We start from the raw sequence: 239,317 nt of genomic DNA, 5'->3' as shown, positions 1-239,317 counted from the left end.
TGCGATATGTATCATACGCTGTATTCTCACAGTGAAGCAAGCTAAAGATGTCACTAAAATGTCATAAAAACGTCACTAAAATTGTAAGGAAAATATATTTATAGCACTGAACTGTATTTATATTAAAAAAAAAAAAAAAAAGAGGGCGCCTGGGTGGCTCAGTGGGTTAAGCCGCTGCCTTCGGCTCAGGTCATGATGTCAGGGTCCTGGGATCGAGTCCCGCATCAGGCTCTCTGATTGGCAGGGGCCTGCTTCCCTTCCTCTCTCTCTGCCTGCCTCTCTGCCTACTTGTGATCTCTGTCAAATAAATAAATAAAATCTTTAAAAAAAGAAAGAAAAAGAAAAAAAGCCCCAGATGAGCAGACCTGCACAGCACATGCTTTTCAAGGACTAAATAGACAACTGTACCAAACAGCCCTGGCCGAGAAGCTGGACAGGGTCCAACAACTTCCAGCCTTCCCAGGCCTCGCCCTGCCACATCTCCTCCTTTTGAACCAGGCAGGAAGCCCAGGACTGGCTCCCTGTCCTGTCTCCAGGGCCTCCCCTCGCCTGGCGCTTGCTTTCTCCTCTATGGAGCGAGAGGCTGAGGCCCACTGGTCCGGGGTCTCCCCCCAAGCACTGTGCCAGCTCGGACTTCTCATCCCCGAGCCCAGGGAGCCGGCAGGTGGGCTGACACAGGCCACTCACAGCTCACGGGGTGGGAGGCCAGAGCAGGCGAGCTGATCAGAACGGAAAGCCGCCAAGCTCCCAATTAAGGCCGCCGTGCAGGCAGGCAGCCGGGAACAGGGTGGCAGCTTGGACAGTGTGCTAGGGCTTAAGCTACCCACTCTCTCCTCCAATTCTCGGGGCTCCCGCAGGGGACATTCTTCTCGCTGCTGAAGCAGATGGTGGCAGTTCCTGACTTTGCCCTGGGAGCCACAACCTGCCATGCTCCCGTGTGCTCCCGGATCAGGACAAGCTTTGCCATCTCAGGAAATTACCCTCTGTTTAAAAAGCTCTGCCACCAGACCCTTGGAGCCAAGCTGGCTGATAACCTCTCCTGTCTCACCCTTCCTTAGCCTGCCGGGGAGCGAAGGTGCCTCCGCCAGCTGGGCCCGGAGAGGACAAGGGCTGGTGAGGAGGGGAGCTGGGGCCGACTCGCCCTCTGTCTGCAGGCGCCAAGGGTGGCAGAGCTGTGGCCCCAGGAACCTACAGGGTGGTCTGGAGGAGGCTCTCTTGGCTGTGTGTGTGCCCAGCAAGCCTGCTAAAAACAGACGCTGAAGGTCAGCCTGGAGAGAAGCAGAAGGTGACCACAGCTTGCCTAACTAGAGCAGAGCAGGCAGGAAAAAGAGATGGTTATTTCTGTGGGGCCTTTTACAGGAGTGTCTAGAGGAAGCACTTCACACCAACCAAGCAACCAACCCTACCTGTTGGGACATCAGGGTCCCTCCTCCTAGACGGCAAGACGGAGGATACAGGATGACCTCAGCAGTCCCCAGGTCCCAAGCCTGCCTGAGAGGACAAGGTCAAGGCTGTTCCCCTCTGGGAGTGATTCCCTTTCCTTAGCCTTGGGCCAGCAGCCAGCCTAGTCTGGGTGCGGGACCAGTGCCGGGGCGGCCCATCTCTGGGCCACAGAGCAGCCTGTTGTCGCATGAGTGACGCCTGCGTTCTGGAAGTCTGCAGCAGCCCCCTCACTGGCGAGCTGCTAGGCCTCCATCTCTCCCAGCTGCCCAAGGGCTCTGGGCTCTCCTGTGAAGTTCACGTCTGCCGGCCACGGCCAGGAAATCACAGGACTCGTGAGTCCAGCAGCGGGAGGGAGTCACCCCGGCCCTACGGAAGCGGCAGGGGCTGACTTGCCCCGAGCTCCCATCACCGATCCGAGGAAGGAAAAGGTTTATAAAACAAAACAAAAAGAACTAATAACAGTCTTCGTAGTGGAGGAGCAACCGTTCCTAATTAGTCTTTATGGCCAGGAAATTGGAAACACACAGGGCAGCTCTATGGACTTGGCATGTTGTCCTGGTGACGCTGGTTAGACCTGGCGGGGCCTGGCTTGGGGAGGGCGGCAGAGAAAGGCCGCGGGGGGCGCTGAGGGAAGGGAGAAGGCGGAGTGTCAGCAGAAGGGGCCCCTGTGCTCTCAGCTGCCTTGGCCCCAACTCCCCGCACAGCAGCCCCGCCTCCTGGACACTGGGCTCCCACCGTCCCGCTGTTCCCGCTGTCCCTGGGGAGAGCTGCTCACCGCAGGGCACTCATGAGATATTCCTAGTTCAGTCCTAGCCAGGCAGGAGCTCTTCCTGCGAGGCCCTAGGTCCCAGACATGACAGCGCCGCAGGCCACAGGCGGTACTGAAGGGAGAAGCAGGTGCTCTAGCGCCGTTAGGTGGGGGGGGGAGAGCTGGGGTGAAAGGAGGGAAATGCCTATTTGTCAAGTGCCTCTTAGGTACTAAGTAAGCCCTTTGCACATTTTCCTTTTCACAATCGGAGAAGGAGATGACTCTCTTTTCCAGGCGAGGACCCCCAAGCCCTCTCCATTCCACAGATGAGCCAGAGCTGAGGAACATCACAGCGTTCGGGGACTGGTCACCTGCCTGTCCTAACCACCCTGCCTCTTGCCAGAAGACCCCTGGGAAAAGTTCAGCGAAACAGAAGGGATGTGGGTCGTTCCCGAGCGTGAGGAGTCACTGAACCAAGCCCGAGCATGAGGCCACATACTGCAGACAGCGGGGGTGAAGAAACGACCTGCCGAAAATGGGGACTCCAGAGAAGCCGGGCTCCCCCTCCAGCGCCGAGGCCCAGGGGAACGCAGGCTCGACACCAGCACGGAGGAGCTGGTCACACAGACTGAGGGGCTGCCACAATCCCGCCCCTGAGCAAAGAAACCCCAAACCTTAGATCCTGAGATCACAGTCCCTTAATAGCCGGAAAAGGTCAGACAAAAGGTTCTCACAAGTACTCCGTCCCCCATCAGCGTTCGCCATCTGAGATCCCATCCGACTTACACCAGCTCAGGACACCGCAGGGCTGCCCGGCGCCCGGGGTGGGGGGAGGGGGCGCGTGCCCCGCCTCTGACAGCCGGCAGACCAGCAGGCTGGACTCTTCCAGCGGCTGCTGTCAGGATGCAGCCAGCGTCCTCTCCATCTCTCTGCTTTGGAACATCGATAAATTTTACAGCTCAACCTGGTTTCCGTCTCTTCTGTAGCAACAACTGTCTTAAAAATAAAATTAGAACCAACACATATTTTTGCTATCTTTGGGCGTTTTCCTAGACCTCTGAAGGGTCCAAGCTTGTGAAGGCTGGACAGCAACGTGTTTAGAATTCAGTCATCAGCGAGCTTTGGGTATTAATGACGCCAGGGGTGCCAAATCGGCCTTCCCACAGCAAGGACAGTGACCAGGCAGAGCGCAGCCCCTACCCCAGCCGTCCCCAGAGTCAAGTGTCCCCCCTAGAGGGGGGGGTGAGGCCACTGCCCCAGTGGGAGGAGAGAGGAAGATCAGGATGGTCTCTAGCCATGGTGGGAGGAGGGACACACTGCCACCACAGGCTGTCCCCGCCCGGCCATGAAAGGCTCAGGTTGCCACCAAAGAAAGGAGATGGGACCAAGCCTGGCAGTGTTTCATTTCCAACAGGGGACTCCAAGTTCTCAGCTTAAAGTAAAGAAAGAGGGAACCTGGGTGGCTCAGTGGTTTAAAGCCTCTGCCTTCGGCTCAGGTCATGGTCCCAGGTCCTGGGATCGAGCCCCACATCGGGCTTTCTGCTCGGCCAGAAGCCTGCTTGCTCCTCTCTCTCTGCCTGCCTCTCTGCCTACTTGTGATCTCTCTCTGTCAAATAAATAAATAAAATCTTTAAAAAAAAAAATAATAAAGTAAAGAGAGAGAGGCAGTACCTCGAAACAGTGCCCACAGAAAGAAGAAAACACCCGGAAAATTGAGCGGTCAGGGCCCTTCCGGCCCCGGCTGCCTCAATACTCTGTTCTTCCAAACAGAACCAACCAGGGTAGAGGCCACATGACGTCTTTCAATCTGGTGTGCAGCGCGATCTCCTGGTAACTAAAGGGAGTTTTTCACCACTCATGTTTCTGCAACTCAAGACCACCACTCAACAGACAAGAAAAATAAAAACCACGAGCATGGTGGTTGTGAGGCAGAGCCCGAAGCGAGCTTCCTTCCTTTCTAGATCTGAGACAGAAGCTTCTGGCAGGGTCCAGACCTGCTGAGCGAACACAGCACATCCCGGAGAGGCACAGGGGCCCCTGCTGTAGGGATAAGTACAAGAAGCAGCTCACTCTTGGGGTGGTTCAGTGGGTTAAGCCTCTGCCTTTGGTTCAGGTCATGATCTCAGGGTCCTGGGATTGAGCCCCGCATCTTTCCCCCCCCGCCTCTTCCTGCCTCTCTGCCCGCTTGTGATCTGCCAAATAAATAAAATCTTAAAAAAAAAAAAAGACCTCACTCTCATTCCCTGAGAAGAAGGACCGTGTGCTTGCTGGCATCTCGTTCTGTGCATCTACCCAGCAAAATGCACTGGCCCAAGGCTCAATTCTGAACCCACGGCTGGAGAGCTGCTTCCTGTCCCGAGGACACGGTGGGGGCCTGCTTTTGGCACAGTCTCCCCTGACAGCCTGGTTAATGTCCAGGGGTCCTAAGTGAAGGGCTGTGCAAGCCAACCAGAGACCTCGGCCTTGCCAGGGCTGTCTCCTCGTGTAAACACGTGCTCTTAACACTAACCATGTCTCGATCCGGCCTCACTGGCTCACCACAGCCACTACTACTCAGAGAGGCTGCCAGGGTCACCGGGCGGAAGGGAATTTCCAGCAAGGCCACAAGAAAAGAGAAGCTTAGAAAAGGTCAATCAGAAAGACCGACTCTGGATTCTGCCTCCTCACAGCTGCCGGCACTCTGAAGAGAGCGAGAGAGGTGGGAAGCGCCAGGAGCAGGACAAAGGGCCATCTTCCCAGATGAGGCCAGGAGACAGCGGCTCCGACAGGCTGGAAGGCTGCCTGCGTGGGGGCCTAGAGTTGGGCGCCTGGCCCAGCTGTGGCTGCAGCTGGTGGGCACAGGGAATGGGGCGAGGCAAGCACAGAACCTAGTGCAGAGCCTGCTGCGGCCAAGCTGAAGGTGGAGAAAAAGGTGAGGAAAAAGATAAACACCAACCAGCGCCCCCTTAGCCCAGCAGGGACACGGCCCTAAGCCTTCGGAACCAAAATGCAAGACCTCTGCTCAGGTCACCTGCGCTGTATCTCCAGAGGGCGGGAGGGTACCCCTGGGCTTGCACGGCGCCGATGGTAACATTTTCTATTTAAAACAAAATCAGGGGGCACCGGGGTGGCTCAGTCCATGGAGCGTCTGCCTCCGGCTCAGGTCATGATCCTGGGGTCATGGGATAGAGCCCCGAGTTGGGTCCCCCCTCGGTGGAAAGTCTGCTTCTCCCCCCCCTCAAATAAATAAAATCTTAAAAAAAATAAAATAAAATAAAAACAAAATCAGCTTTCTAAGGCTCTCTGACCCAAAGCAAATCCTGGGGGTGAGATCACAGTCTGGGCAACTAGCGTCCTTGACAATAGTCAATCCTAACAAAGAAGTCTGCCTCGTCTTCCTGTCTTCTAGCTTCTGGCACCCCCTGCTCTGCAGTTCCCCAACAAAACAAGAAGCATGGCCGTGCCCACAGTGGGTCCAGCTTGAAAGAACGTTCTCAGGACTTTAACCGCCCAGCCTGCCCTTCGAGCTGCTCTCGTCTGCTCCAGGTTTGTGCCACACTGAAGCCAACATTTCCCGCGGCGGCTTCGCTTTCCTCTGGGGCAGGTGAGTTTCCATCTCCAAAGGGATTCAGAGCTTTCAGATACATCTCACATCTAAATCACATTTATTGCTCATTTTTTTTCACTGTTTTTGAGACTTCTATTACTGATACTGTGATAGGAATATGAGGCAGTCACTAAGAAAAAACTTAAAAAGGAAATTGGGGGAGGGATGCCTGGGTGGCTCAGACAGTTGAGCGTCTGCCTTCAGCTCAGGTCATGATCTCCAAGTCCTGGGATTGAGCCCATCAGGCTCCCAGCTCAACAGGAAGTTTGCTTCTCCCTCTTTCCTGGCTTATGCTCTAATGAATAAAATCTTAAAAAAAAAAAAAAAGGAAATTGGGGGCACCTGGATGGCTCAGTCTGTAGAGTACAGGACTCTTAATCTCAGGATCATGAGTCTGAGCCCCACATTAGGCACAAAGCTTACTTCAAAATAAAAGGAAATTGATTTAAATATAACCTATGGCATCTAAAAATGTCGGATTTAGAAAGTGCTTCTAACACTCCCTTAACTGGCCTCAAACACACCCGAGCTGCCAGAAGTCAGGCGACACCTGACAGGACAGGATCGAGCGACAAGGCCCCTAGCAGGGCACTGGGACCAGATGTGAGTGAGAGCGTATAAAAAATGGGCACAGTCTCCAGCATCTTTGCCTTTTAATATAAGATTTGTTTTCATCATTTCTGAGTGTAACACATTTCTTCTAAAAATAGAGCTCTTTGCTTGTTCTGAAACTTAACTTCCACTTGGAGGTGACAGGGCATAAGGCTGACTGTAGTCGTGGGGTGACGTGGGTTCCTGGTCACAGACTCTTCACGGACTCTGGATGCGCATGGCGAGGAGTCGTCCACTTCAAATCCATGGTACTGACAGAAAGTTCCGAGCTCCCATCCACGCCTGGCGTGGACCCATCCGAGCCCGGCTCCCATGGGCCACAGGACCAGATGGCAGCAGCCCCTCCCCCAGGAGGTGTGGACAGAAGGATCCTGCACACGTCCACCAGAAGAGGGCAGGGTCCCCTCCGAGCACACCGGTTAAGAATGGCAAGTGCACAAACACACAAGACATAGGGACGCAGGGCTGAGGATGTGACACTCCTGCCCTGGGCCAATGCAGACCTGGATTTAATATCATGGAACTTGCTGGGGTTTTCTCACAATACAGATGAAGAGTGAGAATCTCCCCTTGCCCCCAAGAAGAGCCTGGTTAGCTCCTGAATCCAAAGATGCCCTTGATGTATCCAGTGAGGCCACTCTTGGTCTTCTGCTCCAACTTGTCCTCAAGAGGTGGGAATGCCACATGGTTGAGGGCCAGGTCAAAGAACAAAGGCTTGCAAGGAATGGGCTGGAATCCCGGTGGGAAGTGCACGAGGTTGGCTTGCTTGGTGACGAGGGAAGGGTCCAGGCAGAATGTCTCAAACCGTTCGACCAGAGGCTGGGAGTCAAACCAAAGGGAGGAACCCAGGTGTTAATCACAGACCACAGCGGAACATCCACTACGTGCTGAGTACACAGTTCAGAGCCTACGTGGGCTACCTCGCTTCATCCCCACGAATCTGCTACAAGTGTTCTGTCACGTCCCCATCTCATAGCTGAGAGTCACTGAAACCTAGAGGTTGGGAGAGGCATGGGCCGGGACTAGAGCACGGGCATAGTGGATCTGCCTGCCAAGTTCCTAGCCAGCTGCGCTGCACAGCACACGTTCCCAACCTCCTTATCTGGGGTCATCTGGCTGACATGAACAAACCTTATACAGGCAGCTGCGAGGTCTCTGAGCAAAAGAAGGGTGTCTGCTTAGAAATGAAGGGTTCTTGGGCACCTGGGTGGCTCAGTGGGTTAAAGCCTCTGCCTTCAGCTCAGGTCATGATCTCAGGGTCCTGGGATCAAGCCCCGCATTGGGCTCTCTGCCCAGCAGAAAGCCTGTTTCCCCTTCCTTCTCTGCCTGCCTCTCTAACTACTTGTGATCTGTCAAATAAATAAAATCTTAAAAAAAAAAAAGGAAAAGAAATGAAGGGCTCTCTGTTCAACTGAGCACACATTTCTAGTGAGTTAACGAATTCTATTCTTCATTCCTCAAAAGCCACAGCCCAAACATACCTTGTTGTCCTTGACTTGGGAGGAAATCTCTGTTTGGTGGGAGTCACTTGCATCTGAAAGTTGCACAGGGATTCAGTAAGAACAGGGAAAAAACATGCTACAGTCACAAATGACACATGTCACACGTGTGGGTTCTAAATCCCAAGAGCAAAAGCAGCAACATGTGGGGAAGTCAGCCCTTTCCTTCCTGGGCCAACGTCCGCTAAGCAGTACAGTAAAATAGACGGTAAACCCTAGAAGCAACGTTGTCACGCCAGCGGAGCCCCAATGGTTGTAAGAAAAATATGTTAGGGAAAGGGACAGCGAACTGGTTCTCTAAATTCTTCCACACAGGGGTTCCCGAGGTGGCTCTGCTGGTCAAGCACCTGCCTTCGGCTCGGGTCATCGAGCCCTGCATCGGGCTCCCCGCTCAGTGGGGAGTCTGCTTCTCCCTCTAACCCTCTCCTGCTCACGTACTCACTCTCCTTTCTTGGTCTCTCTCTCAAATAAATACAATCTTAAAAAATAAATAAATAAAATTTCCCACACAGTTTGATGCCTTCATGTGGCAGAAATAATGGCAGAAAAAGATTAAAATCTTACACATTATGGAATTGGTGTAGGGAGTGGGACAGAGGAGGGATAGCAGCAAAGGAAATCTGGGAACACAGCGAGCACGTAACACGCAAGGGGCTCACCCAGGATCGCCGCTGCCTGCAGAGAACACTTCTCTGACCTCACTTGTGTGATGAGCTCTTGCACGTCGGGCAGGTCCTGTAACGGTTCGGAAAACACGGACTCACGAGTCAGAGCCGGGCCAGACAAGTGCGCCAAACTGACCCAAGCGGAGCGATCCCACCCTTATTTTCACAAGATTTTAGACTTTATAAATGGTTTATCGTATTAAAAACAAACAAAAACATGGGACGCCTGGGTGGCTCAGTTGGTTGGACGACTGCCTTCGGCTCAGGGCGTGATCCTGGAGTCCCGGGATCGAGTCCCACATCAGGCTCCCAGCTCCATGGGGAGTCTGCTTTGCTCTCTGACCTTCTCCCCTCTCATGCTCTCTCTCACTGTCTCTCTCTCTCAAATAAATAAACAAAATCTTTAAAAAAAAAAAAAAAAAAACAAACAAACAAAAACAAAAAACGCTAGCTTGGGGCATCTGGCTAGCTCTGTCAATAAAGTACGTGAGTCTTACTCTCGCGGTCGCAAGGTCAAGCCCCACGGGGGGCATGGGGCCTACTTAAAAAACAAAACAAAACAAAACAAGCACTTAAAGCTGACTTCAGACAGGAAAAGGATGCCTTAGCCCAAGTAATAATGCCAGGAGACAGTAGTGAGGATAAGATACTAGCGAGCAGCGTATCACGGCTGTATGTACAACGGGCCGGTGCTTTCCAAGCAGCTCACGCAGCCGCTAATTCCATTGTCATAATCACCCTGAATGAAGCCGTACTCTGCTTTGCAGAGGAGGAGACTGAAGCACGAAGGGCCCCCAAGGCAGGCTGAGTCTCTCCCCTGGCAAAATCCAGAAAGATCTGAACCCTCCTGCCCTGAGCTCTGACTTCGGTCAGACAGGGATCTGTACGCGCTTCTTCCTGACTCCTGGGATATCCATGCACACCGTCTCCCTCCACATGCCGGCGCCGGGGACACCCCAGCATTACGCTGCCACCGTGCTGGTCCCGCACACCCTCGCCTACTCCTTTCCATCTGCCCCTTCACTTGAGAACAACTCCATCCGGCATGCAAGCCTGTGGCTCGACAAAACCTTACGCTGTCCGAGGGCAGAAGCCTGGTGTGTTCACTGCCCTGGAATCCAGCGCTGCTCCGAGGGAACAAGCGAACGCCCAGAGAGCCGCGGCTCCCTCGCTGGCTTGACCAGGGCAATCCCAGCTCGCCTTTTCTAAACGGTCTCCACTAACAGATCCACAAGCCCGGATTCTGTGGGCCGGCTGGGGCTCTGATGCCGACACCAGCACAGCAGTCCGCAGCTTAAGAAGCCAGGATCGTTCAACAAGCAGGAACACTAAACCACCAGTACTTCCGATCAGCAGGTAAGCTCTGAGGTACACCCAAACTGCCCTGGGGGGGGGGTGCTAAAATGCAGATTTTGACTCAGCAGGCCTGGAGTAGGGCTGCAGAGTCTGCATTTCTAGCAAGTTCCCAAATGCTGGTGGTGGTACAGGTACACTTTGTGGAGAAAAGCTTCATCAGTGGTTCTCAACTCAGCTGCACAGCACAATCACTGAGGGGCTTTTCAAAATCCCAGTGTGCACCCCAGACCCCACAGGGATTAGAACCAGAATCTCGAGGGGTGAGACTCAGATGGTCATCTTTTAAAAATCCCAGGTGAGGGGCTCCTGAGTGGCTCAGTCAGTTAACTACCTTTGGCTCAGGTCATGATCCCAGGGTCCTGGGATGGAGCCCCGCATCGGGCTTCCCGCTCTACGGAGGGCCTGCTATCCCCTCTCCCTGCTGCTCTACCTATGTTCTTAATTCTCTGTCAAATAAATAAATGAATACCTAAAAAAAAAATAATCTTCCCAGGTAACTGTAACATGCAGCTGAATCTGAAAACAATACTTCAGATTTATTTTAACCCAAGGAATGGCTTTCCTTCTTAGTACCTGCGTCCAATCGCAGGCCTGGAGCGTGGCAGGGAGTTAGAGCACACAGCTCTCTGGGCCGCCCCACACCTGCAGCTGGCCAGGGAGGATGGGCCTCACCACACAGCCTCCCTGGGCTTGGGGGCAAGGAGCAGCGGCGCACCTTTAAGCTGTTCCTGAAGGCCCCGGCGTCAGAATGTACTTCGTTTGCGTACTTCAGGACTCGGTCATAGAGGACAAGGGCTTCACTCCACTTCTTCACCAGCACGTAGGACTGAGCAATGAAAAAACACCTGGCAGGGAAGGGAAAGAGCCAGAGTATTCTAGAATAACAATTACCCAAGATCGAGACTTTCCTTGAAGTTCAGGCTCCATTTTAGATCTGGAAACAGGCTTCTTAAACCTTCTTAAACCTCAGGATCGCTGCAGGGAAGACCCGGACACTCCCCATGCCCCAGGTTACCAGGCGACCCTCCACTCTTCCCTGCACTGTGCATGTCCCACATGGTAAAAGACCCTCTGTCTTCTACTTCCTTTCTGACTCTGCGGCTCCCAAAGGCACACGGTGGGGGCTGGGACAGGCACGGAGGAGGAACGCTGCGTGGCCCAAGTACGAATCCCACCCACTGCCCACGCGTCCGGCCAGCTCGCTCATCCCTGCTCACTTCTTTTTCAAAAACCCAACCCAAGAATCCACTTCCTAATGGAAACTATTCCACTGGAGTCAACAGAGCCTCAGGGCTGCTGGTCCTTGACAGGCCATGGGCCAGGAGGAGAGCTAACAAGTGCGACGAAGGGGCATGTTGGAGAGTCAGAGTGCTGGGGTGTGAGGGCCGAGGGGCGGGGGGATCCCACACCGCCTACCTCCCACTTAAAAATAACACAACTCATTTAAGAACAAAAACAAAAAATGGAGGGTTAGCTTTCTCCTAATTCAGTTCAGGTTCTCCTCTGGTTCTCTCAAGGAACACCCTTTCCTATACTTGTTCCTTCTCCGCTGGGAGGAAGGAGGGAAGAGGAGGGAGTTGACCTTTAACTTGTGCTCCCCAACCTCCCCCACCCTATCCAAGGAGCAAATGAGGTACACTGGAAACTCCCAGCCAGTACCTTCAGCAAAGACGTCCCCCGAACATGCTGGGCCGACTGTTCTGACCACAGGCAAGGTAATCAGACAGCCAAGCCAACAACCCAGTCTTCTGGAGTCTGGCCCATGCCCCAAGGCTTACAGAGCCAGCAGGCAGCCCAGGAGAGCCCCATCTGCATCATGGGACCTTACCTATAAGCCTTAAACACCAGCGTCTTGAGGCCTATCTCTTTCTGGAAGGCTCGGTCCTCCTCTAAGCCAGGAAGCTGGAGCAATTCCACCAGATTCTGCATGAGAGATGCAACAAGGAAACTCATGAAGAGCAGGGTGCAGACTGGGTTTCTGACAGGAGACCTTGTAAAAACACACATGGGCAAAAAGCCCAAGCCAGAAATAACGGGAAGGTCTGTGAGGAACGGCTTGGCAGCAGCCACACCTGGTGTCACCGCCACCCCTTCTCAGCTCCTAAAAGCCTGTCTGTCCTTTCCGTCTCGGCTCACACCTCACCTCCTTCCGAGATTTCTCAGACCAAGTCAGCCAGTGGGCAACTCCTGGTCTGATCTGTCAAGACTGGCGCTCCCGTGGCATCTCCCTTAGAGGCCTGGATGGTGCGTGGACACGTCCCTCAATCTTACTCACTGACCAACTCCCAGCGGGCCAAGACTGTGGCCTCAGGTCTCAGGAAGTCCCCCAGGAGAGAGGACCTTGCACAGCTGCAGCGCTCAGTGGACCCCGAGGTCGCTGGTCTCTCCACATCAACACGCCGAGGCTGAGCGAGAACCAGGCCTCTCCTCCCGAGCCACCAAAAGCTGCTGCTGGTCCCAGCCCTTCGCTACAGAGTTAGGTCATTCTGTGGCCAACACATGCAAAGGACAGGCTCCGGTGGCCCAGTCCTCGAGGGTCACCTGTAGAATGATGTCATAGAGCCGGATGAGGTCCTGGGGCCGTGGGGAGCGCTTGCTGTCATCTTCCGGCTGCGACTGTAGTGCCTTCTGCAGCCCCTTGGCCATGTTCTCGTTCCGCCTGACGGCTGTTGACAACTTGATGTAAGTCAGGTAGCTGGAATGTACCACACGTCAGCTCAGGTTATGCTCAGGGAAGCTGGCGTTCTGAGAAGAGCACTGGGCCACAAGCTGGGACTAACCTAGGGGAAGGGTGTGGGGGCGAGGGCGTGTCACTCAGCGGGCCATGTGACCGGGGCCTCAAGCTCAAGGGGGCCCTCAATTTTGGCAATTCGCAGGCAGGTCTGCAGGGGCGGGATGACACCTTATGACGAAATCTGATTTCAGTTTTAATTATATCCTCCGTTTGTCTTAAAGAGCCACAAAGCTACTGACTTCAGAGGTCACAGTTAGTCCTTGAGATGATCCATGGATGGCAAGCCGTTCTGGGAACAAGGATCAGTTAACGGCCTGGCCCACATTACAAGACGCAGCGCTCACACAACAGCTGCTCCTACTCATCTGAGGACCTTCTCTTCTCAGAAGACACTAAGGAATGGGTTTCTTTGGAGGGTTCTGCGTACCGAGCACCTGCACATACTGGAGACTATGCCTGCTTATTTTGTTTTTTTAAGATTTTATTTATTTACTTGACAGACAGAAATCACAAGTAGGCAGAGAGGCAGGCAGAGAGAGAGGAGGAAGCAGGCTCCCCGCTGAGCAGAGAGCCCGATGTGGGGCTCGATCCCAGGATTCCGGGATCATGACTGGAGCCGAAGGGAGAGGCTTTAATCCACTGAGCCACCCAGGCACCCCTATGCCTGCTTATTTTAACTGTACCACCTGGAAAATCTCTTTTAATATCTGGGGACAAGAATACAGTAACTGAGAAGTCTGTTTAAAAAGCATTTGCGGGTAGGGGGCTAGTATTTAGGGCTCAAGATCTCCATCCTTCTCTGGTAGAAGAGTAGAGGCACCCTTGGGAAAGACACAGCCTGGGGACAGCTATATATGCATACTTGAGGTCAGGGCTCCATAGTGAACACCGGGGATTAAGAGACTGTCAAGTCATAGGTTCTGGCCCCCTAGCCTTCTCATACTCGGCTTCTAGACCAAGAGCTGCTGGTACATTCTGGGGATCTGACTTGCCCACAAAAGGGCCCTCCAAGATTCTAGAGTCAGGTTCCTGGGTAGAAAGGCAGAAGAACACCCCCAGTGAAGCCCATAGCCGATAAGCCCTGCCCACAAGTGCAAAGTTCCTGCCACACAAGCCATATGCTTTAACAGGAGATGTCGAAGAATCACCAGTTAAAAAAATATCTAACAAGGGTGCCTGGGTGGCTCAGTGGGTTAAAGCCTCTGCCTTCGGCTCAGGTCATGATCTCAGGGTCCTGGGATCGAGCCCCGCATCGGGCTCTCTGCTCGGCGGGGAGCCTGCTTCCCCCCTTTTCTCTCTGCCTGCCTCTTTGCCTACTTGTGATCTCTCTCTGTCAAATAAATAAATAAAATCTTAAAAAAAAAAAAAAAACCAACTAACAAGACAGAAGAAACCAAAATCGGGGGTGGGGTGGGGGGAAAGCAACTTGGAAGAATCAGACTTTGCAAGAAGAAGAAAATTTCAGAAAACTATTATTAACTTCAGAGAGGGACTTTCTGGTCATAAGCTTAGAATGAGAAACTTTTACAAAATCAATACTTAGGCCTGACTGGGTTGTTCAGTCGGTTAAGTGTCTGCCTTCGGGTCAGGTCATGATCCCAGGGTGCTGGGATCCAGCCCTGAGTCAAGCTCCCTGTTCAGTGGAGGCTCTGCTCCTCCCTCTGCCCCTCTACCCATCCCTGTCTACACTCTCTCTCTCTAATAAATAAAATCGTAAAAAGATAATCAATATTCAAAGGACACGCACAAGCCCTCAGAAATTAAAATAGTGCATGAAATGAAAAGGCCTATAAGTCAGCCAGCTGGGAGGTCGGGAAGAGTCAGGGCAGGGAGCGGGTGCAGAGCAGGAGTGAGGGCTGTCCCGGGAAGGGGTACAAAATACCTAAATCCAAAAATCAGTAAGTAGGAACACACACACGTCATTTGGACACAAAGGTAAATACCAGGAAATGTGATTTCTCTCTGTCAAATAAATAAATAAAATCTTTAAAAAAAAAAGATTTAAAAAAAAAAGAATTAAAAGTGGCTGCTTTGGAGAAATGGGAGAGAAAGGTCAGGAGATGGGTTTTCCTGAAGCTCTTCAGAAAAAGGAGATTCTCCAAATATTATTTAGAGCAGTAGAGGAATGTACATGCCTCTTTGGAAAGTTTTATTAAAATACAAGAGCGACCTGATTCCTACTGTCAAAGCTGGGCTCCAGTTCCTTTTTTTTTTTTTTTTTTTTTTTTTAAGATTTTTAAAATTTACTTATTTGACAGAGAGAGAGCTGAGTACAAGCACAAAAGCAGGCAGAGTAGCAGGCAGAAGGAGAGGGAGAAGCAGGCTCCCCGTTGAGTAGACAGCCTGATGCGGGGATCAATCCTAGGACCCTGGGACTGTGACCTGAACCGAAGGCAGGTAATTGAATGACTGACCCCTCAGGCACCCCTGGGCTCCAGCTCCTGGTCGAAACCCACGATGCTGATTCCAGCTCGATGTGAAGGCGGGAGGATGAAGCCCAGGGTATGGGGGCAGCACGGTGTGAAGGTTTTCCGAGCCTGTTAAAACTCTCAGGGTCTTTTCTTTTTTTTTTTTTTTTAAAGATTTTATTTATTTATTTGACAGACAGAGATCACAAGTAGGCAGAGAGGCAGGCAGAGAGAGAGATAGAGGGAAGCAGGCTCCCTGCTGAGCAGAGAGCCCGATGCGGGACTCGATCCCAGGACCCTGAGATCATGACCTGAGCCGAAGGCAGCGGCTTAACCCACTGAGCCACCCAGGCGCCCCTCAGGGTCTTTTCAAGGTTAGGAAGTTGGATCAACTCCTGATTCTGACTCTGTGGCTGTTAACAATAAACATGTCCCTTACCCTCCTGGGCTCCGCTTTCTCACAGGACTACTGAATACTAGATAGCAAACGGCTGTTGTTGCTCGATGCCCCTCGATAACTCTGGCACTCCATCTGACGTTTGCTAATACTGAATTCCCTAATCTAGATCAAGGAGATCAAAACACAGGGAGGTGTTTTTACCAAAAAGGGAGGGGTTAGGGAACGGCTGAAAATAGTGCCAGGTTCATGAAAAAAGTTACAACCAGTAAGTAAGCGATGAAGACTTCAAGGTCACATGGGGTAGAGCATCTAATGAGAAGTGTAGTTTTCCCAAGTCAGTTGATCCTTCTCCCCACAAAGTCCCCAAACTGTCACTTTTCCTTCCCTCCCCTCTTCAGGGTGAACAGAATGATCCACACCTCTAAAACAAAAGTAAACTTGACAAGGTGATTTAAAAATGTGTATGAAAGAGCAAAGGGACAGAAAGAGTTCAGCTGTGCCTGAGGAAAAACCTGCTGGGGGATGAGCTCCACCAGCCACCAGGACTCGAGGCACAGGCATTTGCTGTGCTGGTGCCAGTACGGAAGGTGGACCCGCAGAGCTGAAGAGCGTCCAGAAAAGAGTGCGCGAGGAGAAAAGGGGCCGCGGGCCGGATGGAACCGGCGGACAGGCCGATGTGTCCGTCAACTGCCCCGGAGCCATCCACAGCCTCGTGGAGAAAAGGTGAAGCAGATCCTTATACCACGCTCAAAAACAAACTCCAGACAGAATCAAACTGGAGTCGAAACAGAACTTAAATGCAGAAGGGACGAAAGAAAACATCTGGAACACAGAGGAGAGTAACTTTCGGAGCCTGGCAGAGGGGGGCAGTTACCTCTAGGAGAGAAAGAGGAACCACCAGTGTGGGGCCACAGGGAGCGCCAAAGTCACTAGCCGCATTCTCACTCTTAATGTACAAAATTTAAAATTACGTGTATAATAACATGCAAATGCAATAAACGCAGTAACATACAAATAACATACAAACACGTACTCCTGTACGATAAAACATACATATATACATTAGCATTTGCCATACAATAAATCAGAAATTAAAACTATGTTAATGTATACACACTCTTTCATTTGAAGGATCTATTTTACTACTGTGTTAAAAATTTAGAAATTAAAAGCCTTACCTGTGCAGGTACTGAAGATTAGATACCTTCCCCGACTCCCCTTCAAGGGTATAATCTCTCTGTTTCTGTGGAAAGCAATAAAGGCAGAGATAAAACAGATGATCCTATCCTTGGCTCTGACAACCTCATGCCATGGTGTGGTCCCCAAAGTGCCTGGGAACACAGGCACAGGCTCTAGTAAATTACGGGTCCTGAAATATCAAAGATCTCCTGGGCATATTCTAGAACAAGGCCACTCACTTGTCACCGGCATCTAAAAACTGGACTTAAGCAGTAGAGTTCAGAGTAATGGCCAGTCAGGCTCCCTGTCCACTGCTCCCATGTCCAGACCCAAAGCAGGAAGGCCAGACAGTCCAGGCCCGTGGTGCCATTTTGGGGTTTGTGTCTTAGACCTACATTCCGAGATCCAACCCCTCAGGCTGTCAGCTCAGCCTTCTGTGGCTGGCCGAACAAGGGCTCTCAAAGATGCACAGGTCCTAATTCCAGGTGCCGTGAAGGTGTTACCTCACACGTAAGAGACGGGACGAAGTTAAGGATCTCTTCATTAGCCTGGATTATCCAGGTGGGATCAGTATAATGACAGGTTTCTTCAAGAGGAAGACAGCAGGGCAGTGACAGAGAGAAGGCATGGGGACTGAAGCAGAGTCGGAGAGGAGTGATGGGCTAAGCTGCCGGCTCTGAACACGGAGAAGGGGGCCACAGGGCAAGAAGTACAGGTGGCCTCCAGAAGTTGGAAAACGCCTTCTCTGGAATGCTAGAAATGGACTCCTCCCTTAGGACTTCCAAAGGAAGAGCACCGGGGTAGTTATGCTGACTAAGCATCTGACTCTTCATTTTGACTCAGGTCTTGACTGCAGGGCTGTGGGGTCCAGCCGCGAGTCAGGCTCCATGCTTAGCACGGAGTCTGCTTGAGAGTCCTTCCCCCTCCCTGCACCCCCGAACCCTGCCTAAAATAAGTAAAATCGTAAAAAAGACAAAAAACAAAAAACCCTTCCAAAGGAATGCAGCCCTATGAACTTTTTAGATTAACAGCCACCCGAAGCTGTGAGAGAAGAGATCTGTGTTATTTTAAGCCACTACTTTTGTGGTCATGTTCTAGCAGCCACTGGGGAACCTCGACACCTTGATATCACCATCTTCATTACACTCTGTTGAGGGGTCCCTGCAACTGCTGTTGAGTTCAAGGTGAGTGATGGAGGGCGGGGCTCGTACGTACCTGTTATGTGGGTGAAGGGAGGTGAAATACACAAAGGCAGCTTGACGGGAAAAGGAAATGGGACGGCAGCTTAACAAATACTTAGTGAACGTTTTATACTCAAAGCACCAGGGACAGATGCTAAAGTATATAGCTGCTTTTAATATGCTTATAATTGTGGGGAAAAAAACCCAGAAAAATAAATATAAAACAATATACAAAATGTTAAAAAGCAATTTTTGATTAACTACCGAACAAAAATTACAGCCACAAGTACCAGATCTCTAGAACACGGGGAGCTGCTGGGCTAGGATGGTGCTGGCAGGCTTCTCTGAGATGAACTATGAGCTGGACACTGAACACCAGCCAGCGTCTGGACAGGTGCCAAGGGAGACAAAGGACAAGTCAGGTGTGAGGGGGAAAAGGAGAACAGTGGAGGAGTGCACTGGGGAGGGGAAGGCACAGTAACAAGAGGGTGAGTACAGCAGCCTGAGCCAGAGGACCCAGCGGGGAGCAGGAAAGTATGATCTGGAAACAGACACCAGTTCACAGAGTTGGAACTGCACTTGCTGAATCAATGGGCTCTTGAACAGGGTGTACACAACCCAAAGAGTGTGGTGTAAGAGGAAAATCAGAGCTGCTGCTTCTTTTTTTGTGAAGATTTTATTTATTTATTTGACACAGAAAGAGAGAGATCACAAGTATGCAGGGAGAGAGCGCGGGGGAAGCAGGCTCCTTGCCAAGCAGAGAGCACAATTCAGGGCTCAATCCCAGGACCCTGAGACCGTGACCTGAGCTGAAGGCAGAGGCTTAACCTGCTGAGCCACCCAGGTGCCCTGAAAATTAGAACTTCTATTTTTCTCATTTCTTACAAATAAACACGTCAGGAATACGGGCTCAATTTTACTTATGGGCTGCATTATCAGGAAAGTTTGGAGCCCCCTGCTCTAGACCTGGGAGATGGGATCTAGAAAGGTCCCATGTTTGCTGCTGGCAGGAAAGACCTGGAGAACTGAACCCAGACCAAGACGGGAAAAGCTGTCAGACCTCTGTGGCCGTCCAGGAATAGGACAAAAGGCTAATCAGAAACAGGGCAGGGGTGAGGGATGGAAAAATGGAGAGAAGTCAAAGGGAGAGCTAGTAAGGTTTTGGTGATAGGGAAGAAAGAGACAAAGACAGTCCTGAGGTTTTCAGCCTAGATGCCTCATGAATCACAGTGACATTAGAAAAAGGGAGCACTAGAAAAATCCACCTGGAGCCATGAATTTGTGACTAAAGGCTTAACAGGTAATAAATGAACCCATTAGGAAGAACAGGATGGAGAGAAAATTCCTCAACCTGATAGAGTTCAGAAGCTTCTGTCGTTTGTCAGCCCATCACCAAATCTAAAAATACTGTGGCTAAGAGTCTGTGCACTCAAGACCACTGCCCGCCCATCCCCCCATCCCTATCCGCACAAGACGACACGGACCGAGAGGACCTCAGCCCAGAGGAGGGGCCAGTGGCCCAGCTGACAGTCCCACCTGATCCGGCTTGAGCTCTTCCCGAACGGCCTGGATGGCGTCCCGACACTCACTGAGCATGGATTCAAACAGACGCTCCTTGGTTTCTTCACTTTCAGCCTAAACAAAGGCAGTAAAAAAAACATTTCCTCTGAATAAGGCATAGTAGTCCAACGGGAGGACGGCACAACCCTGCCGTGAAATCCCCCATTATACACACACACACATCCAGCCAGGACACCCCAAAGCAGAGATCGTTTCAACTGTCACGAGTCTCCATCACATTAAGACTTTTCTTATAGTCTTATTCGTTATTCATATGGCAACGGAATGGTACACACACACACACACACACACACACAAAGTGAATGCACTGAAAAGATCTGCGTAACTGATCTGAAACAACCAACCAACAGATGCTTTACATTCTTTCCCATCACAAAACTTTCTACTTCTTTCCTCCACCAATTCCACCTCTGCTCAGGACCTGCCCCTGACATCCCTGAAACGCCACACTGGAGAACAAATGGTCCCAAGCTCTGCTGTGTGCCAGCAGGGATACCCGCATGAATGTAACCCCAAAGACTTGCAGATCTTTCATTTCTTTTAGGTCCAAGTAAGTGAGGAATGTCCCTAACCAATACCAAGTCAAACATTTATTTCTCCTGAGGATCACAGGAAGATCCCTTCTCCACAGAAATTGTGCACTTGGGATAGTCCCTGTGGCTATGCTGAGGTTGACAGGCACTCCACTTGACAGTCTTTGCACAAGTTCAAGGGCATCGCCCCTCTGCTGGCCTGCTGGGATGAGGGAAAAGTGATTCATTGACAGAGCACCTGCCAAACCACATTACCATTCTAAAGAATCCCACGGAGCTGGTAGGAGTGGTCAGAGGCAGAAAGGAGATGAACTTGTGTTGCCGGCAGACCCACTGTAGCAGGAAAACATCCGCACTCCATTATTATATTTGACTTTCCACGGAAACATCCAAACTAATCTCTTGACATTCAACTGACCTCTAAGACAGCCCAAAAGAAAACCCATTACGGCCCACTCCTTTAGGAGGCTGGTAGAGGCTTAAAGAAAAACCTTTTCTTCTCTTAAGAATGCTAACATTTTCCCTAGTTTACAGTTGTAGGGGGAAAAAAACTTCCTTGTAAGTTATGCAATCTAAATCAAACATACTTTTCTACTTATATTGCCTTTCCTGTTGCTCACTAACTTAGGAAAAAGTCAGGGGCGCAGTCATTCTATAAATCTCTCAAGGCAAACACAGCCACTATTCATTTACTGAAACCTAAACAGCATTGTCCAACAGAACTTTCTGTGATGGGGTGCATGCCTGCCTCAATCCAGGGACACATGTGATTCTCCATCTCCAGGGTGTGAGTTCGAGCCCTGTGCTAAATGTAATTACTTAAAAATAAAATCTTTATTTGGAAAAAAAAAGAACCTTCTGTGCTAAGGGAAACACTCTCTCGCCGTCCTGTCCTGCACAGCAGTCTTCAGCCACATGTGGCTACCGAGCACTTGAAATTTTCATTAATTTAAGCGTAAATAGCCAGAGATGTTCAAGTGTCCCGTGTACTCAACAGTGCAGAGAACACTTCACACCAAACACTGCTAAGGAGCACGTCAAGTTAGCAAGACTCTTTGTAATAACGGAATCAAACCTGCGGGCCAAACGTCTGAAGGACAAATCCTGTGGACCAACCGGGGCACGGAACAGCTAACAGCCGGGATCGGATCTGTGAGCAGACTCGGCAGCAGGTGTGCGCGTGGGGGCACGGGCACATACACACGCGCGCATGCTCAAGCGTGCCCCCCCCCACACACGGGGGCATGGGCACACACGCACGCACGCGCAAGCACGCACACACGGGCACACACGGAGCCACGCGGTCAGCAGGCAGTTCTGGTATCTGGCAAATATGCCACCAACACCATTTCAAGAAGGGAGCGGTTCGATGTTTGGGGCAATGGGTATATAAAGTAACAGAAAAGTGAACTTCATTTTGCCAGCTACCCACGATTTGTGTGCTTTCCTGTAGAGAAAATGCAGCTCAAATAAAAAAACAAAACTGAAATGATGCAAAACGCTAACTCTCTTTACTGCCATGTATTACGCTTGCTCCCTCGGAATAAGGACACCTCTGCATCAAGGGGCAAGAGGCTTTCCTGGGGCTCCCACAGAAGTCTGAGTTCCACTGGGAACCTCACAGAAGACTGAGCCACACGGCAGGTAAAAGCCCATTGGAAGGGGAGCGCTTCAGTCACTTGGGTTTTCTGCCGCCCACACCGCCAGTGACTCAGAGGTCACTAGGACCTGCAGCAGAGCTTCTCAGGGTTCTCCCTGGGCTGGGCACAATGTGTCCAAACAGGAAGCCTGAAATGTACTTTGCTACTTTCACTCGTATTTACATACCTATCTTGGAGGCTAAAATCATCCTGAAAAGGCAGCAAACCAGGACCGCCACTCTACATGCAGAGGCAGGACTCCGCAGCATCTACACGCAGACCTCCCAAGTCAGCCCCGGAGCCAACAAGAACGGGCTCCCAAACCCACGCGGCAAACTCCCTGCACAGGAATTTGTGGTCTGCCTGCACCTTTTTCCAGGTGCGTCTGTGAAACAGAGAAATCTTCAGTCCAGAACTAATGTGTTACTTGGATGGGCCTAATAATTAAAAACAAATCCTAGATCCATTTTTATGAAACTTGGAACACCCCAGGATGTGCTTTTCCACAGCCTTAAGATGAGTCTCAAGGACCGGTACAGAGGAAAACCAGCTGCCGTGGGTCCTGAGGTAGAGACCCCTGCCTTTCAGAAATTTCTGGTCTCCTGATCAGAGACCAGAAATTTTGCAACTGGATTTGAAGACTGTTTTCACTTGTCTACAAAGCCTGCTGGAAGGTGGCAGTGTGACTAAGAGACAGACAAGGCGAGTCTGACCACATTCTCCACCACACCCATAGGAGAACCAAGGGAATGGGAACCAAGCCTTCCCCAGGCCCCTAAGTTCCAGGAAACAACACATGGAAATCTGGTAAAGGAGAATACAAACCTCACTTAAGAACAGTTTTTTTGCTTGTGTTCGTTTTTGTTTTATAGAGAAGGACAGATGGTCTCCCTTTCACTCACACACTGAAGTATTAGCCATGACCCAAGGTTAAAACTCATCAAACCTGCCGTTCCTCTGAAAGCTCTGCCGGACAACATCCCGCAGAGCTGCCGCCAGTGACAAGGCAGGTAGAGTCAAGCATTAATAGAGCAAAACAGAAACAAATCATCAAGTAAAGCAATTATTTAGCCCACAAAGACATAAAACCTGGCTCAGGAGACCAGAAATTTTGCAACTGGATTTTGGCAGCTGATTAAATCCCTGCTGCAGTCTTCAGTCTAACACTTTATCTCCCTGAATTATTTCTTCCTTCTATGCTTTTCAGTAAACTGCTGTTCTAGTATTTAAATGTCATGAAACCTCTACAAGCAAGCATAAACTGGGTCTACCAAATTCTTGCATTCCAGTCCCTAGAGGGGGGCAGTACCATCACCAGCCAGTTGAAGGAACATGAAGGGGCGCCTGGCCAGGTCAGTCGGCGGACCATGCAACTCTTGATCTCTTCTTAGCTGTGGGTTTGAACCCCATGTTGGGTGTAGAGTCGACTTAAAAATAAAATCTTTAAGAAAAAAAAAAAAGAAACACTGAAACCCAGAGCCCTGCATCTCCAAGGCATAGCTCCTGGTTCCCAGGGTAGGGAACAGCTCCAGACAACGAGAATGGGCAAGGTGGAGAAGACCTGTGTGACATCCGGCCAAATAATCTGGTGGCGGCACCAATGGGGCACATGGTTCTCCTGGGATTACCCTCCAATGACCAAGTGCATTTTCCCTAGTTACTAACCCATGGCTGTTTCAACTCAACAGACAACCAGCTACGGTGCTGGACCTCACATCTAAGGATTTAACTGAACTTTATTTCATCCTGTACTTGAATTATTTTATTTACCGGTTAAATTTGCTGTATGTGTGTATAGACAGTGGGCACTGAACTATGTCAATGTTAAAACCTTGCTGGATGGGCGCCTGGGTGGCTCAGTGGGTTAAGCCGCTGCCTTCGGCTCAGGTCATGATCCCAGGGTCCTGGGATCGAGCCCCGCATCAGGCTCTCTGCTCGGGAGGGAGCCTGCTTCCTCTTCTCTCTCTCTCTCTGCCTACTTGTGATCTCTCTCTGTCAAATAAATAAATAAAATCTTTAAAAAAAAAAAAAAAAACCTTGCTGGGATTCCCTGGCATGGACAATGACACACATTTTGTTTGATCTACATCTTTTACATCTACCACATTATTTAAAGACCTCTGATACTCAGAAGTGACCCTGATGCACCGAAAGATTCTAAACCACCAGAGACCACGGAGGGGTTAACACATCCCACAAACACTGAAATGATTAAGAAAATATTATAAACTTCATGTCACTAAATTCAACAAGGTACATGAAATTAATAAAAATAAGACGCAGGAGGTGCCTGGGTGGCTCAGTGGGTTAAGCATCTGCCTTTAGCTCAGGTCATGATCTCAGGGTTCTGGGATCAAGCCCCGAGTTGGGCTCTCTGCTCAGCAGGGAGCCTGCTTCCCTCTCTCTCTCCGCCTTTCTGTCTGCCTACTTGTGATCTCTCTCGCTGTGTCAAATAAATAAATAAAATCTTAAAAAAAAAAAAAAAAAAGATGACCTGGGGCACCTGGGTGGCTCAGTTGTTAAGTGTCTGCCTTTGGCTCAGGTCACGGTCCCAGGGTCCTCAGATCGAGTCCCAGATCAGCTCCCTGCTTGGCAGAAGACCTTCTTCTCCCTCTCCCTCTGCCTGCTGCTCCCCCTGCTTGTGCTGTCAAGTAAATAAATAAATAAAATAATAAAAATAATCTTTTTTTAAAAAATATTTTATTTATTTGTTTGAAAGATTGCAAGCAGGCAGAGACGCAGGCAGAGAGAGGGGAGGAAGCAGGCTCCCTGCTGAGCAGAGAGCACCATACAGGGCTCAATCCCAGGACCCTGGGATCATGACCTGAGCCAAAGGCAGAGGCTTAACCCACTGAGCCACCCAGGTGCCCCAATAAAAATAATCTTTAAAAAATAAAATGAAATAAATTTTAAAATTAAAAAAAATAAGACATCCAAATGACACAAAATCAAACAGAAAATCTGAGTAGCTCTTTATCTCATAAAGGAATATTTGTTTAGAACAAGCAAAAACAAATTTTAAAAACCTTCCCGTAAATACCAAATCATTGTTATACACCTGAAACTAATGTTTTATGTCAATTATATGCCCCCCACCCCCCCAAAACACAAAAAACCCTTCCTACAAAGAAAACTCTAGGCCCAATAGTTTCACTGGTGAATTACAACAAACAGTTGAGAAAGAAAAAAATACTGGGATTACATAAACTCTTTCAGAAACAAGAGAAGGAAGGAAAAATATCTAAACTTGTTTTATGAGGTATATATAAGCCCTGAACCAAACCCTGAAAAAAGACATTATAAAACAATGATAAGCCACTTCCTCATGCATGTGGATGCAAAATTCTTAAATCTCAGCAAACAAAATCTAGCAGTGTATATAAAGTACAATATACCATAACCAGGTGGGGTTGCCTCAGATATATAAGACTGATTTAACACTGAAAAGTAATCAATGTAATTCACTACGATAACAGCCGTCAAATATTCCTCCCTCTTCAGCCTTTACTCTCAAGTTGAAAGAAGGGAAACTGTCCTCATTACAGCTCCTTCTAAGCCTCTGCTTTCTTACAACCTTCACACACGCCACCGTATCCTGTGCAACAGCAATTAAACACCCGCCACTATTCCTGCTTGCCAAAGCCTTCTAATTTTCTTTCATCTCTTCACAAATATCTGATAAATACTTAAGATTTGTAGAGCTATTCAAAGCATGGTCCTGGGACCAGCAGAATTAGCATCATTTGGGAGCTTATAAGAGAAGCAAATTCTTGGGCCCCAAAGCACATATACTAAATCAAAATCTCTGGAGAGGTGGGGCCTTGAGTTTTGTTTTGTTTTGTTTTTTAAGATTTTTTTTTTTTTTTTTTTATTTAACAGAGAAAGAGAGATCAAAGTAGGCAGAGAGGCAGGCAGAGAGGGAGTGGGAAGCAGGCTCCCCTCTGAGCAGAGAGCCCGATGCGGGGCTCGATCTGAGGACCCCGGGATCATGAACTGAGCAGAAGGCAGAGGCTTTAACCCACTAAGTCACCCAGGCGCCCCTTGAGTGTTTTTTTTTAATTATTTTATAATTGGGGCGCCTGGGTGGTTCACTGGGTTAAGCCTCTGCCTTCCGCTCAGGTCATGATCTTGGGGTCCTGGGATGGAGCCCCGCATCGGGCTCTCTGCTCAGAGAGGAGCCTGCTTCCCACTCCCTCTCTGCCTACTTGTGATCTCTGTCAAATAAATAAATAAAATCTTTTTTTAAAAAATTACTTTAATAGGGGCGCCTGGGTGGCTCAGTGGGTTAAGCCGCTGCCTTCGGCTCAGGTCATGATCTCGGGGTCCTGGGATCGAGTCCCGCATCGGGCTCTCTGCTCAGCAGGGAGCCTGCTTCCTCCTCTCTCTCTCTCTGCCTGCCTCTCTGCCTACTTGTGGTCTCTCTCTGTCAAATAAATAAATAAAATCTTTAAAAAAAATTACTTTAATAATCTTTTTGTTTTTAAAGATTTTATTTATTTGACAGAGAGAGATCACAAGTAGGCAGAGAGGCAGACAGAGGGAGAGAGAGGAGGAAGCAGGCTCCCCGCTTAGCAGAGAGCTCGATATGGGGCTTGATCCCAGGACCCCGAGATCATGACCTGAGCGGAAGGCAGAGGCTTAACCCACTGAGCCACCCAGGCGCCCCTAAAAAAATTATAATTTTTTTCATCAGTGTACTCTTTTCCCATCCCACCCACCCACTTCCCCTGTGGCATATCCTAGATTCTATAAAACATAATCTGTCATATAGTATATTCTTGTAATAAAGAATGCTAGGGGAAAGAAAACATTAAGGAAATCATATAGAAAATACATTCACAGCACTGTATTATTATTTATCTAAAGACAATCAACCTGTAAGTGGACCGGCAGAGTTCAAACCTGTGTTGTTCAAGAATCAACTGCATTTTTTTTTAATCTATTCAATGTTGGAGTAACACTGCTGTTTTGTTTAAGTAGGCTCCAGGCCCAATGTGGGGTTTGAGTTCATGACCCTGAGATCAAGAGCTGCACACGCCACTGACTAGGACAGCCAGGTACCACAACACTGCTGTTCTTTTCTTTGCCATTACTACCAAAATTTTGGCCAAACTCAAACTGCTTTAGAAGGAGCAGCTACAGGGTGCCTGGGCGGCTCGGCTGGTTGGGCGTCCAACTCTTGGTTCATCTCAGGTCATGATCTCAGGGTCCAGGGTCCTAACATTAAGCCCCAGTGTCGGGCTGCTCACTAGGTGAGGAGCTGGCCTGAGAGTCTCTCTCCCTCGGCCTCTGCCCCTCTCCCTGCAAAGAGCATGCTCACTCTCTTTATTAAATAAATAAATCTTTATTTAAAAAAAAAAAAGAGCGAGTGCAGAAATGACCTAAAGAGCCAGAAGTCAACCCTTCAAGTATGCTAACACTCGAATTTGAGGCCAACACTCGACTTTGAACGTAACCCTTTTTAAAAACGTACACAAAGCTCAACTAGTCATCACATTATTGAAATGATCTTCAGTTTTAAAAGCAATGGCTGCACATGCAGTTGTAAAATGCTTTTACTTCATCTAAGTTAGCTCAAGCTGATTTTACGAATAAGGCAAAGAGATCTCCTTCATGTGGGTTTTTATTTTCTAATAATGCATACAAAGCAGAAGAAAGATAAATTTAAATAAAATGCCACAGGGGAAACTCTCCTACCCCCACTAAACTACTGAATTGGAGAGGATTCCCTGCCAAGGACTATTTGTTTCAATTAATGTTCTGTTCATTCAGTCTCTCCCAGGGGCCCGGGACTCCGCTTGTGTACTGTGTACTGTATTAAATAAGACTGCATTAGCTATTCACCAAAGCCAAGTAAAATGGTCCTGCTACCAGCCTTCCTGATATGTGGCAAAGTTCAAGAACATGATCATGGGAGTCAAAAGGGCCTGGATTCCAGGCAAGCACTCCCTTCTATCAGACGTGTATGGCTGTGGACAAGTTACCTGGTCTCTTTCAGACCTGTTTTCCCACCTGTACGTGAGAGTTATCACCCACACCGTAGAATTAAAAAGGTACAAAACTGAAAGAACAGTGTATCCGGGACATTGAGGACTATTACCCTTCATTGCTCATCTCTGCGCTGTAGGTGACCACTGGTTTTTAAATTTTGTGAACTAATACGTAAGACCACGGAAAATCCTTACAACACGCAAAGAAAAACAGAATTCAAAAGCAGATCGCAATGATTTCAACAAATAAAAAATATATATAACGTCGCTTACGAACATGAGAAAGACTAAAAGGAAATCCAGTGTTGTCCTTATCAGCACAAGGTAACAACCATGAAGGTATATGAGAAGTGGGACTTCAAAACATTTACCTTTTCTCTAAACTTTAAGCTAAATAACTTCTTAAAATTATTAATTTTAATTTTTTAAAATATTTTTATTAATTTGCAATGTTAGCTTTCCTTGTTCTTTATCTAATATACATTTGTGTGCCCATTCCTAAGGAGCCTCCCCCCATTTACATCTGCCCCCCTGGGCCTCCTCTAACCCCAATCACAGCCAGAACTCCTGCCCCACTGTCACTGACAGCAGCTCTTCTCTTCCAGAACATACCACCATGAAACGGAAGAATTAACCCAACCATGTGAGCTCAAGGGCTACTACGAGAATCGCAGTCCAGAAGACACTGCCATATACCAGTGCCAGTGAGATGCTCTCCAGGAAAGCTTCTCGGTCTTCTAAAGAACAAATCAACTTACTAGTATTATTCTCGTCTTCTGCTCTTAAAGCAAACTGAAGAGAAATGAGCGCAGCAGTACACAACCTAGACAGAGGCACGAAGTTCTCCCACTGTCGAAAGCTGTCCTTGGGGCGCCTGGGTGGCTAAGTGGGTTGACCCGCTGCCTTCAGCTCAGGTCATGATCTCAGGGTTCTGGGATCGAGCCCCACATCGAGCTCTCTGCTCAGTGGGGAGCCTGCTTCCTCCTCTCTCTCTGCCTGCCTCTCTGCCTACTTGTGATTTCTCTCTGTCAAATAAATAAATAAAATCTTTAAAAAAAAAAAAAAAAGAAAGAAAGAACTGTCCTCAACCCAGAGTAGCTACTTCAGAACAAATCACTGTAAAGTTTGGATGCTCAGAACAACTCAGGAGCCCAGCTAACAAAGCGCTCCCACGCACAAATTACTCAGGCTGCAATGGCTTACGGCGAGGTGGCAGCAAACACCCCGGGGCTGGCTGCGGACATACTCAGCAGTTGAGTGTTTAGATGTTCTTCACCTCGTGGAGGAAACAAGCCAAGAAGGGCCTTCATCACTGTCTACTGTGTACAAACCAAGATCACCGGAATCTGATCGTATGGAACTTACTCAGTTACTTAGACCCACGAACAGGTAACAATTATGTCCGCAAGCAACACCCGCTTTGCATGAACTACGCCACATGTAAAACGAGATATTCTGGCTTAGCCAGGCTCTCCTGAAAAGGCTCAGGAATGAGAGGGGCCCCTTCAGGGACAGAAGGCTAGGACAAGAGGTCAGACAGACACCACAGTGAGGTCGCTACACCACCTGCTGGGCCGCACGGGGCCCCTCACGTTAAGCCAGCCTCTCACCACTCCCGTGTCCACAACCACGTCCATGTTCACATCCAAGACTGCCGCTGCCAATTTCCTTGCCCTCTCAATGCCTGAACTCTTCTACGAGCTCAGCTTTTACAATAATTTGGTGACCAAATCCCAAATAGCAGTAAGACATATTTTTGTTTTGTGAGAAATGCACACCCATCTATGTCGTAAACACACGAGGACAACTTCAGACACACGCGGACAGAGAATGGGCAGCTGCCCCTCACCTGTGCTATGGCTGCTTCGTTATCGGCCAATCCCAGTAAAAAGATCCTCACTTTGTCTATCTTCACTGGAACGGTTCTCCCTCTCCATTCCACCTCACTCATGGTGGCTGCCTGTTTGGCCCGAGTCTGAGTGATCAATGCCTGGAAAGTAATTTTCAAAAGTCAAAACTTTAATTGCTGGTGGTAAAAGGTACAAAGAACTATTAGTTCTCTTTTTCTGAACCTAATATATCACGCCTTATAAAGTAATATATAAATCGTATTTAAGTTCCTCTTTAGTATCATCTATCTTAACTTACAGAAACCCAAACATTAAAACGACTAAAAAAACGTTAAAAAGAGCCAACGTGGGGCACCTGGGTGGCTCAGTGATCTCTCTGTCAAGTAAATACATAAAATATGCCTCTCTGCCTACTTGTGATCTCTGCCTGTCCAATAAATACGTAAAATTTATTTTAAAAATTTTACGTATTTATTGGACAGGCAGAGATCACAAGTAGGCAGAGAGGCAGGCAGAGAGAGAGGTGGAGGCGGGCTCCCCGCTGAGCAGAGAGCCTGATACGGGGCTCGATCCCAGAACCCTGGGATCATGACCTAAGCTGAAGGCAGGGGCTTAACCCACTGAGCCCCTGGGTGGCTCACCCAGGCTCAGTGGGTTAAGCCCCAATACATAAAATCTTTAAAAAAATTAAAATAAAATAAAAAATAAAAAGAGCCAACCCTGGGGTGACTGGCTGGCTCAGGTGGCAGACCATGCGACTCTTGGCCTCAGGGCAGTGAGTTCAAGCCCCAAGTTGGATGTGGAGCCACTTAAAAGAAAATAATAATAATAAACATTTTAAAAACGTAAAAAAAATTAAAAAGACCAACACCAGGGGCACTTGGGTGGCTAAGTTGGTTAAGCGATGGCCTTTGGCTCAGGTCAAGATCCTGGAGTCCTAGGATCGAGTCCCATGTCCGGCTCCCCACTCAGCAGGAGGTCTGCTTTTCCCTCTGACCTTCCCCCTTTCATGTTCTCTCTCTCTCTCTCATTCTCTCTCAAATAAATAAATAAAATCTTTATAAAAAAAAGAGCAACGCTAAGTCTTAGTAAGGGTGTAGGAGAAAAACCTATCTATATGTGCTATAAGCAAAAATGCAAATTATCAGGGACGCCTGGGTGGCTCAGTTGGTTAAGCAGCTGCCTTCGGCTCAGGTCATGATCCCAGTGTCCTGGGATCGAGTCCTGCAACGGGCTCCTAGCTTGGCAGGAAGCCTGCTTCTCCCTCTGCCTCTGCCTGCCGCTCTGTCTGCCTGTGCTCGCTCGTGCTGTCTCTCTCTCTCTCTCTCTGACAAGTAAATAAATAAAATCCTAAAAAAAAAAAAAATTAAAAAAAAATGCAAATTATCAGAAACTTACTTAAAGATATCTGTCAATATGAATCAAAAGCTTCCAAAATATTCAATCCCATGTTTAGGAATGTATTCTAAGGAAATAACTAAGAATGTGTACAAAAACATGGGTCTTCACAGTAATATGATTTATCACTTCAGCAACAATAGTGAAGTGCTCACCTAACTTGACCGGTACAATGTAGTACCATGTGGCTACCAAAACAGTGTAGAAATACCTGCTAAAGTGGAAAAAAACACTCAAGACACTGTATTTAAAAAGCACTTTACTAAACAGTGTATATGGAGATCCCGTTTAAAAAACACAAGCCTTGGGCGCCTGGGTGGCTCATTGGGTTAAGCCGCTGCCTTCGGCTCGGGTCATGATCCCAGGGTCCTGAGATAGAGCCCCACATCGGGCTCTCTGTTCCGTGGAGAGCCTGCTTCCTCCTCTCTCCCTGCCTGCCTCTCTTGCCTACTTGTGATCTCTGTCTGTATAAATAAATAAAAAATCTTTAAAAAAAAACAAAAACAAAACACAAGCCTGTTTTGGGCGACCGAGTGGCTCAGTCAGCTGGGCTTCTGACTCTTGGTTTCAGCTTGGACTGTGGTCTCGGGGTCTGGGATGGAGCCCTTTCGGAGGCTCCGCACTCAGTAGGGAGTCTTCTTGGGATTCTCTCTCTCCCTCTCTGCCCCTCCCCCAACCCTTGCTCTTTCTTGCTCTAAATAAATAAAACCTTAAAAAATACACACACACACACAAGCGCATTTTCTTCCTACTTACACAAAAATCTGGTAAGCTATTCATCATGTTACTAGTAGTGGTTACCTCTGATTCTACCACGTGATTTTAGTCTTCCCCCATCTTATTTTTTTTTTTAAGATTGTATTTATTTATTTAGACAGACATAGATCACAAGCAGGCAGGGAGAGAGAGAGAGAGAAGCAGGCTCTCTGCTGAGCAGAGAACCCAATGGGGGGGCTCGATCCCAGAACCCTGGGATCATGACCTGAGCAGAAGGCAGAGGCTTTAACCCCGAGCCACCCAGGCACCCCATTTTCCCCCCATTTTTTATTCCTACGTTGTCTATTTGCTTACATTACTTGCCTAGAAAATAAGATAAAAAATTGAATACTTCAGGGGTGCCTGGGTGGCTCAGTGGGTTAAGCCTCTGTCTTTGGCTCAAGTCATGATCTCAGGGTCCTGGGACCAAGCCCCATGTCAGGCTCTCTGCTCAGCAGCGAGCCTGCTTCCCCCTCTCTGCCTACTTGTGATTTCTCTGTCAAATAAATAAGTAAAATCTTTTAAAAAAATGGATATAAATATGCATATATTAATAACCATTACAATGACTATCGAGATTACGGATTACCTCTTTTTCTGGACCTTTTCAAACCAAAGACCTCACAAAAATGTATAGACTAGATTACCTCCAATTTCTCAGCCAGAAGACCCTCAGTGCCGCCAGACCTCAATCTCATCTGCATGAGTTCATTGATAGCTGACTGGTCCCCTGAGAAAAGAGAGAGCTGTTGAGTAGAAATCCTCAAGGGTCTGGTCTGGTCTCCCAAGAATCACTAGAATCAATACTGAGCTCTTCCCCTTGTACAAGCACATTTCAGTGAACCACAGGTCCTTTCACAAAGCTCACTCACAAAGGAGTACAGAATTGGCAGGACGGAAACAAAGTGAAGGAACTGCCTTCCAGGACATTAAGCTGGGCTGACGTTGACACCTCTACTTTTCTCATCAGCTAAAACCCGAGCCAAGGACAGATGCAGGGACAAGGAAAACAGGAAAGTTAAATCCTCTAGGCTCTCCGAGATGAACCACCGCCAACCCACTAGTCTGTGCCCGACTCAGCCCCTGCTCACCGATGTTATATGCACAGTAGCGGATATTGGGGGAGATCTCTTCCACACGCTGGTTATACAGCACTGCCTGCTCTTCTGTGAAAGCACTGGCCAGTCTCTCGTAGATAGTTCTGAGAGGAAAGAAACACCAGCTCTCATAGCAGCCTTATTTTAAGAAAATAAAAAGGAACACAACGGCTAAAAATGAAACATGGCACTATGCTAAGACCCTTCTATCAAGTAAGAGAACTGCACGGCTCTAAAATGAATGAGGATCATCAATATTCCTAAAGGGAAGGAAAACAAATGAGTAACCAGGACTGGCTCAATCGACTGGGTGTCCGACTCTAGATTTCGGCTCAGGTCATGATCTTGAGGTCATGAGATTGAGCCCCACATAGGATGGAGTAGGAGTCTGCTTGAGATTCTCCCTCTCCCTCTGTCCCTCCCCACCACACGCTCTCTCCAGCACGCATGCTATAAAATAAATAAATCTTAACTCAATAATAACTGCACTTCTGTAGAAACAATCATCAGGTGATCTGCGGCCTGAAAGCAACTATGTACAAGTGAACCTAGCAGCTTTTGAACCCGAAAACTTACTTGCATTTGTTAAAAGCCTCAATTGCAGCTTTCCATTCCTGATGTTCAAAACGCAGCATTCCTGAGAGGTAAGCTGTGTACGCCTGAAAAGGGGAAGAAGGGAACTGTTTCAACACCCAAGAGCCAATGTCACTGCTCACTCTCCCCCACCTGCTTTCAGTTTTGACATCAGGAATATAGAGATATTCATCAGGGTGATTTTTCTTATTTATTTTTAAGAAGGTTTCAAGCTCAGCCTGGAGCTCAGCTTGGGGCTTGAACTAAACCCCAAGATCAAGACCCGAACTGAGATCAAGAGGCAGACAATCAAGTGCACCACACAGACACCCTTATTCAGGGTGACTGTAAAAGAGAAAACTTATTGGGGGACCTGGATGGCACTGTCAGTTGAGCGACTGGCTCTTGGTTTTGGTTCAGGTTATGATCTCAGGGTCATGGGATCGAGTCCCACATCGGGGTCCGGGCTCAGAGAGCAGAGTCCGCTGGAGACACTCTCTGCCCTGCTCTGTAGGAGGTGTGCGCTCGCTCTTTAAAATAAATAAATAAATCTTTTTGAGAAAAAACACTATTTAATAAAATGTGATACACAGATAACTCACCATGATTCATTTACTGCCTAGAAAAGAATTTTTTTTTTTTTAATTAATTTACAGAGAGAGAGATCACAAGTAGGCAGAGAGGCAGGCGGGGGTGGAGCAGGCTCCCTGCTGAGCAGAGAGCCCAATGCGGGGCTTGATCCCAGGACCCCAAGACCATGACCCGAGCCAAAGGCAGAGGCTTAAGCCACTGAGCCACCCAGGCACCCCTCAGGAGAGAATCTGAAGGAAAAAAACCCAAAAAACCTGTTTTCCTCATGTGACTTAATGATTAGTTTCCAGGAAATAACATTCAGTATCAGAAGCTGAATGTAAATCTGTGGCATCTTTTTTTTTTAAATATTTTATTTATTTATTTGACACAGAGAGAGACAGTGAGAGAGGGAACACAAGCAGGGGGAGTGGGAGAGGGAGAAGCAGGCTTCCCGTTGAGCAGGGAGCCCGATGAGGGGCTTGATCCCAGGACCCTTGGATGATGACCTGAGCCAAAAGCAGACGATTAACACCTAAGCCACCCAGACACCCGTTTCTATTGTTTGTTTCTTTTTTTAATTAGTTTCAGAGGTGCCTGGGTGGCTCAGTTGGTTAAGCATCTGCCTTCAGCTCAGGTCATGATCTCAGGACCCTGAGACTAAGCCCCATGTTGGGCTCCCTGCTCAGTGGCAAGTCTGCTTCTCCCTCTTCTGTCCCATTCATGTGTGTGCGTGTGCTCCCGCGGTCTCTGTCAAATAAATAAATAAAATCCTTTTTTTTTTTTTTAAGATTTTATTTATTCATTTGACAGACAGAGATCACAAGTAGGCAGAGAAGCAGGCAGAGAGAGAGGAGGAAGCAGGCCCCCTGCTGAGCAGAGAGCCTGATGCGGGGCTCGATCCTATGACCCTGGGATCATGACCTGAGCCAAAAGCAGAGACTTTAACCCCCTGAGCCACCCAAGCACCCTAAATAAAGTCTTAAAAAAAAATTCATTTCAAGGCGGGGGACAAAAAAAAAAAAAAATTCATTTCAAGAAATTCTTACTTCTCTGAAACTAGTAATACACTTCATGTTAACAGAATTTTTTTTCTGAATTTAAATAAAACTTAAAAATCCAAGCAGCCCTGAAATAAATCATTTCAAGAGATGCATGAACTTTAAAAAAAAAAAGTTAAAGCTAATTATGGGACACCTGGATGGCTCAGTCGGTTAAGCGTCTGCCTCAGGTTCGGGTCATGAGATTGAGCCCACATCAGGCTCCTTGCTCAGCGGGGAGCCTGCTTCTCCCCCTGCTGTGCTTATTCATTCCCTCTCTTCTCTCTGACAAATAAATAAAATCCTAAAAATAAATAAGGGGGCGCCTGGGTGGCTCAGTGGGTTAAAGCCTCTGCCTTCGGCTCAGGTCATGATCCCAGGGTCCTGGGATTGAGCCCCACATTGGGCTCTCTGCTTGGCAGGGAACCTGCTTCCCTTCCTCTTTCTGCCTGCCTCTCTGCCTACTTGTGACCTGTCAGATAAATAAAATCTTTAAATAAATAAATAAAATTTAAAAATAAAAATAAAAATAAGGGGCGCCTGGGTGGCTCAGTGGGTTAAGTCTCCGCCTTCGGCTCAGGTCATGATCCCAGGGTTCTGGGATCAAGCCCCGTATCGGGCTCTCTGCTCAGCGGGAAGCCTGCTTCCTCCTCTCTCTCTGCCTGCCTCTCTGCCTACTTGTGATATCTCTCTCCCTCTCTCTCTCTCTGTCAAATAAATAAATAAATAAATAAATAAGTCTTTTTAAAAATATAAATAAATAAAAATAAATGAATGAATGAATGAATGAATAAATGTTAGAACTAATTACTAAAAAAACAAGAGCTCAGGGCACCCGGCTGGCTCAGTTGGTGGAATATATGACTCCTGACCTTCAGGTCATGAGTTCAAGCCCCACATTTAGTGCTGAGATTACATACATAAGTCAAGGGAGAAGAAAACAAAACAAACCAAGAGCTTAAAAACAAAAACAATACCAACTTTGCCTTGAAAAAGCAAGACCATGTTATTTCCTCTCCGGTCCATTTATAATATTAAGAAACTATTCTCTTCAACTAGGAAGTCACGTCTCTAATCTCCGCAGTAAAGCAAAGCTGATACAAAGCTACTACTCCGCAGTAGTAGCAAAGCTACTAACCTGAGCCTCTAACTTGGTCTTGGCGTCCACACGATTGCTCTCACACAAGCGTTCCAACTCCTCCGCATGCTTCACGGCTTTGCGCAGGCGAGACAACAAATGGAACCGTTTTCGGGGTTCGGTATTGGCTTCCTGTTTCAGCTGCATGGCATAGCTCCAGGCTCGTTCAGCATCCATCAGAACCAGAAGCAAATACCTAAATGAGAGAGAACAGGCAACCGAACGATGATCACCGGGAGCATCAGACTTGGATATTCCCCAAGGCACAATCCTCAACTTCTGAACTTCTCCCTACGCCCTCCTTGGCTTTCCTCCTGAGAACTTCTCAGAGCACCTGGGTGGTGTAGCTATTTAAGTGTCTGACTGTTGGTTTCCGCTCAGGTCATGATCTCAGAGTCATGAGATCAAGCCCCACATCAGGCTCTGCGCTCAGCGCTGAGTCTACTTGAGATTCTTTCTCCCTCTTCCTCTTACCCTCCCACTCAAGCACTTAAATTTAAAAAAATATTAAGGGGGAAAAAAAAAAAAGGAAGTACTCCTCACAGCATCAATCATGGCGCCCAACCAGTATCTCTGCTCAGGCTCCACCTCAAATTTCTAGCCATCTACCACACAGATCTCACTACTAAAAACACCTGCTACCACCTCAAACTGGGCAAACACAGACCACAGACCTGCTCTTCCCCAGTTTTAGCAAAGAGGCAGTCTAAGCACACAGTCTGGCCTCATCTTTGAATCAACACGTCCTCCATCCCAACCGAGCTGAAAACCAAGTCCTGAAGACACACTGTACTGAAGTGGTCAAGAACAAGGCTCTCGAGTCAGGCAGGGCTGGAATCTCAGTGCCATCCGTCACTAACTATGTGACACTGGACAACGTTACTAACTTGCTGTGCCTCAGAATCCCATTAGTGATATGTGTAACACACTTAAACCGGAGTCTGGCACTTCCTAAGGACTGAATAAACTAGCCACTTTATTTTTATACTGGAGAAATTCTGTTAAACCTACTGCCTTGATAAATCTTTCTTAAACATCAGCTTAATCTTATCTCTTCAAAATGAAGATCTCATGATCACAGAGACCCTTCCTAACCTGTTCTCATCAGATTTAACCAATACCCGCTGCTGAATCCCATCCTGGGCTCTATGCGCTAGTTTTCTATGTCTCCATACACCAAGCTCCCAGGCTCTCTGCTGCCTGAGCAGCAGCTAACTGTCCAGAGCATTATAATTCCTCAAGTACATTCAGACACCAAGGCATCCCTCACACAGAATGTTTTTGCCTCTCAGAAACCCCTCAAGGTCCAGCCTCCTCAACGCAAGCTTCCTGGCTTCACTAGCAAAAACCCCTGGGGCACCTAGCTGGCTCAGTGAGTACAGCACGCAACTCTTGATCTCTGAATTGTGAGTTCAAGCCCCACAATAGGGGGAGAAATTACTTAAAAAAACTAAACAAGGGGTGCCTGGGTGGCTCAGTCAGTTAAGCATCTGCTTTCACCTCAGGTCATGATCCCAGGGACCTGGGATGGAGCTTGGCATCCGCTGGTCTTCCTCAACGGATGCTCAGTGGAGAGTCTGCTGCTCCCTCTCCCTCTGCTCCTCCCCCTTCTCGTGCATGTGTACGCTTGAGCACGTGCTCTCTCTCTCTCTCAAAAAAAGAGTAAAACAAAACAAACACAAAAAAACACACTTTACAAAAACAGGTGGCAAAAGGAGCAATTTGGCCCACGGCTGAAACTTGAGGAACTGGCCTAGAGACCTTTAATACATGTTGACAGACCGACCTTCTGCAAATGTTAAGCCTGGCTGCATTCAGCACTGAAACATGAAACTCTTCTGGAACAATTCACACACAGATTTCTTTCACGATACACGCACTTAAGTAAGCACTTACACACTGAAACTCGCACTCCAGGGCCCTTACCCAACATCCCATCAGGTTCTAACTGCGGACTAGTGCTCAGCACTCAGCCCAACTCCTGCTACCGTTACTGAACCTCCGTGTCCTCATCCTGTAACTTAAGAGCTGGCACAGCGGCTAACACATATCTGTCCCATAAACGTATTAGCGAGGAGGATTTCGCCACTAGCACAGAGCAGTCCGTACCTGTTATCAGTCAGAAGATCTTCAGTTACTTTTTTCCCGGTAAATTTGTGCCTATTCCCCATCTTGAAGTTGAGTGTTTTCCGAAGACGTCTTTGTCTACGGGAACAGTAGCCCCTGAAGGAAAAAACACCAATAATTCAGGCAAGCCGATGGTACTTTCCATAGCAGATTCTGTAATAAAGGCTGAAGGTTTGCGGTGTTCTACTTATGGTTACCACAGACACCACACGTCATCTTGCAAACACTCCGTGAACTACAACCTGTAGGGCAGTACGACTGGTGCCACCAGAAACGTACTTCAAACCTAACCTAAGGTGTCAGACGTCATGACTGTGGTGACCTTTGGGGAGGAAGGGCTTGTGATCAGAAGGAGCAAAAGGGGGACCTCTGGGATGCTGGTCACATTGTCCAGTAATGTCTGCTGGTTACACGTTGTGAAAAATTCATCTTTTTCTATATACTTTCCTGTATATAAACTATATTGCAATAGAATGGTAAGAAAAAAAAAGTGGGGGGTGCCTGGGTGACTCAGTCGTTAAGTGTCTGCCTTCGGCCCAGGTTATGATCCTGGGGTCCTGTGATCGAGTCCCACCCATGTCGGGCTCCCTGCTCCACAGGAAGCCTGCTTCTCCCTCTCCCTCTCCCCCTGCTTGTGTTCCCTCTCTTGCTGTCTCTCTCTGTCAAATAAAAGATAAAATGTTTAAAAAAAAAATTAGAATGGTAAAAGAAAAAAAATCCTTCAATAAAAAAGTATTTTTTTAAAAAGGAGAGGGGGGATGCCTGGGTGGCTCAGTTCATCAAGTGACTGCCTTAGGCTCAGGTCATGATCCCAGGGCTATGGGATCGAGTCCTGCATCTGGCTCCCTGCTCAGCAGAACCTGCTTCTCCCTCTCTCTCGGCCTGCTGCTCTCCCTGCTTGTACTCTCTGTCCAATGAAAAAATTAGATCTTTCAAAAAAATTACAAAAATAAAAATAAAAAGGAGAAGGAACAGGGGCTCCTAGGTGGCTCAGTCAGCTAAGTGTCCAACTCTTGACACTTGATCTTGGCTCAGGTCTTGTGAGTTTGAACCCCACACTGGCCCCATGCCCAGCATGTAGCCTAACTTTAAAAAAAAAAAAAAAAATGGAGATGGAACACGTAAAATGAAAGAGCAGAAAGCCGACTGCTGTAATAACTGAGTGATAGATTCATCGTGGTATCATCTCTACATCTGCTTTTGAAAATGTCCTAAATAATTAAAAAAAAACAAAAAAAACCCTCAAGTCATAACAGTCTCTAACTAAAACTTCTTCCATTAACTTCCCATCACGCCTACATTAACACCTGAAGGAGTTACCCGGGCTTATAAGAAGGACCCTACCTATTCTGGCCCCTTAGTTTTCTCACTTCATCTTTACCACTCCCCACCTTGCACAATTCATCCCAGTGCCGGGGACCATTTATGTGACATGTGTCACTCCTTAGAATCTGTGGAATGTTTTGTAAAGTAGCACTTTTAAAAGTCCAGCAGCCAGGAGCACCTGGGGCTGTCAGCTGAGCTTCTGTCTTTGGCTGAGGTCATGATCCTGGGCTCCAGCCTCACGCTGGGCTCTCTGCTCAGCTGGGAATCTGTTTCTCCCTCTCCCTCTGCCTCTGCCCCTCCCCCCTAAAGCCTATATCTTCAATATTAAATGGTTGGCTATTTCTGCTTCCAAAGCACTGAATTATATTATAGATTAGGCATCTATTCTATTTTTAAGAGTCATATTAAATTCATTTTCCAACTTGAAGGCTGTTACAAAGTTTACCAATAAATTATAATGATATCATAGAAATTATATGGGGCGCCTGGCTGGCTCAGTTGGTGGAGCATGTGGCTCTTGATCTTGGGGTTGTGAGTTCAAGCCCTATGCTGGAGATAGAGCTTACTTTAAAATAAATTAAGAAATAACTGAAAAACTTTGCATTTAATCAAGACTCTGACAACGTAATTAAGTTTAAAAATATATGTATTACCATACTGCTTGCTACTTTCAGCAGAAGCCTCCAATGTATCTGCAATATTGTGAGGCAAAATGGATAAAGAGGTTGGCTGCTTTTATTCATTGTGAAATTTTAAATTTGAAAAGTACATTTCGAGGACTCAATGTAAGTTCAGAGTCAGACTTTCTATACTTTCTGACACAGCAAAATAAGTGAGATATTAACAAAGGCAAACCAAGTTTGAAAATTCCACAGTAATTTCCATATATCTTACACATGATACTAACCTATACCTCTGAAAATCTCCATGCCGTAAACCATGCTGCTGCTGGGATTCCTTAATAATCTGAAGAACTAGAGCCAAGATTAAGGAAAAGCTTACAATGGTAAGAATCTAAATAAATTGAAACATATTCCCATTAGTCTGTATTTGTACCAAACCAGAGCACGTTAAGCATTAGTATATTAACTACTGACTTCTTTCGTAATCATTTTCAATAGCTATCTTGTCATAAGACAGGGCAAAGCAAATTAGTAAAAAACTGACTGCTTGAACTATTACTTTCAAACTAAAAAAGGAAGGCATTATTAGCCACTGAGGATTACTGAAATTCAACAGCTTAAATAAAGTTGCTGGATTCTAACTACTGATTATAACTGGGGTGGTTCCCATTGATTTACACGTGGACCCAGTATTTTACTTATTCAAGCGGACTCAGGTTATAAATGACGTGTACTACTCCTCTATTTGCATAACTTCCTACATCTGCCAAATCTAACTTTCCTTAACAGCTGTGACGCTGCATAAGCCTGTGGTTAGCACATGCCAACCAAACTATGCCACAGCTTGTATAAAAATATTAGTTTTTCTGGGGGCCTGGGTGGCTCAGTGGTTTAAGTTTCTGCCTTCCACTCAGGTCATGATCTCAGGGTCCTGGCATGGAGCCCCATGTCGGGCCCTCTGCTCCGCAGGGAGCCTGCTTCCCCCTCTCTCTCTCTGCCTGCCTCTCTGCCTACTTGTGATCTCTCCCTCTCTGTCAAATAAATAAAATGTTAAAAAAAAAAAATCCTCTACAGACATGTCAACAAAACACTGAACATTAAAAGGACTATTTCAACTAAAAGGAAAAAGAAGCTGTAAGATTTGTAAAAAATCAAGGCAATTCAAATATCCATTTGGAACCAGATCACCAGTTCAAAAAGTAAAGCTCCAATCTCCTGAAAACTACATTAAGATGTCAAGCTAAACGTGTTATTTCAGAAATTCACCTACATTTTCTCCGTTTGTGGTTCACTTCAAAAGCCACAAACTAGCGTCTCAGGCATTCAGTTGTAATACTGAATGAGATGCGTCAGAAGAGGGAAACTACAGACCCATTCCACCAGATCACCAAAACAACTCTCAACAAGATTTAATGCCTACAGGCCTACTTAAGAAAGCTACACAAGGGGTGCCTGCTTAAGCAACTGCCTTCAGCTCTGGTCATGATCCCAGAGTCCCAAGATCAAGTCCCGCATTGGACTCCCAGCTCCATGGAGTGTCTGCTTCTCCCTCTGACCTTCTCCCTTCTCATGCTCGCTCGCTCTCTCTCTCAAGTAAATAAATAAAATGGTTAAAAATATATATATATATATACACACACATATATAATAAAGCCATACAAGTGATGTTAAGCTACGTTTATATTCAAAATGGGCAACAAGCTCTTCCTCAAAGAAATCATCTTTGCCTCCACTGCCAGAGAAACTGTATTTTTTACTGTCCATTCTCCGACGGCTGTCAGACAAAAGTATTAAGCGAAAACGTCCATAGGGCAGTTTCCTATCTTGGGTTCAGTGGCTCTAGATGCTAAGACAGCAGCTCACTGGGTGGCCACCGTGTCATCCCCGTCACCAGCCCTCCAAACGGGCGACTACGGGGGAACTGCAGAAATCTGCCCAAAATCTCAGTGCCGCCTGAGAGAAGAGAACGTTCCCCACCCTGGAAAGCGAATGAGAAGCGAGAAAAGACCGGCGAAATACAGACCCTGCAACTCTGAGTGCCAGAAAGTACGGGCGAGAGAAACCGCAACCCTCGGCCTCTCGTGCCCGGAACGCGCCGGGACCCGCCGCCTCTCCCGCCCCCGGCCCTGCATATCGACACGTAGTCATTGCGAGTTAGGCCCGATTACTCTAGGATACTCTCCAAACTCAGGCTATCCCCGAATTCTTTGTTTGCCTTCGATCCAGCTGAAGGCCGCTCGTTTTCCTTATTTTCTTCTCCTCCGGCACCGCGTCCACCGCCGCTACCGCCGCTGCCGCCCCCGCTGCCGCCGCCGCCGCCACCACCGGGAACCTGTTTCTCAGCAGCCATCTTGCCCCAGCGCCGCAGAGCCAGACGGGATAGAGGAGGCGGGACGACGGAGGCGGAAGAGAGCGATGCCCGCCCCGACGGCCTGACGGGATCGTGGCGGACTCCGCCATCGACGGCCCGGCCCGCGGGCGTGAGCCACTTGTTGGAGCGCGCCTGCGCGTGGGCTCGGGTTCCTGAGTCGCGGCGGGCGGGGCTGAGGGCTCGTTCACGCGAGGAGACCAGAGCTATTGCGGTCTTTCCGGAGCAACCCCTCTTCTAGTCCCCCGAGGGCGGAGGACTCGGAAATCCAACCCCCCCACACACCACCTCCTGCATCCCTGCCCCGGGGGTCCAGCTCACGTCCCAAGCGGGCGTGAGGGTTAAGGGCAGGGACGGTTGGTTCTGGACTTTGGGTTTCGGGGTGTCTACCTGCCTGGGTACTCCGGAGATGCGGTTCCCACGTACCCACATGAAGCGCTCCACCTGTGAGGGACACCCCTCTGCGCTCTCCTCTGGTGTCCACCCTGAGAGAGCCATGGCCAGAGGAAGCGCTGGCCGGGTCGGGGATCAGTACGTGGAGACCCAGAAGTTTCTACGCCGGGTCTCCATTTGCTGATCCCCGACCCGGCGTAGAAACTTCTGGAACTGCCGGGGACCTATGCCTCTGGACTTCGGAGCGAGGACTCCAGCAGTTCGAGGGGAGAAGCTGAGGCGAGGGAGGCTGAGTCCGGCTTCTCCAGCCCTGGCTCCTCTCTTACTGGTTGGGAAATGTTGGGCAAAGAACAGTGTCGCTCTAAACCTTTTCCCTTCTCAGTGAAATGGGGATAACCAATTAAGACGGTTTTTATGAAGATGAAATGAGGCAATTTAGGGGAGCCTGGATGGCTCAGTCGATTAAGTGTCATAATCTCAGGGTCCTGGGATCTGCCAGGGTCAGAGATGGGTTCCCTGCTCCCAGGGGAGTCTGCTGCTCCCTCTGCCCTTCCCCCTGCTCGTGTGTGCACACTCTATCTCAAATAAATAAAATCTTTTTTTTTTTAAAGATTTTATTTATTTATTTGACAGAGAGAAATTACAAGTAGATGGAGAGGCAGGTAGAGAGAGAGAGAGGGAAGCAGGCTCCCTGCTGAGCAGAGAGCCCGATGCGGGACTCGATCCCAGGACCCTGAGATCATGACCTGAGCCGAAGGCAGCGGCTTAACCCACTGAGCCACCCAGGCGCCCCAAAATAAATAAAATCTTTTAAAAAAAGATTTTGTTTATTTATTCACAGAGAGCGAGAGAGCGCGTGAGCGCAAGAGAGGGAACACAAGCAGTGGGAGTGGGAGAGGGAGAGGCAGGCTTCCTGCTGAGCAGGGAGCCAGATGTGGGACTCCACCCCAGGACCCTGAGACCACGACCTAAAGGAAGGCAACTGCTTAATGACTGAGCCACACAGTCCTCCTTCAAATAAATAAAATCTTTTTAAAAAAAGAAAAGAAATGAGGCAATTTAGAGTCTCTATTCCGTGTCACTAATCACTAGGGAAATGCAAATCAAAGCCACAATGAACTATCACACCCATTAGGATGATTCCTATTTTTATTTATTTTTGGATGGTTACTATTTTTTGTAAAGATTTCATTTATTTGAGAGAGAGCCCACAAGTAGGGGGAGGGGCAGGGGAAGAGGGAGAAGAAAAAGAATAAAAATAGAATAGAAGAAAAAAGAATTGGGGGTACCTGGGTGGCTCAGTCAGTTAAGTGGCCGCCTTCAGCTCAGGTCATGATTCCAGGGTGCTGGGATTGAGCCCCGCATCGTGCTTCGTGCTCAGCGGAGAGCCTGCTTCTCCTGCTCTCTCTGCCTGCCACTCTGCCTATTTGTGCTCTCTCTCTCTGTCAAATAAATAAAAACCTTTTTAAAAAAAAAGGATTTTAGGGGCACCTGGGTGGCTCAGTGGGTTAAAGCCTCTGCCTTTGGCTCAGGTTATGGTCTCAAGGTCTTGGGATCGAGCCCCACATCGGGATCTCTGCTCAGCGGAGAGCCTGCTTCTCTCTCTCTACCTGCCTCTGCCTCCTTGTGATCTCTCTCTCTCTCTGTCAAATAAATAAAATCTTAAAAAAATAAAAATTTAAAAAGGATTTTAAAAAAGGAAAAAAAATTTTATTATTAAAAAAGTAATAATAGCATGTATTTGTGAGGATATGGAGAAATTGGAACCTTGGTGTGCTTTTGGTGCACATGTAAAGTGGTGCAGCCCGTGTGAAAAACAGTATGACCGTTCTTTGGAAAATTGAGGAATTATGATTTGATCTGGCAGTTTCGTTTCTGCGTGTATATCCACAAGAATTGAAAGCAGGGTCTCCAAGGGGGTATTTCTACATTCACATTCATATAAGCATTATTCACAATAACCAACAGATGGAAGCAACCCAGTGGCCCTCAAGGGATAAACAGAAAGTGGTATATCCATACAGCAGAATAATATTAAGCCTTAAAAAGGAAGGAAATTCTGACACAACCTCCAACATGGCTGAAGCTTGAAAATATTGTGCTAAATCAAGTAAGCCTGTCACAAAAAGACTAACATGATAGGATTCCATTTGTATGAGGTATCTACTTTGGTCAAATTCATAGAAAGTAAAGTGGTAGTTGCCAGTAGCTGGAGGCAGGAGAAATGGGGAAAATTCATTATTGTTTAGTGGATACAGAGTTTCAATTTTGCAGGATTAAAGAGTCCTGGAGATTGGTTGCACAACAACGTGAATATGCTTTTTTTTTTTTTGAAATTTATTTATTTTGAGAGTGAGAGAGCGAGAGAGAGCGTGCGCGCCAGTAGGGGAGGGGCAGAGGGAGAGGGGGAGAGAGAGAATCTCCAGCAGACTCCCTTCTGAGTGCAGAGCCGGACATGAGGCTTGATTCCACGACCCTGAGATCATGACCTGATCCAAGAGTTGGACACTCAACCGACTGAGCCACCCATGTGTCCTTGCACATACTTAATATTAGTGAATCCTACACTTTAAAATAGCCAAGATGGTGGGGCGCCTGGGTGGCTTTGTGGGTTAAGCCTCTGCCTTCAGCTCAGGTTGTGATCTCAGGTCCTGGGATTGAGCCCTGCATCGGGCTCTCTCCTCTGCAGGGAGCCTGCTTCCCCCTCTCTCTCTGCCTGCCTCTCTGCCTACTTGTGATCTCTCTCTCTCTCTGTCAAATAAATAAATAAAATCTTTTTTAAAAAATAAAATAAAATATCCAAGATGGTCAACTGTACATTTTGTGTATCTTACTACAATGAAAAAAAAAAATCTTAAATAAGTTTCAGGGCACCTGGGTGGCTCAGTCAGTGAAGTGTGAGACTCTGGATCTCAGAGTTGTGGGTTCAAGCCTCATGTTGGGTGTAGAGATAATTTAAAAAGATAAAATAGCTCCTTGCTGAGCTGGGAGCTTGCTTCTCCCTCTGCCTGCCTCTCCCACAGCTGTGCTCTCTTTCTCTCTTTCTGACAATTAAATAAAATATTTAAAAGTAAATAAATAGAGGTGTCTGGGTGGCTCAGTCCTTCAGTGTCTTCCTTCAGCTCAGGTCATGATCTCAGGGTCCTGGGATCGAGACCTATATTGGGCTTCCCACTCAGTCTCCCTCTCCCGCTCCCCCTGCTTATATTCTCTCTCTCTCTGTGTCAAGTAAATAAATAAAGTCTTTAAAAATAATTTAATTAATTTAAAATATAAATAAATAAATAAAATCTTTAAAAAAAAAAGTCTCCCAAATGTTCATTTACAAATGAATGGGTAAATAGAATTGGTATAACCATACAATGAAATGTTATCTGGCCATAAAAAGCAATGAAGTACTAATACATGCTACAAAGCATGTGAATCTTGAAAATATTACGCCAGGTGAATAAAGGTGCTCAGAAGACCACATATTGTGTGATTCCATCTATACGAAATGTCCAGGGGCATCTGGGTGGCTCAGTTCGTAGAGCATCTGACTTTTGGTCTCAGGGTCATGGGTTTGAGCCCCATGTTGGCTGTGGAGATTATTTAAATAAGTAAATAAACTCTTAAAAATGAAAAAAAATCTTAAGAAAATAAAATTTAAAAAATATATGAAATGTCCAGAATAGGCAAATCCATAGAGACAGAAAGTGGTTGCCTGAGGCTCGGGGTGAGGGTAGAGATTGGAGATCTATGGCTAAACGGCCCAAGTTTCTTTGGGGAAGAACATTCTGAAGTTGATTGTTGTGATGGCTGCATAACCTTATGAATATATTTAAAACTAAATGCACCCCTTAATTGGGTAAAATGTGCGGTATGGGGATTGTATTTCACTAAAGATTTTTAAGTCAGGTGGCGTTAGTCCTCTAGTCAAAACTCGGCAGTGGCTTCTTTTTTCGCTCAGACTACAAGTCATGTTCCTTGCAATGAAAAATGCCCTGCATGTCACGTCTGCCACCTCCTCTTCTGCCAATCTCTTTCTTATTCATCAACTCAAGCCATAGGAACTTCCTTATTTAGGGACACAGGCACACTCTGGCTTTGGGATCTTAGCACTGACCACTCTGTCTGGAATGTTCTTCCTGTAGAATTCTGCTACTCTGGGTCCCTCACCTCCTTCAAGTCTTTGTTCAAATATCACCTTCCTGGGCGTCTAAAAAAGTTACAGCAGGGCGCCTGGGTGGCTCAGTGGGTTAAGCCGCTGCCTTTGGCTCAGGTCATGATCTCAGCAGGGAGCCTGCTTCCTCCTCTCTCTCTCTGCCTGCCTCTCTGCCTACTTGTGATCTCTCTCTGTCAAATAAATAAATAAAATCTTTAAAAAAAAATATCACCTTCCTAATGAGATCTGCCTAGCCACCTTATTTTTATTTTATTTTGTTTATTTTTAGTAGACTCGTTGCCCAGCGTGGAGTCCAGTGTGGGGCTTGACCTCACCATCCTGATATCAAGACCTGAGCTGAAATCAAATGTCAGATGCTCAACAGACTGAGCTGCCCCAGCTACCAAATTTTAAATTGCACCATCTCCACCACCATGGTACTCCCAGTTCCCTTAACCTAATCTATTTTTCCTGCAAGTACTTATCAATTTGTAATAGGTTAATAACTACCTTGAGTTATGTTTATTGTCTGTCTCCTCTGCTAAAAGGAATTCACGGAGGGCCTTGATCTTCCTAGAGCTAACTGGTATATGCTAAGGACCCAGAACAATGTCTGGAAAGGGGTAGGTGCTTAATGAATGCTTACTGAATGAATGAATGGCAAGCGTCTCATAATTATGAACTGCTTTTGTCTTTCTATTTGGTGAAGTCTGGCAGGGCAGGGGTGTGGATAAGTGTTCCCTGCCCAAAGGAGTAAGAATAGGGCTTCAGAGCTGAAATCCTGGGGTGGAGGGTGAGGGGTGGAGAGGAACAAGAACGTTCCACCCTGGACCCAATGAACAGGGCAGGGAAAGGTACAGTGGCAGCAGGTGGTGATTTTCAGAGGTGAACACCGAGGGGGGCATGTGGGTCATTCTATAGAAACAGCAACCATTCCCAGTGGCAAGGGCTGGATGCTTAATATGTCAAAATTAGAAACAATTATTTGTTTTATTGCAATCTAAAGACCCTCATGGCCATGCGGGAAAATGCTCCTGGAGACGGAACTCTGCTCTCTTTTATTTCCTTCATGTTTTCCCTTTTTGGATCTCTGACTCGGGCAAGGAGACAGGAATTTGATTCACTGAGCGAAATTCGGCTAACTGGCTTCAGGCCACGCATCTCGTTCCATGCTCACCAGAGTCCCCAGGAGGTGTACGATCCCACAGTACTGAGCGAGGCCCAGCGCCAAGGACGGAGACTGGCACACAGAAGGGGCGCGCGGCACCAGTGCCGTCCCCTTCGCCAGCTGTGGAAAGCCGCGGCCCCGCGGTCCACCTGCGTCCCTTGTCACTTGCCCGCCACCCCTTAGCCGCCGCCCCCTCCCCCCGCCCAAGCCAGCCCCGGGAGGCCCCGCGCTCCGGCCAGGCTGCGGGAGAGGTCTGCGCGGTCCCAGGCGGGCGCTCCCGGCTCTCCAGCGCACACTCAGGCCCCAGGGGTCGGTCCCCCCGCCACTCCCGCGTTCAGCCCGGAGGTCCGTTCGCCGCTCAGCAGCGCGGCACAGACCCGCTCCGGGGGCTGGAGCGCGTGGACGACGCGGGCGGGCGGAGGAGCAGGCACCAGCGCGGCCCCTGTCCCCGGCGTGGGCCACCGCACAGCCCTTCCCCCCGCGCGGCCGGCTGCTGCGGGGGCCCATCCCACCCCTCCGGCTGCTCGCTCCTCCCCCTGACCCCGGCGCACCCCCACCTCCCGCCCCAGCCAGGAGACACTCGCTCCGCCCGCAGCTCCGGCGACTCGCGCGGGGCGCTGCAGCGGCTGGAGCCGCGGGAGCTGCGCGCTCGCCAGAGCTCAGACGGCGCCAGGAGCCCGGGCAGCCTCGGGGTCGGGGCCGCCATGAATGGCTCGGGTGGCCCCGGGGCCGAGGACGCGAGTGAGGCGGGCGGCAGGGACAGCTGGCAGCCCGAGGCCGTTATCGTGCCTATGCTGTTCGCGCTCATCTTCTTGGTGGGCACCGTGGGCAACGCGCTGGTGCTGGCCGTGCTGCTGCGCGGCGGCCAGGCGGTGAGCACCACCAACCTGTTCATCCTCAACCTGGGCGTGGCCGACCTGTGTTTCATCGTGTGCTGCGTGCCCTTCCAGGCCACCATCTACACCCTGGACGGCTGGGTGTTCGGCTCGCTGCTCTGCAAGGCCGTGCACTTCCTCATCTTTCTCACCATGTACGCCAGCAGCTTCACGCTGGCCGCGGTCTCCCTGGACAGGTGAGCGAGCGCCGTGGCGGCCCCGGGGGCGGGAGCGGGTGGTCGGGCACCCAGGTAGGGGCTGGAGAAGAGAGGCGGGACTCGAGGCTCAAGGGGGGGCGCGCAGAGAGTAAAAAAGGACAGGAAGAAGGCAAAGGGACCGGGAGAGAGGGAAAGACAAGCAGAAGTGGAGAAGGAAAGAGAGGAATAAGAATAGGGGACTGCGGGGACGCCTGGGTGGCTCAGTGGGTTAAAGCCTCTGCCTTCGGCTCAGGTCATGATCCCAGGGTCCTGGGGTCGAGCCCCGCATCGGGCTCTCTGCTCAGCAGGGAGCCTGCTTCCTCCTCTCCCTTTGCCTGCTTCTCTGCCTACTTGTGATCTCTGTCTGTCAAATAGATAAATAAAATCTTTAAAAAAAAAAAAAAGAAAAAGAAAAAGAAAGAATAGGGGACTGCGGTGTCCCTCCGTTAGGTGCGCCTCCGGTGCCCGACCAAGCGCTGCGTTTCTGGGCACATTGCGGTTTTGCGAGCTTCGTCTCGCTTGAGCCCGGTGCCCCTGTGAGGCTGGGGCGGGAGGGATTACTGTGCCCAATTTACAGATGAGATCGAGTTCAGAAGCGACTGGTTCAGAGTCTCCCAGCCTGTAATAGTGGGCGCGGAGCCAACGGTCTGTCTCCGGCGTCAAACTCAGGCCCCTCCACCTCGCTAGCCTCCATCCAGTCCATGGTTTGCTCGTGGCTCCGCGCAGTCGTCTCTGGCCCGGATTGCGGAATTTGGGTCCTTCGCAGGAGCCCACGCCAAAGTTCAAGCGAACACGCCTGAGGGTCCCTAGACCCTCACCTCCCCCTTACCCCCACCTTCAGGCCAAGGGAGAGGGGAGGTCCAGAGGATCTCCTTTATCGTCCCCGTTGGAGCCTGGAAGCTCCTGGATGATTTCTGGGGAGGAAATCTGGGACTGACTCCAGTATCTTCCCGGGCCCCTTCTACCCCCACTTCCTCCTGACCTCCCCTGGACAGACAGCGAGGTGAGGCCACCTCCCTCACATACCCCGCGGTTCCACTGAGCGCGGAGTGTGTCGGTTCCGAGAGCACTGGTGGGACCCATAGAGCGGCGGCTCCTCTAAGCAATTCCCTCGCGGTACCTGGCGATGTCTCCAGTCTGTCCGCTACAGCCTCGAGGCGCCTGGGACCTACGTCTCCCGGCACCGTCAGTGCTGGGTAATCGCAGCCTCCCGGAGCTCCGAGGCCGGTTCAGCCTCGGGGTGCCTTGCCGGGTGGAGTGTGACTGTGGTCATGGAGCAGATGAGTGGCCTACAGGCTCCCTTCCTCCTTCCTGCTGCCGGGTCCTGCCCCACATCTCAAAGCAGCTCCTGGCGAGTGGCGTGTGATCGTGCGCTAGGGACCTTCCTGGAGAGAGGGTGAGGGCTTCGAGGTGTAAGGGTCCGGCCCTACCCCCGCGAATCCACTTGTTCACCCGTCTCCCTTCCCGGCCCGACCCACAGGTATCTGGCCATCCGCTACCCGCTGCACTCCCGCGAGCTGCGCACGCCTCGCAACGCGGGGGCTGCCATCGGGCTCATCTGGGGGCTGTCGCTGCTCTTCTCCGGGCCCTACCTGAGTTACTACCGCCAGTCGCAGTTGGCCAACCTGACTGTGTGCCACCCGGCGTGGAGCGCGCCGCGCCGCCGCGCCATGGACCTCTGCACCTTTGTCTTCAGCTACCTGCTGCCCATGCTGGTGCTCGGCCTGACCTACGCGCGCACCCTGCGCTACCTCTGGCGCGCCGTTGACCCGGTGGCCGCCGGCTCCAGCGCCCGGCGCGCCAAGCGCAAGGTGACGCGCATGATCATCATCGTGGCTGCGCTCTTCTGCCTCTGTTGGATGCCCCACCACGCGCTTATCCTGTGTGTGTGGTTCGGCCGCTTCCCGCTTACGCCCGCCACCTACGCGCTGCGCATCCTCTCGCACCTGGTCTCCTACGCCAACTCCTGTGTCAACCCCATCGTCTACGCGCTGGTCTCCAAGCACTTCCGCAAGGGCTTCCGCAAGATCTGCGCGGGTCTGCTGCGCCGTGCCCCGCGCAGAGCCTCGGGCCGCGTGTGCATCGCGGCGCCGGGCGCCCGCGGTAGCAGCGTGCTGGAGCGCGAGTCCACGGACCTGACACACGTGAGCGAGGCGGCCGGGACCTCCGCCCCTGTGCTGGCGACTCTCAGCAGCCCGGCCTTGAGCCTGGTACCCGGCCCGTCCTGGCGGGACCAAAATGCCTCCAGCTGCATCCCGACAGTTAATACGACCTGAGGACACTTGGCGAGTATGCTTTGGTGTTCAAAGGATTGGAGAGAGAGGTCGGGGATCTGGGAAGGAATCTCATCTGTTAATAAAATACGCAAAACTTTTCCCATGCAGTCAGGCGCTGTGTCTTGGCATATCTCATGAGGCTCCGTGGTCTGAAGCCTCTGGGACTTCACGGGGGAGCTCCGGTTGGATGGGTGCATGGTGCTTTGCTGATCCACGGGGAGGGAGGGTGGCCCACAGGGAAGGCAGCCAAGTGAAAGTCCCCGTAGAAATCCCTGAGAGGGGGAAGAGCAGGATGGCCAGGACCTCCGCAGTGGCCATCCAGAGGCACTCGGCATTTGTTTTTCTCCTGTTTTTGTTTTTCATTTTATTTTTTACAAAAACATTTTATTTGACAGAGAGATCACAAGTAGGCAGAGCAGCAGGCAGAGAGAGGGGGAGAAGCAGGCTCCCTGCTGAGCAAAGAGACCAATGAGGGGCTTAATCCCAGGACCGGAGCTGAAGGAGCTGAAGGCAGAGGCTTAACCCACTGAACCACCCAGGCGCCCCCGCGCAGGGCATTTGTAGATCACGGAACCAGTAGCCACCTATGCATGGGACAAAGGCAGGCGGAGTGTTTAAGTGCCCCGATAAGTGGGTTGATGGCCAGGCACAGACACTATGTGTGTTCCCAGGAACACTGATGTGCCAGCAAGTGGCTGGTCCCTCCCTGCTCCCAGCTCTCTGGGGCCCCTTCTGAGTGTCCCCAGCCCAATCCGTGCCCACCCACTTTGGGCCTTGAGGTTTCCTTCTCTGGTTTCAGCTATGTGGGGTCAGGTCTGCATTTCCAAAGGGCCAGGAAAGCCGCCCCCTCCCCCACCAGTCCTCCTCCAGGGCCACCAGGAGCAGTTCTAAGTCACCACTAGGCTGGAGCGAGAATGCTACAGGGCTCTGCTCCTGAGCTAGCCTCTACCCTGCCCTAGGTTTGCCCCACCCCTGGAGTTCTTGAGCCTTTCAAGGCTTTTTGCGTAGAATCAGTTCAGTGTTTGAGGGGAAGCAGGAAAACTCTCAAAGGCGTACAGACCTCACGATGTTGAGAGCAGGGCACTTAAGCAAGGGCTTGACTATTTAATCACGTAGGGACCCGCTACAGAAACACACGAAGCCCTGTGGCAGCTGCCCAGATCAGAAGGACTGAGTTGGGGAAAGGGGTGTGTGTGTGTGTGTGTGTGTGTGTGTGTGTGTTGGAGGGCTGGAATCTGTGCCTGCCCGGTCCTCTTGGCAGGCTTTGAAAGGCGCAGATTCCAGGTGGTAGAAATGGAGCGGGGCAGGGAAGCCTAGGCAGGTGCAGGGTGGGCAGGGCTGGGTCCTGTGCTTTGTCTTCAGGTGTTTGCGGAACCCTGGGGTAGGACGCCAGCTCCAAGGGCCCAGAGCCTTGCACAGGGCACCTGCCCCTAACTGCCCAGTCTCCCAGAGAAGCAGCTGGAGCTGAGGCAGCAGTTTGGGCTCTGCGGCTCCATTCAGCCTTCCATGCAGCCACTGACCATGGCTTTGCAGCTCCTGCTGCTCCATTCGGCTTTCCTTAGGCTCAGCTCCCAGGGACCCCTGGTCCAAGGGCGTGGCTTTCGCTCGCCAACAGTTGGTAGGTGGAGAGTGTAAAGTCCTTAAGCTTTGGGATTTGGATCCCAGGGGACCCACCCAAATGACCTTGACCTCCTTCAGCCTGGCCATCCTTCTTCGACTTCAGCTGGCCCCAGGAGGTTCAGGAAACTATCCAGATTCCAAACAATGGGAGTGCACCCCTGCTCGTGGATGTGCAAGTGTTCGTGTCCAATGTATTTAACGTGGTAAGTGTCCTCTGGCCATGGAGGGAAGCAGGGCCCAGGCGCTGAGTTGGGGATGGGCCAGGACAGCCCCAGCCAGTGGTGGGGGCTCCTGCTTTCTCTTGTCCCATAGCGCTGACCCCCGGGTGACACATTGCCCCCTCCCTCAGGACATCCTGAGGTACACAGTGTCCTCCACGCTGCTGCTTCGGCTGGTGAGTGCCCAGGGGTAGGGAAGGTGGGATGGGAGAACCTTCTCTTTGTCCAGCTCAGAAGTACGGGTCTTCATCAAAGCCAAGCCAAGTGGCTTGTATATATATGGGAGCGGGAGGTTTAGCGGTTTCTTTATGTCCCCAGTCCTGGCTGGACACTCGCTTGGCCTGGAACACAAGTGTCCACCCACGGCATGCGGTCACACTGCCCTGGGACTCACTCTGGACTCCGGGACTCACTATTCAGGAGGCGTAAGTGGGGCGGGAGTTCTCAGGCCAGGAGGCCCCTCCCTGGTGGCCCACAGACCACAGGCACACCCCTCTGCCTCTGTCCCCCTCACCCTCCTGGAACCGGGATGGCAGGAGAGGGCTGCTGGGCCTTCTGAGAAATGACCAAGCCTCCAGCTGTGCTATCTCCCCTCACCAACAGGCTCTGGGTGGACTGGCAGGACCAGAGCCCGCGGGCCCGAGTGGACCCCGACGGACATGTCGACCTGTATTTGGCCCTCACCACGGAGACCAACTGCGACTTTGAACTCCTCCACTTCCCCAGAGACCAGAGCGACTGCAACCTCAGCTTCTATGCTCTCAGCAACACTGGTGCTGACGGGGCAGGAGCTGGGGGTGGCAGGGAGGAGAGGGGAGAGGAGGGGAAGCCTCTGGCCTCCAGCGGACATGACATGGGGGCAGCCAGCCTGTGTTCACACCGGTCCACCCTAGGCTTAGGGGAGCTGGAGATATCCTAGAGCAGACAGCACACTTCTCCTGTGCACCTCTCAAACAGTGGCCCGCCTCCCAGCTCTCCCCTGCTCCGGGCTGCGGCCCCCCCACAGCAGCTGCCCTCAACAGCTGGGGCGCTTGTGTCAAGTCCAGAGCCCGAGGCTGCTGCACCAACCCAGTAACTAGCCCACAGACCCACCGGTGACGTCCAGCTCGGCCAGAACCCCCACCCTTGCCTCACATCCCTCTCCCCTGGGAAATACTACAGCTGCCGCCCCCTGAGGCTAACATCGCAGGTGTGAGCAGATACGCTGGTGGAGTCCAGACCACGTCCCCCTCCAAGAAGTGGGGCCAAGTGCATTTAGTTGCACAATGAAAATTCACCTCTGAATCTGAGATGGCCCTTCCCCTGGCTGGAGAGGATGTGGGGGGATGCCCAGCCCGCGCACAGAGTGTGTTCACCTCCTGGTCGGCCTCCAGCCACCGTCAGAAGTCTCCACCAGCCCTGGACGCCGGCTAGTCCCTGGCGCATGCCCCCAGAAAGAGAGGAGGGAGGGGCCGGGGCCACCTCCTTCCCCCTTCCCCACTCTCCCCTGCCTCCTTCCAGTGCTAGAGCTGGAGTTCCGGGCCCACGCAGTGAACGAGATCGTGAGTGTCAAGAGGGAATACGTCGTTCGGGACTTGAAGACCCAGGTCCCACCCCAGCAGCTGGTGCCCTGCTTCCAGGTGACGGTGAGTCGGGCGTGGCTGACAGAGAGCTGGTTGGGGGGGCAGGAAGCTTGTGGTCAGAGGCCACAGTGCCGCCTTTTAGCCTCCCAGACCCCGCGCGCCCCCCAACAAAGCCCGGTCTTCCTTCCAGTTGCGCCTGCAGAACACAGCGCTGAAGGCCATCATAGCTCTGCTGGTCCCCGGGGAGGCGCTGCTGTTGGCGGACATGTGCGGGGGGCTGCTGCCCCTCCGGGCCACCGAGCGCATCGCCTACAAGGTGACCCTGCTCCTGGGCTACCTTGTCTTCCACTCCTCCCTGGTGCAGGCCCTCCCCAGCTCCTCCTCCTGCAACCCGCTGCTCAGTAAGCCTTGCCCCCCTTCACCTGGCCCTGGGGGGGGGTGCTCTGCTGAGCTCCTGGGGCACAAGGGGTGCAGGCCTGGCCCTGACCTCCCCCCCCCACCACCCGCAGTTTACTACTTCACTGTGCTTCTGCTGCTGCTTTTCACCAGCACCATGGAGACCGTGCTGCTGGCTGCGCTGCTGGCCTGGGGCAACCACAGGGCCCAGAGCAGCCCTGGCCCAGCCCTGAGAGGGGAGGACCCAGGGCCAAGTCCTGAAGGTGGGCAGGGACCCCTTCCCGGAGCAGGGGTAGAGGGAGGAATAAGGCCAGGAGCAGAGCTGGCAGGCTGCCCACTAAGGGCTGAGGCTGGGGGTCCCTAGGCTGGGGCTCCCTGCCTTCACTCTGCCGGCTCCCGGGTCTGTCCTTGGAAGACGTAGGTATGGAGCAGGAAGCCAGGATAGCTTCCCTAAGGGCCCAGGTGACCTCAAACTCCCAGAGATAACCCTATACCCCTCGTAGCCTCTCTACAGGGGTGCTTCTTCAGCTCCAGGTGGCCTGAAATGGGCCAGACCCCAACATTCATCGGTTGTAAATCGAAGGAAGGGAGAGATACGGGCTGACAGTCCCCAGGGTTTGCCCTCCTGCTCTGGGCCAGCATGCTGGGTGAGCCCTGAAAAACTGCCTGCCTCTTGCCCCACCAGAAGCTCCCGGAGTGAATGGGTCGAGGAGGAGCTGGGCTGAGGCCGCAGACCGCATCTTCTTCCTGGCCTATGTGGTGGGCGTAGCGTGTAGCCAATTCTCCTTCATTGGATTCTGGATGTGGGCGACGTGCAAGTCTGAGCCAGCCCCTGGCGAGGTCATACCCCACGGCGGGCAGCCCAGGCTGTAACAGGGCCGGCCTGGGGCTGCAGGGGGAGGGTCATGACAGGGTCTCTGGAGAGAGGGGGAGGGAGGATGACTCTCTCTCCCCTAAGCCCGGAGGATCCCAGGCCACCCCGAGTTCTTCCTTCTGATCGCAGGCAAGCAGAGTGTGAAATAAACCCGTCACCCTCACGGGTCTGTCTTTGCTGGGCTCAGCGGCTTGCTCTTGTCCTGAGTCGGTGGGGCCGCCACTGTACGCCCAGTCCCCCTACACTCTTGAACTTGTCACCTACCCCTGTGCACCAGTGATGTGACCCCCATTTCTGCAACTATGGTTGCTCGGCTTTGGGCCCTGGGGGGCCCTGGGCACCAGGAGACAGGGGCCTGGGCCAGGCCACGCAGGGTGGCCAGAGCTTCTCAGAATTCTTTTTGCAGTGGGCGGGAACCCAGAGGCGCAGGGAGAGGGCACTCCTGCTCCAGCACCTGGGGGGATGCGTGGGAGGCAGAACACCCCGCATTTCCAGGCCCACGGGTGACGGGGAATACATTTTCTGCACTCAATCCATGAGCGGATCAATCCTGCTTGCTTTTTCTCCATGCCCCCTGGCTGCGCTGTGGCCTGCCCCTCTGGGCCCTACCCACGTTTCTGGGCTAGAGGGAGCATTCTCCACCCCCAGCTCTGACCCAGGCCGGAGGTGGGCCGTTTGCCTTGCGGCTCTTGTACACATGAGGGCCCTTCGTCCTTCTTCTCTGTTCCTTCCTGTCTGGAAGCCATCACGTGGCCCATGCAGGCTCAGGGTCAGGAGCCTTAAGATGGAAAGGAACCCAGGTATTCTGAGAGTGCTGGTCTGGGGGGGTTCCAGGAAGAAACACAGACCAGGACTCGAGGGCTCGGGGACAGGGCTCTGGACTGGGGAAACGGTGGAAGAAAGTCCCTCTCCCCTAGGATGGCAAACTCACCAGGCCCAGAGGCAAGTTAACACTGATTTATCTGTCCCGTAACATGGCTGCTCCGGCAGAGCCTGGCAGGGACCGCAGGAGGCTCGGGCAGAGCCGGGCCGGGGCCGCAGGAGGCTCAGGCGGACGTGTCGAAGAGGCGGTCGATCATGTCGCCCACCTGCTCCACGCGGTACTTGATGTACTTCTCCGGGTTCTTGGTGAAGGGCACGCTGCCGTACCTGGCCAGGCGCTGAGGTCAGGGGCAGGCTAGCAGCCTCCCCAGCTCCACCTCAGCCCAAGGCACTTCTCAGCGTGCCCCTGAGTGATGCCCCTTTCTGGCCCCAGAGCAAAGCCCAAGGCACGGGCTCTGTCACCCACATCCACACGCCCCTCCGTGTTTTCTCGAAGAAGCACAGCGCAGAGACCCAGCAGGGGCAGTGAAGGGCAAAGGGCTGGGGAGGTGCAGGCAGAGGGCTCACCTGTGCAGAAAGGCCCCATAGGTCTCCCTGACAATATTTTTCTGCGCTTGGCGAATCTTGTCTCTCTGCTCCATGTCAGGAATAGCCCAGGCCTTCTGGATCTTGCACAATTCTTCAAGGCCATCATTGAAACCCTGGCCACCAAAAAAGGTGGAAATAGAAGCGACCCAAAGACAAAGACTCCAGGCCCGTGTCCCTGCAACAGCAGCAGGGAGCCATGGAGGGGAGGGGACCCCAACTCACCTTGAACCGCTCCTTGATCATCTGCCGCTCCTTGTCCCTTAGCTGGGGAAGGTGAGAGAGGACAGAGAAAGTGTTCCCCAGAGCAGAACCGCCAGGCCACTGGCTCCTTCCCCAAATGCCTGAGCCCAGCCCTATCTCCTGCCACCGTGGTGGCCACAGGCATCCTTCGCTCTTCCCATTTTTTCCCAGAGACATGACAAAAAGTAACACACCTGCTAGATACCCCTTCCCAGCCCAGGCCTTCTGCATACCTTGACTCCCGGTTGGAACACAGGTAGGTTCTTCTCAGCGATGTAGTCAGTCACCTTTAACCAGCTGCCGGGTGGGGAGAGAAGCAGAAGGCAGAGCAGGGACAGCTCAGGCGGCTGCTTCCCAGGGGCTGGTTTGTTTTGTTTTGTACATCTCTGGATCTATTAGGGGAGGGGCGCTCCGCACTCGTTAGAGGCACGGCTAGGCAGAGCACAACTGAGATTTTCCCTTGGAAAAAGAAAATGTTGGGGCTGGTGGCTTTCAAAACTAAGAGCAGGAAACAGAATTCAATACATTGAACAAACACTAGTAGCTGCACATCGATCTCCTGGAGAATAAAGATGAAGCGGATAAGAAAGGAGGGAGGAAGCAGAGGACAGACAAAGCGAGCAGGAGGGCCACGGCTCACATGAAGAAACACCAGGGGAAACACAAACCAAGGAGAGACGGGGATGAGCAGCAGTGGGAGCACAGCAAGTTCAAGTGCTCTCGCGACCTCGCTCTTTGCCCAGCCTCATATCCCCACACCCGCGAGGCAGCCTCTGGATTCTTCTTAGCCTGCGCCCTTGGCACCCCACCGTCTGGAGAGGCTGCCATAGCAGCCCCCGGGGAGCAGGTGGCGGTAGAGGGGGGCTCCCTCTCCGTCCTGTCAGTGTGGTTAAACAGCAAGGGGAGCACTGGGCCCACAGGGGAGCACTCCCCTGCCCCTGACCCACTCTGAGTGTAGCTCAGGTAGGAAGAGTGAGTGAAGGATTCGAGCCTGGGGGTGAGGGGAGGGCAAGGCGGGGCCCACCTGCGCTGGTAGGTCTGGATCTGCTGCTCAATGTGCTCCCGGTAGGAGCGCTCAGCAGTCTTCTGGGTCACGGCCACCAGCTGAATCAGCTCCGACCTGGGGCGGGGGAGTAGGGAGGGAGCAGAGGGGGACCAAACTGGTTTTCGGGGACCATAAGGCTGCTGGTCTCCACAGCAGCAGCCGCGGGTCCTGCCCCACACCGCCCCAGGTCCTGGGACTCCAAGAGGCAAAGCGCTGCCCTCCCCACCTGGCCAGAGGGCACAGGTGGCCCCGGAAGGGCGGGGGCGGGGGGAGCCGCATGTGCGCACAGGCCCCCTGCAGCCACTCACTTCTCCAGGGCCTTGAGGATGTAGTTGTAGTTGTTGTGCAAGAAGATGGCGCTCAGGGCCGGGTCCTCGTACACCTTGGACTTGCTCAGGAGGTTCAGCTGTAGGTTGCCCAGGACCTTACCTGCACGGGGAGGGCGGGCAGTCTGACCAAAACCACCCCGGTCCCTGGCCCTTGAACCAAGTCCAGCCCTTGTCCTTGTCCCTTCTAACCTCAGACTCCACAAGCCTCCGGAGCCCTCTGCCTGGCCCTGCTCAGCCCCACAACGGGAAGTTAGGTTACAATTCCCCAGGTCACGGAGGGGGCTCGGGAGTGGTCAGGGAGCAGCAGGAGGGCACAAAGGAAGGGAGGGAAAGGCGGGGGGGGGCGGGCGCAGGGGGCTGCCAGCCAGCACTCACAGATATAGGTGCTCAGCAGACGCTTGCTGAACTCGGAGCTGTAGCTGGTGGCAGAGGAACTGGTCTCTGGGAGGAGAGAAGACCTGTTACTGCAGCCGGGGCAGCAGCCAGGACCCTCTCTGGCCTTCCTTCAGCCCTGGAAGCAGCGGGGCAAGCCCTGGGAGGGGCCCCTGAGCCTTCCTCGGGCCAACTGGACGCAGAGGCGCTCGGGAGTGGGGCTGCTGAGCTGCTGGGCTCCTGCTGCCGCGGGGAGAACAGCCTCAGCCTCTTCCTAGAACCCAGGCCAAGCCCCTTGCCCCTGACAGTGACGGGAAGGGGAATGAGCTGGTCTGTGTTCAGCAGGAAGGGCGGCAGGACAGAGTGGTAGGCCCCCTGCCCCCAGCCCTGACTCAGGCCGGGTGCTATCTACTCCCAGGCCCATTTATCCCACTGTGGGCTCCCCACAGCCTCTCCCCCTTCTCCCATACTGGGCTCCTCTGCACCAGCAGGAGGGTGGTGGTGTATGAGGAAGGGGGGGGGGGAGGCAGGTGCTGGGATAGCCTGGGGGGGCGTAGGCAGGGTGCCACCCGGATAAGCTGAGCATCAGAAAGTGGCCCTGCAGGGAGCTGAGAGTTGGGAGCGCCCCGAAGAAACTCATGTCCCCCCGACCCTGCTCCCCACTAGGTCCTGAGTCTGTCCAGATGCCTCCGTCCCCAAGAAAACTCACCCATGGGGTTTCAGAGGGGTAGGATGGGGCTGCAGAGCCCTGCTGCTTACCTCGGGGGTCTAAAGGAATATTGTATGTGTCCCCAAGAACTACGGAGTGAAAGGCGGCGCACTCAGAGGGGAAGGGGGAGAGACAAAGAAGGAAAAAGACGCAAAGTGCAAACACAGGTTAGAAACTGTGTCCCCAGAGTCCAGCAGACCCCACCCCGTGACAGCCGGAACACAGACAGCAGGACACACCCAGCTGGACCCCTGAAGGTGAGGGAGCACGAAGCCAAGGGGGGGATCTGGAGAACTGCAGGCCAGAGGCCGCTCCTGGCTCCCTCGCCCCCAAAATGGAGGGAGGGGGAAGGCCCGGGGACCCAAACAAGTCAGAAACGCCAACCTCCCTCCATGCCGACCTCCCCAGCTCCAGTGCCGGGGCAGCGGTCCGTGGGAAGACACCGGGCCGGCCCGGAGGCAGCAGCCCACAGAACGGGCCGCTGTGTGACTAAGCGGGAGGACAGGCGAACGCAAGGGCCGGTGGAGGAACGCGGGAGGTGGGGCAAGGCCGGCGGCCGCCCTCGGAACCAGGGAGTGCCACTCTCCAGGGTGAGGACGGCGGAAGGAGTGAGGAGGGAAGAAGGCAGGGTCAGAAAAGGAACAGTCAGACCCCACTCCGCCGGCGGGGGTGATCTCTCCCAGGGGTGGCCAGTCACACCCCACGTCTCCAGACAAGAGGGAGGAGTCAGGGACGGGTAGAGGGCCCCACTGGGAGGTGCCAAGTACCTTGGGAGGCCAGCATGGCCCCTGCCGTCTCTTGGAAGTCTAGGAGCTGCTGTAGGAAGAGGATGGCCTGTGTGGGGAGAAAACAGGTCCAGGAAGAAGGTCAAGGGCAGGACCTCAAGGTCAAGATCACTTCCCTAACACACCCCCTCGGACCATTCCACAGCAAGTGCAGGGCCAGGGGTCTGCCACGTGAAAAGGGTGGTTGCAAGCTTCCTGCCCCACTGGAGACGCCAAGGACTCTGCCATCCATCCAGCCACCCACATGCTGGCTCTGGGCCAGGCCGGGCCCCTTTCCCTCCCCAGGCGACCTTGGGCAGCACCTACGTTGCTTGTGAGCTCGTGCACGGTGCCGTCCTTGGGCATGTTGTATTCCTTGTCTGGATCATTCTGTGGAAAGAACAGCCCAGCTTCCTGAACCTGCTCCCCAGGCCTTGGGCCCCACCGCAAGCCCCAGGCAGACTGCTCTTGGTGCCGCCTCCCGGTAGACAGGGGTCAGGGCGCCCCTCAGGCAGGCGGGCTAGAGAGACGGGACAGGAAAAGTGGGGCAGGAGTGTCACCCTTGCGGGCTCCGGAGCCCCCTGGGGAAAGAAAGGGAGGCGAGTGGGTACTGATGGGAGACTCGCAGCCCCTCTTGGCAGCCTGCCCTCTGCAGGAGCTCCTGAGGCAGGTCCCTGGCGGTCCTGCCCACAGCTCCTAGGGCCGCAGGTGGCCCCAGAGAGAGGGAGAGCACCTTGATGTTGTCAGCAAAGTCCTCCAGGGCCTTGGCTCCAACGGTCTCCATGGAGGTGATGAGGCCGGGCAGCTTGTTCTTGGTGCTGGCAGCCGTACCCTGAGGAAGCACACAGCTGCAGAGCGGACCTGCTCCTCGCCAGCCGCTCCCCTGCCCCACACCGCAGGGCCTCCCCTCCTGTCCTGTCACCCCGCGACTGGGTCCCCTTGCCCAGGGCCCTGCAGAAGCTGCTTCCATGCAGCTTTGGAGCAGAGGTGCGAGGGTGGAGAAGGTGGTTCCCCCTCCCTGGGTCCCCAAGGGTCTTCCCACCCACATACCTGAAGCACCTGGTCAAACTCGGGCTTGGTCTGCTTCAGGTGCCGCAGGATGGGGAAGACGGTGAGCACCGCGGAGAAGTCATGCCGAATGATGGCCTTCCGGGCCGCAGACACGATGTTCTCCCCTTCGAGCATCAGCCCGTCCAGCGCATCCTGCGAAAGCAGAGCAAGGACGTGGCTCACGGAGGGGGCAGAGTGGTGACAGCTGCCTCCTAGGGACGGTCAGGGCTGCCAGAGGGGCTAGGGGAAGCCAGCATGGCCCAGCAGGGGACAGCAACCCCCCCCAACACACACACACGGTGGGGGTGGCTATAGCTGAAGGCTACTGGACGGCAGCTTTGGCCCGAACCCCAACTTCCGCAGCGGCAGGTTTGCGGGGACATCTGGTCAGTCGGGGCCCAGGAGCATGGTGGGGATCCCCACGCCTGGGGATCCAGGCAGCACCTGGATCAAGGAGTCAAAGGTCTTTTTCTGATGGTGCTCAGGGATGACGTCCATCAGCAGCTGGTACTCGCTCTGGGCCAGCTTGACGAAGGCACTGACGCAGTGAATGTAGGCGTCGGTCTCCACGTCCAGCGTGTCGTCTCTCCCTGGGGGGACAGCAGTGCCCCTGAGCTGCTGGTCTGGGGGCTGCCGCTCTCCCTGCTGGGGGGGCATGGGTCTCCCCAGCTCCTGGCCTGCAGCCCAGGCTGGCAGCAGATGGGGGGAGGAGGAGGACTGTTCTGGCAGAAAGCTGAGAGAATTCCAGCAGGCCTGACTGCTTCGAAGGAAAAAAACAGGGCTGCAATCCAGCCTTTGTCCTGGCTTCAGTTTCAGCTCTGCCAGACAGTGTTCATGTCCCAGAGCATCAGGTACTAAAGACGTTGGGGAGATGGATGGAGGGATCAAGAGGGAAGAGTCCTACATCGGCTTCTTGGCTACGGTGTACCTGTCCCCAGGACTGAGGATTCTGAATCGTACTAGAAAATGGACGGCCAGGGGTGGGTGAATGGCAGTGCCCACGTCAAGGTGGAGGCACCCTGGTCACCCATCGGAGAAAATGCCAGGCCACTGAAGGCAGTTCTCAGCCCCACCAGACCTTCTGGAATGTCTAAGAAGGCAGTGGGCTATGGCCTAGGAGGCTAGCTGGCATGGGGTCAAACTTTGAGAAGGGGCCATGAGTCCCAGAAAGGGAGGGCTTCTTGCTGGTCAGCTGCCCCAGGAGACCCAGGGCCCACTAGCGGAGGCTGGGGCAGGGGGCGCCCCCAGGCAACCTGGTCCCTCAAGCAAAGGAACGGGCTCCGAGTCAGAGCTGTTGTTGGAGTCGGATGTCAGGGCTCCCTGCTCTCCAGGGAGCCACCTTCCAAGTAGCGGCAGCTTCTCCCCTTGGCCCAGGCCCTGAGAGCCAGGCACACACGCCCATCTGGAGAGAGGCAAGGAGACCTAGTGCCCAAAAGAGAGACTTGAGAGAGGCCAACAGGGCTGGCTCATCTTCAGAGCAGAGCCCTCCGGGGACCTCTGCCAAGGCAGCGGCGGCTGCCCTCGGGCTGGGCTGCGGTACTCACCAGCCAGCGGCCCGTGCTTGTCGTTCAGGGCCTCGGACAGGTGCTTAACTCGGAAATCATGCTCGTGACCTAGCGAGACGTCGGCCGTACAGACACAAGCAGCGTTTATCCAAGGGCCGGGTGGGCTGCCCCTCGGGGACAGGGAAGAAGCCCTCGATCTCCAGGAGGGGACGTGAGATGGGGTGGGGGGCAGGGGAAGGGGCACCGGAGAGGGCTCTGAGCCCCTCCTCTGCTGCGGACCACCTTGGGAACAGCCATTTCAAGCCTGACTTGCAGTGCCCCAGACCGTCGTTGAGAGCTTGTTCTCTAAGCCTGAGGCCAAGAGAGAAGCCTGCGGGACGACCCAGGAAGGTTCTGGAGAGCTTCCGGCAGCTGCGGAGGGTCTGATGCTCGGCCCCAAGGGGTTTACCCACATCACCATATTTGGGGGTGGCCTGGAGGCCTAGGCCAGCTTGGTCCCGCCACTGCTGGTCTGAGCGTGAAAGGGCTGCCCGTGACAAAGAACTTTCTCTGAGTTCAAATAGGAGACAAGGACAGAGACAGGGAGGGAATGGGTAGGAAGCCTCAGGGAGGGCAGAGCTGCCGTCAGCCAGATAGGACCAGGCCAAGGCCACGACACCTGCCCCTGAGCCAGCTGGAAGGAGTGGCACCAGGGACCTGCTGTTCCCACCCCCGCTGCCCTCTCAGGGACTCTCCCGTGGCCCTCCTGGGGGCTTGGAGGCTCTGCCCTGCCACGAGAGTGGACACAGGGTGGAGGAGGAGGGAACAGGCGAAGAACACAGGGTGATTACCTTCCAGAGGAATGAGGTTAGAGCCCCCCTTTTTCCCATCTAGACCATGCTGGGAATACTGTTTCAGAAGGTTCTGAGCCTTACGGATCGTCCCTGTCACCAGAGCCACACAGAGAGGAGACAAGAAGACCTAGGAAATGAGCGAGAGAAAACAGCAGCGGGCCTCCACCTGCCCACCCCGCCCCCTAGAGCCCCACACCCGGCCCCCCAACAGTGAGCATGCCCACACACCGTCTCTCCAGCAGGCCCCTTCCAGGACCGCCGGAGGCGCTGCACAGGGACAAGGAGGAACGGGCACGGGGTGTGCCCCATGTGGGCTCCTGATTCTGCTCCTGACCCTCACCGCTCCGGATCTGAGTTCTCTTTAGGAAGCGCAGTGGGTAAAGGAGATGAGATGGGCCAAAAAGCCCATCAGGAGAAGCCCAAAATAAAAGACACTACTGAGTGCCATGTAAGTTGGACCAGACTGGGGCTCCGGATGGAGGAGCTGGTGATGACGTGCTCACACCCAGAGGGCACAGCCAAGCTGGCAGAGTCTGGGGACCCCCTGAGGCCGACAGGCCCATGGCCCGGCCCGAAACACTAGTAGGAGTCAGAGTTCCTGGGCATGCTCAGTGCTGGGACGTGGACACACGGAGGTCGATGGAAAGCAGAGCCCGGGAGCTGGGGAGACGGGACTGAGCTTCCTGGGAGAGCGGTGCCCAAGACAAGGCTTGGAAACCCTGAGGCAGCCTGGCCCCATGCACCAAAGCCACCTGAACCCCCAAAGCAATCAGAGAAAACTCAGAAGCTCGGCTGGGGGGTTCACGGAAGCCACCACACAGAGCCGGAGGCAGGATGGTAGACAGGGGACATGCTTCCGGCATGGAGGAAAAAAACAACAGTTAGTATCATAAGTGAAGTCAACAAAAACAAAATCCCAATGCCTACAGCCTCCGGGGTCAGCCACCCCTGTGGGAATGAGACATCTCAGGGCAGGAAAGGGGGAGATAAAATAGCATTTAAAAGACACGAGGATAGCTGCTTTGTTAATAAAATGCACTGGGAGCAGGGAGGAGGCCCCCACACGTAACTCTGGTCTGTCTTCCCTGGAGACTCCTGCGTCCCCTGACCCCCAGCCGTGTCCCGGAACAAAGTGAGGCTGCCTGGGTTCTGGCAGTTCCCCAAATAGCTGGGGGAGAAGGGACAAGGTCTGGAGTGGCTTTCTGTTTAGACCATGTGACAATCAGCTACTAATAACCAAGTTCAGGGCCCCGGCTCAGCATCTGTCTCCCCGTGTTCTCCCCATTCAGTGAGCAGTCCTGCTAATGAGCGAATCAGATTCCTGCCCCACAGCCGACCGGCAGCAGATGGGCTCACACAGGGGCCTTGAGGAGGCTGGCCGGCTCACGGGCATGGACGGAGACCGAGGACACTGAGCGGGCAGCCGTCAAACCCATCAGGTGCCCGATGACCACGGAGACGCTGAGATTGGTATTAAATTGCCAACCGACTGAGGCCTCCCTTGCTCCTCTCCTCTGAGCCAGGAGCAGATGGGTCCCAGGGGCCTGGCTCCCCAGTATCCCACATCAGTCCCGACCCCTGGCTGCTGACGACTCTGGAAATTCTGCAGCAAGCACAGGAATCCTCAGAGCCTGAGTCTTCCTCCGTGGCCCATAAGCCAAGGACAGCCTAGGCCCACTGTGAGCCCTGCCACGGCCAGCGGATACCCCGGGGGCGGTATAGACCAGGTCTGCCCCCCCCACATGGGCCTTAGAGAAGAGATGGGGAAGGGAGCCCAGACCAGCTGAGGCAGGCAGCCTCACGGCCTCACGGAGGGAGACAGCCCCCGCCCAACGCACAGAGGCACGGGGACGGACCGACGGGTGCCAGCAGCCGCGGCCCAGCGGGCGGGCTCAGCACAGCAGTAGGAGCAGGATTTTAGGTGACGGCCAGGAGACCCCGCCGGAGGGGAGAAGGCGGCGCACCTCCTGCTGGGGCCACCGGTCCTCTGCTCGCTCGGGACCCTGAGGGCAGCTTTCTCCAAACCCCAGTTAAAGGCCGGAGCAGGAGCAGGTGCTCTCCGAGGAGCACGGGCAAGAAACACTCTCCCCACACCGCTGTCACGAGGGGTGGGTCCCAGTGGCCACGCCGGGTGCGTTCCCGCAGCCACAGCTCGGCAGGGTGGGCTAAGGTGCAAGCAGCCCCTGGCTCTCGAGCTTTCTCTCCCTGGTGCTCCCAGCAGCCCCTTGCCCTAGCTTCTCCAGACTGCGGCTGACACACGGAGACGTGGCCCCTGGAGCATGGAGCCTCAGCAGATGGGGAGTCACCTGCTTTCTGTCCTCTGTACCTACAGCCGGGGGTCCCTGTGAGGACAAGCTCTGGAAGGGCCGACGCCGCTAACCCCAAGGCAGCTGAAGGCGACGCAGGTCCCACACAGCCTTCTGGCTGGGGCTGAATGGGCCGGGGTGCGGGCTCACCTGGCCTCTTGATGGGCTTCTTGGTGGGCGTGTCTTTCCTCTTGTTGGGGATGGCGGGGGAGTAGGGAACCCCAGAGGAAGAACTGCTCTTCCGGAAATGCTCCTTCAGGCCCTTGATGGAGCGGTCTAGCTGGCTGGAGCGAATCTGGTAGTAGACGTTCATGAAATCTGAGGAGAGAGCGGGGGACAGTTGTGGCAGCTGGGGTCCCTGCCTCTCTTTCCCCTCTAGATGCAGCGGGCAGGGCAGTAGCAGAGCCCACCGTCTCGGTTTGCTAACTCATTCCTAGCATCTGCTGTGGCTCCCAGCTACCCACGTAGCCTTGTCCCAAATCAAGCCATCTTAAAAGGGGGGGGAAAAAACAATAGAGATGCTAATTAAATTTCGAAGGTAAAGTTCTTTGAGACAACAAACATAAAATTAGGGGGCACCCAGGAGGCTCAGTGGGTTGAGCGTCTGATTCTTGATTTCAGGTCAGGTCATGATCTCACGGGTTGTGATATGGAGCCCCGTGTTGGCCTCCACGCTTAGTGGCGAGTCTGCATGAGCCTCTCCCTCTGCGCCTCCCCAGGGTATGCGCGCACACCCTCTCTCTCTCAAACAAATAAATAACATCTTTTTAAGAATAAATAAACATCGAGATCCACCTTGGTAAGGGGTCAAAGGATGTGAGCGATTCACAGGAGGCAAAGAGACAACAGAAGGCAGTGAATGAAAAACACTGGGTCTTCAGCCACTTGTGACATGCAAATTTTTTAAAAAAGGACCACAGCAGCCCCAGCTAAGATAAATAAAATTAATGAAGAAGAAAGAGCCTTGGGACCCCTGATGGCTCTTTGGACTGGCCCCGCCCACTTGGAGAGGAGCTGCAATGGCAGAAAGTTACAAACCTGTTTGGCCACTTCTTTTTTCTTTTTTTATTAACATATAATGTATTATTAGCCCCAGGGGTACAGGTCTGTGAATCGTCAGGTTTAAACATTTCACAGCACTCACCATAGCACATACCTCCCCAGTGTCCATCACCAGCTGCCCCATCCCTCCCCCGTACCCTCCAGCAACCCTGTTTGTTTCAAGAGATTAAGAATCTTTTACGGTTTGTCTCCCTCCCGATCCCATCTTGTTTCATTTTTTCCCTTCCCTACCTCCCACGACTCCCCGCCCTGCCTCTCAAATTCCTCATCTCAGAGAGATACAATAATTGTCTTTCTCTAATTGACTTATTTCGCTCAGCATAATACCCTCTAGTTCCATCCCCGTTGCAAATGGCAACATTTCATTTTGGGGAGTTGCCAAACTGGAACTTTGGCAATTTATTTATTTTCAGATAAATTTATTTTATTTGAAATAAAATTGAATAAAAAAATAAAAAATGAATAAATTTCCCAATTTATTTATTTTCAGAAAAACAGTATTCATTATTTTTTCACCACACCCAGTGCTCCATGCAAGCTGTGCCCTCTATAATACCCACCACCTGGTACCCCAACCTCCCACCCCTCCCCCGCCACTTCAAACCCCTCAGATTGTTTTTCAGAGTTGGGGGAGTTTTTTTGATGGCTGCATAGTATTCCACTGTAAATATATATACCACATCCATTCATCTGCTGATGGACATCCGGGCTCTTTCCATTGGTCGGCTATGGTGGGCATTGCTGCTATACTGTTTGGCCACTTCTACCTGATAGTTGCATCTTTGAGAAAACACCCAAAGAACTCCCTACGTAAGGAAAGCGTCCACACAAGTATGTTCCTAACAGGACTATCTATCAATACTCAGAACACTGGAGAATCCAAAAATGCAAAGAGACCGGGAAATACTCCATTTCAGCAGTTCCCAACCAATGTGTTGCAAGGAGCCCCAGGGTAAAAAAATGGGCCGAAGCACAGGGGTCTGGAGGTGTCCACTGGCCTCCCTCTTCTCCCTAAAATTCTCCTGCTGAGCCCACAGTCCCCCAAAGCGCTGCTTTGGAGCCGTGGACTTGTTCACACAGTCACGTAAGCTATAGATTTACTGCTCGTATTGTCATTTCCTACTAAACTTTATGAAAAAAAAATCCAGGTGGATTAAAGAAATAAAGGGGGAAAGGAGAGCACTGCGTCCGGCCCTGCCACCTGGGTCCTCTCACCTTGGTTGCGGCCGTACTCCACCAGCCAGCGGGAGATGCGGATCACATCCTGGAGCACTCCCTCGGGCAGATGCTCCAGGGGCACCTCCTCTTGGACCTCCAGCTCATCCTCGCCACTGATCAGATCCAGGATGAGCACAGGGGACACGACCTTGCTGTGCCTGGTCATCAGGCTGCGGAACTCGGACTCCAGAGACTCCTTCCCGCGCTCGAACAGCAGCTTCTATGGGGACAACGGGAGGAAGGAAGGGAGAGGGCTCGGCTGCTTCAGCCTCCAGGGGCCCCTCCTCTGCCTTAACTTCCTTTCACCCAGAGAGGAAACACCAGGAAGCCCTCTCTGCTTCTGTCTTTGCCTTGTGGTCCCTCAACATGTGTGTTCACACGTGAAACTCCAAGTTTTACAAGACACACGGGCTTCACAAACATGGGCCTATGATTTTCCCGCTGGGCCATTACTCTGTTTTCTTGTTAGAAAAGGGTTCGTAAGAGAAAACAAAAATAGATCAATGGAACTATGTCGAGTGAAAAACTTCGGTTCTGCAAGGGACACCATCAAAGAAGGGAAAGGACAGTCCACAGGATGAGAGAGAACATAGGAAAATCATACACTGGATAAGAAACAGACAGCCAGAACACACGAGAGAACAGAAAACATGCGTCCACAAGAAAGAGAACACGCGAGGGCTTGCTGCAACATTATTTGTAAATGCAAAAAGTGGAGTGTCCAGCAAGTGGAGAATGTGGTCTCTCCACACAATCTGACATTCCTCAGCCAAACCATGAACAAAGCTTTGACACACACCACTGTGTGCCCAAATCTTCAAAATGTTACGTGAGGTAAAAGGCGGCAGACACGAAAGGTCACATATTATATGATTCCATTGCTATGAGAAGCCCGGAACAGACAAATCTGGAGGAACAGAGCACAGACCAGTGACTAGCAGAGGCTATGTGACTGGGGAAAGGAGCTGAGGTTTGGGGCTCTTGTTTGGGTGATGAAAGTATTCTCTAACTGGTTCCAGGGGTCCCATGCCACTCTGTGATTATGCTAGAGCCACTGAGTTGCCTCTAAGTGAGCAAATGTTATGGCAAGTGAGTTATATCTCAATAAAGATGTCTCCGAAATGAGAAAGGAAGGAGTTGGAGTGTCCTTGCTTGAACGAGGAGGATGTGCTCTTGGGGAGACCTATGGCTCCTGTATTCTCTGTCTCCACCCCACCCCCAAGTTCTAGTCTGGCTCTTTACTCTACAACCCAAACTTGGCAGTGACCCCCCAAAACAAAGTTCTCCAAGCCCTCCAAGACTCTCCAAACTCAAGACAGCCCCCCCCCCCACACGCTGCAGTGCACTGACGACACTGGTGTGTCCCCACTGGTGACTCGTGTTGATCCCATTGTCCTTCAAGGCAAGGAGGCGGGGCCGTAGGTGGTCAGAGACCCCTGGCTGGATCCCAGCCACTGTCATACCCAGTGTGACATATGAATGTCCTCATTTCCATCACAGAGCCTGATGGCAGAAACTCTGGGAAGTGCTGCTCTGAACAAAAGCTTTCTCGGTTGGAGAAAGGCCAGGTTCCCATCTTCCGTTTCTCAGCTTACTCCCTCTTCTGGGTGACACACACACACCCAGGGTGAGAATTGTGGTGCCCCCAGGAGGGTGTGCCCGGTCACTGGGTCCGAGCTGGCCCTTCCTCTAATATTCTTCCCGCTCTGGGAGGCTGGGGCTCATTTCTCCTGTGTGCATTCTGCCCTTCCCTCAGTGCCTTGAGTAAATCTCACTTCCCAGCCTTACCCCACCTTGCTCTGGTCACCTACAGCCTCTGATACTGAAACGCAAAGACAGAAAACAGCAAGTCAAACATGAAAACAGGAAAGCAGGTTCCGAGAGTAATCAAGTTCACAGAGACAGAAAGGAGAATGATGGTTACCAAGGGCCGGGGGAAGAGAGGGACAGTGTTTAGTGGGTAAGAGTTTCATTCTGGGAAGACGGAAAGAGTTCTGGAGCCGAGGGTGGGTGTGGCTACACAATGTCAATGCAACTTCACGCCACTGAGCTCTTCACTTCAAGTGGTTAAAATGGTAAATTTTATAGTACGTATTTTTCACAACAGAAAAAATACAAACGCACGTATAAAAATCAAATGTTAGATTTACATTTGATATGTAATTTAGAGTTGACTTAATTATAAAAATGTATTAAGAATGTATACCTATAATTTCTGAGACAGAAGTCTTAAAGCCTGAAGTACACATATTGTATTACGTACTACTGTTTCTCCCACTATGTTCTCCTTTAAGAAGGTCCAGTGTCCCTCATGGGACCGGGGCAGGGACCGGTGTTGCCCAAACTTCCCTCCCGCATTAGCCCACTGGCCCCTCACCACTTTGTTGAGCTCTGGGCTGTCCGGGCTATTGTCCTGGAAATACTCCACGGCCTTCTGAATCTTGGCCATGCTCCCAAGGTACTCCTCTAGCCTGCCCGTGGGGCTGTAAAGGGAAAGAGCTGCTTCAGCCTGGGCAGATGCAAGATAAACAGGCAGGACCCACTGGTGTTTGAAAGAGAAGAGAATGGACACAGGGGACTCCGGGCTCAAATATATTCAAACCCTCCCCCCGAAGCCTAGCGTCGCTGGCGCAGGAGGTGTCAGCAATGCGAGCCTCTGGTCCTACTCACCCCTCCCTGATGATTTTCTCAGTGTCACTGGCCACATGGTAGTAGCTGATGACATGGTCCAGGCAGGAGAGAGTCTTCTCAACATTCTCCTGCAGCCGCTGCAGGTTCTCCGTCTGCTTGTGCACGGGGATGATGGAGTTCTCCAGCTTCATAAGACGGCTCTCAAAGGATGACAGGATAGACACCTGCGGGGAACAGCCCAGTTTCAGGACTCAGGCTTGTCCCAGGACTGCTTCCACCCACGCGTGAGGTCTTTGGAATTTGCTGCCTTTTCTCTGGTTTTCTTTCTTCCCTTTTTTTTTTTTTTTTAAAAAAAAAAGATTTTTATTTATTTTGACAGAGAAAGAGAGCACAAGCAGAGGGAGTGGGAGAGGGAGAAGCAGGCTTCCTCGATCCCAGGACCCTGGGATCATGACCTGAGCCAAAGGCAGCTGCTTCACCAACTGAGCCACCCAGGCGCCCCTCCTCTGATTTTCCAGATAATAAAGTCCATGAGGGAAGGGATAGGGTGTCCGTGTTCACCACTGTATCCCCAGCACCTACCATGTGCATAGCACACGGTCCAAATAAACCGGATGAAGTTTCACTTGAAGGCAGACTGTGCATCGAATGAACTCCTTCCAAGATAATCACCGCAGATGGCCTCCCTTCCACCCCCGGAAGCCAAATCTCAATTTCACTTCTCTCTGAAGCTTTCCTAGACTGAACAGGAAGTAGTTTCATACAGAGTAGCCTCAAATGCATTGCTAGTACCTTCAAAACTCTCTCTCTCTAAGGGTGAATCTCCATTACATAAGGACTAAGACTTTATGATTGTGTTCTTAAACACATACTCAAAGTCTGCATCTACTCGATATGAGCTTTTCCAGTCTCCTCTGGAAGTAAGGAAGGAAACTCCTATCTGGTGAGCCCCTGTTGCAGACCAGGTACTATGCAAGACACGCTCCCGTTTATTGGCTCCTATGACCTGCACAGCCACGCGGGAAGGTTGCCACTGCCTCTGTCAGTAGACGAGTTAACTGAAGCTCAGTGTTACTTGTCAGGAGCTACACAGAAATCAGTGGAGGGGGCGCCTGTGTGGCTCAGTCAGTTAGGCGTCTGTCTGCCTTTGCCTCGGGTCATGATCTGGGAGTCCCGGGGTCAAGTTCCCCATCCTGCTCCCTGCTCAGTGGGGAGTCTGCTTCTCCCTCTGCCCTTCACCCTGCTCTCTCTCGCAAATAAATAAAATCATTTTAAAAAGGAAGAAGAAGAAGTAGTAGTAGTGGTGGTGGTGGTGGTGGTGGCGAGGACCAGATCCCAGCTCTGATTTCAAAGCTCCTTCTACCCCTCAGTAGAAGGTTGAAGGTTGAGTTTTCTCTACCCTCAGTAATCTCAGAATCTCAGGCCACCCTGGCCCTCTGATCATCACCCGAATTGAGGACGACACACGACCACCCCCCAGCCCCTGTAAGTCAGGCTCGCTAAATGTTTGCAGAAGGAGAGAACGAAGAACGGAGAGCTCGCACCGAAAGCTGAAAGTCTGTGCCAGCAGGAGCTGCGACATCCTCAGAGAAGGGGCAGAAAAAGGGAAGGGAGCTAGGTAAGAGACCCCCCCCACAGCTGCTAGAGAAACCCACACATTCCCGCCGTCACCACCCAGGCTCGAACCCGGCTCTCCCCCAGTCCGGAGGCCTGTCTGCCCCTCCCACCTGAGAGGTTACTCACCATGTTTTTGGTGAGCTGGTCGCTCTTCTCCAGGCTGTCTCGGATGAAGGACAGCGTCTCCTCCTCCTGGGGGAAGCGGAGGGGGACATATTACAAGAAGCTGGAGGCTAAGAACATCGCGTCCCGGCCCCACGGCCTCGCCCCCAACCCTATCTCCTCGCAGGGAGTGCTCCCTCCTTGCCCTACCCTCCCCCCCACCCACCGAGCAGACGCCCCGGCCCGGATCTCGGCCCCTTCCCTCACCTGCTCCCCATCCCCAGCCTCACCTGCTTCAGCTTGTCCTCAATCTCCCGCCGCCGGGCGGACGCCTCCTGCGGGGGTATCATCGCTTCGGCCCAGCGGCTCCCACTGCCCAGAACCTTACCTCTGAAGGCCCTCTCGGCTCCCGTCTCTGCCACACCCACTTCCGCCCTTAGCCCCGCCCTGTGGCGCGCTAGTGGTGCCATATTGAGAGTGGCAAGCGGAATTAGGCTTGCGCAGAACCAAGTAATGGGTCGAGGCAGGTGGCCATCTTGGGTGTGGCAAGTGGGGCTTCACTGCCTTGTCAGAGAAGGTTCCCCAGCGGCGTGGTGTCGCTTTCGCCCGCGGGACAGCTGGAGTTCACTTGCGGGCTTCGTGTGGCGGCCGACTGCGGCGGGGGAAGACCATAAGTTTGTTTCCCTAGTTCGCATTTTGTGTCCAGGCACGGATATCGCGTGCTCCGCACGCTGCAGCACAGAGCGTGTCACATAGAACGTGTGGCCAGTTGATGAGCTCCTCTAACGCCTTTGCCCAGAGCCGCCTCTAACCACAGCTTCAGGGCAGACGTTCCTGGATCAAGGTTCCTGTGGGGCTGGGGGTTCAGCTTTACCCGTAAGACTCAGCTCCTGCAAAACCTGATGTCACTCCTTCCTCCACTCCTTCCCTGCCCACCCTGCCTCTGGCCCTGGTCCTCGGGGAAGTAAATAGCCGTGTGGCTTTGCTCAGTTCCTCTGTGGGTCCAGCATCCAGGCAGGGGAGGATAGACAACAAGGCATGTGCTGGTGGGTGAGAATATTTTGGGATACCAAGCCCTAGTGTTCCCAAGGCCCCACCCCAGGACCCACCACATCCGAGAGGAGGAAGAAATGGGACCCAGAGCCTGGAGAGGGATTGGGGAGCTCTTCTGCTGGGGCAGGAGGACCATCTCAGATATGATGGGTGGCCAGGAAGGTGGGATTGAAGGAAATCTCCAAGTGCAGTCCTGTTAGAGATGGGGAAGATAAAAAGAGTCATTGTGGGAGGGCAGCTGCGATGATTTCACCGAGGCAGTCCTTGTGCAGTCCTGAGGACGAAGGCGAGTGTTTAAACCGTTAGGTGCCACGGTACAGAATGAGGGCCTGGGAGGCTACGGTGGAAATGACTCTAGACTCCATAGACCAGCCTAGAGAGCCCCCTTCAGCACCTGCCTCTCTGAACAGCCCCTAGCCCAGGGCAGATGCTCAAGAAAGATATTGATCATGTCTTGCTCTAGAAGTCTGAAGATCCCTATGTTCATGAACAAATACTTTGAACTTGGCACAATATCATTGCATTTTTTGCAAATAAACTACATATTTGTGTGCTTTTTTATATTTTCTCAAATCTCCTTCACTAACTGTAATTTGGTAGCCAGCTAACCTGTATCGGGAGCCTTGTTTGTCCATCTGTTACAAACACCACCCTTACCCGTTATCTTGTCTAATCCTCACAATAAACTTAAAAGTCAGGCACAGCTGTTGTCTCCCTTCTGCAGATGAGGAAGCTCAGGCTCAGAGAGGTCAGGTGCACTAAGTCAACACAGCTGGCTGGGAGAGGATTACCCCCCACCCCCCAGGCTGCTCCCTGCCTCCCCATGCTGGGTGGCTCAGGAGTGTTGTTTGCTGCTATGCAAAACCACTAATCTGATTTTCAAGTAAACCCGTTGTAAAAAACAGGTTCTATTTATGACAATCGTGTCTAGTAAAAGGTAAACAGAATGAAAGATGAGCTTAAATTATTCTCCTCTCTTTCTCTCAAATAATAAAAAATTTTTTAAAAAATGGGGGGCCGGGGTGGCTCAGCCAGTTAAGTGTCTGCCTTCAGCTCAAGTCATGATCTCAGGGTTCTGGGATTGAGCCCCGTTTCGGGCTCCTTGCTCACTGGAGAGTCTGCTTCTCCCTCTCACCCTCTCTCTCTCTCTCTCAAATAAATGATTAAAATCTTTAAAAAAATAAATTATGTTCATTCCAATGTCAGGCATGTGCTGACAAGTAGACACTGATGAAGTCGAAGCTGTCCTTCCTCAGCTACGCTCAGCACAGGCTGCTTTAGCAAAAGTAAAAGAGGAGCAAGTGACATTTCAGTCACAGCCCCAGGAGCCTTGGCTCAGAAACTTGTGCGGAGCACAAAGGTGGCAATCATCGCCAGGCCCCCCACTGCCCACTCACAGAGATCCTCTTCCCAGGGGAAAGGAGGGTGGTTGAGCTCTCTCCCCCAACAGTGCATTCATTTGTTTGGTAGCTTCCTAATTCCAGACGTTGGAATTCATCGGTGTTCGTCCTGAGGAACCAGGTGTATAATTCCTCCAAATGTTTCCTGGGCCCGGAACATTTGTATGCTGGGACATATGCCTATGGCTGGAATTACAGCATCGGAAATATAGCTGACTCACTGCAAAACAGGAAAACACAAACTCCAAAAGCAGTAAGTAAATGGATGATTCAGTTTCTCTAGTTTCTAAAGGTAATGAGTTAAAATTACCTTTCCATTAAAACACTTCCAAGGAAACAAATTTTCCTTTTTTTGGTAATGATCAAAAGTAGCCTGTTTTGCTCACTGAGAAACCAGCAGCCATTAACAGTGCCATCCGACAGAGTGGCCAGGAGGGTGTTTGTTCTTTCCTTTTCTTTGAACTCCTCACAGATATAAAATGAGAGAAAGGACCAAGGTGTCCAGAGCCCAGGGGTGGGCAAGCCTTTCATGTGCTTTCTTATAAGGAAGACAGTGCAAAGGATAGAGTTAGCTTCGAAACACCTGTGGGCACAAACCTGCGGTTTGGTTTTCAAACTATTTTTTTCCCAAAGATTTTATTTATTTATGACAGAGAGAGAGATCACAAGTAGGCGGAGAGGCAGGCAGAGGGAGTGGCAGAGAGGGGAAAGCAGGATCCCTTTAGAGCAGAGAGCCCGATGCGGGGCTCGATGGCAGGACCCTGAGATCATGACCTGAGCCGAAGGCAGAGGCTTCACCCACTGAGCCACGCAGGTGTCCCCTATACCTTGATCATCTTTCATTATGAATATCAGAGATCTCCTGCGTCCTTTGCCCAGTGTTTCTTGGAAGAGATACAATATAGCAACACCGTTCTCCATTAACGGACACTTGGGTTCTTCCCAGGTTTTTGCTATTGGAAACTCCACTCTTATGCATATTGGCTGGTACTTCCTGCACAGACTGTCCCTGTACGGACATCTACACATTCCTAAATTAAAGCATATACTTTAAAAATCTGTAGAGAGGGGCGCCTGGGTGGCTCAGTGGGTTAAGCCGCTGCCTTCGGCTCAGGTCATGATCTCAGGGTCCTGGGATCGAGTCCCGCATCGGGCTCTCTGCTCGGCGGGGAGCCTGCTTCCTCCTCTCTCTCTCTGCCTGCCTCTCTGCCTGCTTGTGATCTCTCTCTGTCAAATAAATAAATAAAATTTAAAAAAAAATCTGTAGAGAGGGGCGTCTGGGTGGCTCAGTGAGTTAAGCCTCTGCCTTCAGCTCAGATCATGGTCTCAGGGTCCTGGGATCAAGCCCCACATTGGGCTCTCTGCTCAGCGGGGAGCCTGTTTCCCCCACCCCCCCCCCGCTTCCTGCCTCTCTGCCTACTTGTGATATCTCTCTCTCTATCTATCTGTCAAATAAATAAATAAAATCTTAAAAAAAAAAAGAAATCAGTGACATTGAAAACAGGACATTAGTAGGGAAAATCAAGAAAATCAAAACTGGTCCTTTAAAAAGATCAATAAAATTGGTAACTTCTACTCAGACTAGTCAAGAAAAAAGGGAAGACACAAATTACTAATATCAGAAGTGAAACCGGGATCATCATTACTGATCCCATAGACATTAATAATAAGGAATATTATGAACAACTCTATGGTCTGAAATTTGATAACTTCGATGAAACAGGTCAATTTACTGAAAGACACAATCTATCAAAACCCACACAAAGGGAAGTAAATAATCTGAATGGAACTACATCTATGACAGAGATTTAATCAGTAATTAATTTCAAAACAGAAAGCACCAAGTCCAGATGACTTCGCTGATGAATTCTACAAAGATTTAAGGAAGAAATGATACCAATTCCCTACACTCCGTTTTAGAAATGGAAACAGAGGAGATCCTTCCAGACCTATTCTAGGAGGTCAGCATCACTTTAAAGGTAAAACCAGCTGAAGACATTACAAGAAGGAAAAACTACAGACCACTATCTCTTAGGAATACAGATGCAAAAATACTCGAAATATTAGCAGATCGAATCAAACAATGTCTAAAAGAATTATACACCGTGGGATTATTATGTAAGTGAGATTTATTACCAAGTGTGAAAGTCTGGTTCAACATTTGAAAATCAATTATGGGGATGCCTGGGCGGCTCAGCTGGTCAAGCCTCTGCTTTCCACTCTTGGTCCCAGGGTCCTGGTATTGAGTCCTGCGTGGGCTCCCTGCTCAGGGGGGAGCCTGCTTCTCCCTCTCCCCCTGCTCATCCTCTCTCTCTTTCTCCTTTCTCTCTGAGAAATAAATAAATAAAATCTTTTAAAAAATGTCAATTAAGGTAATCCTTCACATCAATAAGCTAAAGAGAAAAAATTATGTGATGATATCAATAGATGCAAAAAAAGGCATTTGATAAAATCCAACATCCATTCATACAAATTTTCATCAAAAAACCAGGAATAAAGAGTTAACTTCTTTAACTTGATAAAAACATCTACAGTAAGCTTACAGCTAACATCATTACTTTGTAGTGAGAAACTAGATACTTCACCCTAAAATGGGGAGCAGGACAAGCTTGTTCACTCTCACCAGTACTACTGACATCATGGTAGGAATCCTCACTCTTGCAAAGAGAGAGGGGGAGGCATGTGGGAACTCTGTACTTTCTGTACAATTTTTCCTGTAGACTAAAAAGCCCATTTATAAAAGAGGTTTAAATGGCATCTCATGTTTAATTTTTTTTCTTCAATTAAAAGTAAGTTTGAGGGGCATCTCGGGGGCTCAGACTGTTAAGCATCTGACTCTTAATTTTGGCTCAGTTCATGATCTCAGGATCATGAGATCGAGCCCCACGTTGTGCTCTGTGCTGAACGCGGTGGATGGAGCCTGCTTACTATTCTCTCTTTCCCTCTGCCCCGTCCTTCCTCTGCCCCTTCCTCCCCTTTGTTCCCTCTCTTAAAAAAAAAAGTAAGTTTGAGGAAGTTAAGAGATATAAACTTCTGGTTATGAAATAAATGAATCGGGGAGATAAAAAGGACAGCTGACATCACCAAAGGCAAGGGAAGCAAGGGCAAAAATGAACTATTGGGACTTCATCAAGATCAAAAGCTTTTGCACAGCGAAGGAAATAGTTAGCAAAACCAACTGACAGAATGGGAGAAGATATTTGCAAAGGACATATCAGATAAAGGGCTAGTATCCAAAATCTATAAAGAATGTATCAAACTCAACACCCAAAGAACAAATAATCCAACCAAGAAATGGGCAGAGGACATGAACAGACATTTCTGCAAAGAAGACATCCAGATGGCCAACAGACACATGAAAAAGTGCTCCACATCACTCGGCATCAGGGAAATACAAATGAAAACCACAATGAGATACCACCTCACACCACTCAGAATGGCTAAAACTAACAAGTCAGGAAATGACAGGTGCTGGTAAGGATGTGGAGAAAGGGGAAACCCTCCTGCACTGTTGGTGGGAATGCAAGCTGGTGCAACCACTCTGGAAAACAGCATGGAGGTTCTTCAAAAAGTTGAAAATAGAGCTACCCTATGACCCAGCAATCGCACTACTGGATATTTACCCTAAAGATACAGGTGTAGGGATCTGAAGGGCACGAACACCTGAATGTTTATAGCAGCAATGTACACAGTAGCCAAACTATGGAAAGAACCTAGATGTCCATCAACAGATGAATAGATAAAGAAGATGTGGTATGTATATACAATGGAATACGATGCAGCCGTCAAAAGAAATGAAATCTTGCCGTTTGCGATGACATAGATGGAACTAGAGGGTATTATGCTTAGCGAAATAAGTCAATCAAAGAAAGACAATTACCATATGATCTCTCTGATATGAGGAAGTTGAGAGGCAACGTGGGAGATTTGGGGATAGGAAAAGAATAAATGAAACAAGATGGGATCAGGAGGAGAGGGGTAGGGTGAGGGTGGTGGGGTTATGGACATTGGGGAGGGTATGTGAAATGAAGTGTGTAAACCTGGTGATTCACAGACCTGTATCCCTGGGGCTAATAATGTATTATATGTTAATTAAAAATTAAAATAAAAAACAAAACAAAAGAACAGAAAAAAAAAGTTGAGAGAAGACAGTTAATAATATAATAACTTTCGGGCGCCTGGGTGGCTCAGTGGGTTAAGCCGCTGCCTTCGGCTCAGGTCATGATCTCAGGGTCCTGGGATCGAGTCCCACATCGGGCCCTGTGCTCGGCAGGGAGCCTGCTTCCTCCTCTCTCTCTCTCTGCCTGCCTCTCTGCCTGCTTGTGATCTCTCTCGGTCAAATAAATAAGTAAAATCTTAGTTTTGTAAAATCCTTTGTATATTAAAGAAATGTGCTTTTATCGTTTACGTGCAAACACTTTTTTTCCTTTTTCATTATTAAGTGGCTTACTTCTGTTGCTGCTGATTTTTTTCTCCTAGAATTTTATTTTATTTATTCATATTGACCAGACTTTTTACTTTATAGCTTTTGGATTTTGTGTTTTTCATGGAAAGGCTCACTGCAGGTAAGCTCTCTTTTTCTTTTCTCTTTAAACCACTTCGGTTTGTTCATATTTATTTATTTATTTACTATAACAATGATGTTTACATCACTGAGCCATCTGGATTTTTCCCAAATGGATAACCAATGGTCCCAATATCATTTCTTCAATAATTCACCATTCAGTCTCTAGTTTGAAATGATACCTATAGCTTAAATATGTTCCGCATGTATTTTAACCTATTTTGAGGGAGTATATTCTGTTCCACTGAACTACTTTTCCCTCTGTCAGTACCAGCGGCATCAGACCAGTTAAAGGAACATAACTTTAACTATTTAACACACGTAATGTTGCATATTTCCTCCTTGGCCTTTTTTTTCTTCTCAAAAAAACTTTCTAGATATTCTCTGCTTTATTTATTTATTTATTTGGTGAACTTTAAAATCATTGTCACATTGCAAATTGAATGCCCTCTCCTGAGTAAACCGGTTTGCATTCAGGTCTTCAAAGAGGCTGGGACCCTGTCCCCTTGAGGGATGGAGGCAAAGTGTGACTTCGGAGAGGGGGTCTGGAAAGCCGGCCCAGAGCCTTCCTGGTGGAGCCCGCGCAGTGACCAGCAGAGAGCCGGATTTGCTGCCAGGAAGAGACTCAGGCAAAGGCTAGAGCTGAGGAGTGGCCGGACCCCAGGGAGCCCCGGCTGGGCAGATCAAAGGCAGGCAAGAAGCAACCATCCTCACAGTTGAGTGACAAAAGCCAGAGGGAAGCTTGGCCTCCAGGGCTGATGGTGTGAGGCGGGGGACAGGAAGGCCTGCGCTGCCCTTTATCGGGCTGCCTCCCCCACACCCAGCCTGGGTCCGACACAGACGAGTCTCTGATGACCCGATCAAAAGCGCGCAATGGCTCAAGCAGGAGGATGAGGGGGGAGCGGGAGCGGGAGCACGGAGAGAGCACTGAAGCCCAAGGCTGACCGGGTGGGTCCATGTCTCCGAGTGGGGACAGGAGGGGAAAGCGGTCAGGGGGTGTCTTTGGAGGCAATGGTGAGCCTCTCTGTTCTTCGAATCCCAGCAACTTACTCACAAGGAATAGAAACAACAGCAAGGAGTGGCTGAGGAGAATCGCTACCTGCTCCGGGACTTCGTCACCCCTGCTTTCCACCCCGCCCGCCTTGTCACCTTACGCAGAGTGGGCCCCAGGAGAGGTCTGTGGAGCAGGTGGCAGCCTGGCCTTGGACACAGCTCCTCCAAGGAGTCTGTTCCGTGAGGTGGCCGGCTCCTGTTGAAACCCCAGCTGGTGCGACGCTGACACAGAGCAGGGCTGAGAGCTGGGCTGGGAGGTGCCATGGCCCTGGCCTGCTCCCAGCCCCGCCGGCCACTAGCTGAGCTCTTGAGGGAAGGGAAGGTCCCGCTGACCAACACACGTCCAGAAATAAGTGACACAGCATACATAAAGGGCCTGGCATACAACAGGTGCTCAAGCAATGTTCAGCAGTGCCCACCCCAGATCTTCACTGGCCTTTTTGGCTATAAACGGGGCATATTAATATGGAACTATATAGGTGTCTGCAGCTACCACTGCTTAGAAATGTGTTCTAGGGGCACCTGGGTGGCTCAGTCGGTTAAGCATCTGCCTTTAGCTTGGGTCGTGATCTCAGCATCCTGGGATCGAGCCCCAAGTCAGGCTCCCCACTCATCGGGGAGTCTGTATTCTTTCTCCTTCTCCCCCTGTGCTCTCTCCCTCTCTCTCTCAAATAAATAAATTTTTAAAAAGATTTTATTTATTTATTTGACCGAGAGAGATCACAAGCAGGCAGAGAGGCAGGCAGAGAGAGGAAGGGAAGGAGGCCCCCTGCTGAACAGAGAGCCCGATGTAGGGCTCAATCCCAGGACCCTGAGATCATGAACCGAGCGGAAGGCAGAGGCTTTAACCCACTGAGTCACCCAGGTGCCTCTCAAATAAATAATTTTTTTTAAAAAAAACCTTTAGAAATGTGTTCTAAATCTCAACAAAGCTACGGGGGGGTAGGGAGGCAGGAATATGTTCTGAGTTCCAAAATGTTGGTTTATCCAGAACCTTCGGAACCCCCTACTTCCTGCTGTCTGTCCCAAACCAGTCTCAAGTCACTGACAGCACCTGAAGCAGCCTGGCTGGTGCCGTGCCCTGTGGCCCTACACATGCCACAGCCCATGTTGTCCCATGTTGCCCAGGGAACTTTTGCTTCCAGGACTCCGGAGAGGTCTTGTCGTGGGCCACCAACTCGGACACCAGCCACCTTGGCAAGAGGCTCTCCGCTGTGCGGATCCAAGAGGACAACCAACATTTGAGGGAGTTTTTCAAACCCTAGCTCCCAGTCAGCCCTGCTTGGACAAGGCAGGGACTGGCTTCTGATCCCAGGGTTAAGGCCTGGCAGGAAGCCAGCTGGGGAGGCCAGTCCCTAAAGGCCACATGATTCCTCATGGCTCCAGAGCGTCCAGGGTCAGGGGGCTATTCCCTGTCCCTTTACTCCTGACTCAGTTCCCCATTTCTGTGCCGGCCAGAACTCTCCCTCTCACCCCTTTTCCCTCCCCTTCATGTCAGGCCACGCATGTCCCAGGGGGCTCTACAGAAAACTGGAAAACCGTGTGAAGAAATGGAAGACGCAGCCCCTTCTCTCTGTCTCTGTCTCTCTCTGTGCCTTCTCCAGCCCGCTCTCCTGGGGCATCCGCAGTCTCAAAGTCCCTTCTAGAGGACGCGGCCCTCAGCTTCCCAGAACCCTGCGAGCGGGGCCGCTGGGGGGCGCGCGATCCCGCCCTCACCCCGAAGTTGCACCCCCGGCCGCCGGGCAGGTAGGGGGGCTGCGGGGCGAGTGCCCAGTCTCCTCCCCCGACCGAGGCCGGGCGCACGGGGCCGCGAGGGGGCGCCCGACACCCACGACGTGTCCGCGGCTCCCGGAGACTGGAACCTGCGAGAATGTCCCGGGGGTGCCAGGAAAGGTCAAGGGCAGGTGGACGGGTGGAAAAGGGGTGGGGGCGAGAGGGGTCCCTGAAGAGAGTAACACGGAGACGAAGCCAGCTAATGAGGAACGCTCGGGAGCGCACGGGGATGCGGGCAGAAGCCGGGAGGGAGCGGGGCGGGGGCGGCCGATTGGGGGCGGGGGCGGAGGGGCTCGCGGAGCGGGGTCCGGGCCAGCGCGCGCGGCGATCTCAACCGCGGGCACCCGCCGCATTTCGATCCCGCGGCTCCTGGCTACCGAGGACGCCGGAGGCCAGGCTGCCCTCGGGGGTGCTGGGCGAACCCCCGGGCGCGCCCCCGGCTTCTGCACCGCACCCCACCCCGAGCGGTCCGTGCGCGCGCTCCCCGCCCCCCACCCCGGACGCAGCAGCGCCCCCTGCACCCACCCATCCTGGGGCGCGCCCCCTCGCAGCCCCAAACCCCCGCGCGCTCCCGCAGCACCTGTCCGCCCGGAAAGCCGCGCTCCCCCGGGGCCCCATACCCTGAACGTGACTCAGCGCTTTCCCGCGCTTCCCCTGCCGCCCGCGGGCTCTGCAGAGCAGGGCCGTGGCCTCCCTCTGCTTGGGGCAGGGGCCCGGAAGTACCCCCAGACGTGCCCTCCCTCCAAGCGGCGTGGAACTTTCTGGGCAGAGGGCAGGTTCAGTCACTTGCGCATTAACTCAAGGGCGCTGACCCAGAGCCTAGTGTCTCAGGGAGCCCGACAGCCTGCGCAGGGTGCAGCCCACCCTCGCTGCTGGCTCAGTTCGTAGAAATGAAGATTGCCCTCTTGGAAACATTGGGGAATTTAGGGTGCACAGCAAGCCTGTGGGATACAGCATCACAGCTCCCCTGCCCCTCCCCCCGCCGGGCAGCTTAGGGAGGCCTTGGGAGGCACGGGTGTGTGGCCTGGAGTTTGAAGTTGGGAAGAGGGACCCCAGGAAGAGGGGCTAGCCTTAGGACAACTCGAAGCTGGGAAGGGGTGTCCAGAGGGGAGAGCTGAGTTAGTTTGGGAGGGGAAGGAGGGGGGCCTTGGGGACCAAATCAGCTGAGGGTGGTCAGGAGCTTCTGCAAGGTGGCCTGAGGCCACCCCACTGATCTGGAGGATAACTGGAGTGGGTTCAGGAGACAGCAGTGAGAGGAAGTGGCCTGCTTGAGGTCGTGGAGCACAGAGGGGACGCTGCAGCGGTTAGCCAGGGTGGAGGGGACATGGAGAATTCCCGCAGGGACCTGGCTCCGGGCCAGATCTTCCCTGGTCCTGCCTCTGTCATGGGAAACCACAAGGTCTCCCTCCCTGGCCCAGTAGCTGCCATGAGGCAGGGGACTGAATCAGATGGAGATGACCCTGCCTTGGGGGCCCCCAGTGCACTCTTGGGGCCCCCTGTCCTTGCTCTGAGCGTTTGGTCTTCTGTGTATGTCCCCACACCCATGCAAGTGTCTTCCCCTCCTTCTGGATCCGTTGAATGAATGAATGCGTGAATGAAAGCCGAGAGAAGCCAGTGAACAGAAACAGAAACCTGTTTTTCTTTTTCTTCTTCCTTTCCTCCTTTCCTTCTAAGATTTCATTTATTTATTTGATAGGGAGAGACAGAGAGAGGGAACACAAGCAGGGGGAGTGCGAGAGGGAGCCGCAGCTTCCCATTGAGCAGGGAGCCCCACGCAGGGCTTGATCACAGGACCCCAGGATCAAGACCTGAGCCAAAGGAAGATGCTTAATGACTGAGTCCCCCAGGTGCCCCTTAAAAATAAAATCTTCAAAAAAATAAATAAAACTGATTTTTAAGTAGAAGTATGTATATCGTTATGGTAAACAAAATAAAATTTATTTAAAAAGAAAGATCCACTGACTACCAGATGGAGAGCATATCGGGATAAAAGACCACGGCAGGAGTTCTGACCAGAGGCGAGGTGGCTGAGCCGGGATGTCACAGGAAGGAAGCTGTCAGGGAAGTGGGCCGTCAGGCCGGGGGTTTGGAGAGTTTGAGGTGCCCATGGCAGAGGTGGGCGCCTACCTGGGAGGCTCGTGGGTAAGGCAGGAGGTTCTCAGCGTCAGCTGAGAAGAAGAACCACACCACGTGAGCAAAGCTCTAAGAACAAAATTCCTCCCCCGACAGGGAGCCTGGAGTCCTGAGGAAACCACTGTGCTTGCTTCTGGAATGCACTCAGAGGTCTCATGTTCAAGGCCCCTTGCTCCCCAACTCAGATGGGTCAGGAAGAGTTTAGGAGAGAATCAGGGGAAGGGGAGGTGGGGGAAGGCACAAGATGGCCGCTGACACCGCCTTACCAGCCTGCTTCTGAACCAGCCCCCTCAACCCCCAAGGCAGGGCCAGTCAACTCCAGTCAGGGATGAGACCACAGACGTCGGGTTCCTCTTCTGCGAGATGAGGGCATCGGCACATTCCGTGGCGCGTGCAACCAGGTGTCAGGGACCCTCCTGCCTCCCCTCCCCTCCCGTGCCCCATCTGATTTTTCCCAGACTCTTCCTTCACACAAGAGCTTCCGGGCCAGAGGAACTGAAGTTTGGGTGGGGGTCAGGGTGGAGATTGTTCCCTCTTCGTGACCCTCTTCCTTCTGTGTGGACGTTGTCAGACCCAGTTGGGGATTCTCTTCCCGTTTGTGATTCCCTCTGGGGCTGGGAGACCCTCATTGTCCTTCCCTCCCAATAAACCCACAGAGGAAGTAGGGAGCCTAGAGGGACGCAGGGAACACGGATGGGGGTTGAGTGGTGGCCTTCTGTGATGTCTACCCTCTTGCTTAGACACTCCATCCCCTCTCTCCAAAACGGGCCTTGCCTGGCCTGGAGGACAGTGCCTGCTCCTGGCCCAGCCTCCCAAGCAGTTCCCAAGATGCCAGGGTTAATCTTATCCAAACACCAGGCTCTGGGGCCTCGCAGCCTCCTCACAGAGCTCCTGGTCTCCACTTAGACCCCAAGTAGCCCGGCCCCAAGGGTGTCAGGCTCAGCGGCCCCAGGGCCCGGTCCCAGGGCCCAGGGACAGCTGGGATGGCGGGGCTGGGTCCTGCTTTGTTCTGGTGATCTCGTTGCTGGCCCGTTGGTCCCCACCAGTCGTGGCTCTCGGACCCCTGGTGGGGGAGGGGTTGAGGCAGATAAGGAGGAAGGCCAGGCCTCTTCTACTTCCCTCCACTCCTTCCTCCTCCAAGGGTGTCCTCCCCGACCACAGCTTCCATTTGTCTCGCTCACTGGCATTCAGGATCCCCCACGCTGGCCCTTTTATTACCCCAGTCCAACCCACAGGCTCTTGTTTCCAGAATAGGGTGGCCTGGAGCTTTTCTCAAAGATCCCCCTGGCCTGAGCACTTTCACCACCACCTCCCAGCCCTGGGGGCTTCTGGAATCTTCTTAACCCCCACCGATGCCTCCAGAGAGCCCCTTCGTGTTCACTGTCTGCAGTGGCATCTTGCCAAGGCTACTTGGATGGTTTTCTACTTTTTACGCATACAGTTAGCCGGCTCGCTCAGGCCCTCTTCATTCGTTCAACACTTTAGGAAACCCGGCACCGTCTTTGAGCCTGTGAATGTCGGGGTGAGTGAGACACACAGCTCATCTGCCCGCAGGGGTCTAGACTCGCGGGTTCAGAGGCTGAACACTGAGGCAGGGGCTGGGGGCCCCTCCGTTCCACCCTGCCTGCCTCGCCAACGCAGGGCCACAGCCCACTGTGAGCAAGTTCAAGGGAACTGGGATGCCCTCTGGGGTAAAGGCGGGGGCTCAGGGCCCAGAGTGAGGCATAGAGGGGGTTGGGTGGCCTGTGTGGGAGCAGGCGGGGTGGTGGTGCCTCAGCCGGGAACAGAGAAGACTGGGCAGCCTCTGGGCCTCAGCTCCATTTTCGGGGCAAATGGGGGCCTGGGAGGGCCTGGGCAGTCCTTCAGAGGCTCCCCTGGAGGCCTGGGGGGCGGGGCAGGCTGTAGGCAGGCTGCCTGCCCTCCCCACTTTCTGGAACCTGGAGCTCTTGCTTGCCCTGGAGCTCAGCTTCCTTCAGAGGGAAAGAGGGTCTGGGGTCAGCCCCAGGGCCAGCCTCAGGCAGGGTGACGGGTTGTGCTGGGAGGCGGGGAAGTGGGGCGCGGGGGCAAATTGAGACGGCCGGCCCGGTCGCTCCCCCTGGTTAATGTGCACCCACCTCACTGGGTCAGCTCAGGCCGGTTGGTTTGTGGGGGGCAGTGCCGGCCCGCTGGGCCCTGCCTGCTCCTGACACCCAGGGCAAGTCCAGGCCCAGCACCTTCCATGCTGGTGGCTCTGACCTGTCCCACCTGGGAGGAGCCCTCACCGCCCGGGACCTGCGATGGACACCTGGGCCTCAGGAGGAAGGTGACTCCCCCTTCGGGGCTGTCATACAAGTGTCCAGAGGGGTGCCCCCAGGGTGGATGGCTTCACAAAGTCCTGTCTCCTACCCAGGGTCCTGCCCTCCCTTCTCACCTGTGTTTTCCTCCTCATCACACAAGACTGTGTCAGCAAGACCTGGGGCCACTTGGCTGCCCCATTGTTAATGCAGGTCTCCTGGCCACATCCCCACCCAGGACAGGCCCAGGCCTGCCCCATGCGGCCAGCCCACTGCCCCCTACCAGGAGTCCAAATACACCTGTTTGCCTTTGGTCCTCTGCCCGGGATGGAAGAGCTCCTGACCCTGCCCACCTCTCCCCAACTCTCACCTTCCTCCCCCTGCAAGTGTGGGTCCCGGAGTGGGGGTGGGATGGAGAGCCAGCCCCGCCCTCGGCTCTGCAGGGGGCCTGGCCTGTTTGCTCCAGGTCGACCCCCCCAGAGTGGGGCGCGGGGTGGGGGGGTCCTCCAGACATGGAAAGTGATTTGGGGATGCTGGGGGGCGGCCTCTCCCGTGGAACAGGGATGTACTGAGGCGGGGAGTGGGAGGCTCCCAAGGTCTGAGCTTCTGCCCATCCCCCCATCACATTCCTGGCTGGGGGGACACTTGGAGGGTGGAGGGCGGAAAAGGTGGCCTGTCCGAAGGCTGGAGGCTGCCTCCTTGCTTTCAGAAGGTGCTGTCCCCAGACTCAAGCATGAAGTGGTTTCCGGGGGCTTCTCAGCTCAAATGTGGGGGGGGGGTCAGAGGACACGAGGAGCCTGTTTGGAGAGCTTGGGTCATGGGGGCAAAGTCACAAAGAAATAGGACCACTCACTAGACGTGGGGGGCTGGGGGGTGGGGCGTTCTGCAAAATGTGAATGGGGTCTGCGGTTAGCAGGGTCACCCATCTGCCGCCTCCGTTTGCGGGCTTACAGGGGAGTGTCCTTATTCGAAGGAAATAGACGCCAGTGTATTTAGTGCTACGGGCATCAGGTCAGCAACTTACCGGGAAATGGTGTGAAATCTATTTAGATTGGGATTACATTGAATTTATAAATAAATATAAGGTAAATGAACACCTTTGTTAAAAAGCCACCCGGCTAAGGGCCAGAGCAGTGGTGGATGCGAGGGATAAGCGGCAGGTGCGTGCTTTCTCCACACTCCCTGATGCTGCGGGCTGAGCGCGCACACGCCAAGCCCAGGGACCCAGCCCCTTCAGAAAAGCCTCCCCGTGGGGCGCCTGGGTGGCTCAGTGGGTTAAAGACTCTGCCTTCATCTCAGGTCATAATCCCAGGATCCTGGGATCGAGTCCCGCATCGGGCTCTCTGCTCAGTGGGGAGCCTGCTTCCCCCTCTCTCTCTGCCTGCCTCTGCCTACTTGTGATCTTTCTCTCTGTCAAATAAAAAAATAAAATCTTTAAAAAAAAAAGAAGAGCCTCCCCGCCGCTTTCGCTACACATTGGAAGCATGTGGGGACCCTTAAAAATGCTACTATCCAGGCCCCACCCCACCCACCCCCCTTTGGCCAGAGCTGGAGGCTGACCCTGTGGGTCCCTGGAGAAGGCCTCTGCTGGGCACTGTAGAGAGGAAGGCTGGTGGGTGGTGGGGAGGGGAGGGGAGGGAGGAGTCGCCGGGGGGGGGCGGTGAAGAGAGTCTCAGCCGAGGGCCGACCTCCTCAGCCTGCTGTCGGGGGTGGGGGGGTGGGGGGGGGCTGCTGGCTTTGGGCTCGGGGGAAGGCCCCACCCCGCTGGCCCAGCAGTGTGCGCGCCCTCCCGAAATATTTGGAATAATTAGCAAGTGAAAGCCGCAAGTTAGCACTGGGAAGGCCAGGCTGGCCTAGCGCCAGACTTGAGAGAAGGGAAAGAAAGGGGCTTCGGGAGGAAGGGGTCTGTGGAGGCTGGGCAGGGCTGTGCGAGAGACAGTGCCCATTTGTGCCCCGTGTGTGGAAGGGGGCTGGGTGGAGAAGTGGGCGCCAGACAAAGCTGGGGTGTTGGGAGGGAAAGGTGCCGCTGTGTGTTCTGGGGCCACTTGGCTGCCCCATTGTTAATGCAGGTCTCCTGGCCACATCCCCACCCCACACACACTTCCTGTGCCTTGGTTTCCCCCTCAGGACTCTGGTCCCTCCCGGAGCACACCTGCTGGTGTGAGCGAGGGGGGAAGCAGGGTCTGGGCACCTTGACTTCCCCAGTGGCCTTCCCTCTCCTCCAGCCTGCCCTGGGCCTGGGAGGGAAGGCACAAGGCTTGGTGAGCACGCGCCAGGCTGGGGCTCTCTGGCTTCACACCCTGTCCCTCCAGGAGATGACCGAGGGAGGGTGGTGCTGGAGACAGGCCTGGGCCGGGACCGCACACTCAAGACAGGCGAGCCCGGGCAGGCCCTGGCGGTCAGGGACACGTGAGCTGGGCCCTGGGCTGGCTCGGCCCCTGCGAGTCCCCAGGGTCAGGGAGGGGGCTGTGTCTCCTTTGTCGCCCACTCCCTAGGGCTGAGGGTGCCATTCTCCCCATTGTGCAGATGGAGGTGCTGAGGCCCCAGGCTGGAGGGGACCCCAGGGGGCTGCCTCTCAGCCCCTTTCTCCCTGGGGACACAGAAGTCATGGGGAGTTCATCGGAGGGGGACTCCTGAGGTCTTCGGCGCCCCCCATCTTCCTCCCAGCCATTCCCACACTGGCCCTAAAGTTGCAAGCAGGCCCATTTTCAGATTTTTAAACATTTTATTTTTAAAAATGTGTTTATTGTAAATAACTTTCCATGAAAAAGGTTAAATTGCCCCACAGGGCAGGAGGGTGGCTGCGGGACGGGGACGGAGGGGCTCCGGGTAGAGGGAGACTCGCCCCCCCCAGTAAATACAGGCGAGGATGCCGGCGATCCCCGCCTTCCTGGTCCCAGAGGTTCTAGCAAGCTCTGCATCCCTCCCTGTTAAGCCTCGGCTATCGCTACACTCACTACATTAGTCTGTCTGTCCTCTGCTGCCCCTGCCCCCAACCCCCCAGAAGCCCAACTCCCCGCTGCGCTCTGCCTCAGGTCAGGCTCAAAGATTAGGGATTTAGGCTCCCTGCCCCAGCTCCAGGGATGGGGCCAAGAGAAGACCCCAGGGGCCTTAGAAAACCTCCTTGCCCTCCGGGCTCCCCGACCCCATTCTGTGTGGGCCCTCTGCCCCCTCCCCCCAGCCCCACCCCGCCCCCACCCTTCCCCAGCCCCAGGGAGGCTTTGCCGGGAGAGGCCTCCAGGGGGTTAATTTGCTGTCACCTAATTAGCATTTGTTGTACCTGGGAACTTTCTCTGGATAGAGACCTGGGGAGGACAGCGGGAGAGGGAGAGGCGTCGAAGCTGAGGTGCCCTGGGGCGGGCCCTGTACTGTTGCTCCCCAGCTTGGCCAGGTCCCCTCCAGGTGCAGCTCCCACAGGGCAGGGCCCTGAGCCCTTTGCCGGGGGCTGGCGAGAGGAGGAGCCATGAAACACTGTGTGTATGGGGGGGGCGAGAGGGGGGCCGGGGAGGCAGCAATTCTGGACCTGGGTCCCCCCCTCCCCTGTTCTCAGCCTCCGGGGCCAGAATCTGAGGGCAGCCCAGGCTGGGGGCCGTGGGGCCTCGTGGGGCCAGCCTCGGGAGACCTGGCCCAGCCCCCGCCGGGGCAGTAGGGTGTCCCCAGGGGCCTGTGCTGGGGGGCAGTCTGGGCCCTGACCTGGGCACTGTCCGGAGGTGGGGCGGGGCCCGGCCTCTTACAAGAAGGCGCCCACGCTGGCCCAGTCCTGCAGGTCGGCCGCCAGGGTGGCGTCCCCGGCCTCGAAGAGGGGCTCCGGGGGCAGGCAGCCACTGCCGCTCTCGTCCCAGGGGTGCTGCAGGAAGGACGTGGCCAGGAAGGTCTCGTCGAAGTCCAGGCTGTCGGCGGCCTGCTCCCCCGGAGGCCCCCAGGTGGCGGGGCAGTCGATGTGGCGGCCGTGGACGGTGAGGTCCACGTCCCCGTGCGAGGCGGGGCTCAGCGGCGGGCTCAGCTCCAAGGCCTCCAGCGCGCCCAGCTCGCCGCCCAGGGCGCCGGCCTCGAAGATCGCCTCCCAGTCAAAGTTGCCTTTGAGGGGCTCCAGCTCGCCCTGCTCCTCCTGGGTCAGCAGCAGGGTGCTGGGGGCCCGCGGGACCTTGGCCACCCGCTTGGGCAGCGGCTGTTTGCGCTTATGGCCGAGCCTGCCCTCGCCCGCCCCCCAGCCCGCCTCCCCCGTGGCCTCCTCGAACTCCCGCAGCAGCTGCTGGGCCTCGGTGTTGACGGTCAGCGGCCCGGCCCACGGGGCGGCGCGGGGCTCCTGCGAGGCCTGGCGGGCAAAGGCCGGGTGGATGTGGACCGGGGGCAGACGCCGCTTCTTGAAGGCCCCGCTGAGCAGCCGCTCGGCGTACTGGGGGTCGATGCGCCAGAAGCCCCCCTTGCCCGGCTCGTCCTTCTCCCGGGGTACTTTGATGAAGCACTTGTTCAGGGAGAGGTTGTGGCGGATGGAATTCTGGGCGCAGGGGGAGAGGAGAGAAAGAGGTCGCTGGGTGAGTGGGAAGGGCCGGCGATGGGGGGCAACGGGCGCTCCTGGCCACACGGGAGGAGGGACGGACGCACCGCTCTGACCAGTGGCCCTGGGACACCAGCCACTGGGCACCGGGAGCCGGGAGTGCTGTCGGGGCTTTTGTTCCCTGTTGCTGGGATATCTGCCTGCTCAGTCATCCGAGTCCTGAGCCGCGGGGTGGCTCGCGCCGTGCCACCCCACCCTGCCCTCCCTCCCTTACCCCACCGCTTGCGGCCTCTGGCCAAAGGCCTCAGCTCCCCCAGGGCCTGGACGGCCATCTCACTCAGCCTGGGCCTGGCGGGCCCTCTCTGTTTGTGAAGTGAGTGGGTGGGTTGAGGCAGGGGTGCGGGGGACGGGGCTAGCGGGGGCGGGGGGTGAGGGTGTGTGCTCCGAGCGTGTAGGGATGAAGTGTGGGGGGACCTGATGACTTTTCCTTGTTTGTTGAGCCGGCTACCTGCCCGCCTGGGCCCTCGCCCGCATGGCCCCCTCCTCCCACCCAGGCTCTGAGGCCACAGTTGATGATTACCCAGCCTAGAGGCCCTGAACTCCACAGGTTTCGGGGAGGGTGGGGGCTGGGGGTGTCTCTGCTTTCTCACTGAGGGTACAAATGGCGCTTGCCCCAGCGTCAGGGCCCACACAAATGTGGAAGAGTCTGGGACTGCCATTCTGCGGTCTGCTCCCTGCGGGTGCCCCCCGGGAAAAGTCCGGATGTTCTGGGGCCTCCGTCCCTAAGTAGCCCCTGATTCTGATGGCGGCAGACTCGCGTCTGCGTGGCCTCAGATCACCATCCTGCCTTGTTCATTCCTGGGGGCATCGTCTTTTCAAACCATGCTGGCGGACAGGGTTTTAGAGCCCAGAAGGCAGGGTGGGTGGGTGGGTCGCGCCCCCTGGCAAGGCTGGGATGTTTACATGGAGGCTCCGGCCCCTTGGCTGCTCTGTGCCAGGTTCCGGAGACTTGGAACACGAAGCCAGTGCGGCAGGGAGAGCCCCTGTGGAAAGCACCTGGCTCAGGTAATTGTCCCCCCAGGGAGGCTGACTGAGAAGAGGGGGAGGACGGGAGGCAGGAAACTGGGGAGGAGTTGGGGTGGGGGGCTGGGGCAGCAGCTTTACTTTAGGAAGGCCCCATAGATCCTCTGCTGGGACACAGCTGGCCTTCACACCCCACTGCCTCTCCCCAGCCCCAACCTCCACCAGCCCACTGAAACAAGACAGGATGCAGAGCCTGGCAGGGGCGATGCTCCAGCATCCGATTCTGAGTCGGGCCTGGACAAGTGACCTTGGGCGGGGCGGTGTCTAGGAACTCGAGGACTTGGGACAAAAATGTGTCCCTTAGTCCATCATCCTCTTAGGGGACCATGTGCACACACGGTCTGGCCCTGGCCTCTGGGCTGGGTCTACTGGATGAGTGACAGGTGCTTCCCCCATGAATTTTGGGGTCTGCATCCTTTCTAAAGCCCTTTAAATAGCCTCCCTCTCCTCCCTTTCTGATGTCAAAGGAGGGACAGTTCTAAGCCCTAGGCTCCCTTGAGGTCCTTCCTCGATGGCCTTCCTCCCCTGGGCCTTGGCTGCACCAAGCCTACTTGGCGAGCGGACCTGGAACCTGAGTCCAGTCCACCCTGGCATGGGGAAGGAGGAGGGGAGCGGGGAGGGAGCGGCCACCACCCGCGCCTCCCCTACCTGCCAGGTGGGATCAGCGTGGCGGAAGTAGCAGAAGTTGTCCGTGATCCACTTGTAGATGGCCGACAGGGTGATCTTGGTGGCCTTGCTGGCCTGCATGGCCATGCAGATGAGCGTGGCGTAAGAGTAAGGTGGCTTCACATTCGGGTTGGTGGCGTAATCCACGTCGTCGGGGGGCGGGGCCTGCAACCCCGGGGGCGCGCTCCGCGACGTGCACGACGATGTGGGCTTACCAGGAGTGTGCGGCTGCCCCAGGCAGGCTGGATCGGCCGCCAGGGGGGACCCCGGCGCGGCCGAGCCTGGCACCTGGTGGTAGCCGTGGGGGTCGGTGCCCCCCGGCGGCAGGGCGGGGGCCTTGGCGTTGAGAATGGAGAATTCCTGCAGCCACTGCAGGCTGGTCAGGCTGTCATCCAGGGCATCGGGCTCCTCCAGACAGCCCTCTGGCCCGGCCTCCTCCGTCGCCCCTGCACCCGAGAGGCGAAGCCAGCTCTCCGCCATGTCTGCGGGGACTCTCCGAGGGGGCGGTCAACATCCACGGGCTGAGCCGGGGGTAGCGCGCCGCGCTCTCTAGCTCTCTGACTCCCGCGGCTCCAGTTACAGGGCCTCCCGGACGCGCGCTTCCATCCCGCGGCGACCAGGGGGTCGTCTCCTCCGAATATGAATGCGGTATCTGCTGGGGAGGACCACAGCGGGAGCTGAGCGCTCTCCCCCACCCCCGAGGGGAGCGTGTGTGCGAGGCGGAGGCTCCCCGAAAATCGTCCCCGCTGCTGGGGAGGATCTGTTCTGGCCGAGGTCTGAGAGACAGAAGCAGTGCCGGGGTGGGGGTCCTACCCCCACTGGGCCCGTCTCTCCTTTCTCTCCGAGGTTTTAGAAGAGACTTTGGTAGCTAAAGGAGGGGAGAGCGAAGGGGCCTCTGAGGCTATCACCTTCTCCTCCAGAGCAGGAAATCAGCCCCCCTCCCCTCAACAAGTGGAAATGGGGCGAGGGAGTCCGGGAAGGCAGTATCACCGGGCGGCGGACAGGGAGGTCGTCTGGTCTTTGAAAAGAGGTATTAGGATGGGGGATAATAGGGAAGGAAGGAAACAGGATAGGAGTTATAGGGGGGCGAGAAGTAAGTGTCCCCCAAACTCAGATGTCATTCCCGGGTCCACCACTTCCGTCGAGGGCGGATGGGAGAGCGGGCTGGTACGGACACCCTCCCTTCCCGCGGCCACTGCCGTCTCAGTCCCTTACCTGGCTCAAAGCGCAGCTCGGGCCAAAGGAAGGTTCTGGAAGAAGTTCCTTCCACCCCCCGCGGCTCTCTGTTCCCAGCTCGAGGGCCCCGCCAGCGCCTCTTGTCGCCCCCCCCGCTCGACGGCGCCTCTCTGAGCTCCGGTGGCCCCCGGACCGGCATTAAGTAGCCGCTGCAAAGGCTTCTTCTGCTGTCATGGCGACGCTCCGCCCCCATAAACAGCTTCCGCTGCTCCTATTGGTCAGCACGTTTCCAAGGAGACCGCGGGCTCTAGCCACTCTCTCGGGCGGTAACTCTCCTGGAACTCCCTCCTTCTGCCGCCCTCTCCCGCGCCACCCAGCCCCCTACCCGCCACCGCGTCCCGGGTCCGCGCATTCCCGCCCGAGGGCCCCGCGCAGGGCTCGGAGAGGCGCGCGGCTCCCGCCCGAGGCGCAGGGCACGCCCGCGAGTCGTTTGCCCCCGCCGCCGCCCTCCCGGCCTCGCTCCCTTCCGTCCCGGCTGCTCCGGGGCGGCCCAGACTGGGAGCGGGTTCGGGCTCGGGCACCGTGTGCTTGGGGTTTCCTTTCCTCTCCTTTGGGCTCACGTTCCTTTGCCCCTTCCCACCCTCCCGACCCCGAGCGTCGTCTCAGTGCCCGCAGGCAGGCCCGACTCTCCGATGCCACCTGCCGCTCGCGTCCGCCGCCGGGGCTGCACCGATCCCAGACGCCCCGAGGCGGGTAGGGTTTCCCGGTAAGCGTTTCCTTCCCCAGCCCTGTACTCAGCAAGGCTCCCGGAAGCTGACTTTCCAGAGGGTTCTGCGGAAGGGCTCTCCCTCCTTTTCAGATAGCGGAGGAAACTGAGCGGGTGAGTGACACTCAGAGAAGCCACGGACTCGCCGAATTTTCTTCGCAGGGTCATTTGCCCCGTCAGTGTCACCAACTTTTTAAGTGGCAGGGACTAGGGGTGGGGGGACACCAGGGGCCTCCTCGTCCCTTTCCCTGCGTCCCTCCCGCCGCCAGCTTTCGGGCTCTTCAATTATTGAGGAGCTGCAGTGGCAGAAGTTATCCAGTTCAAGGGTGAGGGTAGGGTGAGGGCTCCTTACTCACGCCTCTGCCCAGAAGCAGGAGGGCGGGGTGGGAAGCCTGTGCCCCGGTGGGTGGGCGGGGGGCACGTCAACTCCCACCTCCCAGCCGGGAGCATGGCTTTCCCGACCCCTTGTCCTCTCCCCCTCCTCCACTTCTAGATTCTCTAGAGTAAAAATATTTGAGCACTGGACAAAGTCAGACTTCCACAAACACGCCAAGGGCACAATTAACAGCTCTCCTTCCCTTGTAAACAGTTTTATTCGTTTTTTAAGAATCATGCAGCAGTCCGTAAATATCGCATCCTTGATGTCCCCACTGTAGCGTGCCCACGAGTGTACTCCAGCGAGTGAGGGGGTACCCGGATGGCACAAGCAGGACACACGCACACGGGCACACACCAGGTGTGCAGATCCTAAAGTGAAGTGATCAACCAGCATGCCAGTGTCAGGCGGGCAGGACACGACTCTCCCCGGGTGAGACGGCTCAAAGTGTGTGGGTCTGTGCCCAGGAGATGCCCCAGCCTGGGCATAAATTCTGTGGGTGGAACTGGGTGAGGAAGGAAAAAAGGCCAGGATGGCCACACCACCTGGAGGCCAGCGCAGAGCTCAGACCTCGGGCTCGAGTTGGTGGGAGGAGCCACAGGCCTCCAGGTGTCTGCGCCCTGGAGTGAAGAGCCTGGCCCCAGCCCCTTCTGTCTGGGTCAGCTGCTCGGAACACGACGGTCTCCGGGTGATGCAGTGGGGCAATAGGGCTGGCAGCTATTCCCTGACTGGGCTGACTAATGACCAGCAACTTTGGGTGGGATATTTCTGCTTGCCTAAGAGCCAAATAAGGACAAAGAGGGGAAAGAGAAGAGAGAGAGATGGAGGATTGGTCTGAGGAACAAGAGTGAAAAGGCCATTTCTAACCCAGGCATGTTTTGATTATGGAACCAAGGCCTTGAAGAATCTTCGTGAGCCTCCTGCTGGGGGGAGGGCCTAGCATGTGCTGTGAGGAAGGACACAGGCAGGCCCTCCTCAGAAGAGGGTGATAATGGGTTCCTCTCAGGGTTCCTGGCCACTGTTTACCTGCATCTCCTTCACCTCAGGTAACACCACACCGTGACTACACAACCTGCTAGGAGAGGAGGGGAGGCTGTGTGCCACCGCCCCAGGCTAACGGACGCTCCCCATTCCCTGGGGCTTAAACTTCAAGGAAATCAGGAAGTGGGGTTATTGCTCCAATCTCAAACACAAAAGGGGCTGGAGGAATGTTGGGGGAAAGAAAAGACAAGGGCCTGAAGCAGCAGAGTCCCTCGCAGGACCTCACAGGGAGAGGGGGACATGGGGATTCAGGACAGAAGCTTTGATTCCGGCTTGGTTGAGGTCATGTCTGTCAGGACAACAGGCCTTCCCCCAACCAGGGCAGGACCTGAGGCATAACCACAAGGCCTGACAGCGCAAAGAAGCCACACAGAAGGTGCGAAGATTCCCTGGGCACTGGGCTCTCTTTGGGGTGTTGGAAGCAGCCCTGAAAAACTCCTTCAGGGTAACGACTCCAAATATGAAGACAGGCTGTCACGACAGGCAGAGCCCAAAGCCCTGCGGAGTTTCGGCCTCACAAGTGGCTGTACAGGTCTGGCCTGGCTTCCCGAGCTCACGCTCCGCTAGGAGGCCACCTTTTCCCAAAGCCAGTCAATAACACATCTGTCCAAGAACCAGCTAGAACCCCCTGGCAACACCGATGCTGAGGGAGAAGGAATAAGTCCCAACAGCTTACAGCCCGGCCTTGCTGTTTCTGACTTCTGTCTACGCGCCTTACATGGGGCCCTGGAGGGGTCGGGGGCACACAGCTTGAACAGTATCTCTGAACCTCTAAAGAGCCTTGGGAAGGACTACCTCCCCCGCCCCAGGCTCAGCGGATCTGGAAGGCAGGGGAGGAAACAGGGAAGGAAACCCCGCGGGACAGGGAGGCCTGTGCATCACCTCCCCATCACTGCTAGCCTCACCTCGGCAGCGGGCTCCAGCACTTCCTTTGGGACTCCTGGGCACCAGTGTGGGGGTCACTGTGCCACCCCTCCCTCAGCCTATTCAACTATTAACACGAAGGGGCGAAGACAGGGACAACAGGTGTAGGATGCCACCTGACGGGGTACAGCGAGGAAATGTGAAACTATAGGACAGCTAACACAGTGCCTGGCACATAGAAGGGGCCAAAAATGTGGGGGTTTTTTTTGGAAAAGTCACCTTAAGATGGCATCCCAGGACTTCATAAACGCACCTGACCACAAACGGCCCTCCTAAGGGGGATTCACGTACCTGGGGGATTGTCAGATCCAAGGCCTCCTCCCTAAGCAGACAGACACACGAGGCACAGGACACCAGCCCTGTGACCAGAAGCAAAACTATTTTCTCAACCAACCTTTTGGTTGCCAGCGTTTCTCGTCCTTGACAAAGGAGCTCCTAACGCTTTTTGAGGGAAACTTGGCTTTGAGTGCAAAGCGGCTTTCCCTTCTCCCAGGAGCCATTCCCAGTTACACCCTCAAACGGAGGGTTCAAGTTGCTTATGATGTTTCAGAGACCAGAAAATGCCCGACGGGTGTCTGTAATGAAGCTGCCAAAACTCTAGGTCCTGTCGGTGTGCCCCGAAGGAGAGAAAGATGGGAAACAAGCAGCCTGTGGACCTCGGCCCCCCCGGAAGATCCAGACCCGGGGGAGACGTTCCAGAGAGTCTCTGCAAGGGTCTCCTGAGCTGCAGTTCATTGAGAGGCTCCAGCCCACAAGGAGACGGGAGGCTTCCAGATCCTTCTGGGAGGGGAAGGGGCATGGTTATGGAGACCAGGCTGGGAGCGGGACCGGGCGGACTTCCATGTCCAGCTTTCATCTGGATGCAGTGTTCATGCTCTCACGGAGCACACGCAGGAGGCCAGCAGCCCAGTGAGGCCGGGATGGAAGGTGGGGCAGGAGGGAGCCCAGGTGCCCGGGCTGGGGCTCTCAGACGGCCAAGGGACCCCACACGCAGGGCCTGTCCTCGGGGTCCTCCAGGCTGCTGGATGACAGGCGCCGACGCGGAGTGTTCCGACGACCGACAATGTTGTCATCGGCCTGCCAGGTGCCTGCAGAGGAGAGAGGGGAGGGTCTAGGAGCCGGACTCTGGCCAGGTCCAGATGGCCTCTCCAGCACGATGGCCCAGGAGTTCGGCACGGAGGTGGGCAGCACGTGTGTCATATGAAACTCCCATGTGTGTGCCGCAGCGAGGGGGAGAGAACTGGGCGCGGTGGGCGTGCCAGGGAGCAGGGGACGGCTCCTGTCCTAACGGGCTAGGTACGGCCAGGCCCCGGTGGAGACCGCTGACAGAGAGGAACGTGCAGGGGATCTCTTGTTCTGCGGACTTGCCCTGCCATCTACTTCTGTGTCTTTATTTGTCTGAAGTGTGCCTGTGTGTTATGGTGGAGAGGAGAAAGAAACCAGGTCTAGCGGAGGTTTTCGCAGGAAGCTGTGGCGGGGGTGGGAGAGCATGTTGATGCGGTCCTGGTCGGTGTTAGTGTTTGCTGTGGGGGCTGGGGTGGGGCAGGAAGGGGCTGGTAGCCCAGCAGAGCGCCGGGGACAGAAGCCCATGGGGGGAGCTGGTGCGATGGCTCCAGCATCCCTCCTGCCCCAGGCAGCCCGCCGAGGTCACCATCAACCCCAGGAGACGCCAGGCCGCGGGCCCTGGGATCCCCGGGGTCCCCTAGGCAGCACCCACTAAACTTCTCATCCTCCCTCAAATCTGCCGCAGCTCCTGTACGCTGAGCACCGGCTGCTGGGGCCGGAAGCCCGCCCTTGTCTCCCCTGTCTTCGGCGCTCTGGATTTAATCCATCACAACCTCCTGCTTGTCTGCTTGTGGTCAGAAAACCTGGGCTTCCCTCCTGGGTCCTTCCTGCCTGGCTGCCCACTCCTGGGCAGCTCACTTCACTGGGAGGCTTGCTTCTCCCACCCGTCACGTGGGGGCCAAGGGCTCATCTGGCGGGACTGACTCGCAGGGGCGCACTCAACCACCAGCGCCCACGCTCTCTTCAGGCCGCCCTCCCCTCTCCCAGGGTCTCCGCTCAGCTGTCCTCTGGACGCAGACAAACTCATCCAATCCCTCCAGGACAGCACAAACCTCCCTGAGAAGCAGAGGCCCTGGGTGAAGACCTGACTGCCCGGGGCCCCACGCCTGCCACCTCCCCCTCCCTGCAGCCCTCCGGAGCTGCACCTGCCGCGGCCCGCCTTCACAAGGCCCCCCAGCCTGGGGACGCACGCGTGCTCCACGGTGCCCCCTAACCTGTCCCGCCGCCACCATGCACATCTCACACTGCAAGGGAACCGGGAACCCCTGCCCTCCTCTGGGGCCGGCCTGGCCTCTTGGAAGATTCTAGTGGGGGACGGACCTGGCTGCCCGGGTGCACGGTGGTGGGCAGGCCCAAATCTCACTGTGCTCATGTTTCAGGGGGCTGTGCTCCAACGGAAGAGCCAGCGAAGCCCCCCTAATGGTCCGAACACTAGGATTAAGTAGGTATAAACTGCTTATTTCCCCTAAGGGTCCTGGAGCGATCATCCATCCTAAGGCTCTAACATCAGCCTGTGGAGGTGGGCCCCCGGGGAAGAGAAGCGGGCGACACAGAAAATTCGTAATCCAGATGGAATTTGGAGATTTCTCTTCCCTGGAGTCTGGGACATGGGTCAGAAGTGCTTTCCCCTCTAAGGGTGGCACTCGCAAGCATGACGGGATGAAGAGAAGGCAAAACTGTCCTTTAGGTTAGGAACCCCCAGAATGCAATGAGTTTTTCGTCCACTTAGAGAATGCGGTAGATCTCATACCTAGTCCTCAATGTTTATGGGGCAGGACTCCGGCACAGCGGCTGTTTGGTGGGAGAGACCAAAAGCAAACGGTGAACAAGAGAGAAGACACACAGGCACGCACACATCACCATCCACGCCGCCGCCGGCCAGGGCGCCACAGGACGCCGGACCGGCAGGCCGTCCTGACTCTGAATTCACGGCAGTCCTTGCTCCCAGCTCCACCGCTCTAGGGTCCTTAGCAGGGTCAAAACCCGCTCCTTCTGGAATAGCCTCAAGACTCAGAGCTCTAGTATCTGCTCTCCCTGGCTTCTTGATTGACTCGGTGGCGAGGGGGAGGTTGAGCTGCGATAACAAGGTCCCCCCCTGCCCTGCAAGAGGTCTGATGGGCCCCCAGTAAAACCCTGCGACCGCTCTCCTGCCGCTCCGCTCCGCCGGGCCCTCCAGCCAGACCCTGGAGCTGGGCACTGAAAATCCTTCTCAGAGACAGCAAGGGGCTTTCCCTTAGGGCCCATCTAGAGGAGAGACAGGAGAGCAGAGAGACCTCTAGAGGTAGATTTGGGGAGCATACTTAGGGGGAATTCCACACCCCCTTTTCCTGCCTCTACCAAGCCACGGATGAGACATGAGCGCTAGAATAGTTTGATGGTCTTAAAGAGTTTCCAGTGGAAAGAGAAACCGAGTTCAGATTTTCCCTTTGTGTCTAGGACGCGTAAGCTTTCTAGCAGCATCTCCGTCTCAGGTCACAAGGCCCGAAGAGAGGAGTGAACTGAATTTCAGGTTTCTGTAGGTGTTGCTGTTTCCTTGGGGACCTCCACTCCTGCACAATGAGGTCATTTAAAAATATATTTCTAATTCCACCAAAAAACCCTAATGATTTTTGCTTTTTTTTCCCCACCACATACGCTACCCAGAACCTGTTCCCAGACTTATTATCACTGGTCCCCTGGCCACTGTCTCGCCACCTGTGTGATATTCCTTCCAATTCCCCGGAACACATCTACTCAGCCTGGCTTCACAGTTCTAACCTGCTCACCACCTGCACCTGGCCACGTTGACTTTCTCCCTCTGAGACCTTCCAGAACAATCTCAGATCATGCCACCCCCTTGGTCTTGGGGCCCAAGTAGGCTCAGAAGCTTCTTAGGGGAAGAAGGGCTGGCGGGACGCGGGTGCCCTCAGTGACACTCCCACGAGTGTGATGTGAGTGGTGAGGATGGGGACCCCCGTGGTCGTTGTCACCAGCTGGGTCTCCCAGCGGAGCACGCGTGAGCGTGGGGAGGGTGCGTGTGGCACAGGGACGAGCATGGGATGCTCCCCGCGGCTCGGCCTCTCCTCGGCCCTCCATGAAGGGAGCGGCGCCACTTGGAGAGGGAAACAGACTCAAGCGGAGACCAAGTGCCTGAGAAGCCGTCCTGACGGCCGCACAGCCTGCAGCCGGCCCGGCCCGCGGGCGTCCCAGGCACAGGGCGGAAGTGTGGACCGGGAGCTGAGCAGGGAGAGGCCTATTTATTCCACGGGACTCACACAAGTGGACACGCCTGCTGTCCACCCAACGGATGCTTCCCGGGAGTTCCCCAGCCCGCTGCAGCAGTGTGACGCCAAGAGCAGAACCAGGGAAACAGTTCACCAAGAGAGCAGACGTGCCTTCGCCCGGAAGACACCTCAAGTGCTTCCACCCAAGTCGCTCTCCCGACAGGCCTCACGGGCATTTGGTTGCACGACTGGCCTGAACAGTGAACCGAGTTTCACCTCAGCCCACTGGCCCCTGACAGCACCGTAAGGAACCCCAAGGGTTCTTTCCTCCTCCCGCAAGCAATCCCGTAGGTGCAATAAACATCAACAAGCAGCTGGCCGAGGGGGTCGGGAGGAGGAGGAAGCAGAAGGAACAAGCTCCACTGCCCCAGCATGGTTGGCTCGAACAGTTCCCAGCAGCTCCCTCTGCCATAACTGGGAGGGGGGCTTGCCCTTCGGGGTGGGGGTGGGGGACAGGAGCCTAGCCACCGGCTATAGAGTGGCCACAGACCCAGGGCAGAGAGGACAGAGATGTCATCTTCCCCGGCTTGTGACATGGGACGCCCATTCAAATCCTCCTCACGATGCTCGCCACAGAAGTGCCCCCATGTTCTGTGGACGTGCAGGGATTAATATATCCTTGCAAATACTCTTTCTCGGAGAATCTATCGAATGCAGGCCCTTGCCAGTTAGGACTGGAGACACAAGCAGGAGCCTCTGGGAGGTGCGCGCACCCAGCAAGCGTGGTGTGGGACACAGCGTGGCCGGGGGGGCGGGGACAGTGCTGGCGCGGTGAACATGAACTTCCACACGAAGTCTACGTAACAGAAATGAGCTTCAAAAGAAACAAACCAGACAGACAGATTTACGTTTGGCAAAAAGACGTGAAAAACAAATGGACAGACGGAAGCGAGGTGAGGAGTGGGAAGGCAGGAAGTGACGTGTGCCCGGGCCCCACAGCTCCAGTCCAGGCCGGACGGGGCCCACGCTCCCTCCTCCACCGGCAGGCGGGAGAAGAGGGAGGACGGACATGGCATCTTTTGGCCTCACGGAGCGTGAGGAGTCCTGGGCAGTATCTTCAGGACGCGCTAAATAGAAAAAAACCCGGAGAGAGGCCTTTGAAAGGCGGGAGAAAGCATCTTCTGGGAATTATGGCTTCCCGGCCACCGGTCTGCGTGGGGCCAGGCGCGTGAGGCCCGGCGTCTCTCACAGGCTGACGGACAGCGGCCGCCACAGGAGGCTGGGCCGCTCCAACGCCTCTAGCCATTTCGCTGAGCGAGTAAAGCACTGGACCCGTGATGTGACGTGGCTGTCCTAAAGCTCAAGTAAGTCTTCATTCCAGGGGACGGTGACAAGATTACAGACACCACCGTGCGGACGACGGTCTCTGCTGTGAGACCAGGAGCGCGGTTTTGACCTAGTCCGCCTGGGCAAGGCGCGGCTTCGGAGAAGCCGTTTGGGAGCCCTTGACGAGCACACCGACTCGAAGGACGTGAGCGCTCTGTGATGAGCACGGCCCCTGTGCTGGAGGCACCCCGGTTCCTGCGCTGGAGGCACCCCCGGTTCAGCTTAGCATCAGAAGGGACAAGGGGCACGCTGGCAGTCCTGACCAAATTCAAAGTCAGGGCTCCAGGGAGCAGAGTCACCCTTGACCCCTGACCTTTCTTTTGCGAGTCTATTAAGTACAATGCGACTGGTGACCCACAGCTCCCTGGCTCAGAAAGCCACGTGCTAATTAAAACCACACGGGCCTTCAAATCCCTCCCTGCTCCTAACTTCCGAGGAGCTAGGGGATCGGATCCCCTTTTCAAGGGCTCAGGCTATTTTTCAAGACCTTCTCAGAGAGGCAGGGGTCTGCCTCAAACTTCCTCTTGATGAGAATAAGACCAGGCCACCTGCCGTGGGACCCCCGGGATCGGGGTGGAGGGCAGCACGGTCGGGCCAATTTGGAAGGAGAAGGGGCTTTACTGCTGTCTTCCTGTCCCAAGACTTGTGCTCAGAGCAGGGTTTGCTCTCTGCACAAAGTTCAAGGACTCTCCCGAGGCCACCTCCCTTCCTTCCTGCATCTGGCTCCGGCACCCTAGCACAGCCCAGGCCTTCTTGCAGGAAGGGCAGGGCAAGGAGGTGGGTGTCCCAGGGGTGAGAGCAGGGGAGCGAGCAGGGGAGCGTCTCCCACCAAGTTCATGTTCAACAGACTGCCACTCACCAGGTAAGCAGACCTCAGGGCACAGCTTATTGTCCAGTGCTTTCACGCTGGCGATGCCAAAGTCATTGTTATTGTCACACTCCATACCTAGAAATGCGCATGTCCTCTGGCCTGTAACGGAGTTAACGCAGTTAGAGAGGGGCTGGCTATATTTTTTCTCTGCTCTGCTGTCCTTAAAAAAAAAAAAAAAAAAAAAAAATCTTAAGGATGGAGACAAAAAAAAAAATCAAATCATATGTTAAAAAAAAGACAGTAATTAAGTGGGTAGAGAGTGGACGATAAAGGAATCGGTTGTGTGGGCCTGTGATTTTGTCCTGTCCTGCCCTGTCTCCTGCTCTGGCCCCTGGGAGGGCTGAGGGATGTGGGCTCCACAGAGAGCCTGTCCCTGTCCTGCCGGCATCTGCAGGGGCCTGTCGGGTGTTTGCGACCACAAGGCTCTGTAAAACGATAAATATGTAAAACAAAAACTTAAAGTCTCAGGTTCCGTAATTTTGCGTATTAGTCGGGATCACCACATTCACAAGATCATGTTTTGTTTTCCGAGGAAACGTAGTTTGTTAGTTTGAATATGTTTCAAGGGTTTGAGCAGAAACCTACAGACGTGTAAAGGGAAGGGGAAGGTTTCAGATTTTTTTTCCCTAGCTCTCCCCATGTCTCCTGTTTTCTCTTGGTGAAAGGGAGAGGAAAAAACATAAATCCATCGTGTGGGCTACGGAATGTCAGGCAGAAACTGCCCGCCACCCTGCATTTTTCAGAAGCGACCATTCTGGGGGGGGGAGTGATCACAGAGGGTGACTAGGGAACCCCGAGCACTGAAGGCGTCCCCCGAGTCCATGAGGGGCCCGACCCTGTCTTGGGCTGGCGTGCAAGTGTGGCAGAGGCACAGTCTTGGCGGCCAGGCCCTCCTTCAGGGCGACTGGGTCAGGCGAGAGTGGTCAGGCCAGCATGCACACCCCTGAACTCCCCAAGCAACGGCCAGCTAAAGCAGAAGCAGCTAGGATGGCATGTGCATCCGGGCTGGGGTCCGGGTCTGCTTTGGAGGTGCCCTTCTGCGGGAGGCCCCTCAGAGCAGCACAGGGCAGAGCTGTGGGCTCCTGGAGCCGGCGGGGCGGGGTAGGGGGGGACGACATTCCCAGGGGGATTCTCCCAGCCCTGCCTCCTCTTCCCACTTCTTTGCTCTGTAGATGGTTCCCTCTCTCCCAGACTTGCTGGACACAAAACGCTTCCATCTGAAGGTGTAACTGGCCTGAGTTACAGTGAAGAAAGTCGTTCTGACAGCTTACAAATTCTTGTCTGCGCCGAGCCTCGGGCATTGGACTTTCTCACACCTTCTCAGTGCCCCCTGGCCCCAAAGGTCCTAACCCTCTGCTACCAAGACGTCTCGGCAGCCCCTTTGCTAAAGCAAAACCAAACCAACTGCCTGACAGGCCTTTCTTCCGAGTGGAACAAAGTGTTCGGCTGCTGCTAACATCAGGGCCGCCGGAGCAGCTCTGCGGGCCTCGGCTGGAAAGCAGAAGCGAGGAGGAAGGTGAGGGGTGCCCCAGGAGCTGCTGAACCCCGGCTACGCAAATACAGAGCTCCCCGCAGGCCTTCTGCAGCGGCTGCGTCCTGACATCCCTGGCGCTGAGGCCTTGAAAGAGCCAAGAAGGCCACTGCGGTCTTCAAATCCCCTACCTGCCTTGCTAGTCCAAAAAGAAGACAAGCTTTCCCCAACGGCCACAAAACCGAGTAGAGCCACCGAGTCATACCAGGGCCCCTCTCTGTACCCTTTAAAGAACACCCAGGAAAGAAATCGAGTAAGAGGGAGCAAGAGACCAGGTCTTTTACCATCTTCCTGTGTGGGCGATCCGTCCTCTTCCTCTATAACGTCATTGCCCTAGGACAGAAGGAAGGCGCTAGGAGTCGATAAAAGCAGTAAAATGGACATATTGATCAGCTGAAAACGGAAGTAACTGGCCTCATGGTATCTCACTTCAGGGTCTTCGTCTAGAGAGTCCAGTCCCTTCTGTGTCCGAGAAGCCTAGGGGGCCTGGCAGAGGCGGAGTTGGCTTGGGGAGGCACCGGTCTGCCGCCAGGGACCAGGACTGAGGCCCGTTACTGCTGTACCCAGGGGATGTGAGGGGTGGCCTTGGGAAGAGTTCAGCTCGTACCGTCTCTTGAAGGTGGACATAAACATTGCCAAATGACAGACTGTCAGAAAGACTGTAAAACTTCCAGAAATTCCTCGGACCCCCAAACCCTATCCAGAGACTCCCGTGACAGCATCGGGCTCAAGGTAAGTTCTAGTGCCCTCACTGCGACCGGGGCTTCCTGAACACCTCCGCCGGGCCGTTCCGTGGCGAACTGTAATCCTGTCCCCTCCACCTGCCATGGGGCTCCTGGGTGAGTTCACAGTCTATTTATTTTCTAGTCATGTCTATACCAGCGTGGGGCCCGAACTTACAACCCTGAGACCAAGCGCTGCATGTTCCACTGACTGAGTCAGTCGGGTACCCCTGGGTGAGGATACGGAGCTGGGGGTGGGGGCTGAGGGAGGCTAAGACCAGGTCACTGGGGTCTTCACGTCTTCCGGCGCCAGGCGGTGCCTGCGACACACTCTGTATGAGCACTCAGTGAACGAAGGACGGACGCATCCTCAGGTGCGGGGTCTGGCCGGGAAGCTCTCCCTCTAGGATGCACCCCACGCCTGCTACATGGCGACCAGTGCGCTGCGCTAAGGGACAGTCCATGGACCGAGGCGTGTGGCTGCTCTCCCCTCTACGCCACGGCCCAGCCCGAAGTGAGCCAGACACGCTGCCTCGGGCGGCTGCTTCCGGAACGGCCCCCAGCCTATCGCATCCCCCGCCAACGCCACTAGACGCTCTGATGGGAGGAGCCCTGCCGCCCGCCGCCGCCCGTACCTCTGCGTCCAGCTCTTCGGCGGCGAGGCCGACAAAGTGGCTGTCCCGAGACGCCCCCAGCATCACCTGCCGAAGAGCAAACCAGAAATCAAGGCCCAGACACCCCTGCTCTCCTACTCGGCCCGCAGGGCAGCAACCCCCACCCGGGTCCTCGGGACAGAAGTGGCACCAGAGGGAAGAGTCAGACGTGAGGAGTCTGAGTCAGCGGCCGCAGCTCGTTTTCCACGGCGCCCCCTTCCGAGCGCGGCCGGGGCCTGGCAGGAATCCCTCGCAGGCCCCGGGCTGAGCGAGTCCGGACGCGTGTGCAGCGTGCAGAGCAACAGAGACACTGCCCGTGCTCCCCCCTTACCTCTCCTTCTTCCGAGGGGGCCCTGCTCGCGGCCTGGGGCGAAGGGAGAGCCTCGCCGTCTTCCTCGGTGCCAGGGGCGACGTAGGAGCCGGACATGGAGGAGACCGTGTCAGTGCTGATCTGGGAGTGCTGGCTCTGGGAGGACACCATGGACATGACCGACTGGGCCAGGCTGCTGCTGGCAGGGTCTGTGCAGACGGGCGGACGGAAGGAGACGGGAGGTCAGGCATGGCTTCTGGGAGCGGCCTCCCCGTGCTCACGCAGCGGGGACTCTAGTGGCCTCGCCAGGCCCTCACCGACCGAGCGCTAGGCTTCAGGCCTTCCGAGGCTCACACTTTGGAGCTCAGAACTCAAGCTGGAGGCAAGGATCTGCTTGTCCCTGACTCAGTCTTCAAGGAGCCCGTGACAGCAGGGCCGGGGGAAGAGGAGTCCCCATTCCCCCCACCCCCTGGTCAGCGGAAGCCCTGGGCTCTGGGAGGGGCCTGGCTTTCGTGCAGCCCCGGTGTCACCCTGCCAGCCCCCAGTCCCTCTGGAGGGGCTGTGACGAGCACCGAGGACTGCGCTGCAGGAGAATGTGCCGTCGCTCCCGCTCCCTCGTGTACCTTCCGGGGAGGAGACGGTGGAAGAGAGCGGCGTCCCTGTACAGGACGACTGGTCCACAGCTCCCGAGGAGGACAGGGTGAGATTCTCGCTTTCTGGGGTTACCCCGCATTCCTGGAGGGACACGGAGGAAGGGGGTGAGGGCCAGGCCCCGGGGAAGGAGTGGGGACACCGGGAGGGCCTAGGGCCCCGGCATCAGGAGGCTGTGTGCAGAGCACGGGCAAACCGGTTTCTCTTCCGTCCCCACCCCCCGGCCCTGGGCTGGAAGGGCTGCCTCCCAGGGGAGGTGCCAGCCTCAGTCAGCATGTCCTGCCGGAGGCTCAGCATCTGCTCGGGCCATACAAAAGCTGGAGCTCAGGTGACACAGGTCACCCAGCAGCTGTGACACGGGAACACCCCGGGTTTCCCGGGATTAGAAACCACTTTCCTTCTGAAGGAGAACACAAAACCAGCAGAGGCCTCACTGCCTGCGAGGCGGCCCCACTTGGATATGGGGTTGGTTCCAGCTCTATTGACCTCACAGAAATACCGCCTCCCCCCCGCCCAGCCCCTCTGACACCCAGCTAGCAGCCACTTGTGCCAGAACCCCTACCCGGTCCCGGGCAGATGGGGATTCTGTTCCTACCCCCTTTCTCCAAGAGTTCTGTGGTTTGGGTTTTTTTTTTTTTTTAAAGTAGGCTCCACATCCAACATGGGGCTCGAACTCATGACCCTGAGATCAAGCACTGCAAGCTCCACCACTTAGCCAGCTGGCGCCCCAGCGAGTTCTGCTTTCATGGGAGCTCAGACACTGAGTCCTGCCCGAGTCAGGGAGTTCTCCCGAGGGCTCAGCTGTTATCTGGGGGCCCAGTCTGCAACGGCATCAGGGGGGCCTTCGTGGGCCACGTTCCCACACACCCCTGGCCTGCCCAGCGCCCCAGCTTCGGCTCTGGGCCTTTGCACAGACTGCCCCACCCCCTGGACTGCTTCTCTCGCCTTCCTCTGGGAGTCCTAAAACGCCAAGATCCAGCTCACATGCTACTCCGCCAGCACAGATCCCTGGGCTTCTCCACTTAACGTGATCTCGTGGGTCTCTGCCACAGACCACGCTGTCCCTGCCTCGCGGCGGGGGGGAGTGCTCTCTAGAGCGAAGATTCGTTCATTCAGGGGTCCCTGGGTGGCTCAGTCGGTAAGGTGTCCGACTCTTGGTTTCAGCTCAGGTCATGGTCTCCTGGGTTGTGGGATGGGAGCCGTGTCAGGGGCCACACTCAGCGGAGTCTGCTGGAGATTCTCTCCCTCTGCTCCTCCCCCTACTGGGGTGCACACGCCTGCTCTCTCTCTCACAAGTAAATGAATAACTTTGTTTTTTTTAAAGAGTTGATTTATTCATTTGGCAGAGAGAGAGACCACAAATAGGCAGAGAGGCAGGCAGAGAGAGAGGGGGAAGCAGGCTCCCCGCTGAGCAGAGAGCCCGATGCGGGGACTCCATCCCAGGACCCTGAGATCATGACCTGAGCCGAAGGCAGAGGCTTTAACCCACTGAGTCACCCAGGCGCCCCAGTAAATAACTCTTTAAAGAAAAAGCATCATTCACCTACCACAAATACATACTGAACAACCATATGCTAGACCCAGTGCTGTAACCTGTGCACCTGCCCTGCCCCCAGCTAGACGTCGAGCACCCAGAGTCGGGGCCCACCTGATCACATTCGCCGGTCGCAGTTTACCTCGCTCACGGCCCTCCAGACAGCAGGTGTCCCAAGCCTGCTAAACAGAGCCTGCGGGGCTCGCGGGCAGTACCCCGCACTGGGCTCCCAGTGCGCTTCTGCCGGGCTCCGCCGCCGCTGTCCCTGTCCCTGGAAACCGCTTTCCTCAGACATTTGCACACTCACTCTCTCACCTCCTTCCGCCTCTGTCCACAGACGACCCTTTAAAGACAGGAACCCTCACCTCTAGCCTGGAGCTCCCTCTCTTTCCTGACTCACGGACCCACAGCCAGTTTTTACGGCCCTGGGGTCCATCCCAACCCCAACATCAAGACTGTCGGCGCCACAAGGGCCAGGACTTTTGTCGTCTGCTTACTGCTACTGTTCTCAGCGTACAGAACAGTGCCTGGCACGCGACACAGGCTCGATCTACTGCTGGAAGGATGAATGGAAGGAAACCTTGGCTGCTGTCTCGAAGAAGGTTCCGAGGTGCCTGGGAGTGAATGCAAGCAGATGGACCCGGAGAGGCAGGCGGGACGGAAGTACCTGCAGTCCAGCGTCCAAGAAACAGAGACCGGGATTACCTCTTCCAGATGCTGCACGGACGGCTGCTGGGAGAGCTGGGTCTCTGACTCACTGCAGGAGTGCTCGTCCTCCTCCTCATGCAACACGGAAGAATTCTGGGAAACAGACCTGCGAAAGTCCGGGGAGAGGAGCCTCTGAACCCGGCGTCCGTGTAAAGAACAGAACTGGCCGCACCCGTTAGCCAGACTCCACAGGAAGAAGGGGGCCCAGAGGAAAGGGGAGGCGGAACCCAGGTCTTAAGAAGGAGGAAAAGGTTGGAAGGAGCCCTGGGGAGGGACTGAGAGCTCTTCTGGGTGTCAGAAAATCTCCATTTTACATTTAACTCCTTCAATAACTTGTGTCCAAACCAGGGAAAAACCAGTGACATTTTCAGGGTCTCGATGTTCTTTTTAAAAAGATTTTATTTATTAATTTGGCAGAGAGAGACACAGCAAGAGAGGGAACACAAGCAGGGGTGGTGGGAGAGGGAGAAGCAGGCTTCCTGCCAAGCAGGGAGCCCAATGCGGGGCTGGATCCCAGGACCCTGGGATCAAGACCTGAGCTGAAGGCAGACGTTTAATGACTGAGCCACCCAGGTGCCCCTAGGGTCTCAATATTTTTATCTATAATACACGCTCCTTAACTCTGTCACAGAAAGTTTCTCATGACTTGTGCCTGTTGGTTTTTAATGGGTTTAAATGCTGTTGGGTTTAAATGCTTAAGAGTTTAGGTGCAGATCACAAGTTTCCTTCAGTCTTTAGACTAAGCGATGCTCCCCACAGGCCTCAATGATCCTAGGGATGTCCTCTTCCCTACACCCCCATACCCCCCACCAAAAACACAGGAGATTTGCCTGTCTGGGTTCTACTAAGTACCCACATGCCACCTTATTTCCACCTGAGTGTTAGCCCCAGGTCTTCCGTGAAATGAAAAGCTCTGAGAACAGCCCAGAGGGTCCACACTGGCCTGGGGACCCAGTACTGAGCAGGGAAGACACGGGAAAGCACGTCACCAGGGACCCCAGGGGCAGCCCTGTTGAGCACCAACCACTCACTTGGAAAGACCCTTTTTGAGCTTGATTCCTTGGCTGCTGCAGTCAGACAGGCGGTCGAGCGGGGAGAGCGTCCTGACCGGGGGCAGATGGCCCTCGCTGCCGTAGGCAGGCAGCATTCCCGACAGGTGGCCGTCTCCAAGCACGTGGAGGGCAGGGGCTGCTGGGGATGGGGTGAGGGGCCCATTGAGGGCTTCCAGAAGAGACACCACTTCATAACCTGGTGGAATGTTCTCTGAGGACTAGGGGAATCAGAGACAGGTTGAAAAATTAATTAAGTGCTCTTTGTTTTACGGCAGGATCGCGTTCCTTGCTCTACACTGAAAAAATGTTTTCTTTTACCTCTGGTCTGGCAAGCAGAGCGTTTGTAGAAGAGGCCAAAGAATGAGAAAATGTCAAAGAAACACATATTCCTAGATTCTGCTTACAGATGGACTTCTTAGTAGTGTTTGGTTTTTGATTGTCATGGAAATATATGTTCATTACAGGATATTTGAAAAACACATGAAGATAAAAAAGAAGGTGGGTGAAGATTCAATAATCAAATCGCCCAAAGTACAACTTTAATTACCATTCTGGTATACTTTCTTCCAACCTTTTTCTCTGTATGGTTTACAAAGCTACACTCTGTAAATAACAATTTTATATCCCCTATATGTCAGCAAACATAAATATTTCCCTTCACAGAGTCCATATTTCCTACCTCTTCTACTGGTGCTGGGGATTTAGCTGTGTCCAACATTCCCTCCTGTAAACCACATTTGAGGAACAACCTTGTGCACAAATCTTTATTTTTTTTGAAGATTAGATTGGCTTTATTAAGCAATTTGTGCATCAGGGAGCATCCATCCAACAAAAGAGAGGTGCTCCCACAAACCCTTTTTTTTCCAGATTGTATTCTTGATATTAAATTCTTAGGTCTTTGATTATCAGATATAAGTATTTTTAAGGCTCTTGAAACTTATAGCTACTCTGTTTTGTTTCTTCAATGACCCTTCCAGCCACACTCCCATAAGCAGTACAGAGAACCTATTTTAGCTGCTTTTCCACCAGCATGAAGTCTCTCTCCGTTTTTTAAAAATTTATTTATTTTAATGGTTTTCTTTTCTTTCTTTTTTTTAAAGAATATTTCTTTGACAGAGAGAGAGAGAAAGAGAGAGAGCATGAGCAGGGGGGGAACACCTGGCAGAGGGGGAAGCAGGCTCCAGGCTGAGCAGGGAGCCTGATGCGGGACTCGATCCCAGGACCCTGGGATCATGACCTGAGTTAAAGGCAGAGGCTCAGCCCACGGAGCCACCCAGTTGTGCATGCCATCTATCCATCCGTCTATCTAAGAGAGAGCACAGAAGTGCCCTTGTGGGGCAAGTGAGTGGCTGCGGGGGGGGGGGGGGGAGGGGGAGGAAGGAAAAGGAGAATCTGAAGCCGACTCCTTCCTCACTCAGCACTGAGCCCAATGGGGCCTCTATCTCAGGACCCCAAGAACCTGACCTGAGCCAAAGACTTAAGGGACTGTGACTGTGCCACCCAGATGCTCCCCACCCCCACTGCCATGGAGTCTCTTTGAAAAAGCTTTCGAATCTGAAAGGTGAAAAATGGTATCTCATTTTAATTCATATATTGTAGTTTTTAATATGGCTAACTAAAAAAAAAGATATTTAACCAGCTAAGCATCCTCTTCTGAGGATTTTTTTTATAATCTTAATTTTTTTCCCCACTCCCGAGAATCTGAAATAATATATCCTTTGTCCATTTATTTTCTGTTGATTCATAGGAGCCACGGCAAAGATATTAGGCTTCTCTCTGCTATAAACGTTGTGAAGACATTTTTTTTTTCTTTAAATGATTCATGGTTTGCCTTTTAATTTTAATCCTTTTTACACATCTGAACTTTTAATATTTTTATGTGGTAAAATCTACACTTTTTTTTTTCTGTAGCATTCTTCTGCTTTTAAGTTTGGAGAGTCCTCTCCCATTCAAAGCCAACCAAAGAATCACCCAGAATTTATTCTCAGTCTTTAATGTTTGGTTTGCTTCGCTTCTGCTTTAATGTAGTTTTGCTTTAATATAGTTAACGAGTTACTCCGTCTGGAATTTATTTGTTAATCTGGTAAGGAGTGAAGTGATAAGCTGATTTTTCCTCCCTAAATAGCTAACTAGTTATCCTAATACCGCGTGTGGAAGGACGACTCTCCTCCACTCGTAAGCGAATCTGAAGATGGCATCTGCTAGGACCGCACAGCCTCGAGGCTGCCTTCTAGCACTATCTCTTTTGGGGGGCGGGGGGAGGACGCGGAAGTGAAGTGTGTCATCCACTTGGCTCCCAGTTGCTGGAGCCATGAAATGGGATCAAGAAAAACAGTTACCTCCTTCAAGGACCCAGATAAACATAGTAAATTGTATTCAAATGCAAAACAATCACCCCCTTGTTCCTGCTTTGGGCAGGGGAGCTCCCGACTAGGGTGAGGCTGGGAGCTGACAGCTCCAGGCAGGGTAAATATTAACCGGATGCTGAGTTCCAGGGAGGAAAAGGGGGATTTAATGATCAGTATCCAATTTTCCGTTGTAATACTGGTTGGTTTTAACACAACGTGACCTCAGCGAGCTTACTGAACACTGCAGCGTGCCAAGGTTTAATTACTTGTTGCAAAGTCAGGTAAAGAAGGATGAAAGGTGCACAGGGCTAGCGAGGGGACCAGAGCGCTTAGTTCCCGGGTGGTCCCCGTGCCCGGCCCAGCTCACCGAATGCTCCTCTGAGTCAGACGTCTGGGACGAGATGATGGGGTTAAAGCTGGTTGGGGACAAGGGGCCCAATTTTTTCCTCATGGCCCGGATCTGAAGCAGCGCCCGGAAGGCTACAAGGAGGGAACAGATCATCAGGCCATCCTGATAACAGGAGTCAGGATGAACAGGAGCCCGGGCAGATACCACAGTCCCCCCACTCCCGGGGGGGGCGGGCAGTTTGCAGACCCTCCCGGCCGGTCTCGGCCTAGGGCTCTGGGACTCACGCAGGCGGCAGATGGGACAGTTGTTGGCTTGGTAGCGCAGGGTGTCGGCACACGTGTTACACAAGCAGAGGTGACGACAGGGCAGAATCAGGGTATCCCGGACATCTGAGAGGCACACCACACACTCAGCACTGTTATCGCTTACTTCGTCCTCAGCCACCTGTCCCGAGAGATAGAAACGGAGCCAGTGACACAAAGACATTCGTGTCCTCTCTGTTCCTTGCAAGCAGCTTGCCTGAAGAGCGGAGACGAGGGGCGAGAACCATATCCTACATTTACTTTGGACTTGAGCATGTGCATTCGCATACTGGGTTTCCCTTATTCTGGGAGCTGCTTCTCTCAAGCTGTCCTAGGGGATCAGACCGTCCGTCCGGGCAGCGGCGTAAGGAGACCACACAGGGAAGGGCGGGGGAGGCCAGGCAGGAACACTGCAAGGGTAATGAGCGGCCGGGGTTCTGCAGGGGAACTCATCCAAACCTGCCGAAGCTTTTCATTTCCAGAGCGATATAAGCATAAGCATCTGGAATGAGGAAGAAAATCCCCTCCTCGGGCCAAACTGATTCCAGAGTTCAGCACACCGACTCCCTGGATCGGAGTTTCACCAAAGCGTTTCTCCCTCCGCCTCCCAGGAAAAGCACATTCAGAATTTGGGGTAGAACCTGCCTTAGAATCCTGTGTGTTGTACTTGTTTTCGATTCCATAGATCTCCTGAAGGAGGTAGCTGACCCCATCTACCTGAAGAGCAAACAGCAAAGTTCAAGGGTAGGTTGATTGGACGGAGAGAAAGTGGGAACTCGTCCCTCAACCAGGGGTTGAGGTAACCAGGGGCTGGTAACCAGGGCTACTGACTCACAATGAAAAAAATCAAAGGCCTAGACAAGTAAAGGGTGCTCTTATTTACTTACGTTTTCCCTCTGACAGGGAAACGAAAATCAAATGTTTAATCCACCCACCATTCTGCCCAAGAGGGAGCACAAAATTCACGAATGCATCACTAATTCGGGTACCGCAGCTCAAGGTCACAGACAGGAAAGCAGAGTTAAGAAGGGCAGAGACTAGCAAAAGGATGGAGCCTATGCATCAAAATTAAAGTGTTGGCTATGTAACAGACATGAAGTGTGGACATTTCAAAAATAAAGGGATTGGGGGGCGTCTGGGTGGCGCAGTCAGGTAAGCACCTGATCAGAGACCTCTCAAGAGTTGGACGCTTAACCAACTGAGCCACCCTGGTGCTCTGGAAAGAAATGAATCCTTTTTTTTTTTTTTTTTAAAGATTTTATTTATTTATTTGACAGACAGAGATCACAAGTAGGCAGAGAGGCAGGCAGAGAGAGAGGAGGAAGCAGGCTCCCCGCTGAGCAGAGAGCCCGATGTGGGGCTCGATCCCAGGACCCTGGGATCATGACCTGAGCTGAAGGCAGAAGCTTTAACCCACTGAGCCACCCATGCGCCCCAAGAAACAAATCTTTAAAAATTTTGTTATTTTTATTATTAAAGAATGGAACAGAGAAAGAAAGAGGAGAAACAGGCAAGGGGAGGAGTGGAAGGGAAAACATGAGAAGAGAGACAGAAAGACAGTAGGATCTTGAAGGGGAGACAACTGAGACCCTCCACCTGCACAAGCCACCCTACCACCCGCATGGCCAAGGTTAGGGCCTTCTTGGCCCTAACCCTTAAAACCTCAACGTCAGGGCACCTGGGTGGCTCAGTGGGTTAAGCCTCTGCCTTCAGCTCAGGTCATGGTCTCAGGGTCCTGGGATCGAGCCCCATATCAGGCTCTCTGCTCAGTGGGGAGCCTGTTTCCTCCTCTCTCTCTCTCTCTCTGCCTGCCTGTCTCTCTGCCTAATTGTGATCTCTGTCAAATAAATAAATAAAATCTTTAAAAAAAAAGGGAAAATAGACAAATCATTTACCTTCAGTTACCCTAGCCTTTCTAGGCATCCTGGAGAACAAGGCCTCCCCATGAGCCAACTCACCAAGGCTTGGCCTTCCTAGGCAGTATCCTGGGCTCAGGATCTGTTTTCTCCTCTGCCTTTCAAAACTTGTTTCAACTTACTGATCGATTATATTGGAAAGAATATTATCAACAAATTTATATTCAGGTGTTACTGACTGCTATTGACCTCATGAAGAAGGGAGAACACTTAACCCCCAAGAATGAACAATACAGAATTCAGACCTTTATCACCCACCTGCAGGGGGTTCTGCCAATGCCCCTGACCCCATTCTCCCCTCCTCACTGACTCTGCTTCCACTTGGGCAAAAGTGGGGGAAAAAAAAAAGTGCTGGGACCCAGTGGGGGTTAGGAGCAGACATACACATAACTTGCTGGTCATTCTGGGAAGGGGGCAGATGGCCAGTAAACTTGGGATTTAGAAAAGCAGTGCTGGGATGAATTAAGCCAAGGGCCCTAACTGGCTCTGAACTGGACCCCAACACTTGATCCTTCAGCTTGGAATGTTTCTCACCCTGGCATTTTAAATAAAAGGAACTCTCCCGAAACCTAATGTCAAGAGACAAATCTTGTCCTTTCATTTCTTAAGTCCTTTGCTCGGATAATGGCCGCCTCAACACTAACAATTCTGGAACAATAAAGACACCCCAAATCAGTATTCCTTTCAGGCCACCCAAGGAGTTTCTAACACACAAAAGTACTCCCTTTTTCACTTTTCTTTGATTAGAAAAAGGGGGGGGGGGCGGTGGGAGAGAAAGAAGGGTGCTTAGCAAAAGAGAAAAAAAGAGAAAGTGATCAAAAGAAAGAAGGGTGTGGGGACACCAAGAGCCCTGGCTGTCCAGTGCTTACCACTTGTTTCTGTTTGAGGGGCTTGACGCAGAAAGTTCCATCTGTGTGCTGGAAGGAAAGAGGACCGTTATGACCCGGAAGGAGGGCGAGAAGGCACAGGTGTTCTTGGTTGCTGCCCTCGAGTGTACACGTGTGGGATTACAGACGCTTCCCTCACACCCGCAGGGCCTTCCAAGTATCCAGTGTGACCTTTCCATTTTAAGAAGAGGAAACCGAGGGCTCAGAGCTGCAGGCCACGCGGCGAGTTGGTAGCAGGGCTGGCACCAAACCCAAGGGCAGCCCCGGTGTGAGGCTCCTTTGGCTTGACCACAGCCTCTGAGCCAGACCCATCCTGCTGCAACTCAGGCAGCAGCAAACAGGGCTGCCCGAGACCCCACGCGAAAGCCAGTTAAACGTAATAAAGGGAGGTCCCGTAAAGTTACTCACCTTTTCGAAAGTGCCCAGCAGTACATGGCAATGGCCAAAATACTCTGAAAAATAAATAAATAAATAAAGGCACATGGATGAGGAAAAAAGCACAACACACCTCGCTGGCCTTCTACCTTCTAACTTCCCCGATTCCCTGTGCCCGGCGAACCGCTGCTCCGGGCTGTGAGAAGGGGCACATTCTGTAATCCATGCTGCTCTCGTCCGCCAGAGGACCCAGGGACCCAGGGACCGCCTGCCCGGGCCCCACGGAGAGGGCCTGTGATTCGTGCACCACCAAAGGGCAGCGTGTACAGCGGAAGAAGATAAAAAGTGCCCGTACCGTCTCCTTCATCCACCACGGCGTGGACCACTAAAGGGTAAACTTCTCGGTCCAGATCAAAGCCAAGCTAACGGGAAAGAAAAGGAAAGAAAAAAGGACTTAACATGTTGAGATGACACAGTATCCATCAGGGAGGGAGACGTCATCAAGAGGCATTAAGTCATCTGTGCTCCCGTTCCTCAACCTCGTGACCACCTGAGTCTGTCCCGTGGAAGGCCCCTGTCTCTTTCTAAAGCCTTGTGGCTATGACACCCTCTAGCTTCGCAGGTTCCTTGCAGGTTCCTGGCTTTCTCCAAGCATCTGAGGTGAATGGGCTCCTTTGGAACAGAAAAGTTAAGGACATTGGGTCTATCTTAAGGGTGTGAAGGAGTCACAGAGCTGAAGGACAGTGTGGTCTCCGAGCATGTAGGACAGGGGACCTGCCGGCTGTAGTCCAGATGAGGCCCTAGGTCCCTGTTCCTGCGCCTCCGCCCAGCAGCCTGCTGCCTGGTCCCAGAGCCACTCACCTCCTCCTCTGCCCACTCGGAGGGGTCCACGGTGTGGGAGGGCAGACAGAACTGCTGGCAGACCCCGCGCTTGTAGTGCACCGTCTCCGACTGCAGGCTGTTGTCTTTGGGGATGTAGCTGTTGAGCAAAGAGCGAAAGTCAGTATCTAGCCCAGACGGAGGGACCAGTTCCTCTGTCCCACGCGTGCCTGGTCTCAACATCAACAGGCTCTAGGGACCGAAAAGGATAGGACAGAAAATATTTCCTTCATTGTCTGTTTCCTTTGCTCCTGCTCGATCATGCCGCTAAACTCATCCATTCAATGCACCATCCCCAAAAAGGCAGCTTAATGGATGTTTAATAGCATCTTGACGACATAAAAGGTTCCGCTGCCCCTTGCCACGGCACACGATGGCACAGTTTGAAGGGAAAAGGTGAAAAGGAGGGGGCTCTGGAGAAGAAAACCCAAATTCAGGAGCCAGATTTCACCTCGTGGTAGAAGAAGATTTTCTTCCATGGGCGAGTGGGGAAGACGTGGACCCTCGCCCGTCTGGGGAGGGCGCGGCTCACCTGGTCTCTCGTTCTCACCTGGCAATCCCATTCTGGAACTCTTCCGTGGCTTGATAGTAGATGGTGATGGCCACCCGGGCGTCCGTGTCGAAGGTGAACTCCACGTTGTAGTGGACCTTAGCCCTGCCGGCCTCTTCTCCGGCGGTCTTCACTTCCTCCGCACACCTGGGAAAGCACAAAGACTCAGCACTTTGGGGAGAGCAAATCAGTATTTTTAAATACACACACACACACACACACAGAGACACACACAGACACACAGAGAGACACACACAGACACGCACAGGTACTACATTATGAGCTTCTCTCCATGGTCATAGACTTCACGCCCACGTCTTCATTCCGAACGACGGCTGAGTTCCTCAAGACCACTACGGGGGGCATTTCGGTGGTGTCTGATACTTCATAGTGCTACCGTGAACACTTGGGCATTGGCCAGACCCCCTTTTGTTTTGTTTTGACTGTAATCAAAGTTTCTACTCCCATAGTTTCCACAAGGCTTGTCACAAAAGCAGCAGCCCCACCCTCCCCCTCCTCCTTTTCAGAGGCCATCTCTACCTCTTCCAGCTGACCGTTTTGGCATTCACCGTGTGTTCCTACAGAACGTGCTTGTGTGATTCTTGACTTCAGTTTCAGGTGTTATCCGTGGACCTCCTACCACGGGAGCCAGGATTTCTTTCTCTTCCCTCAAGCGGCCCCAGAGGAGTACGCCCCCTGCCCCCAAGTGTGTACATCACGATTCCGGGAGCTCAGCACCTTTGTGTCTGCATTGCTGGGTTTATATTAACATGATCAGCTTAGCCACAGAGTCGTCGCTGATTGTCTTTTCCTGCGCCAGTTTTTCTTGGAGTCTGGGCTCATTTCCTACTTCAGTGGCTCAGTGTCCTGTGTCCTTTCCACTCACCCACACCCTCGTCCTCTGCTGGCTGGTTACGTCTCTCCACGTTCAAAAGCACCAAGCGCTCCGTGCATTTTGTCTTCTCAAGATGCTCTCTGGACCCCAGGCCCTCTGAGCCTGCACACAGCCTCTCAGAATCAGCCTCCCCCATGACCCTGGGTGGGCCCGCCACGTCTTTCCCACATCTCCTGCCTTCTTCCTCCGGGTACACCTGCCCTGCGGCCGGGCTCCTCTTCCACTAGCCTCCTGGAAAAGGATGTGCTGGAGGGATAAACTCTTCGAGAGATTTTACTCTACAGTCACACTGAAAGTCTGGTTGAATAAGGAATTCTAGGGTATAAATACTTCTAAAAAAGACATTTGGAGCACTGGCGCATTATCTCTCAGCTTCTGGCGTTGCTCCCAAGAAGAAGCCATTCCAGTCGCTGATCCTGTTTTCCTCTGATGTACGATCTCTGCCTTACCACGCACTGGGCTGGGCGCTCCAGGGGTCCCTGCCATTTGGAAACTCAGGCCCTCGGGTTTTGGGAAGTTTTCTTAACTTATTCCGTCGTTAATGATGATCTCCTTCCTTCTATATTCTCTCTTCTCTTTCCAGAACCATTAGTTACATGTGGGACCTCTATTCTTTGTATCTTTCCTCTTTTCTGTATCTCAACCTTTTGGCCCCACTTTCTGGACTGTTTTGACTTTTCCTCTTCTGTTCCATTGGCTTTTTCATTTCGGCTATTACGTTTTTAATTTCCAAGTCTTTTTTTTTTTTTTTTTCCCCTGTTGGTTTGTTCTGCCTCTGTCTTTCATATTATAGGCATTCCTATGCATCTAAGAATCTTTGGTTGTCTGCTCCTATTTAAGACATTTAAAACCCCAGAGGCGCCTGGGTGGGTCAGTTAGTTAAGCATCTGCCGTTGGCTTAGGTCACGACCTTGGGGTCTTGGGATAGAGCCCCACGTCAGGTTCCCTGATCAGCGGGGAGCCAACCAACTTCTCCCTCTCCCTCTGCCTCTCCCACTGCTTATGTTCTGTCAAATAAATAAATAAAATCTTTTTTTTTTTAAAGATTTTATTTATTTATTTGACAGAGAGAAATCACAAGTAAACGGAGAGGCAGGCAGAGAGAGAGAGAGGGAAGCAGGCTCCCCGCTGAGCAGAGAGCCTGATGCGGGGCTCAATCCCAGGACCCTGAGATCATGACCCAAGCCGAAGGCAGCGGCTCAACCCACTGAGCCACCCAGGCGCCCCTAAATAAATAAAATCTTAAAAAAAAAAAAAAAAAGACCACTGATTGGAACTCTGAGTACATGGTGTGGTTTGGAGACCCTGGGCTTCCCCAGGGCCCGATCTGGGTCTTTGGAAGAATCTCCAAAGCCATTCTCTTTGGTCTTCCTGTCCGGGAGGGTCCTACTCCTCAGAGACAGTGTTCCTCTCTTTGGACAAGGGTCTGGGGGCAGAAGATGTGAGGGGGGCAGGCTGGAGGGTTCAACATCCAGTGTTCCTAAATTCACTTAACCCCCATTTTTAGTGCTGAGCTCAACTTTAGCTGTGCCGGGGTCCCCTGAGTCCGGAGTCTGTGTTTTAACTTTTCCACTGAGAATCGTCTGCCGGCCTTCGGCCAGGGTGTGGGGAGGGAAGCTCTGGCTGTGCAACCTAAGGGAGGGGATCGGACGGCCCCTTCGGCAGGCTTCCCACCACTCGCCTTCATTTTCGCCTTCCACCTCAGCGTCCGGAGCTCCTGGTACTGCCAGTTCCTGAGCCCTTGGGGGTAACAGTTTAAGTGGGTGATTATCAGCTTTTCCTTCTGCTCACTCAGGATTCTCCTCTCCGCGGCCTGCTAAGTTATTTAACACTTGCCTTTGTTCTCGTCCCTACACCACACTGCTGGTGTTCCTTTCCCATTCCCCCAGTCCTTCTGGATTAATCCTTTTAAACAATGCTCTTACTGGCGGGTTTTGACTGGAAGCAAAAGATGTTCAATCGTCCATCTTTCCCTGGAAGTCTGTGACTCAGAATCTACCCTATTCCCGTAATCTCAGAAAAAAAGAGCAAGAACACTCTTCAGTCTGTTATTGAATAGCAGGTGTTTTCTCTCCCGTTATCTTGTTGAACCTTGACAACAGCCATGAAAGGTGAAGTACGGTACAGTCTCTACCGGTGGGAAGCCCGAAGCTGGAGGACGAGTGTGACCGCGGTGCTCGCGGGCAGCTGGGAAGAGCTGGGAAGCGGCTGGTCTTCGGCTTCCAGGCAGGCGGGTTCAGCTAGGGCCTCCCAGCACGGCACTTGCTGGAGCCCCGGCCCTTGAGCCGCAGCCACGTGTGATGAGAGAGAAACAAGGTGCAGTCTGGCCTCGGGAGCCTCAATCCATTCTGCTGCCGCGGGGCCCCCCGAGGGAGGGCGAAGGGCCCCAGGGAGGGCGAGGCCCAGCTGCGGGCAGCTCCCCGGCGGAGCACCTCCCTCCACGGCTGCCTGGTCCCCAGGGCGGACTCCAGGGCTGGGGGAATAGATGGGGAAGCAGTCAAAACTTCAGGGACAAATGAAATATAAAAATGAAGATCGAAGGACAGACAGTAAATTAGCTGTTGCTCAGGTCCGGAAGAGGGTTTCGGGGGACATGTGGACTCACCCCCAGTGAGCTCAGGGTCTCTTCTGCTCTAAAATTCAACAGTAGTGATGATCGCACAACTCTGAATATACTAAAAACCACTGGACTGTACACTTCAAAGGGCGAATGGTACAGCATGTGAGTTATACCTTCGTGAAGTTATATTAAAACAATTATCTGAGAGGAATAAACTTCCTAATACTAACAGGACTGACATCTTCCTTGTTCATTTAGAGAAATCTGGGACCCGTGATTTGCCCTTACCAAATCTGTCTTCCCAGGGGACCAGAAAGAGCCTCAGCAGACTGGCCTGCTACTCGGAGCAACAGTGTCAAAATTACACTGTCTTAGGGATGGCAGAGAAGGCAAATGTTGATGAGAATTAATATTGATGACGATGTAACCAATCAGCACTACGAGTTCCTCAGAGGGAGGACACAGGAGATGACGAGTAAATGTAAGCAGTAAAACAAGGATTTTATATTCCAACCTCAAATATCCCATTTGCCCCTAGTCTTGCTGAAGCAGCTGCAAAATTCAGTTTTTCCCTCAATAATTTAAAAAAAAAATTCTAAAACAAGGATAATAAGGTCTGCTTCCAGGAAAGGAACAAGTCCTCCACAAACACAGACGCCAAGTTCTGAACAATCTGAATGCGGGGAGACCTAATCTCCGTGGACGGGGACTGCTCGGTCACTGCCGGGGGAGGGGTTCACGTTCCTAAGCCCTAGGGGGATCAGACTCTGCAGAAATTGCTTCCTAAGTCTCTGGGGGGAGTTGGCTGTGCTGCACCTAGAACCTGGGTGAGCCCCCCCGCCCCGGGGAACTTACTTTACGAGTCTCAGTGTGTCCTTCCGGATGTTGACCAGGCTTCTCAGGGTCTTTACAGGCTCTTGGGGAGGTGGGGCAGCGTAAGGAAACTGTCAGAAACAAAGTGGGAGAAGGCAGTGTGTTTAGAGAGATGGGTAACTGTCCCCCACTGGCACAAAGCTTCAGGGCTGACAAAGAACCGCCTTTCAAGGTGAGATAGGAAGGTACAACTCTCCTAATTAAGCGATGACACGGAGACCCGACGTGTTAAGTGAACTTGCTCAAGGTCACGGCCAGTGGGCGAACAGGGATTCGGTTTGGCGTCAAAAGGCCTAGGTTTATCTGCTTTTTCCACTGTAGGCAGCTTATTTGAGTCAGCATTCAAAATGTGGATAGCTAATAAAAACTCCTACTGAAGTTCCAAATACCAAAGGACACACTGTGGCCGAGTTAATCACAAAAGGCTTTTCCATCTGACCTGAGACAACAGGGAGCCAGACCTGCAAGGTTCTTTCCTTCCGTGAAGCCACATGGTGTCTTGGGCATTTAGGAACTGCAAATAAAAGAGAACCCCATCGTGTGTACAGAGCCGAGGCTGCAAACAGTGAAGAACAAATTTTCCCCGCAGCTGGTTATATAAAGCAGAGTTCTTGAAAATGGGAGCCAAGAGCTATTTTGGGGTCATCAAAGGTTTATGATTGTCTGTCATTTACCTTACACTTTCACTCTTTCCCCATTGGGATGGGGAGTTGTGGATGATGAAATTGAGATACAGAGGGGGACACAGTACAAGACTTAAGTGGGGTTTGCTTTCAGACAATTAAGAATGATTTTTAAACACTGTCAGTATTGTTCTAGTGTTATCTGGACCATAAACATTTTTAAAATTTTTTATTTTATTTTTATTTATTTATTTTAATATTTTATTTATTTATTTGACAGACAGAGATCACAAGCAGGCAGAGAGGCAGGCAGAGAGAGGGGGAAGCAGGCTCTCCACCGAGCAGAGAGCCCGATGTGGGACTCGATCCCAGGACCCCAAGACCATGATCTGAGCTGAAGGCAGAGGCTTAACCAACTGAGCCACCCAGGTGCCCTGGACAATAAACATTTTTTACACAAAATTCCGAGAAAACCCACTGGCCAGTCTTTGTAGCTTGGCGAAACTGTAGTTTTCCTAGTTCTGTAGTATTCCTACCTCCTAGGAGGTCCTATAATGTGGGTGTCCTATTTCTGGAATCAGAATCTGATTCCAGAAATAGGACACCCACGTGATCCCCTAACTGTACCTTCACAGATTTTTGCTGAATGTGGTTCTTTTTCTTGGGAAACATAATTTAACCTAAGGTACATCTGATTTTATGTGTTCAGTATGATTGTTGGTAATTCACTTGCATGAATGAGACGCTGAAGTAAACACATTTAGTCTCCGTTATGCGTGTTTCGGTCACCCACTTTGCGGGTATTATACAGCAATACTGACCTTATTCATTGATACACTACACGTATATTCTTTTAAAATATTAGGACTGTTCAGGGACGCCTGGGTGGCTCAGTTGGTTAAGCGGCTGCCTTCGGCTCGGGTCATGATCCCAGCGTCCTGGGATCGAGTCCCACATCGGGCTCCTTGCTCGGCAGGGAGCCTGCTTCTCCCTCTGCCTCTAGCCTGCCACTCTGTCTGCCTGTGCTTGTGCTCTGTATCTCTCTCTCTCTCTAACAAATAAAAAAAAAATATTAGGACTGTTCATTTTCCTAATTACAAAGTAATACAAGTTCAAGCAGAAAGTTTGAAAAACACAAAAAATATAAAATCGGCTACAATTTCACCACTTGGCAACACTAAGGTTAACTCTGTAGGATGTGTCTCTGCAGACAGGCGTCTGTCCTCACGTCCGTCCATCTACTCACCTACCCTCCTCTGTGTCTAGGCACAGTTTCAAACAGTGCCCACTGTTTTATTGTTTTCACTTAGAAAGATGTGGTAAATGTTTCAAGAGTCTATAATCAGACAACATTATTACTGCATTGGAGAAAGGGACATCTTTTATTTAATCAGTTTCATAGTATTCAATGTTTTCCATTGGCTTTACACTTGTTTTCTTCTTTTTTTGCCGGTACAGATGTTGTGGTGAGTGCCTTGTTCCTCCATTTCTGCGTGCTTGTTTGATTACTTCCTCAGGACAAATTCCTAGAAGTGGAATTACTGGATCAAAGAGTAAGCATATTTTTAAGACTTTAAAAAATATTTTGCCAAATTGTTCTCCAGAAAGCTGATTCCGATGTTGCTCTCCCACTGGCAGCATATGAGGAGGCTTTTCTATAGGAAAGCTGCGATTTCTAGTTCAGATCCTATCTGTGACCCGTCTTCCCCTCCCCCTACTTTCCTAGGCTGTCACACTAAAGGAATTTAAAACAATTTTCAAATAAGCTTAAGCAAAAAGTAATTAGGCAAGAAAATCCGACACAAATGCTAGTCTATTCTAAAGCCAAAATAAATGACTTTGGGATTAAAATTTTTTTCTGGAGTAGCAAAGTTAATCATACTCATTTACACAGGTACTTGGGAGTTACCCATAAATCCTACCTGAGTTTAAAAAAAAGAAAAGATGATTCTTCTTTCATTCTTTACCCTTCCCCGCCCCCCAAAAAAGAAAAACAAAAGGAAAGGGAAAAAGAAAGATGAGAATTCTCCGTCTTCTACTTGGAATAATCCTGGAGCTTCCGTTCTCGTCAGAAATGTACTGGACCTTGAAGGTCTGGTCTACTGGTCTCCGAGCAGATCAAACTTTATTCCTTGTGCCCAAGGAATAGGCTTTACCTAAAGCCTGTGTTCATTACTGAAAAGTGAAACAGAATTCCAGAAACTCCATGTAGATATCCTTCATGAGGCTGTTCAGTTTCTGTAGCACAGAACGGTGTCTGAGAAACGGGAAGGCACTCCATAAGGCCATCTTGAGCTTGAGGCAAGAAGTCAGCATTGACCTTACACAAGGCCTGGCAGTCTTCCTCCACCCGTGGGCCTGGGGGTGGCATGTTTTGTACAAGATCGAAAAGGCCATTTCTTCCCCCTGACTGGCCTAGTTGTGTTGGGGGTACTTGTATCTGGGAAAAAAAACTCTGTTTGGTCCTTCCTTGTTACCACTCATTCTCTAACTGGGCGGATGCTTACTGAGTATCGATGACGTGTCAGGATCAGGCTGGGTTCTTTAGGTACGTACTTCTTCATCTTACTTTAACTGTGATAAAATACCCATAACATATTCACCTTCAGCATGTTAAGGACACAGTTCCGCGGCCTGCAATGTATTTACAGGCCTTGCTACCATCACCACCCTCCACCTCCAGTTTCTTTTTTTTTTTAATTTTTTTTAAAGATTTATTTATTTGACAGAGATCACAAGTAGGCAGAGAGGCAGGCAGAGAGAGTGGGGGAAGCAGGCTCCCCGCTGGCAGAGAGCCCGATGCGGGGCTCGATCCCAGGACCCCGAGATCATGACCAGAGCCGAAGGCAGAGGCTCAACCCACTGAGCCACCCAGGCACCCCACAACCTTCAGATTAAATACATTCTTCTTTGGGGTGCCTGAGTGGCCCAGTTAGTGAAGCATCTGCCTTCGGATCAGGTCACGATTGCAGGGTCCTGGGATCAAGCCCCATGTCGAGCTCCCTGCTCAGCGAGGGAGTCTGCTTCTTCTTCTCCCTCTGCCCCTGCCGTGTGCACCCTCTCTCAAATAAATAAATAAAATCTTTTTAAGAATAAAAATAAATTTAAGAAATACATTCTTATTGAATATGTTCAACACTAAGAGACATGTTTGCCGCGCACACCAGACTGTCAGGTCCTCGAGCAGCTCGAAAATGGGTTGGTTGATTAGATAAACGAAGAATGTCAGGACGGACATCCTCATTTTTCAGACAAAAAAACTGGATTCTAAAGATTTGTGTAATTACTGGAGATCCGGGGCTAATGAGTGGCAGCGTCAGGACTGGAACCCAGAACCGGGAATTGACTCCAAAGTCATGGCTTTCCACCATGGCAGCTGCCTCAGCTCGTGCAGGGGACGCTGCTCTGATCCCGCGAGTTCTCCCGGAGCCTGAGCACAGCGCAGAGAGCCTGACACTTAAACACTCACTGCAAAAGATAGCAAATCCTGTTCAGGTTCTGGAAGCCAGTCATAACTCCGGATTACATCCTTACGCTTAGCCGGCAGTTCAGACAAAAGCATACCTAATACTGTACTCCTTTCGCATTTTAACTGGAGTATCTAAGGTCTTAGAGAAAAGCCTTCTTGGAGCACAGCAGGACAAAAGCCTTTCGTTTGTAAGATCTAAGAGCACAGGCAGAAGACGCGAACGTACGTTCAGGGTACACTGGTGCCAGAGAGCACTGACAGCAGCAGACACGGCCGTGGCTCACCTCCTGCCGAGCTGCTCAAAAGCGTGGTACTGATAGATATTTCTAGAAGACAGTGGTTTCTCCGCGAAACTCTGTTTAAAGAACAAAGATGCGTACCCATCCATTCAACACCCGCACTTTGCCCTGAGTTCTGCGCCGCCGCTGGGATCCGGTGAGGGCACAGGCCCCCTCTCTTGGTTCTGTCTGTAGGGGCCCTGAGCTGCGACAGCTTGTATCTGGGCCATCACCCTCCCAGGACTGGCCTGCTGTGTCTGTACTAAAATTAGCCCAAGTCTCAGAATCATTTAAATCCTGAACACCTCAAGTCCAGGACAGGAGTATAGTACAGGCTCAGCCAAATGCATTCTTTCAAAGGGCCCCAGAGGACTGCCCATCCAGGTTCTGCCTGAACACTGAGCAAGTAAGTTCCTCTTCGGCCTTTTATCCCAGTGTTCATCCGTTTCCTGTTACGCTTGCGTGACACTGGCCAAGTGCCACCTAGTGGCCAAATGAGGAACTGCACATTTAGACTGAATGGGAGGTGAGCGGCTGAACGAGTGTGTGTGTGTGCACATGTATCAACCATGTACCCTAGATTAAAAAAAAAAGGAATTTATTTATTTATTTGTCAGAGAGAGAGAGAGAGAGAGAGTGAGTGAGCCGGGGGAGCATCAGGTAGAGGGACAGGGAGAAGCAAGCTTCCCATCGAGCAGAGAGCCTGATGCGGAGCCTGATCCCAAGACCCTGGCATCATGACCTGAGCCGAAGGCAGACACTTAACCTACTGAGCCACCCAGGTACCCCGTCCTAGATTTTTTAAACCATTCTAATTTCAGATGTTTTGTTAAACCACCCCAATAGATGCACTCAGATTTTGTTGTAGAAAATATGATCACAATGCCTATGAGGTTATAAAGTATCTTATTTTGGCTGTAAATTATTGGGCAATTCCCAGTAGTCTATAAAAAGGACTACAGTCATTCAGAAAAATAACTAACTTCAATAAAAATTTTTTTTTTAATAAAAACATAATTCGGGGCACCTGGGTGGCTCAGTCGGTTAAGGAACTGCCTTTGGCTCAGCTTATGATCCCAGAGTCCTGGGATCGAGCCCCGCATCAGGCTCCCTGCTCCTTGAAGAGCCTTCATTCTCCCTCTCCCTCTGCCTGCCATTCTGCCTACTTGTACTCTCTCTCTGTCAAATAAGCAAATAAAATCTTTTTAAAAAAACACATAATTTGCTAACATTTTCTATTGGCTTCAGGCCGGGTCATATACACATGGCAGCCCAGATATGGCCACTGGGGGCTCCTTCAGTTGGCTACTCTGTCCTTTGCAATGCCTCCATCATTTTGAGAGCACGTCCTTACTTTCTAGGGCCACAAGATATTCCAGGTTAATCTCATGTTTTTCTCCATACCTGGAACTGACTGTGTCTCCAAAGAGCCCGGGTTGTTTTTAGAGAAGTCTACTTCTTACCGTTATGTACTCACTAATCTTTCACTAATAAACACTTGATCTGTTTCTAGTTTTCACTATCATAAACAATGATGCCATGAACATTCCTTGAAAGGAATCTTAATAGGAAAAAAGGCCGAAAAATGGGGGGAGGGAAGGGTGGAGGAGAAAAACAAATTAAAATGCACTAATTCAGTTTTTATTTTGGAAAGAAAATGCTCCAAATGCCAAAACCCTGCTTCCAAAGAGAAAGGAGATCATGTTAGACAATCTATAATTAAAATAGAAAAGTACTCATTTTATATATTAGCAGATATGTAATATTTGTGCCAAAGAATCAAATAATAGTTACTATGGAAACCAACATCTGGGGTCGTATGAATAACTCATTTACAGCACTACATGAATGCTTTCTTTTATAGATTATAGGGCTTTTATACTTAAATTTCACTTCCTCTTCATTTGGTGTCTGCTTATTTTCTCAGTTTTCTCTACTTCCCCTCTTCTCAGATGTGTAGTGTGTCCAAGACTTACCAGTGGGTATTTTTAGACTGGTGATGCTTTAGAACATTTTCTTAAATCAGCGTCAGGGGAGAACAGTTTAGTCTTGGCTTGAACGCTGTGAAATGAATACAAATTTGCCTATTTAACCAGCTGCAGCCCTGAGACAGACTGTATTGTGCCTGCTGTAGACCAGAACGTCAAATGCGCTATATTTACAGCAGTAAAACCCCTTTTCACTGATTTCTCATCCAATCCTCATGGGGAGTCAATCACCAGTGTAGAAAGACCAGTGATCACAAAGCTGACAACATGCAAGACACTCCTCTGACGTATATCAAAGGTGGGAGGGAGAAACTAAGAGGGTGTCACAAGATGACCTTAACACAAAGATGCTCGGCGTCCAGGTTTGGTTACCAAAGGAATCAATCCAAGAAGGCAGTCTATTTATAGTCTGTTAACTCCTCCGCAAGGTCCTCTGGCAGGAAGCCCACAGGACCAATGTCATGGCGATGTGACATCACATCTAATGTTGACCTTTTCTAAAATATTTACACCCTATGATGAGATTATTCTTAATTAACCAATCCTCTCCCATCACCCTAATAGGTGATTTAAAAAAAGCATGAAAAATCCACTGCAGAATAAAGCACCCACCATAAAATCACACAGATCTGGGTCAATGACCATTGCTGTGTACTGCTTTGGTGACAACTGAAACCTACTTGACTTTCAGTTCCCCACTGATAGAAAGCTCTCGCCAAGACACTCCGCCCCCCCCCACCAACAGGACCCAGATAAAGCCCAACCCACTCATTCTGTGCTTCTAAAATAAAAGTACCTTTCTGAAGATGAGCTGTTTTTAGATAGAAAGGATTTTGCTTGACACCAGAGAATTTTAAGGGGGGGTTATAATTTTCCCCCTTCTAAAAGGGAAAATAGAAGTGCTTTTATTAAAGTGGCACAGTCATCTTTTCCCTCTGGCAAGTTGGTAAATAATGACTAATGGTCAGAGAAACGACTCCTTTCAGACAAGCACTCCATTCTGAACGCCTGACTTCCAGATTTCATCTGGTCGAAAGACTCATAACCTAGCTCACAAGTAAGAATCCACTTTTAAGTGAGAGAGCTCTCTCAGAAACAGAGTCTCTTTCTGAGACTAAAAATAGCCAGGTACAATGGATATATAAAGAATGTGCCCAGAGAGACAAGCACCGGTATTAGTCGAAATAGGTATTTTAAAAAAACATAAGCACACATATTTTTTTTTTCTGTCCCCAAAGAAGTGTATGAATGTCACTGAGTGTTAGTTTTCCAGTCATTTTTCAACAGGCCAATTACTAAGATGGGCAAGAGGAACAAAGGCTTCTTCATTCCTTATTTCAAAAACAAAAAACTGTAAGCTGGTCTTCAAGTTAGAGGGTCCTTCTGTGCTCCCACTGAAATATACTGACTCTAACATGACGTAAATAAGGTCTAAGATTAATTATAAGAGTTGTCACGTCTCCTCTCATATTCCTGGAGAGAAAATACGCTCTGGCTTGAGAAAAAGGACAACAGTATGAAATGCAGAACTAGGTACGTTTACAAGCCAATCAGTGTCAGGTTCTCAGCCCTGGTGAGGCCTGGTGAGTTTGGTGAGGCTACCGATTTGCCGATACAGCCCTAGGAAGAAAGCGGTTACTCTGAGTCAGTAACCCTCCTGAGTAACAATAAAATAAGTAACCCTTATTTTCTTCAGCTAACCATGAGATTTGGAAACCCCATATAATAAGCATATAATAAAAACCTATGGCGTATGTCTGGGTAACTTTAATTTCTAAGTTATTAATATTATGATCCGGATTCTGCAGCTAATTTAACAAGGTGACATTTGCTCCACTCTGCCCTGCTAAACTTCTAGAAGTTTTGAGAGCTCTGACTCTTCTTCAGCCAGCTTTAACAGCAGTGAATACCCAAGGTTATATAACCCAACTGAACTACCTAACTTGGCTCGTACAAAAGCCTTAGCTCATTTAAGCGAGATCTAGCAGCTAGAACTATAACCTTTATAGGCTGGATACAGAAGGTAAATCTCAGAGACAAAATGCACTCCAGCTCCAAGGTCGACTTTTGTCACTGGCTTCCCTCTCATTCTGTGTTGCAACCCCATCCCTTCCTTGGCCTCCTACTTGAGATCTCCGCTTCTCTCCATGTCTGTCACCTGTCCCCTCTCAGCCCATTCTTGCGAATCTCCACTCCGTCAGCTACATCCTTTAAAATCTCCAATTTTCCCTCTTCTCAGCAACTGTGTCTCTAGGGCTCTTCCTCTTTTTACTGATTTCCCCCGAGCTATCAAGACCCTGAGCTTCTGATCGCCTTTCAGGGCCTGGCGGGGTGATTCCAGTTCATCCAGAATAAATAGGTGTCCTGGCATTAACCATAAGCTTTCTGAGACTAAAAATAGCCAAGTTCCACGTTTCAACATGGTACAAGACAAAAGATGGTACAATGGATAATAATTCCCCAAGAAGCATTATACAGTCACATCTCCTAACATCGCTAATCTGACTCCTAGGTTTGTAATTCTTGACCATTAATACAAAGATTCTTTAAGCATTAGTTAATAACCTGTTAAGAAAGCATAGCTCCCTAATTAAGTGGGAAGTCAAAAGTTCAGCAAGGATTTAGTGACTGGCTTCTAACAAATGAATTATGGAAAAGGAAAGATATATAGTGGGTAAACCTGACAGACACCACCTTGACCAAGTGACCAAGGTCACCATCAGCAGTACTGAGCCGGGCTATCACGTACCTCTGAGGCGATCAGAGCACTTACCACCTGGAGTCTTCCCCCAAATCTGTAGCCCTGGTGTGATCACGAGAAAACACCCAAAAACCCAAACCAAGGGAAGTCCTACAAAATACCTAACCAGTTCATCTCAGAATTGTCAAGGTCATGAAAAATAAGGAAAAACCAGGAAACTGCCCCAGATGAAAGGAGATGGGACAAGGAGGTGATGTGGAATCCTGGATTGGAAAGAGAGACATGAGTGGGAAAACTAGTGTGGTCCTAATGAAGTCTGTAGTAGTTGATTCCTCCCCCCCCCCTTTTTTTTTGTTTGGGTTTCTTTGTGAAAAGAAAGCTGAGTAAAGTCTGGAGTTTTTTAAAAAAAAGTAGTAACGCACCCATGCTAATTTTTAGTTTGGCTAAACGGACCAGGGCTGTGTAAGAGGTTATTCAGCAAGAGAAATGCTAAGATGCGCTGGCAAGCAGAGGACCTCACAGTAGAAGGTGTAGGTCTTGGCTCTTGCACTACTGGTCATATAATTTCCGACAAATCACTGTAAGTCCCCACTTCCTTAGCAGTAATATGTGCTTCCTATTCGTACCTCACAATTTGTGAGATTAAGGGCTCTATTAATCAAGGTCCAGTTAGAAAATAGAAACCATACCAGTTATTTTAACAGAATTTAAGATAACGCACTGGTTCAATGGGCATTAGAGAACGAAAAAAAAAAACCAACACAACACAAGAAGGGGACACTGAGCTGACAGAGAGTGACCTCAGGAAGCAGCTCCCTCCCCTCCAGGCTGGGGGAGAGGTGGAGGTTATCTGATCTCAGACACCAGATGAACCTGGGACTCAGAATTTCTCTTCTCCTTTTTAAGTATAGTTGATAGAGAGAAACTGAAGATGACACAGACCATTGGGAAGACAAATGTTCCACGCTCGTGGATTGGAAGAATTAATAGTGGTACAATGTCCATATTACCCAAAGCAATCTACCAATTTGGCACAGATCCTATTCGATTTCTGAGGGGGACCCTTCTGCTCCCCGACCCTTCCAGCACCCCCCGTTGGCGGAGCCTGGCAGCACTGCGGGTCGTGGGGAAATGGGACTCCTGGGCCCCAGCCCCAGCATCTGGGAAGGTTAGAGGCCGGGAGACAATGGCTTAGCTATTAATTATGAAATAACTTTGTAGACCGTCACCTCTGCCCATGGGTTCTTATTATTATCATTACTTCTGTGAAGGGCTCAGGCCACCCGTGTGCTCTGCTCTTTTCTCTAAACATATGTTAAGGTACCGGTTAGCTGAGGATATACACTCATGGTGTTTCCAGCATTTAACTGTGAATAAACAGAAAAACGGCTAGGGACTACGTTCTCTTCTTGTATGATAGCAACCTTTACGCAAAGCTCATGAATCAGTGCTGCCTTCTAAAGACTGACTTCTGTGATGGCTGAGGCTGCATCTGACCTGATGGGCCCGGCAAGGCCGTCTTACAGGTGGCAAAAAGGGTGCTTCTTGGGGACGCTAGTCTGAACATGTAGCAAACTGTTATTGGATTCAGGAATCTTGGACTTTTATAGAATTTGTAGAAGAGTTTCATTATAAATTAAGGCCACCATGCACCTCTTTAAAATCTGAAAAAAACTAACCAAATTTTTCTTTGAAATGCAACAGCAGTAAGCATAGTTTCCCGTAAGGCAGCGTGTCCGACGACAACAGGAAGCGGGGTGAGAGTGTACCCTGAGCTCCAGTAGGTTTCAAAGAAATTTCGAGGAAATTCCTACAACACAGATGCTTTAGTTTCACTGCCGAATACCACAGCAGATTTCTGTGTGCTGGTTTGTTAAGAAATGGCACTAACCAACAAACCACAAGTTCAAGTGTTTTAGAGGCACTTTCCAAGTCAGCAAACTTATGTCATAAAGTTCCTTTCTCAGAGCTTCTGCGAAACTGTACAACGCGTGTGCCACGTCCTCCCCGTGTGTGTGCATGTGTTTGATCTTCCTGTGAGATTATAAACTTGAGGGGAAAAATTCATGTTGCACTTGTCTTCGTATTACCCAGAGTGATTAGACCAGAACATGGAGAAGACCGGAATAGGTATGAATACATCAATGAGGTCTTCAGAAGAGCCTAGAAAGGGCCCATGATGGCTCTCGGGATCCTATCTGCCCCTCAGGCTACGTGGCAGGCTAGCACCAAGAGTGTTCGCAGAATAACTAGAAAATACACGTCACCAAGTGTTTTTTAATAAACTTTAAAAAACTTGAGTTTAACTAGGAGCTAAGAGTAGAGAATGGAAAAGAGACTATTTAAAAATTGATGGCAACACCAGGAGCTAGAAGACCCCATTTCAGGCCTTGATTCTTGCATTTACTGATCAGTGAGACCTCGGGGGAGTAATTTATCGTTTCTGGGTTATCAGTCTCCTCATCTGTAAAATGGAATTTACAGCCCTCGTCTATCTCCGAGGGTAATTAAAAATCAAATAAGAAATGTTTTAAGGTTCATACAGTGCTATGAAAATATTGGTGATCATCAGTGATCACTTGTGATTTTCATTAGTGATAACACTATCTTCTTTTTTTCAAAAAGATTTTATTTATTTATGAGAGAAAGAAAGAAAGAGATACAGTAGGGGGAGGAGCAGAGGGAGTGGGACAAACAGCCTCCATGCGGAGTGCAGAGCCCGATGTGGGACTCATGTTAGGACCCTGAGATCATGACCTGAGCTGAAACTGAATCCCATGCTCAACAGACTGAGCCAACCAGGTTGACAATAACACCGTCTTCTTTAGAGAATTCTACCTGTAATACAGTTGCAAATGCAAGAAGACCTCAGATTTGAGCGGGTTCATGGCCAGACCCCCTGTAATAAAGTGAGTCAAATCAATGGGACATGAAGGGAACAAATGCTGTTAGAACTTGCTCAATGCAGGATTGCCATAAACGTTTAATTTGTAAAAAAACAAAACAAAACAAAAAAATTAAAAACCCTCAATATCTGGGGCACCTGGGTGGCTCAGTGGTTAAGCATCTGCCTTAAGCTCAGGTCATGATCCCAGAGTCCTGGGATTGAGTCCCACATTGGGCTCCCTGGTCAGCCTGCTTCTCCCTCTCCCACTCCCCCTGCTTGTGTTCCCTCTCTCGCTGTCTCTCTCTGTCAAATAAATAAATAAAATATTTTAAAAAAACCCAAAAAACAAAACTCAACATCTGCAAACCGCAGTAAGATGAAGCCCCATGAAACAAGGACGCCCGTATTTAGAAAAATGAACGTATGAATGATATATTAGCAATTAGGTAAATCTCTCTTATCTGCGAATCCCAAAGCACTTGGAGTAAACAGCATTAGGATGTATCTCACTTTGTTGTGACCCAGGAGAGCTGCTGCAAATCTGCCACGTGCCCTACCGGAATTCAACCTCTCCGGGACAGCAGGCTCTTGGGGAGACATAGAAATTCCTACCACGGTGACTGGAAGGCTCTTTTGAGGTTCTCAGCTTATGACTGGAAGATATGGGAGACGCAGTGGGAGATACTCTGTCGTGGAACGGGAGGGAAGCAAGGTTGCGGCCCTGGCGATCTAACAACCAGGACTTCTACGACATGACCCCAACCACGAGCCACCGAGGAAAACCAAGCACAGGACCGCACAACCAGCCTGTGTCCTGCAGGGAGACACGCGCACCCGCTGCTGGGGAACTGGGGTTACCGATGGCGGCAGAGGGTTGCCCATGCAGAGGTCAGGCTGCCCTGCACCCCACGAAGCACCCCCGTGCACCCCAGCTCTGCAACTCTCTCCGTGGTGCCTGCCCATGGGCAGGGGCTCCCTGAGCGACGCTGAGAGCAGGCCTTGGAGACAGCACTGGCACGTCTAGGAACCACGATTCCTTTCTCTCTTTCTTTTTAAAGATTTTATTTTTATTATTTATTTGAGAGAGAGAGAGAAAATGGGAGTGGGGTGAGGGGCAGAGGGAGAAGCAGACCTCCTGCTGAGCAGGGAGACAAACACGGGGCTTGATCCTGGGTCGCCCTGGGATCATGACCTGAGCCAAAAGCAAACGCCTAACCGACTGAGCCACCCGGGGGCCCCCCTACTTCTCCATTTTCTTCTTATTTTTTAAAGATTATTTATTTATTTATTTGACAGACAGAGATCACAAGTAGGCAGAGGGGCAGGCAGAGAGAGAGGAAGGGAGGCAGGCTCCCTGCCGAGCAGAGAACCCGACTCGGGGCTTGATCCCAGGACCCTGGGATCATGACCTGAGCCAAAGGCCGAGGCTTAACCCACTGAGCCACGCAGGACCCCCGCTTTTTTAAAAGTCAGGTTTATTGGGGGCTCCTGGGTGGCTCGGTGGGTTAAGCCTCTGCCTCCGGCTCAGGTCATGATCTCAGGGTCCTGGGACAGAGCCCCACGTTGGACTCTCTACTCAGCAGGGAACCTGCTTCCCCCTCTCTCTTCCTGTCTCTCTGCCTACTTGTGATCTCTATCTCTGTCAAATAAATAAATGAAATCTTTAAAAAAAAAAAAGTCAGGTTTATTGAGATCTAATTTACATGAAAAGAAAATTAACCATTTTTAGTGTTCAGGTCTTTGAATTCTGACAAACATATACAGCCATGTCATCACGATCATAATCAAGGGACAGAACACTTCCATCACCCCTAAACGTTGCTTCAGGTCCTTCTGTAGGCAGCCCCTCCCTGCACCCCAGTCCCCGGCAACCACGGATCTGTTTCCTAGCCCTATAGTTTTGCCCTTTCCAGATTAACAAGACATATTCTTCACAATGCTTACATAAAACACCCAAAGGCCTCTGTCAGCTCCCACACAACACTGTGTGCTCCGTTGCATGTTAAGAGGGGAGAAGCCAGGCTCGGGGGTTCGAAGGGCAACAAAATTCTCTAGGGCTTGGGATGCCAATACACCCTCTCCTGAAAGCAGGATACATCCTGGTGAGATGGGAGCAGCTCTTACAAGTTCCCAAACAGACCTCATTTTATTTTATTTTTTTAATTTTTATTTTTTTAAATTTATTTTCAGCACAACAGTATCAGGTCTCATTTTAAATCGTCCCTGTGTCAACAACCTAGTTTCCTCTTCCATGATGGTACGGCACAGGACAGAACTTGATTTCCTTACAGGTTAGATGCACTTCTGGTGTTAAAGGAAAACAGGAATTACAGTAGCTGGGGCTGAATATAGATGAATAAGAAAATTCTGTTAAAAGCTAAAAACTTGAAGTTTCAATAGGACGTTCTTCCTGTCAGATCTGGCTTGACCTCACATTGAGTAATTCGAGCATCGCGAAATACTGGAGTTTTACTGAATCCTGCAGGAAGCACTCAGGAGCTATGCTGGGCTTCGGATAGGGTTAGGGTTCTCTATGTGACCTGAGAAAGCTGTTCGCTAACACCACAATCACACTGCAATACATGAATATATCAGATCACCACACTGTGCATCTGAAACTTACACAACGCTCTATGTCAGTTATACCTCAATGAAAACACATAAGTTCAAAGAAAGAGAGACAGTGAAAGGCAAGCAGAGAGTGGGAAGAGACATTTGCAATGTATTTATCTCAGAAAGGACTCCTATTTTCTTAGTAGTTCCTTATAAAGAAAGAAAAAGCAGATAAGCTAATAGAGAAACCAAACAAGCTAACAGAAAAGATTTGAACTAGGGCGCCTGGGTGGCTCAGTACGTTAAGCCTCTGCCTTCAGCTCAGGTCATGGTCCCAGGGTCCTGGGATTGAGTCCTGCATCGGGCTCTCTGCTCCTCAGGGAGCCTGCTTCCCCTCTCCTCTCTCTCTGCCTGCTTCTCTGCCTGTCTGTCAAATAAATAAATAAAATCTTAAAAAAAAGAAAAAAAAGAAGAAAAGATTTGAACTGGCATTGCACAGAGCAGTAGTAAACATGTGTAAGCGTGCTCGACCTCATGAATCATTAGGAAAATAAGAATTAATCCTACACACTCACCAGGATGAAAAAGATGGAAAATAGTAGGGACTGGGGACTCTGAACCATGCTGGTTGGAGGGAAATTGGTGTAATTGCGGTGGAAAGCTACTCAGCGGTCTTGACAACAGCATACTCCCAAGCTGAGGCAAGGCCAGTCCCAGGCACACTTGGAAGATGCCCGCATACACGTGGCCCACGCGATCCATACGACAGGACGGTCTCAGCAGCACTATTCACCGTAGCTCCACACAGCAGCATGCCGAAGGCTACAAACCTACAAACCGTGCGGGTGAACCGTGGGATATCACACACGGAGCACCGCTCGACACAAAGAAACAATCACTCTACCCAATGAGACCAGCAAATCTCACAAACGTTCCGCGTGAAAGGAACCAGACGTAAAAGGGCACATGTGTATGGTTCTGCTTACCTAAAGATCAAATCAGGAGAGAAGACGGGATAGCGGTTACCCTGAGGGGCTGTGATAGGAAGGGGGATCTGGGGAGCTTCTGGGGGTCAGGCCACGTTCTAGTTCCTGATCTGGACACTGGTCATAGAGGTGTGTTTGCTTTGTGAAAATCAAGTGTACGTGTAGGATCTGTTACTTTTCAGTGTATCTGTTATACATCAAAAAGTATCACTTTTATCTTTTAAAAAAGATTTTTATTTATTTATTATTTGATAGAGAGACACAGTGAGAGAGGGAACACAAGCAGGGGGAGGGGGGGATGGAGAAGCAGGCTCCCCACTGACCAGTGAGCCTGATGTGGGGTTTGATCCCAGGACTCTGGGATTGTGACCTGTGTCAAAGGCAGATAGATGCTTAACAACTGAGCCACCCTGATGCCCCAAGTATCATTTTTTAAAAAGACTTATTTAATCACAAGTAGGCAGAGGCAGGCGGGGGTGGGGGGGAAAGCAGGCTCCCTGCTGAGCAGAGAGCCTGACGTAGGGCTCGATCCCAGGACCCTGAGATCATGACCTGAGCCAAAGGCAGAGGCTTTAACCCACTGAGCCACTCAGGCACCCACCCAAGTATCATTTTTAAAAAGGACAAGCCAGCCCTATATAAACAGATCTAGAATGATCTCCTAGGATGTGCTACTCAATTAAAAAGCAAGGAGAGAAAACAAGCAAGAACGGCAGTGAGGACGAGCTGTGCAGTGATGCTCTCGCACCTGTCGCCGGCCCTCACTGTCCCGTTCTCCAGCGGCGGGGAATGTTGGTCACAGACAGCCCAGAGCTGCTCCTTCTCCAGCAATTACGAACCAGTCTCCTAGTCCAGGAAAGTGGCGCTGATTTCTCGTTCATCATACCACCATGGGGCCGTCAGCGGCCAGGGAGACGTGGGCCAGGGCAGACAAAAGGCCAGGCCCCTTGCCTCAAGGTCGGGAGACTCTGCGGTACAAGCTGTACTCCGAAGCGCTCCCAAGGGACCGGGCTGAAGCGAGTTTCTGCCAAGACCGCATCGTTCGTTGTTCACTTTTGCTCCCCTGCCCCCATCTGGCTTCTGCTATCCCCATTCCCAGGAGAGCCTTCCTTCAATAAGCAGCTCTCACAAAGATCTCCGTCTCAGGTTTGTTTCTGGAGAAGCCGGTATCCGCGGGTGGGAGGTGGGTAGGTTACCCACCTGCCAGATGGCGGGGAGGACCCACCGCCCAGATGGTCCCTGGCGCGTCTCGGTGGTGGGACACGGGGCCGGGGACGCACAGGCTGGTTTACGGGGTCTGGTACAGGAAGTACAAGAGAAATGGAGACAGTAAAACTGTAGAAGTGGGCGGCTGTCATTAAGAGCCATCCATTCATCGAAAAGGGAAAAAGCCAGCCTCGGATACAGCAATCAACAATTTAAGGCCAACTACGACAGGCGGCCAGACTCCTGTGGCAATTTTCAGACAGTCACCTCTTACAGGCACGGGACCTCACTTTAAGGAGTGGCCACCCCCAAAAAGAAGGCTGAGCTCTCAGCCCAGGTTAACAAAGTTGGGGCCCTGATGGGGAAAGAGTGGACTCTGGAGAAGGCTTGAGAACAGGATGTCTGTGTACATTCACTTAAGAACCACGAACCCCAGATTCCCTGGGCCTGCAAAGTGGCCACTCCCTCTCCTGGGAAGACAGGGGAATCCCCTCTGAGGATGACACAAGGGTCTCAGACAAGTGCTTGACAAGACAGTGCCTGCCCTATAAAGGCGCTGCCCCACTTCCCGCCTGGCCACAGGCCATAATTACGGTCAAATCTTAGGATTACTCACCTGGGCCCTGCTAGGCCTGCTAAGAGAGGGGGAGTTATTACGCCAAAGGTACGCAGGTCCAGGCTAACACAGGCGTGGGTCAGAACAACACACGTGGGAGTGGTCTCAGGGTGCCGGGCCAAGGGGTGTGGAGTATAAAGCTGGAGGAGGGAGAGCCTGCTGGTATGAGGACATATTCTTGGGACACAGAATTAACACCGTGGAAGGGCCCTGGGTCTAACATGGGTCGGGGAAGGTGGCCTCATGGGAGCTTAGAAAAGCAACGGACCACACGAACGGACTCCAGAATCTGGCACAGCAGTGGTTGGAAGAAAAGATCAAAAGGCTTAAAGGAATAGGCATGTGAGGATGGGTCTGCCACACAGCATGGGAAAACCCACTAGCAGGCCACGTCCTTTCGGGGGCCCTGGAAGACAGTCCGGTCGCCGGCGCCGAGACTGCTGCTTATGGTGGTTGCCAACCTAAGTCCTGCCTCACGTACCAGGGCCATCGTCCTCATGCTCACGGCAACCTGGGATGAGACTTGTATCAAACCTCATGTGGCAGGAAGGCAGGAGAGGCCCCTCCATCTAGGCCTGGCTCCATAGCCCTCTGGATGGGAAGGTTTCATTAGATGGAATCGTCTGGACCACACCGACCTCGTCTTGTTTAGCCGCCTCAGTGTCTTCCTTCTTCAGCCCCTCCTCTAAGATGTTCTTGTTCCCTGGCTGTTGGAGAAGTTCCTTAGTTCAGGGACTGCATTTTACCTGCCTTTGTGTCTCTAGTGTTTAACATTAGCCTGGAATATCAGAGGTGTTCGATAAAACGGTAAACAAGGGGCATCTGGGTGGCGCAATCACTGGGCATCAGATCCTGATCTCAGGGTCATGAGACTGAGTCCCACGTCGGGCTCCATGGTCAGTGTGGAGTCTGCTTGGGATTCTCTCTCCTGCCTCTGCCCCTTCTGCTCTCTCTCTCTCTCTCTCAAAATAAATCTTTTTTTTTTTTTAAATGGTAAATGAAAGGGAAAGATTGATTGACTCAATCAATCAATGGTTTGTGTCACAAGGAGGGGAAAAAGATCCACACTGGGCACAGCCTGATGATTAGTACAGAAAACCTTAGCCAGCACAGACGCCGAATTAAAGGTAAGAACAGAAAACTATTTCCTCCTTCTCCTCCTCTACTTCCCTCTCCCTTTTATAATTCTTTCTCTTTTGTAATCCAAACTGATTTTGAGATGCTTACGCAGAGACGGTAACCCACTGGAGGCCGACAGCTGCTAAAAACTCCTCCTGTTCCTCCTCCGTCTCCAGCAAAGGTTCTCCTCCAGAGAATCTCTGTCCCCTCTGTCATCATTTCGGGTTACACTGCAACCCCTTTCTATAGCTTTTCTTTTTAAGGTTTTATTTATTTATTTAACTTATTATTATTTTTAAAAGATTTTATTAATTTGACAGAGAGAGAGAGAGAGATCACAAATAGGCAGAGAGGCAGACAGAGAGAGAAGGGGAAGCAGGCTCCCTGCTGAGCAGAGAGCCCGATGCGGGGCTCGATCACAGGAGCCTGGGATCATGACCTGAGGTGAAGGCAGAGGCTTAACCCACAGAGCCACCCAGGTGCCCCATTATTTAATTTATTTGAAAAGATTTTATTTACTTATTTGTCAGAGAGAGAGCACACACAACCAGGGAGCAGGGCAGGCAGAGGGAGAGCAAGAAGCAGGCTCCCTGCTGAGCACAGAGCCAGATGCAGGACTCGATCCTGCGTGGGATCTGGGATCATGACCTGAGCTGAAGGCAGACACTTAACTGACTGAGCTACCCAGTTGTCCCTATTTATTTATTTTAGAGAGAGAGACAGGGAGAGAGAGAGGGAGAGGAAGAGAGAGAATCTCAGGTAGATTCCATGCTCAGCATGGAGCCCGACACAGGGCTCGATACCTTGACCCTGAGATGACCACCTGAGCTGAAATTAACAGTCAGATGCTTAACCAACCGAGCCACCCAGGCGCCCCACTTTCTATAGATTCTTCCCATATAACCATACTCTGAAGTTTACACACCAGAGAGAAATCCTTGGTCCCTGTCTTACATCTCAAATTGAGGCAGTAGGTCTAATCCGGAACGCCCTGTTTCCCTAGCGAGAGAGCACAAGCGGGGGCGGAGGCGGGGGGCAATGCAGCACATTTAGCGAAAGGAAGGAGCAAATTTAGTTGATGTTTTTGTATTAAAAAAAAGAAATCAAAGCAGTAGTTTCAAACTATCTTCCCCAAGATACTTATTAACGACAAGAAGAAAGACGGTAACTCCACCATGCAGAAACCCATGGGGAATTCTATCTCCAAAAAGCTACTGTTTAACCAAGTGATACAGATGCAGTCAGGGTCGGGCACAGGGAGAACCTCCGAGGTGCCCGAGGTGCCCGCAATGCTCCGCTTTTTGATCTGGGCAGCCGGTACAGGCTGTTTGTTTACAGTTTCTTTAAACCGTAGATATATGGTTCATATACTCACACACAAATATTTCACAATTCTCAATGAAAAAGTGAGAAGAAAAATAATAGAAAGTAAGTTAAAAAGAGTGGTTTAAAAAGAAAAAGAAAAAGAAAAAGACCAGGGGGCGAGAATAGCCATATCAAAGGGTCTGACTTCTGCAGACACCATTCCTGAGGTCTTTGTCACTAGAGACATCAGGATCGTACCTGGCTGCACTCGGTGACGTGGTTGCTGGCCTCCGTCACCCTGCTGCCTGCCCATGGCCACAGGACCCCGTTCCTTTGTTGATTCACCTACTACAGAAACCCAACTCTGTAAAACAGAGGTGTCAGGTCAGAAAACTCTCAGAAGAGCAAAAATACCCTTTTCGAGCCAAGGAGCAAATTCTTGGACCCAACTACCTTCCAAAGTTGTCTTTTTTATGCTACAATTTATTTTCCAAAGGTATAGCTGACTTTGCACCTGTCGTCAAGTCTATTTTAGCTCTTATTTATCTGCAAAATATATATAAATATATCTATCCTGCTCTCCTTTAAAGGAACCAACTTGGGGCGCCTGGGTGGCTCAGTGGGTTAAGCCTCTGCCTTCGGCTCAGGTCATGGTCTCAGGGTCCTTGGATCAAGCCCAGCATCGGGGTCTTGCTCAGCAAGAAGCCTGCTCCCCCGCACCTGCCTGCCTCTCTACTTGTGATTTCTGTCTGTTAAATAAATAAAAATAAAATATTAAAGGAACCATCTTTTTTCTTGTTGTCTCCAGAATCTAGAGCGAGTTGAGGGACGCCTGGGTGGCTCAGTAGGTTAAAGCCTCTGTCTTCAGCTCAGGTCATTATCTCAGGGTCCTGGGATCGAGTCCACATGGGGGGGGTCTCTGCTCAGTGGGGAGCCTGCTTCTCCCGCTCCCCTCTCTCTGCCTGCCTCTCTGCCTACTTGCGATCTCTGTTCTGTCAAATAAATAAGAATCTTTATATCTTTATTTATCTTTATAAATAAAGGTAAATAAATAAAATTCTTTATAAAAAAAAAAAAAGAGCAAGTTGAAATTAACTCTAGAGGGGTGCATTCCCGGCCCCTCGGTAAACCACGTGACTCTTGATCTCAGGAGCCTGAGTTCAAACCCTGCGTTGGGTGTAGAGTTTACTAAACAAACAAACTCCATCTAGAATAAAATCTACCATTTGATTATATTCTCTTGGTATTTGGAAATATGACAATGTTGTCTTCACATTGCAAAATAATGTTTGTTTACATATGCAATATTTATTCACTATGTGGCAGGAAGCAACTTTCCCTAAAGAAGGCATTTGAAATAATTTCTTCATCTTTATTAAGTATGAAAAGTACTATAAATGGAATAAGTTTTTGGCAAGAATATAAAAATGAATTAAATTTCAAAACTGAAGACCTACAATGATTTCGTTTATATAATTTTCTAAAACTGGTGAGTCAAGTCCCTGTAAATTGAGCCCTTTTATTCCCATGTGTGCAGGGAGAGTGAGTTATTTTATTCTTTAAAATTTATTTGAGAGGGAGCGAAAGTGAGGGAGATCACAGAGGGAGAGCGAGAAGCAGACTTGCCATCAAGCAGAGAGCCTGATGTGGGGCGCCATCCCAGGACCCTGGGATCATGACCTGAGTTGAAGGCAGAAACTTAAAGCACTGAACCACCCAGGGACCCCGAATTGAGTGTTTCTACACGTAAATCATTGTGTATTGACACCAGTGGGATGCAGCTACCTGGCTCTGTTTCTCACCATGCTTATTCGGATCTTTTTATTGTTCTTCCCAAGCCCCCAGCCCCACTCAGGAGGCCACACCCTTCCTGTCATTGCTGTAGTAAACAAGGAGACTGTTAGTTTATGAATTTCACCAACTTTCCTACTCCATGTGTTTTCCTAGAACTGCCTCCTCCCCTGCTCAGCAGTAGTCCCTTTTCCTATTTTTACAGAAAATGTAAATGTTTCTGTTTTAAAAATAACCATGTGTTCATTAGGAAAAATTCAAATGCATATTTATATAGAAGAATACAAAGTCAGGAGTCAGTGCCTCCCCTTGCTGACGTTACCACTGAGACAGGCTAAAATGCGTCGTTCTCAGACGTATTTTATGTACCTACAAATATAAACACACAAACATACGTATATCGTGACACACTGTTGTTTTGATCAGAAGTGGAGTCAGATCCCACATTATACATAACAACTTGCTTTTTTCAGCAAACCATGTGGTCCTGGACATATTTTCATCTCAGTGGGTACAAATCTACTTTATTTTTGGCTGAATATCAGTTCTTAGTGTAGACACACTATAATTTATTTAACAATTCCTGCCTGATGCGAGCAAAGCCCACGTCTGGTGTCAAGAGGAAACCAGCGTTGTAGCAGAACATAAAGGAAAGGACTGTGTTGCTCCTGTATGCGGAGATTCAGAGAAATGAAGTCGTTTAAGCAAAAGGTCTGAATAACTAAAAATGTAAATACTGCCAAATTAAATGTCAAACACAGTTGTGGTACAATTTATAAAGGAAGGAAGAAAGAAGACAGTGTGCCAAAAGCAAATAACTCAACCTACAAGGCATGCCCACCCCCCACAGTAAAGAGGCATGTTCCTGCCTTGAGCTCTCCTATGTCCTCCTAAAAATTCATATGTTGGAGGCCTAACCCCCAATGGGATTGTATTCAGAGATGAGGAGGTAATTTGGGTTAGACGAGGCCACAGTGGTGGGCCTCTCAAATGGGATTAGTGCCCTTACAAGGAGCTAAAGAGGGAGAGCGCACTCTCTTTCCAGCATGGGAGGACCCACCTAGAAGAAGACAGTCACTTGCAAGATGGCCCTCACCAGAACGAAACCTGCCAGTACCTTGATCTCGGCCTTCCCAGCTTCTAGAACTCTGACCAATGAATACATGTTGTTTAGGCCCCGGTTTATGGTTTTCTTTTTTAAAAGATTTTATTTATTTATTTGACAGAGATTACAAGTAGGCAGAGAAACAGGTGGGGGGGGCAGACTCCCCGCTGAGCAGAGAGCCAGATGCGGGGCTCGATCCTAGGACCCTGAGATCATGACCTGAGCTGAAGGCAGAGGCTTAACCCACTGAGCCCCCCAGGCGTCCTAGTATCTTCTTTCTTAACTAAAACAAACTACTACCTAACTGGTCCCTCATCTCTTCTCTTTCCAATTCACTCTCTACGCCTTGAGGCAGTTAATGTTCTGAAAGGTCAATCAAATCACAGTAGCTGTCATTTGAATCCTTAAAATGTATCTGCAGGTAGGTATTTTTATAGATGGGGAAACTGAGGCTCACTCGTGGCCAATACCTTAGCCAACACCATGAAGCTACTCAGAAGCAGAGCAACTCATGACTGTGACCTTCTTTACTGTCTTAACAAAGAAAGGCATAAACTTCTCAGTACAATTCCTCATGACCCTTCGAACACGGGCCCAATTTGTCTTTCCAACCTCCCCTCCCGCAGCGCTCCTGGTGATCCAATCCTTACGGCCTCCTCACCATTCTGGAAGCCCAACAGGCACGTCTATGTCTTGGTTTTTCCTCACTTTGCTTGTTAATTCTGCCTTAATGCTCTTCCACGTGGGAAAGCCTGCTCAGCCCGCCTAGTCCAGAGCCACGTCTCAGGGCCGATGCCCTGGGGAGAAGGCGGCCTCACTCCTCTCCGCTCTCAGAGCGCTGTGGCCCCGTCTCTCACACAGTCCCACAGAACTTGCCAGATCACAGTCAGGGGCAGTCGCCCGCCCCATCCTACTGTGAGCGCCTCGGGGCAGGGGCCAAGCTTTTTCCACCTTTGCAGTCCTGGTTGCCAGCGCAGTATTGGACTTGCAAATGCTTATCGAACAAATGAACGGTGCCGTGACTGACATAAAGCTCTATGTGTGTAAAACTCTACTTCACAGATGGATACACTGTCAGGTTCCTTTAACTAATTTGCTCTCGGGGCACCTGGGGGGCTCAGTCAATGAAACGCCGGCCTTCAGCTCAGGTCATGATCTCAGGGTCCTGGGATCGGGCCCCACATCGGGCTCCCGGCTCAGCAGCGAGTCTGCTTCTCCCTCTCCCTCTGTGGTATCTCTCGCTTTTGCTCTCTCTCAAATGAACAAAAAAATAATAATGAAGTACTTGTTCTCCCTGCACATATGGGAATAAAAGGACTCGAGTTACAGAGCCTTGATAGGGTATATCTCTATTAGGGGGAGAAGAAAGGCCCACCTGCGTGCACCTTGGCTCTGAAGGCCAGCTCGGCCGCCCTGGCTGCAGGGCCCATGAGGAAGAAGCCGTCCCAGCAGCCCAGGGACAAACACACAAGATGATGTGGAGCACTGGGGGCTCGACGAAAACTCCACTGCTTTCCTCAGACGTGAGAGGATATGTCTGAACTCAGGTAGCGTCAAGGTCCCACTTGATTCTCTGATAAGCCTCAGTTCACTGAGCCTCTAAATAACTTCGAGTTTCAGTAGTAATCCACCTTGACTACAGACGATCCCGCTCAGGAAAGGAGCAGAATATCAGCACTGGCTCTTCACCACCCAGGAAGGGGAAGGGAGGTCTCTAGTTAACATTTTGTCACTGTGATGCACAAACACAGCGATCTCAGCTCCTCTACACGCAGGGATTGGAACAGAAAGACCTCCAGAAGCCCTGGTTGCTACTTAAGACACTTACTTAAAGGCCAGTGAATGTTCTCTCCACCCGAAACTGTCAGTAGCTGCGTGAATAACCGACCCGACGGGGTAGCAGTGTGGCCGCCGTCGCTCTGGGCTCCTTTTCATCCAGCAATTCCAAGGCATTTTTTAAGCATTACATTCCTATAAAGTCAGAACTCTCCCCGTTTATACTGGGTAACTTGAGAGCCTTAGTGATAGATTTGCCAAGGCTGCACAGGGTTTAATGGTAAGATGTGAACAAAACCTGAAATCTTGATCCCAGTCTCTCTTCAACCATCCTTTTTTTTTTTTAAGATTTTATTTTATTTTTTTTAAATTGTATTTATTTATCTGATAGAGAGAGACAGCGAGAGAGGGAGCACAAGCAGGGGGAGTGGAAGGCTTCCCACTGAGCAGGGAGCCCGATGTAGGACTCGATCCCAGGACCCCAGGATTGAGACCTGAGCTGAAGGCAGACGCCTAATGACTGAGCCCATTCAGGTGCCACAAAGATTTTACTTATTTGTCAGAGAGAGAAAGAGAGAGAGAGCACACAAGAAAGGGGAGTTGCAGGCAGAAAGAGAAGCAGGGTCCCCACTGAGCAGGGAGCCCAACGCAGGACTCGATCCTAGGACCCCTGGATCATGACCTGAGCTGAAGGCAGACGTTCAAGTGACTGAGCTGCCCAGGCGCCCCGGCCACCCTTCCATGTACATGCACACTCTGGTTCTTTGAATCTGACACTTAGGACTTGACACTAAATTTGACTTTGAAGGGTTACAGTAAGCGGTAGATCAGCAGGCCTCTGGTACAAACTACAGGCCGAGTGATACGTCTGCAGGAGATACTTTTTAGTCCGATCAGTCAGAAATGACCGGAAAGACCACAAGTCCCATATGCCAGGGAATCTATGGTATCTGCTTGATGCCTTTATTTTTTTTTTTTAAAAGATTTTTTATTTATTTATTTGACAGACAGAGATCACAAGTAGGCAGAGGCAGGCAGAGAGAGAGGAAGGGAAGCAGGCTCCCCGCTGAGCAGAGAGCCCGATGAGGGGCTTGATCCCAGGACTCTGGGATCATGACCTGAGCCAAAGGCAGAGGCTTTAACCTACTGAGCCACCCAGGCGCCCTGCCTTTATTTTTTTTTTTTAATATTTTATTTATTTATTTGATAGAGATCACAAGTAGGCAGAGAGGCAGGCGGGGTTGGGAGGAAGCAGGCTCCCTGTTGGGCAGAGAGCCTGATGTGGGGCTCGATCCCAGGACCTAAGATCATGACCTGAGCTGAAGGCAGAGGCTTAACCCCCTGAGCCCGCCCAGCGCCTCTGCCTGATGCCTCTAAAAGGCTGTTCTTTTTCCTCTGCAACCAGATGCCTAGTTATTCACCCCAGGGACATGTTTCTAGACAGTGGAAGTCACTTCCTTGGAACTCAAGCTACAAGTCCATCCTCAATCTCTGGGCCGCCACCACCACCCCCCCCCCGCCTAGGGGTGACGTGCAGGAACAGCAAAACACAGAGGTCACAGCAGCGGATGGAATTACACACCACACGGCCGCTCTCTCGAGAGCTACTCCAAGAGAACACGTCCCTGCCCCTAGGTCTACTTTTAGATCTCTCTCCGCATCTCACAGTTTGCACCTGAGGACCTATGAGGACAGGCTCAGCGACATGACGTGGGCGGAGTTCCTGAGCCCACCGGCCCTGATGAGCAGCAGCACAGAGGAGGGCTTCGGCTCTGAGGCTGGGCTGCTAGGTTCAAATCCCGATTCAAGCGCTCACAGGCTTACTGCTCTGCGTCTAAATTCCTCGTGCCCATGTTCCTCATCTGTCCAAGACGCACCTTCCTCAGCCGGGTGGAAGGACAAAATGAAACAACACAGACGAAGGGCTTAGAACGACCAGGCCTGGCAAACCAGAAGTGTTCAGCAAACGTGGGCTGTTACGGTCACAGTTACTAGTAACGTGCAGGGAAAGAAAAGGGAATGTGCTGAGTTCGCTCTGTGTAGTAGAGTTCAAGCTGCCTATCTGAAGTGACTCTGATGTGATGTCTTTTGGAAACATGGGCTCAGTACAGCATCAAGCATATTTAATGACGACCGCATAGAAACAACAAAAAGTCCAGTGTTGATGCTCCTCTGGAAGAAGTCTCAAGTGTAAGGTCAAGGCTGCTTTCCAGGGCTTCGGGAGGAGCTCGCAGGTTCACAGAGACGTGTCAATGAGGCAAGCGATGGGAAGTTGTGCCAGCTGGCAGAAAACTCCAAATGACCCCAGAGAAGCATTTACTTGTTTTTAAATAATCTCTATGGCCCCAAAATTTCAAAATTAAAAACAAAAAAGAACCTGTTCTGACACTAGAGGGAAGGAAATCGAAAGGGAGTAACGGAAGCAAATGGCAAGCAAGCCCTCATAAGAAGAAAGGGCCGTTTTCCAAGCACAAGCTGACTCCCGCGGAGGGAAGCAAAATCCTTAGCAGCTCTATAGAAAAAGAAAGATCCTTCTACTCTAATTGCTAAGGCAGAGTAACAAATCAAAGAGCAAACATTTGATGAGCATTAGTTGGCAGGACTAAACGTGAAGCAGAAAGGATGTATATTGAAAGCACTCTTGGACGGTGAATGAGAGCAGGGGGTTGGTCACTCCGGATACAAAGGAAGAAAACAATGGAAACCAATCACCAAAAAATAAGATAAAATAAAATAAAATATATATATTTTTTCCCCTCCAGGTTACTTACTGCCTAAAAATCTTCAATATTCCCCACAGCCTATAGGACAGAGTCAAAAGCTCTGCAGGTAACGGAGCGCCCCGCACCTACCTTTGCAATCCTGTCTGGCCATCAGGAAACGTGCACTCCTGCCAGCCTGGCTTCCTTATTTGTTCCAGGGAGGAACAAACCACGTTCACTTCAGCTTTGTACCTCCAGTGCCTATCACAGTACCTGGCACACAGCAGTTGCTGATCCAACAACAACGGGGAAGCTTTTAGGCCCATACTCTGCGCCTCGCTCGTGGAAAGCCCCTTCCCCACCCCGTTGGCAAAAAACCCAAGCATCTCCTCAGCCTCGCTGTGCACCAGCACCAGCGACCCACAGCGGCGGCCGCCATCCTCGCTCCCGCTCCCACGCCCCGCACCGCCCCGTCACTCAGACCTCTGTTGCTCTGCAGACATTCCTAAGTTTCGTCTGCCCCACACCCCGGAGCTTCTGGAGGACGGCGGGATATGCTGAAGCAATGGAAGCAGTGGAAAGAGCATCGGTCTGGGGCCAGGCAGGGCTGGATCTTTAACTTTGGGAAAATGTCACGTAAACACTTAGAACAGTGGCTGGGCCACAGCAGGAACTTTGCAAACGCTAGTACAGCCATGACTCGTTTCTTGGAACTTCAGTTCTCCTTCTTATAAAATGAGGTTAATAATAAATCTTTGGGGGCGCCTAGCCAGAACACTTGGTAGAGCCTGTGGCTCTTCTTTTCTTCTTTTTTCAAGTTTTTCTTTAAATCCCGGTTAGGGGGCGCCTGGTTGGCTCAGTGGGTTAAAGTCTCTACCTTCAGCTCAGGTCATGATCCCAGGGTCCAGGGATCGAGTCCCGCATAGGGCTCTCTGCTCGGTGGGGAGCCTGCTTCCCTTCCTCTCTCTCTGCCTGCCTCTCTGCCTACTTGGGATCTCTGTTTGTTAAATAAATAAACAAAATCTTTAAATAAATGAATGAATAAATAAATAAATCCCGATTAGTTGGGGCGACTGGGTGGGTCACTCAGTGGGTGCAGCCTCTGCCTTCAGCTCAGGTCATGATCTCAGGGTCCTAGGATCAAGTTCCACATTGGGCTCTCTGCTCGGTGGGGAGCCTGCTTCCTCCTCTCTCTCTGCCTGCCTCTCTGCCTACTTGTGATCTCTCTCTCTGTCAAATAAATAAATAAAATCTTTTTAAAATAAATAAATAGGGACGCCTGGGTGGCTCAGTTGGTTAAGCAGCTGCCTTCGGCTCAGGTCATGATCCCAGCGTCCTGGGATCGAGTCCCACATCGGGCTCCTTGCTCGGCAGGAAAGCCTGCTTCTCCCTCTGCCTCTGCTGCCACTCTGTCTGCCTGTGCTCGCTCGCTCGCTCTCCCTCTCTCTCTGATAAATAAATAAATAAAATCTTTAAATAAATAAATAAATTAATTAAAATTTTTTAAAAAAATCCCGGTTAGTTAACATACAGTGTAATGTTAGCTGTGGGCGTACGATTTTGTGACTCCACCACCTACAACGTCGCAAGTGCCATCCTTAATACCCGAGCACAAGACTCTTAAGCTTGGGGTAGTGAGTTCAAGTCCCCCATGTTAGGCACAGAGCTAACTTTAAAAAAAAAGTAAAAAGAAAAAAGAATAATGATAAATCCGTCAGGGGGTTCCTTGTGAAGATTAGGAATGCTGTCTGGAAAGTCCCGAGGACCTTCCTTGGCACACGGCGGCTACTCACGAATGGCCTCAGGGCAGCCACTCTTCCTTTCTCCCGAAGCCTCGTGCTGGGCGCAGAGAAGATGCTCCGTGTGAGTTTACGGAACCCATTGAATGAACAGAGACATGGTCTAATATCAACTCAGATATCAAGGGAAAACGTTTCAGTCATTCATTCAACAAATCTTTAAGGGGTTGTCGGTAGATACAAGGCTTTGTTCTAGTGCTGGGATGCTACAGGAAAACCAGTTCCTGGCCTGTGTAATTTACATTCTAAAAGAGAAGACAGATAATAAGGGGGTGGGGGATGGAAATAAAAGCCTGTACGGTGTTAAGTGCCATGAAGAAGGAGAAACGCAAGGGGAGGATGCCCTAGCAGAGCTGGGAGGGGGGCTGGTGCAGAGGGGGCACTTAGGAAGACTCTGCCACCCTTAGGAACCCATAGGCAGACTCCTGCATCCTTTCCGTGGGTCAGTCTCTACTGAAAAGAGACCCACCGCCAGCAAAGGGGCTGTGGTCTGGCTCCCAGGGCCCCGCTCCACTCACACCAAGCCACAGACACTGCTGAGCCAGTGATTACAAACTTATTTTCACAAGACAAGGCCAGTGAAGCCCCGTATGGAAGTAAAGAGGTTATAACCATACCGTCACTGGTCTGTTCCCCAGGAAGTTCAGATCACTGTTCTCTCCAAACAGGTAACCTTCGGGGTGCGCGGAGTCAAACTTCTCTCCTCCCATAATGAAGTGGCTGGCAAAATAGCTTCCTAGACAGGGAGAGGCAGAGACACCCAACAAAAACCAGTCAGACTAAATCAAGTAAAAAAACCAACTCCAAAAATGTTAACCCTTCAAACAGATAATTAACGTAACTGTTAACCCCAAGAGAACTGTCTCTGGATTTTGGACAGTGGCACGAGATAAGCCAAATCATAGCAGTGAGAACCCAAGATACCCAACACAAATACATCAATTTTCCCTTTAACATCATTAACCGAATCCTTATAATGATCTGTCTCTAACACCATCAGCCAAAGGTCCGGATGGCCCCACAATGCACATTAATGAACATATACATGTATTTTGTTCCTGATTTTCTCCCTTAAACTTTAAGTGGTTACTTTCTATCCTCTGTATATTCAGGAATCTTAACTACAGCTATCAGCTTGCACGCATGCGCATACACACACACATATTTCTTTGCCTAGATGTCCCTAAACCAGCTGCTACCTAGACACAGAAGCCTCGGCACCTGCCTACCCGCACCTATATACCTCTAGAACCCTCTCCAGTGAAGGCTCCTCCTTTTTCATTTTTGCTTCAAAATGATTGTTAACAGGAAAATACAAATGTAAATAATACCGCTGTCCTTGGCTTTCCCTACCAATCAGCACAGATTGTGGCGTTTAACAGAACAATAGTCTAGCACTATGAAAAGATGCACGCGCAGGCACACATGCGTGTACACACATACACAAGTGCCCATATACACCCCTCGATCTCAAATTCACTAACTGCGAATGGCCAGGCTTTCGGGGATGCCAGTGATGGCGGGCGCTCTTTGCCCCACCTTGACTGGCCAGGAGGCAGGGATATTTTTTAACATTACAATAACTACAGGCGATCAGCAGTCATGGGTCAGACTCCCCATCTGCCTTGTCCAGACAGACGAGGAACTGTGCCAGAATATGACGGCACTGATAAGTCACCATGGGCGGCTTAGGCAACGCCACAGATTCCATCTGGGAATACTTTCCAACCCAGATGATTAAATGAATGCGTCTTAACCCGAATTTCTATCATCTAAGTACTCCCAGGAAGGTAAGCCATCGGAAGGGAAGGACTTACATGCCTTCTCAAGTCTCTCCTCACCCCAATTCCCAGATTGAGACAAAGAACTTATAAAACAGTGAGAGGCTTCGCTGTCATCTGTCACACAGCGAGGGTATAGATACATTTTCTAAACCAATTTCAACTTTTGAGGTTTATAGCAAACTAAAGACAATGAGATTCTGCCTGTGAGGAAGGCACAGAAAGGAAGACAGAAGAAAATTCTTTTTTCTCTTTTTAAGATTTTATTTATTTTTGATGGAGAGACAACAAGAGAGGGAACACAAGCAGGGGGAGCTGGAAAGAGAGAAGCAGACTCCCCGCTGAGCAGGAAGCCTGATGCGGGGCTCGATCCCAGGACCTTGGGATCATGACCTGAGCTGAAGGCAGACACTTAACTGAGCCTCGAGAGAAGAAAATTCCAACAGAAAAACTGAACCAAATATTCATTTTGGGGTTTTCTTCACAAGGAGCTTTAGTCTAGAAACACTTATTACACAAAGCAAGCTAGATAAAATCACTCACCACAAAGTGAGGTCATTCTTTAATTAAACAACAAGTAGGAAAACATCCTTTCAGAGTAAGAGCAGCCAAAATCTATTGCGGAGGAACTCGTGAAAGTTACCCACCCAAACTGAAAAATACAAACAGCAGCCATCTGCCGTGATCCGACAGTGAAATTCATCATTTAGGAAAGCTTAATTATCAATTATTTATGTCCAGTACTTGCAAGCCCTATTTTCCAAGTGCATAATTTATAGACGGGAAAGGTGCCCAGTTGCCTTAAGTAGAAGCAGCCATCGCAAATAATTTAAGTCCTTTACTGTTGAACCTTACCAACATATATTTTCTATACATTAGAGATTACATATTTATTATACATTAGCTGAAATTTTAAATGTTAAAGATTTTGGGGAGCCTGGCTGGTTCCATCGGTAGAGCGTGTGACTGCTGATTTCCAGGTCGTGAGTTCGAGCCCCACGTTGGGGATAGAAATTACTCAAACTAAAAAAAAAATAAAATAAAAAGATTTTACATTGATGGATGGCTTACTCAAGTCATGAATAAAGAACAGAGAGAAGCAGGTTTAGTGCCTGGAGCTATACGATTCAGCTCAGTATGGGACATGCTGAGTTTCTAGCACTTGTGAAGAGTCAGGTGAGGGATGAAGGGACAGTGAAATCCAGATCGTCAACTTACAGGTGGTAGTGACTGATGCTGGCAAGAGGAGAGCACTAATGGCTTGGGAAGCATAGGGTTAAAGATAGTGTGGGGTCTACTAGAAAAGCCTCTTTTTTTTTTTGCCACAATATTAAAAGAGAAGGAATTATCAAGAAAGTAGCGTAAAGCTAATTATAGTTTTGCCTTACATTAATCAAGAATGCAAACACAAAAAGATTTAAAATTAGGGTTGGGGCGCCTGGGTAGCTGAGTGGGTTAAACCTCTGCCTTCAGCTAGGTCATGATCTCAGGGTCCTGGGATTGAGCCCTGCATCGGGCTCTCTGCTCAGTGGGGAGCCTGCTTCTTCCCTCTCTCTCTACCTGCCTCTCTGCCTACTTGTGATCTCTGTCTGTCAAATAAATAAATAAAATCTTTACGAAAAGAAAAAAAATAAAATTAGGGTCAGTATTTGAGAGATTAAAAAAAGGACTTTTCGGGGCGCCTGGGTGGCTCAGTGGGTTAGGCCGCTGCCTTCGGCTCAGGTCATGATCTTGGTGTCCTGAGATCGAGTCCCGCATCGGGCTCTCTGCTCAGCAGGGAGCCTGCTTCCTCCTCTCTCTCTCTCTCTGCCTGCCTCTCTGCCTACTTGTGATCTCTCTCTGTCAAATAAATAAATAAAATCTTTAAAAAAAAAAAAGGACTTTTCATTTCAATAGCAGAGTCAGTGCAAAATTCCTTTAAAATAGATGATCTCCTTTGGTGCGCTTAAAATACAAATACAGGGGTCCTGCGTGGCTCAGTCGGTAAAGCATCTGCCTTCAGCTTACGCCATGATTCCAGAGTCCTGGGATCAAGACCCACATTGGGCTCCCTGCTCTGTGGGGAGTCTGTTCTCCTTCTCCCTCTGCCTGCCGCTCCCCGTTTGTACTCTCTGTCAAATAAATAAATAAAAAATACAAATACAAATGCCTGATCAGTTAAAAGAAAAAATAAGCTTAAGGCAACCAAACGTTGGCTTGTTGCTTCTTTGAAAATGGATTCCTCTAATAACTTGTCCTAGTTAGACCACTGAGACAACAAATCCACCATCTGCAGCCTGCATAAAGCTTTCTGTCTATTTGCCCCAGCCGGTCTAAAGGCATGAACCAGTGCGGAGTCACGTAGAGCTACTGTATCAGTAGACAATAACCCCTACCACACTAACAGTCCCTGAAAAAAATGCCTTCTGGACAGCCTGTGCACATTTTTACTTCTTAGCGTGAACTATGCTCTAAAATCAGAAATGCGGGACGCCTGGGTGGTTCAGTGGGTTGAGCCTCTACCTTCAGCTTGGGTTGTGATCTCAGGGTCCTGGGATCGACCCTGCATCTGGCTCTCTGCTCAGCAGGGAGCCTGCTCCCCAACCGCCGCACCCCGCCTTTCTGCCTACTTGTGATCTCTCTCAGTCAAATAAATAAAATCTTAAAAAAAAAGTAAAATAAAATCAGAAATGGTAGGGGAAAAGAGCTATACTACAATACTCTGCCTATTTGCTAATAGGGACCTATATGACTAATGGATAAACTGCAAGTTTTTCATGATCAGGCAGCTATAATTTCTTATTTATTTATTTTTTGAGAGGGGGAGGGAGGAGCCGAGGGAGAGGGAGAGAGAGAATCTTAAGCAGGCTCCACACCTAGCGTGGAGCCCAATACAGAGCTCAGTCTCATGACCCTGAGATCATGACCTGAGGCAAAATCAAGAGTCGAATGCTTAACAGACTGAGCCACCCAGGCGCCCCAAGTTAGCTATAAATTCTTAACCAAAATTCATATTCGATTTCCTTGTGGGATTTAAGAAGACACATCTTGTGGTAATCATTTTATAAGATAGACATGTATCATCACATTGTACACCCTAAACTTATACAATGTTGTATGTCAAGTATATCTCAGGAAAGTGAAAAAAAAAGAAAACGCATCATATACAGATCTCCAAAATTATATTTAAAACATAAGGTATGAGTGGGAGGGAGAAGAGGGAATTAGTGTTTAATGGGCATAGAGTTTCTGTTTTGTAAGAAGAAAAAGTTCTGCAGATCTTAACACTACTGAACTGCATGCTTAAAAATGGTAAGAAAATAGATTTGATGTTACATAGTTTTCTTTTCTCCTTTTTAAAAAAAATATTTTATTTATTTATTTCTCAGAAAGAGAGAGAGAGAGCACAAGTAGGCAGAGTGGCAGGCAGAGGCAGAGAGAGAAGCAGGCTCCCCACTGAGCAAGGATCCCAATGCAGGGACTTGATCCCAGGACCCTGGGATCATGACCCAAACCAAAGGCAGTGGCTCAACCGACTGAGCCACCCAGGCGTCCCTGATGTTACATATTTTTCACTAAAATAAAAAGAAATAAAGAAAAGAAACATAAGCTTTGGTCCAGAATGTCCAACACTAATCCAAGTTCAGTATTAAAGGAAAAAAGTATTAGAGAAAAAAAGGCATCCAGGCAAAAAGTGAAATTATTTATAAGGGAAGAAAATTACACTAGTGCTGCTCCTCCAGATCAGGGCTGTCCCATAAAAATATAACAAGCCAAGGGGCGCCTGGGTGGCTCAGTGGGTTAAGCCGCTGCCTTCGGCTCGGGTCATGATCTCGGGGTCCTGGGATCAAGTCCTGCATCGGGCTCTCTGCTCGGCGGGGAGCCTGCTTCCTCCTCCTTCTCTCTCTGCCTGCCTCTCTGCCTACTTGTCATCTCTCTCTGTCAAATAAATAAATAAAATCTTAAAAAAATATATATATAGCAAGCCAAAAATGCAATCCCCATACATAAATTTTAAATTATCTGGTAGTCACATTAAAAAAGCAAAATTATCTTTAATATATTTTATTTGTCTCAATATTGGATATCCCAAAATATCCAAAATATTCTATCAATATGCAATCAGTATAAAAATTATTAAGAAGCTGGCACCTGGGGACGCCTGGGTGGCGCAGTTGGTTAGGCGACTGCCTCCGGCTCAGGGCGTGATCCTAGAGTCCCGGGATCGAGTCCCACATCGGGCTCCCAGCTCCATGGGGAGTCTGCTTCGCTCTCTGACCTTCTCCTCGCTCATTCTCTCTCTCACTGTCTCTCTCTCTCAAATAAAAAAAAAAAAAAAAAAAAAAGAAGCTGGCACCTGGGTGGCTCAGTGGGTTAAAGCCTCTGCCTTCGGCTCAGGTCATGATCTCAGGGTCCTGGAATCGAGCCCCGCATCTGGCTCTCTGCTCAGTGGGGAGCCTGCTTCCTCCTCTCTCTCTGCCTGCCTCTCTGCCTACTTGTGATCTCTGTCTGTCAAATAAATAAATAAAATCTTTAAAAAAATTATTAAGGGGCGCCTGGGTGGCTCAGTGGGTTAAGCCGCTGCCTTCGGCTCAGGTCATGATCTCAGGGTCCTGGGATCGAGTCCCGCATCGGGCTCTCTGCTCAGCAGGGAACCTGCTTCCTCCTCTCTCTCTGCCTACCGCTCTGCCTACTTGTAATCTCTCTCTGTCAAATAAATAAATAAAATCTTTAAAAAAAATTATTAAGAAGCTATTTACATTCTTTTTATTTTTTTAAAGCATGGAGTCTTCAAAAGCTGTGCATGTTTTCCACTGTTTACAGCCCATCTCACTTTGGACTCGCCACATTTTAAGTGACATAGGTCCGCATGAGGCCAGAGGCTACCACAGTAGAAAGCATAGCTCCAGACGCTACTCCTCGCCCACTGATTTAATCTTAGTCACTTAGCAATACTTTCTGGCTCTACAGAAACATCAGAGCAACTGCAAAGGATCTTGTATTGAAGGAACTCTACCCTGTCGAGGACAGCTTTTGAACCAAGAATTTAAATCAATACATTGACTTCAACTGCCCATAATGAAAAATATACCTATTTGGTCTTCATCATGTAAACAACAGCAAAAAACCTCAGAATTCACTATCTTGGGGTGCCTAGCTGGCTCAGCTGGCCAAACACGAGACTCTGGATCTCAGGGTTGTGGGTTCAAGCCTTGTGCTGGGTGTAGAGATTACCTGAAATCTTAAAAAAAAAAATTCACTGTCTTAAATAATTTACCCAGTGAATGTAAGCTATTAGGGCATATTCCTAACATCACAGTGAAATTAAATATTGCTCAGACAAGGGATGCCTGGGTGGCTCAGTGGGTTAGGCCTCTGCCTTCAACTCGGGTCATGATCTCAGGGTCCTGGGATCGAGTCCCACATCGGGCTCTCTGCTCTGCGGGGAGTCCACTTCCCCCTCTCTCTCTGCCTGCCTCTCTACCTACTTGTGATCTCACGTGCTCTCTCTGGCAAATAGATAAATTTTTTAAAAATATGAAAAAAAATTGTTCAGTCGATCCCATAATTTACATCTGGCCCAATGAGATACTCTGACATTTGCCACCAAACTTCTATGAACTATAACATCACACAATAAAGGACAATTAAACCCATTTCCCATTTTTCTACAACTCTGTACGCCTTTTACAAGATATATATATTTCAAATCATCACCTTGTACACCTTAAACTTTATTGGTACTCTACATGTTAACAAAAATTCTAATTAAAGAAAAAAACTTCTCTTTCCAAATCTGTGACATTATGTAAGTGTATCTGCCTGTAGAAATAGGCTTAGGGAAAAAAAAAACTGCCTAAGGCTCTAAGTAATAGCAATTTATTTACTGTCATGGCACAACTGCAAATCAAAGATTTAGACTTTTAAAGTCATGTAAACTTTATGTTTTATAAAACGAAAACAAAAATGTTGAGTTAACAAAAAATTTGACAGTTTGTGTGGATTAAATGATAAAGTAAAATGTATTTGGGATTTTAGCCACTATCTTACGCTAAGTGGGAATTTTTATTGCAAGATCTATAAGCAATCTTCCCTTCTTTTGTTTAAATTCAATTAATTAACACGCAGTGTATTATTAGTTTCAGAAGTAGAGTTCAGTGATTCAATCGTATGTAACCCCCAGAGTTCATTACATCACTTGTCCTCCCTAATGCCATCACTCATTACCCTATGCCCCACCGCACCCCCTCCAGCAACCCTCAGTTTATTTCCTGTGGTTAAGAGTCTCTTATGGTTTCTCTCCGTCTGATAACATCTTTTTTTATTTTTCCCTCCCTTTTTCTACATTCCTGTTTTCTTAAATTCCACATATAAGTGAAATCCTATAACTGTCTTTCTCTAATTGACTTATTTCACTTAGCATAATACCCTCTAGTTCATGTTTTTGCAAAGGCAGGATTTCATTTTTTGATGGCTGAGTAATATTACATTATATACACATACTGCATCTTCTTTATCACTCATCATTGGTGAACAGCTGGGCTCTTTGGCTATTGCGGACACTGCTGCTATAAACACTGGGGTACAGATGCCCCTTCTGATCACTGCATTTGTATCTTTGGGGTAAATACCCAGTAGTGTGATCGCTGGGTTATAGGGTAGCTCTATTTTCAACTTTTTGAGAACCTCCATACTGTTTTCCAGAGTGGCTGCCCCAGCTTTCATTCCTACCAACAGTGTAGGAGGGTTCCCCTTTCTCCGCATCCTCGCCAACATCTGTCGTTTCCAGACTTGTTAATTTTAACCATTCTGACTGGTGTGAGGTGGTATCTCATTGTGGTTTTGATGTGTATTTCCCTGATGCCGAGTGATGTGGAGCACTTTTTCATGTGTCTGTTGGCCATGTGGATGTCTTCTTTGCAGAAGTGTCTGTTCATGTCTTCTGCCCATTTCTTGACCAAACTATTTGCTCTTTGGGTGTTGAGTGTGGTTAGTTTTTTACAGATTGTACAGATTAGCCCTTTATCTGATAAGACATTTGCAAATATCTTCTCCCATTCTGTAGGCTGTCTTTTGGTTTTGTCGACCATTTTCTTTGCTGTGTAAAAGCTTTTTATCTTGATGAAGTCCCAATAGCTCATTATTGCCTTTGCTTCCCTTGCCTTTGGAGACATGTCCAGCCAGAAGTTGTGCAGCCAAGGTCACAGAGGGTGCTGCCTGTGTTCTCTAGGATTTTGACAGACTCTTGTCTGACATTTAGTTCTTTCATTCATTTTGAGTCTATTTTTGTGTATAAGTAAATGGTCCAGTTTCATTCTTCTGCATGTGGCTGTCCAATTTTCCCAACACCATTTGTTGAAGAGACTTTTTTCCATTGGATATTCTTTCTGCTTTGTCAAAGGTTAATTAAGCATAGAGTTGAGGGTCCATTTCTGGGTTCTCTATCCTGTTCCCCTGATCTGTTTCTGTGCCAGTACCAGGCTGTCTTGATGATGACAGTTTTGTAATAGCGCTGGAAGTCCGAAATTGTGATGCCACCAGCTTTGGTTTTCTTTTTCAACTTTCCTTTAGCTATTCAGTATCTTTTCTGGTTCCATACAAGTTTTAGGATTATTTGTTCCAGCTCTGTGAGAAATGTTGATGGTATTTTGATATGGAAGCAATATTTCCTTCTCTTTGTGTTTTTGTTGATGTCACAGTAAAGCAAACAAAAAATAATCCTGCTTATAAGTGAAAAATGTTAATCCTCAACTATTTGCTTTTTAACTAATGGAGCTATAAACTCGATTACTACAGAAAATGGAATTGTATTTAAAAATAATTTCATTCAACATTAAAATATGAGAAAACTGGCTATGGGAATCCTATTAGGTCTTCATGTATTTGAAAAATCTTCACCTGGGGGTGAAGCCTGGGAGCCTGGGTGGCTCAGTAGGTTAAGTGCCTGCCTTCAGCTCAGGTCATGATCCCAGGTCCTGGGATCGAGTCCCTCATCAACCTCCCTGCTCGGTGAGGGGGTCTGCTTCTCCCCCTGCTCTTCCCCTACTTGTGCTCTTTCTCTCTAATAAATAAAGAAAATCTTTTTAGAAATTACACAAGTAAAACATGCCTTTTGGAAAAAATAAAAATGCATAGAAGTATGTAATTTAAAAAGTGACAATCCCACTCTACTCTGGGATAAGTAACTCTACTTTTAACAACTGGTTTGTGGTCTTCCAGATTTTCCTACACATATATAAACACGTTCGGGTTTTCAGTTTTATTTTCTTTTTTAACTTAACTGGTATATTACACATATTGATCTGTAAGTTACTTTTTTTTCTGCCTAATGTACTGTAGGCATTCTTCCATGTCCGCACTTACAGATCGAACTCATTATTCCTAATGACTACATAACAATAACTCACATTGAGGACTTGCTCTGTACCAGCACTGTACTACAACGTATCATACAGGATATTCCTCACAACAACCTTATCAGGTGGGTGATACAATTTTTTTTTTTTATTTTACAGAACTAATGATAAATGTACAGAGAAAGTAAGTAATTTATCCAAGGTTACACAGGTAGTTAAGAGGCGATGTCAGGGGGCGCCTGGGTGGCTCAGTTGTTAAGCGTTTGCCTTCAGCTCAGGTCATGATCCCTGGGGTCCTGGGATCAAGCCCTGCACTGGGCTCCCTGCTCAGGGGGAAGCCTACTTCTCCCTCTCCCACTCCTTGCGTTCCCTTTCTCGCTGAGTCTCTCTCTGTCAGATAAATAAAATCTTTTTTTAAATTTTATTTATTTATTTGACAGACAGAGATCACAAGCAGGCAGAGAGGCAGGCAGAGAGAAAGAGAAAGCAGGCTCCCTGCTGAACAGAGAGCCCGATGCGGGGCTCGATCCCAGAACCCTGAGATTATGACCTGAGCTGAAGACAGAGGCTTTAACCCACTGAGCCACCCAGGTGCCCCAGATAAATAAAATCTTTAAAAAAGGGGGGGGGCAGTGTCACGTCCCCAATCCAGCTATTTTTATTACAAAACGCCTGTGTATATTCGTATCCATTACACTATATTCCCACTGAGTGCCCAGATTTAGTTAATCTGTTCCCTACCGATGAACATTTCCTACTCTCTCGTTTACATTGCTTGCTTGCTTTTTTCCCTCCCGAATGATATTATTATTGCTATTTGATTGTTTTTACATCTGGAATTTGTGCTTATGGACTGTGTGGGATAAGGCGTCAATCATTTTTTTCCAAATAGGAAACTTTACTAACACCATTTATTGAATGTTCCATTTCCCCCACTAAGTTGAAAATATATTTTCATCATGCTATATATATCCCTAGCTCTGGACTCTAGTCTGTTCTGAATGAGCACAGTGAAGTGGGTTTGCATGAGTACCATATAGTTTTAACAACTGTAGCTTTCCAGTATTTGAAACAAAATACACATCAGCAGGGGCGCCTGGGTGGCTCAGTGGGTTGGGCCGCTGCCTTCGGCTCAGGTCATGGTCTCAGGGTCCTGGGATCGAGTCCCACATCGGGCTCTCTGCTCAGCAAGGGGCCTGCTTCCCTTCCTCTCTATCTGCCTACTTCTCTGCCTACTTGTGATCTCTGTCAAATAAATAAATAAAATCTTAAAAAAAAATTAAAAAAAAAAATACACATCAGCAGATCCAAACCTTCAACAGATCCAAACCTTCCCCCCATTCTCAAGGTCCCAACCCTGACCCTTCTACCTGTCTTCCTTCTACTTTGTGACATTCCCTCAAAACCCTTCAACATTACATGTTGAAACATTTAAGTTTTAACACCTTGCATCTTCCCCATAGTTTCATGGATACTGCCTCCTGGTCTCAAGCAGGTAGTCCTTCTTTCCCCATTCCAAAGTTCACTTTTCCACTGGAGCTCCCATCCCCCACTCCCTCGACCTCCTTGAGACCCCATCAACAACCTCCCTCCCTCTCTGTGTTTCTATCCCTCTTTCCACTTGGCTTTTTACCTAACTCACACTGTAAGCATATTCTGGTCTTCCTGACTTAAAAAACAAATACAAAAAGGGTTCCATGTGCTCTGCCTTAAAATCCGCCCACTGGCCCCCATGTGCCATTCCTGTCTGCTCCCACCCATCTCCAAGGACTCCTCAAGCCTTTATAGAGCTTTCCACCACTCTGCTAAAACTCTTCCCTGGAACACCCAGCCGGCCAAGTGTATTCTCACGCTTCACTCCCTTTATGAATGCTCAGATTTCCACACTCATTTCTGGACTCTTTTCCCCTTGACTTCCAAAATCCTCGTGGTTCTGAGACTTCTCCTACCTACGACTCGTTTCGTGCTTCTGTGCAGCCAACAAACATGGATGTGTCCTCAAGAGCGCAGGTCTCTCCTTTTCTCCCCCCACCCCCGCCTTTCTCTTCCTCCTCGAATCAAAAGCAGAGGCTCTGATTTAAGACAAAGCTGAATTTAATCCAGGTGCTGCCTTCTGCCACTGTGTGACCTAGGACAAGTTATTTAACTTTTTTGGGCTTTGGTGTCTTTATGAGTAACGCCTCTTTCAAAGGATTGTTTTTAGGCCCCGTGGGCAATTAGCACACATTGGCTTCTCTTTTTCCATACTCCCAAACATTTTCTCCTGATCTTTCTTTGGAGTTTCAGCCCAAATCTTTAACCACCTACTGTATCTTTTCATCTAGATATCCCATCTTTGTTTCAAATTCAGTAACTTTTTTTTTTTTCCTGGAAGAACAGGAATAAAGAATATTTTATCCTAAGAGCTGCCACCAGAACTCCTCCTAGCAAAGCCTTGGTCTTTTTTGGAATATACCTTAGCGAGCTACTTAGCATAGAGAGCAACACACCAAGGTCACGGGTACCTTTGCTGCTTGCTTATGCTACTCGAACTGCTTTGTAATTTTTCTTCTTAGAAGAAAAGGTAAGGAGAAGAGTCAAAAAAGAAGAAGGGGGCGCCTGGGTGGCTTAGTGGGTTAAGCTTCTGCCTTTGGCTCAGGTCATGGTCTCAGCGTACTGGGATCCAGCCCCGTGTCAGCAGGGAGCCTGCTCCCCCCACCACCCGCCTGCCTCTCTGCCTACTTGTGATCTCTGTCAAATTAAAAAAAAAAAAAATCTTAAAAAAAAAAAAAAAAAAAGAGAGGGGCGCCTGGGTGGCTCAGTGGGTTAGGCCGCTACCTTTGGCTCAGGTCATGATCTCGGGGTCTCGGGATCGAGTCCCGCGTCAGGCTCTCTGCTCAGCGGGGAGCCTGCTTCCTCCTCTCTCTCTCTCTCTCTCTCTCTCTGCCTGCCTCTCTGCCTACTTGTGATCTCTGTCTGTCAAATAAATAAATAAAATCTTTAAAAAAAAAAAAAAAGAGAGAAGAGGAAAGAAACGTTAGGATGGAGAAAGACGCGGGTTGGTGAACCAAAGAGCCAGTGAAACTCCCCGGCTAAAGTACAGCTGGGAGTGATGAGGCTTACTGTGCCTCCACAGTCCTGCAGTGTGAACCCCAGCTCTGCATCATCCTCTGCAAATCTTTAGTAGAATTTACACTTTGACTATGTGAACGGAATTTTTTGGAGAAACTGAAGAATGGACTGAAGTTACATTTATTGTGGGGCAGAGACAACAAGCTGGAGCTCAGGAGCCAGCACGGTTGTGCCATGGGTCATTTGGGAATTTGCAGAAATCTTGGAAGGGGCATGAGAAGTCTACACTCTATGATTTGGGGGAATGGGTGGGTTTCTGTCTAATTTGTCCAGATCTTGAGAAGCAGTAAAGCCTTTGCTTTACTGAGCCCTGCAGCTCACTTTACAAGCAGTATCTGCCCCCAGATTACCAATTTCTGTCAATGGTGCTTTACTTCTCTGATCACCCAGGTTAAAAATGTCAGTCATCAAAACCCCACACACACCGAATGCGGCTTTTCTGCAAAGCATCCTTGTCCAGACCTTTCCAAGTTCAATGACGGTGGATTACCACGTTATAGCTCCCTAGCAACTCTCTGTTTCTAGTCTTTTTCTCCCTACAAACTATACCTCTAAGAGGTCAATCTTCCTCAGAACACCACCTGGTTCTTCTCTTTTGGCTTTCTCTTTTGGCGTTGGGTTGTAGAGATTACATAAAAATAAAATCAATAAGTGAATCTTTAAAAATTAAAATTAAAACTTAAAAATTTTCTAAAAAGTACACCGGCAACCTCCAGGCCATTACAAATATTACTCGCCACCCGGACTATTTGGGAGTCCCTCAATGTGTTCAGAAGAGCCATTACTCCCAAGAATTCTACCCTAAGAGATCAAACTCTTCTGTTTTATTCGGCTGGTATAAACCCCTCCATACTGCCATTTTTAAAGCTTTTTTTGAGGTATACTATACACAGCATAAGATTCATCTATCGTACAATTCCATAGCTTTGGTAACTATCACAATCCCATTGAAAACACTTCCACTGGCCCCAAGATGTTCCTTCACGCCTGCTTACAACTGATTCCCACTCTTTTCCCCAGCCTTAGGCAAACACTGCTGTTTCCCATCTCTATAAATTTGCCTTTTCTAGCCATTTCATAGAAATGGACTCATGTACAGTCTTACATCCAGTTTCTTGCACGTAACACATGTTTTTGAGGCGAATCTGTGTCGTGCAGCACGCATCATCAGTTCATTCCTTTAAGGGGACGAACAGCATTTTGTTGTATGAATAGATCTCCCTTTGTTGATCCATTCACTAGCTGCTGAACATTTGGATTCTTTCCCATTTGGGGGCTATTATGAACAATGCTGCTATGCACGTCCGCACGCAGATCTGTGTGTGAATCTTCTGGAGAGATGCGTGGGAGTAGAACGGCTAGGCCATAAGGTAAACTTAAGTTTAACTTTTTAAGACTCTCCCAAACTCCTCCAAAGTGGCTGTTACCGTTTTACATTCCCAACAGCAATGCACAAGGATTGCAATTTCTCTACATTCTCACCAACACTTGATACTGCCTTTTTTATTGTAGCTATCCTTTTTTTTTTTTTTTTAAGATTTTTATTTATTTGACAAACAGAGATCACAAGTAGGCAGAGAAGCAGGCAGAGAGAGGAGGAAGCAGGCTCCCTGCTGAGCAGACAGCTCTATGCGGGCTCAATCCCAGGACTCTGGGATCACAACCTGAGCCGAAGGCAAAGGCTTCAACCCACGGAGCCACCCAACCTGTAGCGATCCTCTTGGTTGTGAAATATTACCTCATTGTGGTTTTAATTTTATTTCCCTAACAACTACTGGTGAGCATTTTTCCATGGTTTTATTAGCCACCCTTTTATCTTCTTTGGTGATGTCTCTATCCAACTCTTTTGTCCATTTTTATTTTTATTTTTTGTGGAGCCCAACGCAGGGCTTGAACCCACAACTCTGAGATCAAGACCTGAGCTGAGACAATAGACTGACGCTTAGCCGACTGAGCCATGCAAGAGCCCCTCTTTTGTCCATTTTTAAATTGGGTTGTCTTGTTAATACTAAGTTGTTCAAGTTCTTGGGACATTCTGGATGCAAATCCTCTATCTATGTGTTTTGCAAAAATTTTCATTCCGAAGGTGGCTTGATTTTTCATCTTCTTAATGTTTCCTGAAGCAGAAACATCCTTAATTTTGAAGAAATCCAATTTACCAGTTTTTCCTCTTCTGGATTGTGCTTTTGATGCTGTATCAAAGAACTCCTTGTCTAATTTGAATCAAATAAATATTTTCTCCTATATCTTCTTTCAGGGGTTTTACAGTTTTCATTCTTACATTTGGGCCTTATTTTATTTATTTATTTATTTATTTGACAGACACAGATCACGAGTAGGCAGAGGGGCAGGCAGAGAGAGAGGAGGAAACAGGCTCCCCACTGAGCAGAGGACCCTGAGATCATGACCTGAGCCGAAGGCAGAGGTTTTAACCCACAGAAAACCCAGGTGTTGGGCCGTTTTTTTAAACAGCTTTATTGAGATATAGTTCACACACCACACAATTCACCTATTTAAAGTGTACTATCCAATGGTTTTCCAGCATATTCACAGTTATGTAACTATTCAGCACTAATTTTAGGACATTTTCATTATCCCAACAAAAAACCCATTAGCAGTCCCTCCCCAACCGCCACACCCCCCCCCCCCCCCCTACTCCCCCCCCCCCCCCCCCCCCCCGCCATCCTCCCCCCCCCCCACCCCTGACACTCGCTAATCTACTTTCTGTCTCAGAGGATTTGCCTCTCACGGACATTCAGGATTATACAACGTATAGCATTTCGCTTCTGGCTTCTTTCATTTGACATTAATATTTCAAGGTTCATCCCCGGTGAAGCAAATACCAATACTTCAGTCCCTGTTGTTGCCAAATAATGTTCCATTGTGTGGACTTATCACATTTTATCAACTGTTCCATTTGCCAGTTGATGGACATCTGGGTTATTTCCACCTTTTAGCTATTATGAAAAATGCTACTGTGAACACTGATGTACACACATTTTTTCCCATTTTTTTCTTGGGTGTATACATACCTAGAAGTGGAATTAACTGAGTCATTTAAGGAACAGTCAAACCGTTTTCCAAAACAACTGCACTATTTTACATTTCTGCCGGCAGGGTGCCGGAGTTTCAGTTTCTCTACATCCTCATTAAACTTGTTATTAGTCGTTATACTGACTACAGCCATCCTGCGGGGTGTGAAGCAGTAACTAATTAGCATTGCATTTCCCTAATGGCTAATGAGAGTGAGCATCTTTTCATGTGTTTATTGTCCATGTGTATACCTTTTTGGTCTATTCAAGACCATTGTTCCTTTTCTAGTTGGGTTGTCTTTTTCTTATTGAATTGTACAAGTTCTTTATATATTCTTGATACAGATCCCTTATCATATATATGATTTACTAATATTTTCTCCTGTCCTGTGACTTGTATTTTCATTCTGTGAGCCATTTCGAGTTAATTCTTGGTGATATGAAGGAAGAGTTTAAGTTTTGTTTTGTTTTGTTTTTTTGCTTGTTATTATCCAAATGTCCCAGCACCATTGCGGGGGGGGGGGGGCGCTTATTCTTTTCCTCTTGAAATGCCTTGGTACATTTTTTTTTTTTTAAGGTTTTATTTATGGGGCACCTAGATGGCTCAGTCAGTTAGGCATCTGCCTTCAACTCGGGTCATGATCCCGGGGTCCTGGGATCAAGCCCCGCTTTGGGCTCCCTGCTCAATGGGGACCCTGCCTCTCCCTCTCCCACTCTCCTGCTTGTTCCCTCTCTGTCAAATAAATAAATAAATAAAATCTTAAAAAAAAAAAAAAGCTGGTCAATTTCTTTTAAAAAACATCTGTTGGGATTTTGACTCAATTTTTAGCTCAATTTGAAGAACACTGGCATCTTGACAATATTGACTTTTCCAACATGAAATGTTTAATTACTTAATCTTTCTAAACTTCTTTAAAGCATCAATCTCAGCAATATTTTACAATTTTCAGTCTTATAGAATCTTCAGTCTTACAAGTCTTATACTTCTTATGTTAAATTTATTCTAAGAATTTTATTCTTTTTGGTGCTATTGAGAATGAACTTCTTTCTTAATTTAATTTTCAGATTATTGCTTGTATGAAAAAATAGAATTGATTTTTGTATGTTGATCTTGGATGTGCAAACTTCTGAACTCATTTATTAATTGTAGTGGTATTTTTGTGGAATCCTTGGTGTTTTCTACACAGAGGGTCACGTCATCAGTGAATAGACAGTTTTACTTCTTCCCTTATAATTTGGATTTTTTTTTTTTTAAGATTTTGTTTATTTATTTGGCAGAGAGACACAGTGAGAGAGGGAACACAAGCAGGGAGAGTGGGAGAGGGAGGAGCAGGCTTCCCAAGGAGCAGGGAGCCCGATGCGGGGCTTGATTCCAGGAGCGTGGGATCACGACCTGAGCTGAAGGCAGATGCTTAATGACTGAGCCACCCAGGCGCCCCTAATCTGGATAACTTAAAGATATTTTTTTTAAATGTGTATGTGTGTTTGTTTATTTTGCCATACTAGACAGAGTCTCCCATCAACACTGAATGGCAAAAGCAGACATACTTCCCTTGTTCCCGATCTGAGCAGGAAAGCATTCTGTATTTCACCGTTAAGTATTACTAGCCAGGCTTTTCACAGATGCCCTTTATCAGGCTGAGGAAGTTCCCTCTATGCCTAGTTTGCTGAGTGTTCTTCATCTTGGAAAGGCTGGATTTGTCAAATGTTTTGTCTCCATGTATTGAAATAAACATGTGGTTTTCTTCTTTATTCTACTAAAATAATACATTTATTTTTGATTGCTATTAATCATTGTCACGTAAAATATTAACACTGATTTCAGACATCAAACCAACTCTACATTCTCAGGATATATTCCACTTGGTTATGGTATAGTCTGAACTAAGGATTTAGTTTTCTCTGTATGCCTGCATTCTACCTCTGATATAGATGATAAGCACTGAAATTCTGGAAGGAGCATAATTTTTAAATAATGATGTTTAAAGGTCATATATTTTAGATTAAAAAACTGTTTTCATAGCATAAGCACTCTTTCAGCAACTAAAACCTTGCGCTTAGCACCTATTTTGTAAGAATAATTAGTTAGAATAGGAAATCACTATAATAAGTTTTATGTGTCAACTTGGCTTGGTTATGGTGCCTAGTTGTTTGTCCAAACATTAATCTAGATGTTGCTGTGAGGGTATTTTGTAGATGGGATTAACATCTATAATTAGTTGACTTTAAGTAAAAGAGATTACCCTTGATAATGTGGGTGGGCTTCATCTAATCAGTTGAAGACTGTAAGAGCAAAAACTGAGGTTCCCCAGAAAATAAGGAATTTTCTGTCTTAAGACTCTAACATAGAAATCCTGCCTGAGTTTCCAGTCTGCCAGCTTGCTCTACAGATTTCAGATTCAAGACTACATCAACTCTTGTCTGAATTTCCAGCTTGCTGGCGGGCCCTAAATATTTTAGACTTGCCAGCCCCCACAATCACAGGAGCCAATTCCTTAAAATAAATCTTTTTATTTTAAGGAATGTATATTCCTTAAAATAAGGAATAGATATTTTATTTTATTTTAAGGAATATACATTTTTTTATTTTAAGGAATATACAAATATTGTTTTTTTATTTTAAGAAATATACATATATTTTTTAAATATTTTAAGGGAGTATTTATTTTAAGGAATATACATATATTTTTAAAATATACATATATCTCCTCTTGATTCTGTCTCTTGGAGAATCCTAAATGATTCTGCCACCAAAGAGCTTGAATTGTTCATATGAACAGCCTGTATTAATATTCCCTTCTGTGACTCATTCTGACTTACAACATTGATCTGAGAGCTATCTTGCTGCTTGCCACAGGGATCAGAGCACTGAGCTCAAGGATCAGAATCTACAACTGGAGCACAGGCGGTGCTTGCTCAATAACGCACACTGATGGTAACCCAAAAAGAGGAAAGAGATGCTAAAGAACCAAAGAACAAAACCGCCATTGTGGAAGGAAACCAAAGGCCCTAAATCTGAGGACAAAATCAGGAAGTGAAAGAAATCAGTCTGTTAACGATGACGTGAGATACAAATGAAACAAAAATATCAGACATTTGAAGAGGTGGGTGCCTGGGTGGCTCAGTCAGTTCAGCATCTCTCAAATCAATAAAATCTTAAAACAAAACAAAACAAAAAAAAACAGAAATACTACATTTTAAGTGTTTAAAAAATAATACTAGTATTTGAGGGGCACCTGGGTGGCTCGCTCAGTTAAGTGATGGACTCTTGATTTCAGCCCAGGTCATGATCTCACGGTCATGAGATGGAGCCACATCGGGCTCTGCGCTGGGCACGGAGCCTGCTTAAGATTCTCTTTCCCTTTCTCCCTGTGCTCCTCCCCTCAATGCACGTGCATGTGCCCCTGCTCTCTCTCTCAAAAAAAAAGAGGGGCGCCTGGGTGGCTCAGTGGGTTAAGCCTCTGCTTTTGGCTCATGTCATGATCTCAGGGTCCTGGGATCAAGCCCTCCATCAGGCTCTCTGCTTGGCGGGGAGCCTGCTTCCTCCTCTCTCTCTGCCTGCCTCTCTACCTCCTTGTACTCTCTGTCTGTCAAAAAAAAAAAAAAAAAAAAAAAAAGAATACTAGCATTTGAACTCTTGATCTTGATGACTTAAGCATTAAATGGAGCAACATTTACTTTTTTTATGGTATTAAATGTATTTGGTATGAATTTTAGGAACTTATTTAATTTTGATGTATCGGTCAAACTGTGCCAAAACCAAACAATTCTTTATTCTGTAGTGAGTTCCAGGTTTTTAAGTCCTTGGTTTCAAAACTGATGTTCCTAAAAGCTAAGAGAAGCTTTTATAACTATTTAATGGACAAAGACATTACCCATGCTGTAAAACCTGCTCCTACCATAGGACAGATCCGTGTGACAAGCATATAGGTTTTCCAGTATAACAAAAATTTGGAGGATAAGGATGCTAGCTGCTCAGGACTCTACCATTCTGAACTTTTATAACAAGTTTAGCTCTTAACATCCTGAGCAAAATGAATTACTCTTGTTTTTCAATTTACTCAAATACGTAGAAGGAAATAAACTAGATTCATTGTAATTCATTCACTAAATTACAATGAATTAAATTGTCTTTATAGAATATGCCCATTTCTTGCTGGATAGAGAAAACAGGCCTACTGACTTTTATCCATGTGGATGCCCCTTTCAAAAGATGAGCCAGCAGGGCGCCTGGGTGGCTCAGTCGGTTAAACGACTGCCTTCAGCTCAGGTCATGATCCCAGAGTCCTGGGATCAAGTCCCACTCCAGGCTCCCTTCTTGGTGGGGAGTCTGCTTCTCCGTCTGACTCTCTGCCTTCTCATGCTCTCTCTCTTTCAAATAAATAAATAAAATCTTAAAAATTAAAAAAAAAAAAAGATGAGTATGCATGCATAAAAACAACCACCTCAGCAAAGCCACACCTTTGCTAAACAAATGATTATGGGCGTGTAAAGAAGCGAAGATCTGGGAGAAGGACTGATAAGCATGCATAGCGTCTGTCTCAAAAATGACAAAGGTACCACCACATACAGAACAGTGCTATAAATAGCTTTCTATGCTAATGCCGAAACATTATATAGAAATGAGTTCCCACCATGCCTTGTTATTTAAATGACTAATAATCATGTATTTATTAACAAAGCTAAATATCACCGAAGAACACATGTATAACATTAATCATTGCTGCACTATTTACAACAGTAAAAAATTGAAAAAAAGTTGAAAAAAAAAAACCCTCCCAAATATTCACCAACAGAAGACTACGTTAAGGGGCACCTGGGTGGCTCAGTCATTAAGGGTCTGCCTTCAGCTCAGGTCATGATCTCAGGGTCCTGGGATTGAGCCCCATGTCGGGCTCCCGGCTCAGCAGGAAGCCTGCTTCTCCATCTCCCACTCCCCCTGCTTGTGTTCCCCCTCTCTCATGGTCTCTGTCAAATAAATAAATAAAATCTTTAAAAAAAAAAAAAAAGAACAAAGATATTCTCTAATATCGAAATAATATAAAAAGATCTTCAAAATCTCTAAAAGTGAGGAAAAAAAGGGATGCCTGGCTGGTTCAGTCAGTACAGCATGTGACTCTTGATCTCAGAGTTGTGAGTTCAAGCCCCAACATTGGGCATAGAGATTATATTAAAATGTAAAATCTTTTTTAAAGAGTAGAAAAAAGTTGTAGAACAGTTTAAATAGCATGTTAGGCTTGTTCCTGCACAAGAAAATTCAAGAATTCCAAAGAAACCAAAAGTGGTTACACCAGGATGGGAGGTGTATGGGAAGAAACTGGGTGAATGAAAGTAGAGGGAGAACGAGATTTTCACTGTCTGACTTTTCATTCTATTACACTTTGAAACATGGGGGCGCCTGGGTCATTCAGTCAGTTAAGCGTCCAATTCTTTTTTTTTTTTTTTTTTAAGATTTTATGTATTTATTTGACAGAGAGAAATCACAAGTAGATGGAGAGGCAGGCAGAGAGAGGGGGAAGCAGTCCCCTGCTGAGCAGAGAGCCCGATGCGGGACTCGATCCCAGGACCCTGAGATCATGACCTGAGCCGAAGGCAGCGGCTCAACCCACTGAGCCACCCAGGCGCCCCTAAGCGTCCAATTCTTGATTTTGGCTCAGGTCACGATCTCGAGGTCGTGGGATCGAGTCCTGCCTCTGGCTCCACTCAGAGTTTATTGGGGATTCTTCCTCTCCCTCTATCCCCCGCACCGCCACTCACGCTTTTCCTCTAAATAAATAGATAAAATTTTTAAAAATTGAAAAAAAACTTTGAATCATGTAACTTATATTACTTATTGAAAAACGAAATCTTTTTTTTAAAAGTAGGCTCCACACCCAGCGTGGAACCCAAAGCGGGGCTTGAACTCATGACCCTGAGATCAAGACCTGAGCTGAGATCAAGAGTCAGACAAGTAACTGACTGAGTGACCCAGGCGCCTCCCCCAAAATAACCATAAATGATTTAGGCTATTTTATTTCCACCCATCTCTTAAAATAAAAAAACAAAAAACAAACAAACAAACAAAACGAAAGAAACCTAAGTTTCAATATGAAATCTACTGCTCTCAATAATTTCTAAATATTTCCAGTTCAATGAGCCTCAGAAATGTAAAAATACAAAAGAAGGAAAGAAGCTGTGCTGGGCCCTTTGGCCATCACAACAGGGACGGATGACAGAGCTGGTTTTTGAAACTGCCACAGACAGCAGAGTTTGAGACTTTCCAGAGAGCCAGAGGTCTCAGCTGAGCTGGTCCCCTGAAGAGAGCAGGCGGTGCTATTTGCTTTGTCCTATCAGTACTGGAGATAGGAAGACCTCAAAATCAACCCAGTCTGATTCCTCGGCAAGGACAGGCCTTTTGAGTTTCTCTCCGTCTTGACGCCGAACAGCCTCCTTTCCACAAATCGTCACAAGTTCAAGTCCTCATGAAAGGCAGAGGCTGATGGCTTAGAGAGAAGAGCATGATCTGGGTGACCCTGGCCATCCTAATCTGTTTCTCTGGACTTCCATTTTCTTACTGGTGAGATGAGCGGAGCTGGGGCCAAATTCTCTCAAAGGTTCCGTTCAGGTCTGCAATCCTACTATCCTACAAAAAGGTCAATTTAAAGATCAGGTGAACGGTAGGAGACGCCTCCAGACGAGCGCGTACACAAGTTCATGGAAATTCTCAAGTACACAAAGGTTTGCTGACTGGCACCTGAATGTTCTGGTTCTTACTTTTCTAAAAAAGATTTTATTTATTTGTTTCAGAGAGAGAGGAACCAGTGGGTGGGGACAGGGGGGGTGGCAGAGGGAGAGGGAGAAGCAGACTCCCTGTCCAGCAGGGAGCCCAGTCATGACCTGAGCGGAAGGCAGACGTCTAACCAACTGAGCCACCCAGGTGCCCCTGATTCTTATTTTTTCTGCTTTATCTTCAACATAAATAATGCAGTCCCCCTGCTGTAAAGACTTCTCATTTACATAACTTCCAATTGGAAATGACTTAGAACTCGTTAACGCTTTTAAAACACAGATGGAGTGAAGAGAATTATTTCAGACTGCCAGCCCTGAGTGTGTTGGTTAAGAAAAGTTGGAGTTTGGTCTTTTGCTCCTTTTATGATCATCCAAGACTCCTATTACTATCCTTTGGGAAACAGCCTTCTAGAGATTTACCTATGCTAATTCCCACACGTGAAGGGAGGGTGAATCCTCTTCCAAGACTGCGAACTCCACCAAAATCTCTAAGCTCAGCAAAACATGCTCCATATTCTGATCAATAAAAGCTAAGTGATTTCGGGGGGGGGGGGAACCATCCACAAATCCTGTGCATATTTTTGTCTATTAGAAAGCAAAGTGCATGCTTTTTTTTGGCATTGGTTTCATATGGTCATAATCAGCTCGAGTTTTATTAAAACGCTAAAGATCGGCAGCTTTATCCTAGACTGTTTTTAAACAGCTCTTAATCCTATTCATCTCGGCAAGGATTCATGCTTTGGCACAAAAGCATGGGGAAACACAGCTCTCGCAGACAGTCTGCAGGTCCACTGTCTGGTCCCTGCTTCCACCTGGCACAGACCGGACACACTGCTGGGAAAACAGCTCATCTCATTAGCATGTCTTTATTCTAAGGCTCCAATTCTGACACCTGTCCAAGATCACCCACATCCTCCTCAGGTCCCAGGCCAAAGAGAAGTTGGTAGCCAAAGGTCCCCCAGAAGTCTGGAGAAAAGCAATGAAAAATAAAGAGCATAGACTTGGGTCAGGCACCACAGTCCAGACTTGGCCGGGGCTCAATCCACTTGCGATCCTCTCTACCTCGCTGTCAAATCCTCCTCCACCTCCCATGGTTATGCCACAACCCAGAGGCTGGACACACGTATCTGTTTAATGATTCTGGAAACAAACGGAATACTTCACTACATTTTAAAGACCTGTGCCCTGTCCCCAGGCCATCCCCATTCCAAAAACCAGGTCTGCCGCTACTCTGGCAAAGGGACACCTGGCGCAGTCTGCTACTCAGATTCCCAAACACTGCTGTTTAACACTTCTTTCGGCTTGTGACAGCCTCTGGAAAAGCGCAGCCCTGCAAACGCATGCTGGGCCTCCTCCATCCTGCAGCAGGCAATGGAAGCTTCGCCCTGAGAAACCTACTTCCAACCTGCGCCCCTGCCTCCCTTTCCAGAGGCCTGGACGCGCGGACCCCGGCCGGTCCCCGGCCGCCACCGCCCCCCCCTTCCAGCCCCAGCACAGGCGCCCGTGCCGGATGCCGGACCCGCTTCCCCAAGCCTCCAGCTCCCGAGGGGACAGGGCGCAGCGGGCGCGGACAAGGGCCCCCCCGGGGCCGCGGGCACCCCGCCCCTCGGGAGCCGCAGTCCCCCCGCACGCGTGTCTGTCGCCGGGCGCACGGCCTGCAGGCCCCTTCGCATCTTGGGGCGACCCGGCCGGCAGGCCACCGCGGCCACCCCGCCAAGGGCCCCTCCGCACCGGCCCGCAGACCTCCCGCCCCCGGCCCCGGGGCGCGCCCGGCCCGCCGGCCCTCACCGGACTTGGGCGGGTAGCGGTACACGGAATTGGACGGGATGTCCACCTCCTCCACGCCCGCGTGCTGCCGGCTGGTCAGGGCCCCCATGGCGCTGCGCCCGCGCCGCCCTCGCGCCTCACCGCGGCCGCTCGCCCGGCTCGCGGTGCGGGGGTCGGCGGCCCGCCTCGGCGCTGCGGCTCTGGCGGCGGGGAGCCCCCGGCGCGCCGCGCACCATCCTCCGCCGGGCCCCGCGGCGGCGCCTCTGCCGAGGGGGGCTGCGGGCTGGGGCCGGGGGCGCCGCCGCCGCCGCCGCCGCCGCCGCCGCCTCAGGCCGCGTGATGTCAGCGACCGCTCGCGCGCGGGGCCCGCGGCGGCCGCGGCCAATGGCGGGGCGGGGCGGGGCGTCGGCGGCGCGCCAGCCAATGGGCGGCCGGATGCGGCGGGAGCGGCGGCTGTTCGGGCGCGGGGAGCCGGCTGGGGGCTCGAGGCTCCCGGCGCGGGCCGGGGGTTCTGCAGCCTGCGGGTCGGACGACAGTCCATCCCGGAGCCTGTGGCCCGTCTGCCAGACCCCCGAAGGCGGTGCGCGGCTGTCCGGCGGAGGGGAGGCTGCTCCGGCTCCGCCCCTGGCATCCGCGAGCGGGCGGTCAGGAGCCCGCAGAGGGGCGCCCCCAACCCCCGGCCCCCAGTCCCGGCCCCCAGCCGTGGCGGTCCGAGTGCGTTCCGAGCACAGAACTGCGTGGCGTGCGCGTCTCTCTCGTCCCCAGCGCCTCTGCCCCAAAGTACCCTGCTGATCCCATCTCCCAGGGGTCGGGGAGATGACCCAAGGCTGGTGACCCGCGCTAGGAAGATGTCGCCATCCCTCTCACGTAGCTCCTTTCCGAGCGCCGAGCTCTATCCACGCACCCTGTTTTTGGGTCCCTGAGGCGGCTCCTGTAACTCTGAAGTTTGGAACGCATCAGCCCAAGATAAGATCAAGACATCCAACCTCTGATTGCATCTGTTGGAAACTTCGGAGGCCTGCGTGCGGAAAGTCAGCGCAGGGGAACGCGAACAGGGTCAGGCAGAACACGGGGCCCCTCTTGATGAAAACACATGAGACAGTGGGAGGCTTGGACGGGCAGAAGGCGCCATTCTAAAGCTTAATTATAGACACCTGTATTTTAAACCATTTATTTTATTTGTGGGTCTGGTGGGGTTTTTTTCTGAGAGGGTGGACTGCTCAGCAGAAATTTCAGCTGCTAGAACATGATTTCAACAACTTTTCACCATGTTTGAAATACAGTCTGTGGCGTGTGCAGTTCCCTTGATTAGGTTCATAAAGACTTTTTACAGAGTCTAGCTCTTTCCTGATTATATTTTGCGGTTTTCATTGCCGTCTTTTCAACAGCACCCAACAGACCTGCTGCTAAAGGTAGGGAAGCCTAGTTGCCTTGGTTTTCTCCCTAGACCCCAGGACGGCAGGAACACACTGCTGTTTTATATTGACTGATTAAGAATGGCTCGAGTTACAGGTCAAGTTCCTGACCCGGACAAGCTGGTGGGCACCCATCTTCCCAGCACCGGGCAGAGTTCCGAGCCCTCCCTCCAGCCCCTGGCCCTAATCACTAGAAGGCTTCCAGACATATCTCTAGGAAGGAATTGATGTCCTTCTTGATACTCCTTTCCCCACATGCAGGTCCTACCTTCTAGTAACAAAAAGGTAAACTACCAATCACAAAGAATCTAGAACAGCAGAGGCCTTCAGCACATTGCAGAGTAAAATGTTGCCTTATCATCCTGGGCTCCTTCAGAAACCTTTGTTCTTCCTGCCCCCAACATCCTGCATCATCCTCTTTATGGGTTCCTCCGGCACCTGAGGGTCTCAGTCAGAGCCCATCGGGGATGTGGTTCAATAGGGCAGCTATTGAACAGTTGTTTGCGAGGATCTATTCTGGCCCCAACTCAGTCTGCTTTGAGGCTGGGAAACGGGTTCATTTCTCATCTTAGATAACACTGTGCAAGCCTGTAACTTGTTTCCTCCTCCCACGAATGAGTCAGGAATCCAACGCTTAGGATAGAAGAAAACAAAGCACGGCACAATAATATCAGTGGACATTTACTGTCCACTCTCTCTGCCAGGCCCTATTTTGAACACTTTTACATATTAAAGCATTCATCCAAAGAGCATGTGACTCAGGGCTTCTGAGTTCAAGCCCCATGTCTGATGTAGAGACTACTTAAATTCTTTTTGTTTTTTAAGATTTTATTTATTTAGGGGCGCCTGGATGGCTCAGTGGGTTAAGCCTCTGCCTTCCACTCAGGTCACGATCTCAGGGTCCTAGGATCGAGCCCTGCGTTGGTCTTTCTGCTCATCGGGGAGCCTGCATCCCCCACCTCTGTCTGCCTCTCTACCTACTTGTGATCTGTCAAATAAATAAATAAAATCGTTAAAAAATTTTATTTATTTACTAGTCAGAGAGAGAGAGGGCACAAGCAGGGGGAGCAGCAGGCAGAGGGAGAAGCAGGCTCCCCACTGAGCAGGGATCCCAGGACCCCTCCAGATCATGACCTGAGCCAAAGAAAGACTACTCCCCAACTGAGCCACCCAGGTACCACTTTTCTTATTATTTCTTTTTTTTTTTTTTAAAGATTTTATTTATTTATCAGAGAGATAGGGGGAGAGAACGAACACAGGCAGACAGAATGGCAGGCAGAGGCAGAGGGAGAAGCAGGCTCCCCGCCGAGCAAGGAGCCCGATGTGGGACTCGATCCCAGGACGCTGGGATCATGACCTGAGCCGAAGGCAGCTGCTTAACCAACTGAGCCACCCAGGCGTCTCTTATTATTTCTTTTTAACTGAGCCTTGATTCACTCTACTTCTTCATAACAGGTAGTGAAGGCCAGGTTATTTTATTTTATTAAGAATTTATAGGGGCGCCTGGGTGGCTCAGTGGGTTAAGCCGCTGCCTTCGGCTCAGGTATGATCTCAGGGTTCTGGGATCGAGTCCCACATCAGGCTCTCTGCTCAGCGGGGAGACTGCTTCCCTTCCTCTCTCTCTGCCTGCCTCTCTGCCTCCCTTGTACTCTCTGTCTGTCAAATAAATAAATAAAATCTTAAAAAAAAAAAGAATTTATCTTTAGGGATGCCTGTGTGGCTCAGCCATTTAAACCTCTGCGTTGGGCCCAGGTCATGATCCCAGGGTCCTGGGATGAGCCCCACATCTGTCTCATTACTCAGCAGGGAGCCTGTTTATCTGCCCTTCCTCACCCCCGCATCTCCCACCGGGCTTGTGCTTCCTCTCCCTCTATCTCAAATAAATAAATAATCTTTAAAAGAAATAAAAGGAAAAAGTAATTGATTGTTTGATTAATTAATTAATTAAAGAGAAGCAGTAGGGGTGTCTGCCTGGCTTAGTTGGTAGAGCATACAACTCTTTTTTTTTTTTTTTTAAGATTTTATTTATTTATTTGACAGACAGAGATCACAAGTAGGCAGAGAGGCAGGCAGAGAGAGAGGAAGGGAAGCAGTCCCCCTGCTGAGCAGAGAGCCCGATGCGGGGCTCTATCCCAGGACCCTGTGATCACGACATGAGCCGAAGGCAGAGGCTTTAACCCACTGAGCCACCCAGGTGCCCTGAGCATGCAACTCTTGATCTCAAGGTTATGAATTCAAGCTCCATTTGAGTGTGGAATCTACTCAAAAAAAAAAAAAATCTTTTTAATTAATTTAAAAAAAAAACAAAAAGAAGTGATAACCAGCCATCTAGGCTCATGAGGCAGAAAAGAAAGAGACGGGATAGTTTGGAGAAAAATGTAGCTCAAAGAGACTTTCTGGGAATGAAGTTTAAGTCCCACTTTCTACAATGTAATCACACAGTGTTGTTTGGGAAAAGAGAGCTTCAGGGGCGCCTGGGTGGCTCAGTGGGTTAAAGCCTCTGCCTTCGGCTCGGGTCATGATCCCAGGGTCCTGGGATTGAGCCCCGCATCAGGCTCTCTGCTTAGCGGGGAGCCTGCTTCCTTCTCTCTCTCTGCCTGCCTCTCTGCCTCCTTGTGATTTCTGTCTGTCAAATAAATAGATAAATCTTTTAAAAAAAAAAAAAAAAGAGAGAGAGAGAGAGAGCTTCAGCCAGTGCCCAGGGCAAAGAAGAGATAGGCAACCAAGCCTTGGAGGAGCCACCTCTGGGGGGCCAGTCCTGCGTTCCTCTCTGGTCCTTCCCTGGCGCCACTTGGCTCCCTCCCCAGAGATCTGGGCCAGGGAGAGGGCCCGAGGGAGAAGACGGCACAGACAAAGGAAAAATCCAGAAGCGATTGCCATCAAGAGAGCCATAAAAATGCTTTTAACTTGAATATATGGTCTGTTGAGGGGTGGCACCGCCGTGTGGGAGGAAATAACATGCAAATACGAGGCATCCTTTGTGTAAATAGCCTCACAGCATCCTCTCCGTTTGAACGCTACACTGGCAGCACTGGCGAGAATCTCTGCAGAGAACCCAGCGTTTAAGGGTCTCCCCAGGTTTCCTCTAAGCATCCACTCAAGGCTGGGAGGGAAGAGCCACACGTTGTATCAGGTCCCAGCTCTTCTCAACCTTGGGTCTAAGGGAGAACGGAGAAGTGGCAGGGGGCAGGGAGAGAAGCACAGGGAGTAGCAATTTTGAGGTCAGCTCGCCCCTTAGAGCTTTCAATTTTGTTCGTTTGTGCTGTCCTGATTTCAGCTCAGACGTGCATTTTCCACCTTTGTGACACATCCACTCATTTGAAAGATTCTCACAGATTTCTGTAACAGGAAAGAGAGAGAGCCTGCAGGTGAAAAGCTGACAGATGCAGATCTGGGGGTAGCACCGCATTCCCAAGACAGCAGAGGAAAGGGGAGGATGCCTCCGGGCTGGGGCTAAGACAGGCCCCTTCTTTGTTGTTGCCTTGGCCCTTCCGTCCCTGATAGTGTGATAGGAAGATGATATCTCTGGCTGTTCTGAGTGAATGCAGGGTCTCTCCAAAAGACAGGGTCTAATCAGCAACACATGGCTCCTGATCCCTCTCTCAGTCCTTGGACTGTGGCTTCAGTGGATTAAAGCTAAAACGACCCGAAGAGAATTTCACATCCTACTCCAGATCCGTGGACGAGGCTGACGCCGACGGAGGGGTCTGATCCCAAATGTTTTCAGACCGTGCAGATGGTTCCTCGAGCAACCTCACGCTCTCCGTTGAGGAAAATAACCTTGTCCATTAGGAAGCCAGCAATCAGGCTTTCATATTTTGCTTCTTGCCAAATGCGAATTCCTCGTTGTTAATTTCCTCCTCAGCTGTGTGCCGCTAACAAAGGAGAACTGTTCGCTCGGCTGCAAACTTCAGCTGGGTCTCTAGCTTCTTAATTGACTTTTCCATGTAAGACCGAAATGAAAGGCGATGCTTGGGATGCCCTGCGTAGCTGAGCCCAGGGTGAGGACAGTAAGGGGCTAGGGTGCGTCGGCTTCAGGTGGCGCTCGTGCTCCCGGCCAGGCGGGCGCCCCAACAGCCTCTCCCTCGTTTTAGCCCCATTGTCTGGGCATCTGGCATCTGCAGAAATGAGGGACCTGGAACATGAATCCTATTCGAGCACTAGTTTTTTGTTTTGTTTTGTTTTGCTTTGTTTTGTTTTTAAAGAGTTTATTTATTTATTTGACAAACAGAGATCACAAGCAGGCAGAGAGGCAGGCAGAGAGAGAGGAAGGGAAGTAGGATCCCTGTCGAGAAGAGAGCCCGACGGAGGGCTCGATCCCAGGACCCTGGGATCATGACCCGAGACAAAGGCAGAGGCTTAACCCACTGAGCCACCCAGGCGCCCCTTGAGCACTAGTTTAAAAAAATTAGGAGAATCCATTCTATTACACTTTATTTTAGTTTAGGTCCACTAAAGATATATATATATATATTTTAATTTGAGAGAGAGGGAGGGAGATCACGAGTTGGGGGCAGAGGGAGAGGGACAAGCAGGCTCCCCGCAGAGCAGGGAGCCCAATGAGGGGCTTGGGGCCAGGACCCCAGGATCATGACGTGAGCTGAAGGCAGACGCTTCACAGACTGAGCCACCCAGAGCCCCGATGTCAGTAGACTTCCAGATCGTTCTATCAAATACCAGACCCTGTTAGCTTGTTTCAGTACGCTCACTCCTGCCTTAATCGGCCCAGCCCTGCTTTTGGTTTTGGGCTCAGCCCCACCTGGGGCTGCACATTCTGTGCAATGAAGACAGCGTGAAAAGAACACACCACTAACATTTCAGCCCAGTATCCACTCCACTGCCCCTCCTGCCCTTCTCGGGTAAACATACCAGGCAGGCAAAAAGCCCAGCCACCCGGAGAAACCAGAATGTGAGAGAGGCAGCGAGGCAACAGCCCCCCGCACTCCTCTTGAACCAATGATCAACTATGCAAAGGAAGAAAGTGAGAACGAATTCTTGCTCTTCTCCTCGAGTTTCTTTTTCTTTTTTTTTTTTTTTGGAATTTAATATCTCCTCGAGTTTCTTGACCATGCATGTCCTGGCTGGAGCATTAGATCTGCAAGAAGCCTAAAGGTCATCTAGTCCCACCCCTGCTCCTGACAGATGAGGCAGCTGCAGCCTGGGGAGGGCAAGGGACTGGCCCAAGGCGTACAAATGCAGCATGGCTCAGAACTCAGGGATCCCAGGCTCCCTGTGCTGGGTCTTGCTAAGGGAAACCTGCACTGCTGGTTTGGTTTCTTTTTATTTTGGGGTCGGCTGTGGCAGGGCCCGTGTAAGAGGACAAATCAATCCAAGGGGAAAGCTCAGAAACCCAGCGCAAACCGTGCGGATGCAGCGGGCGATAAACCGGGTTGCACGGATGTTGTCCACACCCACGCTCAAGTAGGAATAAGAAAACCCTGATCTTCTCTCAGCGGCACTTCCCCCTCCACTTCTCGGAAACTGGAGCTGAGGTCAGATCGTCACCTAACTCCTTGCAGGCACAGGAACCAAAGCGCGGATGAGAAGAAGGGAGCGAGAGCAGCCACGGAGGGTCAGATCAGATTCTTAACAAGTGGGTTAAAAGTGCCCTATACACACCAGTGCTGTGTTTCTGCTAAAGCCTGACTACGGGCTAAAGTCCACCCCAGGCCCAGGATTCAGTGACTTCATTTACAACGACATGTTTATTCCTGAGCTAATTCCTTGTTTACTTAAGTGATAACTATCATCCTCATTACGGCACTTCAAAGACTCTGTGTTGAGCCTCCAGAGTAATAAACAGATACTGCCTACTGTTGTGGTTCTCACCGTACTGTTGGAAGCCCTAGATTTTTTTAATGCACCATTATATTGGTGCATAATATTGCTTAGTATTATTATATTGCTTAGTTATATACTGTTATCTTTTATATTACAAGATGATATCTATGTATGAAAAGACGTCTGGCAATTTCATTCGCTTCCTCTCTGGTCTTCCTGCTTCTTGGTCCTGCTTCTAAAAATCACCTGTGGGGGGGTAGGGGGAGGAGTCGCCTGGTGGCTCAGTGGGTTACGTGTCTGCCTTCAACTTGGGTCATGATCTCAGGGTCCTGGGATCAAGCCCCAGGTCCAGCTCCCTGCTCAGAAGGGAGTCTGCCTCTCCCTCTCCCTTGCCCCCACCCCGGTTCTCTCTCATATGTATAGATAAAACCCTTTAAAAAATAAAAAATAAAAATCACTCTTGGGTTAACTTTCCTGGTATGCTACTCCTTTGCCCATATACTTTCAGTGACTCCCTATTACCTTAAGCAAGATAAGTGTTTTACCCCTGAGGTATTTCTTTCCTCTGCTTCCCATATAACCTACTCGTACCCCGAATGCAGCTATCATTCCTGTTCACGTGTTTGTTCATGGAAAACCTTTCTACGGGTGCCACTCTTGTGTGCAGAGATGAATCCCCCCCTCAGATGAAATCCCACCTCCTCCATGAAGCCCCCTCTGAGAACCCTGGCCCACTGCCGATTCTTCGTTTATCGTAGTCCCAGTGCATGAATAATTTTCTGTATAACTCATCTGATACTTACATGTAGGACAAGGTTCAAAACCCAGCTCTTCCGTTACTGTCTGTGTGCCTTGGGAACACGCTTGCATCTCCCTGAGCCTTATTTTCCTCCTTTATAAATGACATGAGGCTAGCACAATGCTGTCTGAACGTTCAATTAGACAAGGTAGAGAAAGGTATAGAAATCCTCCCTGAAATGCAACAGCTTCAGTCCCTGCACTCAAACGGACGGCCACCCCCAAATGGCCCTCTAGCTCCTAAGATCTGTATCGGTCCTCTGTGGATCCGGGGGCCGGGGGTGTATCTGTGAGTCGCTACTGTTAACTTTGCACTCACCTGTCGTCTGCTAACTAGAAAGAAAACTCATTGGGTTGGGGCCTCTTCTCTCGAGCTGATTGTTCAGGAATTTTGCCAACCAGTTGTTAAACTGTTGGTAGCTTGAAATTGGCCATAATGAGACTATTTAAAGCACAGAAACCAACAAATGCTGCCCATCAGGGCTTCGTCCACGCCCTGAGCCAGTTTACCTGCCAACCTTGTCTTGGGTTTCTTTGAACGCACAAGCAAAGGACTGGATACATTGTTTTCCATATTTTAATTTTAATTTTATTTTATTTTCAGATTTTATTTATTTATTTGACAGAGAGAGAGAGAGAGAGAAGGAGGGAGAGAGTAGCAAAGGAAGAGGCAAGGAGCCTGATGCCGGTCTTGATCCTAGGACCCCAGGATCACGACCCATGTCTAAGGCAGACGCTTAACCAACTGAGCCACCCAGGCGCCCCTGATCATTTTTTTTAAGGTTTTTTTTTTTTTTTTTTTTTTTTTTTAAGGAATCTCTACACCCAATGTAGAGCTCCGACTCACAACCCAGAGATCAGGAGTCACTTGTTCTACCGACTGAGCCAGTCAGGTGCCCCAAAGAAGAATAATTTTTGTTTTGTTTTAAAGATTTTTTATTTATTTCTTTCAGAGAGAGTGCTCATGCACACGCTCACATGTATGTAGGGGGAGGACAAGGGGCAGAGGCGGGAGGGAGAGGGATCAGAGATCCAGTTTCAAGCTGACTCCCCGCTGAGCACCGAGCCTGAGCCCAAGCATTCGGGGTCTCAGGACCACCCCGCCCCCACCTGCCAAATCAGGACCTGACCTGGAATCAAGACTTGGTCGCTCAACCGACTGAGCCCCCAAGTACCCCAAGAATAATGATTTTTGCGCAATCACTCCATCCAAGCGCTTTTGAATGGATTATCTCACTGAATCTTTAAAACAACCCTAAGAGATAAGCAAAACTCAAGCTCCCTCAGCGAGATGGAGGCAGCAGGAACTTGCCCGAGGTTCATCTGAATCCAAAGCCCCGGTTCTTCCCCAGAACTTCAGGCTGCCAGTCTCAGACCAGCTTCCATGGGAATCCACTGCCGGGACTGCTGGTCCCCGAGCCGACAGAGTGGTTCCGACTGTTCGGTCTTCCATGGTGTCGGTAATAAAGGGCAATGCTTGCGGCGCTGATCCCAGCCCCACCTCTGCCTTGCCTCCCTGCGTAGTTAATCTGCCTTCCTTCTCCTACCCACTTCCTTCCACATCATCTCCTTATCTGAATTAGGACCTTTTCTTTTTTCCCCCTTTAGGATTATGTTTTAACAATCCCTTTGCCTCTCTATGTCCTTTTGTCTATAGAAATCCTTTTTGGCCTTGAACTTCTCTCCAAGAGCTCTGGGAGACGAAAACCCTTACCCTCCTATAAATTCTGCGGACCCCATGCCTGGTGACTGCCTTCGGACGTGGACAGATGCCCTGTCTCCGGGAGCCGTCCCTTCTGGTGTCCGGGCTCCAGACCCAGTCTGGTCAGGGGGGCAGCTCTGGTCTGGAGGCTCCTGAAGGACAGGACACGGGATTTTCTCTGACTGCTCTCGGGCCCCGGGGGACAGGCTAGGCCTGGGCACTGCTAGTGTGGAGGCACAATCTGGTGGTTTCCCAAGTCTGTTGTGTACAACCCAGGGCTCTTGTTCTCAGTAAATACTTCCTTCCTCTTTATGCGGAATGCTGCCCTGTGTTTATTTACAGCGCCCATGCTTGGTCCAAGAAACGATCCGTGTGGCTTGGGTTTTTCGGGTCAGGAAATAGCCCACGTCCAATGTTCACCCCAAGGTGCCCTGTGTTCCTAGAGGAAATGGGCACCTATCACTGCTAAACTTGCAAAAAAAGATCAGGGACTTTATTTTAACCAAACACATCTCTTCCAGGACTTGCCCTGACTTCCTGTGTTCCTGAACATTCCTGAAACCTCAAGCGGCAACTCAACAGAAACTCCAGACTTGGGGCGCCTGGGTGGCTCAGCGGGTTAAGTCTCTGCCTTTGGTTCTCAGGTCCTGGGATCGAGCCCCACATCGGGCTGTCTGCTCAGCAGGGAGCCTATTTCCCCCTCTCTCTCTGCCTGCCTCTCTGCCTACTTGCGATCTCTCTCTCTCTCTCTCTCTGTCAAAAAAATAAATAAAATCTTAAAAAAGAAAGAAAGAAACTCCAGACTCTTCAGCTTTGCCCTCTGGTCTGCTGAATCCTACGCCACACAAATTCCCTCTGCGTCTCTGGGATTTAGAGATAAGCAGGAGAAAATAGCCTCATCCTCACTGCCCAACAGCCTCGTGCCTGGGGAAGAGCCACATGGCAGTGGTTTAGATGGTCACTGTAATTGCCAGTATCCTGGTCTCTATTTCTCACTTCCCCCTGGGTTAGGAGAGGCCCCGTGATTCTTCTGGACAAGGAACCATGAACAGAGGTGTGTTACTTCTGGGCTAAAACACCTAATTCCCAAGGCTCGACTGTCCAGCACTCGCATTGGCTGCTGGAATGTTCCACATAGCGTAAAGGACAGATAAGAAACCTTTCAGGCTTTGAGATCTGTACTGCAATTATTCAGCTGTGCCGTAGTACAAGAGCAATCATAGATAATACATGAACAAGTAAGGATGACTGTGTTCCAATAAAACTTTATTTATAAAAACAGGCAGCCCCCACCCCACCCAAAGAGCTAGAGTTTACCAACTGGGAGCTTCAGGATCATAGAAACTGGCACAGTCTGGGTCATCAAGTTGTTGCCCGGAGGGCAGTTCGTAAGAGTCACCAAACTGCAGCAAACTTTGTGTTGTTGAGAAGTAAGGCCTTAGGATTGTAATTGCCAGAACATAGCTCAGCCTGACCTAATTTTTTTTTTTTTTTTTTTTAAATAGGCACTTTAGGACACCTGGGTGGCTCAGTGGGTTAAGCCGCTGCCTTCTGCTCCGGTCATGATCTCAGGGTCATGGGATCAAGTCCCGCATTGGGCTCTCTGCTCAGCAGGGAGCTGGTTCCCTCTCTCTCTCTGCCTGCCTCTCCGTCTACTTGTGATTTCTCTCTGTCAGATAAATAAATAAAATCTTTAAAAATAAATAAATAAATAAATAGGCACTTTATTTATTTATTTGGCAGAGAGAGATCACAAGCAGGCAGAGAGGCAGGCAGAGAGAGAGGAGGAAGCAGGCTCCCCGCCGAGCAGAGAGCCCGATGCGGGGCTCGATCCCAGGACCCTGAGATCATGACCCGAGCCGAAGGCAGCGGCTTAACCACTGAGCCACCCAGGCGCCCCCTGACCTAATTTTTAAAAAAAATATTTTTGTTTATTTATTTGACAGAGAGTGTGAGTGAGTGAGAGAAAGAGAGAGCACAAGCAGGGAGAGAGGGAGAAGCAGGCTCGCCACTCAACAGGGAGCCTGATGTGGGGCTCAATCCCAGGACTCCAGGATCAGGACATGAGCCGAAGGCAGATTTTTTTTTTTTTTTTTTTAAGATTTTTATTTATTTTTTTGACAGAGAGAGATCACAAGTAGACAGAGAGACAGGCAGACAGAGGAGGGGAAGCAGGCTCCCTGCTGAGCAGAGAGCCTGATGTGGGGCTTGACCCAACCCCAGGACCCTGAGACCATGACCCGAGCCAAAGGCAGAGAGGTTTAACCACGGAGCCACCCAGGCACCCTGACATGATTAAATTGAGGAGTCTCTGCACTACCTTGAGAAAGCAAGTGCCATTTTTTGGAAATAAAGGGAAGGATACTAACCCCGCCCTCCTGCCCCACTGCCAGGAGCAGGTCCGCGCTAACCCTCGCCTGTCCAAGCTAAGCATCACGCCCAGCCTGTCGCCCGGTAAGTCCTTGAATCCTCCTTGCTATGAACTCACTTTCAAAGTAACTGTGACTTGATTCACTCCGTTCCCTCTTTGACCATTCCTTTCGTTCTCCTTCTATCTCCCTGAATCCTTTCCAGCTACACTTCTTCCTCACCTAAGGAGCCTTCCTTTTTTTCTTTTTTTTAAAGAGTTTATTTATTTGACAGAGACAGATCACAAGTAGGCAGAGAGGCAGGCAGAGAGAGAGGAGGAGGAAGCAGGCTCCCTGCTGAACAGAGAGCCCGATGCGGGGCTTGATCCCAGGACGCTGAGATTATGACCTGAGTTGAAGACAGAGGCTTTAACCCACTGAGCCACCCAGGTGCCCCAAGGAGCCTTCTTATCTCCTCTACCACCTATGATTGTTAGTTCAGATCAGAGTTTCTGTCTGGGGTCATGGAAAAGAGAACAAGAGAGCCAGCCCTGTTTGTGAGAGGCCCATGTTGCTAAGGGGTCAGAGGCACAGAGCTCACCCAGCAGAGTTAATGCGAGAGGCCGGAGGGAAGAAGGGCGAATCACATCCACCAAAAAATCAATCTGTCGCGCCCACAGTGCCTTGTTTGGGGATACATACGTACAAAAGTAAACGACAAAGAAAAGCGAGGGAATGATGAATGCCAATTTGAGAATTATGGTCTGGAAGGAAAGGAGGGTATGCTTTTGGGGAGGCTCATGTGAGAGTTTTCGAAGGTACTAGTCTTGGACATCTTGGGTTCTGTGTTGGGTACATGGGTGATGGTTCTTCATTCCTCCAACCGTGCGTAGGTTATACACAAACTCTCGGGGTGTGATATATTTCTAAAAAAAAAAAAAAAAAGCTGGGTCAGGTAAGAAGGTTGTCGTAAAACCTGAAGTCAAGCATTTGCCACAGCAACGGACCTGCTCTGTTTTGAACGCAAGGGTGTGGCTACAGAGGCCCAGCTCTGTGCCCGCCAACTCGTAGACGGTCGAGAGAAAGTGCTGGGAGCCTGAGTCCAAGCGGACAATAGAAGGCCCCTCAGAAGGAGACCCTTCCTTAGAAAGTTGTCTCTCTACCCTGCCTTTCTCTCCGCCTTGGCAAAGACCCAGCCTCCGGTGTCCCTTGGAAAGGTTGCCGGAGACTCAGCTACCCTGAAATACACCTGGCAACGGAAGGCGGGGCCGCCTTATCGCAGGGCTGGTCCAGGACTGGGAGTGCAGTGCAGGCCACCCATGCTGCTTTTAGGAAATGCCATTAATGATGCTGGGCGTGGTATGGCCTTTGTCCTTTGGGGGACAGGGGACGTTTGGTGAAAATGTAATCTGGTGTAAACCAGCATGAACTCATCCCTTGTGGAATGGCTTTGACCTTTCTGCTACTTTCAACAACCCAGACTGGCTTTTCTATCTTTCTAGTAACACCGACGGTGGAGAAAAGATGGATGCCAGGGGGCAGGCAGGGACAGAAAGTAGATGCTGATATTTAAGAGCACCAGCTTGGGGGGCAAACACAAGCAGCCAAGCCCAGAGCTCAGTTCCACCCCAGGTAGCCGAGTGACCTTGAGGAAGTCACTTACCCTCTCTGCCCCTGCTTTTCTCACTTGCTAATTGGGGACAGGCACAGTCCCTATCACCTAACAACACCTCATTCGGGTTGTTAAATAAAGTAATTACCTTATTAAATAAGGTAATTCAAACAAAGGTTTTAACACAGAGTTGGGTTCATAGTACATTCTCAATAGATGTAAATCTCAGTTACCGCGGAGAACGGGGGTTTGCCTGGAGTAGAGAGAGCACTGCTGCGCCAGCCCCCATCCTCTTTAAGGAGAAAGACGAGAAAAAAAAAAAAATTAGTGCTTCGGAGTGACAAGGTCTTCCTAACCCACTCTACATAGAAATAGCATCAATTTTCACTGAAAAGTGGTAGCATAACTTACGTTGTGGGAAGCACACAAAAGCGAGCCGTAGCATCGTAGCATCGGGAGTCCGAGACAGGGAAAGGGAGCCGTCCCCCACCCGTTAGCACCTGAGCCCCGCTTCCTGGGCCGGCCCTCCAGCCTCAGCCAGCTGCCTGGTGGACCTTCATGCTGCCTTATCCTGGCACGGGCATCCTTCCCACCCACCCTCGCCTTCTCCCAACTTCTTTCTGCTTCTCCTGGCCACCTGTCCCTTTGTCCTGGCAACTTGAAGCAATAGAGAAATAAGAAATACGAAGATACCAAGAGAGCTGGTCCCCTTTTCTTCCAAGGAGGGGCTCACTCATGTTCAAGTGCCCCCAGTGGAAATCCCAGTGCCCTTGACAGCCCTTGTGTGGACAAGGCAACTACTCCAGCAGGAAGGAAGGAGGCATGTGGTAGTGGGTAACCGCGAGGTTCTGGAACTAGACCCCAGCCCATACTACTTCTTAACTACTGTGACCTTGAGGAGGCTCCTACCCTGCCGTGTGCCTTACCTGCCTGGCACATGACATGGGACTCTGGATTGTTGTGAAGATCGAAATGAGTTCGCTGACATTAACCTCCTAGAAAGGAGCGTGGCTCGCAGGGAGTGCTTGCTGTGGTTCTGGCTGCTGTCCCCTGTCTCAGCACCCACTCCCTGACTTCCATTCACAACATCCTTGGGAGCCGCCCCAGGAAATACTGGTGAGAGCGTCTCTCTTCCAGGTCTTGGATCGCTCTGTAGCTCAGACCATTGATGGAATGAGGATTTTCTTCCTTCTGAGGCTACTACTGTTTGACTTGTTATTAATGGGCTTGTTTTTATTGCCGTTTTACCTGCCGCACATTGTCCTCTCAGATTAAAATAATGATACCTTCGGTTAATAATACCTCGCACTTGGAGAGTTGCTTTCATCCCAGCAGCTCAAAGCCCTCTGCAAACATGACCTCATTCGTTCTCCCTGAGCTCCCAGCACAGCGACACTCCCGCGTTAACAGGCCCCAGAAAAGGAAGCCCTACCCTCCTTCCTCTCCAACCAGATTCTCAGAAGCCAAACTATTGACAGACCATGTCCACCTCTCCCGGCCACAGATCAGAGACAGAGGTCTGTTGCTCTCCCTCTCGCTGCCCAGAGTGACCTTACACTCACAGAGCCAGAGTCCTCCATGCCTTGCCCAGGAGCCCCCAGCTGTGATACTGGTACCTGCAAACAGTAAACATTAAAGAAACGTTCAGAATAAACGGCCTTGATAGCCGGGTGGGGGAGGGGGTAGGAAAAAAAGGTTTGGCAATTTTGGTGTTTTCAGGACGCTTCTCTTCCTGGAGAAGTTCTTAATTCAGACCCAAGGGCTCCTGCGGGCTGAAAGGCCTCTGCCCAGGTAAATCCTGCTACTCATGGTCGTGGCATGCTTGCCACCTGTATGTACTTGTGAAAACTAGAGCCCCACAATGACAGTACTTCCTTGTTCTGGGGCTGCTTGTGGCCTGAGCTCCCTGGCAATACATGCTGCTGTCTGCTTACTTTTGTTTTCACCTTGCAATTACTGGAAGGGAAGGGCTGCAAGCCGTACTTGACTCTCCAGCCACACTCTAGGGCTCAGCCGGCGTGCATTTCATTATGGCAAAAGAAGCAGTCAAAAAGCTGACTCCTTCCCCTTGAAAATAAACAAACATGGGCACCTGGGTGGCTCAGTCATTAAGTGTCTGCCTTCAGCTCAGGTAATGATCCCAGGGTCATGGGATCAGGCTCCTTTCTCATCAGGGAGCCTGCTTCTCCCTCTGCCTGCCGCTCCCCCTACTTATGCGCTCCCTCTCTCTCTCTGTTTGTCAAATGAATAAATAAAATCTTTAAAAAAATAAACAAACCAGTAAGCAAACAAACAAAAAGACTATCTAAACGCAACAAGCTCATTATAATGCCCGAGGCCATTTTTCATCAGTACATAATCATAGGGTGTAATTTTTTCCCTTATTTATATTTTATTTTTTATGTGGTCAAGTTTTCTTAGAGACTTACATTTGCTTTAGGCAAAGTCAAAATAGAACCAGGGCTTGCTTTCTTCTAACCTTCTATTCTGCAGACCCTTAACTAATTTCAACATACCGTGGGATTGATATTTCAGATGCAAAAACTTACCAAGTTTTTCAGAAACAAATTCTAACAGTGAATCCCTAGCAATATTTACCTTCCAAACCTCTCTGTCCCTTCCTCAGTCCGTCTAAACTAGTTCTTTCCCCACGCCTACAGTTCCCAGACACAGCCCAGAAGGTCAAATCCTTTTTTTTTTTTTTTTAAGATTTTATTTTTAAGTAATCTCTGCACCCAAGGTGGGGCTCAAACTCACAACCTCAACATCAAGAGTCACACGTTCTTCCTACTGAGCCAGACAGGTGCCCCTGAAGGTCACATCCTTATCCAGAATATGGAAGCTCTGCACACATAAACAAATCTTGTTTTTAAACGGCTGGGGTTGAGAGCCAATGCTGGTATAGAAAGACTTTTTTTTTTTTTTTTAAGATTTTATTTATTTATTTGAGAGAGAGAGCGAGCAAGGGTTGGGAGGGGCACAGGGAGAAGCAGACTCCCCCCTGAGCAGGGAGCTGGACAAGGGGCTCCATCCCAGGACCCTGGGATCACTGGAGCCGAAAGCAGATGCTTAACTAACTGGGCCACCCAGGCGCCCCTAGAAACGCTACTTTTAGAAAGATGGTTAGAAATTAAAACTTCAGCGAGTTCCGGCGATTTCAGAAAAGGAAAAGTTCCAGGCTTGGCATATTAACGACTGAGAAAGTCACTAATTTTTCCTCCTTGCAACTACGCTTCGCCTATGCTAACATCGGCTCAGAGAGCAACGTTGTTGGTCCAATAACCAGGAAGAGACCATTGGGGCTTTGGGGAGGATCGGGACTAAAAGGAGGCAGAAAGCGGGTACCTTGTATTTCAATAACAGGAGAAGAAAAAAAAGAAGTAGAGCTGCTTGAAAGTTTTTTAAAAAAATAAACAGTTTTGAGACTTGAGCAGCTGCAAAGCCTCTGTCTGTTTTCTATTTTGATCATTCTGCTTCTCGAGATGACCACATCTTTCAGAGGAAATGAGTCAAAGCCACTCTGTCTTGCTTTTCCAGCTGAGCATGTTCAGTTTCAATGAAGTAATGAATGAACTTGGCCGCACCACCCCCAAGCCTACAACAGCAAACACAGGGCCCTCGGCCAATCAGCAGACACTCCAGGTTTTCAAGTTGAGTTCAAACGGGCCCCCGGAAAGCCAATCAGCGCGCGCGGCTCCGCCCCAAACTCCTGGCCGCGGCCAACCAGGAGCCGGGACGAGCCAAAACACAGCGGCCGACCAATGCCGGGCAGCCCCACGGCGCCGACCTCCGCCAATGGGCGCGGCCGGGCGAAAAGAGAAACAGTGCGGGCCGCAGGCCGCAGGATTCGAATCGAACGTCCGCACCGGTGCCGGGCGCAGGCCGAGCGGCGCGGGCCAATCAGCGGCGGCGGCTCGCGGTCTCCGAACGTTGGACACCGGCCCCGCCCCGCGCCGTTGTTTGTGGTGTCGGCGGCCGCGGGAGCCGGACCGGGACACTCGCCGGGCGGGCGGCGGGCGGCGGGCGGCGAGGGTCCGGAGGCCGCGGGCGGGCGGCGGCGAGCGCGAGCCGAGGGCGTTCGGCCTCCCGCGGCCGCCGAAGCCATGTCGGTGAACATGGAAGAGCTGCGGCACCAGGTCATGATCAACCAGTTCGTGCTGGCCGCGGGCTGCGCGGCCGACCAGGCGAAGCAGCTGCTGCAGGCGGCCCACTGGCAGTTCGAGGTGCGCGCGGGCCGAGGCCCGGGGGTCGGGGCAGCCGGGGTAGCCGGGCGGGGGCGGCCGGCCGCGCGCCGCCCGGACGGGGAGCTCTGTGTGTGTCGCCGCCCGGCCGGGCGGTCGGCGGCCGCGCGGTGTGGCGTGGGGCGCGGGCCCGGGGGTGGCGCGGGGTGGGGGGGGGGCCCTGCCGGCGACACCCCCCCCTCCCGCCACCGGCGCGCGGCCCGGGGACGCCCCCTGACGCGCCGCGGGCCGGGCCGGCCGAGGGGACGCGGCGGAGGAGCCCGTGCTGGCGGGGCCGGGCCGGCCGGGCGCTGGTGGGAGGGGGCTTCCCGCCGCGGCCCCGTTAACCGCCGCCCTGCCGCTGTGCTTGTCCGCAGACCGCCCTGAGCACGTTCTTCCAAGAAACCAACATTCCCAACAGCCACCACCACCACCAGATGGTAAGTGGGTCCGGGCGCCGGCGGGCGGGCGGGGAGCGGGGGCGTCCTCCGCGGCCCGCAGCGCGCCGGGGGCGAGGGCGCGGGCCGGGGGCCGCTGTCAGCCGCCGGCGGTGACAGCCATGTTGCCGGGGAGCGCCGCGCCGCGATGTAAACAAAGAGCCAAAATGTCTTCCAGGAAAGAGCGGCTCCCGGGGCCGGCTGGCTCGCCCAACTTCGCGGCCCGGCCCGGGGGCTGCCGGACCCTCGAGCGCTGGCCTGTGCCGGGCGCGCTCTCCGGGACCAGCGGGCGGGGCTGCCGGGCAGTGGCTGGGGGCCGCGGGTGGGGAGGGGGCTCGGATGAAAACCACCGTCGGGGGGGCCTGGGCGCCCTGAGTGTAGCGCCCCGGGGGCGCTGGGGGCTGGGGGGGGGTCTGTTGACGGGGAGCCCCCATCAAACAACCCAGCTCTGCGGGGAACAGGAAGGGGACAAATCCACCCTGGTTCCGGGAGCTAAGCTCTACCCTGAGAGCCCTGCTCCCTCTTTCCTGTTGTTGGAAAAGGGACAGGCCCCGAGTGTGGAGGAGGGTCGGATTTTGACGAGATAAGGACAAGAATTTGCATTTAATCTCAGTGTGTGAAGACACAAAGTACAGGAAACAGAGCGGTTTGGGTCTGGGTGTGCTTTCTTCTCTTTTCCAGGCTGGCCCCCTCGGCCTGAGCCTTTGCCCTCCTGGCCAGTGGGGTGTCCTGCTTTCCAGGGGCACCAGGACCTGGCTTTCACTTCAGAGGCTTGAATGCCTTCCCCTCCCTTCCCCACCCCCGCTAGTTACCTATTAGCTCTGCTGGGGGAGGAGGGACTGGGCTCCACCTAGGGGATTGTAAAACATGATTCCCCAGGAGATCTGTTGTGGCTTTCCGATTGCATTTTTGGCATTTTTAACACTTGGTGTCCTTACCCATGGCTCTTTTCTCAGTGCTGCTGCCTTTCCTGGAGAAGCTGCACGAGGTTCCCGTGCTGTGTCTTGTCCTTGGTGCCCTGTTTTCATCTAGTTGCAAAGGACTAGTAGAAGGGTCTATCTTGACCTTTTAAAACAGCTCTTCACTTGAAATGGCTGATGCTGTATATAAATCAGAAGAGAAAAACATATTGGAGTACAGTGGGACAGCTGTGGGAGCTGCAGGGATGTGGTGTCTAAGGTCAGGTTCCTCCTAAACCGAGAGGGGTCATCTCTAGGAGACCCTCCCCTGCACTTGAACATGGGGAGAGCTCTGGCTCCCACTGTGCAGCAGAGCCTAGGAGCACCCCGGCTCCCAGCTCTCTAAAGAGCGTTGAGGTCCCCTGCACCAGCTTGTAGCCATTCGAGAAAGCCCAGGGCCTTCAGCACAGCCATTCTGTGATGCTGTGAAAAGGGAGGCTGACCCAGGAGAGCAGGGACTAGAGGCCCCTTTAGACCTCGTTATACCTTCTATGCAAATCCCAAGGGGTTATAATCTTTTCCTTTTTTTTTTTTTTTTTAATTTATGTAAGTAATCTCTGTACCCCACGTGGGGCTGGAACTCAGGACCCCCAACATCGAGTTGCATGCTTTTCCAACTGGGCCAGCCAGGCGCCCAGGGCTTATAATCTTTTAAAGCTTTCCTCAAGGCAGGTTTTGTAATATTATAATTGGTGTATCCATCAATACACTACCCATTGCGTACTTTATCGGCACAGCAGAGAATGCCATTCCTGCCCTCAAGGAGTCTGTAATTTTTTGAGAGAATAAATCAAAGGAAAAAAGTTAAAAAAGAACAAGAGAACAGTAGTGGCAAGATAGCAACACCAGAAGTGACCCCAGGGCATGAGCAGCTAATGAATGACTGTCCGGTAGATTACTGTCCAGTCACACAGTTGGAGGCATCTTCCCAGGTGGGGTGGGAGGGGCGTCCGGGTTGAATTGGGGGGGCGCTGAGAAGGGGAGTGAGGCCCTGGCTGGGAAGCAGGGTGCAGTGGACATGGTGTGCTTTAGGGCTGGCAAACTCCCCTCTGTAGTTGTTAGAACTACAGCTGGAGGGGTTTTGCAAGCATCTGGCCCAAACCCCAGCTTTTCACCAACGTAGAGCGCCCCTCGGAGAGGTTAAGGAACTTGCCCGAGCTCCTAGGGCTCGGTGGGCACGGGATGCTCCTGGTCCAGGAGAGGCAGGCCATTCTCTGCTGTCGGGTGGTGGTTGAGACGGGCTTCACTGGCGTGGCCAACTGGGGAAGTCACGATGCTGTGATGCAATTGGCCTCTGCCCCCACCCCCCATTCATTGTTTCCTGCTGCCGAGAAGTCAGCCCCGGGCTGGGGGGCGGGGAGTGGTGGAGGGAGGAGGGAAGTGGTCTGGGTGGGGCCAGGCCTGCTGGGACTCCGGTGGCCGCCCCTGAGGAGGAAGACAATGGTTGCAGCTCCCCAGCTGCTGAGAGGGCGCTGGCCCAGTTCACAGGACAGATTCGCCTCCCTCCCCGTTTCTGGCTGGGATTTCACTGCAGAGCTGTGAAAAGCTCCCTCTGCGAGGTGAAGAGCCCTAGAATCTTGCTCCCCCAGCCCCGTGCCGGGGGGAGGGGCTGGTGTTGCTAAAATTAGGAGAAATTCAAAGAAGGACTCCTGTGGCTTCCTGGGAAAGGGAGAAGCTGCTGTGAGGTCAGAACAGGCTTCGCAGGCCTTGCTCTCTGCTGCCTCTTCCCCGAGGTCGGTGAGAGAGTTCTGGGTGGCACCCCCTGGCCCCACCGAGCTGCTGGGGGTAGGGGGCGGGCTGCCACCCCCCATGTTCTCAGGGTGCACCACGGTACAGCGCCCTCCTCCAGGTCTTGCTCCTCCCAGCTGGGGTCCCTGATCAGAAAGGGTGGGGGATACTGGAGAGAGTGGGGGAGTTTCCCTTCCAGGGTCCTGGCAGAAAACAGATGTTGGGCTGCTTGTAAGTACCCCTCAGGAGGAGGGCTGAGGGGACAGAAGAGGCCCAAACTCTGCCAGCACCCCACCAACACATCGTGGGGGAGATGTGGGGACACAGAAAACCCCAATCCATGCTTTTTGTCCTTGGGGAGCCCAGGCGTGAAGTGCAGATGAGTCAGAGTTGGCTAGAGACCGAAGAGCTGCCCCCCACTGCAGTTCTTGGGGGGGGGGTCACCACCCTGGGAGTCCGAGCCCAGGAATCCCCTCTTTGCATCCTGTAGTCTTGGACGGTGTGTTTTGGTCCGTTGACATGAGCTCCGGGCCTCCGTTTCTTCATCTGTGCCCAGGCATCGAGATACTGAAGACAGAGCCTCCAGGGCCGCTGGCTGGAGCCGAGTGAGCCCAGATGCCGAGAAGGTGCAGGTCCTCCGTTGGCAGAGGAGGGAGACCCTTGGGTCTGGCTGCCTTCCTTTGACCGAGGACCTCGGAACGGCTGAGGGCGGATTACGGAGGGCGCCAGCTGGTTTCTTACCCAGACCGAGGCGCTAAGCACCGGTGTCCTGGGCTGCTCTCTTGTGTCCTCACTTGAATCCGACACCCTGGCTTCTGGTCGGACTTAACCCTTTGCTGCGGACACTCCTCTGGGCATCCCCACCCGGCATGCAGGAAACACTCTTTGGTTTTGGTTAAAAAAAAAAAAATTGTCAGGGTTTGTCCTTATTTTTTGTTTGTGTTAGCTCGGGGTGAGAGGGGGCTTCTGTCCTGTTGAAGCTGCCCGTAGACTGGCAAATGGGAATGGAGGCGTGGCCGGCCTGGGGGAGCCCCACCCTAGGCCCTGTGGGTGCGCAGCGATGGCTCAAAGTTGGGGGCTGCGTGCCGGTCCCCCTTTCCGACACCTGTGTTCTCTCCCAGCAGATGTGCACCCCCAGCAACACACCTGCCACACCACCCAACTTCCCTGACGCACTGGCCATGTTCTCCAAGCTTCGTGCCTCGGAGGGCTTGCAGAATAGCAACAGCCCCATGACGGCCGTGGCCTGCTCCCCCCCTGCGAGCTTCAGCCCCTTCTGGGCCTCGTCCCCGCCCAGCCACCAGGCTGCCTGGATCCCGCCCTCCTCGCCCACGGCCCACAGCTTCCACCACCTGCACCACCCGCAGCCCACGTGGCCCCCCGGAGCACAGCAGGGGGGCTCCCAGCAGAAGGCCGTGGCTGCCGTGGATGGCCAGAGATGAGACTGGATGCCGCCAGGCGCTGGGCTGGAGCTGGGGCGTGGGGGGGCAGTCCAGGGTCGTGGGGACACAGGAGGGCCGGGGTGGGGGAGGAGCTGGGGTGGGTGGGGTTTCCTGAAGAGCGCACTGGAAGATTTTATAAAAGAATTTTTGTGGGTGGGGGGGGGATAGTAAACTTCCTGAGCCACTTGGGTCCTTCAGGAGTTTCTCTTCAGACAAGTTTTTTTCCTCTTTTTAATATATAACTATAATATATATGACTATATAAATATAACTAATGTTATGTGAAACGAGGCTGGCTGACTGCAGTGTTGGGGTCAGCAGGGAAAGCCCGGAGCGTCTCCTTGGGCCAGCACCCCCTCCTCCACCCCTCGTCCCAGGGCAGGTGCTTGCAAGCCAGGTGGGGTGATCTGCAGCCCTGAGGGGTTCGCTGGCTGCCTCTCGGAGGGGACGCCTGCGGGAATCCAGAGGACCACCGCGGATCCGCTCCCAGGAGTCCCACAGCAGGGGCTCCCAGAGGCGCCTGGCGGCCAAAGGTGCAGAGGCCCCTGGCCATCACAAGTGCTCCCCGCCTGGACTTTGTGGCTGGCTCCCCAGTGGCCCTGCAGCTCTGTCTGTCTCCGGTGTCGCCTGTCGCCAGCCGGATGTACGGGGCTTGTGCCGAACTAAAGAGCTGGATTGGGTCAGGGGCTGAGGCTCTGCCTAGCGGGGGTCCCGCCTCTCCCACTGCGTGTCTCGCCCGAGTGGATGGCAGAGTGGAGAGCTTGACTTTGGATTTACTTCCCACATCAGTCATCTCACCAGGGTGAAATTTTAATTTAAAAACTTAAAAAAGAGACTTTTCTAACTTCCCTGGTTTGCTGTTCCTTTATTTCCTGGGTAGGAACAGGGGTCCCCTTGGGAAGAGGGGGGCGGGGCTTCAGTGCGGGGTGGCTGGTCTGGGTATTCTGATCAGGGGTGTCAGGACCAGGGGATTATAGGACCAGCTGGGTCCAGCTCAGTATGGGAGGCAGAGGAGGGCCTGGGTCTGACTGGCTACTGTGACCCTCTCCCTTTCTTGGCCCTTGCGGTGTGGCCCACCGCAGGCTGGCACTTGGCCCTGGAACCTTTGTCTTGTCTGTAGTGGGGAAGCTGCTCCCCGAGGTCCCAAGGCATCTGCATCCTCCCACTGGGCCTGTCCCTTCTGTCCCTATCCTCAGTCCCTGGGGATAGCCTGGTCCTGACTGCGTGTTGAGTGGCCATTCCCCAGAGGTCGACCAAGGCTGTCCAGGATCCAGAGAGACTGGGTGGTTCCCAAAGGAGCTGGCTTCCTTTCCCTTCTCCCCTTCCCTACAGCCTCCAGCCACTGGAACAGAGGCAGAGTTGGCAATTCCTGACCCAATGGGGCCTTTGCTTAAATGATCCTCAACCAGGTGGTGGATGCTACCTTTTTTTTTTTTCTTAAGCTTTTTGTTTGGCTGAGAGACTGCCAAAGAGAGGAAACACAAGCGGGGGGAGTGGGAGGGAGAAGCAGACTTCCAACCCAGCAGGGAGCCTGATGTAGGGCTTGATCCCAGGACCCTGGGATCATGACCCGAGCTGAAAGCAGATGCTTAAGGATTGAGCCACCCATGTTCCCCAGGAGGGATGCTACCTTGTACCCCCCTGTGCCCTAAGACCCCTAAAACACGTGTGTGCTTGTGTGTGTGTGTGCGCGTGTGTGTTGGGGGGAGGGGGCTTGTTCTCTCCCTCCTCAGCAGCCAGAGGCCTGTGATGGACCCTGCTGTAGACTAGGGCTGGAGGGGCTGGGGCTTCATAGCCTGAGGGGGAGTGACCTCTGAGAGGAGCCCTAGGGAGCACGCCAGGCTACCTCCTCCAGCCCGCCTGCGCAGCGGCCCCTGTGGAGCTGAGCAGAACCTGCCGGCGGTGCCCTCTGCCCCCTGCATGGGATGGTTTCCTCTGAGGCTGGGTTAGTCCTTCCAGTTTTGTTTCCTGGTTGAGAACCCCTGGGCCGCCTCCCGGCCTCACCCCTAAGCCAGCCCACCTGTGCTTTCCGGGGCTGCGAGGGGAAGTCCCTGCAGGGCCCGTGGGCGGCCACGCTGGGACCACAGCCTGGGGAGGGTGGGCGGCCTGGCCCAGGTGCGGGATGGGGGCTGGTCTGCGCTGCGTGGGGAATGTCCTCCACTCCCCGTCCTTGTCTGGGCGCGGGGGAGGCCTGGGCACGGAGGGCTGGGCTGTCCTGCTTCTGCTCCTCCCTGCCAAGCTGGTGAGTTTGGATTCTAGGCCAGGGACACTGAGCCAGGAACCTGCTGACATCTCTCAGGCTGGGGGAGAAACGGGAGCCGGGCAGGAGCAGAGGGGCTGGAGCCGGCTGGGCTGCTCGGGGAGAGAAGGGCGCCTGGCGTGAGCCCTTTCTGCCGGGCCCCCCGGGTTCAAGCTGTTCCCCTCTTCTTACCCAGCCAGGGCATTAGATCATTGTGAGAAGATGGAGGGGATCTTGGCCCATGGGGAAAGCAGGGGAAACCCCACCCCCTGCCCGTAGGGAACACCTACCCCACCCCCATGACACCCTCCTTTGCCCACAGGGAACTGGGGAGAAACCCTCTTCTGGGCAGTTTCCTGCCACACTTTCCTTTCGTGTGTGATCTGTCACCCCATCCCCTCCCACCTTAAAGCAAGCCTCTTGTGTGATACATCCCTTCCCTATGTTGGGGTGACAAGGAGTGGGGCTGGGGGCCTCCCATGAGAACAGACCTGAAGACAGAAAAGCTGCTTCTGTGACTTCAGAGGCCTCCAGGGGAGGGCGGGTCTCCCTTGTCTCTGGGGCCCCAGAGGGGTCTGGGGGCTCATCCCATACCTGCTCAACTCAGCCGCCGCCCCTCGCTCCTCTGTCCCCTCAAACCTGCCAAGACCTTTAGCGCAAAGGACTCGGTGAACCCTCTTGCCGCTTGGGGGCCCGGTGGAGCCCAGCAGGCTGGGGCAGTACAAAGGCGAGGCCTCCGGGCTGCTGGGCACATGGCAGTCCCCTGGCTAAGCCCCTCCTGACACACTTCTGCTCACATTTCTTTTCCCTCTTTCTGGGGAGGAGGAAGGGGAGCAGGGAACCGGCCTAGGCCAGGCAGTCCCGCTTTGCCTTGGCAGCCACCACTCAAGGGTAAGATGTAGAGGACAGCAACCAGAAACCTTCCCACGTGGCTGGGGCCCTGCTCCCCGAGGGATGTGCCAGGAACACCCCAGTGGGCCAGGCCACCCCGTAGGCCAGCAGCCTCGGGGTCCCGTGGAGGTCAAGAGAGAGCCCGCAGGGGTAAGAGCGGCTCCTACTGTGGCCTACCAGCCCCGGGCTCTGGGGTCTGGCCTCAACAGCTTCTTTTGAGGCCCCGCACCCTTGGAGGATTGCTTCACCCGTTTTCGGGGGTGGGGGGTCGCGGTCTCATTCTCACACTACAAGTCCAACCTGTTCAACTGAAGGCCGGCCACCCGGACCCGGGGGTGGTCTGGCGGGGCCTGGCCTGCAGGGGCCCCCACTCTTTGACTCCGTCTTCCCGAGCCAAGACCACAGAAGCCTCGCTGCCCCAAGCTTCTTCCTAAACATTTATTAATACCTTTGCTCACTGAGCAGTGGTGGACCGCGGTCCCCGGGTGGGCTCCTCGGGCCCCTCCCCAGGGGGCATATCCATGTGCATCTCCAACTCGCTGGGGCTGGGCGGGTGGGCCGTGTTGGGCTGGGCGAGGCGCCCCTCGGACGACAGGGCTCTGTCTTTCCGTGGACGAGGAGGAGCTGTGAGACATGTGAGACATGGGGGGCTGAGGTGGCTCTCTTCCAGGCCCCACACCCCCCGCAGCCCACCTTGCCTGAAGCGCCGGCAGCACGGGGGGACAGAGTGCTGGAGAGGGGGCCCGCAGGGCTGCAGTGGGTGGTGCAAGCCCGCACGGGAGCTCCTGAGCAGGGTTCCTTGCTAATCTCTGGGAGTTAAAAATCATCAAGGCCTCCTTGGGTGGCCAAGAGCCTGGTTCTTAGGTAATGTTTCCTCTAGTGATCGAGGGGCTGTTGAGACGCCGGTCACACCAGCAGGTGCAGGAATTGCTCCTAAGACTGTCCTCTCCCCTCCTGCTCCCCTAACATTTTAGGTGTCCTGAGAGTAGACAGTGGAGTGCCAGGGAGGGGGGAACTAGGTGCCCCTAAGAACACAGTCACAGCTCTGCACTCTGTCCTCCACTGAATCGTCTGTCCCCTCCTGCTCTGCCTTGTGACCAGCATAGGTTCCGGAGGCTGACAGCTTAAGTCTGAATTCCACTCCTGCTGCTTCCTAGCTGTGTGACCTTGGGCGAGCACCTTAACCTCTCTGTGCCTTCGTTTTCTTAGCTTAAATGAGGCTCACAGTGGTCCCTGCCTCTTCGTGTTGGTGTGAGGATTAAAACTGGTTCCAACGTGTCAAGCCCCTCACACAGGGGGTGGAGAGAGTAAGTAAGGGCGAGGTGCCCTGACTAGCGCCATCGCTCCTCTCTGTTTCCGCTTCCTCTGGGCACTCACTGAGTGCTGGGACTGGAATGGGTGGTTAAGGGCAACTAGGACTGGGCGTTTAACAGGGCTGGGGGAAGGGGGGCAGCCCTTGACCTCCTGCAGACATCCGCAAAGTAAGCGAATGGAACTTTTTACAGGAAGAAGGCAGCCCCTTTCGTTAGATCCCCTTTCTTGGGTGCCCTGACCCCGAGCAGCACCAATCCAGGGCCCCCCTTTACGGGCAGATGAGGAAACAGGTCTGGATGCGGGGGTGGGGAGACTTGCTCACAGTCACTTGAAGGTGATCCGGCCTGGTGGTGATTCAGGCCAGTGTCCCTCTCTGGCCCCCAGGGGTGGCTAGACCCTAGGGGACCCTTAGCCACCAGACTTTTAGGCAGGAGTTAGCCCCTTGGGGGAGCACAGGGACTCAAGGGACCGTCCAGGCCCGGGGGTGAGGAGAAGTTGCTCCCCAAATAAGGTCGGACTGCACCCACCAGCTGCTGCACTAGCTGACCACTAGCTGACCACTAGCTCCAGGAGAGTGAGCACCTGTGAGTGGTGAGGGGGGGGACTTGGGCCTGGAGCCAGAGCCCAGGGCTACAACCCTGCTCCTGTTCCCTCTCCTGGGAGATGAGGACAGTAACAGCATCTACTCCCCAGTACTGCGACGTAAGAACTCAGTAGGGGCACCTGGGTGGCTCAGTGGGTTAAAGCTTCTGCCTTCGGCTCAGGTCATGATCCCAGGGTCCTAGGATGGAGCCCTGAATCGGCTCTTTGCTCAACAGGGAGCCTGCTTCCAGCCCCCCTCTGCCTGCCTCTCTGCCTACTTGTGATTTCTGTCTGTCAAATAAATAAAATATTAAAAAAAAGAAAAACAACTCAGTAAAGATGGATTTTCCTCCCTTCTCCCTCCCATCCCATCCCTCAGCTCCCAGGCACTTCCTCTCTGCAGGGAAATAAGCGCAGAGACCAGGCCTGGGCAGGGAAGGGGGCCGGTGGGCAAGCAGGAGAGGCCTGGGGGCAGTGGAGGCCACCCAGAAGGCCAGAGGGAAGCTACCTGGGCTGTTGACACCCAGCATCTGGGCACTCTGAGGTCTCGAGGGCAGCTGGCCGTTGTCGCTGAGGGACTGCTGCCTGTGCACGTGGGGCCGGGAATGCTTGGCCTTGTGCTTGGTCATCCCGGAGATGGAGGCTGGTGGGGGGGGACGGTGAAGGGGAGGGTCCATTCTGAGACGCTAAGTGGGACCTCTGTGGGGATCCATGGGGATGGGGAGAGGGCTGCAGGGCCACTGGTCGCGACCGCCTTAGCGGGGGGCCTTCCCAGTCGGAGCTAATGGATATGCCCCTTCTAAGCACTCCATTCGTTCCCATGTCCATCCATCCGTCCACCCACCCACTCAGATATGCTCTGAGGACCTACAGCCGTGAGCCCTGTGCCTGGTGCTGGGTGAGTTCCGAATGGGCTCAAGTTCAGGAGGCCAGGTGGCTGGACAGGTGCACACGAGCTCTAAGAGCAGGTGGAGCTTTGGGAGGGGGCGGGGAAATTCAGCAGGTGGTGGGGGCTGAGGAGGGGCACGTTGAGTTTTGAAGGAGGGGTAGGACTGGGTCCTGGTGGTGCTGGGAACAGAGGCCCAGGTAGGCAAGCCGATGAGGCGGCACGCGGAGGAAGGCTGCGCGAATGTGTCACGGGGCCATGACGTCCCGGCTCATTGGCTGAGACTAGACGGCTGTCCCCGACCTGCCAACACTGACCTGGGGCTTTGAGAGCGTTTGGAATCGGGACAGTAGCAGGAGGAGGCACCCAGGATCCAGTGGTCCCATGGCCTTCCAGGAGCTGGGCAGACCCCGAGGGACTCCTGAGCAAGGAACCTGAGGAGTCTCTGGGCCCCTGGGACACTCACTGTCTTTGGTCAAGATGCCCGGCAGCCTTGTATCCATCCGTCCCTTGTAAATATGTCCATCCAAGCCCAAGATATCCACCTCATCATGCTGGGGGACGGGGGAGGGATATCCATTACCACGTGGCCCCTAGAGCAGGCCCTGCGTTCCTTCCTGCATGAGGGCGGTGGCACCGAGGGACGTCCTCCCCCGACTCCCAGATCCCTCCCCCAGGCTCTGGCAGCGCCAGGGCGAAGGGAGGGCCCGTGGTGGGGGTGGCAGGGCTCGCTGGGCAGGAGGCCCAGCAAAGCCGGAGTACCAGAGGCTTTCAGAAACAGCCTCCAGGCAGAGGGCTGGTCATCCACCCTTCTGGTGACATTTTCCAGAATGACTTGAGAATGTGGGGTCCTGTGAGGGCCCTCTCTCTTCACTCCCAGGCAGCTCCCCAACCTTCATGGCGATCTGGACCTCCTCGGTGGGGTACAGGCCCTGGGACAGGTGCTGTAGACGGCTGCGGCGGTAGGGGTACGTGAGGGTGTGGCTGCCCCCGCAGCGCCGGGGGACGCTCGAGTACACGTAGTCGGCTGTCTCCGGCACCCTGTGGTGAAGATGGCAGCGTCACCAGAGCCGGTGTCCCCTAGGACCCAGCTATGGGGGGGCCAGCCAGCTGGGGATGGGACAGCTGTGTCAGGGCTCTCCAGGAGCCAGGGCAAAGCAAACTCGCCGCCGGGCTACCCTGAAGACCACTAATACCCTCTTTCTCCTGCCCGCCGTCCCCCGTCTTTGGCAGGGCGTTCCCCAGCAGTGCAGCAGACACTCACAGGGCTGTGGGTGGGCAGAGGCTGAGCCCCGTGGCCAGGGGGCCCCGTCTGTGTGGTCCTACCGTTTGTAGCAGGGGGAGCTCAGGCACTGTGCCTGCAGCAGCTCCCGGATCATCTGGCTGCTGGCCCGGACGGAGCCTCCGAAGTGGATCTGCACCTTCTCAATGTCCATCAGCATCTTGGAGTGCATGGTACGCAGGCGCCCCACGCTCCGCTCCATGTGCGCCAAGTCGCCCCGAGGGAAGGCGGTACCGCCCAGCTTGAGGCTGTGGGGCACAGGCCGGTGGGTAAGGGGGCCACGCCAGTCCGAGCCCACACTCAGACCCAGGCCCACTCCAGCCCTTTATCTGTGCCCTTTTAAGCAGGACCCTGTGTGGACAGGAGCCCTGCCCGTAGCACCCCAAGGGACCCCAGACGGGATGGAAGCCGAGAAGGGGAGCAGCCCTGCACACTTGGCCCTCCCTACCTGGAACCCTGAGGGCTCCAAAGTGCAGTTTGAAATCATTCTTATCGCTGAACCCCCATCCTTGGGAGATGGAAATGCGGCAGGGAGGTGGGCAAGAGCCCAAGGAGTGTGCATTATGTCCCCACCTCCTCCCCCAACAGCTACTGAGCCCACCCTCTGGCTGGGTGACATTGGACCCCTCCCTCCCGCCCATGCTGGGGCTGCTGAAGCATCTGGGGGTGTGAGGAGGTAGAGGTCCCCCGCCTGCAGCCTCAGCAGTGTCCCTCTGGGACCCCCAACAGGAGGGACTCAAAGGCAGGTGATTACTAAATAGGCCTCCATTCCTCCTCTTATTGGGAAGAAGTGGGGGGGCTAGCCCAGAAATTACTCCCTGCCCCCCACTGTCCAACCAGGAGGAGGAGCCTCTCCAGAGAGCCACTCGCCCTCCAGCCTCTGCCCCGTCTCCCCTGCGAAGCCCCGCCCGGGAGCCTGCTGCCCCGTACTTGCGGCTCTGCTGCCGGACCTGCTCCAGCTCGAAGATAGTGTATGGGCGGGTGGAACGGTGCCCAGGCAGGGCTGGGCCCACAGGAGTCACCGGGATAAATCTGGGCAGGGGCAGAGAGAAGAGGACGGTTGAAGTATGAGAAATCCCATTCCTAAAGCCAGGACTCCACAGTCTACGTGCCCGAGGAGCCTTCCCGTCCAGGGTGTGGCAGAGGGAAGGACGGAGGGCTAGCAAGTGGTGAGGCCATGTGGGAATGGACCCGGGGGAGAGGAGACGAGGAAGGACAAGTGTTGGAGGCAGGTAGGGAACGGAGGAGACGCAGCACAGCTGTGCCCGCCCCCGTGACAGCCACCAGCTGGGGTTGGCCAGGTGTGGGCACTCACTGTCCAGTCACAGCTGTCTCCAAGGGCCGGTCACAAGAGAGGCAGTGGAAATGTGCCAAGAGCTGCCTGTGAGGAGTGGGATACACGCAGGGGTGAGTATCCTGCCCGGAGGGTGGGGAACGGGAGAGATGGAGAACACAGACGGCCTTGGGCCCTCTGCAGGCCCAGCGGGCCGGAAGCTTGGCTCACCAGGGTGGCAGGTCCCAAGCCACCAGAGGCAGATCTGGTCCCTGTTCCCTGGGAACACGCTAGCTCCTAGGCTTGCCTGCTTTGGGGTACCTCTCCAGCACCCACCTGTGCCAACCCAAAGCCAGCAGGGTTTCAAAGGGCCCCTGACGGAGGCCCTGTGTGAACCTCGAGCGCCCTCTGGTGGCCAATAGTGGAAATCCGGGGATTCAAGCCTGCCCCAGGGCAGACCAGGGGGACCCCCTGGAGCAGGCTCGGCTCTGGGGACTGTGGGCCCATCCCCGCCTCGGAGGCCCCAAGGAGCACACCTGTGCCAGAGTCTTAGCCTTCCCTCCCACCCTTCCTCCAGTGCAGGAGGAACCAGCCTAAGATAGAAGAGCTTTTCAAGCTCTCAGATTCTGTCCCTGCAGCTACGGGATGGTCCATTGGGTTCAGCCTCTCCCCCAGGGCACACTGCGATCGCTGGTGGGGACCCCCCTCCCAGCCCCCCGCTGTGGTCCACACCCCACCTCCGCATGGCCGCCGCCTCGTCTGCCTGGTAGAGGGGAGAGCGCTCCTTGAGCTGCTGCCGCAAGGACTTCCAGCGGTCTTCCAGCAACTTCTTCACGGGGTCCAGCTCCAGGCGGTCCAACTGCGGGTGGCCGTGGGTGAGCAGTGAGCGCTGGGAAAGGCGGGTCGGGGCAGGGCGTGATCTGCCGCCTCCAGACAGGAGCCACTGTCTGCCCTCACCTTGCTGTCCATCTCCACCAGGAGCTTGTCCAGCATCTTCTGCCAGTCCTGCTCGTGGTCGCTCATCTTCGCCACCAGCTCCTGCATCATGTGGTTCAGCTGCTCCGTGGTGGCATCGAACTGGACACGGCTCACTTTGGCCGCCAGGGCGCTCTTATCAGCCTTCTGCCCGCAAGAGAGGCGGGGCCCCAGGTGGGAGAGAGCCGGGGCAGGGCCCCATGGCCCTGCATCAAGCCTGGACACTGAGCTCCCCCCTGGGCTCCGCTCTACTCCTGGCCTTTCAAAGAAGGCCCCGTGAGACCTCTCGGGACACAGGGCGGCTCTTCCGGGCCTGGCCCGCCCTTACCACGTCAATCTCCATCTCCAGGTGCTCTCTGTTGGCCTTTTCCTTCTCCAGCTTCTCTATGCCCTGGTACAGCACCTGGGAGGCGGGGGAGCGGAGAACGAGGAGCCAGGATGGCAACGGCCTCGCACCCCACCCCCCCCACCCCAGCCGCGCGCCCCTCACGTCAATGTCCTTCTGCTTCTGCCGGCGGTCTTCGATGAGGCCGCTGGTGGTGATGTACAGCTTCTCGCAGTCGCCCTGCACCTGCAGGATGGCACTCTGGACGTGGCCCAGCAGCTCTTCATCCTGTGGCAAGAGGCACAAAGGCAGGCTCCCTGGGGCCGCAGCGGGGGCAGCCCTTAGAACATCGCCCTGAGGCTCCTGGCTGGCTGGTTCAGGCAGTGAAGCGGCTGCCTTTGGCTCAGGTCATGGTCGTTCCAGGGTCCCGGGCTCCAGCCCTGTGCCCGGCTCCCCGCTCAGCAGGGCAGTCTGCGTCTCCCTCTCCCCCTGCTCGTGCACTCTCTCTCTCAAATAAATCACATTTTTAAGAAATCACCCAGAAGGAAGGCCAAATTTGGGCCCCCTTCTGGCTCTCCACAATGCCCCCCGGACCGTGGCAGGCTCTCTGCTGTGTGTGTCCCCCACCCCCGGCATGTGAGCTTCAGCCCCCACTGAGGCGATCGAGGCTGCAGAGCGGTGTGCTGCCCTGTGGCTCCTGAGAGCTGGGGTGTGGGCTACCGTCTTCCCACCTGCCCTGAGCAGGATCTCAACTCCAGAGCCTAAGAGGCAGGACTCAGGGACTCGAGACTCTCCCTGCCCCCACCTGCAAGACTGCCCTTCGCTGGGGAATTGAGAAGGGGACTGGAATACTGTATACTGTGTCAAGGAACCTGCTATGCCAGTGTCCCCCGAGGCCTGTGAATGCACGGTCCCATCCCCACGGAGCCAGGGTTTCGCCATGGTCTCATGTCCCCAGAGCTAGTTCTGCTCCTGCCCTCGCTGTGACCCAGTGAAAGGACCAGGGACTTGTGTGGGGTCAGTAAAGGGCGCCACCTTGGCAAGCTGGCCGTGAGGCCAGTTAAGCGCCGTGAGCCGCTCCTCGGTCTGTGGGTCTCTGGGCTGTGGCTCCCCGCTGTGGGGCACAGGAGGCCATGCCAGGAGGGGGGGCCGGCGGGAGTCACCTGGCTCTGGAGCTTGGCCTTCTTGGAGGGCCGGGAGGCGGCCAGATTGTTGACCATGTCCTGAAGCTGCTCGTAGCGCTGCACCAGCGTGCTGACCTGGTGGCTCAGGTCCAGGCTGCAGGCGGGGCAGGTGGCCTCCGGGTCAATCTGGCCAGGTTCCAAAGTGGACAGCGTCTTGTGAGGAGCCATGCTCAGGGACAGCAGCGTGGAAGATGAGGCCAGCATGTTCTCGATGATCGCCCTGAGCTTGTCAAGCTGGGTGTGGGCAAGAAGGCAGGTGCAGAGCAGTGAGCGAGGCATGGCCACGATCTGTCCACACGGCCGTGATCTGTCCACACGGCCGCGATCTGTCTACATCGCCAGCCCCCGCGGGATTCAGGCAGTCGCTGCCCCTGCCAGGGCCCCTCAGAGCGTGGTGCATGTAGGAGGCGCCCAGGGTCCGTCTGTTAAGTAGTGAACAGAGTTCTCGGCAAGGACGGCCCTGAGGCTGAATAAAACCCTTACAGGATGGAGGTCTCCGGACCTTTCTCTAGTCAGCTCGTTGATCCAGTGTGAGGACACGTCTCTCTAGCTAAACCCTCGAGTGGTGACGTCTGTTAGTCCACCAACACTTACAGGAGCTTGACGACACCCAGACACAGCTCTGGGCCCTCTGCTGCTCACACATGCTCTGTCCCCAGCCGGGATTCAGTAACAAGAAATCAGTAGGACGGGTGCTCCTTCTGCTGCAGGGGTCTCTCCTGGTCTGGGCGGGAGCAGATGCCTTCCACTGGCTCTCCTGCCCTCTTCTGTTTCCCAGTCCCTGTGCATCACCGCACATGACGGGTCCCGGGTCAGCACCCGGTTCTGGGTCAGCCAGTCCCACAGCCGTGGGACCTCTTGCCTGGCTCAGAGAGGGGCTGGGCCAACTGAACCCCCTCTATTGGAAGAGTGTAACATCGCGGGGCCACGGCAGCCCTTGTGGGCCATGTGCAAAAGCTGGCTGGGAGCACGGTGGGAGGGAGACGTGGAGGTGTTGGAGAGAAACGGTAAGGACAGGGACACAGAAGCACAGGTGCGTACAGAAACGGATGTGAAGGACGGAGCCCGGGCAGCCCCGGCCAGACTGGCCCCTTGGCCTGGAAGTTCTGCCTTTTCCAGCCTCCCCCCACAACGATGTACTTTCAACCAAGCTCCCCTGTGCCTGAGCTGGGTGAGACTCCTGGCTGCTCCCAGAAGAACACGCACTCTTCTGAAGTGTCCGTAAGCGTGGCAGAGGGCCCGTGGGGTAAAAGGACGGACTGATTCTCTAGAAGAGAGGAAGGTGCCTCCCCAAACTATGGGCTTTTCAGTGGAGTTGTGAGGGGTAAGTAGGAGCCCGCTGGGTAAGTGGGGGTGACAAGGGCATTCTGGGACAAGGAGCAGCATGGGAGCGCAGCTGTGTATTCAGAGGTAGGAAGCGGAGACGGCGGCAAATGGGGAGACTGGAGGCCGGTGCCCTGAAGAGGCTGTGGTGGGAGCCGGGCCTGCCCAGTGGGGAGTGTGGCTCCCGGGAGAGCCCTGGAGGTTGCTAAGCTTAGACGTGAGCTGTGGACACAATCTTCTACTCCTAGAGCCTCACACTGGACAAGTGGCTTTGGGGTCAAGACATGGTACATGCTGGTGGGGTGTGGGAGTGGCCCAGAACCGGGCCTCTATCCCCGAGGCCCTCCTGACATCAGTCCCCGTGGCCCCGTGGCTTTCCCCATGCGGTCCTCCTGCAAGTACTCACAGGGCCGGTCCTGGTCTGGACGCTCGGTCCTCCTGCAAGTACTCACAGGGCCGGTCCTGGTCTGGACACTCGGTCCTCCTGCAAGTACTCACAGGGCCGGTCCTGGTCTGGACGCTCGGTCCTCCTGCAAGTACTCACAGGGCCGGTCCTGGTCTGGACGCTCGGTCCTCCTGCAAGTACTCACAGGGCCGGTCCTGGTCTGGACGCTCGGTCCTCCTGCAAGTACTCACAGGGCCGGTCCTGGTCTGGACGCTCTTCAGTGGGACGAGCTGGGACGAGCGGCGATAGCGTCACTCAAGATTTCAAGGCAGATGCTATCGGAGCGCCTGGGTGGCTCAGTTCGTTAAGTGTCTGATTCTTGCTTTCACCTCAGGTCAGATCTCAGGGTCATGGGATCGAGCCCCGAGTCGGCTTCACACCTGCACAGAGTCTGCTTGTCCCTCCCTCTGCTCCCTCCCCCCCGCTTGTGCTCTCTCTCTCTTTCTCAAACAAATACATAAAATCGTAAAGGCAGACACTAACAAGAGGATGGAAAGAGCCCACAGAATGGGCGAAACGTTTGCAGATGGTGTGACCGTAGCCCCGCCCTCCATGGCCCACCGAGAAGAGCCTGGTCTCACCTGGTCCTGCAGGTAGAGGGAAGCTTCGGAGACCGAGTGCTCCATGCTGACCTTGCCCTGCTCTTGGCTTTCCCTCAGCTCGGCCAGTTCCTTCTCGATGTCAGCCACGGTCACTCTGAGAGACGTGCAGAAGAGACCGTCTGGCGCCACCAACCATCCCAGGGGCTGGGCCCACGTGTCCCACGAGGGACAGAGGATGCGCACCACGGCTCGTGGGCCCAGCCCACGGCAGGCTCTATCTAGGGAGTCCCGGGCGCTGCTTGCCCGGGAAGTGGGTGCCCACGCGCCGGCCTGAGAGGTTTCTAGGGGGTGGGACCGGGCCCCCCGTGATAGGGCCCTGAGGGGGCTCTGACACGTGCTCTCCTCCAGCTTCTGTCTGGGGACAGATTGCTGCTGCTGGACTGGTTTTTTTGTTGTTGTTTTGTTTTAAATTGTTTTAAAAGATTTTATTTATTTATTTGACAGACAGAGATCACAAGCAGGCAGAGAGGCAGGCAGAGAGAGAGGAAGGGAAGCAGGATCCCTGCTGAGCAGAGAGCCTGATGTGGGGCTCCATCCCAGGACCCTGAGATCATGACCTGAGCCGAAGGCAGAGGAATTAACCCACTGAGCCACCCAGGTGCCCCTGCTGGATGGTTTTAAGAACCTCGAAAACTTCTACCAGCCACTTGAACTACATATGGACACCCTGAAGGGCAGACACAGCCAGGGTCAAAGACAGGGGCCAGTTCAGACTGTGAGTGAGCCAAAGGCTGCCAACACCTCCTTGGCTGGGGCGAGGCGATGCCCAGACACAGGTTGCACTCAGCAGGAGTGTTTTACCTGAGGATTCCCAGCTGCAAGCTCAGCGAGCCATTCTTCATGTCTTTTCCTGTTCCGTGTTCCCCGTTGCCCTCCAGGATCTTCTGCATCCTCTCCATCTACAAACCCAGCGGAAGAGGAAGGTCAGGCTTAGGCCCAAGTTCTTGGCCTTCTGCATATGCGTCCGCAGCCCGAGCAAACCCCTTTCCCGAGTCCTCGTCCTGATCCAAGCCTCTAACAAGAACCGTTGGTCAGTCTGTCCCTTCTGCACATCCATCCATCCATCTGCCCACCCTTCTATCCATCCGTCCCACGGCTGTGGACAGCTGGCATTAAGAACCACTGAAGAGGGGTGCCTGGGTGGCTCAGTGGGTTAAGCCGCTGCCTTCATCTCAGGTCATGATCTCAGGTCCTGGGATCGAGCCCTGCATCGGGCTCTCTGCTCAGCGGGGAGCCTGCCTCCCCCTCTCTGTCTGCCCCTCTGCCTACTTGTGATCCCTCCTTCAAATAAATAAATAAATTAAATTAAATAAAACCACTGAAGATCCGGTAGCCCATTGCCATGGCCACTGGTCCCGAGAGTCCCCCAAACTTGGCTCCAAGGCTGCTGTTCTCCCAATGGGCTTTGTTGGAAACGGCCCCCACATAATGAAAAGAGCACTGCCCTCCTTGCTGGCTCCGCCGGGTCTCAACAGCTTCGAGCATGCGGTGTGAGACCCAGGAACGGAACATGATGTCACCTGAGGGACATTTCCTACCTGAGAGGCTTGTAAAAATCCAACAAGATAATAATGTCAGCCCAAGGACAGTGCCATCCATCAAAATACAAGTGGAAAGTGGGATTGCAGGCCCTCAAAGGCAGAGCGGGCAGGCCCTCCCTTACTTACCTTTGCTTTTTCCTGCCGAACTTCTTTGGTTAAGGACTTTAAGGTGTTCAGCTGTTCCTGCAGGTCTGGGGGTATAGCCTTTTTGACTGTGAATAATGGAGGCCTTATTAGTCAAAAGGGTTAGATCTCCAGCAGGATCCCAATCCCTGTTCCCAGCCCCCATGGTGAAGCCCCCACAATCCCTGTTCCCAGCCCCCATGGCGAAGCCCCCCCACCCCCGCCAGCAAACAGCAGGACACCCCACTTCTGCTTTTCCCGGTGACTGGGGAGGGGGGATGGGACGAAAGGAAAGAGGGGTGTCCTTACCCTCTAAAAAATCCACCTAATGCTTACTATCCTGAAGGACTTTGGGACTACTAACCCACACTTCCCACCCAACTCTCAAATCTTATTCTCTGGGCCCACTGCTCTGCATGGACCAAGATGAAGTTGACTTCTTCGGCATCCTCCCTCCCATCCTCCCACCGGCCTCCGCGGCTGTCCAGGTAGTCGGCCGGGGCATCCGAACCGCCTCTCTCCTCCCGAGGCAGCTTCGCTCTGAGTCGTTTAATTCCAACTTTTGGACCCCAAAGGCTATAGTAGAGCCCAGAAAGGCTAAGAAGGGACATGCTATTTGCAGCGACTCAGGAAGCAGACCAGCAGCCAGAGGAGGCCAGGGGATGCCAGATACACAGACAGCGGCCCCTCCTCTGCGCCCCTGGAACCCACCCATGAGGCCGAGCAGGTACTGGATCTTCTCCAGGTCGGTCTGGCCAGCCTGCTCCTCGTCCAGCTCCTTCATGTTCTCCTTGAGCTCTACATAGAGGCCAAGGAGCTCTCCCATCAGACGAAATGTTTCCACTGCCATGGGGAAGGTCGGAGCTAATTTATCCAGCGAGTCTCGTCTCTCGCTCTGGGAATCGCTCTTTTCGGAGGAAACTCCGTGGAGATAGCTAAGAGAGTCTGCGCTCCTGGGAAAGGCAGGCTGGCCTGAGGCATCTATTTGTTTTGGATCCAAAGCCATCTGGACTCGTGGATCTACCCCCAGGACGCCTGGGCGGGGAGGGCCAGGATAGGATGGGTCCCAGGATTCTGGGATAGAGGATACTTGGTCTTGCTGTTCTGTGCCTGCTTGTCCCTGGCCACGCTGATCTGGGCCAGGCGAAACCAAATGCTGTTGAGCTCGCTGTACAGATCCCACATGGGGGCTTAATGGTGTCAGGCCATGCTGGTCTGTGCCACGATGTAACAAGCCTTGCTGGTAAGTTTCTGATAAACCCTTTTGGCCAATACCTGGTGATGCCAAACCTTGATTGGCTAGGAGTGCTGACACTTGACCATGTTGATATCTGCCAGGAGGTATTTCACCAGGGTGATATGGATGTGCTAAATATCTTGGAAAATCTGGGGCAAATGCTGGAAAGCCACGAAGCCCTGTGCCTGCTGGTATCACACCTGGTTGTCCGGTACCAGGTTGCCTCAAGCCATACTGATCAATTTCAGGTTGAACCAAACCACGCTGATCAGTACTAGGCTGCATGAAACCGTGTGGATATGTACCAGGCTGGATCAAAGCACGAGGATAGGCACTAGATTGACCCAAACCTTGTAGATAGGCACCAGGTTGGACCAAACCACGTGGATAGGCACCAGGCTGTACCAAATCAGGTGGATATGCGCCAGGTTGAATCAATCCAGGAGGATATGCACCAGGTTGAGAAAAGCCACGTGGATCTGTGCCAGCCTGTACCAAGCCACGCTGATCCACTCCACGATGCCCTAAACCAAGCTGATCCGTACCAGGTTGGACCAAACCACCCTGACCTGCACCAGGCTGGACCAAAGCAGGCTGAACTATGCCAGGCCGAACCAAACCAGGTTGACCTGCACCAGGTTGCACCAACCCACGCTGATCCAGTACAGGCTGCACCAAGCCAGGCTGACCTGTACCAGGTTGTACCAACCCACCCTGATCCATTCTAGGTAGGACCATACCAGGCTGAGATGCACCAGGTTGTACCAACCCCCGCTGATCCACTCTAGGTTGGGCCAAACCATGCTGACCTGCACCAGGTTGGACCAAATCCCGTTGATCCAGTATAGGCTGCACCAAGCCAGGTTGACCTGCACCAGGTTGCACCAAACCACGCTGGTCCATGCCAGGCTGTGTCAAGCCAGGCTGACCTGCGCCAGGTTGCACCAAACCACGATGGTCCATGCCAGACTGTGCCAAGCCAGGCTGACCTGCGCCAGGTTGCACCAAACCATGCTGATCCATGCCAGGCTGTGCCAAGCCAGGCTGACCTGTACCAGGTTGCAACAAACCACGCTGGTCCATGCCAGGCTGCGCCAAACCAGGCTGACCTGCGCCAGGTTGCACCAAACCACGCTGATCCATGCCAGGCTGCGCCGAGCCAGGCTGACCTGTACCAGGTTGCAACAAACCACGCTGGCCCATGCCAGGCTGTGCCGAGCGAGGCTGACCTGCGCCAGGTTGCACCAAACCACGCTGATCCATGCCAGGCTGCGCCGAGCCAGGCTGACCTGCGCCAGGTTGCACCAAACCACGCTGATCCATGCCAGGCTGTGCCGAGCCAGGCTGACCTGCGCCAGGTTGCACCAAACCACGCTGATCCATGCCAGGCTGCGCCGAGCCAGGCTGACCTGCGCCAGGTTGCACCAAACCACGCTGGTCCATGCCAGGCTGTGCCAAGCCAGGCTGACCTGTTCCAGGTTGCACCAAACCACGCTGTTCCATGCCAGGTTGTGTCAAACCAGGCTGACCTGTTCCAGGTTGCACCAAACCACGCTGGTCCATGCCAGGTTGTGTCAAACCAGGCTGACCTGTTCCAGGTTGCACCAAACCACGCTGGTCCATGCCAGGCTGTACCAAGCCAGGCTGACCTGTTCCAGGTTGCACCAAACCACGCTGGTCCATGCCAGGTTGTGTCAAACCAGGCTGACCTGTTCCAGGTTGCACCAAACCACGCTGGTCCATGCCAGGCTGTGCCAAGCCAGGCTGACCTGTACCAGGTTGCACCAAACCACGCTGGTCCATGCCAGGTTGTGTCAAACCAGGCTGACCTGTTCCAGGTTGCACCAAACCACGCTGGTCCATGCCAGGCTGTGCCAAACCAGGCTGACCTGTTCCAGGTTGCACCAAACCACGCTGGTCCATGGCAGGCTGTGCCAAGCCAGGCTGACCTGTGCCAGTTTGCACCAAACCACGCTGGTCCATGGCAGGCTGTGCCAAGCCAGGCTGATCTACACCAGGATGCACCAAACCATGATGGTCCATGCCCAGATGTGCCAAGCTAGGCTGACCTGCACCAGGATGCACCAAATCACGATGAGCCATGCCAGGCTGTGCCAAGCCAGGCTGACCTACACCAGGATGCACCAAACCATGATGGTCCATGCCAGGCTGTGCCAAGCCAGGCTGACCTGCACCAGGATGCACCAAATCACGATGATCCATGCCAGGCAGTGCCAAGCCAGGCTGACCTGCACCAGGTTGCACCAACACACGCTGATCGATGCCAGGCTGCGCCAAGCCAGGCTGACCTGTGCCAGGTTGCACCAAACCATGCTGATCAATGCCAGGCTGCACCAAACCAGGCTGAGCTACGTCAGGTTGTGCCAAACCACGGTGATCCGTGCCAGGCTGCATCAAGCCAGGCCAACCTGCGCCACGTTGCACCAACCCACGCTGATCGATGCCAGGCTGCGCCAAGCCAGGCTGACCTGCACCAGGTTGCACGAAACCACGATGATCCATGCCAGGCTGTGCCAAGCCAGGCTGACCAGTGCCAGGCTGCACTAAACCACGATGACCCATGCCAGGCTGTACCCAACCAGGCTGACCAGCACTAGGTTGCGTGAAACCACGCTGATCCACGCCAGGTCGCACCAAACCATGTTGATTCATGCCAGGCTGACCAGCACGAGGATGCACCAAACCACGCTGGTCCATGCCAGGCTGCACTAAGGCAGGCTGACCTGCGCCAGGTTGCACCAAACCACGCTGATCCATGCCAGGCTGCACCAAGGGAGGCTGACCTGTGCCAGGTTGCAACAAACCACGTTGACCTATGCCAGGCTGACCTGCACCAGGTTGCACCAAACCACGCTGGTCCATGCCAGGCTGCGCCATGCCAGGCTGACCTGCACCAGGTTGCACCAAACCACGCTGGTCCATGCCAGGCTGTGCCATAACAGGCTGACCTGCGCCAGGTTGCACCAAACCACGCTGGTCCATGCCAGGCTGTGCCAAGCCAGGCTGACCTATGCCAGATTGCACCAAACCACGCTGATCCATGCCAGGCTGACCTGCACCAGGTTGCACCAAACCACGCTGATCCATGCCAGGCTGTGCCAAGCCAGGCTGACCTATGCCAGGTTGCACCAAACCATGCTGACCCATGCCAGGCTGACCTGCACCAGGTTGCACCAAACCACGCTGATCCATGCCAGGCTGCACCAAGCCAGGCTGACCTGCACCGGGTTGCACCAACCCACGCTGATCCATGCCAGGCTGTGCCAAGCCAGGCTGACCTGCGCCAGGTTGCACCAAACCACGCTGATCAATGCTAGGCTGACCTGCACCAGGTTGCACCAAACCACGCTGATCCATGCCAGGCTGTGCCAAGCCAGGCTGCACCAAACCACGCTGATCCATGCCAGGCTGTGCCAAGCCAGGCTGACCTGCACCAGATTGCACCAAACCATGCTGATCCATGCCAGGCTGTGCCAAGCCAGGCTGCACCAAACCACGCTGATCCATGCCAAGTTGGACTGACTCACGCTGATCTATTCCAGGTTGGACAGCCAAATCACGCTGACTTATAACAGGTTGGACCAAGCCACGCTGACCTGCACCAGACTGCATTAAATTAGGCCGAACCGTGCCAGGCTGGAACAAAACACGGTGATCCATTCCAACTTGGACCAAACCATGTTCATCCATTTCAGGCTCCACCAAAGTGCGCTGATCCATTCTAAGTTGGGCTGAATCTTGCTGACCTATTCCAGATTGTGTCAAACCAGGCTGAACTGCACTTGGCTGGACCAAACCAGATGGATATACGTTGGGCTGTACCGAGTCGAACGGATACACACCAGGCTGTCCCCAGCCACTGGGATATGCACCAGGCTGTGCCCAAACAGGTAGCTCAGCACCAGGCTGGACCAAACCACTTGGATCTATAAGAGTCTGGACCAAACCATGCCGATCTGCACCAGGCTGCACCAAACCACGCTGACCGGCTCCCGCTGGTACCAAACCATGCTGGTCTGGCCCAGGCTGTATTATATCATGCTGATCTGTGTCAGGATGAGTGAACTCAGATGTTTCCAAGCTTGGCTGTACAAAACCTTGCCGATCTGCAACAACTTGCATCAAACCAGAGGATGCCAAACCACGTTGATGTGTGAGGTGTGGAACCAATCCCTGTTGATCCATGCCAGGCAGAACCAATCCTTGTTGATCCACGCCAGGTATTAAAAATCCACGCTGATCTGCAGCCAGGGGCACCAATCCGCGCGGATCCACACCAGGCTGTTGGGCTGTGCCAGGAAGTCGTGCGTCATACTGATACGCGCCAGGTGGAATCATACCAGGCTGAACTGGGCTAGGTAGTTCCCATCCTTGCTGGTGTGTGCCGGGTACCTCTGGTGGCACCATCCCATACTGATCCGGGCCAGGTGTTACCAAGCCCCACTCATCCATCCCAGGTGGCATCACACCGAGCTGACCCACGCCGTGTGGTACCACAGCACGTGGGTAAGTCCTGGGATGGTGCCACACCAGTGGGTCCACGCCATGTGGTCCCAAACCGTGCTGATCTGGCCCGGGCTGGATTTGACCCGGGCTTGCATCCACCCCCCAGTGCTGATCTGGGTGTCCTTGATGCTCATCTCCGGCCACAGGGCCTGAGGATAGGTCCTGCAGGGTGGGACCAGGCTGTGCTTCTCGTTCCTCTTTTCTTAGATGGGCTGAGCTGTGCGATGGCAGCTCTCTCGTCCTGGGGCGATCTGACTCTACTCTGGATTGGGATGCAGATGGGTGATGGGTCTTTGTCAGGCCAGCTTCGTCACGGGCCCTCGGGTGCTGTTCTCTAGCAGGAAATGCGGCAGCCGAGGCACCTCTGCCTTGTTCCCTGGTGACCCCTTCAGAGGGGTTTCTTACGCCACCAAGTCCTGAAAAGGTCTGATCTGAGCCATAAGCACGGGGAGAATCCACAGCCCGGTCAGCACTTGACCGCTTGATGGGGACTCCGCCTTGAAGTATGTCATCTGACGTTGCGGAAGCGTGCCCTCTGCGTTGAGGGAGTCCCGTCGTTGTCTCTGAGCCCTGGTTGAAGAGGAATAGAGAAGTCAGCAGCTGCAGGTAGAAAGGACTCCCTCACACTAAGACATGAAGGCAAGAACATCCGGGACATTGGATTAGGGTGACTTGGGGCTTTTGGAGAAGGATACCCTCTAGACCCAAACTAGGCTAGACACAAAAACTCTGACATTCTTGAAGGATACGTCTTCAAGGCTTTGAGAATCTGTACATTCGCAAATGGCATCATAATATGTCAATTGCCCTCGTAAAAGACAGCGGGAAAAGGGGCGCCTGGGTGGCTCAGTGGGTTAAAGCTTCTGCCTTCAGCTCAGGTCATGATCCCAGAGTCCTGGGATCGAGCCCCGCGTCAGGCTTTCTGCTCGGCAGGGAGCCTGCTTCCTGGGATTGAGCCCCGCGTCAGGCTTTCTGCTCGGCAGGGAGCCTGCTTCTCCCTCTCTCTCTGCCTGCCTCTCTGCCTATGTGTGATCTCTGCCTGTCAAATAAATAAAATCTTTAAAAAAGAAAAAAAGACAGTGGGAAGTACTGGACAATACCAGCGATCTACTATAACTATTGCTCCGCCTACAAATAAAGCACGAGTCATTTATTAAGTTCACAATATAAAGTTTGTCCCATCATTGGCCCGTTGTTGATGGCAAAAGTATCACTGCCAGGCAAGTGAACCATGTATCCAAAATGTAAACGCATAAACTCCGGGGCCTGGAATTTCCATCGCTGAGGTCTCCTCTATGGACTCTTACAAAGGGCTTCCAGGACATTCGTCCAGTCTGTGGCCCTGCTTATGCAAACAGGTTATCAATAGGGGACTGACAATTGTAGGGGGCACACCCACAGAGTACAATACTCACAATCCGTTAAAAAATGATGAACTATTTCCATTTCTAGTCCAAACGGAATAACAGGAATTGGACTTACCCTCCTCCTGTTTATAGCAACTCAAAACCAAAAACCAAACCAAAACAAAACAAAAAAAATCCTGAACTATGAAATGGGGTTTTCTAGACACTGGATATGAGCTAGTGAAGGCCAGCCATCCCTGAAAGATGTGGAGACAGGTATGGGAGCCCTCGTGTTGCCTCGGCTTACTGCCATTCCAATGGAGTTTCTAGGCTGCCGTCCCAGGAGAGGGATTCCCTGAGTTGAGGAGACAGACCTGAACATTCAGGCAGACTGAGGCAACGAGAGTTCACACGACAGAGTATCAGAAAGAAAGGAGGTGCACAGGGACGTCTGGGTGGCTGTTGGCTGAGAGTTCACGACTCTTGATTTCCGCTCAGGTCATGGTCTCAAGGTCCTGGCGTCAAGCCCCGTGCCGGGCTCCACACTCAGCGGGAAGGGGGAGTCTGCTTGAGGATTCCCTCTCTCTCTCCCTCTTGCCCCTTCCTTGGCTCATGTTCTCTCTCCTAATAAATAAATCTTTAAAAAAAAAAAAAAAGAAAGAAAGGAGATACACATAGAGAGGATTCAGGAGATCTGTAGATGTTCAGCCCAGAAATGACCAGCGTGTGCATGTGAAGAGACTACCCGAGGCTGGGACAAGAGCCATCTGCAAGGCTGGAGGGAACAGTGCCAGGCTCTCACAGGGCTGGGAACCGTGCCTGTTTCTGTCAGCCAGTTTGGAAAAACCTCAGTTCAGGGGACAGTATTGAGAAAGGTGTTGCCTCAGGAGCGGAGAATCATCATTACACTGAACTCTGCTTTCAGAGCCACTAAAAAAACCCCAACAACCACAGGCGCCTGGGTGACTTGGTCGGTGAATCATCTGCCTCTGGCTCAGGTCAGGATCTCAGGGTCCTGGGATTGAGCCCCGCATGGGACTCTGCTTCTCCCTCTGCCCCTCCCCCTGATTGTGCCTCTCCCTCTCTCTCTCTCAAATAAATAAATTAGACTCTTTAAAAAAATCACCCAAACAAAACATACAGTAAAAGAAACAACAAGGGAATTAAAACAGTCCCCTAGAATATACTTATTTAACACGAAAGAGACAAAACTGAGGAACAGAGGAACAGAAAAGACATAAGACCTGTAGAAAACAAAGAGCAAATGGAAGATGTAAACCTACTTTATCACTCCAATCAGAAGACGGAGATTTGCAGAAGGGATTTAAAAGCATGACCCAGGGGGCCCACACTCACTGTGTGCAGCCTTTTCTCTTCGGGCCTGGAAGCCCATGAGACCCTCTCCAGGGACTGGGCAGCCATGGCCAGGGAAGACCTGGTAGCAAGCACCAGCGTGGGTGTCCTGGTGGCAGGAGTGCCGTTGGCTCAGGACATATTCAGCCTAAGAGAAACACGAGGCAGAAACCTAAGATCATTGGGATCCCTATATCCAAGCCCTCCATCTCTGGCTATTGCTTGCTGTCTATGCTGTTGTCCTAGGACGATCAAGAATGTAAGACCCCGGAGTGCCTTTAAGGACAATTGAATAACCAAGAAGTGATGAGTCAAGAACCTGCTGTATGTGTGAAAATGAGGTCAAAATTCCCGGAAAGTTCAGTTCACGTCAAGAACCCCGTAAGAGAAGAAATGACCTGTCGTCTTCTCAAAGAAGGACTTGCCACCCTTCAGATAATAATAGACTTCAGCATGACACTTAAGTATGTTTTCCTGCAAAGGGAAAGGATGCCCAACATGTCGTAATTATCACTGACAATCATAAGCTGGTTACAGATGGAGGCCAGAAAGAGTTACTGCAACTAAAGGACAAAGATCATGCTACTAAAGTTGATCCTGTTCCTACAACAGAAGTACCCTTAGGTGGTAGAACCGTACCCTAACTCACAGGGTTTGCTTGTTGAACAGGCTCTACTGAAAGCTAAACTGAAAGGAATTGTGGCTGGATCTGATGTCTGTTCAAGGAAGGTACTAGAATGTCTTTGATAAGCTCCAAAAACACAGTCTCCCTGTGTTCAAATTTTCAGCTGGTGGGTGATGTACTAGAAGAAGTTCTCCCTCAGCCTGGTGTTGATCATCCAGTTGCCAGAGTCATGACCAACTGCACAGATTTTGATGAAAATGGGGTGTTCAAAGGACTTAAAGGAGAACTAGTTCATGAATTTAACAAACATGGTGGGTCTTTGAGCAACAAAGAACATCTCAAAATCAATTGTTAAGACAGTAACAACACAGTTCTGCTGGGAGACTCCCAAGGAGGCTTGAGAATGGCAGAAAGATGGGCCAGTGTGGAACCCATTCTGGAAACTGGATATCAAATGGAGTAGAAGAGGTTTTAGAAAAGTACATGGATGCTTATGATACTGTTTTTAAAAAGATGAATCATTGGAGGTAGCCAATGCTGACTTACAGAAGATTCTGTAAACAAGCCTTCTTTGAGTCCTCTTTCTTGTGGATACAACTGATAGAACTGTTTATCCATTCATCTTGCTCAAAAACTCTGATTTGTAATATATTCTTGCCCTTGAAATTTTCCTTTGCTTTACCGAATATCTTGACACATTGAACCCGCCAACTGGAAGCTTCTCTTTCTCAATACACCCCTCACCATATTTTTTGACAGATAAAAAACAAGAACAACGAAAAGAACCTTAAGAGCCAAAATTTGAAAGGTAACTCCTCTAACTTTTCCAAAATGCGCTTTGTAGTTTATGTTATTGCAAAGTTTTTTAAAAAGATTTTATTTATTGGGGAGAAGCAGAGGGAGAGGGAGCAGACTCCCCACTGAGCAGAGAACCTGATACAGGGCTCGATCTCAGGACCCTGGAATCATAACTTGAGCCAAAGGCAGAGGCTTAACCCACCGAGCCACCCAGGCACCCTGGAAGATATAATAGTTTTAAAAATATATATGAACCAAGCAACAATGTCCTAACAATCATAAGGAAAACCTGATGGAATTAAAGGGAGAAACAGATAGTTCAACAGTAATAGTTGCAGACTTTAATATCCCACTTTTGATAGGGATAGAACAAAGAAGCAGAAGATCAACGATAAAATAAAAGACGTGAACCACAGACCAACTGGACCAGCAAACTTCTGTAGAACATTCCACCCAACAAGATCTGAATAAACTCTCTTGCATGCACACAGAACATTTTCCACAACAGACCATGTGTTAGGCCACTAGAAAACAAAATGAAACACCAAAGCACAGGAAAAATAAAGATGTTTTCAAACACAAAAATACAGGCTGAAATTCATCAACAGCAAGACTCATACAAGAAATGTTAAGTAAAATCCTTCAGGCAGACAGAAAATGATACCAGATGGAAACCTGACTATACACAAAGGGGTCACAAGCACTGGAACCGTTTTTCTTGACTCAAATCCTTTTGAAAGATAATTGACTGAACAAAACAAGAACAATGTATTGTAGGGTTCATAACAAATGTAAAAGTAAAATGCAGGACAACAATAGTATAAAGCAGGCATTAGCAAACAAGGGCCCATGGGCCAAGTCCAGCCCATCTTCTGTTTCTGTAAATGACTCTTTATTAGGACACAGGCAAACTCATTCATTTATGTATTGTTCATGGTTGCTTTCACACAGTAACAGTAGAGTTGAGCAACTGTGACAAAGACTGCATGACCCACAAAACCTAAAATATTTACTTGGCCCCTTAACAAAAAGTTTGCTGGCCCCAGAAATAAAGTCCCTTGGAAATACTTTATTGTAAAGTCCTTATACTATTTGTGAAGGGGTAGAATATCACTTGAAGGTGAACTGGGATGCGTGAAAGAGGTATAAATCTATAAACTCTAAAGCAACCAGTCAAATAACAAAGATGTTATAGCTAATAAGCCGACAGAGGAGGTTTAAAAACAAAAAACAGGGACGCCTGGGTGGCGCAGTTGGTTGAACGACTGCCTCCGGCTCAGGGTGTGATCCTGGAGTCCCGGGATCGAGTCCCACATCAGGCTCCCAGCTCCATGGGGAGTCTGCTTTGCTCTCTGACCTTCTCCTCGCTCATTCTCTCTCTCACTGTCTCTCTCTCTCAAATAAATAAAAATAAAAAATCTTTAAAAAAAATAAATAAAAATAAAAACAAAAAACACTCAAGTAATACAAAAGAAGTAGAAAAAGAAGGAGAAAGGAACAAAAAGCAGATGAAACAAATAGAATACTAACAGCAGGATGACAGGCTCAGCCCTAATTATATCAATAATCACATTAAATGTAAATGATCAAAACAGACTGATTAAAAAGCAGAGACTGGCAGGGGCACCTCGGTGCCTCAGCTGGTTAAGCATCTGACTTTGGCTCAGGTCATCATCTCAGGGTCCTGGGATCGAGCCCCACGTTGGGCTCCCTGCTCCGTGGGGAGTCCGTTTCTCCCTCTCCCTCTTCTTCTGCACAACCCCTGACTTGTGCTCTTTCTCTCTGTCTCTCTTAGATGAATAAATACATAAAATCTTTTTTTAAAATCAAAAGTTGTCAGAATGGTTAAAGGAGCAAGACCAACCACATACCACTTACAAGAAAAAGACTTCATATAGACAGACACAAGGTAAAACATTAAAGAACAGGAGAACATACACCATGCTCACACTTGAAAAAGAAAAAAAAAGCTGGAATCACTATACTAATTAATATAGATTTCAGAGCTAAGAATATTACTAAGGATGAAAAGGACATTTCTTGGGATATCTGGGTGGGTCAGTCAGTTAAGCCTCTGTCTTCTGCTCAGCTCATGACCCTGGGGTCCTGGGATGGAACTGCACGTCAGGCTCCCTGCTCAGCTGGGAGCCTGCTTCTCCCTCTCCCTCTGCCACTCCCTCTGCTTATGCTCTCTCTCTCTCATCACAAATAAATAACATCTTTTTTTTTTTTTAAGGTCATTTCTTTCTTTTTTTTTTTTTTTAAAGAAGAGAATCCTCTTTATTTTCTCTTCAGATTATTTATTTGACAGAGTAAGAGATCACAAGAAGGCAGAGAGGCAGGCAGAGAGAGAGGGGGAAGCAGGCTCCCTGTTGAGCAGAGATCCTGATGCGGGGCTCGATCCCAGGACCCTGAGATCATGACCTGAGCTGAAGGCAGAGGCTTAACCCACTGAGCCACCCAGGCGCCCCTTTAAGGTCATTTCTTAACATAAGGAGATCAATTCATCAAGAGGGCATAACGTTCCTAAATGTCTCTGCACCTAATAGCAGGGCTTCAAAATATGTGAAGCAACGCCTGATAGACCTACAGGGAGACAGGGACAAAACCACAGCTGGAGTCAGAGGTTTCAATACTTTTCTCTCACTAATTGCCAAGTAAGCAGAAAATCAGCAAGGACACTGTATTCATTTTCTGGAGCTGCGGTAATAGACTGGGTGACTTGAACAACAGAAATGTACCATCTCCCGGCTTTGGAGGCCAGAAGTTCAGGATCCGGGTGTCCGCAGGCTTGGTTCTCTCTCAGGTGGTGAAGGAAAATCTGTCCCATGCTCTCTTCTGGCCTCTGGTGGCCTCAGGCATTCACTATGGCTGTCTTCTCCTGACCATCCATGGATGGATGGCCGTCTTCTCCCTGCATGTATCTTTCTGTCCAAACTCCCCCTTTTATAGACTCACTTATATGGGATCAGGGCCCACCCTAATGACCTCATCTAAACTTGATCGTCTGCAAAGACCCATTTCCAAATAAGGTTGCATTTACAATGGGAGTCAGGACTTCAACACCTTTTGGGAGGGGTGGAGACAGAAACACAGCTTAACCCTAACGGATACAGTAAACTTGAACAACACTAGAACCTACTTGACCTGATGGACATTTATAGGATACTTCCCCTAACAAGAGCAGAAGACACATTGCTCTCAAGTGCACACAAAACATTTACCAAGACAGAACATCTTCTGAGCCATAAGATATAGAGCCATCAATTTAAATGGAGTCAAGTTGTACAATATATTCTCTGACTACGGTGGACTTAAATTAGAAATTAGTGACAGAAAGATCCCTGGAAAATCCCCAAATATTTACAAACAAAATAACAGACTGCTGAATAGATTGTGGATGCGAAAGAAGAAACCAAAAGGGATATAGAAAATGTTCTGAACCACATACCAGAACGTGAGGGACGCTGCTGGAGCAATACTTGGGACATATTTAATATTTATAGCACTAAGTGCTGGTCCCGAAATAGAAAAGCCTCAATGTGCACTTCAGGAAACTAGCAAAACAAGAGCAAATTAAATCCAAAGCAAGCAGAAGAAAGGAAATGATGAAGATCAGAGCAGAAACCAATAGACAGAAAACAGCAAAGAAAATCAATAAAAACAAGGTATTTGAGTACATCCATGTAACTGATAAAGCTCTAAACAGACTGATGAGGAACAAGACAGGAGAGACACAAATTGCCAACACTGGGAATGTCATCAAAGCCACACAAATTAAAACAGGACACCACTACACACCTGTTAGTATGGTCAAAGTCTGGGACACAGATAAGACCAGATGCTGGCAAGGATCTGAGCAGCAGAAACTCTGCTCATTCATTGTTGGTGGGAATGCAAAATGGTGCAGCCACTGTGGAAGACAGTGGCGGTTTCTTCCAAAACGAAACATACTCTTTCCATACACTAGCAATCACAGTCCTTGGTAGTCACCCAAAGGAGCTGAAAATGTTATGTCCACACCGAAACCTGCACACAGATGCCGACAGCAGCCTTATGCATAAATGTCCAAACTCGGAAGCAACCAAGATTTCCTTTAAGTAGATGAACGGATGGACTAACTATGGTCCAGCCCAGGCCACGGAATATTATACAGTGCTAAAAAGTGAGCTGTATTGCGTCATGAAAAGACATGGAGGAAACTTAAATGCACGGTGCTAAGTGAAAGAAGCCATCATACCGTATGATTCCAACTGTACGACATTGTGGAGAAGGCAAAACTGTAAGAGACAAGGAAGGGATGGTGGTTGCGAGTGGGGAGGGAGGAGTGAAGGAGCAGAGCACAGAGGACTTCTAGGGCTGCAAAATTACTGTGTATGGAGCTGTCTTACACCATTACACCATTGTCCAAACCCACAGATTATATAACACCAAGAGTGAACTTGATTAAAACTACGGACTTTGGGGGCGCCTGGGTGGCTCAGTGGGTTAAAGCCTCTGCCTTCGGCTTGGGTCATGATCTCAGGGTCCTGGGATCGAGTCCCACATCGGGCTCTCTGCTCAGCGAGGGGCCTGCTTCCCCCTCTCTCTCTGCCTGCCTCTCTACCTACTTGTGATCTCTCTCTCTGTGTCTAATAAATAAATAACATCTTTAAAAAAAAAAAAAACCAAAACTATGGACTTTGAGTGACATCATGTGTCCACGTGGGTTCACCAGCTGAAACCATGTACTACTCTGGTGGGGTCCTCGTTTGCGGGGAAGGTTATGTGTGTGTGTATGGGCTGAAGGTATAAGGGAAACCTCTATACCTTTGACTCAATGTCTTTAAATGTATTTTTAATTTTTTTAAGATTTTATTTATTTGAAAGAGAACAAGCAGGGGCAGGGGCAGAGGGAGAAGCAGATTCCCTGCTGAGCAGAGAGCCCCAACACGGGGCTGGATCCCAGGACCCTCCCATCGTGACCTGAGCTGAAGGCAGATGCTCAACCTACTGAGCCACCCAGGTATCCCTTTAAATTATCTGTCTATGTCTCTCTCTATTTATAGCAAGCTCCATGCCCAGGGTGAGGCTCGAACTTACAACCCTGTGATCAGTTGTCACTGCTCCACCGACTAGGCACTCCTATTCCTTCCACTAGGTTTTGTTGTGAGCCTATAACTCTAAAAACAGAATCTATTTCTTTTAAAAGTCCATTTTTAAGTGTGTGTGCAGGGGGAGATGTGTCTCCATGAGCCGCAGCCAGCAGTCTCCCCACTACCCTCTTTGAGCGGCTCACCAGCGGCCGTGCTGCGATCCCCATCACCATCCTCTTTCAGTCAGGACCCGCCTCCAATGATTATAATCTTTTTTTTCCCCTTGATTTTTTTTAACATAATCTCTACCCTCAACATGGGACTCCAACTCACAACCCCAAGATCTAAGAGTTGTATGCTCTACCGACTGAGCCAGCCTGGCACAACCCTGCCCACCCCCGATGCTTCTAATCTTAAATGTTGCCTGCAACTTGCTCCCCATCTGTTGGCCCGGCTCTGTAAAGCCACGAACACACGACTGCTGGCCAGGGACTCTGGCCAGGGGGAAGCACCCCAGGGTGAGCGCGTACTCCCCGGACACCGGAAGACCTCAAAATCTCAGCAAAGCAATTTCTTGCTACTTGCAAAGAAACCACAAGATCCCAGGAAGCAGGAGAGATTCACAGCCTCTTTGGACCTCACCCAGCCCCGGCCTACCCAGCTTGGGGGCACAGTACTTCCCTCTGAGGTCCAGAGCTGCCTCCCTGGTAAGACATGATGGCCCAGCTCTGCAACTCCTCGATGCTGCCCCAAAACCACAGACCAAAAATACACTAGTCCAGGGTCCTAGACTCATTTTCTACTGCTATAGAACATGTTACCAGGAAAGCAGACGTCGATAGCCACACGAGCTTATGATCTCAGTTTCCGTGGGTCATGAGTCTGGCCATGTTTTATCTGGATTCGCTCTCAGGGCCTCAGCCTGCAATCCAGGCCAGGCTGCGGCCTTCTCTGAGGCTCAGGGTTGTTGCCAGAACTCAGCTCCTCTTGGCTGGAGTTATTGGCTCCTACAGGCTACTCTCAATCCCAGCCACGCGGCTCCTTCCATGGGGGCGATCCTCTGGTTTCACTTTCTCGAGGAGGGCTCGCCTGATTAGGTCAGGACCACTTGATCCCTCCTGTGATTAAACTCAAAGTCAGTTTATTAGTGATCTTGTTACAGGAGAGATGTCCCCCTCCCCAGCCCCCATGCCGTATCTGCAGGTTCTGCTCACACCTGAGGGGATTCTTGGTGTGCACAGCAGAGGGTAGGAATCCTGGCAACCATCCTAGGGCTCCGCCTATCATGCAGAAAGGCCTACAGGACTGAAAACCAATCACTGCAAACAACTGCCACCAAAAAAAGAAAGGAAGGAAACTGACACTGGGCAAAGATTCTGAAAGCAAGTCCTGAAAAAGACCCTCCAGAGGCGAGTGCTGCGGTTATTGTGTCCAGGTTATTGCCCAGCGCTCAGACCCAAGAGCAGCACAAAGTGGAAGGAGTTCTGCTAAACCGCCCAGCCTAGCCAATCATCCACGAACCGCCCCAAGAGGAAGCAGGGGGCTGTACTGTCATGTTCCAGATGGCTGCCGGGACAAATTACCCCACAGCTCAGCGACTTCCACCAACACGAATCTGTTACGGTAACAGTTCAAAAGGTCAGAATTCCAGAGCCAGTGGCTCTGGGCTGAGGTCAAGGTGACGGGCAGCACTGGCGCTGCAAGCTCTTGGCACAACCCGCTTCCACGTCTCCTGCAGCTTCTTAAGGGTGGCCGGGATTCCATCCATGACTCATGAACACTTCGCTCCTGTCTCTGCTTCTGCAGCTGTATCGCCTCCCCCTTTTCTGTGGTAGAACCTTCTGCCTCCCTCTCACCGGTATCTTTGTGATCGATGGGTTCATTTTGAGGCAAAATACGGTTAAGTCCCTCCTTTCTCGCGACCCTTGTTAGGTTGTCATCTGAACGGTGAGGTTGTATGATGAGCTCTTCTCTACGCCCGATGGACCCCACACTCCTTCCTGAGCCGGAACGTTCTGTCCTTCCTGCCTTCACAGGATCCCCCCTCAGGTATGGAACCTGCTATTTCCATGACTCCAAGATGTCCTAAAACGTTTATTTCTATTTCCCTGGGGATGTGCCATGGCGGGGGCAGGTAGTTGGAAGTGGGGTGAATCCTGTGCAGCCCCTTCCTAACTCGCTCCACTGTTTTTCAGGTTCTGAAGCCCAAGATATCTAAATGGCGATCACAACGGAACAGGGGGAATCACCTGCCCTCGATGGAATCCTGAAACGAAGTTTTAATTTTGGCTTTCTACGTTATAAAGTAGAGGCCACAAAGCTTCGAAGAGAAAATGCCCTTTAGCTCAGACTTGCTATTTCCATGCAAGAACGTCTGTGCTCAAGGTCTGCGGACCTGATGTAATGGGTCACTGGAAGGTTCTCCTGTTGTTACGCCCATGGCCACGGCTCTCTCGGGAGACTCGGCTGCGTCTTGATGACAGCAAAGTGAAGAAGCGTCTTCCTCCCTTAAGCAAGCTCTGATTAGCACGACAGGGCTGGCTCTTCCTTGGTGACCTGATCACCACAGGTGACCACAGGGTATGGCTCTTCCTGGTTCTTTCCGACCATTAGAGGTACTACGAGGAGCAGCAGGAGGCCAGACAGGAGGGGGAGGCGGGGAAGCATCCCGGTCATCCTCCCTTGATCTGGCGAAACTGCAGAGAAGGCCCTGCTGCCCATCGGAATACACGCTTGGAAAAAGCACTGGTCCGTGTTCCTCACGTTCACTCACGTCCTGGGACGGGCGACTTCCACCGCTGTTCCTGTCTGAGCCCCTGAAACTGCAGCCTTCCTCCTCCAGGGGGGAAATACAACAGCCTCCTCGTGTCTGTCGTTCCAGAGATGGGATTTACTCCTCCCGGCTCATCGCCCCTGTACTCAGCATGCTGGCTTCCCGCTCGACCCTCCCCTCACGATGCGGGCAGATGGTGAGCCTGCCGTGCCTGAGAGCCGCTGCCCCTCTCCCAGAGCACACTGTGGACCTGAAAAACGCTGACCTTCAATATCCTAATCTCGTCCCTTGTGTTAAAGGTTCCCACCAGCAGCCCAAGCAACACTGGTCTCCAGCGTTTTTGTTGTGTTTTCTCAGCTCCAGACGGGGACGTTCTCTCCTGCGCTTGTGATGCTCTGTACAAGGGCTGAACGTGTTCTGTTGCTTCTCAAAAATCTTTTAATATTTATATTTATTCTTCCTTGCTCCTGGGGCTACTGACAAGCATGAGCAACTGTCAAAACAGACACTGTCTTACCTCTGGACAAGCGGGAGTGTGTAAAGGGGCTTCTGTCGTGCTCATATCTAGGTGTGGCAGGTGTCCTGCTCGCACCCGAAAAAAATGTGTCATTCACTCAAAACAGGATACTGCTATGTTTCAAGAGCTTTGGCTTTAAAAAAAAAAAAAAAAGCGAAAGCAGAGCCAAACTTTTCTAGGCCATTCCTTTTGCTAGGAGGGTCCTCTTCCAAGACCTTCTGCTGCTGCTTTCCTCTGAAGATGCCCCCCCCCATTCAAAAAGCAATCACAGGGTGTCTTGTGTACCCCTGTACTATTTGACATGCCCCAGATGGCCACTTGGTGGCGCCAAAAGGTCCACTCTCTTCCCCCTGTTGAGGTGGGTACTGACATAGGGAACTTTTCTGAGTAAGAGGAGGGGCACGAAGCCAGAAGGAGAATACCCAGACCAGAAGGGCAGCTGATCCTTGCCTCGATGGCCATTTGATAACTGCCATTTTATTCAGATGGAGAAAGGGTGGGGATAGAGAAATGATTTGAGGGGCACCTGGGTGGCTCCGTAGGCTAAGGATCTGCCTTTGGTTCAGGTCATGATCCCGAGGGCCCTGAGATTGAGCCCTGCATCTCACTCCTTTTTCAGCAGGGAGTCGGCTTCTCCCTGCCCCTCCCCCTGCTCCTGCTTGTATTCTCTCTTTCACTCTCCCTCCCTCTCACTCTCGAATACATAAATAAAATCTTACAAAATAAATAAATAAAAATGATTTAATTATCCTGGGCACTGCCTGGGGATGGACAGACGCATGCACACATTTGTGTGTCAAAGTCATCGCCACAGGGCCCCTACAGACATTTTATTTCCAAAGTCGGTCATCTTTGTCCACTAAGCATGAAGGGACTCAGGCATTTCAGACCAGGCTGTAAAGGAACTTTGAAAAGCTATAAAAGCAAATCAAAACTACAGTCAGGTGCCATTCTTCCATCCAACTGGAAAAAACTGGGTACAGACAGTGCTGGTGGGGACTCGAGAACCGAGCTCTCTCCCACGTTGAAGGGAGGATCTAAACTGGAGCCCTATCTGTGGAGGAGAGTTTGGCAAAAGGAGCCAAATCACAAACCTACATTCCATTTCTTAGGAATGCACCCTACCTACGAATGTCTGCACATGTGAAGGTTACACGGGAGCATGGTTTTTCCTAAAACTGAAAAAAAACACTTAAATAATAGGAAGCATGAAATCAGGAACATCCACATAATGGAACACTGTGCAGTAGCAAAGAGGGAGAGGTCCAAGGAAGCCCCACCCAAAACCAGGGCCCAGGTCCCCAATTTGTTCACCCCTAGTGAGGCCCTCCAGCCGTCAGTAATGGCTTGTTCCAGCTCCTCCCAGGTGACCATGGTGACTTCTTCTCCAACAGGCATCAAACTCATCTTCCGGCCCACGAGGTCCTGACGGTGACAGACAACATGCAGGCAGACAGACACACAAACACCCCAAGTTTAATCCCAGAAAGCTTTAGGAACAGAACTCAGCTAACAGAATCCACAGCCCTAGTCCCGAGGCAACATCACTGTCCTTCAAGTGACCAGTGAGTCCTGGGCAGCCAGTTTCCTGACCCCTGAGGACCTCTGGGGGAACCATAGGCTGGGATGGGAAGGATTTCCCCCCTATCCAGGGGCAGCGCCCACAGAGGCAGAGGGCCTCATCCTACTTCAGAGGGACACAGACATCTGGGGTGGGAGCCTGGACATCCTCCCCTACTCCCCCTTGAGGACCCTTTGTCACAGAACTCGCCCATATTACCAGGAATTCATCCCGTTCTCTGACTATCTTCTCTAGAGCATCGATTCGCTGGAAGGCTGTCTGGAAGAAGAGTTCGGAGGTGGAGGATCAAATCAGCCCCTCCTGTGGACCCTACACGCACGCATGCGCACACCCACGCACATGCACGCACACGTGCATAGATACGCATGCGCACACACGCCCTTACGCCCACGCATGCGCACACACGCACATGCGCACCCGCGTACATGCGCTCCTAGAAAAGAAAGGAGCTGTGTGGATCTTACAGGAGCTGGGGGTAGAGACAGGACCACTGAGTCAGCTAAATCGTTTTCTTTCCAGCCAACAAGAGGTGTGGCGGTCCTGGGGGACTCTGTGCCAACAGCAAATGCAAGCACAGGGGTGGGAAACTTTGGTCCTGGGATTCACTTCTCTCCTCGAACAGAACATTCCCGCACGGCAGAATGATGCTGACTTGCCCCGCCAGGACAAAAACGACCCGGCGCTTCAAGGTGTCCGAATGGCTGTGTGGTTTGAAGAGAAAAGCGTCCCCAAGGAACCGAATCAAATTGCTAAAACGTGTTGTTGAACAGAACAACAAAACAACAAAAAGTTGTTCTGTATGACACTTGCAAAGCTCCAGAATGTAGGAATCTAAAGGTGAAACAAGGCTTTGGTCTGAAAAAACCATCTAAAAGCCCCCAAACACCACATTTCAAAAAGAAAAGCTTTCCAGAGCAACGGAGAGTCCCGCTTGGGCCTCAGGCCTGGGATGAGGGGCAGAATGGGGTCAGGGGCCCCGAGGCCTCCCTGATCCTCTCCCTGGGCTTCTTCTAACTGCTCCTCCTCCTCCTTCCAGCGCTAAGCCCCTGGGCGGCTTCCGGAGGGCCTGAAATAGCAGCACTGCCTAGTACTTTGGGCCCCTACTGTCCATCTGAGGAGAGTTCTAGATCTTTCTCCGAGAGAAAAAGATCCGAGTGAAGGTGTGGCTGCCGAGCACCTCCTGGTGCTCTCTCCATCCCAGCCCGCCCTCCTGGGCTCTGCTCCGTCTTTCAACACCCACCACCTCACTTCTTTATTCTTGTTTAGAGGAAATCCGCTCGAAGAATATTACCAGAAGTTGTCAGCTCCCCATCATGCCCCCATCCCCGACCCGGTTCTGATCCCTGGGGGTCTGAGAAGGGGCAATGGAGTGGTGAGGACAGGGCCTACATGGGAAGGGGCGACTCCGCGATCCTCGAGGGGGGGGTCCCCGCCGTCCTCACCGCTGGGAGCTCCTGTGCCTTTTCCTGGGCTTCTTTGAGGGTTTTCACGTCCTCCACGACGTCGCGCAGCAGCTCCATGGCCTGCAAGGTGGGGACACGGCGGTTGGGAGGACCGCCCCACCGCCCGCACCTCCCTTCCAGTCCGGGAGCCCGTGGTCGGCTCCGCCCCCCAGCCCCGCCCCGCCCTCACCTGGGAGACCTGGGAGATGGTGGCCCGCTCGCCCTTCGCGGTTTTCAACGACCCTGCTCGTGCCCTGGCCGGCGTCAGCTTGGCGGTCTCCTCCTCCAGCCAGTCCCGGGCGTCCAGCTCGCTGATGGGAGCCGTAAGGTGCTGCACGTGGCTCACGATGCCCTGCACCTGGCTCGTGACGGTCTTGAGCTTCCTGCTGAGGTCCTGGACCTGCCCGCCCAGGCCCTTCACCTGGCTCTCGAGTGTCGCCGCGGCCGTCGGTGGCTTGGTCAGGCTGCCGCGCGGCTTCTCTCTGGACGCAGCCAGCTGCGGGGCGCTGAGCGCGGCCTGCGGGATCTCCAAGGTGCGGCTTGTCTCTGGCGACGGCAACGGCGACTGGAAGTCGATGCGCACCTCCTGCAGGTTGAGGCTCCGGAGCATGGCCACGATGAGCGTGTGCAGGGCCGTGAAGTTGACGGCGCCCACCTCCGGGGTGCCGATGGCCAAGTCCGCCAGCTCCCGAAGGGAGACCGTGGTGGTGGCCGCCGTCGTGGGCGGCATCGTGCGCCCTCTCAGCAGCGGTCCGCGCCCTCGGCTGGCCAGGCGGCCATGTCCCCCTCACTGCCCACTGCGCCCCCGGGCGCTGTCCAGGGCATCAGTCACTGGAGGACGGAGGCGAAGCGCATGGCCGCCCGGCTTCTCACCCTCCGCTCCTGGGGACCCGCGCCCTCCTCCCCAGTGGGGTCCGGACAGCTGCCAACCCTCCGCCGTCCAGTTGTCCGCTCTCCGAGCTACACCCTCCCCTTGCGCCGGCTGCGGCCAGCGGACGTTTGGAACCGAACGGACGGCCCCGTCACTGCCCCGTCGTGCGGGGTCCCGCGCACGCGAGGGTTCTGGCACCGTCCAGCGGGCACCCCGCTGTGCGGGACTGGCCCATATGCGAAGTCACACACCCCCTCCCAACTTGCAAGGGGATCCTATCTTATCCAGGTCTGGGGAAGCCTGGGGCATACCCCAAGGCACCACTAACTGTTACTTTAAGTAAACGTTCCCAAAGGGGCTATGGGGCTGTGTCAAGGCACTGCTATGGGCAGTGTTCCTGCTGTGGAAGGAGGGGTCCTGTGGCTCCATCTAGGTTGCAGCCCTCACTTAACCTAGGAATGCCTCCCATGCACTCAGCCATTAAGAACTGACAGATTTAAGAGCCACCATGTGTGTCCTTAGCTCATTCCTTACTCAGGGCAGAGGCACATGTCTTAAGGGCTGCAGTCCTGAGACCTTGGCTTTTGGGGGACAGCTCCCATCTCGTTTTGCTTCATCAGAAAGGAGGGTAACTTGGAAAAGAACACTCACCGTCCCGGCAGCTCCAATCAGCCACCACACGACAGACCTTCACTGAGCCGCCCTGGCCTAGTTTATCTCGAAACAGACTCATCTGGTCAAGTGCCAGCATTTCAGCTCATCACAAGCCAGGATGAGACAGGACTAGAGGAATTTGGTGCTCTCAGCAACTGGGGCCTGACTTCCTCACACCAGGTTTTTCCAGAAAATGTAAAATGTCAGTGTGTTCAGGAAAGCTAAGGAAAACCTGAGCAAAAGTCTGTACCATGGACTCCTATTTCAACTACTTCTCGAATTCAAATTTTTAGTCTGAGCTGGTAAAATGTAACTGAAATCTTTCATGCCCCTCATCCCCGTGTTGCCTGGGAGTGGAGTTAAATATCAGTCTAGAACCTAGAGGAAGGTTAACACCCGAGATTTTTTGGTTCACCGTCATAGCCCCAGCACCTGACACTCAGTCGGGGCCCTCATGTTTCCTGAAACCATCAAAAGAACAAATTCGTGGCAGCTTTGTGCACTTATGTTTTCACCCTATAAAACAGAAGGCTGGGTCACCAAATTAAAGTCTTGTGATGGGGCTTCCCCTGTCCTAGAGGGTGTGGAATGTGAGCTTCTCGATTCTAAGCTCAGTGACTTTCCAGAAGGATGTTAGCCCTGCTACCACTGGCCAGAATCCCGACTCCCTGAGTCCTCATGATTTCATCTGCATATCCCTGAGACTTGGCATCATACCAGACACAGGTTAGGACCCACTAAATGCCCATGGAAGGGGTGTATATGAATATATTCTAATTCTAATCCCAGGGAATATATTCTATGAAGTAAGTACAAATAAACACCTCTGTTCTTATAGACACAGGAAAATAAACATTAATTGGATGTATAAATGGAATTTTGGTCGAAAAGGACCTCCCTCAATTGTCAGTTCCAAACCTCCCTTTTTAGATCTGATGAGAGACCCAGAAAGGACTAGTCATCTGCAGGGCCTTACAAATAAGAACCAGGTCTCCTGAGTAACAGTCCACAGCTCCGCCTCCCCCACCATGCTGCTATCTGATAATTGAGTTCTTGCTCCAAATTCCCCTACTTGGACTATTAACAGAAGGCAACTTGTGTGCTTGAAAAAGCTAACGTGCTTGAAGTCTTGATTGTGGCTTGGGAACTTTTCAAGTCATTAGGAAAGGGATAAAAATGTCAAGGAAATGTCCCTGCAGAGAAAGACAATTGTACAAAGAAGCGGATTGTCCTTTGCTATCCCTTAGGAACAGAACCAATTCCAGCTCATTGCCCAACAGACAGACTCTGTCCTTCCCATTACATTCTGTCCTGCCCAGAGCAGGCTGAAGGTCTAAAAGGCCTCCCTGACAGATGGGTTACAATATAGAGTAATTTTAATTGCTGGGTAGGAAGACCATGAGCAGTCCTGAAAAATGCCATCCACACTGTCATCTATCACACAAGAAAAGTATGATTTGTTCTGTTTTTTTTTTTTTTTTTTTTTTTTAATTTAGATTTCTGGGGTGCCTGGGTGGCTCAGTAGGGTGAGGGCCTCTGCCTTCGGCTCAGGTCGTGATCTCAGGCTCCTGGGATCGAGCTCCGCATCAGGCTCTCTGGTCAGCGGGGAGCCTGCTTCCCCCACCCCCGCCTACTTGTGATCTCTGTCAAATAAA

At 51.6% G+C, this 239,317-nt stretch overlaps 8 protein-coding genes, 1 long non-coding RNA gene and 1 pseudogene across 21 annotated transcripts; 4 read left to right on the top strand and 6 right to left on the bottom strand.

Moving 5' to 3' along the window:
* Nucleotides 1–6,841: 6,841 nt before the first annotated feature.
* On the bottom strand, nucleotides 6,842–42,405 carry SRP68 (signal recognition particle 68). Its single transcript, XM_044247392.1, has 16 exons — nucleotides 42,232–42,405; nucleotides 40,338–40,404; nucleotides 38,087–38,200; nucleotides 35,978–36,173; nucleotides 33,233–33,315; nucleotides 32,651–32,760; nucleotides 32,207–32,289; nucleotides 29,405–29,545; nucleotides 19,348–19,446; nucleotides 16,630–16,694; nucleotides 12,451–12,604; nucleotides 11,738–11,832; nucleotides 10,625–10,754; nucleotides 8,548–8,623; nucleotides 7,871–7,923; nucleotides 6,842–7,208 (listed from the first exon to the last, which is right to left on the bottom strand). The coding sequence occupies exons 1-16, from the start codon at nucleotides 42,401–42,403 to the stop codon at nucleotides 6,981–6,983; spliced, it is 1,866 nt and encodes a 621-aa protein (XP_044103327.1). The 5' UTR covers nucleotides 42,404–42,405; the 3' UTR covers nucleotides 6,842–6,980.
* Nucleotides 42,406–48,830: 6,425 nt separating this feature from the next.
* Nucleotides 48,831–51,474, top strand: GALR2 (galanin receptor 2). Its single transcript, XM_044250338.1, has 2 exons — nucleotides 48,831–49,198; nucleotides 50,679–51,474. The coding sequence occupies exons 1-2, from the start codon at nucleotides 48,831–48,833 to the stop codon at nucleotides 51,472–51,474; spliced, it is 1,164 nt and encodes a 387-aa protein (XP_044106273.1).
* A 503-nt stretch (nucleotides 51,475–51,977) lies between these two features.
* Nucleotides 51,978–56,433, top strand: ZACN (zinc activated ion channel). Its single transcript, XM_044247391.1, has 9 exons — nucleotides 51,978–53,092; nucleotides 53,173–53,297; nucleotides 53,444–53,488; nucleotides 53,631–53,737; nucleotides 53,916–54,085; nucleotides 54,813–54,937; nucleotides 55,065–55,275; nucleotides 55,384–55,533; nucleotides 55,956–56,433. Exons 1-9 carry the CDS (start codon nucleotides 52,981–52,983, stop codon nucleotides 56,141–56,143), a joined length of 1,233 nt encoding a protein of 410 aa, XP_044103326.1. The 5' UTR covers nucleotides 51,978–52,980; the 3' UTR covers nucleotides 56,144–56,433.
* Nucleotides 56,434–57,086: 653 nt separating this feature from the next.
* EXOC7 (exocyst complex component 7) lies at nucleotides 57,087–73,749 on the bottom strand. 8 transcript variants are annotated; one of them, XM_044247382.1, is made up of 21 exons: nucleotides 73,628–73,749; nucleotides 73,362–73,427; nucleotides 71,658–71,842; nucleotides 71,365–71,470; nucleotides 68,985–69,207; nucleotides 66,858–67,025; nucleotides 64,399–64,491; nucleotides 63,608–63,676; nucleotides 62,508–62,653; nucleotides 62,064–62,216; nucleotides 61,747–61,845; nucleotides 61,341–61,403; nucleotides 61,017–61,083; nucleotides 60,300–60,338; nucleotides 59,544–59,609; nucleotides 59,148–59,268; nucleotides 58,819–58,914; nucleotides 58,028–58,091; nucleotides 57,777–57,818; nucleotides 57,534–57,667; nucleotides 57,087–57,293 (listed from the first exon to the last, which is right to left on the bottom strand). In XM_044247382.1, the coding sequence occupies exons 1-21, from the start codon at nucleotides 73,685–73,687 to the stop codon at nucleotides 57,191–57,193; spliced, it is 2,163 nt and encodes a 720-aa protein (XP_044103317.1). In that variant the 5' UTR covers nucleotides 73,688–73,749; the 3' UTR covers nucleotides 57,087–57,190. The 8 variants fall into 8 exon arrangements, with proteins under 8 accessions (XP_044103317.1, XP_044103318.1, XP_044103319.1 ...); XM_044247383.1 differs by lacking the exon at nucleotides 60,300–60,338; XM_044247384.1 differs by lacking the exon at nucleotides 63,608–63,676.
* Nucleotides 73,750–74,032: 283 nt separating this feature from the next.
* LOC122907531 lies at nucleotides 74,033–83,891 on the bottom strand. Its single transcript, XR_006384723.1, has 3 exons — nucleotides 83,801–83,891; nucleotides 75,788–75,976; nucleotides 74,033–74,583 (listed from the first exon to the last, which is right to left on the bottom strand). It is a non-coding gene; the product is annotated as an uncharacterized LOC122907531 (long non-coding RNA).
* Nucleotides 83,892–90,817: 6,926 nt separating this feature from the next.
* FOXJ1 (forkhead box J1) lies at nucleotides 90,818–95,164 on the bottom strand. Of its 2 annotated transcripts, none has more exons than XM_044250336.1 (3): nucleotides 95,049–95,164; nucleotides 93,816–94,701; nucleotides 90,818–92,084 (listed from the first exon to the last, which is right to left on the bottom strand). In XM_044250336.1, the coding sequence occupies exons 2-3, from the start codon at nucleotides 94,311–94,313 to the stop codon at nucleotides 91,317–91,319; spliced, it is 1,266 nt and encodes a 421-aa protein (XP_044106271.1). In that variant the 5' UTR covers nucleotides 94,314–94,701; nucleotides 95,049–95,164; the 3' UTR covers nucleotides 90,818–91,316. The 2 variants fall into 2 exon arrangements, with proteins under 2 accessions (XP_044106271.1, XP_044106272.1); XM_044250337.1 differs by having other exon boundaries at nucleotides 93,816–94,485.
* Nucleotides 95,165–96,349: 1,185 nt separating this feature from the next.
* On the bottom strand, nucleotides 96,350–177,597 carry RNF157 (ring finger protein 157). 4 transcript variants are annotated; one of them, XM_044247378.1, is made up of 20 exons: nucleotides 177,457–177,597; nucleotides 153,258–153,376; nucleotides 123,719–123,807; nucleotides 119,409–119,555; nucleotides 118,841–118,958; nucleotides 118,335–118,401; nucleotides 118,013–118,056; nucleotides 117,587–117,634; nucleotides 115,447–115,518; nucleotides 114,784–114,943; nucleotides 114,518–114,630; nucleotides 111,782–112,020; nucleotides 110,748–110,856; nucleotides 108,481–108,592; nucleotides 107,879–108,066; nucleotides 107,530–107,595; nucleotides 106,457–106,505; nucleotides 104,630–104,740; nucleotides 100,932–100,972; nucleotides 99,118–99,204 (listed from the first exon to the last, which is right to left on the bottom strand). In XM_044247378.1, the coding sequence occupies exons 1-19, from the start codon at nucleotides 177,542–177,544 to the stop codon at nucleotides 100,932–100,934; spliced, it is 1,980 nt and encodes a 659-aa protein (XP_044103313.1). In that variant the 5' UTR covers nucleotides 177,545–177,597; the 3' UTR covers nucleotides 99,118–99,204. The 4 variants fall into 4 exon arrangements, with proteins under 4 accessions (XP_044103312.1, XP_044103314.1, XP_044103313.1 ...); XM_044247377.1 differs by lacking the exon at nucleotides 100,932–100,972 and having other exon boundaries at nucleotides 96,350–99,204; XM_044247379.1 differs by lacking the exons at nucleotides 100,932–100,972; nucleotides 153,258–153,376; nucleotides 177,457–177,597 and adding an exon at nucleotides 138,811–139,065 and having other exon boundaries at nucleotides 96,350–99,204.
* A 17,557-nt stretch (nucleotides 177,598–195,154) lies between these two features.
* Nucleotides 195,155–200,725, top strand: UBALD2 (UBA like domain containing 2). Of its 2 annotated transcripts, none has more exons than XM_044247376.1 (3): nucleotides 195,155–195,314; nucleotides 195,689–195,751; nucleotides 199,560–200,725. In XM_044247376.1, the coding sequence occupies exons 1-3, from the start codon at nucleotides 195,195–195,197 to the stop codon at nucleotides 199,875–199,877; spliced, it is 501 nt and encodes a 166-aa protein (XP_044103311.1). In that variant the 5' UTR covers nucleotides 195,155–195,194; the 3' UTR covers nucleotides 199,878–200,725. The 2 variants fall into 2 exon arrangements, with proteins under 2 accessions (XP_044103311.1, XP_044103310.1); XM_044247375.1 differs by having other exon boundaries at nucleotides 199,557–200,725.
* A 2,736-nt stretch (nucleotides 200,726–203,461) lies between these two features.
* QRICH2 (glutamine rich 2) lies at nucleotides 203,462–236,867 on the bottom strand. Its single transcript, XM_044250203.1, has 25 exons — nucleotides 236,337–236,867; nucleotides 234,894–234,953; nucleotides 234,428–234,538; nucleotides 220,142–221,196; nucleotides 219,279–219,433; nucleotides 218,844–219,128; nucleotides 218,371–218,468; nucleotides 217,389–217,953; nucleotides 216,464–216,578; nucleotides 215,574–216,343; nucleotides 214,866–214,951; nucleotides 214,000–214,097; nucleotides 213,178–213,292; nucleotides 210,808–211,062; nucleotides 209,810–209,932; nucleotides 209,648–209,722; nucleotides 209,302–209,466; nucleotides 209,082–209,203; nucleotides 208,387–208,452; nucleotides 208,002–208,103; nucleotides 207,116–207,319; nucleotides 206,683–206,830; nucleotides 206,250–206,343; nucleotides 205,412–205,546; nucleotides 203,462–203,631 (listed from the first exon to the last, which is right to left on the bottom strand). Exons 1-25 carry the CDS (start codon nucleotides 236,865–236,867, stop codon nucleotides 203,462–203,464), a joined length of 5,703 nt encoding a protein of 1,900 aa, XP_044106138.1.
* Nucleotides 223,635–224,510, top strand: LOC122905960 (annotated as a pseudogene).
* Nucleotides 236,868–239,317: the final 2,450 nt, after the last annotated feature.

Source organism: Neovison vison, chromosome 5 (genome assembly GCF_020171115.1).
Source record: "Neovison vison isolate M4711 chromosome 5, ASM_NN_V1, whole genome shotgun sequence".
In the NCBI taxonomy this organism is placed as follows: Eukaryota; Metazoa; Chordata; class Mammalia; order Carnivora; family Mustelidae; genus Neogale; species Neogale vison.
The sequence above is the reverse complement of the archived record's forward strand: the minus strand, read 5'-3'. Positions and strand labels throughout refer to the sequence as shown.

Excerpts from the sequence above, each read along its gene's own strand:
- SRP68 (XM_044247392.1), bottom strand. The coding sequence starts at position 42,403 with ATGGCTGCTGAGAAACAGGTTCCCGGTGGTGGCGGCGGCGGCGGCAGC. Across the intron at positions 29,546-32,206 it reads TTCTGGCTGAGAAATTGGAG|GCATTGATCACTCAGACTCG; the intron begins GTAATCTAGTCT and ends ATTACTTTCCAG. Across the intron at positions 7,924-8,547 it reads GCAGGCAGCGGCGATCCTGG|ATGCAAGTGACTCCCACCAA; the intron begins GTGAGCCCCTTG and ends TGCAACTTTCAG.
- GALR2 (XM_044250338.1), top strand. The coding sequence starts at position 48,831 with ATGAATGGCTCGGGTGGCCCCGGGGCCGAGGACGCGAGTGAGGCGGGC. Across the intron at positions 49,199-50,678 it reads GCCGCGGTCTCCCTGGACAG|GTATCTGGCCATCCGCTACC; the intron begins GTGAGCGAGCGC and ends CCCGACCCACAG.
- ZACN (XM_044247391.1), top strand. The coding sequence starts at position 52,981 with ATGCAGCCACTGACCATGGCTTTGCAGCTCCTGCTGCTCCATTCGGCT. Across the intron at positions 54,938-55,064 it reads TGCCCTGCTTCCAGGTGACG|TTGCGCCTGCAGAACACAGC; the intron begins GTGAGTCGGGCG and ends TCTTCCTTCCAG. Across the intron at positions 55,534-55,955 it reads CCCAGGGCCAAGTCCTGAAG|AAGCTCCCGGAGTGAATGGG; the intron begins GTGGGCAGGGAC and ends TTGCCCCACCAG.
- EXOC7 (XM_044247382.1), bottom strand. The coding sequence starts at position 73,687 with ATGATACCCCCGCAGGAGGCGTCCGCCCGGCGGCGGGAGATTGAGGAC. Across the intron at positions 61,404-61,746 it reads ACTTTGCTGACAACATCAAG|AATGATCCAGACAAGGAATA; the intron begins GTGCTCTCCCTC and ends TTCTTTCCACAG. Across the intron at positions 59,610-60,299 it reads TATTCCTTTAGACCCCCGAG|AGACCAGTTCCTCTGCCACC; the intron begins GTAAGCAGCAGG and ends CTCTCCTCCCAG.
- FOXJ1 (XM_044250336.1), bottom strand. The coding sequence starts at position 94,313 with ATGGCGGAGAGCTGGCTTCGCCTCTCGGGTGCAGGGGCGACGGAGGAG. Across the intron at positions 92,085-93,815 it reads ACGCTGATCCCACCTGGCAG|AATTCCATCCGCCACAACCT; the intron begins GTAGGGGAGGCG and ends CCCTGCGCCCAG.
- RNF157 (XM_044247377.1), bottom strand. The coding sequence starts at position 177,544 with ATGGGGGCCCTGACCAGCCGGCAGCACGCGGGCGTGGAGGAGGTGGAC. Across the intron at positions 104,741-106,456 it reads ATCGCCCACACAGGAAGATG|GCCAGAGGACATGCGCATTT; the intron begins GTAAAAGACCTG and ends ACTCCGTTACAG. Across the intron at positions 99,205-104,629 it reads CCCTGAGGTCTGCTTACCTG|GCACCTGGCAGGCCGATGAC; the intron begins GTGAGTGGCAGT and ends TCTCCTCTGCAG.
- UBALD2 (XM_044247375.1), top strand. The coding sequence starts at position 195,195 with ATGTCGGTGAACATGGAAGAGCTGCGGCACCAGGTCATGATCAACCAG. Across the intron at positions 195,315-195,688 it reads CGGCCCACTGGCAGTTCGAG|ACCGCCCTGAGCACGTTCTT; the intron begins GTGCGCGCGGGC and ends GCTTGTCCGCAG. Across the intron at positions 195,752-199,556 it reads GCCACCACCACCACCAGATG|CAGATGTGCACCCCCAGCAA; the intron begins GTAAGTGGGTCC and ends GTTCTCTCCCAG.
- QRICH2 (XM_044250203.1), bottom strand. The coding sequence starts at position 236,867 with ATGCCGCCCACGACGGCGGCCACCACCACGGTCTCCCTTCGGGAGCTG. Across the intron at positions 216,579-217,388 it reads TTTGGTGCAACCTGGCGCAG|ATCCACGTGGCTTTTCTCAA; the intron begins GTCAGCCTGGCT and ends AGGCTGGCACAG. Across the intron at positions 203,632-205,411 it reads GCTGGGTGTCAACAGCCCAG|CTCCTCCTCGTCCACGGAAA; the intron begins GTAGCTTCCCTC and ends CATGTCTCACAG.